Raw genomic sequence first — 209,716 nt, 5'->3', positions numbered from 1 at the left:
ATGTGCTACAAAATAAACTAGCAATGGAATGACACCACTAAAATTCTTTGTTTTGGTGCATTATATTTTGGGTATCGAACTCACTGTTCCTGCCAATAACTGGTAATAAAACAACACTAAAACTACGGCAAAGGCGGTCCCTCCCCACAGAACTGAAGTCGTTCCGCGCTGTTGCCCTTTAAGGGGAGAGCCGCCCTCTTTCAACGTCATTTCCGCTTCCGGCCGCGAGCGGCCATTTCCACTTCTTCCCTGCGACTTTTTTCGGCGGAAAGTTCTTTTCTAACGTCGCCTGTGCTTCTTGAGGAGGGACGGTATCACTGAACCGCAGCTATGGTGAGTGCGTGCGCCTGGTTGAAGAGCCAGGAAGTGGGAGACTCGGGGTTCTGTTCTCTAACTAGCTTGTCGGCTTAGAACATGCGCGGTGTCGCCGTCTCGGCGAGGGGTTCGAGCTCGGACGGCCGAGTAGCCCCAAGCACTGTCTTTTCTCCCGGTCCGAGGTTAGAACGCTAGAGATGGGTCCCGGATTCTGTGATGGAGCGTCTGTCAGCAGTTAGTGCTCCTGGCCGAATGCCTCCGGTGAGCGGAGAGGGCCTGAGAGAAAGGGACCGACCCACGTGGGACAGAGTAGAAAGTCGGATGAGAAAATTTGATTTTATTGGTTTTATATTTCTTTTGGAGGGGTCGCTAGAGAATGATGTGGAACCCTGGGTTTGGATCATCCTCCCCAGCTCCACTTTCCCATTGCTGAGGTTCAGGAGAAGGATATCTCCATGGGTCTACGCCTAGTGCCTGTCGCAAGTTACGTGTGTCAGGGATTAAAGGGGCCTTTCGCGTTTGGGGGTTTCCCTGGTGGCTCAGAGGTTAAAGCGTCTGCCTGCAATGCGGGAGACCCCGGTTCGATCCCTGGGTCGGGAAGATCCCCTGGAGAAGGAAATGGCAACCCACTCCAGTATTCTTGCCTGGAGAATCCCATGGAGGAAGGAGCCTGGTAGGCTACAGTCCACGGGGTCGCAAAGAGTCGGACACGACTGAGCTACTTCACTTTCACTTGGCGTTTGGAGCCTGCGTTTGGAAGGAACCCCAGCCTGGAATGCAGGAAAGATTCCTCCTGCGAGGCGGTAACCTCGGAAATCAAAAGTCCTGGTAGCACCACGTGCGGGGCTCATCTAAAACTCTTGATGGTCTCTAACTTTTTAATCAGATCGTGTGCCTTGGTACCTAGTTTTGGTCGGCACTTAGTGAGGAGGGAAGAGTTTGCAAAAACATTTCGACTTTGATAATGAGGTTTAATCCTTTTAACGGTTCTTGGATCCCAAAGCATATCTTCCCTGCTGCCCCACCCCCATTTTGAGGTTGGTATGTTGCTGAGTCTAGAACTTGAACCTTCTAAACTGGTGTTCATTTTTCGGAGTTCCTTGAGAAGTTTTGGAATCAGGTGGTCTCAGTTTAATAATGCATTTAATTGCCTTTGCGCCTGGTATGGAGAGAGTGAGCATGCACTATTTGTTGTCAAATCAAAACTTGCAGGTTTTTGCTGTCTGGTGTATGAGGAGAACAAAGACATCAAGCTACGGGTTAAAGTTGTCTAGCAGTAAGATTTCATTCATTCACTCATTTAATTAACCCTTGGAAAAATTAAAAGGTGGATAAATACACCCTAAGCAACTTTCAGTTGCTACTTATAAGGTCGGTGGTTTGGCTTTAAAATTGAGTGGAACTTTTGTTGTCGTTTTGACTTTTATTAAACCACTAAAGTGACTCCTCTTTCAGTTCAGTTCAGTCGCTTAGTCGTATCCAGCTCTTTGCTACCCCATGGACTTGCAACAGGCCAGGCTTTCCTGTCCATCACCAACTTCCAGAGCTTGCTCAAACTCTTATCCATCCAGTTGGTGATGCCATCCAACCATCTCATCCTCTGTCATCCTCTTCTCCTCCTGCCTTCAATCTTTCCCAGCACAGAGTCTTTTCCAATGAGTCAGTTCTTCTCATCAGGTGGCCAAGGTGTTGGAGCTTCAGCATCGGTCCTTCCAATGAATATTCAGGACTGATTTCCTTTAGGATTGACTGGTTGGATCTCCTTGCAGTCCAAGGGACTCTCAAGAGCCTTCTCCAACACCACAGTTCAAAAGCATTGATTCCTTGGGGCTCAGCTTTCTTTATGGTCCAACTCTCACACATGACTACTGGAGAAACCATAGCTTTGACTAGACAGACCTTTGTTGGCAAAGTAATGTCTCTGCTTTTTAATATGCTGTCTAGGTTGGTCATAGCTTTTCAGAATCTGCCTGCAATGCGGGAGACCTGGGTTGGGAAGATTCCCTGGAGAGGGAAAAGACTACCCACTCAAGTATTCTGGCCTAGAGAATTCCATGGACTGTACGGGATCACATAGAGTTGAACACAGCTGAGTGACTTGCACTTCACTTTCTTCCAAGGAGCAAGCGTCTTTTAATTTGATGGCTGCAGTCACCATCTGCAGTGATTTTGGAGCATAAGAAAATAAATTCTGTCACTGTTTCCATTGTTTCCCCATTTGTTTGCCATGAAGTGTTGGGACTGGATGATCATAGTGGATCTCCTGAAGTCTCCCCCTTTTATGCCTTTGATGTTTATTAAGAGATGAGAATCCTAGTTCCCAGAGATGGGTGATTGGAAGCTACAGTAAAAATATCTGGCATTTTAAAAAGTATATTTATGAGGAGTGATAGGAATTAAAGTGTTCCTGGGAACTTAACTGTTTAAGAGGAGGTTCTTAATTGTGACATTATTGGTGAGCATTAGATTTTGATGAGTTAAAAACATAAGTTGTGATTTCTTAGTAGCCATCAAAAAAATAAAAATAACTCCAAACCACTAGAGTAGAAAATGGTGGCGGGTGGGGGCGGGAGACACTTGAAGGAAAGAAAGTACAAGTAAAATGAGGATGACATAATTACAAGAAGAAATAGATGTGCAGTTATGTAGCATTTAATTGATTGTGAAGCCAAAACATCAGTGTGAATAACACTATGAATAAACTTGATCTAGTGGTGGTAGTGAAACCAGTGAATACTGCACCCATCAATTATAGAAGATAAAGATTGATAATAATACAGACCATATTCTCTCAACTAAAATGCAAATGACTTAGAAACAAAGTGTAAAGAAAATATAAAGAACTCATGGGTCAAATTGAAAATAACAAGGGAAATTTGAAAACAGAACTGAACAATAATGGAAATACCAAATATCAGAATATGTAGGGTACAACTAAAGTATTGGAACCTAAGATGGGGGGGCACTAAAAAGCTAGGAAAAGATCAAAAGGACAAAATAATGTGAAAGAAAAGCAGAAATTACTGAAATAGAAAATATATCTCGTTGTAAGGTGGACAGAATCAGAAGAATATTTGAAAAGTCCCCTCTGATGAGATTAATCTAGAAAATATGAGCAATGTGATATTTATAAATATAGGAACTTAGAGGAACAAATACCTGAAAACAATAGAATCAAAATGAATTAAAGTAGAAGTAGGAGGGCTGAATAATAGTAAAGAAACAAAGTTAATATTGTATGTTAATTATAATTCAGTAAGAAAAACTAAAGTTTTGTTTTTCTTTTTTTAACTAAAGTTTTTTAACATGGAAAAACTTTAAGTGTTAGTTGCTGAGTCCTGTCTGACTCTTTGAACTCCATGGACTGTGGTCCACCAGCCTCCTCTGTCCATGGAATTCTCCAGGCAAGAAAACTAGAAAACCATCCCATTCTCCACGCAATCTTGCTGACCCAGGGATTGAACCCTGGCCTCCTGCATTGTGGCATCTGAGCCACTACACCTACTTTAAACAATAGCTTTATTGAGATAATTTCATACCATAAAGTTCTTCTCTTTAAAGTGTGTAAGTCAGTGGTGATCATTTTGTATAGAAATATCAAATAATGGTGTTGTGCACCTGGAACTAACATAATATCATAGGTCAGTTATGCATCAATTTTAAAAACAAGTGTGTAGTAGAAAAAAAATAAGTGTATAATTCAGTGGGTGTTCTATTTACAACCTTGTGCAACCAACACTAGAAAAACTTATAAAGGAGAAAAGTCTTGACTCATCCATCTCGTACAAAAAATATGATGGAATTCAGTGCCAATTCATTTATAAAAGAAGTTCTTAAAATATTAAGGAATAGTGTGAATTTTCTTAAGCTGAAATATCTGAGTAAATCTAAAAGATACTAAGGCTTTTGGAGAAATTATAAAGCTTTATTTAAAAGCACTAAAAAGTTAAGTAAATATGTATGCTTAACTGATTTGACAGATTCTGTATCTTAAAGGTGTTTTATCCTAATTGGGATTACTTTAAATCTACAAATCAATGCTGTCCCAGCAGGCTTTTTCTTTTTCTTTTCTATTTTTCTTGGTAGAATTTGAAAAAGCTGATTCTAGAATATATGTGCTTGCTCAGTCGCTGTTAGTTGCTTGGCCATGTCGGACTCTTTGTTACCCCATGAAGTATATAGCCCACCAGGCTCCTCTGTCCATGGGATTTTCCAGGCAAGAATACTAGAGTGGCTTGCCATTTCCTCCTCCAGGGGATCTTCCTGACCCAGGGATTGAACCCACATCTCTTGAGTCTCCTGCATTGCAGGCAGATTCTTCACCACTGAGCCACCTGGCTGTATGAAGAAGAGCAAATAATTAGAGATCTTTCCCACTTCGTGAAACATCTTGAACTTCCCCTAATTTCTCATCAACCTGGGACCATGACAGACTGACCCAGTGCGTTGTGTTGGTGTGTGGGACCAGGCTTCCGGGTACGAGCTGGTTCTCGAAGTCACTTCCAGTTCCTCTGCAGTGGGGGCGGGAGGGGGGGGGTGCTTCTAAGCTCTTGGGGGATCAGGCAGGAGACGATCAAGGTGGACTCAATATGGTGAGTATATCCACTGGGCCATTGCCCATGGGTCACCACCTGGAACCGCGGTGCCACCTGCCGCAAGCTGCGTGCCACGGTCCAGCTTCCAAACCCAGGGTTAGACCGCATCACTGCGGGCAAACTGCTTGGTGCTCAGGAATGGTAATGTGGGCTGCACCCAGGTTATGTATATAATAAAATACATATTTGTAAAAAGAATCACAGGGAAAGCAAGTGAGAAATTTATAAAAAAAGTTAAAGTCAAGAGGTGAAAATAGGGTAGGAGAAATGGAATAGGCAAGGCAGCACCGAATTTGTTTTCTGTGTATTGTTTTGCAGTGGATCCAATGGGGTTGCATTTTATCTATAGGTATTACAGCATGCATCTGTAAAATGAGAAATTTCAACAACTTCAATGCCACTACAATACCCCCAAATTTAATAATTCGTTAATATCAAATATATAGTATTGTTCTCCCCTGGTTGCCGCTGCTGCTAAGTCGCTTCAGTCGTGTCCGACTCTGAGCGACCCCATGGACTGCAGCCTACAAGGCTCCTCGGTCCATGGGATTTTCCAGGCAAGAGTACTGGAGTGGGTTGCCATTGCCTTTTCTGCCTAGTTGCCGCAGGCCTCCAAAATAAAGCAACCTTTCCTTTCCTCCCAGCACTTGTCTCTGGAGAATTGGCTTTCGAGCAGCCAGACCTGGGTTCCGGACCTGGATTTGGTAGCAGTATTAGAATCAAAGGCTGGGACTTCCCCAGTGGTCCGGGCTAAGACTCTGCGCTTCTACTGCAGGGGGCGCAGGTTCCGTCCCTGGTCGGGAAACTAGGATCTCCGCAAGCACTATGGGCAAAAAAAGTGGGATGGAAGGCTTGATCAGCTTTTCTCCTAGCTTTCCTCTTTTCCCCCCAAGACTGCTTGATCATTGATGGTTTGTTCTTTAAGAGAGGCAGTGTGCCTACTCGTTCAGTCGTGTCCGACTCTTTGCGACCCGATGAACTGTAGCCTGCCAGGCTCCCTAGTCTAGGGATTCTCCAGGCAAGAATACTGGAGTGGGTTGCCATGCCCTCCTTGAGGGGATCTTCCCAGCCCAGGGATCGAACCCAGGTCTCCAGCATTGCAGGTGGATTCTTTACCTTTGAGCCACTAGGGAAGCCCAGAGAGGCAGTGGTCACATGGTATTTTTTGTGTGTGATGTTGGTAGCTATTAAAATCAATACCTGGATCCATTAATTTGTTTGGATTAATTAACTAATTAGTATGGCTTGCAGGATGGTGCTGTTTAATTGTATCATTCTTTAGGTGGAATACAGAAGATGTTTACCTGCTGCTTGCTTACCTATCAGTCTACATAGGAAAGGCTCTACAGTTTACTAGTTTTCAAAACAATGACTTTGGAACCACATAAATGTTTTATATATTTTTAAGAATTTTTAAGCAAACTAAATACAAAGGAACCTTAATTGTATATCAGATTGATAGCCACAAGGTAACATATAGTTTGAATAACTTTTGAATATAGTACTCTGACTGGATGGTTTTAGTTGGATGTATTGTAAGATTAAAAGGAAATTTTGACCTTGGTGGGTTTATAGTTGATGGAGGTAGTATTGGTATAGCAACTCTGAAACCATTTTATGTGAATTGCAGGGTAGAATAAATGAGAAAATACTTGGATGTTTTGGAAACCAGGATTCTTACTGAAAACTGAAGATTAAAATATAAAGGAAATAGAACTTTGTGCTGGGTTTCTATAAATTATACTTGTTTAGATTTAGTAAATTAAATGTGTATGTTTGGGGGAGGGAAGTAGGGAAGCTCCCTATTGTCCCTCTCAGTTTTTGGTTGGAGTACTTTGTGACTCGTCTGGAACAACTTCCGGTTCAGTTTGACTCATGCTTTGATATACCCCCAACAGACTGAGGCTGACGTCAATCCGAAGGCCTACCCTCTTGCAGATGCTCACCTCACCAAGAAACTATTGGATCTCGTTCAGCAGTCATGTAACTACAAGCAGCTTCGAAAAGGAGCCAATGAGGGTAAGGCAACCAGAGGATGGTCCAAGAAGAGTGTTACCAGCACGGTCCCCGTCTGGGGTCTGGACTAGATTTCCAAGGTGGAAAGAGGGCTGGATGCTTTTGACTAGGCCCACCATGGAGACTTCAGAGCAGCAGCGTGTGTGGCCTGTGGGCTAGCACTGGGTCACAGAGATAAGCAGTCAGGAATAAGCATTTGAGGGGGTTTCACTGGTAGCTCAGTGGTAAAGAACCCACTCACCAATGCAGGAGATACAATTAGAACCCAGATCTGGGAAGATCCCACACGCAGCTGAGCATCTAAGCCTGTGTGCCACGACTACTGAGGCTGTGCTGCACAAGAGAAGGCACTGCAGTGAGAAGCCCGCACACCGCCACTGAGAGAGTAGCCCTGCTCACAACACCTAGAGAAAAGCCCAAGCAGCAGGGAAGACCCGGAACAGCCAGAAACAAAAATATAAACTAAATAAAATGATAAGATTTGAACAATGCTGTGGGATGTTGAACTTGCTTGGTGAGTTAACGTGTAGTGTGAACTTTCCAAAGTATTGATGATGGCAGATTGGGATGGAAACTCCTGATCCTTGGTCACAGGGCTGGAGAAGTGCTACATTGCACTGCTTCCTGCTGGTGAAGCTTGGGGAGTGTGGTAGCAGAGGACAGGAAAAGAAGGGCTCTTTTTAGGATTTAGAGTGCGTTTTGACAGAACTGATGGGTTTGATGTAGAGTTTGAGGAAGGCATTGGGGATTTGATGCTTGGCTCCCTATCTCTTCCAGGAATATCCTAGTCCTGGACATTTTTGCCCATTTTTCTTGCACCTGTTTCTTTTCCTTGGAAATTGCTTTGTTGTGGCTTCCCTGCCCCAGCCCCCATCACCTGTTGACTTCATGTCCTTCTCTCCACAGCCACCAAAACCCTCAACAGAGGCATCTCTGAGTTCATTGTGATGGCCGCAGATGCGGAGCCCTTGGAGATCATCCTGCACCTCCCGCTGCTGTGTGAGGACAAGAACGTGCCCTATGTGTTCGTGCGCTCCAAGCAGGCTCTGGGGCGAGCCTGCGGGGTCTCCAGGCCTGTCATCGCCTGCTCCGTCACCATCAAAGAGGGCTCACAACTGAAGCAGCAGATCCAGTCCATCCAGCAGTCCATTGAAAGGCTCTTAGTCTAAACTGGTGGCCTCAGCCACACTCCCAGCTGACTCCTCTCCACCCCCCCGCCCCCGCAGAGTTATGTATCATATTGTCTGTTAGCATGTAGTGTTTCCAGCTACCTTCTATTGTTATAAAATATTTTAATGCTCAATCTGATTTTTGCATTTTTGTACTGTTGTCTTGTTTTATAGGTTGTCAGCCCCTCCCCTAATCTCCCCTTCCTCTCTGCCATCTTATCCTCCCTTTTAGAAAAATGAACTAACGCCAAGAACAGGTGGAACAGGCTGGATGACACCACTTAAAGGCAGGGAAGAGCCGAGAGAGTAGAGAATTGGTTCCAGCTTTCAGGGGCCTGCTTCCTACTGTGCAGGGCATGATGGCATAACTGTCTGCTTGTACCCCTCATTCCCATGTACAGGATCGTTGCACGTGTGTCTGAATCATCGAGGGGTTTCCTTTGCTCTGCAGGGCATAATGTATCATTTGGGGAGGAAGCATGTGTTCTGTGAGGTTGTTGGGTGTATGCCCGAAGTGTCGGTTGCTGATGTACCCCTGCTATTTGCTTTTGGTAATGTTGTATTCCCCCCCAACTCCCACCTTTGCCCCCTGAGGGTGGCGGGGCAGCAGCATACCAAAGAGACGTGCTGCCAAATTCCAGAGGCGCCTGGGTGAATGAGACATGGGCCAGTTGACCTAGGTCTTGAAGGCATGGTAGGAGGTTCTGGAATGGAGGATTCTGGGGCCATCACGGAGGACTGACTGGAAGCTGCAGCAGAGATGATGGAATCCAAGGAAGCATCCTCGCTTTGCTGAATGGCAATTTCTTCAGTGGACCCTTGTACCAGCTCTGAGAGCCGTTACCCGGGCCTGTCTCCTGCTATGATGTGGGTCAGATGTGTATTCTCTGTCCCACCAGAAGGACAGTGCTAATGTGTCATTCTTGTGAGCATCCTAATAAAGCATACATACATTCATATCCCAGTTTAAAGAAAGTGTGATTCTTGGTAGGTGTCCAGCTGATACTTGATTGAAGCATTAGAGTGGTTAATAGTTTCTTGTAGTTTCTCCGTTTTCACCAGGAAGCTGTGCAAAAGCCGTCACTTCCAAATGATTTCTGGTGGTTCAGAATATTCAGACTTAATCATTGAGGTGTTGCTGCCACTCTGGAAGAGGATTTCTCAACTTCAGCACTGTTGATATCTTTGCTTGGATAATCTTTTCCTATAGGAGCCTGCCCTGTATGCTGTAGAAAGTTTAGCAGCAAACCTGGCCTTTACCCACTAGAATGTAACCACTCCAGCAGTGGGTTCCTAGGGAGGCTAAAGCTACCCTGTCCTGCTAAAGCCTGTTCTGTTCCTACTGGGCTAGTAATCTCCTTTGGCTCACTCCAGCATATGTATCTTCATGTATCATACTGTAAAAGACTGAAATTGGGGGTGAAGGGAGATCAAGTAATCCAACCTCTGGAATTTCCTGGCGATCCAGTGGTTAAGACTCTACCTGCCAATGCAGGGGATGCAAGTTCGATCTCTGATCCACTAGGGGTCCCACATTCCACGAGGCAGGTGGCGGTGGTGGTGGTTTAGTCACTGTCATGTCCGACTCTGCAACCCTGTGGACTGTAGCCTGCCAGGCTCCTCTTGTCCATGGGATTCTCCAGGCAAGAGTACTGGAGTGGGTTGCCATTTCCTTCACCATGAGGCAAGGGGGAGGACTAAACCCTTGCACAACTACTGAGCCTGTGTGTTCTAAAGCCTGTGCCGGGCAACAAGAGAAGCCAGCACAATGAGAAGCCTGTGCACCATAATTAGAGAGTAGGCCCCCAGCGTGGCCACTAGAGAAAGCCCTTAGGCAGCAACAAAGACCCAGCGCAGCCAAAAAATAAAAAATAGCAATATGACCATGTCAGAATTGCTCTAGTGATGAAGAATGCTGAAGTGCTGGCAGGGCCTACAGATGATAAGGTCCCAGCTGCATGAGTGTCCAGAGTAAACCTCAGGCAGGACTGGCTTTTATGTGTGATACAGTTACAATGAAGATTACACATTCAGGGATAGTTTGGGGTCAAACTGGAAAGGCTGGATAGTTGTCATAGCTCCCGGTCCATTATAATAGGTGTGTTTCCCTCTTAAATGGACTTGAGGCTGGAATTTGTTTGAAGGCAACGGAGAGGAAGTGGATGACTAGGCTCTCCCAGATTTCATGGTCCTGCTTTACCCTTTTAATAAGACGTTAAAAGAGACGTCCCCTCTGCATTCGGCCTGGAGGCATATACACATGTGCACAGACGCGTGCAATTCTCTCCAGCAGCCCCGCCCCCACCTGCCTCTGACTGCCACTCGGGCAGAGGCACCTCCCTGTTCCTCCCATCCCGCACGCTCTCGGCGCCAGGTTTGCGGTGTGCACGCACAGGCCATTTCTGCTCAGTGGCTGTGTGCGTGCCATCACCGCCTGCTGGACTGAAGCGTGTTTGCAGTCTAAGAAATTGGGTAAGTTAGTGCTTTTTGAGCACTTTCTGTATTCACATGTTTTCTTATTTTCATTATTCCATGTTATTCTTCTTCTTAGTATGCAGGTCAGGAAGCAACAGTTAGAACTGGACATGGAACAACAGACTGGTTCCAAATAGGAAAAGGAGGACGTCAAGGCTGTATATTGTCACCCTGCTTATTTAACTTCTATGCAGACTATATCATGAGAAGCGCTGGGCTGGAAGACACACAAGCTGGAATCAAGATTGCCGGGAGAAACATCAATAACCTCAGATATGCAGATGACACCACCCTTATGGCAGAAAGTGAAGAGGAACTAAAAAGCCTCTTGATGAAAGTGAAAGAGGAGAGTGAAAAAGTTGGCTTAAAGGTCAACATTCAGAAAATTAAGATCATGGCATCTGGTCCCATCACTTCATGGGAAATAGATGGGGAAACAGTGGAAACAGTGTCAGTCTTTTATTTTGGGGGGCTCCAAAATCACTGCAGATGGTGACTGCAGCCATGAAATTAAAAGACGCTTACTCCTTGGAAGGAAAGTTATGACCAACCTAGATAGCATATTCAAAAGCAGAGACATTACTTTGCCAACAAAGGTCCATCTAGTCAAGGCTATGGTTTTTCCTGTGGTCATGTATGGATGTGAGAGTTGGACTGTGAAGAAGGCTGAGCGCCGAAGAATTGATGCTTTTGAACTGTGGTGTTGGAGAAGACTCTTGAGAGTCCCTTGGACTGCAAGGAGATCCATGCAGTCCATTCTGAAGATCAGCCCTGGGATTTCTTTGGAAGGAATGATGCTAAAGCTCAAACTCTGGTACTTTGGCCATCTTATGCGAAGAGTTGACTCATTGGAAAAGACTCTGATGCTGGGAGGGATTGGGGGCAGGAGGAGAAGGGGACGACAGAGGATGAGATGGCTGGATGGCATCACTGACTCAATGGACGTGAGTCTGAGTGAACTCCAGGAGTTGGTGATGGACAGGGAGGCCTGGCGTGCTGTGATTCATGGGGTCGCAAAGAGTCGGACACGACCGAGCGACTGAACTGAACTGAGGCTTGAAAATGCCAAGTAAATTGCCTACAGTCATTTGTATGTGTGTGATGGAGCCAAGATGTAAATCTACTAAATCTGACTTGTGAGCTTACAAGAGCCCAACCAAATTATGTTTGGACATAACGGTTTTTCTCCCAGGAGCTCCACAGCAGAGAAGGCAAGCATCATTAATCTACAGAGAAACAGAGATCACACAATTGCTCTTTATCACAGACCTCAGTGGTTATTTTTCTAACATCATTCACATTACCCATGTTTTGTTTGACCCTTGAACCCTTCTCTCCATTTTGTAAACCAAACGGAGGAAAAGGACCCTACGGGCCTGCAGGTGTGCATAGAAAAGCCTAGGACTCATTAAATTTCCTTCTCACCAGCTTGAAAGCAAAGGCCCAGCAAGCGGTGGCACTCATTCTTACCCTCCTACTTGAGATGACCAGCCTGATTTTGATCTACCTCTGTGGTATTAGTAACCTTCTCTAGAACCCAGAGTTTTCCAAGAATGTGTCATTTAACAGGGGTGGTCTTATTTCCCAGCAACAAGAATGAACACTTATGTTAAATGATTTCACATTATCTTGCTGTATCCTCAAAGGAATCTAATTGGGTAATTATTTTCCCTCTCCCCGAGATAAGGAAAGAAATCCAAACAAGAATATAACATCTCCTTTCCAAACAAACACAAGCAAAAAAAAGTTGAGAAAATCCATAAAACTTAGAGCAAAGAATCCAAAACTGAAAACGTCTTCCAAGAGTAACCTGACCCTTCCTACACTCACCTCATGAGATGCTCATTCTAGTCTCAAAGACACAGGACCTACAAGCCATCCTCAGAGGATAAAAACCCTTTCAGGTGCTTTCCTTCCTTCTCTCAGGCTAATTGTTCAAAAGCAGTAACTGCACAGAGAACAAGGAAAGGGGCAGGGAGGATAAAGGTGGGAAGGTACGAGGGACACGGAGAGATCCCTCCCCTCCTTTTCCCCTTTTCCTGATCCAAGGACCCCTGCTTTTTCCATTCTTCCATCAAACCTCTCCTTATCTTCTTGAACTTCCTACAGCTCCCCTGAAAAATTACAGGAATAACTCATTTCACTTACACTGCAACCCAAATTCTCAGGGCAACAGAAAATGCGTATCTCTCCTTCACATACTTGAATGTCATCTTAAGAAAATACAACAAGAGTAGGGGAGTTGGTATGTACTCGTGAAGCAAGTGGTACAAGAATTAGACAAGTTACCTTGTTATTACTCCTGAAATCTGATCTTTAGATCTTAATATGACACATGTAAAGGAAAACAAGTGGGAAAACAGAGGATCAAAATATAACCAACGATGACTAGGATCACCATTGGAGAAGGCAATGGCACCCCACTCCAGTACTCTTGCCTGGAAAATCCCATGGGCGGAGGAGCCTGGTGGGCTGCAGTCCATGGGGTCGCTAAGGGTCAGACACGACTGAGCGATGTCACTTTCACTTTCATGCATTGGAGAAGGAAATGGCAACCCACCCCAGTGTTCTTGCCTGGAGAATCCCAGGGACGGGGGAGCCTGGTGGGCTGCCGTCTGTGGGGTCGCACAGAGTCGGACACGACTAAAGTGACTTAGCAGCAGCAGCAGGATCATCATCCCTAAAGCATGTTCATGTGTCCATAACTGTCACACTCTTCCCTACCCTCACTGATATTTCTTGTTTCCGTTGTGAGGAAACGCATTCCCAATGGGAGAGAAAGTAAAGCTCACAGCCAATGGCATCTTTGGATGCAAAGGAGACATCTTTTTTCTTTTATTCTATAGAACAATATATAGTACAAAGATAGGCTCTTTATTCAGACAGTAGAGTAAGACACAGCAAAGTGAGAAGGCGGGCTGTCTCCATGGCAACAGAAAGTCTCATAAACAAAGTCCTTGACTTCTGTCACACGGACTCGTCCTGGATCAGGAGACAAAAGGTTTTGACTTGACAAAAACAAAACTGGGCAGCCTGGCTGCACTGTGGAAGGCTGGCTGGCTGTGTGCTCTCCGGTCAGGCCTTCTGGAAGTGCTCGGTGAGGACATCGAGCAGCTCCTGCTTCTTCAGCCCGCCCTTCAGCCCGTACATCCTGCAGGCTTCCTTCAGGGCAGGCACGGTGAGTTTGCCCAGTGTGCCCTTGCTGACGTGGGCCTTCAGCTCCTCTTCGGACAACTCCACCTTGGGCCTTTTGCTTCCAGAACTTTCATCATCTGAGGACAGAGGTCAGGTGGGAGTGACTGGAAAGGCTACCAGTGGGATCCCAGCTATACGGCACAGGGGCCCTCACGTCATCAGGGCAGCAGTTAACCATCTTCCATAGAGCTGTGATGCCCACCTAGCACACGTTGGGGAAGACGGGTGTCTTGATAAGGCAGCTTCAGTTATACACAAAATTTAGAAAGTATCACATCTAGGAGGGAGTTAAAGGTCATGAGTCTTACCAGTTCACTCCAAACTCCTGATCATTCTGGGTGAGCAAGTCATTCCTTCCTTCCTTTCTTTATTCAAAAAGCAATTATACTTTCAAACTATACTACAAAGCTACAGTAATCAAATATAGTACTGGCCCTGAAACAGACACATAAATCAGTGAAGCAGATAGAGTCCAGAAATGAACCTGCATTACACGGGCAATAAATATGACAAAGGAAGCAAGAATAGGGGGAAAAGACAGCCTCTTCAATACGTGGTGCTGGGGAAACTGGTCAACTATGCACAAAAGAATCAATTATTTTCTTACACCATACTTTAAAAAAAACTCAAAATGGATTAAAGGCTTAAATGTAAGACCTGAAACCACAAAACTTCTAGGTGAAAACACAGGCAGTCTGCTCTGTAAGCTGTGCAGTGCGGCCAAAAAAAAAAAAAAGAAACCTACTGAACATCCATGCCCAGCTCCTTACCTTTTTTTCGCTTGGTTACTTTTCCCTCAGGATTATAATCTGGTGGGTAGACAAGTTCCTTAAACTCATCCACGAGGGAGCCCAGTCTTTTATCCATTACTTCAGTCTTGGGCACTAGAAAATAAAAACACAAGAAGGGTGGCCTGGTGAGTCACAAGCCCAGCCTCTGCCCAGTCAAAATCTACAGGGACCAGAGAAGAAAATACGGCATTGCTGAGACGGGGAGGTGTATGAAGGCTCCAGGAGGCAGCTCACCTGGCCACGAAAATGTTCACTGAAAGTCTAACATTTACCAAGTAGCTTCTAACAATTGCACTTAATGAGCACAACAGCCAGGCACTCTCTTAAATGCTTTAAACTTACTATTATTTTTATTTACTCCTCCTAACAATCTCTCCTCATTTTACAGAGGTGGAAATTCGAGAGGTTAAATTACTTTGCTGAGGTCAAACAGCAGAGAAGGGGCAGACTTGAGAACAGGGCTAGAGCCAAGGGATTCAACAAGAGTCCCTGCCTTCGGGGCTTACAGGCCAGGCGGGAGGAGGAGGAGGTGAAGACACAAATGCAGCAGAGTCCGGCAGTGCCGTGAAGGAAGAGGCCATACAGGCATGCGGGAACACGGCGGGGCAGTGGTCAGAAGGACTCTGTGCGGACAGTCTGGCAAGCTGAGTCCAGTCTCAGCAGAAGGCACGGGAATGAGAGACAGCAGGTGACACAGCTTGCAGGTGGAGTATGAGGAGGGCAGGACCAGTCTGAGCGACATGTTCAGACTGACATTTTGGATCTCCCTGCAGGCCAGCTGTGCAGAGTATGAACTGAAGGAGGGTGAGAGAGAAGCCTGAAGCGGTGGGGGTTCAGGGGCATGCCAGGCCCAGCTGATAGTCACCACCATGACCCAGGTCCAATAACGCTTATGCTTGTAAGGCTGGCTCCTATTGTCTAATATGAAAGAGAACATTAATAACTGGGAAGCCAAGAAGACCAAACTAATGGTTCTGATCTTTTCAACCGCTATCTAGAGTCTTTATTAAATCCAACCTGTTTTCCACTGGGGATTTACTGACATCGCTAAATGTCATGCATCCTCCTATGAAATACATCAGAGAGTCACAATCCAGACAGGGGCCAGCAGGGAGCTCAGAGGCCAGGCAGATCTCCATGCTGGGTAACGAGGTACATTTTCCGAAGGCAGAGCATGCCATCTGATGCAGCAGCAGTGGGCACAGCGGTTCAGAGCAAGGGCTCTGGGCCAGCTCACAGGATTCCGAACCTAGACCCACCCACCACTACTACTTGGTGCCTGGGGCAAGTCACTCCCTTCTCTGCAAACCAAGGATAGTAACAGCACCCACCTCACTGTCATCAGGAATAAACGAGTCAACACACTGGACAACAGTGCCCGGCACACGGCAAGCACTCAGTAAATGGTACAGACTGTTGTTTTTAACTTTTACCAACACGGAGTCATGGGTGGCCTACTTCACAGATGGGTCTCAGAAGCCTGGCACTTTCTCCACCTTTTACTGCGGAACTGGCCAGATCTGTTCCCAGGCAATCTAAGCTGGTCTAGAAAATCTCTCAAGCAGAGATGCCCTAAACAACAAGGTCAAGTACTCACAGGCTGCCAGGAAATGCATGCATAGCACTGGAGCAGGAAGAATTAACATGAAAGCCTCCCATGAAAAGAACTTCTCAGCTCGGTTATGGCCTCCTTACATGTCAGGTCCACTGCTTGCTCAGGCTCCATCAAATCCAGCGCCAAGGCTTCCATGTTCCTGAAGTGCTGCTGCAAGACTGGGTTCTCAAAGCTGTCACTTCTGTTAAAACAGTACCATGAATAAATTTTTAAAGTTAAGATGTAAATATTTAAAAAACAAAAATAAAAACTCAGCTGAGACAGTGCAGGCCCAAGGTCAGCTGAGAAATACACCCAGGGTAAAACAGCTGGGAGTTTTCTCTCTTGAATCAACCTCTTTCTTCCCAATTTTCAATTTATTGTCTGATGCTAAAGATCCAAAAGTGAACTTAAAAGCAAAACAATACCCACCTATCTGTCTGACAATGGCAGCTGTGGGCAGAGACAGAAATAGAGGAGGCAGGGCCAGGGGAGGCAGGTACAGAGAAAAGATGAAGGACGGATGATAGGCGCTGAGGAGATAATGAACTTGACAGTTTCTTTTACCACATTCAAAAGCAACATGAGAGTAAAAAGAGAAAGAACCTAGAGGCATACAGTCCTAGACTTGAACCCTGGCTCCCGTTCCTTTTAGCTGGGTGAATCTGGACAAGTTGCCTCACTCCTCTAAGCCTCAGTTTCATCTGTAAAATGAGCAGGTTCTTATGAAAATGCCATTGAATTATATAAATGAGACACTGTAGGAACTGTATCTAGAACAGTGCCTGGCACGTGGTAGAATCTTAACACTGCTTCCATTTGCCCAATAAAGGACTATACCAGGTTTCCTTTGAAGGAGGAAGGTCAGTTTGCCCAGAAGTAGCCCAGAGACAAAAGATGGAATGGAGGGTTCTGCGAGATGGTCTACGTGCGTGTGACGGGGAGTAACTTGAATGATATAATCATCCTTTTAACCTTGCAACAGTTGACACTGGGTTTACTTACTTTTACTCGTTGTGTGACAACAATCAAGAAGAAGGCCATCCAAGAACCTTCTTACTGCTGCTTTGTTGAGCAAACTCAACTAACTAACCTGGCTTTCTCAGCACAACAGGTCATAAACACTCACAAGGTCACAAAAGCTATAAACACTTCGCACAATTCCGGAGTTTCAATATAAGACCTTTCACTCTCTGCATAGCTTCTAAAGAGTTATAAACCATCAGTTAATGGAAAATTAGAAAATCATATTCTCTTGGTCTGTGTTTAAGTTGAAACTCCAGTTAGACCTTCAACTCAAGAGGCAGTTCCAGAAGAAAGCCTGTGAATAATGCATCACTCGCCTGTACTTGAAGCGGAGCTTCTGAACAATAGCCTTCATCTTGTCTACCTGCTCTGGGTTGGCCATGACTTTTTCAGTGAAGGGCACCTTCCGTTTGTCATCAGCATAGGGCAAGAAGACGAGCTGGAAGCCTGAGGAAGAAAGGTACGTCTTCGGAGACTTGATCTAATAAAAGGCTTCAGTCACCGAGTCGTCGTTTTTCTCTCAGCCCTGATTCACCCTTTTGTGTCCTGTGCTGCTGGGGCTGACTTCCCTGGTGGCTCAGACAGTAAAGCATCTGCCTACAATGCGGGAGACCTGGGTTCAATCCCTGGGTCAGGAAGATCTCCTGGAGAAGGAAATGGCAACCCACTCAGTCCTCTTGCCTGGAAAATCCCATGGACGGAGGAGCCTGGTGGGCTACAGCCTACGGGGACGCAGAGTCGGACATGACTGAGCGACTTCACTTTCTTTTTTTCCTGCTGGGGCTGACACCCTGCAAACCCCATTTCTTCTTTATCAGCTGATTCCTGTGAGCATCTACCTAGCAGACTCCCTTCAGCGTCTTCAAAAGGGAGGCCTGAAAGCAGGAGAGTTCCTTCTCAGGTACTTCCTGTTCTGGCCAGTGTCACCTGAGCCACCATCCTTCTCAGGTACTTCCTGTTCCGGTCCATGTCCCCTCCAAGCTAGCTTCCAGCCTCCAGCTTTTTCCCTACACCCAGAGCCAGGTGGAAAGTGCCCCTCCCTGGAGGGCTACACCCCACCATCAGCCTCTCCTCTGAGCTTCAACCTCTCCCCTTTGTTCCCCCGCCTTCAACACATACTAAACGGGAAGAGGTAAGGGTTATCAGGCTGATCCCTCTCCTATTACTGATGGGTTTCAAAAAGACTGAAAAATCCAGAGACTGAAACCCAGGTGAAGAGCCCTTGCTGGCAATGCCAAGAGGTCCAAGCAAAAGGAAGGAGCAAGCCTCTTAGCTCTCCCCAGCACTAATGTCTCCCTCTAGCGCCCACTATTGACAGTCTCCCTGACAGCCTGCTGGCAATGGAGAAATGGGGCTTGAAGAGCCTCACCCCCTCAGGAGCACAGAGCTGAGACTACAGCTTAAGAACTGACATAAAAGCTGTTCCTGAGCATTCTGATGACCAGGGTTAGAAATATTAACACGTTCAAAGACTTCCTTTATCATTTTTATTAGCATAGCTAATGAAGAACAATGACTACCATCGACAGTAGTAGGCTGCCTTGGGCTAGGCACTTATATGTTTATTAACTTATTTCAAATGTGAAGCAACCTTGAGAGAAAAGTATTCCAGAATTCTCATCTTTGCAGAGAAGGAACATAAACAGGAAGGTTCAATTATTTGCCCAAGTTGGCAAGCTAACAGGTGGCAGAGAAGGACCTCAAAAAGACACTTATGTGTCTTACTTCAGACACTTAAGTATAAGATAAAATCTGACTTCAAAACCCAATCTTTCCTCTATACCTCACTGCCTTGTTCGCAGGAGATAAATCGACTATTAAACATTACCAGGGTATCAAACAATGGTTTTTAGTAAAGAATGTGATATCTGTGAGACCCCATGAACTTATGACAATAACCCATGAATAGTCCCTATGTAGTTAATTCTCAACCCTGGCCGCAGAGCTGCCTTGTACAGTTGTACATGCTGTGTACTGCACAACCACATATGATAGCCTTCTCCAGCTGCTCTTCAAATTCACCTATGCAACCTTATAAAAGGGCTTCCCAGTTGGCTCACTGGGTAAAGAACCCACCTGAAATGCAGGAGATATGGGTTAGATCCCCGGGGTCAGGAAGATCCCCTGGAGGAGGGCATGGCAACCCACTCCAGTGTTCTTGCCTGGAGAGTCCCACGGACAGGGGACCCTGTCGGGCTACGGTCCATAGGGTTGAAAAAGAATCAGACATTACTTCATGACTAACAACAACAGCAACCTTTATAAATACAAAATTTCCAGGCTCCGTTCCTAGAGACTCTGCTTTGGCCAGTCTGAGTTGGTATCCCATGAGTGATTCCAAAGCCTAAGCCGAGTTCAAAAGCCCTGAAATCACCTCTTCCACCTACCTGGGGGAGCCACCTGAATTTTCTGGTCATCCAGCTCCTCTTCCTGTGGCACCAAGGCCACAAAACAAGGCGGGCTGTTTCGGCGCGGTGTGTATCTGCACACTGCCATAACCTCCTTCTCCAGGCACTTGGTGAGCAGAGCACTGAACAGGGTTGAGCTCCCTGGAAAACAAACATCCCAGGGTTCTACATCCTAAAGGTGTCTCCTCCTTTCTTCCCTCTTAGCCCAAGTTATAAGCCTACAGTTTCTCTTCCATTTTCTTAAAAGGACTTTTGACACTTAAATAGGTCAGGGGTGATGGACCCAGAGCAGAGAGAAAAGTTGGGGGAGCAGAGGCACAAAAAGGAAAGGAGTAAGAGATTGGGAGCATCAAATATTCCACTTAGGAATGTGAATTACTGATGTCAGTTCACTTTCACTGTCATTAGGCTAATGATCGGAGAAGCCAATGGCACCCCACTCCAGGACTCTTGCCTGCCAAGTCCCATGGACGGAGGAGCCTGTAAGGCTGCAGTCCATGGCGTCGATGAGGGTCGGACACGACTGAGCGACTTCACTTTCACTTTTCACTTTCATGCATTGGAGAAGGAAATGGAAACCCACTCCAGTGTTCTTGCCTGGAGAATCCCAGGGACGGGGGACCCTGGGGGGCTGCTGTCTATGGGATCGCACAGAGTTGGACACGACTGAAGTGACTTATCAGCAGCAGCAGGCTAATGATATAAGCCTGAGTTGCTAATGAATACCAGTCAGGTCCAGATCCAGGGGGTTCATTAGTTATAGCACAGAGGAATATAGGTCTGGACAGATAAACCCAGTGGCCAAGTTCAGTTCAGTTCAATTCAGTTGCTCAGTCATGTCCGACTCTGCAACCCTATGGACTGCAGCATGCCAGGCCTCCCTGTCCATCACCAACTCCCGGAGCCTACTCAAACTCATGCCCATTGTATCGGTGATGCCATCCAACCATCTCATCCTCTGTCGTCCCCTTCTCCTCCCACCTTCAATCTTTCCCAGCATCAGGGTCTTTTCCAATGAGTCCACTCTTCGCGTCAGGTGGTCAAAGTATTGGAGTTTCAGCTTCAGCATCAGTCCAGTGGTCAAGTTCATGCATTTCTAATTGCAACACTAAAGAAGATGCCAGGTTTGTGTTTTGTTTTTCCCAAACTCCCTATCCAATGCCTCCAAGAAAGAATTTCAAAGCAAGTAAGTTTTAAATATGCTAATTTCATATCCCCTCCTGGATATTCACAATATGTGTCAGTGTACTGTAGGTCCTAAAGAAATCTTTCTTTAGTCCCATGTTTCTAAAATTTATTTGAGCATGAAACACTTTCAAAACACCCAGTAACGCCTCCTATACAGTTTCCAGCGGCAGCCATTTGGGAAATGCTGCTCGGTAAACTGCCTTCTACGTCACTTCTTCGTTTACCCGTGGCCCGTGCCCCTTACCATTTATCAGGGACTCCTCAGGGTACACAAACAGGGAGTGCCTCAGGTAATGGTGCTTCTTCAGCATCATCAAGGGCTTGAAACCGATGAGAATGAAACCTGGTTCATCAAACCGCTTAAGCTCTTCCGTTTCCTCTTTCTCTAATACAATCTGGCGATGACTATAGGTCTATAGAAAGGGAACGACGAGAGCCATGTAAAGAGGCTATGCAGAGACGCAAATGGTCGCTACGTGACACTAGCAAGTGAAAACCGGCGTTCTTCTAAGGGGCAGGAAGCACCTTCCTCCTGCCAATAGGAACGGACACTTATTGAGGGCTGACCAGGCTGCACTTTTACCACCCAGTTTATCATCTATAACAACTTCCTCGGCGGCAAATGTTTGTTTTTGTTTTTTTTTTAAATTTTATTTTATTTTTAAACTTTACAATATTGTATTAGTTTTGCCAAATATCAAAATGAATCCGCCACAGGTATACCCGCATTCCCCATCCTGAACCCTCCTCCCTCCTCCCACCCCAACCCTCCCTCTGGGTCGTCCCAGTGCACCAGCCCCAAGCATCCAGTACCGTGCATCGAACCTGGACTGGCGACTCGTTTCATACATGATATTATACATGTTTCAATGCTATTCTCCCAAATCTCCCCACCCTCTCCCTCTCCCACAGAGTCCATAAGACTGATCTATACATCGGTATCTCTTTTGCAGTCTCGTACACAGGGTTATTGTTACCATCTTTCTAAATTCCATATATATGCGTTAGTATACTGTATTGGTGTTTTTCTTTCTGGCTTACTTCACTCTGTATAATAGGTTCCAGTTTCATCCATCTCATTAGAACTGATTCAAATGTATTCTGTTTAATGGCTGAGTAACACTCCATTGTGTATATGTACCATAGCTTTCTTAACCATTCATCTGCTGATGGGCATCTAGGTTGCTTCCATGTCCTGGCTATTATAAACAGTGCTGCGATGAACATTGGGGTACACGTGTCTCTTTCCCTTCTGGTTTCCTCAGTGTGTATGCCCAGCAGTGGGATTGCTGGATCATAAGGCAGTTCTATTTCCAGTTTTTTAAGGAATCTCCACACTGTTCTCCATAGTGGCTGTACTAGTTTGCATTCCCACCAACAGTGTAAGAGAGTTCCCTTTTCTCCACACCCTCTCCAGCATTTATTGCTTGTAGACTTTTGGATCGCAGCCATTCTGACTGGCGTGAAATGGTACTTCAGGCGGTAAATGTTAAAAACTCTGCTTTACAGATGAGTGTACTGACGCTCAATAGTTACTAACTTGCTCCAGGTTATACAAGTGAACTGGGCCTCAAACCAAACCACATCTGGCGCTAAAGGCCTGGCTCTTTAAGCATTTATGCTTTCCCTCATGTCATAACGTGTACTGAACTCTCAGTCCACGGGGTCGCAAAGAGTTGGACACGACTTAGTGAACAACAACAAACTCTCAGCACCACCCGCTGACGCAAAAAGGATGCTCAAACCTTACCTATTCATTGAGAGGATCTATGTCAGGTACTGTGAGAGGTCTCAGTTAATATGGGAGGCAGACACACACACAGACAGACACACACACATCTCTTTCAAACATCTGTTACTACCTGTTACACTTTCAAATGTCAACATTTGCATTTGGATCCTAAATATGTGATTTGTAACAGAAATTAGTAACAATCAAATTTGAGTTTTATTTAAAAAAAAAACAAAACAAAACAGAGCTCTTAAAAGATTTTTCTTGTAGGCACAATGAATCAAGAAAGAAACTCAGAAACCAGAAGAGGTACTGCCTATCAATAAACCAATATGGAAAGCTAAGCTACCTGCAAAATAGAAGGGGAAATTTGTCATTTTCTCCTTCTGGAAAGTAGGGCAAGACACTTTGGCCTGAAATTTGTGCTCTAAAAAACATCTCAAGGGTTGAATCAAAATAATATCTAATTTTAGTCACTTAGTTGATCCTCCTATGTCTTGAACTTATGCAAAAGTGCTCTCCCACATTTTGCATAATTAAAAAGAAAGGATGACTCATTCAACTTTAATTTTAGATATTAAACCTTTCTACAGGGAAGTATTATATTCAACATGCTGAGATAAACCATAATGGAAAAGAATATATATATATTAAAAAAAAATATATATATATATATGAAAGTGAGAGTTGCTCAGTTGTGTCTGACTCTTTGGAACCCCATAGACTGTAGCCTGCCAGGCTCCTCTGTCCATGAAATTCTCCAGGCCAGAATACTGACGTGGGTAGCCTTTCCCTTCTCCAGGGGATCTTCCCAAGCCAGGGACTGAACCCAGGTCTCCCACATTGCAGGCGAATTCTCTACCGACTAAGCCACCAGGGAATCCCAAGAATACTGGAATGGGAATTTCCTGACCCAGGAATCAAACCCGGGTCTCCTGCATTACCAGTGGATTCTTTACCACCTGAGCTACCAGGGAAGCCCTTTATATAACTGAATCACTTTGCCACATAGCAGAAATTAACAGAATATTAGGACTTTCCTGGTGGTCCAGTGGCTAGGACTCTACAGTCCCAATGCAGGGGGCCTGGGTTCCATCCCTGGTCAGCAAACTAGATCCCACGTGCCACAACTAATAATAGTTTGAATGCTGCAACTAAATAATAAAGATCCTCCGTGCCACAACCAGAAGATCCTTCATGCCACAAGGAAGATCAAAGATCTGCAACTAAGACCCAGCATAGCCGAATAAATTAAAATCCTTCTCCAGATTAAACAAAGGTGAGAGGATGAGACATAATGTTCTACATTCTTAGTCTGTCTTTCAGATTAAGAAAGGCATGCACGTATCATTTCAAAGCACAGAAGAAACTGTGGTTAGTTTGGCAAAAAAAACAACAACCCTCTCCCTAAAAAAATAGTACGCTTCACATCTAACACACTTCACACTTTCCCTAACTCATCTCCTTTGTTGCTGCTTAGTCACTAAGTTGTGTTCAATTCTTGTGATCCCATGAACAACAGCCACCCGGCTCCTCTATTCATGGGATTTCCCAGGCAAGAATACTGGAATGGGTTGCCATTTCCTTCTCCAGGGGATCTTCCCAACCCAGGAATCAAACCTGGTCTTCTGCATTGGCGGGCGGGTTCTTTACCACTTGAGCCACTAGGGAAGCCCTATAGCACAGTGCTAAAGAGTCTGCCTGCCAATGCAAGAGATGCAAGAGACTTGGGTTTGATCCCTGGGTCGGGACGATTCCCTGGAGTAGGAAATGGCAACCCACTCCAGTAATCCTGCCTGGGAAATCCCATAGGCAGAGGAGCCATGGTGGGCTACAGTTTATGGGTTGCAAAGAGTTGGACATGACTGAGTACACACAACGCGCCTACCTAGTCAACTATAAAACCCTTTCTGCCATGGTACTGAGCAAGGAATTAGACTGTTAAGACTCAGAGCAGCACGTGCTGAGTGATAGAGGGCTGAAGTTTTCACTGACCTCTCTTTCAAATAACTGGTTCTAACTTTCTAGCCCCTAAGGTATTACTGATCCAGATGCCATATTCCAAAGGGTAATGACAACAACTTGGCTGGAAAGATGCACACGTGAAAGTTATTTAACTGGTTAGACTGATCCTGTCTCCCTCCTCAACAGTTCAACAGGACAAAATTCAGTTAAGAAGGAAGACCTACCTGGGACCTCTTGGTGTCACTAGGCAAAAGCAAACTGCCTGTATTTACATTAAATGTCCGGGTCTTAGTTTTCACTGGTTCATTGGTTTCACGATAAAGCCTCACTGGGGGAGGTCTGTAAGCCTTCTGGACCATATTATAAATGCCAACAGTGAGCACGACATCTTTGTTGAGTTTAAGCTTCAACCTGAAGGAGAGAAAAATTTTTTAATTTGGACTTAAAGATTATACTTTCCTATCTAAAATACCTTCATGGCTCCCAAGCCCTGATTTGTTTCATCCCGTCCAACAATTCAAGCTCTTTGAATACAAACATAAAGCATTTTAATAATACAATGGAGTTTGCTGTAATACTTCTCAGGGTCTGTATCACAAAAAATTAGTTTCAGAACATATTATTAACTCCTTAAAATAATGAGAAGAATGTATTGTAATGATTTTTTAAATTGAGTCTAGCCATTTACTAAATCAATTTACAGCTATTCTCTCATTTAATCATCATCATAACCCTGTAAGTACTATGTTATCTGTGCTTTCTGCTTGTCTGGTATATCTTCCCTCTTCTTTTAACCATGAAACCCCAATTTTTCTTTGAGAAATCTCCCTTTCCCTATTGCTCTGGGAAAATGTCCAGCAAAGTACCGTGCCCTACCCTGACCAAAGGATGGGCACATCTGGTCCAGGCTCAAGCCATCAGACTTGTTCCTGAGAGTCTGGAGACAAAGAGCTCAGGACGGTGCCTGGCACATAATAATCATGCAGTAAAATAATTACGTTATTTTATTATAGCAAGGGTAAGTGTAATAATTTTCTAAGCCTTAGGCAATTAGTTCTCAAATAGCTCCAATTTATTATTATTCATATCAGTATCCTATAATGACTCTTTCACAAAATAGTAAGACTAGCTATCGTTTATAATTACGTTATTCCTTTTCATCATCACAGCAGTCCTTTAAGGAGGAACCGTTTTTGCTCCCATTTTACTGAGGCTCAGAGAAGCTACATGATTTACCCCAGGCCACACAGCAAAGGGGCCAGGACTAGAATTCAAGTCAATCTGACTCCATAACCTACCTTCAACCACTGTTTCATCCTCCCTGCCACTTCCACCAATATGTTAGATTTCCAAACTGTAGTAGTAACAATATTCCACTGTTTCAGGAAGAGGGGGAGGTGACAGGGTGCTTATTTGAGGAAAAAGAGAAACTTCCCCCCTCTTTTCTTGGAGGAAAAGAGAGACCAACGACAAAACTATAACTATAGCAAAGAGCTGCATCTTGGTTTCCTTAAAAAACTTCATGGGTTTTCTAGTAGAATTGTAATTTTTTGAAAACAGCTCCAAATCTACCAATGGTCTCATTCTTCTCTACTGAGGAAAACATGTGAAGAAGTCTGATGCTCTTCAGTAAGAAACACTGAAGAGGCTTTAGGATTCTAATCCTAACTTCTCTAAAAGAAGATAATCCAACGCTCTGGTTCCCATGGCTCAGATGGTAAAGAATACGCCTGCAGTGCAGGAGACCGAGGTTCAATCCCTGGGTCTGGAAGATCCCCTGAAGAAAGGAATGGCAACCCACTCCAGTATTCTTGCCTGGAGAGTTCCATGGACAGAGGAACCTGGTGGGCTCCAGTCCAGGGGATCCCAGAGAGTCAGACATGAGGGAGCAAATAACACTTTCCCTTTTTCATTTTTAATAAGAAACTAGAATACCACAACAACAATGATAATAATTAACATGCATTGGGTTTTTGTTCTATACGAGGTACGATTGTTATCCCCAATCTACAGAGGAGAAGAAACTGACAATGTTCTACAGAGTGCACCCAGGGACATCGTTAGGCCACAGTTGTTTACCCCAAAGGAGAGGTGTGTTACTTCGGACAAACAGCATACCTGCTCTGTCTAGAGAAAGAAAAGCAAATAGCTTGTGTCATCCTGAAATAAAGCACATTTCTCTAAGAGGAACACAGTGAGGCAGTGGTATAACCCAGAGCTGGTACAACCCAAAGCTAAGTTGCCAAGAAGGTCAAAGCCATGCATGGGCTTATGATTAGTTAGGGGCCTTGAAGGTGCTGACCCAGGCTTAATACCCACCTGGAGAGCACACGCTTCCTGGTCTCCTTGGCGCGAACCTTCCTCAACAGGTCTTCGAGCTTGCTAGACTCCTCAAAGTGAATCCCTACGTCCTCATTCTCTGCTATGATAACATCTCTGTAGAACAAGGATATGTCGAAGCCTCCACGTTTCTTTAGGTGCATCAAGTCAAGGAAGATACCTGGGGCGAGGACAGACAAAAATGAGGGGAAATAATTTCCAACAAGGGAGAATTTTTTTCAGTTAAGTTCAAATATGCTAAACAAATGCTTCCAAAGACTAGATTAAGAATAAACACTTTCAGGACTGAGAGAAAGTAGTTAAGGGGATCAGCTGCTCTAACGACTTCAGAAAAGTTATTCAAAGAACCAGCATTTGTGGTGGCACTGCAGTCAAGAAAAGCTCGCTCTGGTAGAGTCCTTCAGACAGCTAATGGCCTGGCCATTTTTACTGGGAATGTTACATAATGGTCTCCCCTAGCTTCATTTTATCTTTTCATTTTCCTCTGAAGGGTGAAAAGCAAATATTTGACATCAGCTATAAAGAAGCAATAAAACATGACTTGGCAATTAAACAATGACCAAAAAAAAAAAAAACAATGGAAGGGACTTCCCCGGTGGTCCAATGGTTAAGACTTCACGCTTCCATCGCAGGGGGCATGAGTTCAATCTCTGGTTGGGAAACTAAGATTCCCACAAGCCACACGGTGTGATCAAATAAATTAATTAAAGACTGGGGGCCTCTCCTTTGGGGAAAGGGTGTACTATCCTTTGTTTGCTGAATAAAACTGAGCTGTAATGGAGCTGTTAAAAAAAAACAAAAACAGAATGAGAATACCAACCTGTGTCCCGGAGATCCCCAGCTTTGGTCCTGGCCCGGCTGGCTTTGGCACTGTCATCGCCGTGGGGGTCATCTTCATTGGTGAAAAGCATGATCCTCTTATGGCTCATCTTGAACTGGACGTCGCTGAAGAGGTTGGCACAGACCCACAGCACTTCACTTAAGGAGTAATCAGATCCATGGCCAATTTGGTCTTGGAAATATTTCTTCCCCTCCTGCCCCTTAAACTTGTCAAGCTCCTGCACTCGTTTAACACCTGATCAGAGACAGGGAGTTAAATGGGCAGAAAAGTCAGAACGGTGTCAGTGGCCACACTTACAAAACTAACAGAAGGGCCTACGGTCTCTTTCTCACCCAGAGCTGATTAACCCATGCAACAAAGGTCCACATCCCAGGAAGAACCCCCTTGTGCAGGAAAGCGTACTCCCAGTCAAGATGTCATTGCTTCCTCCTCCACAGCCCTTCTTGTGCATGGCATGTCCCTTGTCCCTTCTCATGTAAAAGGGAAAAGTTGATCACAGAATACTATTGACCTGGATTATCCAATTCCTGTAAGACGTAAATATTTTTGAAATTCACTGAATTTTTGTCCTTCTTGGTACCATAGAACACCACTGCCAAGAGATCTCGATTACTGCTTATGATCTTATTGGTGTATACGCTCCGGATACACTGAAAAAAAAAAAAAAAGCAAAATTTCAATTAATATTATTTACCACTAAACTTAAGCTCCACAAGCGCCTGACACATAGTAGAGCACTCAATATGTGTTTGCTGAGTTTGTACATGGCCTTAGAGCAAGGCGTGACTCCTATCTTCAGGCAACTCACAAACCAGTGAGGATGCTGGCCATTGACATTATAATAACAAAAGCAGATTGCGATAAACACAGAAGTATAAGCAGTTCCTACCATAATCAATCAGAGAATTGAAACCAGGTATATACCCAGGAAGGAAACTCTAGGGAAATAGAAATAAATAAATAAAAGCCCAGCACTAGAATTAGAAACAGAGAAGGCGATGGCATCCTACTCCAGGACTCTTGCCTGGAAAATCCCATGGATGGAGGAGCCTGGTGGGCTGCGAAGAGTCGGGCACGACTGAGCGACTTCACTTTCACTTTTCACTTTCATGCATTGGAGAAGGAAATGGCAACCCACTCCAGTGTTCTTGCCTGGAGAATCCCAAGGACAGGGGAGCCTGGTGGGCTGCCGTCTCTGCGGTCGCACAGAGTCGGACACGACTAAAGTGACTTAGCAGCAGCAGCAGCAGCAGAATCAGAAAACCAGAATTTGAGTCCCAATGATGTCATTTACTTAATTGGCTGAGTCTAGACAGGCCATTTTATCATTTCTCTAGTAGCCTGATACCAAGAAACAAAATATACATGTATAAAATTTAAGCAAATGTTAAGTATATGTGAACTGGGGGCTTCCCTGGTGATCCAGCGGTTAATGACTTAGCGATTAAACCACCACCAGCACCAGTGGTTAAGAACCACCTACCAATGCACAGGACCCAGGTACCACCCCTGGTCCAAGAAGATCCCACATGCTGTGGGCAAGTAGGCCTGTGCCCCACAACTACTGAAGCCCACGCACCTAGACCCCACGCTCTGTAACAGAAGAATGAGAAGCCCAAGAACCCCAACTAGAGAGTAGCCCCCAATCTCTGCAACTAGAGAAAAGCCTGCAGGCAATGAAGACACAGAGAGCCAAAAATAAATAAATTTTAAAAATGTTAAAAAAAAAAAGTATATGTGACCTAAAATAAATCTGTAACTACCAACAGCATTTTTTGAAATAAAATTTGCTTAATTATACATTTAAAGACATCAGTATTCCAGGAAAGTTCTAGCCATCCATTTAAACTAAAGCCAGCATCTGATAAATCAGTGTCTTATAAGTGCGTTAGTCCTTGTGGCCTATAATTCTAGGGACGCTGACAAAATTAAGTTTCTGATTCTGCAAAGGTGAGGAATAAACCAACCCTGGGAACCCCCCTCCATATCCTGCTTGAGACTCTACCTGGTCTTCCTCCTTAGTAACTCTCTCCTGGAATGCAGAACTTATATATGGCATATCTAGTCATTGACAGTAATCTTCATGGCAAGTAGTCATTTTTTAAATTTAAATTTTTTATTTATTAAGTCTAAAGACAATTAAAATCTTTAAGGTAATCATTTCTATAAATATTTTAATCTATTCTTTGCGCACTCTACAAACATCTACAAAAATCTGGTGAGGGTTTCTTCATGTTCTAAAATAAACCACATACACAGCACATACAAACTAAAATAGAATGTAAGTAAATGTTTTTTCATTGCTCCTTATCAAATACATTATGTTCATCTGTGAATGTTTCACTTATTCACTGCATAATATAGCAGTTCTTTCTGGGTTCTCTAGGTATTCCCGTTTCACTGAGCCCTGTGAAATTACACATAGCAATCTTTTTACATACACTGTAAGTGTATCATTTTGGGGCAGAGGGTATATAGCCTTCATCACATCTCCAAAGAGGCCCGTGATCCAAAAAATGTTAAAGCAGTGTTCCTCAAGGAGTGATCTCCAAACACTGGCATCACCTTGGAACTTCGATGGACAAGCATTTTCTTTTCTTTTTGGTCTCTGTATGTGGGATCTAGTTCCCCAACCAGGGATCAAACATGAGCCCCCTGCAGTGGAACCATGACCACTGCCCCACCAGGGAAGGCCCTGGAAATGCAAATTCTTGGGCTCTGCTCTAGACCCACAGAAGCAGAAATTCTGACTGCAGGGTGAGGTCCTATAATCTGTGTCAACAAGCCCTGCATGATGTAGGTTAAAGACTGAAAACCACTGCTTTAAAGTTCAAAATTGTTTTTATTCTTTTTTTTTAGATGCAAGATATTCTGACTTGTCAACTGAAAGAACTATTTGTATAGAAATTAGAACATGAGAAACCTCTCTTTGATTCCCAACTGCAAAAATATGAGAAACAAGATATATAATAAATCCTTAGAAATTCCTCTCTGTGAAGGGATAGTAACATGTTTAATTGAGGTGAAATTCACATAACAAAACTAACTATTTTAAAGTGAACAATTCAGTGTTCAATTAATACTCACAATGTTGTACAGCCACCACCTCTATCTGTAACAGTTACCAAAAATTTTCATCATCCCAAAAGCAAACCCCATACCCATTAAGAAGTTGCTCCCCATTCTTCCCTCCCCCTCCAGCCTGGGGTAACTAGCCACCTGCATTCTCTGCGCATTATCTATTCTGTATTTCATATAAATGCAAACATACAGTATGTGACATTTTGCCTGGCTTCTTTCACTTAATGTTTTCAAGGCTCAATCACCTTGTAGCTTGTATCAGTACGTCATTCTTTTTTATGGCTTCAGTCCATTTGGCTTCCCCAGTGGCTCAGTGGTAAAGAATCTGATTGCCAATGAAAGAGACTCAGATTTTATCCTTGGGTCAGGAAGATTCCCCGGAGAAGGAAATGGCAACCCACTCCAGTATTCTTGCCTACAAAATTCCATGGACAGAGGAGCCTGATGGGCTGCAATCCATGGGGTCACAAAAGAGCCAGAACGACTTAGTGACTAAATAACAACAATCATATTCCACCTATATATAAACTCCAATACTTTAGCCATCTGATGTGAAGAACTGACTCACTGGAAAAGACCCTGATGCTGGGAAAGATTGAGGTGGGAGGAGAAGGGGATGACAGAGGATGAGATGGCTGGATGGCATCACTGACTCGATGGACATGAGTTTGAGTAAGCTCTGGGAGTTGGTGATAGACAGGGAAGCCTGGCGTGCTGCAGTCCATGGGGTTGCAAAGAGTACGACACAACTGAGCAACTGAACTGCCTATATATAAACATTTTGTTTATCCATTCAAAAAGTTTTAGAATGAGATAGGGAGTGGTGACATGAATGACTAAATACCTTAAAATTGTATACTTCAAAATGGTTATGAAATTACTTCCTAATTTTGTTATGTAAATTACATCTCAATCTAAAAAATGAAAATATTTAATTCTGATAATTTGACACAGCAGGTACTATTATTATTTCCATTTTACAGATGAGAAAATATATAAGAGCTTTAGCAACTCTCTTAATATCATACAGTTGGTAAGTGGCAGAATCAGGATTTGAGAAGCTGTTTTTTATTTAATTGGGTAAATACTCAGGAGGGGAACTCCTAGGTCAAATAATAAGTCTATGTTTAAGCTTCTGAGGAGCTGCCAAACTGTTTTCCACAGCAGCTGATCCATTTCCTATTCCTACCTGCAACGTATGAGGGTTCCAATTTCTCCACATCCTCGCCAACACTTCCTATTGTTCTTTTTTTTTTTCAATTATACCAGTTCTAGTGGGTATGATACCTCATTTTGGTTTTGGTTTGCACTTCTCTAATGCCTAAAGATGTCGAGCATCTTTTCATGTGCTTTTGGACATTTGAACATCTTTAAAGAAATGTATATTCAAGTCTTGTGCTCATTTCTAAATTAGGTTGTCCGGGGCTTCCCTGGTGGTACAGTGGATAAGAATCCTCCTGCCAGGGACTTCCCTGGTGGTCCAGTAGTTAAGAATTTGCCTTGCAATACAAATACAAATATGCTATATGCATATTTTGTTTTGCATCTAATAAAGTTAGGGACAGCAAGCAGTTGGCTGGGGTTCTTGGGTTGCTCCTTGAGAGTTAATATTATTAGTACTCCCACGAAGCAAGGGATTTCAGTCATGAGCAAAGATTTCATTTTTGCCACCTAAAAAGTGTACACAAGTATTTATTGTATATTTGGTATGTTGCTTAAAGGTGAAATCTGTAAAAGGTCCTTTTTGATACCCACATCAAGGAAGAAACTTCCTAGAAACCATATTTAATACTACAGAGTGAAATTATATGTTAAATGTATTAGAGAATATAGCTGCTACAGAAATGCATTTTTTCTTGGTGTGGAACAACTCAGTTTGGCAAAGTTTAAAATTTACCTAAAGAAGAGACCTAATTCAGGATAAATATTGAACTAATTAGAAAACTAGATTGGGATATGATCAATTCCAAGAGCTTTTGCTCAGAGCTTTTTTTATATCTTACGTTTTGTCTTATTAGTGAACATTCATTTGTAACAAAGTTTTGAAGGTGCTGAGTGAAAAACAGAAACACATGGTTATTGCATATTGAACCTAGAATCAAATAATTGCCTAAATATTTAACAAAAAGCCATTCTTCTCTCAGAGATTTAAATTCTTTAATATCTGATTTGCAAATTTTATAAAATGGAGGTTCTTATTTAGCATGAGCGTCAGGGGAGTAAGGAGCTTTCCTTTATATCCGGGTAAATTGTTACTGGATACCAAGAGTAGTTGTACAGAATACTAAGACAAACTGTTACAGTGTTTGAGGAAATGGAGTCTCTTTTTCACTGCTACTGAGAGAGCACTTAAGTAGAAGACAGTTATGTCTGAATATTAAATATAAATAATCTAAACCAGTGGTTCTCAACCTTAGCTATACTTTGGAGTCATATGCATTTTGGAAAATATTGATATTTGGGTGCCATACCCTAAGATTCTCTTGTTGGTCTGGGGTATGACATGACCATAAGGATTTTAAAAAACTTCCTAGATGATTTCAGTATGTTGTCAAGGCTGAGAACCACTGATCAAAATACAACTTAAGTTTTCTCATCTGCAAAAAAAATCCTTGCTCCCTCCCTTCACTACCTCACAAGGATATTGAGGGTAAAGAAGAAAATAATGGGAAAGTGCTTGTGCTGTGGATAAAAAGTGCTATTGAAAGGCAAAGTTGTATTTGTTGTATTTCAACTGAAACTGTGATCAGGAAGAAATGTGTAATTGGATCTGCTCTGTTGACTTGGGAAACTAGGAGCACTCTCTTTGGTTCTTAACTTTAGTGAAGCATGCGATGGGTAAGAAAACATTACTCTTATTCATACTATGGTCTTCTGTCATACTTGAGATAGACTGGTTTAATTATCTGGTTTCACACAGGAAAGAAGAAATATTAAGGTTTAAAGTCTGTAATGGTCAATGGTTCACAATTCATTAAAACTTTTCATACAAAGAGTTCTGTGGTTAATATATATCATTTCTTAGTTGCCATTATTTTTTCATTATCTGACTTTTGAATGTTAAACCACTGATTTCATCTCCTTCATTCTTATTCCTGTAATTTTGGATATACATTTGACAAGGCATGTAAAGCAAGTAGGTATTGCTCAGTTGAATACTTAAAAATCGTGGTTCTATGATTAGGCATCTTCTGCCTTTTAGATATGATTTGATCAGAGAGAGTTTTGAAAATAATAGGGCCCTAACCCACATAGTAGGTATTATAATTAACTTTTTATTTATGTCCTCAAACTGCTGTTTATATAGACTGTAATATTTATATTTTTGATCGCTTTAAAAAATGAACAGTTTGATAGAAACTTGAGTTTTAAAGATCAGTATTGAGATTACTTTCTAGAAATCAAGATCACCACAGTCAGAACCACTATAAAGCCTTCTGAGAAGGAACAGCCCATACCCAACCCAAATGTTATTCTAATAAAGCATTCCTCAGTTTCTCTAGCTGAATGTAATCTCTTCTTCCTTAAAGTTTCCTAGTCTTTGTATTTATCTATACTTAACTCATGCTGTATTACTTTATAACTTGTATAAATGTATTCATATTTATTATTTGTTCATGTCTTATCTTCCTTAAACACATTAAGAAGGAATCTCTGATGTATTCATCTGTATACCCATGTCATCAAACCCAGTAGGCAGGGAATTGCATATTGCATATATGCTACAGGACGAAAACACCTTCTCTGAATTTATAGGCTATAATAACAAAAGATAGATGAGAAAAATTTTTGTATCCTGTCCAAATTTTTGTATCCTGTCCAAATCTGAGGCTTGTAAGGAAAAAATAGTGACTGTGAATGCATTGTAGCCATTCCCCTTTATTCTTGAATATCGCTAAACTCTGCTATTTAGTTCTTGGTGTAGATTTCTTATTTGTTAAAATTAGAATTCTGTATATTAATTTTTTGAAATTCTTTTTTGCTTTAGTTTCTTAATAAAAGTTTAAACAAACATTAAAAAAAAAGAAAAAAAAAAAAGAATTTGCCTTGCAATACAAAGGACATGGGTTCCATCCCTGGTAGGGGAACTAAGACCCCACATGCCATGGAGCAACTAAGTTCATGTGCACAACTAGAGAGCTTGAGTGCCACAACTAAGACCAACGCAGCCTAATAAATAAATAAATATTAAACAAACAAACAAAAGAATCCTCCTACCAATGCAGGTAACATGAGTCCAGCTCCTGGTGGAGGAAGATCCCACATCCCGAGGATCGCCTAAGCCAGTGTACCATAACTACTGAGCCTGCATGACCTAGAGCCCGTGTGCTGCAACGAGAAGCCACCGCAGTGAGAAGCCCTCGCAACATAAATAGAGAGGAGCCCCGCCTCGCTGCAACTACAGAAAGCCCGCGTGCAGCAATGAAGATCCAGCACGACCAAAATAAAATGAATAAATAAAAATTAGGCTGTTTGTCCTCTTGTTGTCATAATCTTCCACAATCACAAGTAATACTCAGATTTCACATAATTACTTACAAAAGGGCTTATCTCACAGCATAACTGTTGGAAGTTGTTTCCTTCCTTTACACAAACATCTCTAGAGAAAAAGGAGCCCACTTCTACTACCAGAGCTAACACAGAAGGTGGGAGCAATGTATTCCCAGGGTCAGAAGTTCAAACCCAAAATAAAATGGGCCTGCTCTCCAACTCTTGGTACTCTTTTTCAGCTGCAAGTGTAGGTAGCCATCCTAGGAGGCTAACCACCATTTATCAATCCAAACAAACTTTTCTAAGAGTGCACATTTTTTAAAGGGGTGTTAATACTTTTTTGTTTGTTTAATTTAATGAAAAGGTAGTCTCACCTGGATGCTCATGTCAAAAGGAGTCAATTCATCTTCATCCTGAGATTCAAACATGGCCCTGGAAGCATCAACCAAGAAAATCAAACTATCTCTTCCTGAATATGAATAATCTCCTGTGGGGGGAAAAATTTTGAAGGAAATATTTGCGGTTGTTTCACATTTATCATGTTTATTATTCATACTAAAACAAATAGAAAAAAGCCCATTAAGCAAAACTATAACCTGATGAATTATTATAAGATGAACATCCCTAGGGAATTCCTTTGTGGTCCAGTGGTTAGGACTCCATGCTTTCACTGCTGAAGACACGGGTTCAATCCCTGGCCAGAGAACTAAGATTTGGCAAGCCATGCTCACGCAATGCAACCAAAAAAAAAAAAGGCAAACATTCTTAAAATCAACACCACATCAGGAAATTGAATCTTGCCAGTCACCCCTGAAGCCCTCTCCAGGTCCCCTTCCAATTTTAACACCCATCTTCCTCCCAAGAGTAACCACCATCCTGACTTTGGTTGTCATTTTTCATTATTTTTCTTTATAGTTTAATCATCCAAGCCAACATTCCTACACACTGGTTTTGACTTAAAAGCAAAAAACAAAAAAAACACCAGTTTTTAAAGCCTCTTAATCCATGGACAGCCCCTCTGTCTTTTGTCTCTTATAATTTATTTGCCAAAGAACCTAGATATTATGTCATATAGTTTTCCACCTTCTGGATTTTGCTTGACTACATTCTTTTGATGTAGATTAACATAGTTCTGTCTTTTCCACAAAGGACCTATAGAGACTTCATCGGATTTGGGTTTATTTCTTTCTTTTTTTCTGGCATAATTACATTATAGGTGATGTTGAGTTTTTCATAAAAAGACATATATCTGGTTGTCTCCCTTTTGACTATGCTGTTTCCTAATGCAATAAATTCATTTTCCCATCTTTGCTAAAGCAATATAGCAATATGTGTCAAGAACCTTAAAGAAAAATTCTACCTTGAGCCAATGAATTTTACTTCTCAGGAATCTATATTAAAAAATAAGATACGGAAAAACCCTATGCAAAAATTTCCACAATGTTGTTTATTAAAGTAAGAAACTGAAAACTAAAATGTCCAAAGGAAGGTAAACTGAAAAAAATCACAACACATTTAAAATGAGTCATAGAGGGTATATTTGCAGTTACATGGAAAGATATATCTATAGTACAGTAAAGAAAAAAGGCACACAGTTATGTTTAAAATTCTTTTTGAAAAACATAAATTTTGAAAGTATAAATTAAAGGGAAAAAATATAAGCACTATAATTACAATTATACAAAAATCAGATACAAACAAAAACAGACTATATATACTTAGGAAATATATAGTCTGAAAGATAAAGGAAGTAAATATGCTAACTGCCAAAATGCTAGTAATGGCTGTGTAAGGGTGATAGATTATGTAGATTACAGATCTTTCATTTTTATATTTCTTTTATTTCTCACTTTTAATAAAAATACTTTACCATTTTCTACCCAGGACTTAAATTAACCAGTATGTAGAGTACATGATTTCCTAAAAGAAATCAACCCTGAATATTCATTGGAAAAACTGATGCTGAAGCTCCAATACTTTGGCCACCTGATGCAAAAAGCCAACTCACTGGAAAAGATCCTGACACTGGGAAAGACTGAAGGCAAAAGGAGAAGCGGGCAGCAGAGGATGAGATGGTTAGATAGCATACTGCCGCAGTGGACATGAATCTGAGCGAACTCTGAGAGGCAATGAAGACCAGGGGAGCCTGGCATACTGTAGTCCACGGGGTGGCAAAGAGTTGGATGCAACTTATTAACTGAACAACAGACATGCAACCCTTGTTTCTTTTCCTTTGGCCTATGTGTTACTGTGTTGCCTGAACATATTCCCAAAACACCAGGCTAAGGTGTTCTTGCCTGGAGAATCCCAGGGACGGGGGAGCCTGGCGAGCTGCCATCTATGGGGTCGCATAGAGTCGGACACGACTGAAGCGACTTAGCAGCAGCAAGGTGAGGGAATGACTCTTGTATCTGTGTTGCTAACATTTACTCTTTGGTTGCTGCAGTTATTGTAGGGTGAAAACATTTTTGCACTGAGGTCCAAGAATGAGAAAAACTTCTTTCCTGGGTGAGGAAATGTCTTACCTGAGCCACCTAAGGTGACCCTTAATACCAATGTTTCAGTGTAATTTATTGGAGCTCAATCTATCAGTGCCCAGCAAAAGTTTAAGACAAGGAATGTACCATCGACTAGAGCAGGACCCGAATAAAAGTGCCTAGGGCTTCCCTGGTGGCTCAGCTGGTAAAGAATCGGCCTGCAATCTGGGAGACCTGGGTTCGATCCCTGGGTTGGGAAGATCCCCTGAAGAAGGGAACGGCTGCTTGCTCCAGTATTCTGGCCTGGAGAATTCCATGGGCTGTATAGTCCATGGGGGTCGCAAAGAGTCAGACATGACTGAGCAACTTTCATTTTCACTTTCAGAGCAGCTCTGCAAAGTTCAAAGGGAGGAAAGTACTGGAGATTCTCTGGGGAAAGAAGGGTGGGCCAGGAGGCAACAAGGGTCATCCAGCAGAGATAGGCAGGCAAAGTCTTTCACACACACACAATGGTACGTGTTAATGAAAGTCACTTACCACCTGCTTCAAGGCCCTCTTCTTGTTCTTCTTCCTCATCACCCTCATTTTTGTAGTAAGACTCCCACCCTGACATGTTGTTACTGCTCACTAGGTGAAAGAAAGCGAAGATCAGTAACAAAGTAAATTTAAACCTAAAAGTTATCCACTCCTAGGCTCCTTTGAGATCTGTCCTAAAGGCTACAGGTTACTTGTTAGAAATGGGGATGCTGGATCCTGCTGCCTGGAGTGCTTGGCAATTGAGATGCAAAGGTAAACGGGCATGGGGACCATTCCTGAAGCAGCCTCTCCTGAGCTATATCCCTTAAGGACGATTCAGGGGGGGTGGCCCGGGATAACGCCTCTAATGGGTGTGCTTGGGTAGCCTGACGCAGTGGTCCAGTCCCGCCTCCGGCATCATCCGGACTGGAGATTCCCAGTCCAGGGTACTCCGTCTTTTAGCAGACCCACTTATCCTCATCCCGCCCCCAACTCCTCAGCCAGGTATGCCCACTGAGGTCTCAAACGAAGCTGCCCTCCAAGGCCAGGTGCCGCCTTCTCTCCGGAGGAAGAAACGAAGATCAGAGGCTGTCTCCTCCACTCCCTCGGGTCTGCACACTTCTGGCTGACACCGCCCCACGGCGAGGCTACGGGGGACTCGCAAGACTGAATAGGCAAAGTAGAATGAAATCAGCCCTGACCAGAAAGCAACAAACGAGAAGAGCCACTTCCCGCCTACCTTGACCTCGAGGAAGATATTATTTTGGGCGGAAGGCGGGGCGCCGAGCACGCGCAAGCTCCTGTTCTTGCACCCAATCAACGCCGCTTACGTCATCACGCACAGCGCGCCCCGTTCCTGTCTAGCAAACACGCGCACTCCCATAAGGCGCTATCCACACCCGACGCGAACTACCACCACGCCGTCTGCGAAGCCCCGCCCCCGCCCGCCAAACCCCGCCCCTCGTCATCCGTAAGGACACTATGCACATGCGCGAAAGTGCGTCCCCGCCCCCGCGCTGTCTTTCGCACTGACCGTGCCGTCCCCGCTCTGTCACCTCACAGTTGCCGGTGGCGGGTGCTGGGGCGCGAGCAGCCCAGGGCGGCCTCTCCCCGCCCCTCAGGCCGGGCCGGGGCTCGGTCTCCTGTTCCGTCCACTCCCCTCCCCCGTCGGGTACGGGAAGGTCCAAGCTGCTGCCGGGTGCCTGAGGGACTTCGTGGCCGCCGCCGCCACGGGTCCCGATGGAGCCGCCGAATCTCTATCCGGTGAAGCTCTACGTGTACGACCTGTCCAAGGGCCTGGCCCGGCGGCTCAGCCCCATCATGTTGGGTGAGGGGGGCTGTGGGGAGCGGGCGGGAACCGGGCAAGAGGGCTCCGGGACGGCCGGCCGAGGGGGGCAGGCCTGGGTCACGACTCAAGGGAAGGCCCAGAGGATGGAGAAACGCCCGAGGAGAGAAGGTGTGCGTCTGAGGTGGGGGCCCCCTAAGCCCCCCTTTGCAGTCATCACGTTTGAATCCCGGGAGAGGGCGGGGAGGAGTCACGCCCTCCCCAAGCCCTTCAGAGCCCCTCCAGCTCGGAGGAGGGATAAGCCGGCGCTGAGTCCCGGTGGGTGTGCTGACTCGCTCGTGGAGCCCCCTTACACTCCTCCTTCCTCGGAGGGGAGACGAGGTTCCTTTCCGCGCAGTGCCCCGCGTGGTGAAAGGGACACTGCGGAGGACAGCCTTCGCTCCGCGCCAAAGGGAAACTTCCTGCAGTCTCTGGGATAGGTGGGGAGAGAAGGCTAGAGCGTGTTGCACAGGTGCCCCGCCAGTCGCCCCCAGAGAGAATAAAGTCGGGGTCTCCCGGCTTCCGAACTCGAGAATTCACCGAGTTCGGCCTGACTTCGTCTCGACAGTTCCTAAGTTAATTGCTTTTACCCACATGGTGAGAAAGCAATTGGAGGATTGGGTGCTGTTGGGTCAGTAATGATTAGTGAAGGAAGTATTTTCGGTTGTGCTCCATTAAACTACTTAACTACCAGGAGAGAAAACCAGTCCCAGTTTAACGGAGACCAATCCTCTTTTATAACCCAAATACCAAAATGTCTTGTGTAACCTAGGAATAGTCCGGTTTGTGGTTTCAGGTGCTGTTGGGCAGGAAAGGATTATGGGAATAGAAAACTGAACAGTTTGGGAGCATCCATGTGAATGGCTAGTTTTTCTTGACTTCTGTGGAGATGTTAGAGAATGTTTTAATTCGTGTCCATGAGACAAGAGGGGAGAGGTCAAGTAAGAAAGGCTACCTTTGAGTTTGTGTGTCCTTGAGTTTCTAACATGTTTTAGTAGAGTGAACTTAAATCACTTAACTCTGGGCCAATGAGTGATTCCTGTTTGGCTTTCCATCAGAAATCACCTAGGATCCTTGTTAAAAATACAGATACCTTCCTTTCCAGCATATATTGTTAAATGGGAATATAAAAAGTGAAACTGAAATAGTTCTTTCTATATGCAGTTGGGTGTTTGAAGCAAAGGATACTTGTTGTTTAGGCAAATAGTTATCTGGAGAAATACATAAGAAAATTGCTAACAGTGTTAGCTTATGAAAAGGGCAACCTGAGGCTGGGAGACAGGAATTAAAGGGAGATTTTGCTGTAAACTTTTTTGTATCTTTTGAATTGTGCACTATACATATATTGCAAAATAAGTATTGTTTTTGGCCATGCTGATTTGCGGGATCTTAGTTCGGCAACTAGGGATTGAACCCCTCTTCCTTCGCAGTTCTAGCACAGAGCCCTAACCACTGGACTGCCAGGGAATTCCCACAAAGTTTTAAATATATGGATTCTAGAGCCTTATTACACAAGTACTAAATAAGAATCTTTTGGAGTTTTGGTCCAGAAACCTGTCTTTTTAATAAGGTCCTCAGATAATTCTTACATAGCCAATCCATGTTTAGAAGTTTGGGCCTAGTTCTCCAGTTGTTAAAATGAGTAAGGCAAATCTGAAAGCAAAACTTAGAGAGTCACTGTTTGAGGAAGGTGACAGTCACTAGTATATTACATCAGTCAAGTTCTGACTAAACCTCTTGGAATGGAGCCATTTAGTTAGCTTGATCATAGTGAGGTGTCACTTTGATACTTCCTAGGCCCATCCATAAAAGCCTCCACCTTTACACTGGATATTTTTCTATTATCTAATAGTTACTGATTTTAGCTGAAAGGGGCCTTACGGCCATTGATTGATAATTCATTCAACATATTGAGTGCCTACTATATGCTAGTCAATGTCAAGGTTAAGTGAAGATGATGTGATGAATAAAGATGTTCTCTGCCATCATGGAGCTATTTAGTGGGGAAGACAGTAAAAAATAAATAAGCATATGAAATAATTACAAATTGTGAAAAGTATTAGGCTGTGCAGGAAGCCAACTAGGTGCTGAGACGAAAAATATGAAGAGAGACCAATTTTAAATAAGAGAATCAGGAGTAGTGGCTTTTAAGTTGGAAATTTAAGGATGAGGAAGAAGTAGTCATAAGGTGGGTGGTGAGGTAGTTACAGGGTTCCAGGCAGAAGGGGAATTAGCCTGCCAAGGCCCTTACGCAAAAAGAGCCTGACCTGGCACTGGAAGAAGACCTTTGTGGAGTTCAGTGGGTGAAGAACAAAGTGCCTTAACTGAAGGTGGAATACTGGGACTCCTTCCCATCCCATCTGAAAGCTTTTTTAATAGATGTGAAATCCTAGAAGACCTCAGCCAAATTGGAACTTCATCAGTTGGGCACCTTTGATTGCAGTGGTATTTCTGAGAACACTACCTTGCCTGCAAATTTAATTCTCTGTTCTCTATCTGCTTTTCTCATATTGCTTCTCTACCTTTTGTAAAAGTAATGAAAAAAGGGTTATCAGAGCTGATAATTGTTACTTTCTAGAGTTAAAAACATGGAAAATGGGCATTGCTTTACTGGTTCATCCCATCCAAACATCACTAACCTTAAAGTTGAGTGTGTCCCAATTCTGTGAGTAGCCATCCATTGATTTCCCATTCCTAAATATTAATGTATTTGAATGTTTAAAAAATCAGTTTTTTCCTGTTTTTTTTTTTATGAATTCTAGAAGCATATTAATAGCTAGAACTTACTGACTGCTTGCCATGTGCCAGACCCTTCTGTTTCCTGAGTATTTTCATGTGTTACATTCTTCACCACAATTTTGTGAGAAACGTCCTGTTATTACCTCCATTTTTTAGTTGAGATTCCTGAGATAAAGGGCATTAAGAAATTTGTCCCCAGGTCACATCTGGTAAGTAGCAGAGCTGGGCTGTGAACACAGGCAGCCTTGACTTCCAGAGCTCATGTTCTCAGTTATTTTGCTGTACCGCCTTTCCTGTGTAATCTGTTCCTTTATAACTGATGTAAAGTAGGTACCTCATTCAAGTTTATAAAGGCATTTTTTGGCCAGATGTTTCAAATCTGGATGAGGAAAATAGCTGAGTTCAATGTGTGTGCCAATCATAATCACAGATTTATGACCATCCCTCCTGGCCTTCATTGTCCCGAACTAGTATGACCTCATCAGCAGTGCCCTCTCAGTCTTTTTTTTTAAGGTGGGGTGGCCTGGCTCTTTAATTTAGTTGTTGTACTCTTGTGACAGTTCCTCATTATGAGACCCCATCTAGTCTATTACATTCATAACTAGACCAGATAAAGCCCAGTGTAATTCCGTTGTCCCCTGAAACAGTGTGGACTCCACAGTTTTACCCTGTCCCCTTTTCAGTCTTCTAGAATTGCTTCTCATGAAACTGTTCCTGTTCCACTCAACATGAACATGATCCCAGAAATATCCTTAGCTTTCTAATCGAGCAGATGGCCTGATTGTACTTTTTTTTCACGGTCACTATTTGCCTAAGATAATTAGCTATTATGATTGTCCTTCAGTTTGTCCTTTTAATAATTTTGGCTGCTCTTTAAATTCCTTGACCTCTTTTTGTGCGAAAGTATGTAAAAATAAATGTGGAGGTTTATGTATTTATTTAATTGTGCTAAGGGATTCTTGTATTTGTTGATTGTTTTCTGATCTGAAGTTTTGTGTGCATATACATGTTCCAAGATCACATTTATTTCCTCTTTACAAGCCTGTCTCAAAGTTGTTCTCAGATTTAAAGACTTAGGCATATACAATATATATAAATATATATTCCCGGCAGAATGCAATCTAATGAATATTTGAGATTTTACACTGCTCAGTTTCTTGCTTAATTCTATAGTACAAATATTAAGAAAATAAAACACTGTCCTTGAGTGTCCAAGACTCTGTCCTTGAGGAGTTTATTTAGTTAAAAATAATGTTGTACATATACCACATTAGATAACAGCCCAAAAGAGATTAGGATTAGATGCCAAAAAGAAGTGAATGGTGAAACAATTATTTTAGGCCTTGAAAGACGGGACAGGCCATTGTGGGCTGGATGTGTCAGAAAGACTTCAGCAAGAACCCTGAGCTCCTGAAAGGCAGGGACGCTGTCTCCCCTGCGTGTTCCCTAGCGGCCATTCAGAGCTGGTGGTCAGTAAATATTGACTATATTTACTCAGAGACAAGCTCAGGCTTAAAGATTAGACAGAATGTATTTAAATCTGAGGGGATTTATTTAATGTTTTAATGCCATCTATTGTGCTTTGTTTTAGATATTTATTCTTCATTGTGTGTGTTGTTTTATATCCATCCAATGAGTTAATTTAGTAATAACTGCCGTTTCTTAATGGCAAAATGAAAAAATGAATGTGACTTACTAGGCCTTTCATGATCCTTCTGCTTTTCTCTCCACCTTCACCTGTCCCCACATCCTGAACAGTCTCTACTTAAGACTTTCTCAACTGGGTTCTACTGGAGAACTAAGCCCTGGGGAAAATGATCTGAGTAACTGTTTCTCCCAGTAGATCCTCAAGGCATCATGGCTTAATTGTCTTAACAGAACCCCAGGGTCTGAGAAGATGGTTGTGCATCTTAACAGGACTGAACTGTTCATTTCTTTTTCACCTCCAGGCTTTTCAAAGGCTGTGCCCTCTGCTAGGGATAGTTTCTCTCCCCATCTCTTAGCCTGGATACCTTCTGCTTATCTTTGAGGTCTCAACTGAAGTGTTACTTCCTCCAGGAAGCCTTCCCTATCCCCCTGCCTCTCAAATCTTGGTCATGTGTCTCTATAAAGTAGGGATAACATCCTGTGATCTCCTCTAATAGTATTTATTCTCTTATAATTGCATGTTTTCTCATCTATGTCCACTCCCCCAGCCCCACCTGGACTAGAAGCTCCACTGGGGACAAGAATCCCTGATTGTGCATGAGTGCTAAGTCACTTTAGTTGTGTCCAACTCTTTGTGACCCTATGGACTGTAGCCCGCCAGGCTCTTCTGTCCATGGGATTTCCCAGGCAAGAATACTGGAGTGGGTTGCCATTTCCTTCTCCAGGGGATCTTCCCCACTTAGGGATCGAACCCTCTTGTCTCCTGCACTGGCAGGCAGATTCTTTATCACTAGCACCACCTGGGAAGCCCTGGAATTCAGTAAATATCATACAAACTGAGTAAGTGAAGCAGGTTGCAGATCTACCTCAAAGCATTGCTACAAGGCCTGACTCATAACACCAAGCAGTGATTAAGAGGGAACCCACTCAGTACTGAAAGAAAAGAACTCACAAATTAGTTATTTTTATCCTGAGAAAGAATCCTGTACTAGCTCCTAGAGCTAAAGTATTAAGTAGTTTTAAATCTATCCTTTTTTGAGGATTAAAATACCTCTCAGTTTTTAACAGTGTTTTGCATTTTGATTTTGTGATGACCTTTCCCTGCCTTAAGGAGGGGTAAGCCCCCTGCTAATAAGCTTTTTTTTTTTTTTTTTTTTTACAAAATAGGTCCAGAGGTCCACTTATGATACACAAATGTTTCTTTTTACCTTTTCCCACATAGATTCAACATTTACCTAGTGGTTCTAGAGAATAGTGAAACTCGCTCAATCATGTCCGGCTCTTTGCAACCCCATGGACTATACAGTCCATGGAATTCTCCTGGCCAGAATACTGGAGTAGGTTGCCATTTCCTTTTTCAGGGGAATCTTCCCAACCCAGGAATCGAACCCAGGTCTCCCGCATTGTAGGCACTTCATTCTTTACCAGCTGAGGCACCAGGGAAGCCCTCATAGCTCAGTCAGTAAAGAATGTACCTGCAATGCAGGAGATCAGGGTTCAATCCCTGGGTCGGGAAGATCCCCTGGAGAAGGAAATGGCAACCCACTCCAGTACTCTTGCCTGGAGAATCCTATGAACAGAGATGCCTGGCAGGCTACAGTCCACAGGGTCACAAGAGTCAGACACAACTTAGTGACTAAACCACCATCTAGAGAATAAGCTGATTTTTTTTTTTTTTTAAGTTAACCCCTTCACATTGCTGGTAATCTGGAAAATCAGATTAAAACATTTCCAGTTAAGAGCTCTTTGTCCTTGTGGAGAGACACCTAGGAGGTGAGCTAGTGTGCTCAATTGCTCAGTCATGTCCAACTCTTGCATGGACTGTAGCCTGCCAGGCTCCTCTGTCCTGGGGATTCTCCAGGCAAGAGTACTGGAGTGGGTTGCCATTTCCTTCTCCAGGGGATCTTCCTGACCCAGGGGTTGAACCCAGGTCTCCTGCATTGCAGTCAGACTCTTTACCGACTGAGCTACTAGAGAAGCCCAAGGTGAGCCTGGGCTACTTTCAGTTTACACCCACGAGCTAATGCCGCCTGCCCCTGGAGTCCCATCCCTGCCACCCACTTTTTGTTTATTAGTAGACATTTATTTAGCACCAGTAGTATACAAGGTGAGCATGTCCCATTGCCAACTTGTGTGTCTATACACACAATCTCCACTACCTTAATTGGCGAGGGAGGTAGATGGAGTATTTTCTCCTTGGCTTTTATATACTGACTTTACTCTTATAATCAGGACCTCAGTCTACATTCTTTGTTGTTAATGATGAAAAACAGGGCTAATATCCACAGCTTCTATTTGTTTTCATGTGCATACCTCACAGGCTTCCAAATCAATGCAGTGGGTGTGCCAGCAAGCTTAGAGACATGCTGCCATCTGACCCAGGCACTCTGCAGCTTGCTGAGGAAGTCCTAGTGGGAAAACAGTCTGCTTTTCTGTAATGTGCTTATAGCCACTGAGCCTAATTCACATCCCCCAATGGCCTTGTGCCCTGATTCAGTCTCAAACCCTCACCACCTACTCACCTACTGTGTCTCAGTCTGAACAAAAAAATTTAAAAATCACTCCAGTCCCACTTTACAATGCTGGTCACCCCCAGAGGAGGCCATGACCCTGGTTCTTGTCCTCATGAGAGCGCCATGAGGACAAGCTAATGTTACATTTACAGGACAGCTAACGTTACATTTCTACCTGAGCTGCTCTAACAAGTACATGGTCATACCCCCCCTTTTTTTTTCTCTTTACACTGGACAAATCATGAGTTTTATTTACCGGTTTGAATGATGTTAATAAATATTTGTCCCACTCTACTATGTAAAGATGTGAAAATAAGGATAACTATGAAGCCCTTTAAGAAAGGATGTGAATCCACTCAATCCATTTCAAGTTGTTTCTAGGTGTTTGGTAGATGGATTGATAAATGACAGAAGGATAAATAAGAGGACCTTTTTTTCTGTAGTTTCTATCACCATTCTATGGGTGGATGGGATCTTAAGCATACCTTGATGTGGTTGAATAAAGAGGAAGTATAATGTCCAGGTTGGGGCTTCTCCGATGCCTCAGTGCACAGAATCTGCCTACCCTGCAGGAGCCGCAGGAGATGTGAGTTCGATCCTTGGGTTGGAAAGATCCCCTGGAAGAGGGCATGGCTGTCGCACCCCAGTATTCTAGCCTGGAGAAGCCCATGGACAGAGGAGCCTGGCACGCTATAGTCCACAGGATTGGCACTCACGCATGCATAATGTCCAGCTTACAGATAAGTTCAATGATCAGTACAGAGAATATCAAGGAGAATGAAGTAGGACTTGTTTCCCACAACTTTGCATTGTTTTTCAGGTGTAAAAATAAGCGGCAGGAAGGTCTCTGAGGCCTCACTCCAAAAACCCATTATTTTAGTAGGACTGGGTTTGAACCAGTGCATCTGGACCTGCCACCTGTCTTCCTGGGTCATTGAGCGTGGGCATCTGAGAAGGCAGAAGCAGGGTGCAATATGCCAGGGTTGCAAAGTCATTTGAATAACAAGCCAGGGCAGCCAAGATTGAGGCTCATTAGCCTCATTAGCACCGTATGTCAGCCACCACCGCTGTGCATGTAATATCTCTGATCCAGGTTCTTTGCTCAGCCCTAGAATCACAAAGATGCATAAGCAACGGCCCTTGTCCTTGAGACCATTATAGTCTAACGAGGGGAAAAGACCTATAAGTAGGTAGTTTTTATACCAAGATGCTGTGAGCAGCCATAAAACTTTCAAATGGTAAAGCCTAAAAGAAAAAAGAGGTATTCTTTTTATGGGGCACATATTATGTGCCAGGCACTGTGCTGGGCCTCTTTCATGTGTCATCTCTTAATCTTGGAAATGTTATGAGTTGGACACTATTACTATGCCTTTCGTTCCCTAATAGAATCGAAAACCAAGGTTCCCGCAGTACCAACCAATAGAACTTCCTGCAGTGATGGAAACAATCTAGATCTGCACTGTCCCATGGCTAACTGCTAGCCACACGTGGCTGTTGAGAGTGCTTGAAATGCGGTACTGAATTTGTTCCTTTGATTTTAAAAGCCACTTGTGGTCAGTGACTACCATGCTGAACAGCTCAGGCTTAGAAAAGTTCTCAACTTCTCCAAGTTGATCTACATGACCTGCTTCTCCATTACTTCTGCTCACCTCCTGCTTTTCTCCTCACTCACCCGCTCTAGCCACAGTGGCCTCCTGAAGGTCCCTCGGATACACGTAGCATGTCCTGCCTCTGCACGGCTCCCTCCCTTGCCTCCTTCAGGCCTTTGCTCAAATGCCACCTTCTCAAATAGGCCCACCCTGGCCGTCGCTGAAATGTCCAGTCTCCCTTATCTGCTCTTATTTTTATCACTCATTGTTGTTAACCTACTGTGGTTTATTATGCTTATTAGTATTATTTATTGACTGTCCTATCTCCACACCCTGTGAATGCATTGAAGGAGTTTTTTTTTTTTTTTGTCTCCTTTGCATTCTGACGTATCCTTAATGCCAAGTACATCACCTGAAGTTTAATAGTCACTTAATAAACATTGATTCACTGACTTTTAAAAGTTAGTGAATTTTAAAAATGTTAGCCATACCATTCAGCTTGCAGGATCCTAGTTCCCCAACGAGGGACCAAACCCAGGCCCTGGGCAGTGAAAGCGCAGAGTCCTAACCATCAGACCACCAGGGAATTCTCAGAACCTGTGTTCTTCTTTACTACACTGTACTTCCTGTCTTATAAGTATAGTGTTCTTCCCAAAGTAGATGAGAGCAGGATCACCCAGGAGAAAGCAGGATTCCTTATCTGTCCAGTTTCGTGCATCATTGCATGTCTCCAAGGAAATAAACATCAGATTGCTGCCATTTAGACAATAAGCTGCTTTTTATGTGTCCGTCCAGAAGAGCACACCAGCTCGATTTAAAAGGCAATGTTAGTCTCTCCACTTTACCATTATGAAAGGAAGAGTGTGGTCTTTTAGAGTCGGCTGGAAGAGATGAAGAGTCCAACTCAGTGCCTGTCCTAAATGGGTTATCACTTCCTTTTGGCATCCGTTTCTGTTTCTGATCCATCTCTGTAGAATTTCAGCTCGGTTTGGATCAAGGCAGAGCCTGCCCCACAGTCCCCAAAACCCCGGGCCAGAATCCCTCTGTCCCATTTGTGACTTTGTGGTCAAAGCAGCCGGTCTCCTAGTGAAAAGCAGACTGGTCTCTAGAGGCAGAAGAACTCTGCTACATTTTATTTTCCTTTGTTATTTCATTTAGCCTCGCAGCACTAACAGCAAAGTGTAAAATGATTACATGTAATTCAGGATTTCAGACTAATCTGATGGATACTGAAATCTGTTCTTAGATCTTACCTATCAACCCTGAAGTGGAATTTCTTTGATCTTTTTAAAAAATTATATCCAGTATCTCCATTTATCAGAATTCTGTGTCCCACACACTGTGCTGCTTTACACCAATAATCATTACTGATTATAACAACTTTGTATTGATGAAACTGAAGCTCATGTTGAATAAACTTGCCCAAGATCCACCTCTAGCAAAGGGAAAAGCCCAGATCTGAACTTATGCCATATTCCTTTTTTTTTTTTTTAATATGGACTATTTTTAAAGTCTTTAATTTGTTCCAATATTATTTGCATTTTTAATGTTTTTTTTTTTTTTGGCCATGAAGTATGTGGGATTTTAGCTCCCTGACCAGGGATTGAACCTGTACCTCCTGCATTGGAAGGCAGAGTCTTAACCACTGGACTGCAGGGAAGTCCTATGCCATATTCTTAACTGCTTTTAATGACACTGTGCTGCATCATCAATAGATTGTCATGGAGGAGCCATGGTTTCTTTTGTCTCTTCCAAAAAAAGAAAATTAAGCCAAGGTTATCTGTTTTAAGTTTGCTTGAAAGGGCAAGATAGTGCAGGTTAGGCAGAGGGAAAAGTGTAATCATATCAGCTCCCCTTCTGTACAGGGCCTAGTTTCATCCTTTAGAAAGTCACAGGGCAAACACCGAAGCATTGAAGGCAAAAGTAAGCACTCTTTGCTTCAGATCAGATCAGTCACTTTGTCGTGTCCGAGTCTTTGCGACCCCATGAATCGCAGCACGCCAGGCCTTCCTGTCCATCACCAACTCCCAGAGTTCCCTGAGACTCACGTCCATTGAGTCAGTGATGCCATCCAGCCATCTCATCCTCTGTCGTCCCCTTCTCCTCTTTGCTTAGCACTCAGTAAACAGTTACCCTGAAGTGATAACCAGAGGTGGGTGAGTGATGTTCAATCACGCTCTCGTGTCCTTCACTGTGCTTCCTCTTTATCCTCCTGCACTCCTGCATCTCCCATGGCTGACTGCGCAGACCTCCTCACTCTATTCTCAGCTCTCTTCCCTCCAGTACATCTTCTGTTCCTACAGTTCTCTCTTGGAAGACACAGTTATCATTTGAAAACCTGGGTCTGGTCGCGGCCCTGTGCTGCCTCGCACCCCCACGGCCTGCAGTGTGGGGCGGCCTTCTGCGCAGGTTTGCTCTCTCCTCGCACCCTGGCCTGCCACTTGTCCTCTTCCCGCCATCACTGCACCCTTTGCTGTACCCTGCCTTAGTCTTTTTCATAGCTCTGTGTCTGCATATGCTGTTCCCTCTGGCAGAAATGTCCACTCCTCTCCCTGTTTGTTCACTGGTTACATTGCAGCTTTGAAGTAGTTCAGAGCTTTACCTTTATTACGTTTATTTCTATTATGGAGCCTATCAGCATTCACAATAAACTGTGGAAAATTTTGAAAGAGATGGGAATACCAGACCACCTGATCTGCCTCTTGAGAAATTTGTATGCACGTCAGGAAGCAACAGTTAGAACTGGACATGGAACAACAGACTGGTTCCAAATAGGAAAAGGAGTTCGTCAAGGCTGTATATTGTCACCCTGCTTATTTAACTTCTATGCAGAGTACATCATGAGAAACGCTGGACTGGAAGAAACACAAGCTGGAATCAAGATTGCCGGGAGAAATATCAATAACCTCAGATATGCAGATGACACCACCCTTATGGCAGAAAGTGAAGAGGAACTAAAAAGCCTCTTGATGAAAGTGAGGGTGGAGAGTGAAAAAGTTGGCTTAAAGCTCAACATTCAGAAAACGAAGATCATGGCATCCGGTCCCACCACTTCATGGGAAATAGATGGGGAAACAGTGGAAACAGTATCAGACTTTATTTTTCTGGGCTCCAAAATCACTGCAGATGGTGACTGCAGCCATGAAATTAAAAGACCCTTACTCCTTGGAAGGAAAGTTATGACCAACCTAGATAGCATATTCAAAAGCAGAGACATTACTTTGCCGACAAAGGTCCATCTAGTCAAGGCTATGGTTTTTCCTGTGGTCATGTATGGATGTGAGAGTTGGACTGTGAAGAAAGCTGAGCGCTGAAGAATTGATGCTTTTGAACTGTGGTGTTGGAGAAGACTCTTGAGAGTCCCTTGGACTGCAAGGAGATCCAACCAGTCCATTCTGAAGGAGATGAGCCCTGGGATTTCTTTGGAAGGAATGATGCTAAAGCTGAAACTCCAGTATTTTGGCCACCTCATGCGAAGAGTTGACTCATTGGAAAAGACTCTGATGCTGGGAGGGATTGGGGGCAAGAGGAGAAGGGGACAACAGAGGATGAGATGGCTGGATGGCATCACTGACTCAATGGACGTGAATCTCAGTGAACTCCGGGTGTTGCTGATGGACAGGGAGGCCTGGCGTGCTGCGATTCATGGGGTCGCAAAGAGTCGGACACGACTGAGCGACTGATCTGATCTGATCAGCATTCTGTGTTAGTTGTGTATGGCTCTTTTTCCATTTGACTTTGGACTCCTTAAAGGCAGGACTTGGATTTCGTACTTGCATTTCCGTATCTCTCATCACTTCTGGCATATAGAGGTATAGAGGTACAGAATACACGTGCATTGGCTGGTCAAATGGATGGCATCTTCAGAGTTCATTCTTGTTTTCTAGAGGATTTCACCTCACACATGCTCAATGAAGAAGTGGATAATAGCTTTTCTATACTCTTGTTTTACTTTGTCTCTGTAGATGAGACAGAAATTAAAAAGATAGAGTTGAATTGACCCTAAAGGAGAAAGAAAAGCAGACATAAAATTGGGTACATCAGGACTTCCCTGGGGTCCAGTGGCTAAGACTCCACACTCCCAATGCAGTGGCTCTGAGTTCTGTTCTTGGTCAGGGCACTAGATCCCACATGCTGCAACTAAGACTTGGCACACACACACACCAGTGTTTCTGCTTGAATTCTGCTTAAGGATTCTGATTATTTTTCAACTTATTTAACACGACATATCATGTCACAACCTAAGGACCTTATCAGAGGTCCCCCAAGAGGTTTATAAGGGGTTCCTCTGATCTGAATTTCCTCTGGCTGGGAGGCAAAAGTCCCAAGTTAGTCTAGTCCCAAGTGACTAAATCTCTTTTTTTTTTTTTTCCTCTCCACAGGGAAACAACTGGAAGGCATCTGGTAAGTTGGGTGGGGCTCATTACATTGGCTGGTTTATGAAACCAAACAGCATCATGCGTTTCAGGTTCCAGTCTGTGGCTTCCAGTTTGAAACTTAGCCCTCTAAGCCACAAACCTTCACATTCTAATGCAGTGGTTCCCAGCCAGAAGTTACCAGCGTGTTGAGACGTTTAGGGTGGATGGGTGGAGGCCAGGGTTGCTGCTGTAAACATCCTGCAGTGCACAGGACGCCCTCCACAATGAAGACTCATCCAGCTGAAGATATCGGTGGCGCAGATACTTCACCTGTCCTAAGGAAAGGCGGAATGATGTATGCCCACCCCGACCAAGGTTTCTAACTACAGAAGTCATGAGGACCCCACGTGGTCTTAAAACACAACTTCATTGGGCTCTCAGACTCATCCCTGTCAGACACAGGATGATGGCTGGGCTCTGTTCCATTTCTGAGGAAACCATAGGTCAGGCTTCTGACTGGATCCTAGAGCCTACTGACATTTTGGTTGACCAGATGACCATTGCTTTGTTCGACCGGAACCAAGAAGTAATATGAGCACCTTTACTTGAAGTAGGTCCACACTGAATACCATCTGGTCTTTCCGTCAACGTGGTCCAGGTTAACTACTCCTGTTAGTTTGAAAAGTCTGGGAACAATCTATGGCCATACCACCCTGAACACACCTGATCTCATATGAAAGGTCTGAAAACACATCTTGGTCTGCAGAGCTTTATTTCAGTATTGTTTAGTTAATGTTGGGGTGACTCTCAGGACTCCCCTTCGCTCACGTGATCCACAACAATGGTTCTCAACAAGGGACATTTCTGCCACCAGGAGAACGTTGGCGGTGTCTGCAGACATGTTTAGTTATCACCACAGAGGGCATGAGGGATGCTAGTGCCATCTAGTGGGAACAGACCAGGATCTGCTAAACCTAGAATGCGCAGGCCAGCCCCCACAGCAAAGGATTAGCCAGCCCCAAATGTCACTAGTGCCAGTGCCGAGAAACTCTGATCTATGATGTTTATCTTACCTTTGTTTGGTTAGGATTATAAAGCTGTTGACCTTTAAGTCATGTCCTGAGGCAGAAATTACTCTTACAGCAGGGTGGTGGTTGCTTTTCCTCAGACCACAAGCCATCTGGCTCATTCTCCCTCTTCTCTGCGTTGCAGGCACACCTCCATAGTCGTGCACAAGGATGAGTTCTTCTTCGGCAGTGGCGGTATCTCCAGCTGTCCGCCAGTGAGTGTCCGCCCCCACCCCGTCCACTGTCCCAGGTTCCCGGGAGTTCTCATAGTCCAGGAACCTTGCTGTCCTCCGTAGTTCTGGCATCCAGCCAGTGTAGGTAGCCCTGTGGCCTAGTTCTTCATGATGACCTCAAGACTCAGTTCAAGAATACCCTTCACAGGTCCGCCAGGCAGCTGCCCCCTGTCTGTTCCCATGGCATTCGTGGTTCTTCTGTCACATTGGGCATGTGATGGTGAAACGGGCTGTTGCTGAGTCTCCACAGGGAGCCCGGTGTGTGCTCCTTATAAGCTGAGACTGTCTCGCTCTTCTGTCACCATCACCAGCTCAGGGCCTCTTTCCTGGTGTGAACTCAGTCAATGTGAAGCTGATGAGGGCTCTGACAGAGAAAGTGAGGTGCCCAAAGTTACGTAGCCAGTTGCAGCACTAGTACTAAAACTCAGGTTTCTCTGACTCCAAATCCTATGTCCTTTCCCAGAAAATGTCTGTCTGAGCTATCTAAGTGTTGTCCCAGGAGGTACTCAAGCAAAGACCCAAAAAACATTCATTTTGATACTCATAAATGGGATGTCATGTTTTATTTCTCCCTTCTACTGGTCCCCCACCTCCTATAACCAAGTCCTTCACTAAGCCCAATTCACTTCCACCTTGTAAGTGTGTCTCAAAGCAGTCTGTCCCTCTTCATCTCTTCTCATTTCTCCGGAGTTTTCACCTTAATCCAGTCACCCTCATTTCTAGCCTGGACCATAGCAGTGCATCTGCTCTTCCTTCTCAGTCGGTTCTCTGTACAGATGGCAAAGCAATCTTTTCAAAATCCAACTCTGATCATAGCATTCCCCTGCTTAAATCAGAACTCTCCCCACTGCTCTCAGAATAAAAACCAGAAAGCTCAGCATAGCCTCCAAGGCCCCATCCGATCTGGGCTTGCTCCCTCTCTCTAGATAGCCCCTTTGCCCGTTGTGCCCTTCCCCACCCTTACCCCCCCTTCTCATTCCTTGAACATCTTGGACATTTAAACCTGTCCTCTGACATCAGTCCCTGATCCTTCACTGGGTTAATTCTCTCCATCCTTAAGGTGAGCTCACTGTCACTTTCTTAGACAAGTCTTCTCTGACCTTTTGGACTGGGAAGGTCCCCTGTTTTATGTACTAATGGCATTCTGTACTTTTTCCAACAAGACCCTTATCACAGCTCATAATTATACATTGGTTTGCCTTTATTGCTAGACTTTAAGCTCCACATGGACAAGAATCTCATCTGTTTTGTCCACATACCTCCAGTGCCTTGCATGAGGCCTGGCGTGTAGTAGGTTCTCAATAACATATTTGTTATACGAGTGAAGAGTAGTGGGTCAAACAGTGACCTTTTGGTCTCTTGCATCTCTGACTACAGTAATCTGCTCAGCACACTTCCCCCTCGAATCTCGTCAGGCACACAGTGGGTGCACAAGAGCTGTCGCATGGATTTGCGATCTCTTCAAGGAGCGCTGCTCTGAAGCGCGCTCCCTCACCCCCCAGTCTATTCCCAGCCCTCTCCCCCCCACTGATCCTGTTGCTTTCCCCTCGGCTGGTTCCCCCAGGGCCTCAGTCTCTCCTTGCATCTGCTACGCCAGTCTGTTACCCCGTGGCTGAGGGGTTTTGGTAGGCCTTTCAGGGGCCAGTAACTCCCTTGCCAGGGGAACCCTATCACCTTGTTAAATTAGCCTCACAGATCAAAAAGGAACTGAATCGTGGAAATATCTGCCAGCTTTTTCACGGTTCTTCACGTTTTCCCAGTGTCACAGGGGGCTCAACTGTGTCATATGAAAAGCTGGCTGCATCCATGGTGAATACGGGCATGGAACGATGGCCGCCAGGTGTGAGCCGTTTCTGGCCGTCCTGCTCGGCCCTCGTGACTAGGCCTGCTGGGAACAAAGAGAGACTGCAGTGCAGGTTCTGGGTTTCTGTGTCTGTCCACTGAAGGAGTGGACAGTATCAGGAGGCCCACCTGCAGAAGACTGAGCTTCCCAGGGCCTCACCAGAAACTGGACACCCAACTTCTCAGCCATGTTGTCAGCCCACGGCCACGGACAGTCTCCAGGAGCCTCTAAACTGTTGTAGCCTTGACACAAAGAGGAAATAAGTCTTCCTCTGCCCCAGGTGTTCTGAAAGTTAGAAGTTGTTGGAGCAGAGCATTTGTGGTCTTCCGTAGCAGGGGAAAAAATTCAGCAGAGGGAGTGACTTACTGGCTTTCTTTGGATTGGCTCTTGTAGGGAAGGACTTTGCTTGGGCCCCCAGATTCTGTGGTTGATGTTGGGAGCACAGAAGTCACAGAAGAAATCTTTCTGGAGTACCTGTCCTCCCTGGGGGAGTCTCTGTTCCGGTGAGTGGAGAACAGGGGAGACGGTAGTCATGTCTGTCTCCCCAACTAGATAATTGGCCCCCAGATGGCAGCCACCAGGTCATTTCCCCCAGAGCACTCAGCCCAAGGTCTGGCCCAGTATTTGCTGAACTACTTAGGATGGGAAAGGAGCTACCGTACCACAAAAAGAGCTCAGCACTGCCTCCAAGGCCGCTGTTCCATCCAGCACACCTACTGCTGAAACTTTGAGGGAAGGAAGAGCTATTTATTCCTTCTGATTAAAAGCAGCTGCTGCTATTTCAGCACATGCTGCTCTCAACCAAGTATTTTGTCCTGAAAATCAGAATCAGGGTTTGTAGAGAGGTTGGGATGAAATACACTGGAGCAGGTTTTCTCTTACTGAAGCTTGAGTCAATTTCAACCGTTAAAGTTCTAACCCCGGAGCTCGGCTTTTGTGAATGCAAAGATTCTCCTGAAATGGAGGAGCCATATGTTTTTATTTCACTCTTCCCTTTAAATACCCAGAGTGGCAAACCAAGCTCTGCTTGGGAGTGTAGGAAAGGAATTCCCTGTCCTCAGATTCAGCTGTGGTCACCCTCCCATTGCCTGACCTCAGTTTCATGTACACGCTTACTGACTCATATCTGTGTCCCAAACCTCATAATGTACAGAAGTGAAGCCTACAACATCTTTGAGAACAACTGTAACACCTTCAGCAACGAAGTGGCACAATTCCTAACTGGGCGGAAGATCCCTTCTTACATCACTGACCTTCCCTCTGAAATTCTTTCCACGTAAGTGGCCTCCGTCTCTGCCTCTGCCTTTGAAATCCCCACTCACAGACAAGGTCTCTCCTTTGGCCCACATCCGCCTCCTTCCCCATCACTGCCCCCCCGCCCAATCCTGCCAGGCTCGGTAGGGTGTCATGATGGCAGCTTCTACCTTGGAAGGCCACCAATTCTTTCCGCCCTCGGAGGCTCACCTGTGTTACCTTCACCCTCCTACTCTACCCTGTACCAACTCTACCCTGGCCTGAGGGCAACTGCAGAACTTAGAAACCCACTTGATGCCGGCCCCAGTGTTTGTACAGAATCCTGGCATCTGTCTTTCCCATTGCACATGAAGCTTGCCACTCCCCAGAAGTGCCCGGTTAAAAGGCAGTTTAGATGGACAAGCAGAGTAAGTCGGAGAATTAGTCAGGGGACTTGTTTTGAAACTGTCAGTCTTTCTTCCCTTGGACCTTGAGCTCTTTGACATCCCCAAAGACAACCTCCCAGTCAACCTCGTACCTCGTAGCACACAGACAGCCCTCAGTAGATGTTTTCTTCAAAAACACCCTGTAGCCCCCCAACCCTGATGTGGTCCAAGCTTTGTGGGCCACCATCCAGGCAGTGTCCTTTCCGGGGACACGCACACTCAGTGCCCTCGTACCCCTTCCTCCCCTTGCGTTCAGGCAGCCTCTGCCCGCTGCAGGACCAGGCCCATTTCCTGACTCTGACTCGGTTACTCTAAACTGAGGACCTGTCCAGCAGAGACCCTGACAGGTTTAGCAGGCTCAGCAAGGTGAGCTATCCTTCACACCTGGGTCAGAACCCCTCAGGAAACAAGGCTGATGTCAGTGTCCAGCCGGCGAGGAGAGCCCCATGTCCCTGGCCCTGCCTTCCTACTCCTTAGTGGGCGTGTTAAACCCCACGGCAGGATCTAGATTATGGGCCCTGAGTAGCTGGAGTGTTCTCGCTGTTATTATTTGGTGCATGGAGTTCCTGAACTTGTCTGAATTAGGCTTACTATTTCTTGGTTTCCTCTGTTTATGCTTTAGAATTTTTCACTTCCTTTGAATTCAGGGACGGTTTTCAAAAATGGCAGCAGCCACTGAAGAAAAAGAAAGCCAATAACTGAGATATTTTGCGGGCAACCCAATTTAATGTTGTAGTAATCTTGGAAAGTCTCTCTTTTTTTTTTATTTTTGGCTGTGCCACACAGCATGTGGGATCTTAGTTCCCCAACCAGGGATCAAACCCACATCTCCTGCATTGGAAACAGGGGGTCTTAACCACTGGACCACCTGGGAAGTCCTGGAAAGTGTCTTAAGATTACAGTATCTGCAGTCTTTTTTCCAGCTAAGCTACTCTGAGAGCACACTGGGCAGTGGCATCAACGCCTTCTGGCAGCCTGCACCTGTCACTTTTCCTGAGTACTGCCAATACCCCCAGAAGACCCCAGTCCCCCCAAAGTCCAACTGTGTGCCATCCTCATTTCTGACTTTCTCATTTCACGAGCCCACCCGAGCACCCGTGTCTCTTCTCTCCGCAGGCCCTTCGGACAGGCCCTGAGGCCCTTCCTGGACTCCATTGCAATCCAGCCTCCTGGAGGGAGCCCGGTGGGCCGACCCAACGGCCAGAGCTAACCGGACTGCATGGGACCGCCCTGCCTCACCAGGGCTTTTCCTTTTTAAACAAAACAAACCCTACCAGATTTCTATTTTATAATTTTACATCAGAGCTAACAACCAGGGGACGGCTTTTTAAATTTCCCAGGGAAGGAAATCATCAGGCTGCATGTAGGACACAGCTGCTAAGACACAGAACAAAATGCCATCCCTTCTAATAGTATTACACTAATTTATTAAGGCTCTCTTGTCTGTGAGTTCACTTTTGACGCTGCTTCCTAAGCGTCCTCCCCACTGGAGAAAGGGAGGGGCTTTGTTTAAGCAAGAGGCACTGTTTGGGGGAGCCCCAGCCCAGAACCTCTTTCTAGAGAATGCCCATACTCCACCCAGGTTGCCACCTGCTGTGGGACCCAGGTGAGTTTCACATTATCCGTGACCTGGAAGTGGTTACTCGCCACCATGAAATGAACCAAAGGATTGGTGCACATGGGGCCAGTTTCAGGGACATTCACCCAGCCTGAGTGAACTCTTTAGCCACAATCTCTCTCACCTTCCCTCCCCTCCCCCAGCAAGGCCAGGGGGCCCGGACTGGAGCAACCAAAAGCCTCAGGATGCGGGGAGAGTAACAGCAAGTGCCAGTCCAGAGGAAACAGGATAAAGCCATGCCTCCTTCCACCTAGACTGATGGCCCGTCCTCTGACATCGCTCTAGGAGAGCCTGCCTTGCTGTCTGCAGTCTGCTCTCCCTCCGTGTAGCTGACCTGTCACAGTTAATGAAGGTCTGGAGCGGCAGAGACCCAGGCCTTTTGTCTGCAAGTAATAATGTAGGTTATTGACAGTCATTGTACCCACCCCACCCAGACCAATGTGCAGTATTCAGCTGGGGACCAAGAGGAAATGATTCCCTGCTCTTGGAAGATGTCCCTGATGTAGAAAGCATAATAATGCAGAATCAAGGTGGCAAGAAAATGTAGTTATTTCTGATAGGGATTTTTATAGTATCCTAAATGTGTTTTGAAGGCACATGTTATTTCTGGTGTCCTTCTGACTTGAAGGAAGCAAGATGGAGGACATGAGTGGGCATTTTCATAAAGGGCTGTTGGCCAGGAGCTTCTAGGCAGGGAACAATCTGGAAGTTTCTAACCTGGAGAGGCTTTCAGATTCTTTTGCTTCCTGTGAGCCCGCCCTTAAGTTGGGAGAGTGGATGTGGAGAACTCAGAGCTCCCTGGTGCCTGAGCCCCAGCCCTGACCTCCATGGGCCCCTCCTGCCGCGGCTCTTGCCAGTTCTCAGACTTGAATTACCTTCTCTCTCCTGGGGTCTGGCCCGCAGCAGCTGCCTTTCCTCTCCAAAGAGCTGCTGCTCACCTCTGGCCTCATCTCCCATCTCTGCCGTTGTCATGGCAGCGGGCATCGTCGGGTCTCAGCTGGAGGAAAGGTGCTCCTCTGCCTTAGTGTTTGCCTGTGACCTGAGCAGGGCACGTCCCGGATGATGAGCTGTGCTATCAAGTGACTTTTAAGATTGGGAGCTAAACCAGTGAGCACTTGAATCCTTCTCAAGACCCACTGATTGGCCAGTGTACATGGTAATCATCTGTCAGAGCAGAAACCAGCAGGGCTGCTATTCAGTGTGGACCGACTGGCAGAACTGGGCTGTGGAGAGCGCATTTCAGGCTGGGCTCCTCCTGGGAGGGCAGCTTGCTGGTGGAGGCCACGGCTCTGCTGCATAGCCAGGTGCTCTCCTTGTTTAGCTCGCCTTGCCCAGCCCTCTCTCTCCCCCAGGCGCCTGCTCCAGACCCCTCTGCCCAGGGCGCTGTGCTCTGGCCAGAGCGTGGTGGGCCTCACAAGCTCCTCCTCTTCTCTGTCCTCCCCCACACCTGGGCTCAGTTGATTTTTGTCCTCCTAGTAGTCACCTCCAGACCCAGGGCTGTACCACGAGGTCAGCCTGAGCTGCTCCCCTGAGAGACTTTGAGTCCCTTGGTTCACAGAAAGTCGCCCTTCATGTGTAACAGCCATTTGTGCCAAAGCCCGTGCCTTAGGGCTTGTCGGGGACAAGGAGGGAGCGATAAGCCTTCCCCTCAGCTCTGCAGGAAGGCAAACCTTCCCTCCCCCACCCCAGTCCCACCGTCACTCACTGGAAGCTCAGGCTAGGACCCCCAACCCCATCTTCACATTTCCCTGTATCCTAGGACCTCAGGAGCCTGCTCATTGTGACCAGCTAGCTCCCCCGGGGCACGCACAGGCAAGTGGAATGAGAGAGGAGGCGTGTGTGATTGTCTCACAGTGGGACGCCCCCATCAAGGTCCACGGGTCTAAAGGGGCAAGGGAGGAGGAGAGGGCATGAACTGTCACCCCCCTCCCAGAAATAAAGTTTGTAACTTGGAAATTCCTTTCCGCCCTTGAAGTCAAGTTAATAATTGTGTCTAGTATGGAGGTGTTTGCTGGTTTTCTTTGGTATTTTTTCTAATGCAATAAACTCACTTCTGCCTGCTGCATTTGTGTGCTGCTTGAGGATCTGAGTCTGAAGCCAATGTGAAGCAACTCCAGGCTGCTGCTGCTTCTGTCTCCCTCTGAGCTTAGCTTTGCTGAGTCTGGACATGCTGCCCGCGCTTGGCTGTACACCTCGTGGATAAAAAGTGATAAGAGCAGGGAAGAATGTATGACTTTCACTACCGGACTATAAAGGTGGAGAAGGCCCATAGAGAATTCGACTAGCCTAAGGTCACCTCATGGTTGAGGGTGGAGAAAGACTCAGAAGCCTGGTTTGCTGGGCCCAGTTTCTGAGACCTCAGAGGACATTCACCTCACAAGAAGTGTCTACTTCTGGTTTCAGTTTGGCTGTAGGCTGGGTTTGTGGCCCCGGGGATCTCCCAACCTTGTTACCATCACCTTACTGAACAAGTGTTGGGTTGGATGGACAGCTCTCTGAATGACCCCTGATATGACCAGACACATCAGCTTGGTGGTGGGTGTTTGCGGGTTCAGTCAGGTCACTTGGAGTGAGCACCTTCCCCTCACGATGGATGTGAGGTGAGCACTGGTCCCGTTTTACAGATGGGCGAGTGGGTGCAGAGGTGGCAAGTGGCTGAGCTCTTGAGTCCAGCCCATGTTCTCACCACCACCCAGCTGAGACATCATCACTGAGGCACTGCCTCTTTCCAATGTGCTGGCTTAAAAATTAAGCAAGAAGGGATAGGAGGCGAGAGGGAGGGGACATATGTATACCTATGGCTGATTGATGTTGATGTATGGCAGAGGCCAACACAATATTGTAAAGCAATTATCCTTCAATTAAAAACATTAAAGAGTTTCTGTCTTTCTAGAAGACACAGAGGGCAGGGGGCTTTAGCTGACATATTTGCTTCCCAAGAGCTGGCATTTTTAGGGTCAGAAGTCCTTAAGGGGAGCCTAGCAAGGGAGTTACCTGATTGGTCTAGTTCTCAGGATTTGGCGCGTTCACTGCCCTGGGCCGGGTTCTATCCCTGGTCAGGGAACTAGATCCTACGCACCACAAAGAAGGTCCTATGTGTGGCAACTAAGACGCTTAATTAACTCAAAATACAAACAGTAAACAAGTCTGAGAACTAAATGACAAAACGCAGATCTGAGAGAAGAGCATTTCAGGCAGAGAGAGCAGTAGCAAGTGAGAAAATGTCAGAGGGACTGAATGGGACTAGAGCAGTTGGAACTTGAGCAGAGGGGGTGGTGGGAGATGTTGAAGCTGGAGAGTGGGTTGGCCCAGTAGGTCAAAGAATGATGTGACTGGTTTGCACTGTTGAGAACAGACTGGGGGCAGGGGAGCTGGGGTGGACAGATGGCAAGAGGAGCAGCAGAAAATCAGGGAGGAGGATAGTATAGCTGTCAGGCAAGAGGTGAGGGGAACTGTACCTCTCCCGTGTCCGGAGCTGTGAAGAAGTCCTGGAGATTGGTTTGGTCCCTGTCCCCCCGGGCGCTTAGAATGTCAAGAAAAATGGAACAGCCCCTGTGAAACACGCAAAGGCAAGAGCTACCAGGACTGAGGGCTGCTGTCAGCTACATGGCCCGCTTCTGTAAGCTTTTAATGTACTATTCCAGCTTCATTTGGATGTGCTTAGATTTCTTTGTTTTTTCCAAAAGGAAAAAAGTTGGGGTTATGTGAGCTTCCCTGGTGGCTGAGACGGTAAAGAATCTGCCTGCAATGCAGGAGTTGCAGGAGACACAGTTTCAATCCCTGGGTCAGGAAGATCCCCTGGAGAAGAGAATGGCAGCCCACTCCAGTATTCTTGCCTGGGAAATCCCATGGACAGAGGAACCTGGCGGGCTCCAGTCCATGGGGTCTCAAAGAGTCGGACACGACTGAGCGACTAAGCACTTTCATATGAGTATAAAGATAATGTATATTTAGAAGATGTAAGCAACCCATGAAAGTATGAAGATGAAAAAAAAGTCATCTAAAATTCCATCATCCTAAGATACATTAACGTTTTGTGAACATCCTTGCAAGATGTTTCTGTTGATTCAAAGGTACACGTTAGACATGCTGTGTCATCCCTGGCTTTGTTCTCTACCCAACATGTAGCAAAGATCTGAAGCCCCTAGCAAAGTGGAAGGAGAATCATGGAGGAGGGGGGTGGGGGTGCTGGACTGAGGAAATTCCAAGGAGAAGTCATTCCAGCAATTTTCCCCAAAGCCTGAGGGAGCTAGTAGGAAAGAGTAAGATGCTCAGGACTTTCCTGGTGGTCCAGTGGCTAAGAAGCCTGCTCCCAATGCAGGGGGCCCAGGTTCCATCACTGGTCAGAGAACTAAATCCCACATGCCACAGCTAAAGATCCTGGGTGCCTCAACTAAGACCCAGAACAGCCAAATAAATAAATTAAAAAAAAAAAAAGAATAAGATGCTCATCACAGATGTGTGCCAGGAGGTGGGGAGGGGCATGATGGTGCAGGAGGATTCCTGCAGGCATGTTGAACCATGAGACCCATGTCTCCTTATGCACACATGGGGACCCTGGCCTGAAAGGACACATCACTGAATGTGAGCTCTTGCCCATGAAGACTGGCTGTTTTGGTAAGGGGCAGGGTTTCCCAGACCGGTCCTGCTCTACAAGCTTGCCTGGGAGCCGAGTCCTCTGCCTTTTCCCTGGTTAGATAAAACCCAGTAAGGTCAAGTTGCAGTGAGGGAGATGAACACCAGGTGGCGCTGTGGACTCACGCGGCCCAGTTCACCCTGGAATGTCTTGGGTACCACACTGGTGAAGTGAAGTGAAATGAAAGTCTCAGTAGCGTCCGACTCTTTGCGACCTCATGGACTGTCCACGGAATTCTCCAGGCCATAATACTGGAGTGGGTAGCCTTTCCCTTCTCCAGGGGATCTTCCCCAGCCCAGGAATCGAACTAGGGTCTCCCGCATTGTGGGCAGATTCTTTATCAACTGAGCTACCGCTGGTCCAGGAGATCAAACCAGTCAATCCTAAAGGAAATCAGTCCTGAATACTTATAGGAAGGATTGATGCTGAAGCTGAAGCTCAAATACTTTGGCCACCTGATGCGAAGAACTGACTCACTGGAAAAGACCCTGATGCTAGAAAAGATTGAAGGTAGGAGGAGAAGGGGATGATAGAGGATGAGATGGTTGGATGGCATCACTGACTCAATGGACATGAGTTTGAGCAAGCTCCAGGAGTTGGTGAAGGACAGGGAAGCCTGGTGTGGTTCAGTTCATGGGGTCAAAAAGAGTTGGACACGACTGAGAGACAACTGAACTGAACTGACCACTGGTCACCTGAGCTTACCCTGCTCCCCACACATCTCAACTTCTCCATGACTCCCGTAGAGTCCAAGCAGCAACAGCCAAGCTTTGTTCTCATGGATCAAGGTTCTTCCCAGATTTGTCCCCAGACCTACATCCCACTCCCTCCCACCACCCCCACTGGCATGTGCAGGTCCCTACCACTGCAGATCCCCTGGAGGAGGGCATGGCAGTTCACTCCAGTACTCTCGCTTGGAGAATCCCATGGACAGATGAGCGTGGTGGGCTACAGTCCTTGGGGTCACAAAGAGTCAGACATGACTGAAGTGTTAGCATGCACATCACTGCAGAGGGTTTCCAGCCTCCACCTCCAGCCTTGATTTACCACCTGTCCTCAGAGCAACCCTTGCTGCTGCTGCTGCTACTGCTGCTAAGTCGCTTCAGTCGTGTCCGACTCTGTGCAACCCCATAGACGGCAGCCCACCAGGCTCCCCCGTCCCTGGGATTCTCCAGGCAAGAACACTGGAGTGGGTTGCCATTTCCTTCTTAGTGCTAAAGGCCCAACTCCCGAATTTCCTCTGCAGACCCTTCCTACATGCATGCTAAGTCGCTTCAGTCTGTGTCCGACTCTTTGCAACCCTAAGGACTGTAGCCCACCAGGCTCCTGTGTTTATGAGATTCTCCAGGCAAGAATACAGGAGTGGGTTGCCATGCCCGCCTCCAGGGTATCTTCCCAACCCAGGGATTGAACCTGCGTCTCCCGCAACTCCTGCATTGCAAGCTGATTCTTTACTGCTGAGTCTCTGGGAAGCCCAGAGCCTTCCTGAGCCCTTCCTAATTTGGGGCAGACCTCTTCCTCCCGAGCCTCCCCGCACACTCCCACCAGCTGGGACTCTCAAAGGGCAAGGTCTGGCTCTGATTACCTGATGCCCAGCACAGGGCCTGGCACAAAGCCAGCTCTGAATGAATCTGTTAGGTAGTTAGAATAGGAAAAAGGAGTCCAGAACAGCAGTGGATAAAAGACAAGGGAAAAGCCCGCAAAAACAAAACAAAGGAAGGTCCGAGGATGCTGGTGAGGACCTCAGGTGGAACAAACAGCACTCCTGGCTGGCCCAGTTTACATAGGGCAGGTCCAGGGGGAGGAGAAAAAACGTATAAAAAGAGGAGCCGAAGGCCCAGGGGTCTTTCTCTCCTGTGCGTGTGCTTTCTCGCTCTTTCTCTTTCTCTATCTCTCTCTCTCTATCTCTCTCTCTCTTCTCTTCACGTCTTTGTGTCGGCATGCCCTCAAGCCTCGAGGATGTATTTTCCTTTATTTTCTAGATAAAACTGATCCGCCCAAGAACTGTAACACAGACTGTCTGAGACCTGTGAGGCGCCGAGGGCTTTTATGTCCGTCGCTTCAAATCTTTGTTGTGACAAAACAGAACCGAGGAGATTAGACTCCCCTAACAAATCAACCCACCAGTTCAGTCTTGGTAGGGCTGACATTTCAGGGGAGGGCAGGTCATAAAAACCTGAATTTGGATGTAGACCAACCTGGATTAAACCTCAGAGACCTACCTCAGAGGCCTTGATCAAGGCCTTCCCTTCTCTGGGGCTTTCTGCATCTGATACTTCTGGATCAGATAACCTCTAACGCCCCTCTCAGGGGGACTCCTCACCACCACCGATTCCCCGCCACAACCCCCAGCTTCATCCCACAAGTGAAGTTTGAAAGTTGAGGAGTGACTTGCCCAGGATCTCCCAGTTCTAGAGCTGCATTCTGATCTGCAAAGACCACTAACTCCACATTAGGGGGACTGCTGCCCCATCCCCCAGCCCCAGGTAGGGCAGAGTCATCCCTGTCCCCACTGGCTTTGGCTAAGGGAGCCCCAAAGGGGCCTCTGACAACCTAGCAACAGCCTCCACCCCCTCCATAAACACCACCTTTGAGCATGTGCTGTTCAGCTTAAGCTCAAGGGACTTATTTACTGTGAAAACAATGTAAGCGCTGCTGGCATTTTGAAAAACGGAGAAGAGCAGTCAACTTCCCACTGGCCCTAAACTGAGATGGAATTAAAAACAGCAACCAGCCCTGACCTCTTCTGACCTGAGCCTCTTTAAGCCCTTCTCCTTCCCTGCAACCCTCATCTTCCTAACAGCCCAGGGGGGCTGGCAGCGGCAGCCTCATTAATAAACGTGGACCAGGCTTGGAGTGGGAGGGGGCTGTCCAAGGTCACCTGGCTGAGGCGGGGCAGCCCTGTGAACTCTCAATCTGACTGTACACCTACTACACCCAGGTTGCCTGTCTACGGGGCCGGGACTGCCTACCTTCGGAAAGCCACATTCCAGGGAGGGAAAAAGAGGGTCAACACCTCCTATATTCATTAACTCAGCGGCTAGTGACCTTCTACCAACAGTCAGGGTCAGGGGAAAATGTGAGATTTTAGGGGAACAGAACTGGATGAGAATCCTGCTCTGCTGTGATGCTGGGAGATCCTCTTCTCTGGTGTCAGCACCCACCTCTGGAGATTGAGTATAATAAGGGTACTGACCTCAGAGGGTTCTTACAAAAGTAACTGAAACACACAAGGTAGGAGCTACACCGCCCGGAGCAAACACAGAAGTCACTGACCTCCAAACCTCAGCCACTGTCTGGCCCTGAGGAGCCAAGAGCCTTCCTTCTGAGCAGGATCCAGCCAGGCCGGGGTCTCAGGCCCCCACTTTCAGGCACCTGCTTTCAGGCCTGGCTTCCTCTGTTGCTCTGAAAACATCCTTCTGGCCAGACCTCTCGGTCCCAGTTGCCCAACCCTGCTCCTGGCTCTCTCTGGGGCCTCCCCTGGGCCCCCGCTTGAGCACCAGTTGCCAGCGATGAGCCTCCCTCTTAAAGGAACACAATGATGGCCATAAGGCTTACCCCACCTGCTATTCCTGCATTTGTGCCTCAGGACAATTCACTAGCCCCTTCTTGAGTCTCAAATCCTGAAAGATGATGCACTGAAAGTGCTGCACTCAATATGCCAGCAAATTTGGAAAACACACCAGTGGCCACAGGACTGGAAAAGGTCAGTTTTCATTCCAATCCCAAAGAAGGGCAATGCCAAAGAATGCTCAAACTACCGCACAATTGCACTCATCTCACACGCTAATAAAGTCATGCTCAAAATTCTCCAAGCCAGGCTTCAGCAATACATCTGATGTTCAAGATGTTCAACATCTGATACTTCCAGATGTTCAAGCTGGTTTTAGAAAAGGCAGAGGAACCAGAGATCAAATTGCCAACATCCACTGGATCATCAAAAAAGCAAGAGAGTTCCAGAAAACCATCTATTTCTGCTTTATTGACTATGCCAAAGCCTTTGACTGTGTGGATCACAATAAACTGTGCAAAATTCTTCAAGAGATGAGAATACCAGACCACCTGACCTGCCTCTTGAGAAACCTGTATGCAGGTCAGGAAGCAACAGTTAGAACTGGACATGGAACAACAGACTGGTTCCAAATAGGAAAAGGAGTACGTCAAGGCTGTATATTGTCACCCTGCTTATTTAACTTCTATGCAGAGTACATCATGAGAAACGCTGGGCTGGAAGAAACACAAGCTGGAATCAAGATTGCCGGGAGAAATATCAATAACCTCAGATATGCAGATGACACCACCCTTATGTCGACAGTGAAGAGGGAACTAAACAGCCTCTTGATGACAGTGAAAGAGGAGAGTGAAAAAGTTGGCTTAAAGCTCAACATTCAGAAAACGAAGATCACGGCATCCAGTCCCATCACGTCATGGCAAATAGTTGGGGAAACAGTGGAAATAATGGCTGACTTTATTTGTTTTGGCTCCAAAATCACTGTAGATGGTGATTGTAGCCATGAAATAAAAAGACGCTTACTCCTTGGGAGGAAAGTTATGACCAACCTCGTTCAGTTCAATTCAGTCGCTCAGTAGTGTCCGACTCTTTCCAACCCCATGAATTGCAGCACGCCAGGCCTCCCTGTCCATCACCAACTCCTGGAGTTCACTCAAACTCACATCCATTGAGTCAGTGATGCCATCCAGCCATCTCATCCTCTGTCGTCCCCTTTTCCTCCTGCCCCCAATCCCCCCCAGCATCAGAGTCTTTTCCAATGAGTCAACTCTTCGCATGAGGTGGCCAAAGTATTGGAGTTTCAGCTTTAGCATCATTTCTCCCAAAGAACACCCAGGACTGATCTCCTTTAGGATGGACTTGTTGGATCTCCTTGCAGTCCAAGGGACTCTCAAGAGTCTGCTCCAACATCACAGTTCAAAAGGATCAATTCTTTGGCGCTCAGCTTTCTTCACAGTCCAACTCTCACATCCATACATGACTACTGGAAAAGCCATAGCCTTGACTAGATGGACCTTTGTTGGCAAAGTAATGTCTCTGCTTTTGAATATGCTATCTAGGTTGGTCATAACTTTCCTTCCAAGGAGTAAGAGTCTTTTAATTTCATGGATTCAATCACCATCTACAGTGATTTTGGAGCCCAGAAAAATAAAGTCTGACACTGTTTCCACTGTTTCCCCATCTATTTCCCATGAAGTGATGGGACCAGATGCCATGATCTTCGTTTTCTGAATGTTGAGCTTTAAGCCAACTTTTTCACTCTCCTCTTTCACTGTCATCAAGAGGCTCTTTAGTTCCTCTTCACTGTCGACATAAGGGTGGTGTCATCTGCATATCTGAGGTTATTGATATTTCTCCCGGCAATCTTGATTCCAGCTTGTGTTTCTTCCAGTCCAGCGTTTCTCATGATGTACTCTGCATAGAAGTTAAATAAGCAGGGTGACAATATACAGCCTTGACGTACTCCTTTTCCTATTTGGAACCAGTCTGTTGTTCCATGTCCAGTTCTAACTGTTGCTTCCTGACCTGCATACAGGTTTCTCAAGAGGCAGGTCAGGTGGTCTGGTATTCCCATCTTTTGAAGAATTTTGCACAGTTTATTGTGATCCACACAGTCAAAGGCTTTGGCATAGTCAATAAAGCAGAAATAGATGGTTTTCTGGAACTCTCTTGCTTTTTTGATGATCCAGCGGATGTTGGCAATTTGATCTCTGGTTTCTCTGCCTTTTCTAAAACCAGCTTGAACATCTGGAAGTTCATGTATTGCTGAAGCCTGGCTTGGAGAATTTTGAGCATGACTTTAATAGTGTGTGACATGAGTGCAATTGTGCCGTAGTTTGAGCATTCTTTGGCATGGCCTTTCTTTGGGATTGGAATGAAAACTGACTTTTTCCAGTCCTGTGGCCACTGCTGAGTTTTCCAAATTTGCTGGCATATTGAATGCAGCACTTTCACAGCATCATCTTCCAGGATTTGAAATAGCTCAACTGGAAACCCATCCCCTCCACTAGCTTTTTTCATAGTGATGCTTTCTAAGGCCCACTTGACTTCACATTCCAGGATGTCTGGCTCTAGGTCAGTGATCACACCATCGTGATTATCTGGATCGTGAAGATCTTTTTGTACAGTTCTTCTGTGTATTCTTGCCATCTCTTCTTAATATCTTCTGCTTGTTAGGTCCATACCATTTCTGTCCTTTATCAAGGCCATCTTTGCATGAAATGTTCCCTTAGTATCTCTGATTTTCTTGAAGAGATCTTTAGTCTTTCCCATTCTGTTGTTTTCCTCTATTTGTTTGCATTAATCGCTGAAGAAGGCTTTCTTATCTCTTCTTGCTATTCTTTGGAACTCTGCATTTAAATGGGTATATCTTTTCTTTTCTTTTCTCCTGTGCTTTTCACTTCTTTTCTTTTCAGAACTATTTGCAAGGCCTCCCCAGACAGCCATTTGCTTTTTTGCATCTCTTTTCCATGGGGATGGTCTTGATCTCTGTCTCCTGTACAATGTCACGAACCTCCGTCCATAGTTCATCAGGCACTCTATCTATCAGATCTAGTTCCTTAAATCTATTTCTCACTTCCACTGTATAATCATAAGGGACTTGATTTAGGTCATACCTGAATGGTCTAGTGGTTTCCCCTACTTTCTTCAATTTAAGTCTGAATTTGGCAATAAGGAGTTCATGATCTGAGCCACAGTCAGCTCCTGGTCTTGCTTTTGCTGACTGTATAGAGCTTCTCCATCTTTGGCTGCAAAGAATATAATCAATCTGATTTCGGTGTTGACCATCTGCTGATGTCCATGTGTAGAGTCTTCTCTTGTATTGTTGGAAGAGGGTGTTTGTTATGACCAGTGCATTTTCTTGGCAAAACTCTATTAGCCTTTGCCCTGCTTCATTCCCTATTCCAAGGCCAAATTTGCCTGTTACTCCAGGTGTTTCTTGACTTCCTACTTTTGCATTCCAGTCCCCTATAATGAAAAGGACATCTTTTGGGGGTGTTAGTTCTAAAAGGTCTTGTAGGTCTTCATAGAACCGTTCAACTTCAGCTTCTTCAGCGTTACTGGTTGGGGCATAGACTTGGATTACTGTGATATTGAATGGTTTGCCTTGGAAATGAACAGAGATCATTCTGTCATTTTTGAGATTGCATCCAAGTACTGCATTTCGGACTCTTTTGTTGACCATGATGGCTATTCCATTTCTTCTGAGGGATTCCTGCCCACAGTAGTAGATATAATGGTCATCTGAGTTAAATTCACCCATTCCAGTCCATTTCAGTTCGCTGATTCCTAGAATGTCGACATTCACTCTTGCCATCTCTTGTTTGACCACTTCCAATTTGCCTTGATTCATGGACCTGACATTCCAGGTTCCTATGCAATATTGCTCTTTACAGCATCGGACCTTGCTTCTATCACCAGTCCCATCCACAACTGGGTATTGTTTTTGCTTTGGCTCCATCCCTTCATTTTTTCTGGAGTTCTTTCTCCACTGATCTCCAGTAGCATATGGGCACCTACCGACCTGGTGAGTTCCTCTTTCAGTATCCTATCATTTTGCTTTTTCATACTGTTCATGGGGTTCTCAAGGCAAGAATACTGAAGTGGTTTGCCATTCCCTTCTCCAGTGGACCACATTCTGTCAGACGTCTCCACCATGACCCGCCCGTCTTGGGTGGCCCCACACTGCATAGTTTAGTTTCATTGAGTTAGACAAGGCTGTGGTCCGTGGGATTAGTATGACTAGTTTTCTGTATTTCTGTATTTCTGTTTCAGGGTGTCTGCCCTCTGATGCCCTTTCGCAACACCTTCTGTCTTACTTGGGTTTCTCTTACCTTGGACGTGGGGTATCTATTCATGGCTGCTCCAGCAAAGCGCAGCCACTGCTCCTTACCTTGGATGAGGGGTATCTCCTCACAGCCGCCCCTCCTGACCGTGAACGTGGAGTAGCTGCTCTTGGCCCTCCTGCACCCGACCTAGACAGCATATTAAAAAGCAGAAACATTACTTTGCCAACAAAGGTCCATCTAGTCAAGGCTATGGTTTTTCCAGTAGTCATGTATGGATGTGAGAGTTGGACTGTGAAGAAAGCTGAACGCCGAAGAATTGATCCTTTTAAACTGTGATGTTGGAGAAGACTCTTGAGAGTCCCTTGCACTGCAAGGAGATCCAACAAGTCCATCCTAAAGGAGATCAGTCCTGGGTGTTCATTGGAAGGACTGATGCTGAAGCTGAAACTCCAATACTTTGGCCACCTCATGCGAAGAGTTGACTTATTGGAAAAGACCCTGATGCTGGGAGGGATTGGGGGCAGGAGGAAAAGGGGATGACAGAGGATGAGATGGCTGGATGGCATCACTGACTCGATGCACATGAGTTTGGGTAAACTCTGGGAGTTGGTGATGGACAGGGAGGCCTGGCGTGCTGCAATTCATGGGGTCGCAAAGAGTTGGACATGACTGAGCGAGTGAACTGAACTGAACTGAACTGAATCTGTGAAAAGGATTGCGGTGAGACTGTGAAAGGTACTTGTAAGGAAACTCGGGTTCACTACAGATCTAAAGTACTGGTAGATTTTTGTTTGTCTTTGGAAAGGTGTATCCAACCCCTGAAGGGAAAAACCTGGGCCTCACCCTACATCTTCCAGATCCCAGAGCTGGGGGGGGTGGCAGGGGTGGAGGTATCTGTATTTCACCAGCTCCCTGGGGCTTCCCTGAGGGCTCAAACAATAAAGTATCTGCTTGCAATGCAGGCAGGCAGCAAAAACAAGACTGGGAGCTGACTGTGGCTCAGATCATGAACTCCTTATTGCCAAATTCAGACTTAAATTGAAGAAAGTAGGGAAAACCACTAGACCACTCAGGTATGACCTAAATCAAGTCCCTTATGATTATACAGTGGAAGTGAGAAATAGACTTAAGGGACTAGATCTGATAGACAGAATGCCTGATGAACTACGGACAGAAGTTCATGATATTGTACAGGAGACAAGGATCAAAACCATCCCCAAGAAAAAGAAATGCAAAAAAGCAAAATGGCTGTCTGGGGAGGCCTTACAAATAGTTGTGAAAAGAAGAGAAGCAAAAAGCAAAGGAGAAAAGGAAAGATATACCCATTTGAATGCAGAGTTCCAAAGAATAGCAAGGAGAGATAGGAAAGCCTTCCTCAGTGATCAATGCAAATAAATAGAGGAAAACAATAGAATGGGAAAGACAAGAGATCTCTTCAAGAAAATCAGAGATACCAAGGGAACATTTCATGCAAAGATGGGCTTAATAAAGGACAGAAATGGTATGGACCTAACAGAAGCAGAAGATATTAAGAAGAGGTGGCAAGAATACACAGAAGAACTGTACAAAAAAGATCTTCACGACCCAGATAACCACGATGGCGTGATCACTCACCGAGAGCCAGACATCCTGGAATGTGAAGTCAAGTGGGCCTTAGAAAGCATCACTACAAACAAAGCTAGTGGAGGTGATGGGATTCCAGTTGAGCTATTTCAAATCCTGGAAGATGATGCTGTGAAAGTGCTGCATTCAATATGCCAGCAAATTTGGAAAACTCAGCAGTGGCCACAGGACTGGAAAAAGTCAGTTTTCATTCCAATCCCAAAGAAAGGCAATGCCAAAGAATACTCAAACTACGGCACAATTGCACTCATGTCACACACTATTAAAGTCATGCTCAAAATTCTCCAAGCCAGGCTTCAGCAATACATGAACTTCCAGATGTTCAAGCTGGTTTTAGAAAAGGCAGAGAAACCAGAGATCAAATTGCCAACATCCGCTGGATCATCAAAAAAGCAAGAGAGTTCCAGAAAACCATCTATTTCTGCTTTATTGACTATGCCAAAGCCTTTGACTGTGTGGATCACAATAAACTGTGCAAAATTCTTCAAAAGATGGGAATACCAGACCACCTGACCTGCCTCTTGAGAAACCTGTATGCAGGTCAGGAAGCAACAGTTAGAACTGGACATGGAACAACAGACTGGTTCCAAATAGGAAAAGGAGTACGTCAAGGCTGTATATTGTCACCCTGCTTATTTAACTTCTATGCAGAGTACATCATGAGAAACGCTGGACTGGAAGAAACACAAGCTGGAATCAAGATTGCCGGGAGAAATATCAATAACCTCAGATATGCAGATGACACCACCCTTATGTCGACAGTGAAGAGGAACTAAAGAGCCTCTTGATGACAGTGAAAGAGGAGAGTGAAAAAGTTGGCTTAAAGCTCAACATTCAGAAAATGAAGATCATGGCGTCCAGTCCCGTCACTTCATGGCAAATAGTTGGGGAAACAGTGGAAATAATGGCTGACTTTATTTGTTTTGGCTCCAAAATCACTGTAGATGGTGATTGAATCCATGAAATTAAAAGACGCTTACTCCTTGGGAAGAAAGTTATGACCAACCTAGACAACATATTAAAAAGTAGAGATATTACTTTGTCAACAAAGGTCCATCTAGTCAAGGCTATGGTTTTTCCAGTAGTCATGTATGGATGTGAGAGTTGGACTATAAAGAAAGCTGAGTGCTGAAGAATTGATGCTTTTGAACTGTAGCATTGGAGAAGACTCTTGAGAGTCCCTTGGACTGCAAGGAGATCCAACAAGTCCATCCTAAAGGAGATCAGTCCTGGGTGTTCATTGGAAGGACTGATGCTGAAGCTGAAATTCCAATACTTTGGCCACATGATGTGAAGAGCTGACTCATTGGAAAAGACCGTGATGCTGGGAAAGATTGAGGGCAGGAGGAGAAGGGGACGACAGAGGATGAGATGGTTGGATTGCATCACCGACTCGATGTACATGAGTTTGGGTAAACTCTGGGAATTGGTGATGGACAGGGAGGCCTGGCATGCTGCGGTTCATGTGGTCACAAAGAGTCGGACTTAATTGTCCGACTCTTAATTGAACTTAATTGGACTGAACTGAACTGAACTAAAGTGAGGGACTTAATTGAACTGAACTGCCATGCAGGAGACTAGGCTTCAATCTCTGGGTGAGTGATATCCCCTGGAGAAGGAAATGGCAATGCACTTCAGTTTTCTTGCCTGGAAAATCCCATGGACAGAGGAGCCTGGCCATGAGGGTCATAAAGAGTCAGACATGACTGAGCATGTGATGGATATTATAGGAATTCTTTTTTTTTTTTTTGCTCAACTTTATAGTTTTGAATTCTACGTAGTTGATACATGAGGGCTAATTCATTTCTTTTAATTGTTATTTTGTATAGCATTGTAGGAATATATCACAATTTATGCATTTCTCACGCCCATATGTCTTCATTTTTTTAACTGAAATCATATAGTACGTTTTACTTTATAACATGTTTTTAATTTATTTTATTTGGCTGCACTGGGTCTTAGTTGCAACATGTGGGATCTAGTCCCTGACCAGGAATCGAACCCAGTCCCCCTCCATGGGAGCATAGAGTCTTAGCCACTGGATCACCGGGGAAGTCCCTATAGGAATTCTTAAGCAAAGGAACAGGTATTGACTGTGAGATATTAGAGATAGATCTAGGTAGTTCCAGCCCCACCAACTGCCTGTAAACTAGGTAGATCCTGGGAGGGGTCTTGGGCCCTGAGAACACCCAGAGTCCCAGAGGCCAGATCTAGAAGGAACAGGAAGTGCAGAAAAAAAGAGTTCAGTCTTCACTTCCTCCGAGAGGGTTCCATTTGCTATCTGCATCCAACAGAAAACAAAAGCTTCCTGGGACTTCCCCAGTGGTGCCGCCGAGGGTAAGCATCCTTGCTTCCAGGGGTCTCTGGTCAGGGAACTAAGATCCCACATGTTCCGTGCATGCTTAGTCACCTCAGTCAGAGTTCTGGTTTTGTTCCCTGCAGTGTGGCTGGGACCCATAATGGTGTCTGGCCCAACGTGTTGTTTAATGACTAAAACAAACTCTGCTGCAGGGCCTGGGAAGAAAGATTTTTCCTTTTGCCTCTCTAGTTATGGCCCCTTTGTTGTAGTTGATTAGTCCCTAAGTCATGTCTGGCTCTTGAGAGACCCCCATGGACTGGGCCCGCCAGGCTCCTCTGTCCATAGGATTTCCCAGGCAAGAATACTGGACTAGGTAGCCATTTCCTTCTCCAGGGGATCTTCCCAACCCAGGGATCGAACCTGCATCTCCTGCATTGGCAGCCAGGTTCTTGACCACTGAGCCAGCTGGGAAGCCTTTGGAAGGGATATGTTAATCTCTTCTTTTCACAGGTGAGCAGGGTCAGATAATCTCCCTGTGAGCTAAACAAAGGCACTTTAGTGTAACAGGACTTCCCTTGTGGCTCAGCTGGTAAAGAATCTGCCTGCAATGAGGGAGACCTGGGTTCCATCCCTGGGTTGGGAAGATCCCCTGGAGAAGGGAAAGGCTACCCACTCCAGTATTCTTTTTTTTTTTTTCCACTCCAGTATTCTTGACTGGAAAATCCCATGGATGGAGGAGCCTGGCAGACTGAGTCACTTCACTTTGCTTTACTTTAGTTTAACAGTCAGGTAGAGGGGCAGGGTCCTCTGCGATGGGCCATTATGTATGATTATAGTAACAGCGGTGAAAAGCAAGTCAAAAGAAACAGTTCCAACACAGAGTCAGATATGGTATTCTCTGCAACAGGATGGCAGGCAACACTCCCTGGCCACCATGGTCTCACAGTCCTAACAGGCCAGGATTACATCCTCATTTATGTAGATGAAGAAATGGAGGCCCAGCAAAGGAAGGTGACCTGTCCAAGACCCTAAATTATCAGACACCTCACTGCAGTTCTCCGGACTCCGCCTCCAGGGATCTGCCCAGGGTACCACAGCTACCAAGACAGGAAAACAAACAGGCCTATCAAAAGCATTTACTCATAGGTATGTGGATGTGTTTCAGTAAGAAAGAAAAAAGAATGAGTTTTTCTCTTTCCCTTTCCTGAGAACGAAGAAGATAAAGAGAACAGTGAGCAGGCCCGAGCATTCCTAGTGTTTTTTTTCACTTTGTGTGCTCAGTCACTTCAGTCATGTCCCACTCTTTGCAACCCCATGGACTATAGCCATGGACTCTATCCATGGGATTCTCCAGGCAAGAATACTGGAGTGGATTGCCATTTCTCCCTCCAGGGGAGTCTTCCCCACCCAGGGATCGGACCCAAGTCTCCAGCGTCTCCTGCATTGCAAGCAGATTCTTTACTGTTTGAGCCATCAGGGAAGTCCTTTTTTTTTTTTTCAGTCAGTTCAGTCACTCAGTAGTGTCCTACTCTTTTTTTTTTAACTGCTCCTAACTCTGCATGTCTATAACTAAGCTTGCTTTTCTGCTTCCTAACTCGTCCAAGGTAAGGAGCATTGGCTGCGCTTTGCTGGAGCAGCCGTGAAGAGATACCCCACGCCCAAGGTAAGAGAAACCCAAGTAAGACGGTAGGTGTTGCAAGAGGGCATCAGAGGGCAGACACATTGAAACCATACTCACAGAAAACTAGTCAATCCAATCACACTACGACCACAGCCTTGTCTAACTCAATGAAACTAAGCCATGCCTGTGGGGCAACCCAAGATGGGCGGGTCATGGTGGAGAGATCTGACAGAATGTGGTCCACTGGAGAAGGGAATGGCAAACCACTTCAGTATTCTTGCCTTGAGAACCCCATGAACAGTATGAAAAGGCAAAATGATTGGATACTGAAAGAGAAACTCCCCCGGTCAGTAGGTGCCCAATATGGTACTGGAGATCAGTGGAGAAATAATTCCAGAAAGAATGAACGGATGGAGCCAAAGCAAAAACAATACCCAGATGTGGATGCGACTGGTGATAGAAGCAAGGTCCAATGCTGTAAAGAGCAATATTGCATAGGAACCTGGAATGTCAGGTCCATGAATCAAGGCAAACTGGAAGTGGTCAAACAAGAGAGGGCAAGAGTGAATGTCGACATTCTAGGAATCAGCGAACTGAAATGGACTGGAATGGGTGAATTTAACTCAGATGACCATTATATCTACTACTGTGGGCAGGAATCCCTCAGAAGAAATGGAGTGGCCATCATGGTCAACAAAAGAATCCGAAATGCAGTACTTGGATGCAATCTCAAAAACGACAGAATGATCTCTGTTCGTTTCCAAGGCAAACCATTCAATATCACAGTAATCCAAATCTATGCCCCAACCAGTAATGCTGAAGAAGCTGAAGTTGAACGGTTCTATGAAGACCTACAAGACCTTTTAGAACTAACACCCCAAAAAGATGTCCTTTTCATTATAGGGGACTGGAATGCAAAAGTAGGAAGTCAAGAAACACCTGGAGTAACAGGCAAATTTGGCCTTGGAATACGGAATGAAGCAGGGCAAAAGCTAATAGAGTTTTGCCAAGAAAATGCACTGGTCATAACAAACACCCTCTTCCAACAACACAAGAGAAGACTCAATACATGGACATGACCAGATGGTCAACACCAAAATCAGATTGATGATGTTCTTTGCAGCCAAAGATGGAGAAGCTCTATACAGTCAGCAAAAACAAGACCAGGAGCTGACTGTGGCTCAGACCATGAACTCCTTATTGCCAAATTCAGACTTAAATTGAAGAAAGTAGGGAAAACCACTAGACCACTCAGGTATGACCTAAATCAAATCCCTTATGATTATACAGTGGAAGTGAGAAATAGATTTAAGGGACTAGATCTGATAGAGTGCCTGATGAATTATGGAATGAGGTTCGTGACATTGTACCGGAGACAGGGATCAAGACCATTCCCATGGAAAAGAAATGCAAAAAAGCAAAATGGCTGTCTGGGGAGGTCTTACAAATAGCTGTGAAAAGAAAAGAAGTGAAAAGCAAAGGAGAAAAGGAAAGATATAAACATTTGAATGCAGAGTTCCAAAGAATAGCAAGAAGAGATAAGAAAGCCTTCTTCAGCGATTAATGCAAAGAAATAGAGGAAAACAACAGAATGGGAAAGACTAGGGATTTCTTCAAGAAAATCAGAGATACCAAGGGAACATTTCATGCAAAGATGGGCTCGATAAAGGACAGAAATGGTATGGACCTAACAGAAGCAGAAGATATTAAGAAGAGGTGGCAAGAATACACAGAAGAACTGTACAAAAAGATCTTCACGACCCAGATAACCACGATGGTGTGATCACTCACCGAGAGCCAGACATCCTGGAATGTGAAGTCAAGTGGGCCTTAGAAAGCATCACTACAAAGCTAGTGGAGGTGATGGAATTCCAGTTGAGCCATTCCAAATCTTGAAAGACGATGCTGTGAAAGTGCTGCATTCAATATGCCAGCAAATTTGGAAAACTCAGCAGTGGCCACAGGACTGGAAAAAGTCAGTTTTCATTCCAGTCCCAAAGAAAGGCAATGCCAAAGAATGCTCAAATTACCGCACAATTGCACTCATCTCACACACTAGTAAAGTCATGCTCAAAATTCTCCAAGCCAGGCTTCAGCAATATGTGAACCGTGAACTTCCTGATGTTCAAGCTGGTTTTAGAAAAGGCAGAGGAACCAGAGATCAAATTGCCAACATCCGCTGGATCATGGAAAAAGCAAGAGAGTTCCAGAAAAACATCTATTTCTGCTTTATTGACTATGCCAAAGCCTTTGACTGTGTGCATCACAATAAACTGTGCAAAATTCTTCAAGAGATGGGAATACCAAACCACCTGTTCTGCCTCTTGAGAAATTTGTATGCAGGTCAGGAAGCAACAGTTAGAACTGGACATGGAACAACAGACTGGTTCCAAATAGGAAAAGGAGTTCGTCAAGGCTGTATATTGTCACCCTGTTTATTTAACTTCTATGCAGAGTACATCATGAGAAACGCTGGACTGGAAGAAACACAAGCTGGAATCAAGATTGCCGGGAGAAATATCAATAACCTCAGATATGCAGATGACACCACCCTTATGGCAGAAAGTGAAGAGGAACTAAAAAGCCTCTTGATGAAAGTGAAAGAGGAGAGTGAAAAAGTTGGCTTAAAGCTCAACATTCAGAAAACGATCATGGCATCCGGTCCCATCACTTCATGGGAAATAGATGGGGAAACAGTGGAAACAGTGTCAGACTTTCTTTTTCTGGGCTCCAAAATCACTGCAGATGGTGACTGCAGCCATGAAATTAAAAGACCCTTACTCCTTGGAAGGAAAGTTATGACCAAACTAGATAGCATATTCAAAAGCAGAGACATTACTTTGCCAACAAAGGTCCGTCTAGTCAAGGCTATGGTTTTTCCTGTGGTCATGTATGGATGTGAGAGTTGGACTGTGAAGAAGGCTGAGCGCCGAAGAATTGATGCTTTTGAACTGTGGTGTTGGAGAAGACTCTTGAGAGTCCCTTGGACTGCAAGGAGATCCAACCAGTCCATTCTGAAGGAGATGAGCCCTGGGATTTCTTTGGAAGGAATGATGCTAAAGCTGAAACTCCAGTACTTTGGCACCTTGTGCGAAGAGTTGACTCATTGGAAAAGACTCTGATGCTGGGAGGGATTGGGGGCAAGAGGAGAAGGGGACGGCAGAGGATGAGATGGCTGGATGGCATCACTGACTCGATGGACGTGAATCTCAGTGAACTCCAGGAGTTGGTGATGGACAGGGAGGCCTGGCGTGCTGTGATTCATGGGGTCGCAAAGAGTCGGACACGACTGAGCGACTGATCTAATCTGATCTAATGGGGGGTGGACGGGATTCCCTAGTGGCTTCGACGGTAAAAGCATCTGTTTGCAATGCAGAAGACCCAGGTTCGATCCCTGGGTCGGGAAGATCCCCTGGAGAAGGAAATGGCAACCCACTCCAGTATTCTTGCCTAGAAAATTCCATGGTTGGAGGAACCTCGTAGGCCACAGTCCATCGGGTAGCAAAGAGTCGGACACAACTGAGCGATTTCATTTCAGTTCACTTCATGGGGTGGGCAGAATGACAGCTAGAGAAGTAAGGGTCAGGGAAGGCCATTCAGCAAAGTACAGAACCTTGAGCAAAGGCCATCAGATTTCTTAAAGGTGGAGATCTGTAGGTCAAAGGCTTTAGGAGGGAGCGGGTGAGCCCTAGAGGTACTGATCGCCCGGGGGTGAGTGGCGGACTGGGCGGAGCGGGGCAGGACAGGGGTAGTGCTAGAGGGAGGGAGCGGGTCGCTGAACCCCGCCTCGCCCGCGGACTCTGCACTGCGGGCTAGAGGCCCCGCCCCCGTCCCGCCCCTACTTGCCACCGGAACCATCCCGCCAAGGGCCAACGCTGGCCCCGCCCCTTCCTTCCGGGTTCCATCCCTTACTTCCGGGCCGAGCCCAGGCCCGCCTCCGGTTTGGCTTGGTAAAATCCGAGGAAGCCTGCCGTGTTGCATTTCTTGGGGTCCGCAAAGAGTCGGACACGACAGAGCGACTGAACTAACTGAACTGACGGAACCTGCGAGCCTTTGCCCCTCCCGATGCCAGGGCCCTTCTCCGCCTGGTGCCATCAGAATCCTCGTCCCACGTCAGCGCAGGCCCGGTGTCGGCCGCATCCGGGCCACGCCCCTTCACCGAGGCCACGCTCCGCCACGCCCCTTCCCAGTTTGGCGCTCTGCGACCTGCCTGCCGGCCCCGCCCCTTAGGCCCCGCCCCGTCCGTCCTCTATCCCAAGCGGCTCCGGCGGCCCTAGCCATCGTCTCAGCTGGGCGCCGGGAGCTGCAACCATGGCCGTCACCGCTGAGGGCGCCCGCAGGAAGGAGCGCGTCCTCTGCCTGTTTGACGTGGACGGGACCCTCACGCCGGCTCGCCAGGTAGGACCCCGCTCGTTCAGAAGCTCCCGTTGGGGGTGTCACGCGAACACCCAGAAGCCTAATGAGTGACTTGCAGCTGCGTGATCCCAGATCCCCCGGGACCGTGCGTGGGCTGCCGCAATACCTGGCCCCTGACACCCCGGGGCCGCACGCTGGGAATCATACGTCCCGATTCCCCACGTCACAGCCCCCCCGAGCATCGGCGCCCACTTTCTGTGCCTGGGTGCGAGGGGAATGGGTCGGATTCTGGAGGGAAGAAGCTGCGAGCAGGGACCTAATTCCCTCCCCCGCCAGGCCTGCCTCGGGTCGCCACCCACCCCACCCCCGCCCCCGTCTCCCCAGCCTTGGTTCCCACCCCCAGTTCAGCCCTAGGTGACACCAGTAGCCCGGAGCTGTCGTCTGAACCTTGCGTTTCCATACAGGGCAGCACACCCAGGCGTTAAGAGTCCCTATCGGTGGGGCGCGAGGGCCATCGGTGGGGGTCTCGGAGCCATCCCTTTGCAAAATCGGGCTGGCCTGCATTTAGTTTCTCAAGCCCCTTCCCTACTTCCTCTCCCACCTCCATTCTCTTCCAGGGAGGGAGGGCTTCTGTACCATTCAGGCTGAGTTTGGGGGCTTCTTCCTCCTGGAGGTGAGGGGTGGGAGGCTGGTCTGGTCTCCGTGGGGATGTTGTGGTACAGGGTGGGTGGGAGTGCGGTTTTCTTTCTAAAAGCATCTCAATGGGTTGATGCTCCAACCTCTGCTCCACACCTAGTTTTTCTCCCATTCGATCTAACTCAGGATGAACCCCCCCACCACCACCACTGCTCCCCGCAGCTGGGTGCGTGGATAAGCAGGCCTCTTTCTTGCCCTCTGGTCTGGGTCCCCCAGGACCTACTGAGGAATCTCCTAGAGCAGGAGCCACTAGGTCTGGGTGGCAAGGCAGGGATAGGAACCCTGGTCTTAGCATCCCATCCCCTGAATGAATGAGGGCCCTGGGGGCACAGGAAGCAATCTGGCCACCTTGCCTTCCCACTGCTCCCAGGGCCTAAACAAGACTAGAGTGTCAGTGCTGTCTGTCCATCCACCTAAGATCTGTGCATAGTACATTTTAAGTTAATTTTCAATTGTACGCATATTCACAAACACATTCTCTTGTAAAGAATGAAAGCGTAACAGAGAAGGGTAAAAGTCCCTTTTGACTAGTCAGGATTGCGGCCCAGCCCCATCCCAAAGTTGTGAGTTTGTGTGTGTGTGTGTGTGTTTTTAGCAACTGGTATCATACTGTGTGTGCCCTTCTGCAACTTGCTTTTAAAAAAAATAGTCGATATCATAATTTTTTGTTAATAATTAATTTGGCTGCACCGGGTCTTAGTTGCAGCACATGGAATCTTCGATCTTCACTGCAGCATACGGAATCTGGTTCCCTGAACCCAGGATCAAACCCGGGCCCCCTGTACTGGGAGCTCGGTGTCTAACCCCTGGACCACCAGGGAAGTTCCTGCAACTTGCTTTTAACCATTCACGGCGTGTTTTGGTGCTCTCTCATATTGGAAACACAGTCCTGCCTTACTCTGTGCAAGCACAGTATAGAATTTCAGAGCAGCTGTGTGCCATTCTCCAACGGATTAGCTTATTTGCAGTTTTTCACTGTTATAAACCATCCCAGTGAACATATACACCTGGGCGATTCTGGGTGACAAGTCCTGGCGTGTAAAGTTTTGCTAGATCTTGCCAGATTGCCCTCCAAGTGGCTATACCAATTTACGCTCTGACCAGCAACATCTGAGTGCGTTTCTCCTCTGTCCACCCTAGATGGTGTCAGCTTGGAGTAACAAGGACTGAAACTCATTAGTTTACGTTTCCTTGGGGGGACGTCTTTTCAAGTGATTAGTTACTAGTTGTTTTTGTTTTGTTTTTCTTGTTTATTTAGTTTCACTGTGCTGGGTCTTCGTTGCTGTGAGTGAGGGCTTTCTCTAGTTGCAGAGAGCAGGGGCCACTCTTCTTGCAGGTGCTTGGGCTTCTCATCGCGGGGCCTTCTCTTGCTGTGGAGCACAGGCTCCTGGGCTTCAGTAGTTGCACTGGCCCTAGAGCACAGGCTCAGTAGTTGAGGCTCACGGGCTTAGTTGCTCCATGGCATGTAGGATATTCCTGGATCAGGGGATGAACCTGTCTCCTGAATCGGCAGGCAGATCCTCTGGCACTGAGCCACCAGGGAAGCCAGTTGCTAGTTGTTTTTCCAAGCACTGTCTCATTTAATCCTTAACAGTGACCCTCTCCAGGTTCTACTGTGATCCCCATTTTATAGATGGGACAACTGAGGCAAAGGCAAAGCCATTTGCTCAGGTCATCCTGCTGTTGAGGAATTTGAGCCAGAGTTTGAACCCAAGCACTTCTAATTTGGAGATCTGGGTTCTGAACCCTGACTGGCCCCAGATCTGGGTGGAACATGGGCTCCCAGGACTCTGAGCCCTGAGTGAGGGCTGGGTGGAGGGCCCAGACATGCCAACGGAGCCTGTGCTTCCCTGCCCCCTGCAGAAAATCGACCCAGAGGTGGCTGCCTTCCTGCAGAAGTTGCGAAGTAGGGTGCAGATTGGTGTGGTGGGCGGCTCTGACTACTCGAAAATTGCCGAGCAGCTGGGAGAGGGGGATGAAGGTAAGAAGAGAGGCCAGAACCAATTCCACAGTTGGGTGGTGGGAGTGGAGGGTGTGGGGAGTTTGGGAGACACCTAGAGCGATGTGCCTTCAAAGACCCAGTCCTCTTTCTGTGGGGCAGAGCAAGCAGAGTGAATAGGCGGGTGTTTGCTCCGGGGTTTAACAAACATTTGGTCAACACCTACCATGTGCCAGGCCTCCCTGGTGGCTCAGACGATAAAGAATGTGCCCGCAATGTGAGAGACCTGGGTTCAATCCCTGGGTCAGGAAGATTCCCTGGGGAAGGGAATGGTATTCTTGCGTGGAGAATTCCATGGACAGAGGAACCTGGCAGGCTACAGTCCATGGGGGTCACAAAAAGTCAGACACAACTGAGTGACTAACACCTCAACCCTTAGTATACGCCAGGCACCGTGCTGACTTTGGAGAAACAGCAGGGAACCAAGCAGACAGAATCCAGCCCTTACACAGTCTCCTTTCTCAGTTCTCCCTGCTGAGTCTTGATTTCCTCATCTTTAAAATGGACCTAATCAATAACAGCTACCACAGGTTGAAAATGACCTTGTATTAACTTCCTTTCATTTAATCCTCACAACTGTCATGCTTTAGGTTGTGAATGATTATCTCATTTAACAGAGGAGGATTCTAAAGTCATCCTGGCAGTTCTGTGGATCTAGAGGCTTCCTTGACTTTTCCCCAAGGGTGAAAGTGTTAGTTGTTCAGTCGTGTCCGACTCTTTATGACCCCATGGATTGTAGCCCGCCTGGCTCCTCTGTCCATGGAGTTCTTTAGGCGAACATACTGGAGTAGGTTGCCATTTCCTTCTTCAGGTCGTCTTCCTGACCCAGGCATCGAACCTGGGTCTGCTGCATTACAGGTGAATTCTTTACCATCTGAGCCATCAGGAAAGCCCCCTTTCCCAACCCCTTGTCTATTTTATCTGCAAGTCCAAAAATGTCTCCGCGCGTCCAGGTCTCCTGTATCCATGTCTCTATCACCCCACCATCGTCCGGGTGCTCTCCCCCTACCTGACCCCGCAGCAGCCTCCTGGCTGTGCTCCAGCCGCTTCTTGGTGGCAGTGAGAGTCAAAAACTGTCCCTGTGCGGCCAGCCTCGGTGGCACAGTGATGGAAGTTGTAAAACAGAAAAGAAGTTCCTGTGCCGAGGGCCTGTGGGAGTGCAGGGCAGAAATGATGCCCTCTGCTGGGAAGCCCTGGGGGACTTCCAGAGGAGGGAACTGGAGCTTGGAGGAGAACCGAAGGGGGAGGGCATCCCAGGCAGAAGGAGCTGCAGGAGGGAAGGCCTAAGGCTGTGACGGGCTTGTGTGCATGTTTGGAAGAAAACCAAGTTGCGAAGGCGAGGAGGCTGGAAAAGCAGGTTGGGGATGGAACAAGGGTGCTTTGAATGCCAGACCAAGGAGTGTGGGTTTCACTTCTCTCCTTGGCTCTGGGTATCTCGTCTCACACTCTGTCTTTCCCTCTGGCCTCTCCGTGGACCTGAAGTTATCGAGAAGTTTGATTATGTGTTTGCTGAGAACGGGACGGTGCAGTATAAGCATGGACGGCTGCTCTCCAAGCAGGTCAGTGCCCTGCCTCTCCCCCAGGTCTTGGGACACTTTTCCACAGTGGAACAGTCTCTGGGTGCCTTCTGTCCTGGGCGGGAGGGACGCTGTGCCCACCAGCCTCAGAGCCCTGTGTCCCTTGCCCAGACCATCCAGAACCACCTGGGGGAAGAGCTCCTGCAGGACTTGATCAACTTCTGCCTCCGCTACATGGCCCTGCTCAGGCTGCCCAAGAAGCGGTGAGATCCCGCCCCTCCTGGGCACCCTCCCCGGCGTGGGGGTGGTGGGCATGGAGTCTCACAGATGGGTTCTGACTTGTCCAGGGGTGGATGCGTGTCCCCCGTGAAGTCCCGGTAGGACTGGATTTGAATTCAGGGTCCCTCTTCTCTCTGGCCCCGCCTCCCTGCCCCTCCGCCCGTCCCCTCGCCCCCAGTGGGACCTTCATCGAGTTCCGGAACGGCATGCTGAACATCTCGCCCATCGGCCGGAGCTGCACCCTCGAGGAGCGAATCGAGTTCTCCGAGCTGGACAAGGTGCCGCCCACTGTCAGCCTTAGTCTCAGGGACCTCGGTCACTCGACCTCTCTGAGCCTTTATTTTCTCATCCGTGAAAGGGATCCGTGGTGGCAGGCTGTTCTGATTCAACCAGTACCCTTTCGGACACCTGCTCTGTGCCACGGTTGTCGGCACTTCTGTGTCTTCCCAGCACTGCTGGCTCGGTGACTGCCCTTGACGACCAGGACCACCAGCCGCCTGCTCACCTGAGCCAACACCTGGGGCATCTCTTCTACCTTCCCACCCCTATAGAGTCCAGCAGTAATTCCTGGGGTTTCAGCCCCCCGAGTTGGTCTCAAAAAAAATCCCTTCACCCCTGTGTGTGCCTCTGCCCCCTGCCCACCTGTTCTCCAGCAGTGCCACTGAGAACCTTCTGAAGCACATCTGGCTGCCCTGCCTAACAGTCCTTCCATGGGCCCCCTGGCCAACCTCCCGTGGTCTCTGGGGGTCTGCCTGGCTCAGACACCTTCTCCCTGTGCGTCTGTCTTTGGAACACACCAAGATCCCTGTCACCTTTGGGTGTGCTGCCCCCGCTGACCTTGACTTGGATTTTGCTCATCACTCCCTGCCCTCAGCGCTCAGGGATGGAGGCCTTCCCCCAGGCCTTTTCATATCAGCCCATCTCTGACCTTCCCACTGGCTGCCCTTTTTAAACTCTATTTATTGGCTGCCTCGGGTCTTCCTTGCAACATGTGGGATCTAGTGCCCTGACCAGGGTGGCGCCCTCGTCCCCTGCGTTGCAAGGTGCATTCTCAGCCACTGGCCTGCCTGGGAGGTGCCCTGGCCTGCCCTTCTGCTCTCCCCTTTGCTGTTTCTGCCGCAGCCATGCCCTCCCTGCCAATTCTAGAGACAGCAGACTATCTCCTGCTTCAGGGCTGTGTCTTCTCACTTCCATCACATCTGCTCAAGTGTCGCCTCTGTGTCACCTTCCAGTGTCACCTTCCCTAAGCATGACACTTAACCCAGCACCCTCTTGTACTTCCTCATCTTCAAAGTTTTCTTTCTTCCCAAGCAGCCTTCACCACCCACTAATCCAGTGCATCACCTATTTTTAAGTCTTGATTATCTGTCTCATTCACTAAAGCTGTAAGCTCCTTAAGGGCTGGGATTTCTGTGGCTCTTGGCTGCTAGATCCATGGGCCCAGCATATGCCTGACAAAAGTGCTCGAGACATACTTTCTGAATGAAATAGATGATGTTATCCCCATTTTATGAATGAGAAAATTGAGGCTCAGAGAAAAGTGACTTGCCCAAGGTTATGTAGGGAATGAGTTGCAGCCCAAAGATTTGAACTTGGGCTTCTGCTTGCTTCCTTCTGATGTTTCCCAGAGGCTGTGTGGGACTTGGTGACAACTCCCAGCTTATCCAGCTCATCCCCATTCCCGCCCTGGGCCCTAAGGCCCACAGGCAATGCCTGCGAGCATGGAGACTTCCTTGTTGGAGTGGGTTATTGACCACTGGCCAAGAACCTCCTCCCACACACATATGGAGAGGTGGGCCTTTCTCAGGCCACCCAGGTTTCCCATCCCAGCTCCACCTCCCACTTGTCCAGCAACCTGGAAAAGGGGCTTCTCTGCTGTGTGCCTCGTTTTCTCACCTGTAAAGTGGTAATGATCACAGTTCCCATCTCATGAGGTGGAACACGCTGACTCTTCCCACAGCCCTCAGGGTCTTCTCTTATGTTTTGGGTCTAGTTCTGCCCTCTTCTGATACTGGAGAGGGACATGAACCTTCTGATCTGTGTGCACTTCACCAGCACAGATCTAATACTAATGTTTTACCTTCCTTCAGCCCCCTCAGACCCTGAGGACAGGGTCTAAGGACATTGAGGCCAGAAAGCATGTGAACCAGCCTGAGGACACCGTGCTGGTCTCTGCTAAGGCTGGACTTGGCATGTGGGGCTGTCTGGTGACCAGCCTGGTTCCCTGGAGACAGTGCAGCTGCCCTGGACCGTTTATTCTGAGCCTGGGGCACCCTTGGCTCTAACACTGGACCCACAGAGTGGCCTCTGATAGAGGCTGGCCTCCCTGGGAAGCCAGGGTTTTCTGGGAAGGTTATATGCCTCATCTCTGTTCCCATGAGAGTATGTCAATGTTCATTCAATACACCTCTTATCTTTAAGCCCAGGAAATCGACTCAGAGTCATAGCCAGGAGGCACAGCGGCTGGGTCTGGGACCTAGGCAGCCTGCCTTTATCTCTCATGTGCTCCCTGGACCACATTTCCAGGCTCCAGACTGCTGGCCGCCACCTGCCTCTCTTCCGTTTCTAGTCCTACCCATCACTGACTACAGTGGAGAACTGGGCGCCTTAACCCCCATGCTCTGAAATCCTCAGCGGCTCTTGGTCCCCTGGGATGTGTCCAAGCTCCCCAGCCTGGCTTCCAGGCCCTCTGTGTGCTGATCATCCTGCTGGTCTTTCAAGGTGGCCAGATGGGGGCTGCCACCTTGGTGCCTCGGCCACAGCGAGCCTGCCGTCCGCTCCCACAGCCGTGGCCCCCATCAGCTCAGCAGCTAAGATGCTCCCCTCCAGGCCCAGCATGGCTGTTCCCCTCTGTGGCTCCAGCAAGGCCAGGCTGGGGAATCCCTGGGCTGGTGAGTGAGTGTCCCCTTCTTGGTGTCTGTAGATACGCTGAGACTTCCAAGGTCCCGCCCAGAGGGGTAGGAGCCGGGAACATGTGGGAGGTGCTCAGTGAAGGCACGTTGCTGCATGGTGGGTGCTGTGATTGTCCCCGCCTCCTGCTGACTTCTTTGCCTGCTGCCACTTCCCACATAGCCAAGTTGGTAGATTCTGCCTGCAGTGCGGGAGACCTAGGTTCGATTCATGGGTCAGGAAGATCCCCTGGAGAAGGGAATGGCAACCCACTCCAGTATTCTTGCCTGGAGGATCCCATGGACAGAGGAGCCTGGCAGGCTACAGCCCATGGGGTCGCAAAGAGTCGGACACGACTCAGCATCTAGACCACCAGTGCCACTTACTCACAGGTCTCTGCGTGCTCTTGGCTCTTCACACTCTGAGCCGTGGCTGGGCTGGGCAGAGCTGACAGGGCTGAGCCCCGCCCTGAGGTGGACACTGTGACTCAGGACTCAGACCGTCCCATCCCTTCAGCCTTCCTCCTCGAGTCTCTGCTCCAAGGCCTCCTTCAGGATACCTTGCCTGAATTCCGCTAGCACAGCTGGCACTGAATTTACTTTCAGGACTTCTGGCCCTGCCTCTGAGGCTGGGTGACCCTGAACAAGGCATCGGCCCTTTCTGAGCCTCAGCTTCCACATCTGTAAAGGGGGGGTCATGACCTCCACCTGGCAGGCTCAGTGAGCTCACAAGCACTGTCTGCCCAGCCCAGGGCCCGGCACACATGGCCCCCTAAACCTCAGTCTGCTCCCTCCCCTTCTGCAGAAGGAGAAGATCCGGGAGAAGTTCGTGGAAGCCCTGAAAACCGAGTTTGCCGGCAAAGGACTGCGATTCTCCCGTGGTACGTGCATCCTACGGAGGGCCTCACTGCCAAGGCCAGGCTGCACCCGAGCATCTTCAGAAACCCTTCCCAGTCCCCCAGGTGCATCAAGGGCAGGCTGAGCCAACACAGGCAGGGACCCCAGCCCCCAAAGCTTCCCCTAAACCCAGGCAACCCTCACCGCCACTTCCCCCTACAGTGGCCAGAGGGAGCCTTGTGGACAAACAGCCCCTGTCACATCCCTGCTTAGAGCCCTTCCGAGGCTCCCTCTGACTTTAATGAAACCCAGGCCCTGCACTCCCCTTCTCTGCCCTGAGGATCTTATGGCTCCCGGGCAGCTGCCACTCTGGCTGAGGTCTCAGCTCAGTGTCACCTTCTTGGAGAGCTGTCCCCAGACCACACCAGCTGGGGAGCTTCCCTACCCTTCCACCCCTGACCCCTGCCATTGACTTACATGAGCTGAGAGGTGGTCTGGTCGCTTCCCGGCCCTCCTCCCACCTGGATCGTAACCCCGTGAGGATCCTGAGCCTGTCGGTGCCCTGCGCCTGGTGTTCGGTAGGCACTTAGGCGTTGTTGAAATGAATGAACAAATGAAGGGCCTTGCCCAAGGCCCTGTGAGCCGCCCCTCTGCTCACCTCATCTGCCCGCCCCCCCAACACCCTGCAGGAGGCATGATCAGCTTTGACGTCTTCCCTGAGGGCTGGGACAAGCGCTACTGCCTGGACAGCCTGGACCAGGACTGCTTCGACACCATCCATTTCTTTGGGAATGAGACCAGCCCTGTAAGTGTGCCTCAGGCTCAGCCCAGGTCCCCCTAGCCCCCCAGATTAGGGCCAGGACACGGGATGATGGGACACACCTCCTGGGAAACTCCCAGAAAGCAGTCAGTGTTCAACAGCCCCATTATACAAATTGGAAGGCTGGGACCCAGAGCTGGGTGGATACTTGGCCCGTGTCACAGAGCAAGTCAGGGCCGATGTGGTGAAGGTGGGCCTCCTGGCGGTTCTGAGGGGGGCCAGAGGAGCAGCTGTATAGGATCCAGTGTGGGGAGGGGACCCCCAGGCCAGGGTGGGTTTTGGGCCCCAAACCTGGGAGCCTCCTCGAGGCACCACACGTGTACACATGCCTTCACTGCCCTTCCTCCATGTGTAGGGTGGGAACGACTTTGAGATCTACACCGACCCACGGACGGTCGGCCACAGCGTGATGTCGCCGCAGGACACGGTGCAGCGATGCCGAGAGCTCTTCTTCCCAGAGACAGCCCACAAGGCGTGACCAGGGCCCACACCTGCCCCTCAGGACTTCCAGGGAGCTCTGCCCACGCCTGAGAGAGCCCCTGGCCCTGGCGCTGGGGGGTGCTGAGGCCCCTCCTCTGGCCCAGGACCCCTGCCTCATGTTACCTACTGAAGGCCCAGCTCTACGGGCCCAGGATCTGTGTGGACGGCCACCCACAGCCGGTCAGCTCCTGGTGGGCCTCGCGTCCGTCCTCCAGCCCAATCCGATGGCCCTGGCTGCAGCTGCTGCCCAGACTCTTGGCAGAACAGGTTTCTGTCTACTCGGGAAGCTTGTACGAATGTTGGTACGAGATAGAGCCCGCCCTGCCTGCCTGCCTGCCCTCCATGGGGTGCAGAGCAGTGGGGACCATGCACTTTCGTGAGAACTTTATCTCATGGATATTAAACCCTGTGGAGCGTGATATGGAGCCCGAGTGGCTGATTGGCCCCCGTCATAGACACTGTTCCGGCCCCCACTTTGTAGATGAGACTGACGCATGTGGCAGGGACTTGGCCCAGGTCACATAGCAGATGTGATACAGTCCAGGAGGGTGGGCCACTGAACCCCAAATGAGCTGTTTGGGGTGTCGTCCCCCAGCCCCCTCCCCCAGGACCCAGATAGACAGGCAGCTCTGGGCCAGGCTGAGTCACAGTTGAGGGTTTATTGCCAGTGTCAGGAAGGATGGGGGATCCAGGAGTCTGGTGGGGGTCTCAGGAGGTCTGACTGGATACTGTGGGGCCATGAGTGGGGCGGCCCAGGGTTGCTGTTAACACAGTCTGCCTCCTGGTTGGTGCCTAAAAGGGGGGAGCCTACTCCTGGTGGGGGTGCGGGTGTCTTGGGGGTTCCCAGGAGTTAACCTGCACCAGTAAACCTTCCTCCGAGGAAGCCAGGGAGCCTGTTCCTCAGGTGAAAGGCTTCAGGCCTTGCTTGAGTAGGCCCAGCTCAAACTGGGGCCATTCTGAGTTTTAGGGGGCTGGCCAGTGCATCCTAACAGCTCTGGTCTTCCAGCCTCCGGACAGGGGTGGGGTACACATAGCTACAGGGCCGGGATCCTCCTAGACAGTCACTGACCCCATATCGTGGGCATTTGGGCCCCTCTTTTACTCAGACTGGGTCTCCTGAGGGTGACCCCCTGGCAAGACCTCCTTTGAACCCCGTTTTTTCCCCCACCAGGTGATGTGTTCTCTGGAAGGGAGTGTCGGGGGTGGGGGCCACTACCCAAGAGTGCACACAAACCCGTCCTGGTCAAAGGGGAGAGGGCTGCCACGCATTTAAGGGATGGACAAGATGGGGACCACACCTCGGCCACTGGCCTGTGGGGGGCCAGCGGGAGCCTCTACCGCATGGCTTTGGGAACAGGGTCCAGCAAGGGGCCTGCAGGGCTGGTGGTCTCCCAGGCTAAGGGCTTATTCTGGTGGGTGCCCCTGCCCGGCCCTGCCTGAGGGGTGTGTGTGTGTCCACTGCTGGGTCCTCGCAGCTGTGATGGGTGGGCACGGGCTGAGCATCAGTGGGGTTTGTGAGTCAGGGCAAAGGGGGTGGCTCCGTCCAGGCTTGGGGAGCTATGCCCCCACCCCACTGAAGACCCTTAGCTCCAAGGAGGGCGGAGGCGGAGAGGCTCAGCGCGGCCCAGGGTGGTGGACGTGGCCTCAGTTTGGGGTTCACAGCCATTGCCAGGCTGCGGAGGAAGGGCTGGCCTTGAGCTCCCCAAACTGCCTCCTGCCTCTCCAGTGTGCTGGGGGGAAAGGAGGAAGGAGCCGGGGCTGGGCCTTGGCAGTGGGGAAGAGGGGCTGTCTGCCTCCTGGTTTCACCCTCTTCCCCTGCAAGAGGCCAGGGGGTTCTCCCAAAGCACTCACTGGCCTGGCTTCTGGGGGAGAGAGATCCAGGTCCCAGGGGAGACCCCAGCCCAGAGGGGAAGATGTGAGTGGCACAGGTAGAGTCGCCCCCAACAACCCCGCCGGCCAGGCCTGAGGCAGAGGCGAGGGGAGCAAGCTGGTAGGGCAGGGCCCACCAATGCCCTGACTCCCAGCCCCAGGCCTGACACGGGCCCTGAGGCTCAGTGGATCCTGGGACGGGTATTAGGAGGGCAAGGGGGTCCTGTGCATATGTGGCGGGGAGGGGCAGGAGGAGAACGCAGATAAGCAGAGAAGGCAGGTCTGGTGGCTTCCGCCTCGGTCCAGCTCACACGAGGGTCACGGGGTGGATGGAGGCCCACACTCATGTCCACAAGCACAGACACACGTGTTCACACCGAGGCCACCCGGGGGACTGGCGCAGCCGGCACGGTGGGGCGCAGGGCTGGCTGCGGCCCGTCTACCCTGTGTGGCTCCCTCCCTCCCTCGGCGGCTGGCACGGGGGCCCCCAGCCTAGGAGCCCACAACCTGGCCGGACCACGTCTCGTGGGGAGTGTGTGGGGCCAGCTGGGTGAGCACCACCTCCACGGCTTGGAACTTCTGGTTCTTGGGCGGGATCGGGCACACCTTGTAGGTCACCTCGTCGCCTTCCACGGGCACGTACTCCCCCTCGATGCTGGTGCGGGGAGAGGGGTGTCAGCCCGGGAGAGGCCTCGTCCCTGGACAGCCCCTGTGGTCTGGCCTGAGGGCAGCCTCACCCTGGGCCTCCCGAGGCTGCGGAGCCAGAGCCAGACTCGTAAAAGAGAAATCAAAACCTCCCCTCGCGATGCTATAAAGCAGGGGTCCCCAACCTCCGGGATCTGATGCCGGATGATCTGAGGCGAAGCTGATAATAGAAGCAAAGCCCACAGTAAACACAGTGTGCTGGAATCATCCTGACATCATCCCTGTCCGGTCCATGGAAAAATTGTCTTCCACGAAACCGGTCCCTGGTGCCAGAAAGGTTGGGGACCACTGCTATAATGTTCAGAGTGTGAGAGGACTCGGGGAGGTCCCCAAGGCTCAGGGCTCAGGGACTCCACAGGCCACACCTGGCATGAGGGCTGGGGTCCAGACCAAGACCACCCCGCCTCTCCTAGTCCCCCTCTGGGCTGAAAGGCCCAGAGGCTGGCCCAGCCCTCTAAACCCCCATGGTGTGGGAACAGGATCCAGGACTCAGGTGGTGGCTCCCAGGGCTTCTGGGGTTCCCCCTTCTCCACCTGGCCCCAGCCCTCCTCCACCCCTGCCCCTGAAGGCCCTAGGAGCAAAAAAAGCTGCCAGGACCACAGACTTCAGCCAGTGAGGGCAGAGGCCTAGGGAGGTATTTTGGAGGCACTGCTGGGACCCTGTAGCAGGGCCCAGCCGAGAATGGGGAGCTGGGAGGGACTCACTCAGACACGTGCACGAAGATGTCTTCCGACCCGTTCTCGGGGGTGATGAAGCCGTGGCCCTGTGAGCGTGAGAACTGCTTACAGATGCCCTTGAACACCGGGCCAGCCGAGGCACGGGCTGTCCTAAAGATAGGGTAGGAGGCTTGGACATGTGGCCTGAGCACGCCACCCCCTGCTTCCCTGGACCACCCCCCACCCCAGCCCTCCTGCGCCCTGCCTGCAGAGCCTGCCTAGAAAACCCTCCCCGGAGCAGAAACCACCTATCATGCGACTAGTTCAGTCCTCTCATCACCCCACTGGACAATAAGGAGACAGGCCCAGAGAGGGAAAACTGACCCCTAGACTGTAGCCCACCAAGCTCCTCTATCCCTGGAATTCTCCAGGCAAGAATACTGGAGTGGGTAGCCATTCCATTCTCCAGGGATCTTCCCGACCCAGGGATCTAATCCAGGTCTCCCACACTGCAGGCAGATTCTTTACTGTTCAAGTCGCCAGGGAAGCCCAGGTGGCTGGCACAAATCTCCTCTTCAATTTGACTCCCCCCAGTGACCTAATTCTGAAGGCCCAGGGCTGGTCTCTATCCAGCCTGTCCACCTCTCTCCAGAGGTCAGCCACGTGCCACGGCTCTTGGCCAGGCAGTTTCATCCAGCAGGAGTACCCAGCTTCCCTCCTCTCCTGATACATCTTCCAAGGCCAGCTAGGACATCTTCCCTGAAGCCCGATGCTGGGTCCTCACCCCCAACCCTGCCAACTGTCGTGAACTGTGGACAAACTCCCCCTGAATTATAAGCAGTTTGTGGACTGAGGTGTTGCCTTTTTTATCACTGGATCCCTTGGGGAAGGAGCTCCATACAGCTTGGTAGACTGAATGAATGAATGCTTGTGGTTACTAGAAGGTCCTTACACAGCTCCCCTGCCCTCGGGTGAGGACAAAAGGGGATGGTGGAGGAAGAGGCCGGACAGCCCCACCTGGAGCCCTGTCTTGGGAAAGATCAGCGGAGCCTGGGCGAGGGGCAGGTACTCACGCTGAATACGTCCTGGTCCGTTTGGTGGGCAGGGGACTGGGCAGGTCCCGAGATGAGACACTGCCTCGCTCCCAGACCCTGCTGCCCTCCCGGTGGAAGGGGAATGTGGGCCAGACAGGGGACTTGGGGGAGTGCAGCGGGGGCACGACCGCGGGCGGCGTAGGCTCCGAAGTCATGGCGGGGCCAGCGGGAGAGCCGGGCGGGCTCCCAGGCGCAGGGGCCGGAGAAGGGCTTGGGCGTCCTGACGGGCAGGGCCCGGCCTGGCCCTGCTCGGCGGCCTCACCAGCCACAGGCTCCGTCTGGAAGGGGGGAGAGAGAGGTACAGGTGAGTGTGGTCCAGGGTGGGCAGCTTCCGGACACCCGTCTGGAGGGCTGGGCCTGCCTGCTGCTCCCAACCGTGAGTTCAGGCCACTCACAGCCCCTCCCTGACACAGGGTCCTCACCAGAAAGACAAAAGGGTCTTAGAACCTTGCTGCAGCCTGAACTGTGTTCTCCTAAAATTCACCTATTGAAATCTGAAGCCCTCAATGTGATGGTATTTGGAGATGGGGGCGTTTGGGAGGTAACTGGGTTTAGATGAGGTAAGGAAAGGGACTTTCCTGGTGGTCTACTGGCTAAGACTCTTCGCTCCCAATGCAGGGGGCCCAAGTTTGATCCTCGGTCAGGGAAGTAGATCCCACGTGCAGCAATTAAGAGTTCGCATGCCACAACTAAAGATTCCCAAGTGCTGCAACTAAGACCCGGAGCAGCCAAATAAATAAAAAAGTATTTACATGAGGTCAGGAGGGTGGGGCCCTCATTATGGGATTGGTGTCCTTAGAAGGAGATATCCTTCCCTCCTCATGCCTGCCCAAGAGCTTGCCTCCTCTCCTCTTGCCTTGTGAGGACACAGCCAGCAGGGGGCGTGCGTGCGTGCTAAGTCGCTTCATTACTTTTCCACTCTTGCGACCCCCCTGGACTGTAGCCCGCCAGGCTCCTCTGTCCATGGGATTCTCCAAGCAAGAATACTGAAGTGGGTTGTCAGTCATTTCCTTCTCCAGGGGATCTTCCTGACCCAGGGATCGAACCTGCATCTCTTGCATCTCCCGTGTTGGCAGGTGGGTTCTTTACTGCTGAGCCACCTGGGAAGTCCTAGCACAGGGTGGTCTACAAGTTAGGAAGAGAACATTCCCCGGAACCAGACCATGCTGCCACACGGAACTTGGACCGCTAGTCTCTAGAACCGGAATATCTCCATAGAGATATTCACTAAATATCTCCGTGGAGCCCCCCGTCTGTGGTGTTTTGTTAATGGTGGACCGAGCTGACTGAGACTAACCACAAAGTCCTTCTAGCCTGTAGTTCAGTTCTTCAACTTGGAGGCCTAGGAGGCGGGATGCACAAAGTGGCCGATGACCTGGAACACAGTTTGGCACAATTACCAGCAGTTTCCAATCTATAGACCTGGGTCTGAATCTCAGCTTTGTCACCTGTAACCTGGTGACCTCAAGCAAGCTACTCAACAGTTTCAACATAGTGGGTGGGAGTGTGGGCTCCAGACACCAATGACCTGGGTTTGAATCCTTCTCTAACTATTGGCTGTGCAGCCTTGGTCAATACTCATAGCCTTTGACTTGGTTTCCTGTTCTGTAAAATGGGAAAAGCATTGGTTCTTATTTCATAGAGAGATCACTGAGAGGATTAGATGACATTCTACATACTTAGAAGTAGGACTGGGGTATGGTGAGCTCTTTGTAATGTTGGAGATTTTACCTTAGCCCCAGTTTCTTCCTCTCTAAAAGGAAGTTGAGAATGCTTACCGTGCAAAGGGACTATGGCTTCAATGATTTAGTGTGTGTGTGATAGCATCTGACATCTTGTAGATACCCGATAAATTGCTATTATCAATGCTAATCCATAGAAGTTCCCCTGACAGCAGCTCAGTGCCTGGATAAACTTAAAAAAAAAATCATTCTTTTTATTTTGGGGGGGCTGCATCGGGTCTTAGTTGGGCATGCAGGATCTTTCGTTGAGCGGTCAGGGTTAGTTGCCCTGAGTGTGTGGGATTTTAGTTGCCAAATCAGGAATCAAACCTGCATCTCTTGCATTGGAAGGCTGATTCTTAACCACTCTACCACCAGGGAAGTCCTTTGTCCTGTATTTTTCTCTGCGAAGGAAGAGAATGTAGTTACCCCATCCATGTACCCATTCACCCTCTGGGTCCCCTGGGATGGAAAACTCTTGGCTCCAAGAGACGCTAGACTATTTGTTGAACCTGGAGTGGGTGGCCTGCCACAGCGGGGCCAGCAGGACGCCTGGACCAGGAGAGCTCCAGTTTCGCTGCATGTTAGCTGTTGGCTTGGGTAGCACTTCTACCAGCCTCAGCTTCCTCTTGAGAGTCCCCTGGACTGCAAGATCAAACCAGCTAATCCTAAAGGAAATCAACCCTGAGTACTCTTGGGTAGGACTGATGCTGAAGCTGAAGCTCCAATACTTTGGCCACGTGATGCAAAGAGCCAACTCATTGGAAAAGATCCTGATGCTGGGAAAGATTGAGAGCAGGAGAAGGGGGCAGCAGAGGATGAGATGGTTGGATGGCATCACCAACTCAATGGACATGAGTTTGAGCAAACTCTGGGAGATGGTGAAGGACTGGGAAGTCTGGTGTGCTGCAGTCCATGGGGTCGCAAAGAGCAGGACACGACTGAGTGACTGAACAACAGCTTCCTCACCTGTACAACGGAGCTGAGAAACCCTGCCTCACTCCCTCATGGGCTATGGTGAGGCTTGACTAAGCAGGGATATAAAGACTTGCCCACGGCCCATGACATACAGGAGTGAGGGTGACAGGCTCTCCACCTCCTCGCCCCCATTCCTTCACTCCCCCCACCACCCTGGGGCCAGAGGTGAATCTCTGAGCTAAGTCTATTTCTGACCTCCATCTCTTCTCTGCCCCCTGCAAACCCATAGTTTCCAGGGAAGAGTTTAAGATGCCTTCGGACTCTAGAGCCCTGCATGGACTGGAATAGCTGAGGAGTCACCCCCACTCAACTCCCTGGCAGGTCTCCTGGCCACTGTTCAATGTCCTACAACAGGTGGGACTTTTCTGGGTCAAGGTGATGAGCTGGCTCTGCCGTCCCTGGGGGTGGAGATTCAGTGTCCTTCCCCCTCAGCAGGCCCCCAACACATCCCATCCAGCCCGCAGAGATGCTGTGGGGGCGTGGGGAGGCAGACAGAGGGTCAGAATTGCCCCTCAGGGTCCTTCATGCTGAGGTGCGGTTTTTCTCTCTGAGCCCACCTGAGGAGGCAGGCAGGGGCCAGGTTTAGCATTTTTATCCCCATTTAGTTAACTAATTGAATTAATTAAATCAACCCTGAATATTCATTGAAAGGACTGATGCTGAAGCGAAAGCTCCAATACTTTGGCCACCTGATGCAAAGAGCCATCTCATTGGAAAAGACCCTGATGCTGGAAAAGATTGAAGGCAGGAGAAGTAGGGGACGACAGAGGATGAGATGGTTGGATGGCATCACCAACTCGATGGACATGAGTTTGAGCAAGCTCCGGGAGAGGGTGACAGACAGGGGAGCCTGGCATCCTGTAGTCCGTGGGGTCGCAAAGAGTCTGACACGATTGAGCGACTGAACAACAACAAGCTAATCAATTAACTTTTAAAAGCCATGTATTGAACCTGCCCCCTTGGCAGTGAAAGAGCAGAGTCCTAACCACTGGACCTCCAGGGAATTCCCTTGTCCCCATTTTAGAGTGAAGAAAACGGAAGCTTCAAGAAGAAAAGCGATCACACAAAACTTGCACATGAATGTCCACAGCAGCACTATTCATAAAAGCCCCAAAGTGGAAAGAACCCAAAGGCCCATCCCCAGATAAAGAGATGAACATATGGTTTATGTCTTTATGTGGTTCACCACGAAACAGAACATGATTCAGCCATAAAAAGAAATGAAGTTTTGATAGAGCTATACGACAGCTAGACTTGAAACCTTGAACCTTGAAGTCATGCTGCTAGGTGGAAGAAGCCAGTCATAAAAGATGACATATTACCTGATTCCACGTATGTGAAATGTTCAGAAGTGGCAAACCCATGGAGATGGGAAGATTAGTGGTTCTAGGGGTTGGGAAGGGCGAAGGAAAATGAGGAATGACATCTAATGGGTACAGAGTTTCTTTTTGGGGGTGATGGAAATGTCCTCAAGTTGACTATCATGATGTTGCATAGCTCTGTAAATACACTAAAAGCCACTGACTTGTCCATCATAAACAGATAAATTATATACTGTGGGAACGATACCTCAATAACACCGTTAGGGAAAAGGAAGACAGGCAGCAAAGCTACCCAGGATGACAGCAGAAAAGCAGGAGATGCCCTGGGGTGCACTCCTGGGTGCCCCCTACCCTACCTGGGTGAGGGTGGCAGGTGGCAGGGAGAGAAACTCGGCCTCCCTTTCTCCAGGAAGCAAGGCGGTCCTGGGCGGCCCACTGCACAGTTTTCCCAGGCCTGGTACTGTGCTTGGCAGTGACAGCCTGTGCTGGGAGGTCGCCGGGGGTGGAGGGGAGGGAAGGAGGTAGGGGAGGGGCTGAGGCGGTCCACAGCTGTTGCCAGGGAGATGCAGCTGAGCTGGGCCCTGCTCCGGCCAGCCAGGCCTCCGGACCCAAGACTGAATGAGCCTGGCTCTCAGGCTCCATGCGACGTGGGCAGTGGGGAGGGGTAAGGGGCACTATCCAAGGTAGGGGTGGAGGGCAGCCTCCTCCTTCCCCTCCCGCAGTGGGCCAGGCAGCAGAGGGGAAGGGGAAGGAGATGGAATAACAGCAGCGATAGAACATGTATGCCTTCCCACTCCCCATCCATCACCCCACCCACCCTGGGAGAAGGTGGGGAGTTGGCCTTCGGGAAGGATTTGGGGCTGGGATCTCCCCTCTCTCCTTCCTCTGCTAGAAAATGAGGATTACGAGAGCACCTCCTCCAAGGGCATCAGTGAGGATGACACGGGATGGAGTGTGGGAAGCACTCAGTAGGTGCTAGATGAGAGGGTGCTCCTCCCAGGCAGGGTGGCTAAGGTGGGCACGGGCTGCAGGGGGAGAGGGAGTGGGTGAAAGGAGAGACCCTGGAGCCAAACCCACTCTTTATTCTCACCTCTCCTGTTTCCCCAAGGACTCGCCCACCCACTAGGTCCCTGCCCTGCCCCTCATAGTTTCTCCTTTCATTTAGTCCCTGTGTCAGTACTGTAAGGCTCTTGCTATTATGACCCCATTTTGTAGACGAGAAAACTGAGGCTCAGGGAGGCTGTCACTCACTCGGGGCCACACAGCAATTAATGTCTGAACCAGAGCTTGAACCAGGGCAGTCTGACTCAAGCCCTGGAGTGGGGAGTCAGGAGTCCTGGGTTCAGTCCTTGTATTGCTACTGACTTGCTGTGTGACCTTGGACAGAGTCTTTGCCTCTCTGATCCATGCCAGAGCCCTGGACTTGAAGAAGCTGCACAGTGCAGGGTAGCCTGGGAAACTAGAGAGAGCCAAACAAGGGGATGCAGAGCAAGCCTCCAGCTCAGATTCTTTCTCCAGAATGTTGCTGCAGAAGGGGCGAGGGAAGACAGGGCTTTGATCGTCTGAATGCTATATACAGTCTTTACAAAAAAGTCCTTTTTAAGTCTTTACTGAACTTGTTACAATACTGCTTCTGTTTTATGTTTTGATTTTGTGGCCACCATTCATATGGGATTTTAGCTCACTGACCAGGAATAGAGCAGCACTCCCTGCAGTGAAAGGTGAAGTCGTAACCACTGGACTGCCAAGGAGTCTACAGAAATTATTTTCCATTTTTAAATCTCCCAGTTGCCGCAAAATGTTGAAATTACAATTGTGTCCATTTTACAAATGAGGAAGCTGAAGCTCAGAGAAGTGAAGTGACTTGCCCAAGGTCACACAGCAGGTAAGCAACAGAGGCCAGATTTGTCTGAAAGCAAATGGTGTCTTCCTCTGAGGATAAGTTCCCAGAAGAATTTTCCCTGAGAAAGCAAAGGGGAAATAACCGAGAGCAGAGAACTAGATGTGTTTGTAGAACATTTGGTTCAACTCAAACAGAGCTAGAGCCTGACCCCCAAGGGATTTGGTGTGCCTGCCTGGGGCCATCTCTGGCCTGGAATGATGCCCTTCAGAACTAGCAGCTGGAGGGCAAGAGGACAGCCTGAGTCCCAGATGACCCAGGATTGACTCCTGGCTCTAGAGTGTCCTAGCGGGGTGACCCTCCCTCAAAACAATATATTTATTTATTTAGATATTTGGCTGTACCAGATCTTAGTTGTGGTCTGTGGGATCTTTAATTGCAAAATGTGGGATCCAGTTCCCTGATCAGGGGTCGAAGCCTTAGCACCCTGCATTGGGAGCTTGGTGTTTTAGCCACTGGACTATCAGGGAAGTCTCAACACTTCCTCTTTGAGACTCATTCTGGTGGTGGTTTATTAAGTCGTGTCCAATAGTCCATGGACTCTTGTGACTCCGTGGACTGTAACTTGCCAAGCTCCTCTGTCCATGGAATTCTCCAGGCAAGAATACTGGAGTGGGTTGCCATTTCCTTCTCCAGAGACTCAGTCTACCCATCTGTCAAATAGCGTGAATCATAGTCCCTGTCCAGGTTCCAAGAGGAGCCAAGGAGCTGTGTCAGTGGTGCCCCTGAGAGTATTTTGGTTCTGACCCTGCCAGCCAAGCTCCTCTTCATTTCCCTGCATGAAGATCAAGCCCCAGAAGTTCCGCAGACAAAAGGCCAGGGGAGGTAAAAATAAAACATCAGAGCTGTTCAGAGATAACCCTAGGCAAGGTCCTGATATAGCCTCATGGTGCTGTGAATGGTGATTCAGCCACATCAGCAGGTGACCATCAGCCTGGTGCTGGGGCTCCTCCAATTATCCACTCCCCCAAAAGAACTGGGCAGGAGATGGCTGTCAGAGTCTTCTGCTGACCCTGTGAATCCCTTTCCTTTTGGGCAGGTCAGGGAAATGAAGCTGGCTCAACCACCCGGTGCTGTGTGACCTAGGGCAAGCACCTGCCCTTCTCTGGGCCTCAATTTTCTCCTCGGCTACATGAATCATCATTGATCCAGATGACGCATGAGGGTCACTCCACCTCTCCTCTGAGGTTGTCAAAAACACATGCTTAACTGAGTGTGATTGCCAGGCACTGGGACAACAAACAGGAGAAGAGACAACCCTGCCTTGAGAGAGCCTGGGTCCGGTGGGGAACAGACAGACAAGCAGAACACAGGGTGGTTGGTCACGGCAAGATCATGGCCACCATCGATGGATTAGTAACCACGTGCCAAGAGGCATGCAAGCACTTTGCCCCCTTTCCTCATTTATTCCTCACAACAGCCCTACAAGGTAATTATCATTATAACCCCATTCTTCAGAGGAGTAAACTGAGGCCCAGAGAGGTGAAGAGTCTTGCTGGGGTCACACAGCCGGTTGGGGCACGCACTTTAGCACCCTAGGTGGGGGCAGGACAGAGGCCTCAGGCAGGAGGGAGGGAGGGAGGACCTGCCGGTCCCTGCAAACTCCCGCCGCCCCTGCAGAAGGAAGAATGGGGCTTGGGGTTCTATTCCTGGCTTTGTGCTGACTCAGACCGTGACCTTGGGTGAGTCACTTGCCAACTACGGCAAGCTTAAAAACAACTCCCTCCATAAAACATCCCAGCCCAAGCCCCCACTGAAAAGGAGCAGACAGTGGGAGGCGTGGGTCCGATGACTTAGGGGGAAGGACAGGGAACACAGGGTGATGGGGGAAGGGCTTTCCGGACTTTGAAGTCTTACCCAGGATGGGCCTGAGGAGGGCGAGGAGACAGCCTCAGGACCACCAGGCAGACGCCAACTCTTCCCCAGTGCCCCTGCCCTCTCCCAGCCTCTCAGACACTCCTTAAAATACATCAGTGCCAAAGCTGCTGGAGCAGCTGGAGGTGACCTAATTAAACCTGGTTCTTTCCCTCTCCCACAGCGTGTGTGTGTGTGTGCGCGTGTGCATATGTGTGTGTGCGTGTGTGTATGGGGTGGGGGGGCACTGCCCCAGCCAATACTCGAGCTTAATTGAGACCCTTTAACTCTCCTCCTTGTCATGTCCCCAGGTTGCCCTGGAGGGCTCCTATGATTAAGGCCTTTGGGCTTCGTGGGCATTAGTGAGGGTATGGATGCCAGGATGGGCACCACGAGAGAGCCCTGCTCACATCCCAGCCCCGCCGGGCTGTATGACCCTGGGCAAGTTGCTTTCCCACTCTGAGCCCTCCTTGGAAAGAGGAATGGACTGGTCAAAGTCATACTTAAGAGTGGCTGAGCTTGAACTCAAATCAACGGGACCCATGGGATTTCCAGCATGCCAGGCCACTTATCCTGGTGCCCATCATTTCGCTGGCTTGGGGCAGGGGGAAGAGCCGCCCCATTGCTTCTTGCCTCCCATCGTAATGGTCTGCGTGGACAAAGGTCCGAATTGCCCCGAGCCCTCCTCTTCCCCCGAGTCTTCGGGTCCTGGCCATGTTAGTTGTGACCAGTGTGATGAGCTCAGCCAGGCCCTGAGCGCCCTCTGCTGGTGCCACTCCGGGGGACTTGCCTCCAGACCAGCCTGCGGGTTTCCCTCCCTCAACAGCCAGCAAAGTGGGACCCCCAAGTTCCTCCTAGGGAGGCTCCCTTCACGGTCAGCGGACTTCCGTGACCACTGCCCATCCCCTCTCGCCAGGCCTGGGAGAAAGCTCTGTGGCTAAGATTGTCCTCTGGCCTCTCCCAGGCCCTTGTGAGCTGGTTCCTACTTACACCTGTCTTTTCTTTTTGTTTTTTTTTTTGGAGGAGGGTCAGACAGACCCAGAGGGGCGGGGCAAATATGGGAAATAGATGTTTTTTGAAAAGACTTCAAGGAAATGCTGGGGGGAGGAGAGATCCAGAATTTGGAGGACTCAGAGGCTTCTGAGATAGAGTCATGTTTGCAGGACAGGCTCCCCATCCCCCAGGGGGCTGCAGACAGCCCCCTTCCCAGGGAGAGGCCTCCCCTGGAGCCCATCCAGGCAGGCATGCTGCCAGGCTCTCAGAAAGGTGGCCCACCCTCCACCCGGGTGCACTTCCTCCTCCCCTCCCCCAGCCCCAGCGGATGCAGCAGTTCACAGTCTGTATTTATTATTGTTCTCGCTCCCCGCGGCCCCCTCCCCTCTCCCTGAGAAGAGTCTGCAGGCTGGCAGATTGGCAGGAACCTGCTGTCTCCCTTGTGGGTGCCAGCATCACCCCTTATCTCCGCCTGGACTCCTTGTGCCAGGGTCAGGCCACTTGGGGACTTGGCACTACTACCCAAGGCTGCCTGAGTCCCTGAATGCCATGGCAGGGGACCCAGCGGACCCTGGCTGATCACCCCTGCCCTCCAGGGGCTGCGCCTGGCAAGGGTGGAGGTCAGCGCGAGACCAGCCTGCCTGGGAGAGGAGTGGCCTTGGGAGAAGCGAAAGCTCCTGGTGGGGATGGCTCCCAGGCCACGGGGAAATAATAGCGTGGAGCCGCCTCTCCAAGCCAATTAGCCCAATTATCCCCAACACCTCACGGAAGAAACAGAGTCAGGATGAGACAGCTGCTCCAGGTCCAGCTGTCTGCCTGCCACCCCGCCCCCGCCCCCGACGGTCCCTCCCTGGCCCCAGCCCCAAATTCCAGGGGGAACGATCCATGTCGCTCCCTGCTGCACTCCGCTTTCAGCGTCTGGTAGGAACCCAATTATTTTCCAGTCATTCTCTCCCCCCTGGTTCCCAGACAGGAGGCTGCGGCTTGGCAGGTGTCTGCTGTTCTCTGCCTCTTGAGCCAGACACAAGTCCCAGACACACACACACACTGACGCCCTTTCACAGGGAACCACGCAGCCTCAGCTTCCCTTGGGGGCCAGGCAGAGCGAGGGAGGGGGGCGGGATGGCCGGGTGGGCTCTTCCACACTCACACATGCCTGCCTCTCCTCTGTAAACTGGACTGGGCTGGGCCAGCCCAAGGGGAGGGGGCCCACCTTCCCAGAGCCTCCCCCTCTCACCATTGCACCTCCCTCTGCCCCCCATCGTTAAAGCCAGTTTCCAGGGCTGGAGCGCCCGACATCCCAGGGTCCTAGCCCCTTACCTCTCCCTGGCGGCCGAGGTCCCACACAGCCTCCTGCAGCCGTTCAGACTCCGTCTCTCTCTGGCGTGCTTGGAGCTGATGAGCAGGGATGGGTCTGAGAGATGTGCTGTGTGTCTGACTCTGTGTGTGTGTGTGTGTGTGTGTGTGTGTGTGAGCATGCGGCACCTCAGGCCCCTCACTCACTCACACACGCCTTCCTCCTGACGTCAGGAAGAGCAGGAGGGAGGGACCGGGGTGGGAATTTGTACTCCCTGCTTAAAGGGACACCGGACCCCTGAGTCAGACACGGGCAGTGTGAGAGAGTGAGCTGCGTCTCTCGGGGCTTCTTTTTCTGGAAAGTGGCTTTTATTGCCAGGCCAGGGTATAATTTGCCCTGCCAGGTGGGAGTAGCTGCTGAGGAATGCAAGGGGGAAGAGCTTGGGGACAGCCTGCATTCCTGGCAGTTAGAGAGCAAGGAGGGTGGTGAGTGTGTGTGTGTGTGTGTGTGTTTGTGTGTGTGTGTGTGTGTGTGTGTCTGCCAGGAGGCCATGGGGTGGAGGGTGAGTCTGGAAGAGTGGAGGCCGCATCAGGGCCCCAGGGACTTGCCATCCGCCCTCTCCCTTCTGTCCCCTCAGCAGAGTGGCCCCTGCCCTCCACTGCTGTCTCCCTCCCTTGGCTCTGGGCTCCTCCTCAGTGAACCCATGTGGGCAAGTCTAGTCGCAAGAACTCATGTCTTCCTCTGTCTAGCCCGTGGCAGACCCTGAGCTGTTTCTGCTGGGTTGAACTGAATTGAAGAGGCCCCTAAGGGAGTGAAAGGTGGCTACACACACAGACTCCACAGCCTGGGAAGCCCTGGGTGTGTCTCAGCCCTGGCGCTTCCAAGCTGGGTGACCTGGGCAAGCCTCTCACGACTCTGGAAAGCAGAGAAGGAGGCCCTTGCTGAGGGGGCTGTCGGAGGCTCCAGGGCAGCCAGTGTACAAGCCTGGCTGGAGACCCCCCCCAAAGACTGGCTCCTCGTCCCCCTACCCATCCCTTCTTCTCAGGAAAGAAGAAAGTCTGTCCTTCGTATATCTTTAGTATAGCTGACGCAGCCTGGCATTTTCAGAAGAAGTCTTATTAAAATAAAAAGGAGCAGAGAGTTTTAAGGGAGGCCAGAAAGATACAAATACCTAATAAAAATGGCTAGTAAGAGGCACTGAGGGCAACCCAATGAGTTGGGTGAGTGCACGAGTCAATGAACAAATGATGTGGTCAGAACTGCAGGAAGAGATCTTCTCTGGCACAAGGGCAGTGACTTTTTAAAAAATATTTTTAAAATATCTATTTATTTATTTAGTCATGCTGGGTCTTAGTTTTGGCATGTGGGCTCTAGTTCCCTGACCAGGATTGATCCCCGGCCCCCCGCATGGGGAGCACAGAGTCCCAGCTACAGGACCACCGGGGAAGTCCCAAAGGTAGTACTTGAAGTAGAAAAGTCCGGAGTTGGTTCAGCCTTGAGTCTTGATGGCTGCACGGTGGATTATGGGCCAGCAGAGGGAAGTAGTCAGGGAGGACCTCTCTGGAGTGATGATGTTTAAGCTGAGCCCCTGGTGACAAGAAGCAGCCAGTCTTGCCAGGGTCTAGAGAGAACCGTGGGAAGAGGGGGTGGTTTTTCCGAAGGCCCTCAGGTGGGTGTGAGTGCTGGCGTGCCAGAGCTCTGGGAAGAAGGCTGGTGTGGCTGGAGGGGGCGTGGGAGGGGAGAGGTAGGCTATGAGTCTGGAGGCCAAGAAGCAGGGCCTCAAAGGCCAGCTCTGAGGAGGCTGTGGTTTGGTCTGCTGTAGACCAGGGCCAAGGGCCTTACCCCTCCCTGCACATCCAGCCTCCCCTTCTCTGAGGCCCTCCCTGCCCCGCAGGCAGGCCGGCGAGCAAGTGCTGCGGCTGCCAGGCAGCCGGGAGCCGTGAATGAAGGAGGCTGGGCTGAGGTTTGAAGTAGTATTATGATTATTCTCCACGAAGACGGGAGGGCACAGCTGTTCATTCAGGAAATGAGCAGCCCAAGGCACCGCCCACCCACCCACCAGCAGCTGAGTAACAAAGAAATCAGCTGCTTAAAACCAGGGGCTCCGCCATGCAGGCTATTTCTGTGAAAACCCAAGAATTCAAAAGCTCACCCCCTAGAAATCCTTCCTCACTTTGGTGAGGCTGTAGAGGTGGGTCAGGAGAGAGAAGCCCCTTAGTCCTGTTGGTTCCAACTGAACTTTAAAATCCCCATTTCGTTACTGACCATCAGCCCACCCGTGGGGCCCCGTCCTGGCCTTCCAAGGCCTTGAATCCACAAAACCCTTTAAGGTACAGGCACTCCTCCTAAGTGTTGGTGCCACTTGACAGGTGCCGAAACTTTGGCACAGAGAGTTTAAGAAACTTACCCAGCACCACACGGCTGGTAACGGAGCTGGAATTAAAGCACGAGAATTCTGGCTTCGTTATTCTTGTTCTTTCTGCTGTATCACACTGCTCTGAAGTGTCTTCAGTTCCCTGGACACCCGTATCCTCTGCTGTGGGACTCATCTGCTGCCTGTACTAGCAATTTTATTTTTATTTATTTATTCATTTTAAATGTCACTGGTTTGTGCAGCCCTCCATAAGCATCCTATTTATTTATTTACTTTTCAGTTAATTCATTAACTCGGCCACACTGGATCTTTGTTGCAGCTCATGGGCTCAGTAGTTGCCTTGTGTGAACTTAGTTGCCCTGAAGCACAGGGGATCTTGGTTCCCCCATCCGGGATTGAACCCTCATCTCCTGCATTGGAAAGTGGATTCTTTTTTTTTTTTTTTTAATTTTTGGCCTGAGTCTTTGTTGCTGCATGAGGAAGTTCTGCATGTCATGCCCTGCCACCAAAAAACAAAAAAAAACAAACACTGCATATTCAAGGAACTTAGTGTTTCTGATGTGGCTGGTGCAGAGAATAGCAGGGCAGAGGCCATGCTGTGTGGGGTCTGGGGGGGGTGCCTGACAAGAGGTCTGCTCCTCATCTGAAATGAGATGGTGTTGCTGGCAGCCTCACGGCTTGTCCAGGATAACGGTCAGGGCAGGCAAGATGTTGGGGGTGTGGGATACTCTCCTGGCCTTGCCTGGGGCTGGAGCCTGCCCTAAGGTGCATGGGTGAGCATCTCCTTGTGCTGTAGCTGCCTGGATCTCCTCAAGTCATTAGGAGGAGCTCTTTGTGATGAGAAGAGGGGGGTCCCTGACCCTCGGCCAGCCTCCCCTGCACCCTTCCCAGAGGACTGGGGTCAGCCAGGCTGACCCCCAGCTGACCTGGCCCTGGGATGGCTGTGAGGTGGGCCTCGATCAGCCATCTGCCCTCAGGTCCTGAACACCTCCAGCCTTCCCAAACTGAGTGCTCCCTCCACGCTCACCATCCGAGCAAGGCCGTCCCTAACCGCCTTGGCCACAGGGGCAGTCGCCCCACCCTCACCATCAGATTTGCCTGTGAGCTTTCTCAGCAGCAGGGCCTGAGAGAGGACCTGCCTCTGTTTGTTTTCCTGTTTCCTGCAAGTCCTCCTTGCCGGAGCACAAGCCCCCCAGAGCAGGGCCTCCTGCACAGCAACCCTAACAAACATCTATTGACTTTTTCTACTTTGCTTTCTGGCTCAAACCAGGACAGAGAGTAACGTCCTGGGATGCTCTGTTTAGGTTCCTTCTAGGATCACCGTTCCGAGTGCTCCCCAGCTGTCCACGGCGGGGTCTGTGTCATTCTGGGCCTTTCCAGACAAAGTCAAGGGCATCATCCTGCTCCTCAGAGCCTCCATGCCTTGAGAACCTGGAGAAGGCCCTCCGAGAGCTCAGAATCAGGAAAATCCAGAAAATACCTGGTTAGTTTATATTTTATAATTGAAACGTTCCTAACCAATTAAAATTGGTTAGTTTCTATTTTGGGCTTCTCTTGTAGCTCGGAGAAGGCAATGGCAACCCACTCCAGTACTCTTGCCTGGAAAATCCCATGGACGGAGGAGCCTGGTAGGCTGCAGTCCATGGGGTTGCACAGAGTCAGACACGACTGAGGCGACTTAGCAGCAGCAGCAGCAGCAGCTTGTAGCTCAGTTGGTAAAGAATCTGCCTGCAATACAGGAGACCCGTGTTCGATCCTTGGGTCAGGAAGATCCCCTGGAGAAGGGAATGGCTACCCACTCTAGTATTCTTCCCTGGAGAATCCCATAGACAGAGGAGCCTGGCAGGAGGTCCCAAGAGTTGGACACGACTTAGTGACTAAACCACCCACAGTTTCCACTTTATAATTGAGATGTTTTTCTCTTTGTTTTGACTGCTAGAAATCTTGGAGCCAAATTCTTCCTTTGTCAATAGCAAGTTCATTTACAGGGCCATGCGTAGCTCAGGGTTAATGCTTTCTTTTCCTGCTCTGATTTAATCATCCAATAAATATTTGTCCTGGGCTTATCGTGCACTTGACACTTTTCTAAGTGCTGTAGTGGGAAATCAACAGTGAACAAAACAGACACAAACCCCTGTCTTCGTGGCACTTACAGTCAGGAAGAAGGAGAGAGGCAGTAAAACAACCTAATAAATAACTATGTCACATGTCGGGAGACAGTAAATGCTTATAGAAAGCTATTACGCAAGGAGGTGAGGGAGGGAGTGGGGGTGGTGCTGGGTGCTTTGCAATTTAAAATGGGAGGGGTGGTGCCAGAGAAAGCATCATTGAGGTGACATTAAAGCGAGGACCTAGAGGAGGTGAGGAAGGAAGACATGAGGGTGCTGAGAGGGAGAATGTCCTAGGGAGAGGAGACAGCGTCAGGCAGAGGCCATGAGTGGGGAGGATGCCCAGGGTTTGAGAAACAGCCCCTAGGCAGAGGCATGGGTGCACGCGGTCATCGGGATCACCGGTGCACCCTTCAGGGCTAAGAAGGCCATCCCAAGAACTGGCTCTTCCTCCAGTGAGATGGAGCATTGCCAGGTCGGGAAAGGAGGACTGAGAATTTCTGAGTGACATTTAATTTATTTTTTAAAATTAGTTGACTTATTTGGCTGTGCCGGATCTTAGTTGCGACATGTGTGACCTTTAGTTGCAGCCTGCAAACTTAGGTGAAGCACGAGGGAATCTAATTCCCCAACCAGGGACTGAACCCCGGGCACCCTGTGTTGGAAGCATGGAATCTTCGCCACTGGACCACCAGGGAAGTCCCTGATGAAGTCCTTTTTGAAGATGGAAAGTCTAACAGGAGCAGGTTTGTGGGGGAAGAGATGACCATTTTGGCCCAGGTGAAATTTGAGTCTCCAAATGGGGATGTGAGCAGACAGGTGTATAGACTACTCAGCGGAGTCCTGAGGCTGCCTGCGTCTAGAGGTGGGGAGAGGAGGTGGGAGGAGGACCCGGGTGTCGGGGAGGAGGGAGTGATAAATGCTGTCCTTGAGGACTGAGAATTGCCACGGGATTTGCCAGTGTGGATGCCATTGTTGACCTTGAGAAAGCAGTGTGGGTTGAGAGGTAGGGCCAAAACCCTGACCAGAGCAGGTTGAAGACAGACAAAAAGAGAGGATTTGGAAACAGAAAATGCAGACGACTTGGACACAATTGAGAAACTCAGGACACGCCTAGTGATGGGAATTCCCCAGCAGTGAGGACTCCGGCTTTCCCATCTCCCAGCCAGAGATTTCAACAGGCTGCTCCTGAGATTCTGATTGGTGACCCTAAGGGGTCAAAGCCTGTGGACACTGTGCCCCATGATCCCACACATCACAGATTCTGAAGGGCATTTAAAACATTCTCCCTCCTACCCAGGCCCTCCCCCACATCCCTCAGGCATTCAGTTCCTTGCCCTGGAGACAGCCAGTGTGATCAGTGCACACATACCTGCATGAACACACAGACACACACACACAAACACACAGACACACACATACAAACACACAGAGACACACACACAGACAGACACAGACACACACAAACACACAGAGACACAAACACACACACAAACACACACATGGACACACACACGGAGATACACACACAGTCATAGAGACACACACAGAAACAGACCCCCCCACACACAAACACATAGATACACAAACACAGATACACAGACACACACAAACACACAGAGATACACACACACACAGACACACACATAGACACACAAACACAGATACACAGACACACACAAAGATACACACACAGACACACAGAGACACACACACACAGACTCAGACACACACACACAAACACACAGACACACATGCACAAACACAAACACACACACATACACAGACATACACAGAGACACACACTAACACACACAGAGATACACACAGAGACACACAAACACACACAGACACACACACAGTATTATTTTTCTCCTTTTGACATGAATAGTAACATCCCATATAGACTGCTCTGTGCCTTGCATTTTTATATTAATAATATATTCTCAATATCATTCTCCATCCATACACAGAATACATTCTACCCTTTCATATGGCTTTGTATTATTTTCTCAGTGGTACACCATGTATCTTTTTTCATCCAGCCCTCCACTGATGGACAGTCATCTGAGATGGATTCTATTATTATCTCCACTTTACAGGGAGGCCATGAGCTGCGAGAGGTTCACCGGCCGCCGCTGCTCAGCTAGTGCGCTGCGGCGTGGGAACTCCATGCCCTTAACCACCCACCGGACTCTACTCCTGGATTAGTTTCCAACTCGATTTCTCCCTCAGTCCTCTGTTCTTAGCAATTATTTTGGTATCCTTTTGTTCCTTCAAATAGCACGTATTTATAAACCCTGCCCTTGTGCCAGGCACAGGGCTAGGCCGGGAGGATGGGGAGGGACACGACAGAAGAGTCCTGGGCCAGCAAGGAGCTGGCGGACCAAGTCTTTGTGCGTTTTTGTCAGCCACCTCAAAGCATCCATGGAACGATGCAGAGAATTAATAAGGAGGCCTGGTCCCTGTTTTCACTAATGAGGAAACCAATCGTGCCAACAAATCACTGTTACAACCCCGTAAGCTGAACACCAAAAAAGAAGCCTGGGAACCCAAAACAGCAAACTCCGTAGCCCTGGCCTCTTCGCCCCAACCTGGCTCTCCTCCAGTTTCCCATCTCAGTGAAAGGCCTCAGGCCTGGACTCCTCCCACTTCCATCCCCAGGTCCTGCACCCTATCTGAGACCACCCCCTAAAGACCTCTGGACTCGGCCCAACTTCGCTCTCCATGGCTACCGACTTGCTCAGGCCTCCTCTTATAGGGGCCACCCAGTAATTTCCTCTCTGGTGTTCTTTTCTCCACCAGCCTCCTCCCACCCACTATTCCTCCAGCTCACATGTCCCAGTGTCATTTCCTGGTTCTAACCTTCCAAGGCTTCCCTCTGCTGCCCTTGGGCTAATGAGGTGGTGGCATAAGCCCAGTGGTTAGGAGGGCTCTGGAGTCTGAATTCCAGCTATGCCTCTTCTTAGCTGTGTGACCTTGAATGACCTACTTAACTTCTCTTTGCCTTGTGCGCGAGTGCGTGCTAAGTTGCTTCAGTCATGTCCGACTCTTTGTGACCCTACGGACTGTAGCCTGCCAGGCTCCTCTGTCCATGGGATTATCCAGGCAAGAATTCTGGAGTGGGTTGCCATGCCCTCCTCCAAGGGATCTTCCGGACTCAGGAATCAAACCCAGTGTCTCTTCCATCTCCTGCATTGGCGGGTGGGTTCTTTACCACTAGCGCCACATGAGAAGCCCTTTGCCTTAGATGAGGCAAACTGAGATGAGATAAATGATAGTGAGATAAATTAGATAATGATGATGATGATAACCCCTACCTTATACAGCTGGCGTAAGAATTAAAAGTTAATGAACCTGGTGGTCCAGTGGTTAAGAAATCTCCTTGCAGTGCAGGGGATCTAGGTTCCATCCCTGGTCTGGGAACTGAGATTCCCACATGCAGTGGGGTCTGGCCAAAAAGTTAATGAATATAATAATAAGGACTTTGTGATCTGGACCCTACCTAGGGGTCTTCAGTCTTACCAGTTTTCATCTCCTCTATAAACCCACTGAAACACTTTTTGTTTTTCTCAAAGCCTCTGGCCCTGCCCTCCCTCTCCTTCTCCCAACCCCTCTGAGCTTAATCTGGGCCTAGAAACCAGTTCTTCTTCCCCACTGGATCTCTAACAGCTGTCACATAGTGTGTTGAATAAATGAATGAGAAAGTTATTACATTTGGGTTCTGATGGATGAGTAGGAGTTTTCAGGTAAAGAAGTGTTCAAGACTGGGCTATAAAAGGACTATCTCCATCCTTGGAGCTGGAAGCTCCCAGTGACTAGAGGACAGAAGGGAGGTTAGGCTGGAGAGGAAGGTTGGGCTTAGTCCAGAACTTTCTGTGTAGACAAAAGAAATCCATGAAGGGAAGGCTTTTGTGACAGTGGGTGGGTCACTTGCAAGAAAGACTGAGGCCAGGAGCTTGGATGTGTGGTGGCTAAGCTCTGGGGCAGCAATGAAAAGCCCTTCAGGGCAGCAAGTTGTGGGAATGAAATGAAGAAGGAAAACTTCGAGAGATTTGAGAGAAAGAATTAATATGATTTCCTAAACACTTTTACTGAAGACATCTTAGAAATGATGTTGGGCAATTGTGGGAATAAAGAGCTAAAGTCACATTTCCTCCCAACTTCAAGAAGCTCAAATCCTAGGAAAAGCAGACAGACCTATAAATAATATAGATGCAGAGAAGGCCAAATTTGGTCACTGCAGCCGGACTTACAGAGATATCCCTATATGTGTAAAATCAGCAAATCGAAGGACCACGCATTTCTGAGTGCCTCTGTCATGTACTCCAAGTCTCTTTTTGTTTGTTTAAAACATACTGCAGGGACTTCCTTGGTGGTCCAAGGGTGAAGAATTTGCCTTCCAGTGCAGGGGATGCAGGTTCAATCCCTGGTTGGAGAACTAAGATCCCAGAGACCTCAGAGCAGCTAAGCCTGCAGGTAGCAACTACTGACCCTTAGTGTTCCAGAGCCCACAGGCTACAACTGGAGAGTCTGTGCACCACAGTGAAAGATTCCCCATGACCCAACAGAGATCCTGAGTGCTAAAACTAAGACCCAATGTAGCCAAATTAATAAATATTAAAAAAACCCCACAAACAACACCCTGTAGTGTATTTCCATGACCCACCAACTTTTAGAGACTGTATAGTGTAGAGATTCCAGTGGGGCCCACTTCTGCCATTTAGCAACCCATGATCTTAAGTTACTAACTTCTCTTAGCCCAAGCCCACGTTAGCTACCATAGGAAGATGAATGAGATTGGAATGCCAGGAGAGAATAAAATGGGGCTGGAGGCCTGTGGGTAGTGTCAAGATCCTGCAAAGCCTTGTGAGCTACCAGAAAGGTTTTGGATTTTATTACTAGTTCAATGGGAAGCCATGATCTTCATCATTCAGAAAACTAAGATCATGGCATCCAGTCCCATCACTTCATGGCAAATAGATGGGGAAACAATGGAAACAGTGACAGAGTTTATTTTGGGGGGACTCCAAAATCACTGCAGATGGTGACTGCAGCCTTGAAATTAAAAGACGGTTCCTCCTTGAAAGAAAAGCTCTGGTAAACCTAGTCAGCATATTAAAGAGCAGAGACATTACTTTGCCAACCTAGGTCCATCTAGTCAAAGCTATGGTTTTTCCAGTAGTCATGTATGGATGTGAGAGTTGGACTATGAAGAAAGCTGAGAGCAGAAGAATTGATGCTTTTGCACTGTGGTGTTGGAGAAAACTCTTTTTTAAATTTATTTTTTAATTGATTTGGCTGCACTTTGTCTTAGTTGCTGCATGTGGGATCTAGTTCCCTGACCAGGGATCGAACCTGGGCCCCCTGCATTATGAGTTCGGAGTCTTAACCACTGAACCACCAAGGAAATCCCATGGAGAAGACTCTTGAGAGTCCCTTGGACTGCAAGGAGATCCAAACAGTCATCTTGAAGGAAATCGGTCCTGAATAGCCATTGGAAGGACTGATGCTGAAGCTGAAACTCTAATACTTTGGCCACCTGATGCAAAGAACTGACTCATTGGAAAAGATCCTGATGCTGGGAAAGACTGAAGGCAGGAGGAAAAGGGGATGACAGAGGATGGGATGGTTGGATGGCATCACCGACTCAATGGACATGAGTTTGAGTAAGCTCCGGAAGTTGGTGATGGACAGGGAATCCTGGCATGCTGCAGTCCCTGGGGTCGCAAAGAGTCGGACACGACTGAGTGACTGAACTGAACTGAACTGAACTGAACTGAATGGGAAGCCTCTGGGCCTTCCCAGGTGGCGCTAGTGGTAAGTAAACCGCCTGCGGATGCAGGAAACATAAAAGATAGGGGTTCGATCTCTGGGTCAAGAAGATCCCCTGGAGGAGGACACAGCAACCCACTCCAGTATTCTTGCCTAGAGAATCCCATGGACAGAGGACCCTGGCGGGCTACAGTCTATAGGGTCGCAAAGAGTCGGACACGATTGAAATGACTTAGCACGCACGAGAAGCCACTGAGGGGTTGTTTTCTTTCTCTTTTTTTGGTCCCAATATATTATTGCTTCTCAATTGAGATTTAATCTGCTTACAGTTAAATGCAAAGATCTTAAATGTTGAATTGGATGAGTTTTTACAATTACATACATCCGCGTAACCACCTGCTAAAAGGAGACACAGAACATTTCTATTGTCCGAAAAAGGTCCCGCTGCTCGGTTCCGGTTAATTCTCCCCGTTTCCAGAATCCGGTAGGGTCTAATTGTGTTTGCATTTGGAAAGGATCACTCGGGCAGTAGTGCTGAGGACTGTCTGAGACCAGCAAGGAGAGGACGTACAGGCTAGGCGAGAGCTGACTGGGTGGCACCGAGGTCGCCTAGCAACCTGAAAGCGTTGTCTGAGGGTTTTGACAGCTCCGCGCACTCCGAAGGGGAGGCTCCGCCCCCGCCTCGCCCCGCCCCTCGCACGGCCGGTAGGCAGCCCCGCCCCACGCCGGGGGCGGGCCGAAGCTTCTTATTGGTCAGCCCTCCGGAAGCCACTGGATTCGGAATCTCGCCCCAGGTCTCGCTGAAGCGGGCTGCGTCTGGGTGCGCGGTGTGTGGTGGTGGCGCGTGGTGAGGGGCTGCATGTGGCGGGCCGCACGCCGCTCCGGCTCAGCCAGGAGACCTCCCCGCCGCCGCTGAGCCTGTTTTCTTTCTCTGTCGGAGCGCGCCCCGCACGGGACACCCCAGGCCCTACGGCGCAGCCCGCCTTACCGGCCTGGGGACGGTTATCGCCTATTGGGACGCCACAGAGCCGGCTCGGGGATCCCCACCGCCGCAGGCCCCGGTGCGTGACTGATCCTCCGGCTCCCAGAGCCCCCTGCCCAGGCTGGGATGTTTGTCCTCGTGGAGATGGTGGACACCGTGCGGATCCCCCCGTGGCAGTTTGAGAGGAAGCTCAACGATTCCATCGCCGAAGAGTTGAACAAAAAGTTGGCCAACAAGGTACTGGGCCCCGCGGGGTGGCAGGCAGGCCTTGAGCACGGGAAGGGCCAGCACTGCGTACCCGCCCGCCGCCGGCCTGGCCGTGCCAAGTCTTGGCGTTTGGGCAAGGAGCTTAACGTCTCAGACTCGGTTTCTTCACCTGTGCGTGGGATGAACTCATCCTTTACCCCACCAGGATGTTGGAGAGAATCAAAAATTGGGTTTGAAAAAGGCTCTTGTAATTGGGGAATATTTCCAGGGACGGCGGAGCCTGGTGGGCTGCCGTCTCTGGGGTCGCACAGAGTCGGACACGACTGAAGCGACTTAGCAGCAGCAGCGTCCCCACTTCCAAATTATTGATAATTTGCAATCTAAATCAAGTCATTTACCCTCTCTGGGCCTCGGTTTCCATTTGCAAAATGGAAATAATCATTGTTGTCCAACCATGCATTGTTGCTGTGAAGATGGGTGGTAGTTCAGCTGTCAGGAGGTTTAGCCATTCATTCCTTCAAAAGAAATGTTTGTGCACCGTTTACTTGCCAGGCCAGCACGCCTTAGTGCCAGTCAGAGGCCGTCCCTCTGTCTTTTCTGAAGCAGTTATTCTGTGCCACACCACTCCTTCCGTTTTAGCAGTCGCCACACTCTTTTCTTGCTTGTTTACTCGGTTACTGTTTTTCTCTTTTCCTCTACATGAGGGCAGTGACCTTTTTCTTCTCTGCAGGTAACCCCCATAGAGTCTGGGCACAGAGCAGATGTTCCATAATTGTTTGTTGAATGAATAAAACAGACACGCTTCTACTCTGTAGTGTGGTGGGGACAGCAGATATGAATAAGAGACTCTCACAGTTGAGTGTGTGTTGACCAACTGAGATAACTATTATGGGCTTCCCTGGTGGCTCAGAGGTTAAAGCGTCTGCCCGCAATGCGGGAGACCCGGGTTGGATCCATGGGTCGGGAAGATCCCCTGGAGAAGGAAATGGTAACTCACTCCAGTATTCTTGCCTGGAGAATCCCATGGAGGGAGGAGCCTGGTAGGCTACAGTCCGTGGAGTTGCAAAGAGTCTGACACGACTGAGCTACTTCACCTACTTACATTATGACAACAGGTGTTCTCACAAGCCTGTGGAATGAGGGAACTTTGCCTACAATGAGGGAGACAAGAGGCTTTGCTAGGAGGTGATACTTGAGCTGAGATCTGGTGATGAGGAAGAACTAATGTAGGGGATTCCGGGCAGAGTAGAGCTATGCAGGAAGCAGAAAGAGCATGTGCAAAGGCCCTGTGGCAGGAAGGAATATCAAACCTGTCATAGCTTGGAGGAGGTTGGTGTGGCCAGGGCAGAGGGAGAAAGGGGAGGGCAGGCTGGAGAGTGGTGGGAGCCAGCCCATACAGGGCCCGCAGGACCTCGCTGGAGTGATGGCCTTCATCTGTAGTAGGCTGAGAAAGAGCCAGCAGGAAGAAGACCGGCTGGCTAGAGACTGGAGGCAGGTCCCTGCCACAGAGGCTGAAGTCACAGAAGGTGGGGTGTACAGACCTGGGGCGTTGCTGGCGAGAACTCACAGAGTCCTTAGTGGATGGTGTCTGGTTACTTTGTAAGGTCCAAGGAGAGGGGGCCTCTGAGGGGACAAAGAGAGAAGATATGAGAAGTCCAAGAAGGGAATGTAGTCCTTTTGTGGCCCAGGGCCTTCTCTGACATGTTCAGACAAGTATTTCCTTTTTTTTTTGGTTGCTCCTTGAGTCTTGTGGGATCTTAGTCCCCCAACTAGGGGTTGAACCCAGGCCCTCAGCAGTGAAAGTGCAGCGTCCTCACCACTGGACTGCCAGGGAATTCCCAGACGAGTATTTCTGCATTTGAATTACTGAGTCATTTGAGAGGAGGCCTCGCGAAAGAGGTCCAAGCTGCAGTCAAGGGCGCCTGTCTCTTTGTGCTTCCCAAACCATCCAGACTCTGAGCCTCACTGCGTTGAGGTCTGGCCAGGACTCACTTCTCTGAGCTCCTTGCTAATCCGTAAACAGTCCTGCAAGGTCTCTGTTTGGGATGTGATGATGCTGGTGTCAGATAAGCAGACACCGAGCGGCTAGTCCTTTGGAGCATCGTGAGGTGGAAATGGGGTGTGGACGTCCTTGGCCTGTCTTGCCCAGTCTCAGGGCCTCCTGCGTGTCACTCTGCCAGCCTCAGTCCCTGTGGCCACGTCTGTGTGTCTGAGACTTTGTGAGCAGAACAGCGACTAGCTGTGGTTCTGACACTCTGAACTGTGAGCTCCAGGATAGACTTGGGACCTTGGAAAAGTGTAGTTTTAACTTGTGTTCCCCACCCCAGTCCTTGCTACTAATAGTAATGATCCTTTATTGGAGAGGGTTCCTTCTAGCAGGTGAGCTGGCTACTGAGCTAGGCGCTTCACATCTATTCTCTTTGGATTTAACAGCCCCACAGCCTGGTATGTCCATTTTTGCAGATGGGGAAACCGAGGCTCAGAGAAGTGACCTTGCAGGCCACACAGGGAGTGGTGGAGCTGCTGTTGTGACTTGAATCTGTCTTGTCACCAAAGGCTTTGTTCTTTTTAGAGCTCATCTCCTACTGGAGTTCCTTACCTCAGGCGTTGCCTCAGTGCATTTAAAATGGGGATACCTGCCCCGTGGAGGGGGGAGGTGCGGATCTCGGGAGAGACTGCCCGGGCAGCTGGGCCTCGGAGTCACTGGGCGTGTACATGGACGCACACAGGTCGTGTACAACGTGGGACTCTGCATCTGTCTGTTTGACATCACCAAGCTGGAGGACGCGTACGTGTTCCCAGGGGATGGTGCGTCACACACGAAAGGTGGGTGCCCTCTCCTCCTGGGCTTTTCGGGTTTCTTGGAGCTCAGTTTTCGGTGGGGGATCCTGGTCTGGGGTTGGGAGATCTGGGATCTAGTTCTGACCACTCTGCCAGAAATTTTCTGGGTGGTATGGGCAGAATCTTCCCATTTCTGGGCCTCGGTTTCCCGTCTATAAAAAAAGAGGCGGGGACTTCCCTGGTGGTCCAGGGGTTGAGACTTGGTGCTTCCGCTGCAGAGGGCACAGGTTCAGTCCCTGGTCGGGAACTGAGATCCCACGTGCAGTGCAACATGACCAATAAAAGGGGAGGTGGATGAGGTGATTCTCGAGGCCTGTCCAGCTCTGAGGCTGTGGCTCTGTCTGTGACGTGTCCCCTGTGGTCCTGTGTGTTGCTTGAGCCCGCTCTGCCTGGCTGTCGGTGCGCTCAGGTAGGGGGAGTGGACAGTTAGTGGAGTCGGCATTGCTGAATCAAAGTGGGGAGAGTGAGGAAGGGCACAGGAGGCTGCTTGCGGGTGGGAGACCTCGAGGGACACCAGGGTATGATGGTTAAACTCGTGGCCTCTGAGTTCAAATACCAGCTCTGCTGCTTGTTTGCTCTATGTCGTAAGTGGAATATGCAGCCTCTGTTTCCTCTTCAGTAAAAGGCAGTTAACAGTAGACTAAGTTACAGGACTGTCGAGGGTTACTGAGTTAATACACGCAAAGCTCTCAGGACAGGACCTTGGCTTATAGCGAGTCCTGATAGCTCATTGATTTGAATTGTTCCTCTGATTCTGTCGGTCAGCTTGGTGGTGGTCTTCTGGGCTGACTTGACCAGGGCTGGATGGTGTAGGGTGGTCTCATGTGTCTGGTGGTTAGCACACTGGTTGGGTGGGGGGGCCTCGGCTGGGCTGCTCATCTCTGCTCCACGTGGTCTCTTCTTTCAGGAGGCAGACAGACTGGGTACCAAAGCACCTCCGGGCTGAGCCTCTGCTCGGATCCCATTGGCCAGAGCAGGTCACATGGCCAAGGCCAGAGTCGAGGGCTGGAGAAGGACTCCCCCGATGGGAAGAGCTGCAGTCACTTCGCAAAGGGATGTGCAGCCCATGGGAGGAGGGCTCGGGGAGGAAGTGGGGCGTTGGTCCCTCTCCTGCCGGGACAAACCAAGTCAGGAGCAGAGGGCCAGGAGGCCATTGAGATGGTTTAGGGCCAGTCAGGGTGTAGACGTGCCACTCGCCATCAGCTGGGCGCTCGCCCGTCTGCCCCAGACCCTCTGAGTCAGAATCTCTGGGGAGGGCCCCGCAGTGATTCCCACTCAGCCCTGACCCCCACTGGGGGCGTCAGCTTCGGCACAGGGATGTCCAAGCATTCCGGAACGTGCTGCGAGGCTGCCTGGTATGTGTGTCCAGGAATCCGGAGACAATTCATTCACGAGGATGCCGTGAAGCTCTGAGTTGTGTGTGGACTGGGACGGTCTCATGAGCAGAAAGGTCAGATGGTGATGTGGAGACGAGGACGCGCGGGCCCTGTTTACAGAGAAGGATGCCGTCTAGCTGAGCCAGTCTGCTGGGGAACAGGGGCCTTGCTGTCCAGAAGACAAGTGGTATGGGGGCCAGAACTTCAAGAGAGACTGGAGAGAAAAGCTAATATGCAGAGATTCTGCCCGTTTGTTGGGTTGTTTCTGCTGTGGGGCGTCATTGCTGGTTTTCTGACTGACCCCCTGTGCCTGGGTCCCTGGTGTGCCCGGGAACAAGGTGCAGGGGTAGAGTCCACGTGGACCCGGGGTTGAATTCTGGCTCTGATCCCCCTGCAGGGGGACCCCGGGCAGGTGACTACCTGGCTCAGCCTCACTTTGCTCATCTGTAAACTGGGGTAACACTTGTGGCAGTCAAGCTCCTCGGGGCCCATGGAGCATCGTGCAGGGCGAGTTGTTGATCTGTGGTGGGGTAGTGGCCAGGCTTCGGGGCTGACCCTGGGCCCAGGCCCTCTTCCCCCACTGCCTCCCCAGGGCTGTGGCCGAGGGTGTGTTGAGGGGTGCTCAGCACTGGGCCTCCACCTTTACTTAGAGGGTTATTCATTCGCCAGTTGCCTTCTACTTCTTCTAGTTTTACTTCTACCTCGGCCAGGTTACTTTACCTATCTCTCTGAGACTCAGTTCTGGGAAAACAGTATGATACTCATAGTACCTGCCTCACATAATTACAAGGAGTCAAGGAGAAAAACCACAGGAAGCCTTTGGCCTGGCACCCGGCACATAGTAAGTGCTCGCGAGATGTCAGCCTTTTGATTTGTGACACTGGCCCCGCCCGACTGGCCAGCCTCATCCCGTGTCACCTAGGGTACTTTTACCTGGCACCAGCCCTGTGTGCCCCATGCCCTCCAAGCTGGGTAGACCCGCCCCCCAGGAAGTCCCTCCTGACCTGCCCACTGCCCCCGCCTCTGGCTGAGCTGGGGCCCCACTCATGGCCCCGGAGCAGCCTGTCTTGTGCCTACCATTTGCTTTGTTCTTTTCCCTTTTACTTTTTCTTTAAGCTGTGATAGAACGTAACATTTTCCATGTTCAGCGTATAGTTCTGTGACAGTCGGTATGTGTACATTGTTGTTTGACTGTCACCACCATCCATCTCTAGCACTTTATTGTCTTCCAACACTGGATCTCTGTCTGCACTAAACACCAATTCCCCGCTCCCCTCTCCCTACCCACCCCCTATCCCTACCCCCCAACCACCGCTCTACTTTCTGTCTCTGTGAATTTGGCTCCTCCAGGCACCTTGAGTGCAGTCAAGGTATTTGTCCTTTGTAGACACTCACTGCGTCCTAAGGCAGCCCTGCTTATCCTCGGCCTACAGCTAAGAACAGGTCTTCCTCTTCTTACTGGCTCTTCAGACCCATCCTTTTTGACTTTTTGGGTTTCCTACCTCAGGCTGAACATCCCTAGAACTTCAGGGGGGGCTCTTGGGAGGTGGCCCCCAACACAGCACTACCCACCTGGCCCTCCACCTGGGCTGTGGCCTCCTTTTGGTTTTTAAGTGAGGTATAATTCACATACCGTGAAATTCACCCTTTTAAGGCATACAATTCAGGGGCTTTCAGCATTGTATATTCACGGAGCTGTGTGACTGTCACCATTGTCTTAATTCTAGAATATTTTCGTCACCCACAAAAGAAATACCACGCCCATTAGCCAGCACTCCCTGCCCTCCACCAGCCCCTGACAACCATGCATCAACTTTCTCTCTCTGAATTTGCCTCTTCTGGACATTTCCTGTGAATAAGATCCTACAGTGCTGGCCTTTGTGGTTGGCTTATTTCCTGCAGCATGATATCCTCAAAGTTCATCCGTGTGGCTCCCTGTGTTAGCCCTTTATTCCTTCCTGAGACTGAACAGTCTTCCATTGCATGGCTGTATCACAGTGTGTTTATCCATCCATCTGTCCACGGACACCTGGGTTGCTCACCATGTGCTTTCGTTGTGGTCGTTCCAGACTTGAGCTCCCTGGGCGCAGGATCACGTGTTGTCCTGCCCCAGCGAGCCCTGTGCCCAAGCCCGGCCTGGCACAGCCCTGGCAGAGGCTCCGTGGGGACTTATTAAACTGAGCTGATGGAACTGGGTCACACGGGCAGAGGGATTTTTCCATTCTGTGCATTAGGGACATTGGCCCTCAGCTGCTCTCTCCGAGGTCAGCGTGCGGCTCTCCCGTCTCGACAAAGGCTCGGACAGCTGTGCCTGTCCCCTCACCGGGAGGGAGCCACACCAGCTGCCCCCTGTCCTCCCCCCACGCTTTCCTGCATGGTGGAGTCATGGGGAAGCAGCCTGCAGGGAGCTGCGGTGGGGAGCAGGTGGATCCCACTGTCCTCGGGGTGAGCCAGCAGACCAGGCAGCTGAGGGCGCCGAAAGCAGAAGCCTGTGTTTGGGGTTTGAACGGGGGAGGCAGATTCAACTCCATGGATCTGGGTGGTGGTTCAGAAAGGCTTGGAGTCTCCCGCTGGCAGAACAGCTATGTGGCTGTGGGCAGGTTACTTGACCTCCCGGAGCCGCTTGCTTCCAGTGGGGAACCATGACACTGACACGGGCGGATTCAGATGGGCCCTGGGCGGCTAGGCAGGGGCAGCCTCATGGTTATTATCTGGCCCTGGCGGAGTCAGGCCTTAGACACCATATGCCTTTAGGGCTCAGTGGGCACCCGCTTTGAGGCACTCTGCAAGGGGCAGCAGTGATCAAGGGATGGCTTCTGCCAGGCCGTGGAGTCAGCGTCTGTGATGTGGGCACAGACCCTACCTGATACTTTGCTTGGGCTCACGTGAATAGGGACCACCTAGGGCAGAACCGGAGAACCCACAGAGACATTGTTGCTGGTTTATTGGCTCCCCCCAACCTCCCCGCCCCCCCAAAATTTCAGGGCATTTTTAGCATCCTGTTCCAGGTCAGAGCTGCGCCTGGGGCAAACTTTGCCGGTCAGTGGGAGATGGGGAACTTGTTTCCAAACCTGGTTCTCTCTGCCAGTTGCTTCTGCCCTCGTTAGAGTTTCAAGGAGAGAGCCCGGAGGAAGGCTGAGATTGATTTTGGCGTCACTGATGGCCAGGATGTGGGCTCAGGTGTGACTGACGGATTGGGAGCGGGCCTGTGTTTCAGGGCCAGTACTGCTGGCTTCTCGTGGGGGCCAAGCAGAGGCCTTGCAGGAGGTGGGGTTAGGGTCCCTCCGGCTCAGCTGACGGGTCTAGGCCCACGGGGAGGCCTGGCATGGACTGCTGGGTGGGCTCTTGGTGTCACCATGGGGGTCAGCGTGCCAGTGAATGAGGGTGGACACTGGCAAGCACAGGCCACCCCCAGCCGGAGTGGCCCTTGCTCACGGCCTGCTCATCACCGCCGCGCCATCTCTGTTTCCAGTTCACTTTCGCTATGTGGTGTTCCATCCGTTCCTGGACGAGATTCTGATCGGAAAGATCAAAGGCTGCAGCCCGGAGGGAGTGCATGGTAACGTTGGCCCTGTGTCCTCACGTGAGACCTGGGAGCATGCCAGGGGCAGGCGCCGAGCCAGTGGCCTCTCCAGGTGGTCAGGGGAGCCGCCACCTAGATGAGCAGAACCTTCCTGAGGGGGTGCTCGGCCGTCCGTCCTGTAACATGGAGGACCCTGGCCAGCTCGGGGCCTTGGCCAGGAGGCTGAGACACCCTGAGGGAGGCACCGGAGCTGGCGGAGGTGACCCAGGCCGCTGGCCCTGGTAGTGCGGGGTCCACCTTGGGTTTGGGTGGCTGCTCAGGCCGGGCAGAGGTGTGGGGCTCCGAGGTGGAGGAGGGGCCCTGGGCAGCACAGACTCAGGGCTGGCCTGTCTACTCACGTTGTCACCTGCCTGTCTTCCAGTCTCCCTAGGGTTCTTCGACGACATTCTCATCCCTCCGGAGTCGCTGCAGCAGCCGGCCAAGTTGTATCCTCCCAGGGTGAGAGCTCGCGCCCCTCCACAGGAGGGTCCCCACTCCTCGGGGTGGCCCTGGGGCCTGTAACCTGATGCCAGCCTCTGTCCACCCCTTCTCTGGTTTGCTCCCAAAGCACGGACCTGCCAGTGCGTCCCACACAGGCCGCGGGGCCTGCGCCTGCGTCGGGGCTGCCAGGCCTGGTTCCAGCTCGCCTCGCTCAGGTTGTCCCCTCAGGAAGCATCTCAGGCGCCTCCCTCTGAGGCCCCTGGCCGGCCCGCCGCCCCTCCTCAGTGTGCATCTGAGGGCCTGGCGCTGCAGGTCCTGGGCTGGTTGAGGAGTCTCTGCTGGCTGCCCCATTGTCCCCGTCCCGGCCCTCGCCTTGCTGCACTGGGGTGGCTGTTTCTGTGGATGCTCCCCTAGACTGCTCACCTGGAGAGACCCCATCTTGTCCTAGCTGTACCCAGAGTGCCCAGCAGGGGACCTGGCAGTGAGGAGAGGCAGGACCCATCTACGGGGCTGCCACTGGAGGGCAGTATGTCCCTTCAGTGTGGGATCTGCTGAGGGAGGGGCCCCGGTTTTGTGTGTGCACGTGTGTGTGCATGCATGGTGTGTGTGTGTTTACATGTGTGTGCGTGTACACATGCACAGGGCCTGGGGCAGGGTCTGTGTGTGACTCTGGAACTTGTCAGAAAACCTGCCACGTCCTGTTGGAAACCGGGAAGGTTCCTGGGCTGCCTGCCAGCAGAGAGCACTGTGAGACGTGCAGAGGCGTGCGGGATCGCACTGTGTGGCCGGCGCTTGGGCCGACCGTGGGGCCTGTGGAGGGCGCCCTCCACACGTGCTGTTTCATTACCTCCCCACCGCAGCCCTGGAGGGCAGGCCTCCCTAGCGCCCCTGGTATACCGACGGGGGCCCTGAAGCACAGAGGTTGGGCCTGGCCCCCAGCGGGCGGTGAGCTGAGGTTTGAACTTGGCAGCCAGCCTCTGAGAGGGCACACAGGTGGAATCCAACCCTGGGCACTGAGGGGCCGTGATCATTCCTGGGTGGAGGTGCAGCTTGCGCTCTGCTCCAGACTCCTTCTGCTCTGATGTCCGTGTTCCCAGCCTGGGTCCTGGCACTCTGGTCACTCCATGGGCTCCAGGCCGGCCTGACCTCGCCTCTTGTATGTGGGGCTGAGCCCTCTCTTCCTGGGACTTCCCAGGTAAAACATGTCAGCCTGCAGTTGGCTCTTCCTGGGGGTGTGGGCACTATGGGAGGGACCCCCCCACCCCCAAACCCAGGGCTTCCCCGCTGGCCTGGTTGTTGCCTTGACCGTGTGCTCCGCCCAGCGACGAGGCAGAGCAGGTGTGGGTGTGGGAGTACGAGACGGAGGAGGGCGCCCACGACCTGTACATGGACATCGGTGAGGAGGTCCGCTTCCGGGTGGTGGACGAGAGCTTCGTGGACACATCCCCCACGGGACCCAGCTCGGCCGAGGCCGCCTCTTCCAGTGAGGAGCTGCCCAAGAAGGAGGCTCCGTACACGCTCATGGTGAGCTGTCCTGATGGGACCCGGGGGCGGGAGGACCCAGCAGGTGGGGGTGCGGTCCCTGCCGTGGCGTCTTGGGTGGACCCTTCTTGGGGAGCCATTGCTGCGTGCCAGGGCAGCAGTGGTCCTTGCGGGGGTGTCATAAAGCTGCCATGCTGTTGGGGAGGGCGGGCGAGTCAGGCCCCTGCCCATGAGAGGACAGCACCAGCTGGACAAGGCTGCTGATGAGCTGGCTGTATGAGGAAGAAACCGGGGGTTGGGGAGGTGGGGGGAGGGACAGGACCCTCAAGGCTGCTCCCACTGCAGACCCGAGTGGCCTGAGGGCCTGGGGAAGCTGAAACCCACCCGATCCGCCTTGGGTCCCTTGTCTTTTGCCCTCACGAAGTCTGACACATGACCCAAGCGGGGTTTCAGGGCCTGCGGGTAGGGTTTTTTAGTGTAACGTGGGGCCCAGGTTGTTCACTTTCAGGGCAGCTGTCTTTGTCAGGAAGAGGGGTGGTGGTCCCCTCTGTGTGATTCGGAGGCTGGGGCTCAAGGTCACTAGGCTTTTCTGGCAGGACTAGACCACCAGCGGCTCAGGAGGGCAGGCCTAGGACTGGCACACTGGTGCCCTTGTGGGCAGGCATACAGGTGAGGGGCTGGGGGCCGTGTCCTTGGTAAACCAGCACTTTCCTTACAGGCCTCAAAAAGGCTGGAGCAAGAGGGGAGTCCACCTCCCCTCTGGGGTGCTGGTGTGGCTCCCGGGTGTTCCCAGAGCCTCCTGGCTGGCTGTGCCCTACCCTCCCTGGAGCCTCACCTAGAAGAGAGGGCCCCCTTTGCTTCCTGTCTGAGTTGGCTCCAGGCTGAATGGTAGATGAAGCACGCCGGTTCCCTCTCCCCACCCTGGCAGGGATCCATCAGCGAGCCGGGCCTGGGCCTCCTCTCCTGGTGGACGAGCAGCTAGCCCTGCGCTGTGACCACGGACCCTGCCCGGCCCTCAGGAAGGAGGCGCAGCTGGCCCTGAAGACCCCCACCGCTTGTGCAGACAGGGAGCGGCCTGCGCCCTGCCAGGTTGTCCCCTCCCCTGCCCCTCCCAGAGCTACGTGAGTGCCACGGTCCCCACGAACTTCTGCCCGTTGGTGACAGCAAAGACATTTAATAAATGAAGACAGCGTCACCCGGGAGCGCCGCCCTTGTCTCAGTGATCTACAGTCACCAAGTTGCCACGGCTGGGACAGCACACCCTTCCTGACCCCAGATCACGTCTAGAGATGACCCAGAGGTGGACTTGGGGGTGAGAGGTCCTGGCCGCCTCAGGCCAAGCTCTGGGCCAGCTGAGCCTGGCGACCCCACAAGCAACCCAGAGAGCAAGAGGCTGGCCCGGGGCAGCTGCCAGGCGCTCATCAGCCTGACCTTCAAGGGAAACGACCTTCCTTCCCACCGGCGTGTGGGGGGTGGGGGCCTGGTCTCAGCCAGGCGGCTCCTCGGCAAGTGGCGGCGGTGGGCTTCCCTGAGCCCGGGGGGAGGGCTGGCCGCCTGCTGTCGCCGTGTTCCCACCAGCAGTGCAGCAGGGAGCCTCGGGCTGGCTGTCGCTTCGCGACCTCGGCCGCACTGTGAGCATGCTGTGGGTCTGTCTGCTTATGATTTGAGATCCTGGAGGTGGGCCTCATCGTTTACTCAACAGAACAGCTTTGCCAGATTCCTCCTGCCCCTCCATTCATTTCTGCCAGAAACCTCTCTTGGGACCAGGACATGGTTTTATAGCCCCCACCGGACACCATGTTTCCGTCAGGCAAGTCTTGTCCTGATGAAGGGGTCGCCGTGGAGCCTGCCTCCCACCCTGGCCTTTCGGCTCACGTGGACACAGGGGTCTGGAGCTGTGGGTGGTGCCAGTGGATGGCGCTCCAGGGAGAGGAGCCGTGCCTGCTGCCACCCTGTGCCAGGGGGCTGGGGCAGGGCACACGGGGACTAGCTGTGACCTTGGATGTGGTGGCCAGTCTGTACGACAGACAGACACACATTGCGTGTCTGAAGGGCAACTCAAAGCCCAGGGGAAAGCAGAGGCTCCATATCAGGCCCAACCCCCCAGGCCCATCGGGGAAGCAACTGGAATGTGGGGATGGGGAGGGGAGGCTGCCCCGCAGGCAGTGGGGCTGAAAAACAAACGCAGTGGCGTGGCTCTCCGGGGTGTCCACTGAGCCTGGCTGTGAAGGACCCCCCTGCCCCTTGCTGGAGCTGATAGCAGCAGACACCACCACTCACACAGCAACAGTCACTGAACCTGAATTCTTATTTTCCTTGTAAGAGCAGAAGGATTTTTTTCAAATCCTTCAGCCACCAGTGAAATGAACAGGCAAGAGAGAAACTTTAGACGGGCGTCTATCATCAAAAATAAATAGTTGCATGAAGCTGCTCAAGATCTGAATCGGACTAAAAACAGGAAGGCGGGGGGTTGACACGCTGATAAGAGCCTCCCCACCTCCGGCTCTGGGGCACTCCCTGGGCTGAGGGGAGGAGGGCAGGAGGCCCAGCCACCACATCTCCGAGTGGAGCCACGGCTGGATCAGATCGGGTCCGGTTCTGGTGACACGGAACTGCCCTTGTGACGCCGGAGCCGGGTCCGAGGAGCAGGCCGGCAGGCGGTGGCGGCTGAGCGGGCCCTCACTTCTGCAGCTCCTTCATCCTGTTGAGCGCGCTGCCAGCGCGGAACCACTCGATCTGGGTCTCGTTGAAGGTGTGGTTCAGGAGGATGGTCTCCTGGGTCCCGTTGGGGTGCTTGATGATGCATGTCAGCGGCTGTGAGGAAGGATGCGTGTGGGCAGGCGGGCCCTTGGGAACACGGCCCTCGGTTCCGCTAGAGGCTCAGGAGGGTGGGCCACCGCTCCGGGGCCTGGGGCCAGCAAGGTGAACCAGGTCCTAGGCCCAGTCTGGGCCTCGGCGGCTGGCCACGGGAAGACCCGGAGGCCCTGACTCCTGGGACCACAGGGCCCTGCAGGGTGTGGGCTGTGGCTGTGGAGTGCCAGGCCTGGGCCACTGACTGGATGGAATGGGGGCCTGAGCTGGCTTTATCTTCATCTCTGGGAAGGCATTTCCTTCCCTCTCAGGGGTTACCTGGAGAATTCAGGGGCCCTTCTAGCTAGAACAAAGGCTCACGGAAGGAGGTACAGGTGGGGCCAGGTGTAGGAGGGCAACCCTCCCCTCCCCTCCCCTCTCAGGACGGCTCTGGGAGAAACGCATGTGCTTGGCTGGCCCACCCTCCTTCCCTGCCCCCTGACCTTGCCGGGGGCAAAGTCCTTCAGGCCCTTGATGGTCAGCTTGTCCACAGGGTGAATCTTGTTGTAGTCAGCTGGGTCAGCGAAGGTGAGGGGCAGCAGGCCCTGCTTCTTCAGGTTGGTTTCTAGAAGGCAGAGGGCAGTAGTCCATAGTGGGCAGGTCCCGTCCCTCCCTTCTCTGTGAGGAACCTCACCAACCAAGCCCAGTTAGGGCTCTGGGAGGGTCACCCCAGGTCCTGCCACGTGGGGACAAACCTGGGTCCCTGACCGCGAGGGCCAGCTTGGTCGCTCTCCCAGTGACGTGGGACCCTAGGCTAGTGTGCTTGAGTGCCTGTGTTTCCCTGAGGCCTCTGACAATCAGAGACGGTCCTCTGACCACGTGGCCTGGATCTCAACTGCTCCAAGTGTGGAAGCGAGACCAGTATATGCCGGGGATGGGGAGCTGCGGTGTCAGAACCGACAAACCAGAAGGGGCAGAGGCTGGAGGCCGGGGAGCTGTGGGGTCTCTGTGGACACACCCTGGAGACCGGCCACGTGGCTCCAGCCCCGCCAGGCTCTGCGGGCCGGGTGACCCTGGGCTGCCAGTGAGGGGAGGCGGGCGGGGCTGGGACCGGGCTCCTGCTCACCATGGATCCTGGCAAAGCTCTTGGTGATGATGGCCCGGCCCCCAAGGTGGCGAGGCTCCAGGGCTGCGTGCTCCCGGCTCGAGCCCTCACCATAGTTTTCATCTCCAATCACCACCCACCGGATGCCGTGTTTCTGTCAGGGGTGAGTAAGGAGTGAATTTATGAGGGAGAGGGTGGCACTGGCCCACCTCCTGCTCAGCCCTCAGGCCTCCTACGGCTCACAGGTCAAGAGGCCAGAGCCCCCCGCCTCACCTGCACCCCAAGGACAAGGGAAGTTAGAGCTGAACCCAGCCCCAGCCAGACCCTCAGAAGACAGGACGAGACAGGGCCTGGGAAGGTGTGACCCACCCCTGTGTGACCCAGAGCTCAGGGCACATGGGGCCGCCTCGACACTGGGACCCCATTCCACTGCACAGCTGCAAGTGTGGACGCCCCGTTCCCCGAGCGGGAGTGCCGACCTGGCCACCAGCAAGCGCCAGCTCTGCCCCACCTTGTAGTAGCGGGCGGTGTCAGGGACAGGACCGAACTCCTGGGTGACGGCATTGCGCACGGAGTTGGCCTTGCCGTTTTCCACGTTGATGGCGCCAATGAGCAGGTTGTTGGAGATGTTGTCCAGGTGCCCACGGAACTTGAGCCAGGGACCAGCAGCCGAGATGTGGTCGGTGGTACACTTCCCTTTGACCTTGGGTGGGTGAGCAGAGAGAACAGAGGTCGGGGTGTGGGCTCTGAGTGGTGGACCGACAGGCCCTCTGGAGGTAGGCGGTGGGGACAGAAGAAGCAGGTGAGGCTCTGACACGGGTTGCAGTCTTGGCGTCACCACGCTCTGGCCAAGAGGGTTCAGGCAAGGCTGTCCCCCGCCCCTCAAGGGGCAGAGCCACGCACGGAGGACCCGTGTGATTGCTCACTCGCCCTTCAGCCCGAGGCCCCTAGGTAGGAGATGCCCAGGTTGGGAAACCACCTGCAGATTCATGCCAGGGACAGACAAGCCCGAGGATGTGTCTGGGTTCTGCCTGGTGACTGATCAGTTTTGTCTACCATGTGGGCTTAACGGTGGCTATGTCACTGCCTGCAGACCCCGCAGTAAACAGTACAGTGCCTGTGTGGCATGGCTCCAAGGCCTCTGGCCGGTCAGCTCAGCTCCCAGGCACAGGCCCTACCCGATGCTCAACCACGGGACTAGGAATCGACGGGGCCAGAGCCTGTCCAGTCAAGCCCAGTGCACAGAGGCTTGCTGTGAGGGTCACGGTGCCCACCCTGCCCTCCTAATGCTGCATTCACTGCCTACACCCGGAGGCCCGTGAGCAGCTGGCCTGGCACAGGGCAGCAGAATGGGGGACACAGATCCCCTCACTCCCCCACAGCCAAACCTCCCTTCCTGCCCCCGCCTGACTCCTGACCATGTCCTCCCCAGGGTCCGTGGGGGCTTGTGTGGTTTCCTGGGCCCTCCTGCCCATCAGGGGAGGGTGCCCTGGCAGCAGGGCTGTTCGTGCGTCCCCGAGCCGCTGACCTTGATGAGGATCTGCAGGTCCTCCAGGTCTCGGCCGTCCCACTTGTCGAAAGGCTCCAGGAGCTGCAGGCGCTGGCTGGTGGGACTCACGTCCACCTGCTGCCCACTGCTGTCCTTGGGGGGGTGCTGGTAGGTGTCCTGTCCGGGGTCGAACTCCTGTAGCAGGCGACAGGGCAGGTTGGGTGTCAAGCCCTCAGTCCCACGTGGACATGCTCCCGTGGCAGGCAAGCTCCCCGTGCGCCAAGCTCCCCGTCCCGGCGAGTGCTCCTCCTGGGCCGGAAGCATCTCAGCGGCCCTGAGCCCCAAGCCGAGGTGGGCCCGCAGGACGGGAGGCAGAGGCCGTGCCTGCTCACCGCTCGAGGAAGCTCATCTGCGTCTGGAGCCTCCAGCTTGAACTTCTTGCCGTCCTTGCCCGTCAGGAAGTCAGTCTCTGGGTTGAACTTGAGGGTGCCAGCAATGGCCAGGGCTGTGACAATCTGGAATGGAGGTGGCCAGTTTGTCATTCGCACCAAACTCCCCGCCCATCCCTTTACTTCAGCAGAAGTCTAAGGTGGAACTGAGGTGGAACCGGGAAATTCCAGATTCTCCCCTGGCAGGCAGGAGCTGCGGCAATGTCTCTGGGACCAGGGCCTGCAGAGGACTCACGCACCCACCTCTACTGCCCCCCGGGGCCTGGACCTCAGCGCCTCCTTGGGCAGGGCCAGTGCTGGACCCCGAGAGGCCCTGGCACAGAAACGCTCCCATGATGACGACATTCCTTCATGAGCATTGAAAACATGGAGGGGGCCATTTCTTCACTGAAGTATTTCTGGAATGCTCACTTAAAAAACCAAGTCATGGATTTCCCTAGTGGCTCACTAGTTAAGAATCCCCCTGCCAAAGGAGGTGACATGGGTTTGATCCCTGGTCCAAGAAGATTCCATGTGCCGTGGGGCAGCTAAGTCCGTGTACCACAGTTACTGAGCCCTTGCACCCTGGAGCCCATGCTCTGCAGAAAAAGTCGCTGCGGTGAGAAACCCAACAAGCAACAAGAGTGACCCATTTGCTGCAACTAGAGCAAAGCCTGCGTACCGCAACAAAGACCCAGCGCAGGAAAAACAAGTCACAGAAGACTGGCTGTGTGTGGACAAGCACTGAGTGCCCAGAGCATGCAGCTCACTGACTGTTCCTCGTGACAGCACGGCCTCCCTCCTGGCTTGGGCAGTGCAGGTGCCTCCTGTGTTGTTCACGGGTCACCAACTGGACCCCAGGGCACTGAGGATCTGGCCCATGTGGCCGGGTGGAGGCAGGACTGCCTTCTGTCTCCGGTGGTGACTCTAACAAAACCTCACACTCCTGGGGCTGAGGGGAGCCAGGCAGGGCACACCCAGGGAGCTCGATGCCTGGGGTTGGCAAGGCCTGTGGCTCTTGGTTTCTGCTCTAACAACTCCTGGCCCTGTGATGCCAACCTTCCTTCAGCAGCCCTGCGGGGCCCCCACCCCCCTGACTGGCCAGGGCAGGGCCCCCAGAGGCCATCCTGGGTTAGGGCGGAGCCTCACCTCTGGGGACGTGACGAAGGCGTGGGTCTCAGGATTTGCGTCGTTGCGGCCTGTGAAGTTCCTGTTGTAGGAGGTGACGATGGTGTTCTTCTCCCCCTTCTTGATGTCCTTCCTGCCAGGTCAAAGGGGACACAGTTAGGGACATCTGGCCTTATCAGCTGGCCTGACCTGCCGAGCTCATGGCAGAGGAGGGGGAAATGGAAAGACCTGGAAATGGTCACCTCCTCCTGGGACTCGACTCACACCCATGGAGCAGGAGGGAACCGCAGGCATCACTGAGGTTTGTTAGAAGCCACACGTTAAGACAAGAGGCCAGACCAAGGCCAGGGATCCCTGACCGGGGCTATGGCGTCCTTTCAGGAGGGTCCATCTAAGCCCCCCACCATGTGCGTTAGGATGAGGCCTCCCTGGCTTCTTCCCACTCCCCAGGCTTTGGGCAGGCAGCCACTCAGCACTGCGGGGGACTCTTCCTCTTTACCTCCAGCCCAACTTTCTAGTCCTGCCTGGAAAAGTCTTCTAATATCCTACAGCCCTGGAAGCTCCACCCCAAGGGCATCTCCCCTCAACATCTGGGGCTCTGTACCCCAGAACACAAGGGGCCATCCTACAAAACTGTGCTTCTTTGGCAGAAAACAACAAAATTCTGTAAAGCAATTATCCTTTGATTAAAAAAAAATTAATTTTAAAAAATACATTAAAAAAAACCCCTGTGCTTCTCACCTGTCCCATTGGCCAATGCAAGGCCCGCAGGCATTGGCCAGGACGATGCCACCCACATCCCTCAGGATCTGTGCCTGCAGTGGGGAGAGAGGACGGGGAGTGGTCAGAGGCAGGCTGGCGGGAACCCCAGGGCACCAGATCTGCCCTGCAGCCATGTTCCTCAGCAGAGGGGTGGGGGAGCTGGGGCGCGGCGCACGGGCACTCACATAGCCATCCCGCTCGATGGTGGCGCGGATCTGCTCCGAGCCTGGGGTGATGGTGAACTGGGATTTGCACTGGAGTCCGTGGGCCAGCGCCTGCTTGGCCACGGCTGCGGAGCGGCCCATGTCTTCATAGCTGGAGTTGGTACAGCTGCCAATCAGACCTGGTGCATCGTGGGTGGGGGGATGGACCGTCAGGAGGAGAGTGACCAGAGCTCCGCCCGACTGCAAACGATCCACATCCAGTCAAGGGTTCCCCGACCCTGCTCCCAACAGACAGAAGTTGGAAGCAACCTATCTCGCTGTCTATCCTCTCAACCCAGACACTTAAGAGAAACTGTGGCGACTGAGCACGACGCTGAACACCCTTGGCAGCGTATAACCCACTGTCTCAGAGTGAACAGAGTCTGTGTGTGGACACACACTGGAGGGCCCCCACTACACTAAGGACAGGGACCACTGCTGGGCAAGGACCTAGAGGCCCATTTTCTTTTATACTTTGTAGTGTTCTCTGGCTTTCTGCTTGGTTTTATAATCAGGAAGAAAAGAATTCTTTTAAAGAAGTCTATCATAGTTATTCAAAAAGCCAATAAAGACTGGATGACATCACACTGTCTATAGAGAGAGACAGTCTGTCTTACCAGTTCAGTGATTTATTTTCTAATTATTAAGTTACCAAAAGACTTCTTTTTATTTACGTCAACTAGTAAGGCTGCACACACTGGGCAGCGCCTCATGCTAGGCGCTGTTGGAAGCTCTTGCCAGCCCTCAACACGTCCCCCCTCCCAGCAAGTTTAACCGTATCACCCCCATTTCACAGCTGGGGAACCGAGGTACAGGGGGCAAAGCAGCGAGCCCACGGTCACCCAGCTATGAAGGGGCAGGGTCAGATTCACTCTCAGGCCACCGGGGTTCACGTGCTTCACGAAAAGATGACACCAGTGATACTGACATGCCAGTGTGTGTGTGTAAAGCACGTAAAGTCAAGTTAGGCATGGTGGTTCAAAGAGGAAATGTTCGTAAAACAAAATTTACACACATCAGTATGGGCATGTACAAAGAGCTGGTTCTGGCTGAGGGTGGAGATTGAGGGTGTTTTAAAATTCTTGTCAATAGTCTCTACACCGATACATATTTCTTTTATACCAAGAAAAAGTAATTTCTTTAAGAAGCTGTGGAGGGAAAAAAAACTATTTCAGAAAGTGCCTGAACCATTCAGGAGGGCCCCACGGTAAGCACGGGCGATGGTCCACAGCCCTGGGCGGACCTGCTGGCTCTGGGATTGGGGGTGGGGGTACTCACCAACTCGGATGTCCAAGGGCCACCCCTCCTTCTCTGCCACACTGCCCACTTCTGCCACAGGGTGAGCCAGGTCAGGGGTAAAGGGCCCATTGATATGCGGCTTCAGCTGAAGCAAAAGAGGTGGGGGCGGGAGTGGGGAGGAACTCAGCTTGGTGTGTGACACCTCTTTCCTTCGAGGTGGCCTGGCTTCTGCTCGCCCAATCATGGTGGGCCTGGGAGGCCAGCTCTCGTTCTACAGCTCACACCTCATCCCAGGAAGGGCCCGAACAGCGGGCACTGTCCATGCACCCGCTCCTGGAGCCCTCCAACCCCCAAGGTCATTATCTCCCGCCTGCAGATGGCAGAGCTGCCTGCCTTGCCCAAGGTCACGAGCTTGGAGACAGCAGAGGCATGGGATGAATCAAGGCTGCCGGCTCCCTCAGCCCGTTATCTCCAGTGAGGTGGTGCTTCTGGAATCTGGAGGCCAGACATTTTATACGTGATGCTACTTATCACCAACGTGAAGCACTGACTGAAGTGCCTGGCACCCAATTAGCCCTCAATAAATATCAGCAACAGTTGTTACATGAATTAGCTCATTCAGTTCCCATGACTGCCTCGGGTTTTATACATGATGAAGTGAGGCCCATAGTGACCTTAAGTAAGGTCACAAGCTTAAGTGGCAGAGTCAGAATTTGAACTTGTGCAGGTTGGCTTCAGGGCCCAAACCCTCGGCTGCTCTGTTCTGCTACTTTGGTTCCTCCAGCCCATCCTTCCTCTGGCCTTCCAAATGCTACCCTGATCTACAGGTCTCAGGGCACCAGGGTCGGGCTTGGAATCTTTGGCCCTGCCCTCTGAATTCTCACAACAAAGCAAGCTCAAGGGTAAAATCTTGGCTTCTCCGAGAGCTGAGGCAGGGGCAAACTGAATGTTTCTGAATGACCAGCTGGGGAACCAAAACTCAAGAGCCTTGCTGGGTGTGCAGCCAGGGACCTGCCCAAGCTCTCCCTGAGGCCCACCAGAAGTCTCCAGATGGCGCCTGAACAACCCCCACCCTCAGAAACTCCCTAGAACCAATGCCCTGCCTCACCTCACTGAGGTTAATTTCAATCAGTTGGTCATAATGGCAGCCAGAGTCAGGTACCAAGTGATCCTTGAATTCATCAGCAAGGTTGGCAATATCTGAAATCAACAAGGGAGGGAGACTGAAGCATGTAAGACAGAAATTGGTCACAAGACTCCATCCATCCATCCATCCATCCATCCCTCAGAACCAGTTACCCAGCATCTGCCGCACACACCGGGCCCTGGGCACTGACTGGGCAAACAAAGGAACAAAACAACAGCAGAGGACACAGTCCCTGCCCTCGAGGAATTCACAGTCTAGTGAAGGCGCTCTCAGTGAGCCAGAAGTTACAACATAACACGAGAGAGGCACAGGAACGTGGGGACACTGAGGACGGGCACTGACTTGGGGTTCAGAGTCAGGGAGAGGAGAAGCACTGAATTTTAGAGGAGAAGTTACTTGATAACTAAAGGAAGAGTCTTCCAGGTAGGATTCTGTGTACAGAGAGCTTGGAAACAAAGTGACAAGCTCTCCCCAGGTCCCCCAGCCTCTGGCTCCACCAGTCGCCTCCCTTCAGAAGACCCAACAAGCTCTCCCCAGGCCCCATTTCCAACTCTGGGTTTCAAAGAAGCTAAGCTCAGGGAAGTTGTTGGGGGAGGCTGAGAAAGTGGTTCTTGCACCAAATGATTTTCCTCCTTCCCTGCTAGAGTAGGAATTACAAACAGAAGCAAATACATGTCATTTACAGAGCTTCCCATAGAGGGCGCCAGGGACCAGACCAAGAAGAACCGAATTCAGACGCCGTTTGCGGGGGAAACTAAATCCCAAGGATGCTTGTTCAGGGGAACTAAATCCCTGAGCCATGATGTTTCACGCTGAGAGGCCAGAGCCTCTGAGAAGCTGATGAGAGCTACAAAAGCCCACTCAGGAGCAGTCACACACATAAGCTCTCACAGACTTCCAGGGGCTTCTCAGAGCCCTGAAGTCAGTTCAGAGACGCGGGCATTAGAACCCCCACCGGCTCACCTGCCCGGCCTGTCTTGCTCAGGTATTTCTTCATCCTGTGGTTGTAAGGGAACACCGAAGTGGTGGCCCCGATTTCTGCACCCATGTTGCAGATGGTCGCCATGCCTGTAGAGAGAGAACCCACAGGGCCGGCTGAGCAGCTGGGCAAGGCCCCCACACCTGCTAGAGGTGCACACATATCTTTGCACCAGGGAGCTGGCATCACTTCTTCCCTCGCTCTCACTGCCCTTGTGGTTCAGGATTAAAAGGAGGGCCAGGAAAGAGAGGCCATGGGGCTGGAGCCCAGTGTCCCGGCTGTCAGGGTGGCTGCTGGATACGGGGAGAAGAACACAAGATTCTAGCCCTACGAGCAGAGCTCCAATTCCGGGCCTGGCTGCCTGCTCAGCAGACTAGATGGCCACCATGTGATGAGAGCTGACCTGGCCAGACCGCCCAGCTGTTGCTGTGTCCATTTGCAGGTGAGGGAACCGACTCAGAGAGGTCCACGGTCATGCCATAAAGCAAATGCCAGCAAAGGCCTTCGGGACTGGGTCTGCCTGCCTGCTTGACGGGCAGGCCCACGTGCTTTCAGCCACACCACGGTGGAAATGTTTCTGGGCCTGGGGTTTTCCAGCTATAATACTGGAATGACGTCTACGGCCTGGACCACAGAGACGCCCACGGAACTGGGGAGGTTACAGACGTCTTGACTGCAACCAGCACTCCAGCCCCATGGTGTTGCTGGGACATGGGTCTGTGCTTGTTGCCAACTTCCTAACAGAACGTCCATCAGCAGCAAGGGCTACTTACAGGAGTGAGCCCTGCAGCACTGGAGGGATACAAGCACCGGCTGAACTCCAGTTCTGTGGGGGTGCTGTGGAACTGAGGCAGGCAGGGAAGTCTGAACTGAACCATCTCTAAGGCTCATTCCAACTCTACTTGGATTTCTGAGGGCCCAGGCATTGAGGCCAGATCACCAGGAGTGATGAGTAGGGAGGGGGCTGGCTCCCACCTGGTCTTAGAGACTAACAGGTGATGGGCTCTAACCCAAAAGAAGAGAGTGAGGCTCTGACTCCAGGCAAGGGAGAGTGTGAGAATGGGGCTGCTCTGTGTCCCCGCCCACCACCTCCACCTTCTGTGGCTTCTTCTGGATCAGTCAAGGCAGTCCATGGCCATGGCCACACTGGCTCAGCCCCTAACTCTGTGTGGCCACAGGGAAGTGACCCGCCATCCTCGAAGGGCCCCAGCGTCCCATTAAATGAAGGGCCTGGACTAGACAACCTCCCCTCTACCTCTAAGAGCCCATTGCAAGTTCCCAAACTGACTGGCCAGAGCCTCATGGGCAGGCCAGCCACTGCGTCTACAGCTCAGCCACAGGCCCATGGGCCCGCAAAGGCTGGGAGCACGCCCGCGGCCGCCGTCCTCACCGGTGCAGGAGATGGAGTCTACTCCAGGCCCGTGGTACTCCACGATGGCGCCCGTGCCACCTTTCACTGTGAGGATACCCGCCACCTTCAGGATCACATCTTTAGGTGAGGTCCAGCCAGAAAGGGAGCCTGTCAGCTTCACGCCGATCACCTGAGTAGGTGGGGCAAGAAAGCAGGCACAGGCCCTTGTGTCACACGCCACGTTCGAACCAGGAATCCACCTGCTGGAATTCTCACTCGGGCTTATTTCTCCCTGCCTCCTTCCCAGAGAGAGCTGAGCCTGACCTATGCTCTCAGCTCTTGTGGGTCCCACATCTCCTACTCGCCCCACCAACCACCCCTCTGCTGCCACCCCAACACAAGCCCCTCCCCACTTCTCACCTTGGGGCACTTCAACTCCCAGGGGATCCCAGCCATGACGTCCACGGCATCAGCACCCCCGACTCCAATGCAGATGCCTCCCAGGCCACCGCCATTAGGGGTGTGGGAATCAGTGCCAATCAGAAGAACCCCAGGGTATGCATAGTTTTCCAGAATGATCTGAAAAAGAATCCAAGGTCTTCTGTTTAAAAGCCCTTAGCAGAGAAAGGAGCTTAGCGCTCCAGTGGGGTCTGCAAGACTGCCCCCTGCCAACACTGGGCCACTGAGTTAGTCCTAGGCACGCCTCCTGCATGGGGCCTCTCCAGTGTAGCCTAGATGAGCCAGCAACCTGGGAGACTGGTAGCTTGGGCTCAGGAACAGCTCTGGAAGTTCCTGATTGTATGACTTGGACTAGTAACGGCCTCCCTGGACCTCAGTTTCCTCATCTGTTAGCACAGTATTAAGAATGGCTGCACCATCCCGACCCCAGGATGGTGGTGAGAACCAGATGACCTGGGATACAAGAGTGTGTCCTGAGCCAAGCCCGGGAACAATGCTGACTGATCAAAAGTGCTTCCGATAACACTCTCTGCCTCACGTGGTGGATGTGTCGAGTGTGCTTATCTGGCTTCTCCAGAGAGCGGACAATCTTCCATGGCCTGGCTCCAGCACAGGGGAGGGAGGAGGTGGCAGTGAGCATTTCCCCCCAAGATACCTGATGCAGCCACAGGGGCAGCAATCCCAGAGCAGCCCCGCCCACCACCTGAGGTGCTGGACACACTGAGGCTGCGGGGTTGCCCAAGGAGAGCTGCGGCCAAAGGGAACCATGTTTGGGCCTCAGTTCTGGCCCCACCACCCTGCTGTGGGCCCCAGGCAATGCACTTCTCTCCAAGCCTCTGCTTCCCATCTGTAGAGCAGCTGACAGTAGTGCAGTCCTCACTGGGTCACCGTGAGGATGTGATGGGAGCATGTCCCTCAAGCTGTAATCGGAGAAGGCGATGGCACCCCACTCCAGTACTCTTGCCTGGAAAATCCCATGGACAGAGGAGCCTGGTGGGCTGCAGTCCATGGGGTCGCAAAGAGTCGGAGATGACTCAGCGACTTCACTTTCACTTTTATGCATTGGAGAAGGAAATGGCAACCCACTCCAGTGTTCTTGCCTGGAGAATCCTAGGGATGGCGGAGCCTGGTGGGCTGCTGTCTATGGGGTCACACTGAGTTGGACACAGCTGAAGCGACTTAGCAGCAGCAGCAGCAAGCTGCAATAATGCCTGGGAGAGGCAGTCTTATTTTGCAGCCAAAAGCCTTCACCTGAGGTCCTGTGGCTCACCGTCATATGGACTTGTGTCTCAAAACACACATATTATGGATGTCGGGGACGCTAAGTGAGATCAGAGCGGTGAAAGGCTCTTATGAATTGTCAAGACCAACTGAAAGGTGGGCAGGTTCCCTGGAATATTACAGAAATCCCAGGGCCTCTGCCTCGGGCGAGGCATTTGCTCAGCAGACTGAGCAAGGTTTGAGGGGTCTCGCCTCTTGGGAATGCGGGAAGTTAGAAGACCTGGTTCCTTCCCCAGAAATGAGCCAGCTGGCTGGGAGAAGAGGCCAACAAGGAGGGAATCCCTAACAAAATCAACTGTTGCAAAGAACACTGTTTACCTGTTTCACTTCTCCAGTCCTCCTATCCTCAGCCAATACAAAGATTTAAAACTAGTTAGTTAATTTCCAAAACTCAAGGTTGTAAAAGCCTGCTCCATGAAGACCAGACACACAGAATTCATTATGACCACACAGTGTAGACTGTGAACATGGTCCACATCCAGAAAGGAGTGGTCGGCGCAGACTGGAGGACTGCAGAAAGCATCACAAAGAAGCTGGTTGTGACAGCGACCTCAGCGGTCAGCTGCATTCGGTTAGGCAGGTGGGGGTGTGGTGGGCAAGAAGTGTATTTTTAGGCTGGACTAACACTGAGAACATAAAACTGGAAATGCAGCATCTATCTGCAGGAGCCACACGCACTGAGGACCTATTCTGCACTGACCTGGCCGCAGGCCCAGAGCTGAGTGGAGTAAACAAGCCACAGGCCCGGTCCCCACAGGGCACGCGGCACACTCTGTGGTCGTAAAGCGAAGGGTCCCACAGGGTCACAGAGACCCCCAGTGCTGGGCACCGGAGGGCCAGGGCTGCACAGGGGGAACCAGGAAGCAGCATGGTGGAGGAGGGATCAGCCAGGGCATTCGAGGCAGAGGGAAAGGACTAAGGTTTGTTGTGGACATGGCGGATTGAAGCTGCCTAACATGGGGGAGAGGGGGGAAGAAGAGGAAAGCTGTACAGAGATCACACAGTCCCTAGGAACTTTCTTTTTAAAAACCTAGGCCCAAAAGCTCCCAAAAAGGCCTGGGCATCTGCACTCGGGGAATGCGGGACGCTTGGATTGGGGTCCCCTTGACAAAAAGCCAAGTTTGGATCCACCAGACTCCCTTACCCTGCCGCTGAGAGAGGCCTTCTGGCCCCTGCAGACCAATGTGACCTGCCATTCGCGGGGAGCCCCTTCCTGGCAAGGGAGAGGGTTTGAAAGGGCAGAGCGGTGATCTGTGGGCTCTAGTTTCTGAGTGGGGCGGTGTGGGAGCCCAGGCAGGGTTGGGTTACAGCCTGACTCAGCGCATCTGGAAGTGAGGCCTAGGCTGGAGGTGGGGAGAAGGGTCACCTTGGGAAGGTACGAAGAGGCAGGTTTCACACACAGGATGGAGGGCAGATGAACACACACCAGCACACACCCCGCACGCCATTCAGCAGTCCTGAACAGACACCTCTGATGAAAGCTAATCAACTATCTCTCCAGAAACACACACTCACACTCACACACACACACACACACACACACACACACGATATTCTCCTATCAAGAGAATATTCACTCCTGGGGAGACCCAGAAGAGCTCCTGGCTGATGTGGCCACATGACCTGTGGTACCTCCCCCTCCAGAACTCCAGCAAGCGGCCACGGACTCTGAGGGGCACCCCCTGCACTGAGAGGGGATGAGCCCCTGGTGTGATAGGAGACCACAGAGCGGGCAGAGCACGGGCCCCAGGGCCAGGCTGCCCGGATGTTCGCAGGAGCCTGACTCCACAATCGGTGAGCCGGATGTCCCTGGGCAAGGAGATTAAATCTCCATTCCTCAGCTTCCTCATCTGTAAGGTGCGGACAATACAACCACCAGACTCACCGGGTCACGGCGAGCACTGCGTAAGTTACTATCTGCAGAGTGCCTTTCTCATCAAGTATTAGCAATCCACCCAAGGTACGACGCTTGTGGAGAAAAGCAAAACAAAAAACACTGCGATACGTACGAACGTTCAGAAGACGGTACAACACAAAACACGCCAACGTGAAAATGCTGGTCAGAAGGGACGGCTTTAAATTCCCACGTGGACGGTGAGAATGTGTAACTTGACCCCGAGAAAATTAATTTTAAAATGAAAGTGGAGTCTAAGGGTTGATGAAAACATCATCCAATTGCCCACTGAGGCCCCTACTCGTACAGACCCGGAGGTGCTGCCCAGGTCCAAAGGGCAGCGTGCTCCTCTGCCCACCCCCAAAGGCTGGCCAGGCCCTGCTTTACCTGGTGAATGATTCCAGAGCCAGGCCTCCAGAAGCCTACGCCGTACTTGGCACCTGCAGTGGCCAGGAAATTATACACTTCCTGGTTTATGTCCTATTGAGAGAAATCAATAACCAGGGCATTAGAAACAGTTTGCTCATGCCTCCCTCCCTCCACCTCCTCTCCCCTGTGACTGAAATGCTGGCACTGGAAAGGCAGGCCCTCTCCTGGAGGCCTTCTACAAATAATTCCCAAAGGGTTTGGATGCCGGCCCGCAAGTCTCGGCCGGCAGGCCCAGGAGAAAGACCAGGAAACAGAGACGGAGCCCAGTTCTGTGACACATGGCCAGGGAGTAGGTCCAGAACAAATCCCTTCCCCGCCCTGGGTCTCCGCTTCCTTATTTGCAGAAGGGTCCTTCCGGCACTCAGGTCCCTGGTCAAGGCCAGCAGTGAGGGGGCAGCAAGACACCACAGGACTAAGTGGGACACAGTGGGGGGAGGGGAACTGCCAGAGGGAAGCAGTGGGACGGAGTGGACCACTCGGTCCCACCACGCCTCATGTTGGGTGTTGTTTCTCCTTTGGAGCCTCGGATGCCTTGTCTGTAATCCTGGCTAATGTCTACTGAATGCCCACTATGGAAATGGTACCACACCAAAACAAACCCCATTTTACAGACGCAAAAACAGAAACTCAGAGGTCTTGCTCAAGACCCTACTTAAACAGACAAGTCAGAGTTTGAAACCAGGCCTGTCCAGCCAGAGCCCGTCACTACATTGTAATAGGAACAAAGCTACTGCCCTCACAGAGGCTACATCTCAGAACACCTAGACCACTGTCTACCGTGTGGTAGGTGCTCAACACTTGGTAATATGTTTCATGGGCCCCAAATGAAAGACTGTCAGATGGACCATGTTCTCAACTGTAGGTTTCAGCCAAACAGACAGCAGGACGGTAACCAGTACGCCTGTAATTCAAAGGCAACTTCCTCAGGGGGAAGGGAAGGCTACCCCAGCCGAAGGATATGAGGCCAACGTTTAACTGGACAACCAAGCATGTCCCTGGACAGGTGAGACCTCAGGGACAAAAGGGATGGGACCACAGGCAGAGGAGGGACTCACTGTGGGCTCCACTAGGCCCTCCAAGAAACACCCTCAAAGCACGCAGTCCCCTTCATTTAAACTCCAGACCAACTGGACTTTCCCAGTGGTGCAGTGTGGCTAGCACTCCACACTCCCGATGCGGGGGGCCTGGGTTCGACCCCTGGTCAGGGAATTAGATCCCACATACTGCATGTAAGATCTGGTGCAGCCAAATAAATAAAGATTAGAAGTAATAACAATAAAAATAAACTGCAGACCAACCACACATCCTTCTGAGGGCACGTGTGGCTCCCCTAAGTGAAAGAGTGGCAGACAAAGAGCTTGGGTCCCCACAGCAGTCTCTTTCTGATTAATAATTAATCCGTTGGTCTCCTCATTTACAAATCAGTCACTGATATAACTGGTACCGAGGGCAGGAGCGGGTGGCTGTGGCTGCAGCCGCTCCTGTGTCCATGCGGATGGCGGGGTGGGGGGCGGGGGAGACAGCCAGGTGGGCATGGAGCGCTCTGCTGTCTGCACCTGACTCAGCCTAGATGCCTCTCTGCTGGTCTCTGTGACCCTGGACACAGAGACCTGCCTCTCTGAGCTCCAACCAGAGGGGGCCTTTACAAACACATGGAAATCCGACCACTCTCCTGCCCGGAGGCCTCAAGGCCCTCCTACTCCTGCCCGGCCCACCTCAGAGCCCCAGGCCCACAGGCCCCCTTCCAGCTCCATAAAGGCATCAGGTTTCTTCCAGCCTCAAGGCCTTGAGGAACCCTGCTCTGTCTAGAATGTGCTTCCTCATCTGTTCTGGTCTCAGCTTACATGTTACATCGTCCCCGACTCCACACACACTTTCCAGAGTCCCACACGCTTCCTTCAGAATACACGTACAGACTAGTAGTTACCAGTCTGCGTAACTGCTTAGCTGCTGTCTCTCTACTGGACTCTAAGATCCACGTTCATACTGAATCCCAGCACAGTGTCTGGCATAAAATTAACGTTCAATAAACATGGGTGAAGTAAAGCAGGAATTGGGTTCTGAGACCCCATGACTCTGTGAATCTCATCTCCAGAAGGTAGATTTTAATCCATAAAGTCAGGGGAGGGCCGACTTCCGAGAGGGATGGCCCTGCTGTGGGCAGTCATGCATCTCTCAGGCTGAAGAGGACCCAGTCCCCAGCACCGCAGGACCCCGTCATGTTACCAGGTGCCAAGACTGCTGCTAACATGGGAACCACGGGCCAGCCGGCTGGACTCTGCCAGCTGAGGGCAGTCGCTGTGAGCAGGTAGGCGGGGGGGCCTGAGGGGAAAGCCGCCCTGAGCCTCTCCCAAGGGCCTGAGAGGCTGGCTGAGCTGCCAACCCTGGGAGCCGAAGCACTTTCAACTGCGCGCCATGCTCTGCGCCCGTCGGGCGGCAGCCCTGCCAGCACTCAGCTCCTGTCGACGGCCCCCAAGAGCGGGGCCCACGTCCATGACTGGGTGGAGAGGGTGGAGGCCCAGAGCTGCGAGAGACCGCATGTTGCCAAGAGCGGGCACACACAAGGGTACCACAGCAGAGCCTGGAGGAAGGCGCGTGAATTAGGCTTCCTAAGGAAGAGAGGGTAATCCAAGGTGTTCAGTGTGGCAGCCAGCCCCTTCCACCTCATTAAGCAAAACTCACAGAGGAAGAAAGACCACAGCGGTTATCAGTCAGTGGGAGCTGGGAGAAGGGTCTGGCCCTAGCCTCACCCCCATGCAGTTGTGGGACTGCACACAACTTGGACGCCTCAAGTTTACCAACAGTGACACTGTTCACCCACCTCCCTGCCAAGGTCCCCAGGGGCCTGGCAAGGACACGAGTGACGACTCTCCAGAGCAACTGGAGACAAGGATCAGAACCTGCTACCTGCACCATTCACCTCATACTCTGTTTTATTATAGAAAAAGGACCCGAAAAGAGTACCTTTAGTATGGTTAAGACTGGGGATGATTTTTGCTTTCTCTAGGTCTTCTCAGTATTTTCTAACATCTTCACAAAGAGCAAGTGGTGTTCTTAGAGGCAGAAGAGAAAAAGACTAAACCACAGTCCCTTAGAACTAGGGGGCGATGCCCTCGTTCAAGGGCGTTGCCTCTCGTCCCGCGTCACACCCACTGCCCACCTCCCCACCACCTCCAGCTCACCTTGGCCCGACGCAGGTCCTTCTCCCCACCGAGCTGGGCCTCGATCAGATGGTCACAGTGGATGGTGGACGGCACGGCCACCTTGGGCAGGCCGCTGCTGATGAACTGCAGCATGGCCATCTGGGCCGTGGCATCCTGCATGGCCACGCGGTCAGGCCGCAGCCGCAGGTATGTCTTGCCCCGCTCGATCTCCTGGTTGGCCGGGTCATCCAGGTGTCCATACACGATCTTCTCTGAGAGGGTCAGAGGCCGGTTCAGCCTGGCGGGAGAAGGGGAGGCTTGCCTGGTTCCCGCTGCACGATCCTGTCTGCCCACAGCCAGGCCCTCTCAAGTACAAGGCAACCTCGACGGCAGCCAGGGAGGGCACACTGCGTCCAAGGTGGAGACGAACCGGTACCCCCAGCACACAGCACAGCGCCTGGCACTCACCGGGTCCAAAATCACTTGAGGAATGACACCACCACAAGAGGGGGAGGGTTTTCTGTTTCTCCCTAAAGGATATTTACTTTCCCACGCGTATTAAAGTTCTATTATCTGATGAGCCCTTTTTTTCATCTATGTCTCATCGTTTAATCCTTACTGTAGCCTCGTCATTTAGTAAAATGACCTAGAATTAACGGAGACTCAGAGGAGTGATGTTCAAAGCTCAGGTTCGCAGGAGTCTCACCCTGGATCCTCTACATCTCTTGGGCCACGGCCACCTCCCCCGTGCAGTCGGCCCACCGGGACAGAGAATCTGCCTGGCGACGCCCTCACCCCATCTCCCCGCCCTGCACCCACAACCCTCTACCTTAGGTGCTGGAGGCCTCATCACCCTATTATGCAAAAGCCTTCCCCATCAGCCTTGCTTGCTCTCACCCCACTAAGACGGGTGAGGCTGCCAGCTCTCAGAACGGAAACTGACGCCAGCCTCACGAGACCCTGTTCCTAGACCCTGTTTCCCTGTGGGGCCCACCCCTCCCTTCCCGTCAGGGCCCCTGGGGAGGTGCAGCTGCCTTCTCGTTACAGCCTCCATGCCACACACTGAGCTCCCTCTGTGGGGGCCACCTCTCACCACCCCTACCCCCTCTCAGCATAGTCCGTCTATGCCTCACACCCTGCCTTCCGCCACTCGCAAAGCTTAAGCCAAACCTGGTTCAGTTCAGTCGCTCAGTCGTGTCCGACTCTTTGTGACCCCATGAATCACAGCACGCCAGGCCTCCCTGTCCATCACCAACTACCGGAGTTCACTCAGACTCCTGTCCATCGAGTCAGTGATGCCATCCAGCCATCTCATCCTCTGTCGTCCCCTTCCCCTCCTGCCCCCAATCCCTCCCAGCATCAGAGTCTTTTCCAATGAGTCAACTCTTCGCATGAGGTGGCCAAGGTACTGGAGTTTCAGCCCCCGCATCGTTCCTTCCAAAGAAATCCCAGGGCTGATCTCCTTTAGAATGGACTGGTTGGATCTCCTTGCAGTCCACGGGACTCTCAAGAGCCTTCTCCAACACCACAGTTCAAAAGCATCAATTCTTCGGCGCTCAGCCTTCTTCACAGTCCAACTCTCACATCCATACATGACCACTGGAAAGCCAAACCCAAGGCCTCCTCAAAAGGGCAGAGTTCCACTCATACCCAACAAACCACACACACACACACACACACAATTGGACTCAGAGTCAGAGGCTCTGGGTTTAGACCTGACCCTATTACTAAACCCAATGTGTAACCAGATAAGCCAGGGAGCTCACCAGTCCATCTCTAAAGTCCAGGGCTGGTACTGGAAACAGATAACAGTGTTTATACAGCACACGTTTTTTAAACAGCCTCACTGACGTATAACTGGTGTGGAACAGACTGCACATATTTAAAGCACACAACTGATCAATTCTGACATATGAATATACCCATGAGATCGTCACCATGTCGAGACAACGCACACACCCGCCACCCAAAAGTCTCCTCTTTTCCCTTTATAATCCCTCCCTCCTGCCCCCATCCCTCGGTAGCCACTCATCTGCTTTCTGTCATAGTTTTGTCCTGGCGCTTTTAGTGCTCAGGGCAGTGCTGGTCTATATACGTCTATACTTGGATGTACAGAAGTCACTTTATTCTCACCACACAGAGGAGCAAGCTGAGGCCCAGTGAGGTAAAGAACCTTGACCCTGGTCATGAGGTAGCGAGTGGACGAGCTGGAAGGCAAGGAGCCACTGTGGCCGTTCACTGTCTTCTCAATAACACCTGGAAACTCAGGGTCCAGCCCGGCCTGTAGCCAGTGCTCCATTCCTATCATCACTGCTACTGCTGTTACCAATTACGACTCTGCGGGGAAGCAAAGACAGGCCCTTCTGCTGGCCTGGGTTCCAACCCTTCACCCCCAAGTTGACTTCACGCCTTGAGAGCAAGAGCTCCCTAGGCTGCTGGTTTTGTGGGCAACAGCAGAGCAACTGGCAATTCTGAAAGCCTCTCAGCTCTGCTGTCATGAGAACTTGAATAAAAATAGGCCTGGCCTGGAGTACAGCCTGCCCCCTTTAGTGGAGCGTCTCCCTGGCTGGTGAGCAGGCAGTGACTCACCGCGCGGAGCAGAGCCCCTCTTCCTGGGTCCCAGGGGCGATGAAAAATAGCACATGGGCTTTCAAACCAAAGACCTTGACAGCAAATGCCTGAAGCTGTATAAAAAAGCTAAGGACGAGTTCATCATCACATTTCTGTGGGGATTAAGTGAGGGCGGCAAAATGGATCCTCAATGCCCATCTGTCACCCCGCTTCACTGAGGGACGGAGACTCGGTTCCCAGGAACAGAATCAGGCTCCTCTGTCACAGGGTGGAGGAGTTGCCCCCATGCAGGCCCCCTGGCCCTCCAAAACACCCTCACATCTATCCTAATCCTTCAGCATCTTCCTAGAATGGCTCCACTTCTGCCTTCTTTTTTCCATGGAAGGGTCTCTCAACTGTGCCACCACTGACAGTTTGGGCCAGATGATTCTTTATTGCGGGGGCTGTCTTCCATACTGCAGGGTATCTGACCATATTCTTGGCCTCTACCCACTAGGTAACAGTCAACCACCACCCCACCCTGTGCCGGGGTCCAGCCCCGGCTGATCCAGGGTATTCGAAGGGGAGACGGCTTTGGCGGCTATTTAAATATTCATCAAAGATATAAAGAATAATAGAATGAGGATAGCTCAGCAGGAAAATTCAGTGGAGAAAAGAGGCTGAGTAGCTTGGTTTACGCGGGAGACCAATAAAACTTCAACACAAGAAGCTTGCACCACTTACGTAGGCCGCAGGCGTCCTTCCGTTCTCCCGAAGGAGAGGAGACACTGAGGCCTCCCCAATTGGATCTTAGAAGCCCAGGCAAAATCAGTAAGCTTGGTGGGTTCCGCGCTCCAGATTGAGACTCAGCCAGAGTGAGAGAGAGTGACATGGGGAGACCAGTATTTCAAGGAACTGATCCCAATTCTTTATTTTCCAGAGTCTGTTTTTATACACTGAGATGTTATACAAAAGTCACACAGGGTCAGCAGTCCTGACTTTTATTAAAGTCAGGTGCTTCATACAAATGTATACAGAGGTCTTAGGGGTGTTACATCATCTTCTGGCCAGGGGGGCCTGCTGACAATTTATGACCCTCTCCTTGTGACAGTGGGCAGTCAACCAGAACACTTTTTTCTCCAAGGGTGATTATTCTTAAAACAGACGTCACTCAAATAAAGTTACATTCCTATAGGGTGAGGGTGTAGTGGGTTTTAGTTAAGGAAAGAATTTACTTGGCCTAAGGTCTAAAGTGATTTATATCAAAGGTTAATACTTATTTCTTCTATATATTCATTAATGTGTGTAAGGGCAGGGGATATGAAGACTTAGCAGTAAACATTGGCTCAACAAATGAAAAACCCTTCACCAATACAATTTCTAATCAGCCCATTATACTTATACTAATAGTTTTCTAACTTCTCTAAAGAACCTGTTTTTAGAAGGTTTAAAGTGTCTCGTGCCTCTCAGGGTTGGGAGGCTGTGAGCAATCACATGTGGCCGGACAAGCCTGTCAGGGAGGCTAGAGAACCTTCAGAGGAGTTTGTAAGTTGAAACACTCCTGTCACGCCCAGGAATTATTATTAACTGGAGCTCTAAGTTAACTCCTTCTCCGAAAGAGGTGGTGGGGGACAGCCCCCCGTAAAGTCAGAGGTGTAGGTGAGAGCACAAAGTAGTAAAGTAGGCAGGCTCTGGTTATGGGGGTAGATGCTCGAGAATTTCCAGGGGGACTCCTGAGGCTCGATCCTGCCTTTGCGTATGTCGAGCCTCCTTCCTCATGACCTTTGCCACAGGCGGAGTACCTCACGCTGGCCCCCAACAACCCTGGATTAAGACAACCTACAATGTCTCCAGACATTGCTAAATTTCCCTGGGGGACAAAAATCAACCCCTCACCCCCACCCTCAGTGAGAACCACTTCTCTATAACAACAATGAAAATGGAACATCCCTAGTCTGTACTAATCTGGAAAATGCCCAAAGTTATTGATTGGACTTTTCTGGTTGGTGCAGGGCTGGAATAAAAAGGCAGAGGAAAAATTTTAAGGGGAGAGTTAATTTTGCTGATAAAAATTAAAACCAAAAAAATTTAAACCAAAACCAAAAAAATTTTAAACCAAAATTTAAATCAAAGTTTTTTGATTAATTTTTTGAAGCAAAGACAAAATGGTAAAGACTCTTTTGTCAAGTTATGTGAAAGCAAGCTTCTGTGTTACTTCTCCCAAGCAGGGGGAGGTGTTTTTGCAGACTAAAGGAAAATCCATTCTTTTCCCACTGAGCTGTGATCTGAGAGCTCTAAGAATAAATAAAATAGTGTTTTCTGGGGAAAAAGTATTTGTACAAGGTCGCAGAGTGATGAGGACAGTGGTTTTAACCCTGGCTGCAACCAGGAAAGTGGCCAGCACTCCTCACAGTCTGGTGTCCACTCAGTCACCTGGGGCACCTGTGAAAACTGCAGATTTTGATTCAGTCGGTCTGGGGCGGGGCCTGAGGTTCTCTGTGTCTAACAAGCCCCCAGGGCTGCTTGCTGATACCGACGCTGCTGATCCACGAGCCACATTTTGAGTAGTAAAGTTCATACCACCTGAATCAGATGAACACCCTTGATGGACAATAAGAGGTCCTTATTGTACTTAGGTGATGCTATGCTGGAGGCTGTTGGAGATAAAGACTAAGATAGTCCCTGACCCTTAAAACTGAGGTGAGGATACCAGTAAGGCAGAAGCAAAGTGGCAACGGGGAGCACATGTGGCGCAGTGGCCAGAGCACTGGGTGAGGTCCAGTCACCCCCTCACTGTGTGGCCCTGTCCACCTAAGCCCGCTTGTCAGCTCTAAGCGGGGCTTCTGCGTGTGCTCATATTGGTTCTCTCGCACTGCCAGGGCCATGTCACCCGACAGACGTGCAGCTCTGTCTGCAGTGGCTCAAGCTCCAGGAGCAGTGCTGCTTGATATGCAGGGCCAGCCTCCATCCCTCCTCTTGTGGGATCTCATCCACCCCTCTCCTGAGCCAGCATCCAGCCCAGAACCTGGCACTCGGAACAGCAGAGCAAGATGGCTGCCACTTCACCACATGGGCAAAGAGCGGTCCAGAAAAGAGGGATGCTCTAGTGCCCATCTGAGCTTCCTTCTGAGTCTCAAGGTTGAGCTCTCTCCCGGGCTGATGGACCAAAGAGGAAATATAGTAATTCTGAAGTTCCTGGACCTGGCAGATCCCAGAGGAATGGCCCATGGCCAGTTGTCTGTTCTGGAAAGAGTAGCTGGGACGTTCAAGCCACAGCACCAAAGAAGGCCTGAGATCTCTAGGGCCCACATCTCCAGGCTTCTCCTTGGCAGAGAGGGCAGAAGGCCCACCAGTGATCTGAAACACCCTTCCGCAGCAGGGACCATTATGCCTTCAACGCCTAGATCCTGCCACCATCTTCCTCTGCCAAGCACCTCCTACACTGTCTGAGGGGCAGGAAACACCAGAAACACCAACCCCTCTAACGGTCTCCACAGCTCACCCTGCAGCCTTACCGTTTGCGGGCAATGTTAATGTTCTTCTCGAGCAGGTCATAGCGGATGTACTCGTTGGGTTCAAAGTGGCTCATGGCCACCTTGGCCCGTTGGCACAGGACTGAGGCCACATGGTACTGCCGTGCACCCAGGGCTTTCTGCAAGAAAGACAACAGCGACTGTCAGCAGAGTATTTAGGGCGCTGCACCCCAAGGGACGGCGCAGAATGGTGAAAAAAAGCATGGAATTATAGTGTCAAGAGCTGTTCGGTGACTGCAGCCTCAGTTTCCTCACGTGAGCACAGGAATGATATAGCAGCCACCAGGAACACAGCCTGTGGTAGGAGAAAGTGCAAGGGATTTACAGTCACAGTGGCTATTTATAGTCACAAAGTCGAGTTCTAGCCACCTGAGAAAACCCTCCATCATCTGAGGGCCAGAAGAGATGGGCCATGAGGGCACAAGCAGCTGTAGTGATCACACAGCTTCCACTGGGAAGGCAGACGAGAACGTGTGTGGAGGCTCTCATTGAGCTCTAAAGCACCACCCAAATTGTACCTGCTGTCCTACCTGCTCTGTAGGTCCCTTGAGGGACTTTATTTGTCTTATTTATCTCTATCTGGACTACCTGGCACATTAGAGATTGAAAAACAGCTGAAGTGATGGAAAAATTAGTGAGGAAAACCTGCACATGAGCTTCGGATGTCTCCTCCTCCCTTGAAAGGGTGGTGGCTAACCCTGGGACGCGCAGACTTACAGCTGGCCAGAATGTGGCACAATGATGCTACGGGGCCTCTGAGACCTGGCCATAAAAAGGATAACTTCCACCTGGCTCTCTTTGATTGCTCTAGGGCAAGACACCACTGCAATGAAAACATTTAGGCAGTCCTGAGAGAGGCCCACCTAGAGAGGAACTAGACCACCTGCCAAAACCCAGCATGACCTTGCTAGGCAGGTAAGCACACCATATGTAAGCAGGTGAAGCGCTGCAGCCAAAGCACAAGCAGCAGATAACCAGGGGCTTGGCCAGCAATCCGGACTGCAATTTATTGAGTGAGTCAGAGCCAGAATAACCCGGCCAAGACGCTCCCAAATTCCCGGCCCACAGGAACTAGGAGTGAGAAATGTTTACTGTTGTTTTAATCCTCCAAATTTGGGAGAAACAACTTACTAATGCAGCAGCAGATGAATGACTGTTGAGTTCTCAGGTCTGTTAGTTCATTTTAAACCGGATGACACACTTCACAGGGTGCACTGTGACCAAGGGAATAAATGAACCCAATGAAGTGACGGAGGGAAGGAAGAGCAGGGCTCCGGGTCTAGCAGCTCACACCTTGGGCAAGGAAAAGGCAAGGCTCAGGCCACCGCCCCGGGTGCCCTTCTGTAAGGCACCCTCTGTAAGAAACCCTGCTGACCTCAGCATCTGAACCACTACGCCTGCGTAGCGGCCACTCCCTGTTCAGGTCACCCAGTGAGGAGAGCAGACCCCATTAGGAAACAGCACCTCCCACCCAGCACAGCAGGAGGGACCTCCCAATGCAGACTTCAGGTCCACTTGCCCTCCAGCTCAAAATCCACCAGGGACTCTACTCCCTGCCCTTCTTCTATTGGGTGAAGAACCCGCCAATCAAAGGGCTTTTTTTGGGCAGCGGGGAGGGGGTGGTGGTGGTGTGGGCAGTACATCATGTGGGATCTTGGTCCCCTGACCATGGAGCAAACCATGTCCCCTGCAGGGGAAGCATGGAGTCCTGACCACTGGACAGCCAGAGAAGTCCCAAAGGACTTTCAGCAGTCTGTGCCAAGGAGGAATGTGGGACCCCACAGGGGCAGGTAATAATGCCAATTGGAAAAAAAGGACAAAACAGTATGTTCATGTAGAATATAACTTTGGGATTAAAAAAAAGGAGTATTAGTGAGATGAGCCCCGTGCTAAGCACTCCACGCACATCATGTCCGTTGAGTCCTCACGGCCACCCGGTGAAGTGGCGCCGATAACGAGCCTGTTTCCAGTGAGGCGACTGAGGCCCTTGGGGAGTGACCGAGGCCACAGAGCAGCCACGAGGACCCAATCCAGCCTGTCTGACCCACTTTTCGCTAATGCCCCAGGCCCTCCCCCGAAGATCTGCCCCTAAAATGGGGATCAACTCTACACTGTTAATAACAACTGAATCACCTACATGCTCCGTCCTTAATCATGATATGCTCTGCTTACCAACCACGTGCAAACGTCTGCTCCCAACTGCCAGCTGCCCAAGAGGACCTTCTGCTCTGAGGGACACGTCCTAGATCCTCACGGTCAAACATGGTAGCCGCCAACCACACGTGACTGAGGTGCGCCCAGTGTGGCTGGGGAGCGGAATTTTTTCAGGTTTATATATTAATAAGGATGGAAAAAGTTTTTAGGAAGCCTGTTTATTAAGTCATTTCTTCTAAAAAGATATCTGCTGCTAAGTCGCTTCAGTCGTGTCTGACTCTGTGTGACACCATAGATGGCAGCCCACCAGGCTCCCCCGTCCCTGGGATTCTCCAGGCAAGAACACTGGAGCGGGTTGCCATTTCCTTCTCCAATGCATGAAAGTGAAAAGTGAAAGTGAAGTCGCTCAGTTGTGTCCGACCCTCAGTGACCCCATGCACTGCAGCCGACCAGGCTCCTCCGTCCATGGGATTTTCCAGACAAGAGTACTGGAGTGGGGTGCCACTGCCTTCTCCGAAAAAGATATCTATACATTTTAAAATCTGGACCCTTTCCAACACCAGGAATTCATCATCCCACACAACCACCAATCCATTGTTGAAAATTTTCAAAATATTCTCCCAAAATATTCAGCCAAACTCGTTTCCTTGCACAATCTACTTTTTCAGTTGGGGGTCTGCCCTCTCAGACCATATGAAATAAACCCAACCTCTCTTCCTCAGGACATTGCTTCCCAGGCCTCAGATCCAAGAGAATCTCCTGAGATTGTTAAAAATATGTAATCCTGGGAATATCTTAGCAGTTAGGACTTTGGGGTTTTCACTGTGTGGGCCCCAGTTCAATTCCTAGTTGGGGGACTGAGATCCCCCAAGCCGTACGACATGGCCAACGACAACATAAACCCAAAGCTCAACCCAGATCAGCAACTCAGCTGAGGGTGGGGTCCTCCTCAGCTATGTAAAGACGGGATCTATCATATTGTCTGAATCTCCTCCTTGCTAGGCCAAAGGTAGCCCTGAGTGCTTCAACTCTTCCTTTACATGGTTCTGCAACAGCCCGACCATGCCCTGTGCTGAGGGCAAATGGACAGTCACCTCCTTTGTTACGATGGTGACAGCCAACCTCACTGCTGACACACACGTCACTTCCTACCTCCTAACACCTCAGTGGACATCCTCCTAACTGACCACTCAAGCCACACTGTACTACTGACTTCGTTTTCTGTGCAGAGCTCTACCTTGATCTTTTTTTTTTTCCCCTTGAGGTTAATCTGTGCCCTTATTTGGCCGTACAATTTAACTACAGTAGCCTGCAAACTTTTTTGATCTAAAAGTACATTTTATATCACTGTCCAACAAATACACAAACATATATAATACATATATGTATATAACAGTGAAACAAAAGTTTTGACAAAACGTCTATCCTAAGTCATTTTAAGGTTTTTCCTTTTTAACCAAGGATGAACCGTATAACACATCAAGGCCCCAGTTCATCTGAGGGTCCACTTTAATGAAGTGAACAGTGTTGTACATTCTGTGCATCTGGACAAAAATACGAGACGTCCATCCGCCATTACACTGTCACACTAAGTACTTATATCCACCACTATGTTGTCATACCAAGTATTTTCACTGCTCATAAAATCTTTGTACTGTGCATTCATCTCCCTTCTGCCCCCAAATTCCTAGCAACCACTGACCTTTTAATTGCCTCCACAGTTTTGCCTTTTGCAGAATACCATACAGTTGGAATCTATTTTTCTTCTTTTCCTTGAAAAGGGAGGTTCAAAGTCTTTAACCTCTCAGGGCCCACCCATGCATGGACCGGACAGGCTCTAGGTGGCAACCAATCACTGGAGCTTTCTAAGCGATACTGAGCCTTGTCCCACAGGTCCTGTCAGCAGCCACATGGAGGTACAGGGGGACACGTGTTGGGTGTTTGTTTACAGGGAGGTCACAAGCTTTGTGCCCCTTGTCACAATAACCCAGATTCCTGTTTGGTGTGTTATAAATATATCTTAACCTTGACTTAATTTCAGCACCGGTTTCTGTCCACCTCCAGCACCTTGTGGTCTACAGGAGTTCGGGTCAGTCACCCCAGGTCTGATAGGCAGGCCTTCCCAGTGGACGTCAGCCACACCCAGTAGGCACAACTCTCAGGCTGTTCATTCAATCTCAGTGCAGTTGTGACCCATTCCAGGTCAGGCTCCCCAGGGTGGATGTTTGGTCAGGCCAACCTATTTAGTGACACTCCCCAGGTCTTCAACCCACAATAATAACCACCACCTGACTGAAATGTCACTAAGCCATCACTTATGTTTCGTGGTTAGGGACAGCCTGACTGACCTGTCAATTGTCCTACCGAAATCAACACTTACACTCACTGTTTTACTAATCTACTGACTGCAACAAAAAAGTAAAAGGATGTTATTAGCTTGGCTGTAAGATTGTAAGCAATTCACTCTGTTCCTCCAGGCCTTAGCTTTTCAAAGGGTGAAACCTCAGCCGTGCTCCCTGCTTCAGAGCTGAGCTGAGAGGTTTGAAGTGTATGAAGTGTCACGTGTAACTCTGAAGAGGCTGACCTCAAGGGCAAAGACACCATGTATCATTCATTCACAGACCACGTATCTCTCACATGTAAAATGAACACCAGGCTATGGGTGATCTTGGAATAAAAATAAGAACAGGGACATTCCTGGCAGTCCAGTGGCTAAGACTCCTAGCTCCCAATGAAGGAGACCTGGGTTTGATCCCTGGTCAGGGAACAAGATCTCCCTTGCAAGGATGATCAAAGATCCCATGTGCAGCAGCAAAGACTCAACACAGCCAAGTAAATAAAAAAATAAATATCAAAATAAATGAAAAAAAAAAAAAAACAGTCATTACTTATTTGGTACCTGCTCTATGCCACGAGGCATTTTCTGTCTCTGATTTTGTGCAAGATGATTGTTATTCCTGTCTTACAGATGTGGAAACTGAAGGTCAAAGAGGTTAAGTCACAAGTCCGACACGTGATAAGCACTGAATCCAGGAGGCAAGCACCGGCCTGTTTAAGATGAGCCAATTCCCCTGGATTCTGCTGCCCTCTTGCCCCACAGAACCTATCCTTTCCCATTTGAAGGCAGCCTGGTGTGATGGTTCAGATAGAAGACCTATAGTCAGACCGCCCAATCCAGCAGCACCAACCTGCTGTGACTCTGGATAAGTTACTCAGCCTCACCAAGCTTTAGCTTCCCCGTAAAGAAAATGGGAGATAAATGTTGGCATTAACATTAAATGAAACAATCTAAGTGCTTGGCACAGAGTGTGTTCATAGAATATGTGCTCATTATATTCTTTTCCTTCATGGAGGAGACAGACACAAAATTAGATAAGGTTGTGCTCCTTTTCTGGATTCTGGTGGAAGAGGCATGCCTCTTATTTTGCTTACTGCAAACAGCTTTTGGTTGATCAGCATTTTTCAGAAGCCTTAGCTCATGTGGACCTTTGACATTCCTGACCCTCTTCTGTCTGTCTCAGTACTCCAGCTGTCTTAGTATTTCTCCTTAGTTATTTGCCCTCCTTCCAACTCTGGCCAAGACATTCTGAAAATCTAAGCTGAGGTCTATAGGTACATGTCTCTCCTTCAGACAACTTGCAATTTGTTAGAATTTGCCTTGGAAAGTCTCCCATCCTTCTGAAATCCCTTCTACTTATGGGGTCCTGGCAGTGAGACCTCATCGATTTGGTCTCTGAGAACTCAGAATTTGCTCTCCTCCAGGGCACTAAACACACTGAACCTCCTTACCGAGTACAAAGCCTAAAGGGCTCTGCCACTGGGCCTTTGCACATGTTGTTTCTTCTGCTTAGAAAGCTCTGTCCATCCCTTCCCAATCTGCCCTTCATGTAGGTAATTCCCATTCATCCTTCAAGTTCCAAACTAACTTCACTTTCTTAGGGAAACTTCTTGAATGCTCAGTTCAAGCAGAGCCTCCTCTCATACATGCCCATTTACTACTTTCTAACATTCATTTGTGAGACGCTATCTGTCTCCACTACTCTGTAAGATCCACTAAGGGACAGACTGTCTCTGTGTCTTCATAATAAAATTCCCCATATGACTGAACACCAGGTCTGAAACACAGGAGGTGTTACATAAACATTGGTTAATTAAACCAAAGGACTTCTTTTTTTTTTTTTTTTTAAACTTTACCAACCAGTTCTTCCTTATTGAACAAGGTTGAATACAGAGCAAGTTTGGTTACCTTGTAACAGCAAACAGTTAAGACAAATTAATAATTTACCAGTCTCAGATGCTTTTGGTTAGATTGTAAACAGGCTGAACATTTGTGAAAGACAATTAGGCACTACCTATTAAAATGTGAAATGTTTCTATCTTATGACTAACTTTTCTTCTTCTTCCAGGAAGCTATCTCATAAAAATACTCATTTAAAAGAGCACAGAGACTGGCAGGAACATTCTCTACATCACTGTTTCTAAAAGAACAACCTAATTGTACAAAAATAGGGCACTGACTGAATAAATTTTGTCTACCCATGAAGGAGAGCCATTCTACAGCTGTTTAAAAAGAACAAGGTGATGGTGGTGGTCTTACAACATTGTGGATGTAGTTAATGCCACTGGACACTTGAAAATGTCAAATTTTATATGTATTTTACCATAATTTTAAAAAGGAAGGAAGTAGATCTACCTTTATTTGCAGAAAAAAAAATTCCATGACATGAGATGAAAATAACTGGCAAAATAGTACTATGGTATGGGCCCATTTCTGTATAATAATAGTAATTAACAAATGTAAATATGCTCAGAAAAAAAAAAAAAACTGGTAAGATCTGCTTAGACTGTTCACAGCAATTATCTGTAGAGATTAGAATTATGGGCACTTTTATGTTCTAGGCTAAGTATTTCCAAATGCTACACATGTGAGCTCCTTTTGTAATCAGGGGGAAAAATGGACAAGACAAATCAATGCAGAAAAAGCATGTTTACTGTAGTAGAGCATACACAGCAAGATCAGTGAGGTGCATCTGGACAACAATCAAAAGCATGCTAGTTTTTTAAAATGTGCAAACCCTTTGTTTCAGCAAGTTAACTTACAGGAATTTATCATTACTAAGGAAAAGGGGGGAAAAAACGTACCTTCACGCTACAGGGACCTGGTCACCACCACCTTAACCAGAGGCCAAAGAGCGTCAGCAACAGCAAGACCGCCTCACGCATGTGCCTTCCGCTCAGACGGCACCACCTGGGAAGAGCCCCTGCCAACAAATATTCAACTGAACCGAAGACTACACCCAGAGTGTGGACAGTCTACAAGAAACTGGCCTGGTCTCCTCCCGAAGTCAATGTCATAGAGGAAAGCGGGGTGCGTGTGTGGGGGTGGGCAGGAGTTGGGAGGGACTGTTCTAGGTTAAGAGAGACTACAAAAGCCACGTCAATACAGTGCAATTTTTTTTTTTTTTTTTAGATTTTGATGTGGAAAGAGAAAGAAACCAAAGACACTTTTGGGAGAAGTAAAGAAAGCAAATAAGGCAAAATGTTGGTAACTTTTGACTCTGGACGGTAGGTATATGGGTATTCTTTGTACTATTTTCTATATTTCCTTATGTGTAAAAAGTCATGACAAAAAAAAATCTTTTAAATAAGGCATCAAGAACAGTTAAATCCATGTGCTAGATATAACGGCCTAAATTTCCTTCTTGGTTTTTCTGTATTTTCCAAGTTTTCCACAAAAGACTCATTTTATAATACTTCTTATAATTAGAAAGAATGTAGCCAGCATTAGTTTTTAATTAAATCAGAACCAAAGAAATACTCTTATAGACTGCTTGCAAGCAAACTATTGATAATTCAATCTTCTCATAAAGTAGTTTGTCAATAAGATGCCCATGGGCTCATCTATACGTTTGACCCAATAATTCTGTACCTGAGACTCTATCCTCAAGAAATAATTCTAAATATATAAAGGCAATGAACATTATAAAAAACTGTTTGGGTTAAGATGGAAAATTATTTTCTCCTATAATTCCCCAAATTTGTATCAAGGTGATACTGTTTTCAGACGGTGTAGAAAAAAACCAAAGTTCCCTAGTACCATTATACTTCTGTCCCTGAACCTCAATTCTGAAACCCAACATTTGGGGAAGGTACCAAGCTCAGAGTGCCCACCCCGTGGGTCACTTCCCTGTGTGTGGTCTGGTGGACAGTGCGATCCCCCAGGTGACAGGAGGCGGTGGGGACCAAGAAGGAACACTCGAGGGGTGGGAATCCAGAGATCTGGCCTCAGAGTGGGGTCACAATGTCCCCTTGGATAAAAAGCCCAGACTTTCTGTGCCTTCTTTTTTCCATTTCTATAAAATGGGAGAAGCAGATTATTCTGGATGCCTCAAAATCACCTGGGAGATTTCACAGACATGGTGCCGAGACCCTACGGGCTCCCAGACCGCTCAATCAGAGTCATCGGAGGCGGAACCTAAGCACCAGTAAGAGTGAAGGTTACTCTGACACAGCTGGGTCTTGGAACCACTGGACTAGATGCTCTCTAGAGTGCGTTCTCTATAGCTCAGAGAGTCTATAAATACTCTTCCCCAGCAAGCGGGCTCTCAGCTAAACCCAGTAATTCCCCAAAGGCCTAGGGGAAAGCATAGCAACGTCACAACAGATTTATCTGCATCAAGGAAGAAGACCCCCAGGGTTCAGGTCTTTCTGGAGCAGCCACAGCCTTCGCCCTTCGTTCACAGACATGCCATTGTGCACACATCAAATGCAACCCAGTATAGTGTCACAGAAAGCAAGCCAGATTCAGAACACGTCATTGATGACTAGCTCCCTGCCTGGTCAAACTATTTTAAAATAATTATTAAATAGGGAGAATAATCCTGTCATTTAACAATGAACATGTTCCTAGATGCCAAAAACTGTCTCTGAGTGGTTTCCAAACTTCAAGGCCCGCGAACAAAATTCTTTGTGGTAAACACACCAGGCTGTTGCTAGGAGGCAACTGGCAGCCTGTCGATTGGGGTGGGGTGGGGTAGGGTCATTATCTCTGCACACCTGTACGCTGTTTGCTACAAACTCCTGAAGAGAGCTTAGTTGTACCACACTGGACTCTAGAACACCACAATGCTCTCCCTCCAGACCAGAGGTTGGTGGGATACGACAGACATGGAAACAGCGTGGTGGTGTCAGAGTAGCTGTTGTACGCGTGAGGTACATGGGTCAGTGAAGTTAGGAAAATATGGATGGTGAAGTGAAAAGGATGCTGAGCCCTCCTCGGGGTCAAACAAGATCATGTTCGGTTTTAAATAAAAAACACTGGCTACAGATGCAAAAGCCAAACAGAGAGAATGAATGATTTGCTCCACATCAAATGCCATTCGTGGAGAGTCATCAGGGAAGGAAGAAGTCCTTCAAAGTCCGCTGTAGTATCCTAGCAACATCCAAATACTGGCCACAAGATGTTCTGGGCTAAAAGGACCCTTGCAGAGAGGACTTTCCAGTTTTGACTAAAAACACGCAGGCACACACAAAATACACTTTATGGTGTGATCCAGCAGCAGGTACTTGACAGCGTGTGTAACTCAAAAGTTTCACACCTGCCATGTGCAATGTATACTGATAATTTTTATTCTCTAATTATCTTCAACGTGGTAAAGTACACATGCACACGTAAGATTTACCACTGTAACTGTTAAATGTGCAACTCAGTGTGCAACCATCACCACGGTCTCGTTCCAGAACTTCTCCACCACCCAAAGCGAGCGGCTGCTCCTCTTTCCACCCTCCCTGTCCCAGCAGCTGGCAGTTACTGATCTGCTGTTTCTACGGATTTGTCTATTGCACATATTTCATACAAACAAAATCATACAATAGGTGGCCTTCTGGGTCAGGCTTTTTCCATTTAGCTTTCTGTATTATTTTTTTGAAAGTAACTTGCACCCCATTAATTTCATGATCCAGTAACAGGTCAATATAGGCAGTTTGAAAACACTTCCTTAATGCAGCCTTTTTGGCACCAGAGACAGGGTCGTGGAAGACAATTTTTCCACAGGATAGTTTAGGGATGACTCAAATGCATTACATTTATTGTGAACTTTATTTCTATTATTATTACATCAGTTCCACCTCAGATCATTAGGCATTAGATCTCTGAGGCTGGGGACCCCTTTCAATTAAAAATATCAAGTTATGCCGATGGATGTCAACGAGACTTACTACGGTCATCATTTTGCAATACACACATACCTATAATCATGTTGTATACATGAAACTATCAGAAACTATTAGAAAGTTGTATGCAAATGGTAACTCAAATTTTTAAAACGTTACTTACAAACATCAAAGCCAAACAACGAGGAGCTGCCACCACAGGCGTTTGCATCCCCAGGCTCTCTGCAGCATTCTACCTCCTGCACCAGTGGCCCCCACCTCAACCCACCCACTTGGTGCCTGTCCACACACAAACATCCACCAGGAAAATGGGATAAATGAAGACGACGGAGCAAGTTATTTTTTCAGTCAAATTTATTACACTTAAACATGTCCCTTGTTGACCCCTCCCGTATCTTTGATGTTAAAAAGGTCCTTTAAAGAAATAATGGCGACAGCAGAGGGTGATTTGATGGGCTTTTTGGTTTGGTTTGCTGTTGTTTTGGTGTCCTTACTTTAAAAAATTTAAAACCTGTAACCTTAGGTTGATCCCTTCAATTCCATGTATACACTTTGGTGCCCCCTATCATGCAACTTTCCCAGAACAAAACTGTCTTTGGGGGACACTGAAGAAGTAAGATACAAGGAGGAGGAAAAAGCTAGGTTTTAATATTACCCCTATTATCTCAGCAGCAGCCAGAAATTTGAGAAATGATAAGCAGGGTTGACGCTGGTGAAAAACATCTATCTTCACTGTCATTCTCCCTGTCTCCCCTCCCTCCTACCACCAAAGCTTACCATCTGTTTACCCATTCTGCCCATCTGTCAACCAGTTAGAGTGATTATGGGTGCCAGGCACTGTTCCAGGCACTGAGGATACAACAATGAATAAAATGTTTCAGTACTCCCTGCCCTCTTGGGACTGACATTCCGGGAGGTTAAGGGAGGAGGGGAGACAGTCAAGTAGAGACAGAGACACAAGTAAAATCTCAGTCATATATTAATAAGTATCATAAGAGAGAAGGAAGCAGAAGCAATGGGAGAGTGAACCAGCGAAGTGGGGAGAGGTGCAATTCAAAGGAGGATAGTTAGGAAGGGCTTCAGTGAGAAGGTGACATTCCAACGATAGGATCTGCTCACAAACTGGCCAAGAAAGCATGAGAGCAAAGTCAATAATACCACTGAGGTTTTGGGCCTGAATAACTGGAAAAATTGAGCTGTTATACACTGAAATCGGGAAGGTAACAGGAAGAGCTGGCTTGGGGTGAGCCTGGGAGTCTGCCTGTCTGACCCCCAAGTGGAGAGGTCAAGTAGGCAGCTGGATTCTCATTTTGGGTCCCTTCCCTCTAGAACTAGGCCAATAAATGGTCCATGTGGAAGCAGATTATCAGAACCCAAGGTGACCCCAGATCACCAAGTATCTTTTATTCACTTGATAGATGAAGAGTGTCCCAGGTGACACATACCTAGTTTATAGCAGTTTGGGGATTTCCTGGCAGTCCAGTAGTTAAGACTTCAACTTCTAATGTAGGAGGTGCAAGTTTGATCCCTGATTGGGGAATTAAGATCCTACGTACTGCATGGCACAGCAAAACAAACAAAAACATCCAGCAGTTTGGAGCAGAACTCAAGTCACTTAATTCACAAGTTATTACTTTTTCTACCATACTACCTCCCTAATTAAAACTGAAGTAGTACTAATTCATTAAACACGTATTTATCCAGCCTCAGACTTTGGGCTGGGCTTCCCTGGTGGCTCAAACAGTAAAGATGACGCCTGCAATGCAGGAGACCTGGGTTTGATCCCTGGGTTGGGAAGATTCCCTGAAGAAGGGCATGGCAACCCACTCCAATATTCTTGCCTGGAGAATCCCTATGGACAGAGGAGCCCGGTGGGCTACAGTCCATGGCGTTGCAAAGAGTCAGACACGACTGAAGCGACTAAGCACAAGCACAAGACTTTGTGCTATGGTGCTTGGATTAATAAGATAAACAAGATAAGACATAGTCCCTCCCACTGGCGAGCTTACAGTTTGGTGGAGAAGACAGATATCAAGTCAGATACCACTCATGAGACCATGGAAGCAATGATCCAAGCGCTGTGAAAGAAAGGTGATGCAGCTACAACACTCTAACAGCATAAAGCTGGAGAACCCAATCTAGGTGGGGGAAAGGCTTTTTCCAAGACAGTGATCTTTCATCTGAGAACTGAAACATGACTAGGAGCTAGTCAAGCAAACAAAGTGTGGTTTAGGAGAAGGAATTCGGGGAACCTGGCAGGCAGAGAGAACAGCAGGTGCAAATTCCCCTTGGCAGGGAAGCACTTGGTGGTTGAAAAAAGAGAAAGCCAGCTTGGCTGGAGCAAAGTGAGCAAAGGGCAGTGGAAATGGCAGAAAATAGAGCTGAGGTAAAGTGGAGCCAGGTACTGTAAAGGACCTTGGAGATCTATGAGTAAAGCCCCCAGCAACCCTGAACTAAAGCTTGTCTGCGTCTTGGTGGGATACCTGGTGAAACATCTCGGAACACCAGAGGACAGAAGGCTTCTAAAGGAGCTGTGAAGTCTTCTCCCACCTGACTCCTTACCTCCCTGGGAGGCAGTCATGAGACAGTTTCTCCTCGCCTCCCAGATTCTGATGAGGTATAGAGCTTTCTGCCCTGGACTCTTTGGACTAGAACTGCAGGATACAGAGCCGTTCAGTGGTGCCAGGGCCGCCACGACCGTCGGTTCAGTGCTCAGTTCCTTGCGTTCCGGTGCGGCCCTTTTCAGTGTATGCGACTAGAACCCAGGGAGCTGGCACCTTCAGCTTGTTCTTCTCCTCATTCTGTATCTAAGTAATGAACTGTCTGAATATGAAAGGGGTTCACTGCACCTTTACTGATCAAGCAGCCAGGCCTTGATCTCTTCTTATAAGTATGTGTGGACTTTACAGTACAACATGTTAAACGTTTAACTTGATCCTAAAAGTAACGGGAAGCCACTGAAGCAGGATTATATCTGCCTTAAAAAAATAAAAAGTCATTGTGGCTGCCATGTAGATAATGCACTCAAGGGGGGCCAAAGCAGAACAGGTTGACAGTGGCTTATCATGTAACCTACCTACCTCCCATGAGCACATTTGTATTTTCACACTTGAGCATCTATCCTGTGCCAGTCAGTAGGACACAGATACCAAGAAGAGTAAGACAGTCCCTACACTTAATGTAGCCTGGCCACAATCAGCATGTCAGTGCACCCACTGTGACCTGCAGGAAGGAGGAAACACACATAGGGGCAGGAGTACAGCAGAGGGAACAGTGAACTCTCCCCGGGCAAGCCTGCACTGAGCAGGGCCGTGGAGGATAAACAAGGGTTTGCAAGGCACTCGGAGGACAGTCAGTATGTACGATGATACAGAATTGTCAAGCGAAGCAAGGAGGAGCTAGAAACCACTCAGAATGGTGAGAGGCAAAAGACAAGCAGGAGGTGGCAGAAGGTCAGGCCAGACACCCAGCAGGGCCGAGGAGGCTCAATTAAGACCTGCGGCTTACTTACCCCGTGAAAAGAACTTAGATACAGCTCAAAGGCCCAGCTCCTCCATTTACTAGCTGTGCACTGTCAAGCCAAGGGTTCACCTTCGAACCCAGTTTTCTTTTTTGAAGTTTTTATCGGGGTAGCAGTCACGTACAGATGTGAGAGTTAGACCATGAAGAACTGATGCTTTCGAATTGTGGTGCTGGATAAGACTCTTAGGAGAGTCCCTTGGACAAGAGATCAAGCTAGTCAATCCTAAAGGAAATCAACCTTGAATATTCATTGGAAAGTCGACTGCAGAAGCTGAAGCTCCAATACTTGGCCACCTGATGTGATGAGCTGACTCACTGGAAAAGACCCTGACGCTGGGAGAGACGGAAGGCTATTTATTAAATAGCTTTTACTAGAGTTTTTCCTCCCATTTAAAAAAGTAGGACATGTTTCTTGGAAAAAATTTAGAAAATTTAGAAAATCTTATAACTCCTTGAAGATCATCCAGAAATACCTACCACCACCACCCCTCGACCAGACTCCCTGGCCTGATGCCAGGTACCCTGTGGAATTCAATACTCGGTGATTCCCAGAAGGGCATTAAACACCAGTCCACGCTGAATCCACATCTCCTCACAGCCCCTAGCACCAGGGTACCCACTGAACCCAAACTGAACAGGTGTCAGAGCTGAAATGTCTAAGCAGACAATGGCAACAATACTAATTACTAGTAGCAGCAGTAAGGGTTATGTGCATGAACAGCCCTAATGTATATGGGCCCCACTTAACACACGAGGAACTTGAGGGCTGGAGGAGGACAGTAACTCACCCAAGGTCTTGCAGATACGCCAGCATTCAAAGGCAGCCTGGCTCTAAGCCTAAACACTGAAACCTCCAAGTGCCAAGTGAACCCTGGCAACTTTAAGTACTGAGTTGGACACAAATGAATTAAAGAAATCAAATAACATCAAAATCCCTGGAGGGTGAAATTATGGACAGTTTTTTGTATTTAGGTAATCTGAACCTTTAACACCGTACATAAATTTTAGAATCAGAAGAAAATCTAAAGAAATATAAATTATAAATACATTACTATTAAACATTTTTAATTTTGATTACAAAACTTTAGAAACTTTACAAGGAAATCTATCAAAACATTAACAGTAGTTATCTCTGGGTGGGGTGGGTTATCTCTGGGTATTATGAATAATTATAAGTAGTTTTTACGGTATTCTTTATACTTCTGTATTTTCCAAGCTTCCTAAATAGGTATCTTTATAAATAAGGGGGAAAAAAGGTAAGAAATTAATTCTACCTTAAAAATAGCTATTACTGAGTCTTACAACATTTGATCACTGTGCCTGGAGGATAAGTAGTCTAGATCAGTAGTATCATTTAAAGAAGGAAGATGACTTGGGCATATTAAAAACTTATTGGGGTTTTGTCTTTGTTTTCTCAATCCAAAAGTAAAACATAATGCTTGGTTCAACCTGGCCCCATGGTCATTCCAGCGATCATCCACTGGCCATCCACTCAGATGTCACAACAATTAGGAAATGGGAAAATTTTTTCCCCATACTTGGAGTCCAAGTCCCAGGCCATGTGAAATTCTCATGAGTAAGTACCAGGCCCTTATCTAGAACAGATACTTCTACTAAGCCCTCAGCCTCCATTTTCTCAGGAACTAGGAAGTCGAGGGCAGCCTCAAGGCAGAAAACCTCTTCAGCAACCTCTACAGAGCCTGGATTCAACATGATTATTCTAGGGAGCTCATATGCTTACAGAAAGCCTATTCCACTACTAGACAGCTGTTACCAACCAATGCTTCCCACGCTGAACTGAAACCCACCTCCTTCCTATCAGGCAACGGAAACCGGGGCTCAAATCCCAGCTCTGTCCCCGACAAGTGGCGTAAGGCTGCGTGGTTTTGTTGAACCCCTCTAACGCTGCAGGGGTTATTGAAGGAGAGCACCCATGTGAAAGCAGCCAGCCCAGTCACCGACACACTTCCTAGCCCTGTCCTTTGGAACCAGATCAAATGAGCTTAGTCACTCCTCCACGCTTCAGCCCTTCAAATCACTGAAAACCATGACTGTGTCTTCTCCATTCTAAGCACTCTAGTGTTTCCTTGCTACAAAACTCCATCCACTTGGGTGGGAGTCTCCCCTCAGGGTGACCATAAAGCCCTCAGATCTGTTTTGGAGTAAACAGCAACAGCTGACCCACTGCTCCAGGGCAGTGTCTCTTCTAACCCTTGCTGGACAGAGCTCAGCCTCCCTAAATACCCTGAAGATGCAGAGGTTCAGTGACAGCAAGTGGCCTGCCCAAGGTCACATGGCTGGGAACCTGCTGAGCCGTGCCCTTCTCACCATGCTTACAGAGTGTCTCCCAACCTCTGCTCAGGCCCGGCAGCCAGGTGGGCTCAGTCCTCCACGGGGGCTCAGTGTCTCTGGTGGAATCTGGCTTCTTGGTCTGACCGTGCCCTCTCCTCTGCTGGCTGGGATATGAATCTCCAGGGCTCCCAGGGGCGAGGGAGGCTCTCCTGATCTTGTGCTTAACTGACACAGAACAAACTCTGAAGGAAGGACTATAACCAAAGTGGACCCGCCAGGGAATCAGGTAAGAAATAAAATGAAACAAAACCAACAGAACTGTGAGGCAGGACCACAAAGGTTATCTTAGGTCACCTTCCCAACAACTGGGCCAAGTGGGAGTGTCACAGGTCATTGTGTCTTCTGTTTTAAAGAGAAAACAGACTCCGACAGGTGAGAAGGTAAACTGCACTAAAATGTAAGCTCTACAAGGGCAGAAGACTTGTCTCATTTGGTCACCACGACAGACTCAGAGTTTAGGACACAGAGTCCAGGACACCAGTGCTGGATGATGAGATGGATGAAGGCAGAACCATGATTTGAACACAGGCTCCTCATCTTGCTTTCCAATTCAAGTTGTGAGTGTCTCTGGCAGAGGCTGTGTTGAGCCTCCGTGCCTGTTCACAGAGCCAAAGCATGGGGCAGGCTGGCTGGGCCAGTCTGACCTCCGTCCACACTCTGAAGCACGCCACACACCAGCGCTGCCTCAGAGAACCATGTGTCAGAGGGCGCTACAGCTCAGAGCAAGCGGAGGAGAAGGTGGCTGAGCTGTCCAAACTGGCCGGGATCCTGGAGCAGCCTGGTCTCTGAAGGCAGCTGCTTCACCAAGAGACAGGGAAGTCGCCGGCCCCATTCTGGCCTGTCAAGTCTCACTGCAGCAACACTGCAGCCCGTGTCTAGCCACAGGGAAGGCATCCGCTCTAGAGCTGGAGGGGCCTGGCCCAGAACCTCAGCTCCCCCAGCTCTGGGACCTCAGACCAGAGTCTTCACTTCTCTGAGCCTCTGTTTCCTTTTCTGTAGAACTGGTGTAAAACAGTAGAGATTTTGTGAGGATTAGAAACAATGTGTGTGCTAAGTCGCTTCCCTCGCGTCTGTCTCTTTGCAACCCTACGGACTGTAGCCCACCAGGCTCCGCTGTCCATGGGATTCTCCAGTAAAGAATACTGGAGTGGGTTGCCGTGCCCTCCTCCAGGGGATCTTCCTGACCCAGGAATTGAACCCACGTCTCTCATATCTCCTGCACTGACAGGCGGAGGCTTTACCACTAGCACCACCTGGTAAGCCCAGAAACAATGTATTGTTTGTAAACATAGAGGGGAAAAAAAAAGTGTGGAATGAAAATACAAAATTACTATCAGTGGTTGCCTCTGTGAACAGGAACTGGGAGAAGGAAAGAGAGTTTTAAACGTAGTCTTCTTTAAGGAAAAAATATATGGAAAACACAGAGCTCGGCAGCTGGGTTCCTGGCAGGCATTCAATAAATGTAAGCTGCTGTTCATCATTTCTCCTGGGAGGAGATGCTGCCTCTCACATACCTCCTACCTACATGTTGAGAAAGAACCATGAGCTGCTGTTTCCGACCATGCCCTCTGCCCCCTCCCAGCTGTCAAAGCTGGTCCCTCCCAGCCCCAGAGCAGGTCCCAAGCACCAGGACAGCACATCTCAGAATTGAAAAGGTCTCATCTATCCACTCATTCTGCCCCTGAATGCCTGAGAGACCCTTTCTGGCAGTGGGGAACACACCACCACGTGAGGCCACCCATTTCACCAGCAAGATGACCTCAAGGTCTCAGGAAGGGAAAGACTCCTGGTTCCTCTGACCATAACCCTCAATGGCTTTTAGCCTCACAGCTCTTAGCAACCAGCTCTTCCTGGCAGGGAAGCCTCAGGTGAGGCTCTGTCTAGGTGAGCAATGCAGGAATGCACGTCAGTCAGCACCTTCCTTAAGAAGCGTGATCTCTCCACATCTCTGCTTCCTCAAGAAGGGTGATCTCTCCACATCTCTCCTGCTTCTAAAAACTGTCTCCCACTCCTGGCAGAAGAATGTCTGGCAACCCTCCTAAGACTCCCAAGCTATAACAACTCCCTCCTGTCCCTAGGCAATCAGTGAGCTTGGTTGCTATGCAACAGGCAGGCACAAAAGTGATGCAGTCCTTTTCAGAGGCTTGGGAAGGGGGCAGGGAGCCATTCTATCCAAGACACAGCCTCTAAATGGGGTCCAAGGCAGTAGGGGTTCCTTTAAGAAGTCAGTTGATAGACTCATTCATCTGCCTAATTCTCCTTTGCTGGTGTCTGAAGCAGACTCCAGGCACACCATGAACTGCATATAAATTCTGAGCCCTGGTCTGGCCCCCACCGCCCATCCTGAGGCAATAGCTTCCTCCGAAAGCTCGACAGGCAGCCTGTGAGGCTGACCCACAGCTCTGGGCCCTCCCTCTCAAGCTCTGCTGGTATTTGGGGCAGAAGGCAACCATGGCCTCAAACATCTCCACATCCCAACAGGACATGGAGCCAACCGAACTGTGTCCCCTCCATCTAGCCTACTCTCCAGAGATCCAGTTTCTACTTGCTATACTCAGGGGAGTCCTCTAGGAAAACAGTTTGACCAAAGGGTAAAAACCCTGAGTTCTGCAGTCAAATAAGCCTGCAGTCAAAATCTGAGGCAGCCGCATACTAGTCGTGACCTTGGGCAGGCCATTTAACCAACTGGGGTCTGTTTAACTGTTTCACTTCTCCAGCCCTCCTTTCCTTGGCCACATACAAAGATTTAAAACTAGTTAATTTCTGAAACTCTGCAAGGCTAACGACACCTACATCTTAGGTTGTTGTGAAGGTCAAGTGAGGCAGCGCTTGTCCAACAAGACCTAGTTCAGTGACGAGTACAGCAGGGCTGACAGCTCAGTATGGGTATCTTCTGAACGCCAAGGGTGCGGTGGGGCAGACCGAGCATGCCATCACTCATGCAAGTAGGGCCGGCGGCCTGGACTTAGCTCCACCCAGCACACTCCCTCCCCTCCTCGCTTCAGCGCAATGTATTACAGTTACCAAGATGTGGTTTCTTCCTCACCAGCACAGAAGCTCTTTCACAGGCCGGGCCTTTTAAATAAGTTCTGTAGTTCTCTCAGTGAGCAGTGACAACAGTAACAGCAATGTCTAGCTGAAGGTGAAGTGCCCAGCAACAGAGCACTGAAGTGTAGGCTGAAGGAGCTCCTGAGGCCTCTCTGGTCCCCCCACAACCGGCCACAGAATTAAAGCTCCCACTGAGAAACTGTCTCAAGTACTGCAGGGTGAAAGCAGAAATGCTCCTAACTGGGCCTAAATTCCCCAAGGAACCTCGTATTTATTGATGGAAATACTGCAAATGTTATTCTAGAGCTCGCCTTCTCAATGCTGGCCTTCAACTTAGAAAATTAGAAAACAGGAAGCCATGGGTTCATTTGCTCCTCTTCTCCCAACTCTCTTAGAGCCGTACCCAAAAGGTATTCCTGCACTAGCACTACACACCCAGTATCCACGGCCATTACAGAAGGAACAAGCAGCTTCACTAGAGCCACTCTTTTTTATTTTTCAGGCGGTACCACACAGCGTGCAGGATCTTAGTTCCCGGACCAGGGATGGAACACAGGCCCAGAGCTGTGAAAGCACAGAGTCTTGACCACTGGACCGCCAAGGAAGTCCCAAGACTCTTTTTAAACATATGAGTTGAAGATAAACGCTGGGCAATGGAGACTGTAGACCATCTGGAGGGGTGGAGACACAGACTAACTCTCACCAAGTGCCCGTATATCCTGTGTCAGATTTCCCCCACTTTATACACACAGTCCCACCTAATACTCACAATCGCCCAGAGACAGAAGGTACAGTGTCCATTTTATAGACGAAGAAACTGAGGCTCCAGAACTTAGCTGTTTTTCCCAGGGCCACACAGCAACGTTGCTGCCTTTTCCTTTGACCCAAGCTTTGCACAATGAATCCAAGAAAAAATCATTCTCCCTGCCTTTTCGGATCCACTAAATAAAGAAGAGCTTCCACAGGTTCATTCTAGAATAGTTTAAGAAAAAAAAAAAAATCTGTCCTTTGTCTCAATATTAGAAAAGGTCTATTTTTAAAATAACATTAGAAACTATTCACACATTTTTATAGTCCATAGAGTTTAAAGAACCTTCCAAATATTACCAGGTCTTCAGCACCATTCTAAAAATGGACTGTAGTCTACCTGGCTCCTCTGTCCATAGAATTCTCCAGGCAGGAATACAGGAGTGGGTTGCCATTTCCTTCTCCCGGGGATCATCCTGACCCAAGGATCGAACCTGGGTCTCTTGCATTGCAGGTGGATTCTTTACCATCTGAACCACCAGGGAAGACCATGTGTTTAAAGAGCTTTCCAAACATTACTAGGTCTTCAGGAGCCTTCTCAACTGGAAGGTAGCTATGAATTGTCCCATTCTGCAGATGTGTAACCAGAGCGCTAGAGGGCTGAGGCCTCGCTTGAAGCCACATGGTGAGAAGGGCTTAGAGGAGCCTCCTGAGATTCCTGGTATCCCATGTGCTGCCTTTTCTCGTTTTATTTTTGTTAAAAAAATTGTTTTCTCTTGGTTTTATTGATATAATTGACATAGCTGTGTAGGTTTTAAGGTGTACAGCATAATGATTTTACTTACACCATGAAATAATTACCACATTAAGTTTAGTGAACATCCATCAACCTCATTTAGACACAAAATCAAATAAATGGAAAAATATCTTTTTTCTTTGTGATGAGAACTCTTAGAATTTACTCTCTTGGCAACTTTCATATGTAACATACAGTAGTATTAATTATATTTACCAGGTACATTACATCCCTAGTACTTAGTCATAACTATAAAACTTTGCACCTTTTGACAAATTTCATCCAATTCCCCCCGCCCCCCTCACCCAATGCAGCTGCCCTGCAGTCCCTCCCCTTCTACATGCTGAGGGGCGCAGAGCCCACCACTGCCTTCCAAACTACATGCTGGGAAAACAAGGGGTGACAAAGAACACCAGGGCTGATGAAGACACATACAGCCTGAATGATCCCTCTCAATTACAAATCAAATCCTGTCACTTCACCATTTAAAATCTTCCCGTGGATTTTCATTACACTTGGAGTAAAACCCAATTTCCTTACCAGATCCAACAGGACCCTGGCTCCTGCCACTTGCTCAGACCTCCCTGGCATCACCTCAGCCACACTGGCCTTATTCCTTATCCTCAGACCCATCTCAGGTGCTTTGCACATACTGCTCCTTCCCCTCCTACTTTGGGCCGTTCCCCAAATCCTGAAGGGTTGTCTTATCATTTAAGTACCAGTTCAAATGCTACCTCTTCTGAGAAGCCTTCCCCAACCACTCCAGTCAAAAGCTATGCCACATCCTCACCTCTACTCTCTCGACCACACTATCCTTATCTTTGTTGTCTTACTTCACAGCTAAATTTTCTTGTCCACTTGTTTGTCTCCCCAGAACTACAATACAAGCTCCACTATTCCTGTTGATTATTACTCTCTCAGTGTCTAGAAGAGAGATAGGGACATAGTTAAGCGTTCAATAAATGTTTTAGGAACAGGCTGTTCAAAAGGCAATGGTGTGCTCCCCTCATCCTCATACTCACTCTGCCCAAATTTCAGATTGGAAGTTTACTCATCTGTTCATTCATTCACTTAATTCAAACCAACAACTAACTACTGGTCACCTGAGAAGGTACCACAGTGAATAGGGAACCAGAATGATCTATTTCCCAATTCAAAGCAAGATTTTTTTTTTAATGTGGCACTTTACAGAGGCACTTTTAACATTTGCAAATGTGTCTGATTTCTTTGTAGTTAACAGACTGTTCAGATTTATATGCAAGAAGTTACATAACTTCCGCAAGGTCACATGGTAAGAACTCAGCATCCCGGTATCTCAAGGCAAAACCAAAGACCTAAAATGTATCTGGAAGTGTCCAACCCCTTTTATTTTCTATCCATGGTCATTTACATGAAAGTTAATTTTATTTTATTTTTTAATATTTATTTATTTGGGTGTGCCGAATCTTAGTTGCAGTGTGGGATCTAGTTCCCAGACCAGGTATTGAACTCAGGGTCCCTGCATTGGGAGCATGGAGTCCCAGCCATTGGACCACCAAGGAAGTCCCTGAAAGTTCATTTTAAAAACTGGAGAGTAGATAGGTTTTTCAAAAACTTCACCTCCATTTTCTTCACTTTATTTCTATCTTCCTACCTGGTAGCAGGTATCAAATGACACAACACTTTGTGGAGCACTGTTCTCTGGTTATGGACCATTAATGGTGCCCTGGGTGACAGGCTGAGTGTTGATGGCAAAGGGAAGCAGTGGTATGGTGCAGGTGCTGGGACCTCAGGCTTGTGAGTCAGAAAGTACCAGATTCAAACCACATCCACTAACAACTAGTGATAAGGCCCTAGACAAGTTTATTTTAATTTAATGAACAAACACTTATATAGCTCTTTTAGATGGAAGCAGGGTTCTAAGTGGGCTTCCCTGGTGGCTCAGAGGTTAAAGTGTCCGCCTGGAATGCAGGAGACCTGGGTTTGATCCCTGGGTTGGGAAGATCCCCTGGAGAAGTAAATGACAACCCACTCCAGTACTATTGCCTGGAGAATCCCATGGAGGGAGGAGCCTGGTGGGCTACAGTCCATGGGGTCGCAAAGAGTCGGACACGACTGAGCGACTTCAGGACACGACGACAAGGGTTCTAAGTACTTTGCAACTATGATTACTAGATAAGTCAGATATACTATTATCCTTATCTTACAAGTGAGGAAACAGGCACAGAGAGGTGAAGTAACTTGCCCAAAGCCACAGCTAGTGCATATCAGAGTCAGCATTAAAGTAAGACATTGGATGCCAGAATCTATGCTCTCAGCCATTACACTGTGTTTCTGCTCTACTCCTATTTCTTCATCTATAAGACAGGGCTAATAAATCTGCAATATCTCACAGGGTCATGCGAGGCTACTGGCACACAGTTAAGTTACATGTTAGCTGCTCTTAGTGGTAGTAGTAATTGCCATCACCTTTGGTCCAGTCAAGGTTCAATCAAGGTCTGCCCAAAATACTTCAGCTGAGAAAGATCTCCAAGATCCTCTGCAGCAGAATACGTTAGAATAAGTGGAAGTTCCATGAGAACAGAATTATCTGCTCTTTCTGCTTCTCGTTGTATCCAGAGGAAGCAGAGGGTACTCAGTTAATATGTGGTAAATAAACTGAGTGCATGGACAGGGTTCTGTCACACAACAACTAAGGTAGTACCATCACTTCTCAAATGTAGCTGAACATAAAAGAGGTAAATTTAGAAAGTTTTTAGACAACAGTGGAAGCTGGCCATTACTTAAGACAGCCTGGCTATTAGCAGACAGTGTGGTATAATGCTGCTCATTCATCTTAGCTAAATGCAGTCTCAAGGTCTTGGAGTGTCTGTCTATAAAAGAGGAAGCTGGACGACATGATGATCATAAACAAATACATTCTTGCTCATTGCTTTGTAACAATTATTATAACAATATGAATGGAAGCTGATCACCAAGTACTCGATAAATGTTTTTCAATGAACACAATTTCCAAATGACAGATGAAGAAATTGGGATTCCGTTTCCAAGTTCAAGGTCACTTGGATGGGTTAGCATATGGGTTAACTTGGAAGAGTCCAGCTCTCTTCCTATGCATGTCTAATGCTCATGCTTTCCAAGATTCTTTTTCGGTTAAAAAATACTGTGATATCAGTTGTCTCTTCCAAGCTCAATAAATCTAATAATTTACCTTATCAAATAACCTTGTATAACTTCACTAGATCATGTGACAGTAGGATCAAGAAGAAACAACTATTCCACATTGCTAACCTGGAGAATCAAAGCATCTAAAGAGAGAATTAATTAGGCCAAATCCCCTGTTTCTGCCAGAACTGAGACCCCATAAGTATAAATAAGATAAATGATGACTTCACTTTAAATGGTTTAAATTTAAGCAATATGACTTAATAAATAACTTCTGGTAACACAAAACTTTTTGAGGGTACAGTACCTTACCTTGTTCAAACCTGTAAGTATAGTTGGCTACTTGATCCAAAGTAGATGCACAGGTTAAATGTAAAAAGTTGCATAAATGTCCACAAATGCTTGCTTCCTTTATTTTTATTAAAATACACGCTTGACATTGAACCTTTGTGTGTAACACCACCTTCCTAGGATTGTCAAGTTAAGACTGAAAAAGCCATCTGGCAGTCACAGTCAATTTTCTAGATGGTTCATAACAGGATTGTCAAGGTCAAACTGTTGATTCTTTTACCTTCCCATCTAGTAATTGAAAAGCAACGAAAGTGGGCTCAATATACTTCGTTCTGGTACTCTCACAAATACAAACATCAGCTCCAGGATCACACTCTGGTTCAAAAAGTTCTGAGGGCAGGGTGACACGAACAGCGGGGTAGTAGGGCAGATGCTGAGGCCACAGCACTTGGTTAACACTCAAGAGAGAGCAGGAACTTTTACCTAGCAGTTGCATCACCTATCAAATGAGAATAATCATCCTACCAAATGATCATATAAATTAAGTGATATGACGAGGAATGGTCTTGCAATCTGTGCAAAGGTGAGAGACTACTGTTATCATTATTAATTACTACAGCTGGGGACGGAAGGTCCCCTAGAACTCTTGGCTGTTATGTTCTGCAGGATTCCCTCAAGATCGAATATAGTTTTTTTCCTCCAGACTTCGGGTTTGACAACGACTGATGCACTTGGCTAGCGAGTCTCCGCCGCTGAGAGATGAGAAGTGAGGCCTTCGGGTTCTGGGCCTAGCGAGCTCAACAACCACCGCGCCCCCCCAGTCACCTTGTCCTCACCTTGAGGAACAGAAAACGAAACTCTATGGGGTAGAAAGTGAGGTCCACGAAAACGAGAAAGAGGTGACTCCACTCTTCACCTAGATGCTGCTTCTAAGACCCAAGCTTCCAGCTGGGCGGGGACAGAGCAGAGAGAGCTGACAGAGCCAGGGACGCCTTGACCTCGGGCGCCGGAGGAGCGAGCGTGGGTGCTGGGCCCGCGACAGGGACAGGTACACGAAAAGCCGGCCGGAGGTCGGGCCTGCCTCGTCTTGCCTCGCCCACAGCCGCAAGCACAGGAGGAGGCACCCCGCCCCCGCGAACCCAGGGGGCCCTCAGTTCGCTCACCTGCAGCCGGGACACCAGTAGGCTGTAAGGCGCCATTTTGTGCACTGACAAAGATGAGGTCGCTTGAAAGTGACGTACCACTCAGAGTATTTAAAGCCTTCGGGATGTGGGCGTGGCCTGAAGAGAAACGCGACCTCGTGAAGGCTGGGCCTCCGTCGAGGCGCCTACTCCTGCGAGCGCCTTGGGCGGAGTTCCCGTGTGAGGACTCGAAAGGGGAGAGGAAAAAACTATATAAAAACACTTAAGGAAGTAAATACGGGGCACAGAGATGTCTTATCGAAGTGCACACTTCAACTTTGCACTTTGAAATTTGCTTCTTCCATTCAAGTCCTGGAAAGGTTGTGATTTTTTTTTTTTTAATAACTTTTATGCACCTGCCAGGACCCGGCCCCCCGTTAGGACGGAAACTTGGCTTTGGAATTTGATCTCGCGAGAACCAGCGGGTTTTGGTGCAAAGAGTATAAATACTGATGGATGTCTAGAGAACCAATCACGGCGACCAAGAGGCGGGAGCAACGGAGGTTAAAGGTCGGACGGAAGTTCTGTAAGCTTCCGGTGGCTTGAGAGGGCGCTATGGCTAAACATCACCCGGACTTGATCTTTTGCCGCAAGCAGGCTGGTGTTGGTGAGGCAGCCTTCTGCACCCGGCTCTCTGGGTGGGAATGGTATTAGGACCTGAGAGGCCCGGGGTTCCCGTCACTTGCTTAGGGTCTTGCCCGGGAGGCGCCACGTTCCCCGCCTCTAGGTTGAAAGTGTAGGAGCGCGCGGGTTTGCGGTCTCTTGATGAAAGGAGGGCGGGGGCTCGCGTGCTGGGAGCTGGAGGCAGGCTGCCGGAATGGGGTTGGGAGAAATTCTCAGTTTGCGCAGGACCTGTGAGGGGCTTCAGGAGGCTGTGGATTTGGTTCGGATTGAAGTTTAAGGGGATAAGATGGATAGATCCCCTCAGGGCTCACTGCAGTCCCTGCTCCTGTCCCCACCGCAAGCTCGAGGATGTTTGTCCCCTCTTCATCAAAACTTTAATCCTAATTGTGCTCTTTACCATCTTTTATTTTCCAGCCATTGGAAGACTGTGTGAAAAGTGTAAGTGGAACACGCCTCCCCAAATAGCCCACCTGGCCCACTCAGTTTCTGTAGAACAAGCAAACGGGCATTTTCAGCGGTGGCACTAAGAGGACTTTGAGTAGACGTGACCCAAAGAATGTCAACACAATGCCAGGCTGCAACTAAAGGCCACCACCCTCACTCCAGCTTGCACGTTTTAGACACTAGGTTTTGAGAGAATCTTTAGCTTTGGACCGGAAGTAGCATGACCACATCCCACATGGTCTGCCAATTAATTTATATAGACGTGTCTACCAGGTGCTTCTCTAAGCTCTTTACCTAGTAGTTGATTAACTTTTCCTATGTGTTGTAGAGATTGAGATGGACACGAGGTAAGTCGGTTTTGTGATGCCAAAGTAGAGGGTCCTCAAGTCACTGTTAGGAGACTGGTGTAGTCCCCATAGCAGGAGGAGGGCAAAGGCCTCGAGGTACTTGCACGTGGTGTAACTCCATCCTCTTCTCCTCATAGGTGATGGCAAGTGTGTGATCTGTGACTCCTATGTGCGTCCTTGCACCCTGGTGCGCATATGCGACGAGTGTAACTATGGCTCTTACCAGGGCCGCTGTGTGATCTGTGGAGGCCCTGGAGTTTCAGATGCCTATTATTGTAAGGAATGCACCATCCAGGAGAAAGATGTGAGTACATATAGGAAGCTTTTCATCTGATTTTTCCTTGTGTTTAGTAACACTTTGCCATCCACAGCAAACTGTATGGTCCATAGATGAGTATGTTCATTTAGTCATCTAGGTTATAATTTCTTCAACCTCTGTGAGCCAAACTGGGTGTATCCCAACAAAAGGCAGTTATTTTGCATCAAGGAAAAAAGTGCAAGAGAAGCAAATTTTGGTCAACACTGGCAATTTGGAAAGCCCTCTATTCCTTTGATGTCTCTCTCATTTTTATTCATAAACAATATCCTTTTTTTTTTTTTTTTAACTGTGCCACATAGCTTACAGGATCTTGAACCCTGGCCACGGCAGTGAAAACCCAGAATCCTAACCATTAGGCCATCAGGAAACTCCCAATAGTCTGCATTTTTAAGTCCTAGCACAGTGCATGGTATACAATAGTCATTCAGTAATTCTCTTTATTATTATTAAGGACTGTTCAGGTGGATGTGTTGACTTCTGAATTTGGGACTATTCAAGTTGATTTCAGCTCTGAGTAGCTAGAGAATACTTTTGCTTTGATTTTTCAGAATTGCTTGGGATTCTGCTTGTGACATTTTTGCCCCTTAACATTGTATGCTGGCAATGGCAGTTATTCAACTCCTTAAGCCAGTTGCCAGGATACAATAGAGAACTATAGATCTGTACCAAAAACAGGTTTCTTGGAGGAGAGGAGGACAACCCATGAATCACCTTTTATTCTTTTTATGACAATAAAACAAAGTGTGATACAGTAACAATAGGCTAATATGAGGTATCTGATTACCTAATCTAGGATGAGACATAAGGCAAAAAAGAAATAAAAAATTCTCTGGCCATGCTGGGCAGCTTTGGGGATCTTAGTTCCCCAACCAGGGGTGGAACCCAGGCCCCCTGCAGTGGAAATCCAGAATCCTAACCACTGAACTGCCAGTGAATTCCCAAAAGATAAATAATTCCTTATATTTCCTTTTACAAATAGTAGATAATTAAATATATATATAGGGCTTCCCAGTTTGCTCAGATGGTAAAGAATCTGCCTGCAATGTGAGAGACTCAAGTTCATCACAGGTTCAATCCCTGGGTCAGGAAGATCCCCCTTCTATATAGATCCTATCTCCCTTATTTTTCAATAGCTTTGTTAATTAGGGGTTATTATTATCCCCATTTTACAGCCCCTCTCCCAGCTAATAAGTGTCAAGTCCAAGCTTTCTGACTAAACCTCGTGGTGTCCTTTGATAAATCTGTGATGTGCCTGTGTTGAAGAGAGATGATTCAGCTACCTCAGAATCGTTGCAGTTAGATTTTGTCTACCTCTAATAAGTGGGACATATTAGAGCAGATAAACCTATTTCTTACACCAGGAAAGTCTTCTGTTATTTAGGGAAATGAGAACAGTCATAGATAAAGTACCAGAAACAATTTCAGTTGGTGATTTGAACATTCTCTCTCTTTTGGGGGGCTGCTCTAGGTCTTGTGGTGTGCAGGGTTAGTTGCTCCAAGGTATGTGGGATCTTGGTTCCCTGACCAAGGATCAAACCCATGTCCCCTGCATTGCAAGGTAGATTTTTAAACACTGGGCTACCAGGGATGTCCCCGATTTGAACATTGTCTTACCCTAAACTCTGATTTGCATTTATCTTTGACTGTCGAATCATGCCCTGCTCATGTCCCCCTTTTTCTCTAGCTCTTGTATGCTGCTGCTGTTTAGTTCACTAAGTTGTGTCTAACTCTTCTGCAACCCTGTAGACTGTAGCCCCGCCACCAGGCTCCTCTGCCCATAGGATTTCCCAGGCAAGAATACTGGGGTGGTTGCCATTTCCTCCTCCAGAGGATCTCCCTGAGCCACCTGGGAAGCCCCGGCTCTTGGTGTCGTCCCGGCATATATTGTAAGTCTGGTGCACGTTTCTGTGCTACTCCTGTGAATCACCTGTAGGAGCTCCCGCTAGAGAGTGTCTGGTACACAGTAGGTGTCGGATGATTACAGTCTACACCATGGTGAGGCAATATCAGTGAACAAAAGTACAAGCAAGTCTTAAACTAGCTAAAACGAGCCAAAGATCTATTAAGGACAACATTTTCTTGAATTTTCCATGACTGTAGCTAGAGTTCTTATCTGATACGCTTACAACCAGAGTACTTAATAAAGGTTAATGACTGTCTGATTCGTCTGCATGTGGCGGGTGACCTGATCTCTCCGGATCCTTGTGCCTCATTCTAGATGTCACCACTTCCCTTACTTCACATTATACAGGAATGTTCTGAGGATATTTGAGATGGCATCTAGCTCGCATTAACTCAGCAATAGTTTCCAAGGAACACAAAACAGTCCAGTGACATGATCCAGCCTCTCAGCCTTACAGATCATGATGTAGATTAAGTGCCCAAGACTTTCCTACACACAAATCTTCCTACAGCCAAAGCAACCCCTCTTATTGTTCTCTTCCAGCAACTTCCATAATTTATGAGGGAATTAGCCCAGTAAGCTAGGTTAGGTGTTCTCCATAGTTTTTTCAAAGCCTTGAGAATACTCAGGGGTCAGGGACAATATCTGTGGGCACTTCTGCCAAAGTACCAGTTTGTAGTTTCTTATAATGTGGCATCTTATTGATCTCCCTTCACCCTTGACTCCTTTTACTTAACCATTTTCCTCAACTCTCCCAACCAGATAACAAGAAAAATAGCAACTAGTATTTTTGGAGCTCTTGCTGCATGCCAGGTACTGTGCTGGTCTTTCTTGTCTAAAAGTTGTGTATGATACAGATGAGGAAATGAATGGCTTAAAGGTAGGTTTGGCCCAAGGTCACATGATGAATAAATGGCAGATACGGGATTAGAACCCAGGTCTCTGTAATTCTTTCTCAGCCTTTTTTTTTGGTGGTGGTTTTTCATTATCGCCCCTCCACTAAAGGAGAAAGGTTAAAATCCAAATTAAATTTTCTTGGGAAGTCTTGGCGGTCCAGTGGTTAAGACTTACGCTTCCACTGTAGGGGACACAGATTTGATCCCTGGTTGAGGAACTAAGATCTCGAATGCCGAAAAACTATTTACATTTTCTCCACAACAAGAGGAATGAAAGTTGGATAAGATTTTGTTGGGTAAGGGTGAGCTTCAGATCACAAACCACTGTAATGTCAAAGGTGTTTTCACCCTTATTGAAGATGCATCAACTAACTCAAAGCACTTACCCTAAACACTCATCGTATTTCTCTTCTCAAGGTGGTTAAGGATGCACCTCTCTGTCTCATGCTACGTCTACCATTCTCTTCCTGTTTAAATAGCAGAGCAGTTAGATATATAGGAAAGATACTTGATAATTTTCAAAGGTAATTCACAAGTTTACCCTTCTCTGCAGCTTCCTAAACCTTGTGAAAGTTTTGAGGTTTGCCTCCAGGAACCTCTGTTACAAAAAACACCAGAGTAGGAGTTAGAAAGCCCAAGTTCAGGTCTTGGCTTTGCTAAGATACTGTGTGTGGCTTTGAGGAAGTCTCACCCTGACCCCCAGCCCCTGACCCCCAGCCCACAAAGGGTAGTAGCAGTCCCTTCTACCTCCTGGATACATTTACTGAGAGCTTAAAGTTTCAAATAGAAAATGTGATGCCCTTGTTAAGGTCTCAAACCAGTGTACAGTCTGGTTTTTACCTTGTAGGTATTCATTAAATAGTTGCTGGAAGAATCAGTGTTTTGTCTACTAGTTTCTGTTAATCAAGCAGGTCTTGCCTGCTGTTGGTAATTCTTTGCTACCGAATATAAGAAATGGACATGTGGACCCATTTTCTGTAATTCTGTTTTTCTGATCTCAAAATTTGTAAATTGCCTTTTCCTGCATTTTGGTTCTGTACACATTTCCCCATGGTATGTTATATTTTGGTATATGATCAGTGTTGGTTTTTTAAGTATTACTTTATAAAGTCCTGGATTCTCACCAGGTCCAGGGTAATTTTTGTAGCTTGCTTTTGCACCATAGAAATGGACTTGACGTTCAGCCCTCCTCAGGGAGGAAATCCATAGGCATTGACTTCTCTTTGGTGGTTGGTAATGGAGCCCACCTTAGGCTTCTCCTGGGGATGTTTTAGGGGCTTCCCTAAAGTGGTAAAGAACCTGCCTGCCTATGCAGGAGACATAAGAGACTCAGTTCAATCCATGGGTCAGAAAGATCCCCTGGAGGAGGGCCCAGCAACCCACTCCAGTATTCTTGCCTGGAGAATCCCATGGAGAGAGGAGCCTGGCAGGTTACAGTCCATGGGGTCACATAGAGTTGGACACAACTGAACTGACTTAGCATGCACACACGGGGATGTTTTAACAGACATACTTAGTATAATGGAAAGAAGCACTTGGCAGTCTAGTGTCTACTTTTTTGGGTGTGAAATTATAGAAGTTAAGTGGCCATGCAACATGTACATTCAACTCAAAAGCTGTAGCTGCCTAAAATAAAAGCTCCCTATGCTCAGAATGGGGAAATCTGTTACCCTCCGGGAGGACTGAAAAAGGCTGAAATTTGTCTTTAATACACTCCCTAGCGCAGCTCACAGATACTCTCTGTACCATCCTTGAGGTTTTCTTAAACATCTCCGTTTTCATGGTCTCCATTCACAGGCACGTTCACAAAAGCCAGCCAGTGCACACATCCTCACCTCTTCAGTACTGTTAGAATTTGGGAACAGCCACTAGACCCACAGGATATGTAGAAAATAAAAACAGGAGTTTAGGCAAGAAAATAGGAAATTTATAAATGCCATAAAAACCAAAGAGCTAATAATCTAAAACATTAGTTTTCCGGTGGTTTTTTCAACTTTTTAACCCATGGAGTCCTATCTTCAAAAAGTGTCTTATACAAAAGCCATGGGTGTGTTAGGTTGGACCATTATGAAATTGCTGCTATTTGTTTTTGGCAATTTCTTACAATTTATTAAAGGCTGGCTATATGCCAGGTGTTGTTCTAGGTACATTTATTGATTCTTAACTCTGTAAGGTAGGTTCTACCATTGTAGTAATTTAATAATATGACTAAAAAGAGATATAAAGAGGGTAATAACTTCTCAGAATTCAGGTGGCCCGTCTCCAGAGCCTACAGTCTTAATATGGGTGAGAACAGAGCTGCACAGAGCAGGGATGAGTCCTACAGTCACCTGGTACCTCTCAGAACTCTCGAGGGCTCTACAAACACAGTTTGTAAACATTGACCTGATCCAGTCATCTTATTTTATAGTTGGGTATGAATCCAGACAGAAGTGGCTTGCCCAGTCATGCAAGTCAGTGAGGCGTAGTAAAGCTGAACAGGCTGTCATCATACCACAAAATTTCACAGCATCCCTAAAGGGCTTCGAGCACTGTCGTGTCTAGTAGCAGGCTATCTTGGGTCAGGAGAGGCAGTTCTTCTGACGTGTGTACCAAGATTCCCAGTACAGATTACGTGGCTTACTTGAGTTCACCTAGCACCTAGCATTGGTGGGGCTGTGGTGCCACAGCCTGGCTCCCTCAGCACACTGAGCTTCACAGACGGTAGTTCTCAATATAATACGTTGTACTGGATTGATCAAAAAGTCCCTTCAGGTTTTTCCATTACTTTTTTGTGTTTTTTTTTTTAGTTTATTTTTGGCTGCTCTGGGTCTTCACTGCTGTGCACAGGCTTTCTCTCGTTGCAGCAAGTGGGGCCTACTTTTTGTTGTGGTGCATGGGCTTTTCATTGCAGTGGCTTCTCTCGTTGTAGAGCACAGGCTCTAGGTGCATGGGATCAGTAGTTGTGATACAGGGGCTTAGTTCCCACCCAGCATGTGGGTTCTTCCCGGATCAGGGATCAAACCAGTGTCCACTGCATTGCAAGGCGGGCTCTTAACCACTGGAAGAGCCACATAACCATGTGGCTTTTAACTACAAGGTGGGCATTTCCCTACCAGGGAAGCCCTTCAGTAACATCTTTCAGAAAAACCTGAAGGAACTTTTTGGCCAACCTATACATGTTTTCTAGAAAATAATGAAATGTTAGTGTTGGCTTTGTGTCTTTTCAGAGATTTTTTTAGTGTTGGTATCAGTCCCCCAAAAAAGAAAACAGCTGAATTAGAAATAAGTTGTCTGAGGACTGGACTCATTCATTCATTCATTCCATAGCCCAGCATCAAGCAACTACCTTTGACATGAACGTTTAATAAAATCATCAGATCTAGGAAGGCTTCTTCCAGTAGTAATTCCCCCAGTTTTCTTCTCATCATCCCAAATCAACTGATGGAACCATCATCCCTGCAAAACATAGTTTCCCAGGGGCTTCACTGAAACCACTCAAGCTCACAGAATGGCCAGGGGAGCCTGACATTACAAATCAGAGTATGGACTGTCAACAGCGATCTCTAGCACAGGAGCACTCTTCTCCCAAGACCATGTGTCAAATTAAGTGAATTAATAAGGACACATCAAACTCAGTATTCTCTTATGATACTTAAAATATAAGGTACTGTTTCCTAAAGTCTTCAGTGTTTTTCTCTTGGTATTATCTCCTTTCTTGGGATAGTGAAAGAAAGCTAAAGAGCTTGATCTGTAGATGATTATTACCATTTCCTACCTCTCACTTGGAGAAAATCCTTTGAACACCTTAAAGAGTTTTGTTTATTTTTTGGGGCCACACATCATGTGGGATCTTAATTCCCCAACCAGGGATCAAACCCATGCTCGATTCATTGGAAGCACAGTCTTAACCATTGGACTATCAGGGAAGTTCACCTTAAAGAGTTTCCGATTTTGCCTCCACTATATCATATTAGCAACAGAAGTGGGCTAAGAATCCAGCATTCTAAGTGCAGGCTACTGGATAGATGGCAAATTCTAAGTGCTTAGTAAATACCTGATTGATCAAATAGGATAACTGAACTGGTAAGATGAATGGCTAAACCATTAATCCAAAAGTTATTTTTTCTTAGTGTGAAAGTCACTCAGTCACATCTGACTCTTTGTGGCCCCATGGACTATACAGTCTGTGGAATTCTCCAGGCCAGAATATTGGAGTTGGAGCCTTGCCCTTCTCCAGAGGATCTTCCCAACCCAGGGATCAAACCCAGGCCTCCCGCATTGCAGGCAGATTCTTTACCAGCTGAGCCACAAGGGAAGCCCAAATTTTTATCTTAGATTCCTTTCAATTAAAGCTCAGAGACTTTTAACAACTTTTCTGTTTTCCAGAGAGATGGTTGCCCAAAGATTGTCAATTTGGGAAGCTCTAAGACAGATCTCTTCTATGAACGTAAAAAATATGGCTTCAAGAAGAGGTGATTGGTGGGCTGCCTCTTCCTCCCCCCATCAGACTGCTGCAGCTGCCAAAAGAAATGCCTACTACTGCCAGCAGAAAGGAGGCGGAGCACAGAGCATCACCTGAATTTGCCTGTTAGTACAGGCACCTTACCGGTTTCCTCTCACCTGGACCTGGTAGGAATGGAAGAAAGATTCTTCGCAGAGCACTCTGGCAGACTATATCAGAAAAATTGATAGATTAGTTCATGGTATTCCTTAAATTCTAGAAGCAAGGATGTGTTATCCACATCAAGAATTTCTTCATACCAAAACTTTCTAAAGCAGAAATAATATGTCATTTCCGTCTTCTATTTGAAGACCCGACTGTGAAGCTACCTGCAGTGAAAAGCGTGTTCTTAGGGAATCTCTGATGGCAGTTGTCCTTGATGAAGTATCTGCGGTGGGGGGGGGGCCAGCAGAGCAATAAATGTGGGCGTTTCATCCTGTAACCTTTACCAGGTGGTGCTGGTTCATGTTATTTTTCTTCTAAAAAATTGTAAACCCTTTCTCTTGTGTTATATTAATAAAGTAGGTGTTTATTTTCTGGTCATCAGCCCCTTCCCAATTTAATTTTAACTCTAGGACTTTTAGTCACCTAGAAATTTGTGATTCAAAATAGAGGTATTGGGATTAACTTAAGCACCTTGTTCTCTTATTACTATTGTAATTCAAAACCAGTCGTGCCTTTTATGATAAGTAAACCAAAGTTATTTTTAGAAACATTGCTTTTTCCTTCCTGCCCAACTTGAGTTTTGAACTGAAGAGGTGGCTTCCAATAACGGAGAAGGGAGTGAGACAAAATGTATTCAAATCAATGAGTTAGGAAAACTGAACTTGGTTGACTTTTTTTCATAAAGTACATATATATATTCACATTAAAGATACAAGGGAGGGACCACCCTGGTGGTCCAGTGTTTAAGCCTCTGCACTTCCAGTGCACGGGGTGTGGGTTCAATTCCTAGTCAGGGAAATAAGATTCCACATGCCATGAGGTGCGGCCAAAAAAAATAATAGGATGTGAAGGGATGTATGATTTAAGTAAAATCAACTTTAGATGTATCCTACCCTAACTTAACCATCTGTACTTTTTGTCTGCTAGAGGCAATAAGCAAGTTATCCAGAAGAGACATATTCATAACTGGAGACTTCCAGTCAAGTAAGCCTTTAAGACCATGAATTTGAAAGAGCTTCTGAGTCTTGCAGGATCCAGGGATCTGGCCCAAGGTCACATTGCAACTTAGTGGCAGAGCTAAAGGAAGAGATGGGTCTTCTGACCTCTTGTCGGAGTTTTGTCTTGTTGAATGTATACTTGCTTATTTGTGATGTATTGAATGTCCAAAACAGAATTCAGATAATCTCTGCCTTCAAGGAATTTAGTGATTGAGCTTAACAGAAACAGCTCAGTGCAACTCAGAGGCTGCACAAAGCAAGGGCCTAGCGAGAGGCACCTCAGGAAGGCTAGAGGAAGATCATAGCCATAGGACTGCCATGAGGGCTCCTTTCAGTTCCTCAAACTGCTGCTTTCCCTCCTGCCTCTGTGCTTTTTACCTGTAAAGCTCTGTTCTGCTTCTGCTCAACTAACTCCTACTCATCCTTCAGACCTTAGCTAAGTATTTCCTTAAAGATGCCTCATTCAACCCCCAAAGTCCCTCTTGTCATACTCCCACATAGCACCATGAGCATTTTGTTTTTAGCATTTGGTGATATTGACTATCATCTATAAGGCTGTGTTCCATGATGGCAGGAAATAAGTCTGTTGTGCCCAGCGTGTAGCAGGTACTCAGTGTTGAATGAATAACTAAAGTAATAGAAACCAGGTAATAAACTGGGCTTTGAAGGCCACATTGCAACCTCCCAGCAGAGGGGATGGGGTCTGCTGATAACGGACATTTTTGTGGGGGAAACAATTTGGACAGGGTGATGTGTTTGGGGAGCTCTGAGCAGTTTTAAAGCATCAGGTAAGGGTTATGGTACATCAGAAGTTGTTCAGTCGCTCAGTCGTGTCCGACTGCAACCCCATGAATTGCAGCACGCCAGACCTCCCTGTCCATCACCAACTCCCGGAGTTCACTCAAACTCATGTCCATTGAGTCAGTGATGCCATCCAGCCATCTCATCCTCTGTCGTCCCCATCTCCTCCTGCCCCCAATCCCTCCCAGCATCAGAGTCTTCCAATGAGTCAACTCTTCGCATGAGGTGGCCAGAGTACTGGAGTTTCAGCTTTAGCATCATTCCTTCCAAAGAACACCCAGGGCTGATCTCCTTCAGAATGGACTGGTTGGATCTCCTTGCAGTTCAAGGGACTCTCAAGAGTCCTCCAACACCACAGTTCAAAAGCATCAATTCGGTGCTCAGCTTTCTTCACAGTCCAATCTCACATCCATACATGACCACTGGAAAAACCATAGCCTTGACTTAGATGGACCTTTGTTGGCAAAATAATCAAAAGTTGTAGAGACCAGATAATCCATGTTATAACTAGAATCTGTCACTGATTCTAAGTAAGTTTAGTTAGTAACTAACTTTAGTTTTAATGTGTAATACTAAGTCATAATGTTTTGTTTTACTAAACAATTTCTGAAATTTGTTCATTGGGACTTCACTGGCAATCCAGCAGTTAAAACTCCAATGCAGGGGACTCTGGTTTGATCCCTGGTCAGAGAAAAAGATCTCACTTGCCTTGAGGTATGTCCCCCCTCCCCACAAAAATTTATTAACCACCTTGGTCCATGTAACATCTTGGATCTACAAGTGTTTGAAAAGCTATTGCTTAGTTTTAGCAAAACAACACCTTACTGTGTTCTATGAGCTTCAGTGTGTATGTGTCTAAAAGGTCTTGCAAGGGAGCTTAAAACTTAATGCCCGGTGAGATTTCCATACTGATCAGTGACAGGCAAGTTCAATCTCAGCCCAGTGAATTCTGCTGAACGCTGTTCCTCTGTCACCTAATTTCACAATCCCATTCTCCATTTGTTTGCTGTCTGAGGCCAAGAGTAAGTTAAGAACTCTGGTGGCTTAAGACACTGTGTTTCCAATGCAAAGGGCCTGGGTTTGATCCCTGGTCAGAAAACTAGGGCCCAAATGCCCATGAAAATTGAAAAGTCCTTCCTACTGCAACTAAGCGCTGGAGCAGCCAAAAAAAAAAATTTTTTTTTTTTTTAAAGACCATATTAGATAAACGATGTTCAAATTCAAGTCCTTAATTATTGTCTACCTTGGACCTTAGGATAAGTCTTTTTCAGTTTTAAAAATTGGAATAATGACAGTATTCTCTGTTGAGAAAATATTGCTTACAAACTGAATTTTAACCTCTAACTGTATACAGTTCTTTGGAAAGTGAATAATAATCTCAGCCAACTGTGTGGCCACAAAAAAACAGAATGGTCTTAAAAATTACTGTTTTTCTTATTTGTTGAAGTAACCACTACTTACACAAGTCTAGTTAAAATAACTAAATTTATTATAGTTCAATCTAAGAAAGCCATTTCATTTCCCAGGTTTATGATTACTGTTAAGTATTCAGTGTTTTGATACATTCATTTCTAGGATCTAAAAAGGATGAGTGTCTTGCTTCTAGCTTCTCAAATATGCTCTGTACACATATGGTAATTTAATCTCCTTTAAACATCACACTTATTACATTGCTCTTGCTCAAAAAAAAAAAAAAAGTGTAATGAGAAATGCGTTGGCTTTATTATCCGTCCTGTATTTGAATTCTGATCTGCTACTGATCTTTAGTACTGGGAACATTTTTTTCTTATCTATTACATAAGGACATTAATGCCTCCCACTTTGGTTTGTAAGGATTAAATCTGACCTGGTAAATGCCTGACCCTTACTGGGAAGGCTTTACTTTTTTCAATGGTAGTTCTTGCAAAGGGCCTCTGCTGCTAAGTCACTTCAGTTGTGTCCAACTCTGTGCGACCCCATAGACGGCAGCCCACAAGGCTCCCCCGTCCCTGGGATTCTCCAGGCAAGAACACTGGAGTGGGTTGCCATTTCCTTCTCCAATGCATGAAAGTGAAAAGTGAAAGTGAAGTCACTCAGTCGTGTCTGACTCTTAGCGACCCCATGGACTGCAGCCTACCAGGCTCCTCCGTCCATGGGATTTTCCACAAGAGTACTGGAGTGGGGTGCCATTGCCTCTACTTCACAGATAAACATTTAAGTCCTAGCACTGAAGGTCTTCCATATGGTTCCCTTTCTTCCCTACCCCTCAGGTTTTCCTCTATTCATGAAGGGAATTCCTCACACATACCCCATCTTTTTGGCTATTTCCTTTGTTTGAAATACCATTGTCACATTATCCAGCCAACTCTGTACCTTTTCTTTCTAAGCTCCCAACATGAATGCTGCCAGATGCACCATACCCTACAACAATCTCTCACTTGGACTGTTTTCACGCCTCATACATATGTATAAGAGAAACCAAAATTTCATGAAATATTTACTGTGTGTACAATATTTTCCAGTTTATTCTGTTCTAAAAAAAAAAAAAAAAAACACCTAGAAAAAGTACTCACAAATACAGGAGTCTGGGTGAGTAACATAAGTGATTAAAAGGGAGGGATGAGAGACTTTCTTTGTGGTCCAGTGGTTAATCAGCCTTCCAGTTCAGGGGACACAGGTTTGATCCCTGGTCAGAGAACTAAGAGCCCACATGCCTCGCGCCACAAGTACTGAGCCCTCACTTAGCCTGTGTGCCGCAACGAAAGATCCTGTGTGCTCCAACTAAGAACCAACACAGCCAAATTTTTTTTTTTTTTAAAGGAGAGAGATGAGACTTCCCTGGTGGTCCAATGGTTAAGACTCCACCCTTCCATTGCTGGGGGCACAGTTCAATCCCCGCTTGGGGATCATCCTGCATGCCTCATAGTGCAGGAAAAAAAAAACAAAAACGGGAGGGATGTAAGAAGAGCAGCCCAAACTTGATGGTTACTGGTGTGTGGCACTGGGCCTCAGTGTCTGGGGGACAATAGGGAGTCTAGGAAACTTGGAACCAGAGAGCACAGGCCCTGTCTACAGGGAACAGTTGCTATTCAACTGAAACAATTGCCAGTTTGAATGCCCAGTGTTACCATATCTTTTGAATTTAGAACAAGTGACAAGACATTTTTGTACAACCTCTCAACTTTTAAGTGTTGTCTGTTAACTCATTTTAAAAATTGTAGGGGCTTCCCTGGTGGTCCAGTGGTTAAGAATCCACTTTGCAATGCATGGGAAACTGGTTCGATCCCTGGTCTGGGAAGACCCCACATGCCATGGAACAGCTAAGCCCATGTGTCACAACCACTAAGCCTGGGCTCTAGAGCAGGGGAGCCACAACTACTGAAGCCTAAGCACCTTGGAGCCCATGTCCTGCAACGTGAGAAGCCGCTGCAATGAGGAGTCGGAGTGCCCCCACTCAGCACAAATTGAGAAAGCCAGAGCACAGCCGGAGCACAGCCACGAAGACCCAGCGCAGCCAACAACAAAAATTTTTTTTAATGTGTCAGTATATGCCAAGGCAATAGAGCCACCAGATGTGGACCTTGGCCTGCAATTAGCAGCTTCTAAATGAAGAAAACTAACTTCCCAGGGAATCAAACTCAACTAAATCTCAAAGAGATTGTATGTCACTACATTTTGACCTGTAGTTCTTTAGAGTTTGAACCAAGGACATAAATGCGAAAGATTCTTTGCCTTGGAATTTTCCTGCCTTAAAAAAAAAAAAAAGATTCCAGTTTCCATCTTTTGCCAGTTATTTAGTTCCTTATCAACTATATCCCCAAATGGCCTGCCTGCCATCACCAAGGCTAAAGTGATACTTCCTTTGGACACTCTAGTTTTAGTGTCTTAGCCAAAAACAGGTTTGTTCACTTACCTCCTTTACTAGAGGTAAATGAGGTCAATAAACAGCATATCATTTGCCCTCAGCATCCATCCAATCACTCTTCTCCAAAGTTAATTTCTGTGTGGCTGTCTTTGTTCCTGCGCAGTTGGAGCAGTGGGTCTGAAGAATCAAATTTTCTATTTTCTTGGATAACTTAAAAGAAACTACAAAATTTCTCACCCGGACATGTGTGTGTGAGAATGACTCACCCCAGAGAGTTAATTGGGGCTAATTATGACCAGCCTGACTTGTCACAACAAAACATCTGGCGTAACTTGCTTACTCTCAGACAGAGGAGCTGCCTCCACCCTCTGAGCACATGCTTACTACTGAAGCTCACCATCTTGAAAACAAAGTGTTTGTCTCAACCTGTGATTATTCAAAATAGGAGGGGACTCTGGAATGCTTGAGTAGGAACTCAGCACACAATTAAGCCCTGACAAGAGGAAATCACACGTTGAGGAGAGCAAAAAACATCCACCTTACCACATGATAAATGGAGACTTCAGCAGTTAAGAATGATGATTACCTTTTTTCCTTTTTTTTCCTATTTATATGCTAACCCTTTACCCAGTGCTCCCACTTGCCAGGGAGGCTGAGTTTCTCAGTTTTGTTTCAGTGATATTGGTCCAGGCTGGTGTGTTTTCAGCATTCAGGAGAGATTGGAATAAATGCTGGAACGCGCAGAAATTCAACACCTCCCTTCCAGGGATTCACTCCTCCTTCAACCTGCTTCACATTTCCTGAATGGTAAGAAATGTGTACCCTTTATCTGCTTACATGGACTCCATCCCTCCTTCTTGTGATACCCTAGAAGAATTCGTTTCAGCTCACTCCCCCCTTTCTCTTTCTGTCTTGTATGGTTTCCTATTGCAGAATACACACCGAACTGAGCACAGCACATACACAATGCAATTTGGCCAGGACTGTGACCTTTAAGAACAACTACTTGAGACAGGCTTTACATACAGTATAAGATTTAATCCCTACACGATCTCCGTTTTAAGGACGAGAAAACGTTTTGATAATGTAAAGAGATTTACTGCCATTAAATCAAGATAAAACGGCTGGTGGCAGAACTGGGATTCAAACCCACTTATTTTCACAGCGGCCTCCAATAAATGACTACAAATACCAGCATCCCTTGCAATGCCCCAATACGCAACCGCACTCCCCGCCACCGCCCCCCCACCCCACCCCCTCCGCAAAGGGCTGGGCTCCTAGGCTTTTCGCCCCCACTTCCCCGTCCTAGAGGTTGGATCGAATACCCAATCAGGGGCTGCCGCTCCCTGTTCCCCACCAATGGAAAGGCTGTTGCTAACGTACCGGGTATATTTTTAGCTCTCCAGGGCTCCGGAACCCTGAGTCGGCCAAGTCTGGCTGCCCGGTTGGAACTCGCGAGGGGAGGGGAGAAGAGAGGGAGGCGGGGCGGAACGGGGGCGGGGGTGTAGGGGAGAGGAAGGGAGGGGAAGGAGGTGGAGGAATAAGAAGGGGAGGGGTGGAGTAGGCTAGGCGGAGGGGGTGTGTATGTGACGCTCTGGCACTGGCTGACGCACAAGCAAGTAGTCCCTGGAGGAGCCCCAGAGGCTGAGGTGCTCTGAGTGTGGGGGATGGGGGGTTCTACGGCTCAGGCTCTCTCCCGCTTTCGGTCCCCTTGGAGTTTGCCCTCCAGTCCAGCGTTTCTCTACAGCGAAGAGCATTTAAAGCCGCTCCTTACCGTTGCTCTCTGCCCTTGCCAAAAATAGTGATCAAGGAAAAACTGCAAACCATTCGTAGCTGGAAACTTTCGGATCTCGCCACCCCACGTGGGTTTGGCGGCTGCCGTTGGGCTGGAACCGTCTGGAATGAGAATTAAGGTCGGGGGTAGGGAGGGAATTGGGGAATGGGCGATTAAAGAAGGGATAGGAAGACAAGGTACAAGCTCCCAGCGGCCCCGGGCTTCACCAAGGGCAGTCCCGTCCGCCTGTGACCTCCCTGGAGACTCAGGCCTCCCTACACACACAATGCCTAACACAGTCACAAAGTAGCCGAGTGGCCAGTAGCCCGGTCAGGGGAGCCGAGCGCGCAGGTCTGGCGTGTGCGGGTCCCCGGGTTTGGCGAACCTGGGTCCGCCGCCCTAGGTCCGCACGCCGACTGACTGTCGGGTGCGCGAGCCCGGTGCCTCTGGCCCTAGCAGGCGCCACCCCCGCCGGCGGGGTCTGTTACTAGAAGAAATGTGGCTCGGGGTGCGGGGTGGGGGGTCGCCGAATGGGGAGAACCTTACGGGGGCGTCCGCAAAGGGGCCGAGCCCTGCCCCGAGCGGGCGGGGGACACGCTCGCGCGCCTGCGCGGGGCTGGGGCTGGCGCTGCCCCAGACGCGAGGTTAACGGGCGCCAGAGGCGGCAAGGGGGCAGGTTCATGCGTCGCTCGGTTCCTTTTCCTGGCCGGCCGGCCGGCCTCTGGTCATCCCTTTCTTACACCCGCGCTGCCTGAGCCCGGGTTTTCCCCTCGACGTTACGGGTCCCCCTGACGAGGCACGAGGGGCTCGGAAGACTTGGGCCAAGAGCCGAATTTGATAAAAAGGTCTGAAACCTTTCCAGAGCTCGAGTCGTCCCCTCAGCTCCCCTACCCGAGAAGAGACCCGTAACTGGGGCGGTGCGAGCGCCACGGGGAAGGTCAGTCAAAGAGGCCCAGAGCCGAAAGGACTCGCTGAGGTGGCCGCGGGGACGGTTCGGCCGAGCAAAACCGAACCGTGCAGGTGCAGGGCCGAAAAAAAACAGCGGGGAAAAGTCTCCCTTTTCTCGCGACACACCCATTCAGCCAACACACCAAGTGAGCACACGCGCAGTCCCAGGCCAGACTCCCCTGCCCTCCCGAACTTGCTGTCTAACCTAGGGAAACATCTTTACACAATAAGCACGATTTGAGTGGTTTTGCGGGGGGCGGGGGGTGGGGGTTGCACGAAGAAAAAAAATAAACTACGATGCGGAGTCGTGATGGGGAGGGGAGACAGCCCACGTGACACAGGCCGACCAGAGGCAGCCTCGCTGACATCTGAGAGAGGAGGGGGCTGAGTGATGAGGCGGGCCGGCCGACCACCAAGAGGGTAGGACAAGGGCGAGGGCCCGGCCGCCGCCGGGTTCCACGCCGAGTGCCTGGCCGCGAGCCCGGAGGGGTTAAAGCCGCCAGCCGGCCGGGAAGTAGTCCCGGCCCGGCGCCGGGCCCCGCCCCTGCAGGGCGGAGGGACGCATCACGCAGGGGTGGGGAAGCCGGATCCGTGCGCAGGGTTGCTAAGGGTGAAACTTTTCATTGACTTTGCTCACTTCGGGCCGGGGCGCGGGAAGGTGCGAGTCGTCGTCCTGCGGCGAGAAGCGAGCGGCTCGGGCGACGCGCGGCCAGAAGGGCAAGACCGTCCTCCGGCCACAGCCCGGACCGTCCTCCGCTCCGCGACGCGAGCCACCCTCCTGGTCCTCCCATCCCCGCGCCGTCACCGCCGCCGGCTGGCCCGCCAGCCCTGCGTCCACCACCACCACCCGCCCCCCCGCGCGCCGCCCTGCTGCTGAGCCCGACCTCCAAAAAAGCGGAAAGAATTACTGAGAGTCATAGCCCATAAGCCCCTCTCACTCGTTTCCCCCAACCCTCCACGAAGCAAAGGACACATCGGCCCAGGGCCCGGCGGTGCCCAGGAAAAGGAGAACGACCTCCGCTCGGCTCGCAGGAGACACCGTGAAGGAAGAAGCCGCCCCGCGGCCGGCACGCAGCCCCGCCGCGGCGGAGACCCGAGTGAGTGAGTGGGGCCGTGCGGGCTGAGGGGGGTGGGGTGGCCCCCCCAAGGACCCAAACAGGCAGGAGACGCTTTCCCCCACCCCCGCTCCACTCCGGCTCTTCGGTCTGTTGGACGCTCCACGTTGCTGTCGCACCCCCTTACACCTGGCCAGCATTTCCCCCCCCCTTTCCACCTCCCCACTGGAGCCCACGTTTTGCCCGTGCTCCTCTTTCCCTCGCGTTCGCTCTGATCCTGGGGTATCCCACAGTCTCTCTCTCCCAGTTTCAAGTGTGACCACCTCCTGGGTGGGGTGCGTTTCCTCCCTCCGTTCTTAATATCCTAGAGAGTCGCTAGATTTTCCTTGTTTCCGCCCCCCCCCCCAAAACATAACTCTCAACACCATTAAATAAATCAAGAGGAAGGAAGAGGATCCAGGCCTTCTTGCTTTGCACCTCCTTTGCCCGTGTCCGGGAAAGAGGGGGGTGGTGGTAATAATTAATAGGGTTTATTTTGAGCCCTGTGGAGCCTGAGGGATGGAGAATGGACACCCCCACACACACCCCCTTTTGGACCCGTCAGTGATGACGGTCCTCTGGTCTCCAAGCCAGAATTCACCATTTTGGCTTGAGCTCTTCATCCTCGTCAGTGTTTGAAGGGAAAACTAGGTGGAAAAAAAGTACCCTTCCAGCTGTATCAGTGGATACTGGTTGACCCTGGTGAGGTGCCTCAGAGGAAGAGCCCTACTCCTAAGCTCCTTCCTGTCCAGAGGATGGACTGTGCCCTTGACCAGAAACGGAGGGGGAGGAGGGAGCAGAGAGACGAGCGACAGCTGGCAGCCCTTTCTCACCCCCTAGAAGAGCCAGAACGCCACACATCAGGCGACAACTTAGCGGCTAGCCGAGGGGGTTCCCGGATGTCTGCTCAGTATCTTAACCTTTTTTCCCCCTCCTTCCTACCCACCCTACCCTGGGGAAGGGTCCCTCATCTTTGATTTAACAGCAGAAAAACACCCCTGTTGCTTTCTTGGGTGCCTGCCCCCATCCCCCTCTTAAGCGGAGGGGGGAAAGAAGCTTGTGTGGGAGGAAGGATTAGGGAGCTTTGCCTAGGATCTGGTAAGTCTGGTCCAGAGTGCAGGTCTTTCAATGGGAGGAGACTCACCAACAATTTTAAGTATTAAAAGATGTTGTTCAGGTGTCAGATGTACCGTTTTTCCTTCCCTGCCCGGGAACTCTTTTCCCATTACCTAGCCGGCTCCGGTTACTCGGACTTGGATTAGTAGAGGAGTGAGGCTTGGGCCCTGCTGGCGTCGGGCCTTTTGATTGTCGGCCCAGCGCCTCCCCGCAGCTCAAAACTGGGAATTTCTTTGGCCGAGAGGACGGGAGAACTGGTTGAATTCCTGCCTGTCCGTTCCTGGCTGTGAGGGTGTTGCAGTGGAGCCCGCTGAGCTTTAAGGGAAAAAGGCTCTTTTCTCTTCGAACCCACCGGCCCTGTAGCAACTCCAAAAGGAAACCACCCAGCCCAAAGAATACAGATTAAAGTGGCAGGGGTTTGAGGCGGGGTAGGAATGTGACCCTATCTATTCCAGCCTACCACCTTCACCCAGAAAAAAAAAAAAAAACAAGAAAAACTCATTAGAAGCTGATCCTTAATTCAGCAGTCATGCGAGGCAGTGAAGAGACAGAAGGAGGAAAAGTTTAGTTTCTTGAGAAGTCGAGACTTGGATATGGTGGGGTGATACAATACGAAGAGTAGGCTTTAAGATAGAATTTATATAAAATGTATTAGGCCGTGGGCGGGGAAGGAGGGGGTGGGCGCCAGCCCGCCACAGCGCGCATGTGCAGCGGAAACTTTTCCTGGATTCTCTCACCCTCCGTCGGGCATGCGTAGTTCCCTGGCTGAGTCTTCGCAAAGTACGCAGGGAAATGTAGTGTGCAGAGAAAGTAGGTCATTTGCTCCAACCTGAGCATGAGGTTTCTGAAGACTACAATTCCCAGAGTGAAGAGCCTGCCCTTCTTACGTTGGGGCGCAGTCAGGTCTTCCTGGATTCAGAGAAACCTGGACTGCATAGGACGAGCCCTCTTAGTTGGAAGGAGCCTTGCAAGCCGGCTTGGGCTTGCACGGTCCATGTTTGAGGGACATGGTGTGAGACACTGGGCGGGGTATTGCGGTCGGTCGCCGCAAGTCCTGGAAGCCTTTCAACCACACCCGCCCATCTGGGCCACCGCCTTCCGGACCAGTGGGGTGGGGCCACCCCCTGTCCCGCGAGAGCCAGGCCCCCACTGCCCAGCACCCGGTTAATGACATCGACTGGTCTTGTCAAAAGTGTGATCGCCGAGTCCTCCTTCCACACTCACTTGAATCCAGTAGGACGATTTGGATGTTAAGGCTTGTGGTGTCTGAATTTACACGTACTCAGAGTTTAGGGGCCCAGTGGGTTCCCTCCACCATACCTCTTTTTCACCTTTAAAACATATAACTTTTTCTTCTGAAAACTGTCCACGTTTTTGTCACTTCTCTGGCGTCTCCATTATCATATTGTTGACTTGGCAGCCACCTTTCAGCTTCGTTCTTCGCCCGCTTTTTGACATTCTCTTGAGCACTTACTCTTAAAACATAAATCCAGGATTAAGTTTATTGCTGGAAGTCAAGCAAGTGAAAGAGGATAAAATTCTAAATAAAATCTGACAGGGAATTCCCTGGTGGTCTGGTGGCTAGGACTCTGCACTCCCAATACAGGAAGCATGGGTTCGATCCCTGGCCAGGGAACTAAATCCCACATGACAGGACTAAGACCTGATGCTGCCAAATAAATAAAAATAAATATTAAAAAAATAAAAGCAAACAATTTTAATCTCATATTTCAACTTTTTTTTAATGACAAAAGGTCAGTTTTGCTATTGTTAAGCACTTAGTTTTTTTTTCTTTTTGTGACTTTTCTGGCCTTTTGCACCTGAGTCAGAGTTGTAGAAAGTCTTTGAGTCCTCTCCTGTGGTTTAACTTAAATCTATTTGTTCCTTTTATTGAAAGGTCCTTATTTTTAAGCTTTCTAATTTTACCACATTGTATGAATGTATGAATATTTAGTATGTAATTGTTAGAATTTGTACAATAGCCTTAAAAAAATGAACAAACTGATCTGAGCGGTCACTCCTATCTTTAGTTAAAGAGAGCAGTAGTGCTTTAATCCTCTGTTCCATAAGCTTCTTGAAGTCAAAATTAGAGCCTGAGCTGATAAAGCAGAAAAGCTCATTCTGGTTGTCCGGCATTTTTCTAAGGTTCCACCCCACAGCCATCTGGCCTGGCCTGTTCTCCAATTAAAGAAGTGAAGGTGGCATTACATACTTCCTTATTTGTGCAGCAGCATCACAGAGGTATAAATTGGTGTGCAGCGTTAGTTGCTTATGCTGCAGAAAATGGCTAGCTAGGCAGGGCTGATGACAGTGATTCTATTGTATTTTGAGGTGGGAGGCTTATTTCCCAATGACTTTGGCCTGCATTTAAAACACTCCCATTCTGAGGCTGAACTGTTCAGAGGAGGTGACTTGGAAGGCAGTTGGGCAGCAGAGTTGGAGAAGGCATAGATGGGTGTAGGGGCCCTTTTGGACCGTGTGGCATACCAAGAGGCCATATGGTGCCTTGGGAGGAGTGTCATATGTCATGTTCAAGGTCTCCTTTTCAAAAATACTTTGAAGACACTGTCTTTAAATCCAGGCCTGTTCTTGGGAATCAGTGCCAACTTTCTTCACAACTCTAGTTTCCTATGTGTTGGACACTCCCAGTGGGCCACTGTGGCCCTTACAGACCTCCATTCTTGGGGGAGTGGGGGGCATAGTCCTGGTGGCTAGCTTGCATCTGGTGGTGAAATCAGTCCTCATAAACAGAAGGCTGCTTATCTTTACCATTCTTTTCTTTAAACCTAGAAGGACCCTGGAACTAATCTTTGGTGACTATGAATAGGCACTGAAGACATATGGAGATTAAGTCTATATTAGAGGCCAGAAGAGGGGAAGACAAGGGTCTCCTAAGTCCTGAGCCTCCCTGTGGAGGGCTCTGGAGAGGCCGCGCTCGTAGCATTGGTTTTACTGCTGCCCGTGGCCTCTCAGACCTGAGATGAGGGTAGCACTGGACTTGGCCAGCGTCATCAGACCTCCATAGCGACCCAGTGCGTTTCCCTGATACTCACCTCGGAGAGCTTTGCCTGAGAGTTCATTCCTGAGAGTGCCCCCAGGGAACCATAGGCCCAGACCCTACAATTGCAGTGTAGTGAGCTGGGGCAAGTGTTCAGAAAGTTTGAGATCCTCAAGCCTAGAGTGAGCACCTGGATACTCTGTGCTGGACCCCAAAGGGATTTTAGTCAAAAATCCAGCTCCAGGGACAGAAGATGCCTGTCCTGGGTCATGAATGAGTCTTGTTTCTGGGCTGAGCTCAGCAGCACAGTTGCACCCAGGGGTCTGGCGGGGGACATGTTCTGACTCTGTCGGCCTCAAAGATGTCCCTTTTCAGTTCAGGTCTCCCATGGTAGGAGCCTGGATCTGCCCTTGTGGAGAAAGCGAGCCGATTAGGATCACTGCTCTTAGGACCTCACAGATCGTCTTCCTGAGAAATGAGGCTGGCCCAGACCTCGGGAATAAACCTTTCTGACCTCTGTGGATCTGGCTGTGAGAGAATCCCAAAATAACAAGCTGAGTGTTTATGTTGGGCTGCCTCCTCTCCAGGGATCTCCAAACACTTGATAAATCTGGTCCAGTGCCAAGGACAGGTGGTCAGACAGTCCCTGGGAGGCTGAGTGATGATGGGTCCCCAGCTGGAGGCTGGAGGGTGATGGAAAATTTCTTCTCTCTGCCCCCCCATCACAGCCAGAAACTGCAGAGATTTCCCTGAGGCCACACCAGTACTGCTCCTGAGGCTCTGTTCGCCTAAAAGGCTCACTCTCCTCTCCTTTCCTCTGCTTCTCTGCGGCAGCCCCTAGTCAGCAATTCCCTTGTTGGTCTGTGTGTCTGACTGTGATAGGTCTTGGCTTTTTTGGGGGGAATTGTGCTCCAGTCTCTGTTCTTGGAGGTTTATCTGGATGGAAATGCACACCTTGGTTACATGTTCTGCAAAAAAAAAAAAAAAAAACAGTTCTGCAAACGCTAAGTGAACTAGAGCACATACACACCCAGGGAGCCCAGGATAGCAAATGGGATGTGACTGGATATCAGCCTCCCATGAAATGCTGGTGGTGCTACTTCCTGTTCAGGGGCCCGTATCACTTTTCATTTAAGGGGGAGAAACGAAGAGTCTAAACTCCTGTCGTGACCTGTGACAGTTTGGGAGTATGATTTCCTTGAGACATCGCAGGAACCAGTTAGTAAGAACCATCCCCTCTCCTTCTGATTTAGGAGCGCAGTTTTTTGTTTTTTTTATTTCACTCACAATGACCTGAATTCTCAAAATAGTGGAAACCACAGCACCCCTGTTTCTTTAGAATTGCTTAAAATATTTATCAAGTGCCTCCTGAAATATCGTGTCACTGATAAAAGGAAGGCTGAGAAGAAAGTGGCCTACCCACAGCCTCACGTGCGAGCCTACCACTAGTGGGGCAGAAAGGGGACCCTGGGCCTCCGTGTTCCAGAGCTGGTGCTTCTCTGTCTTTTCGGTGTCATCCGCCCCCCACCCCCACCCCCCGGCTTTCTGCGTGTCTACTTACGAAGCCTTTCTTTTTCATTTCTCAGAGTTGTCTGGAGCCCAGGGCTGCCCGCCGTACATTTCCTACCTCTCCCCTCGACTTGTGCACGCACCTGCGCTGATTCTCTGCCTAGGAGACGACCATGCAGCTGGAGATCAAAGTAGCCCTGAACTTCATCATCTCCTACCTGTACAACAAGCTGCCCCGGCGCCGGGCAGACCTGTTTGGCGAGGAGCTCGAGCGACTCTTGAAAAAGAAATATGAAGGCCACTGGTACCCCGACAAGCCGCTGAAGGGCTCTGGCTTCCGCTGTGTCCACATTGGGGAGATAGTGGACCCCGTGGTGGAGCTGGCCGCCAAGCGGAGTGGCCTGGCGGTGGAGGACGTGCGGGCCAATGTGCCCGAGGAGCTGAGCGTCTGGATCGACCCTTTCGAGGTGTCCTACCAGATTGGTGAGAAGGGGGCTGTGAAAGTGCTGTACGTGGATGACAGCGAGGGCTGTGTTGCCCCTGAGCTGGACAAGGAGATCAAGAGCAGCTTCAACCCCGACGCCCAGGTCTTCGTGCCCATCGGCAGCCAGGACAGCTCCCTGTCCAACTCCCCGTCCCCGTCCTTTGGCCAGTCACCCAGCCCCACCTTCATCCCCCGCTCGGCCCAGCCCATCACTTTTACCACCGCCTCCTTTGCGGCCACCAAGTTTGGCTCCACCAAGATGAAGAAGGGGGGTGGGGCCGCAGGTGGGGGTGGGGTGGCCAGCGGGGGTGCAGGCGGCCCGCAGCCCCCACAGCAGCAGCCTCGCCTGGCCCGCTCTCCCACCAACAACCTGCTGAAGCAGAAGAGCCTCTCTCTGTCCCTGCATTCACTGAACTTCATCACCGCCAACCCAGCCCCTCAGTCCCAGCTCTCACCCAACGCCAAGGAGTTCGTGTACAATGGCGGTGGCTCACCCAGCCTCTTCTTTGACGGGGCCGATGGCCCGGGCAGTGGCTCCCCGGCCTCCTTTGGGGGCAGCGGTGCTGGCACCTGCAACAGCAGCAGCTTCGACGTGGCCCAGGTGTTTGGTGGTGGTGCCAACAGCCTCTTTCTGGAGAAGACACCCTTCGTGGAAGGCCTCAGCTACAACCTGAACACCATGCAGTATCCCAGCCAGCCGTTCCAGCCCGTCGTGCTGGCCAACTGACCGCCTACCTGCCCGCGGGGCCAGGAGCACCCAAGACCACAGGAAAGAGAAAGGAAAGGAAAGGCCAAAAAAAGAGAGGAAAAGCAAGATAACACAACAAGATTTCCAGTCTTCTCACTCTAACTTCTAGAAACAAGATCCAGCCCAGGCATGGAGTAGGAGGGGGCTTCCGAAGCAGCGAATCGGGTTTAACTCGGCCCCCCCTGCTGTTTTCCTGCCTGCCTCTAGATTTATTTGGTTGGTTTGGGTTTTATATTTCTTTTTTTTTTCTTTTTTACATGTAGTTTTCTATATAACATCTTTAATTAGTGGCTTCCTGTGCTAAGAATGGTCCAGATGTGAATTGCTGCTCCCTGCTCCCTCCCTCCCTCCCTCCCTCCTTCACACGCCTGGTTTAAAGCTGGTGTGTCCAAGCTCACAGGGAAGGAAGAACTACAGCTGGGGCCCGGCCCTCCTCAGAACAGAGAGAGACTGCCCCATGTCACTGCCTCCATCACTCAGCTATCCTCTGACTCAAAGCCATCCAACCTCAGCAGGCCTTCTCGGGCCCTGCCACCCAAATAGGTCTGACTCCAGCCCCCGCCCCCGCCCCCTCTCCGGCCTGGGCCTTAGGGAGCTGCCAGCTGGCCGCCTGACACCCTCCCCGCTTGAGCTGATGTCTGACTCCAGGGAGGTTAGCAGTCTGTCTGGTGTCCCTTTCATGTCTGCCCTGTGGCCCCACGCCACCATTCCCACCTGGCCCAGACAGTCACTGAGGCCCTGGAACCCCAGCCATTGGCACAGGTGGCCTCTCCTATAGCCCCCTCTTTCCTGGGCCTGCGCTGGTGGGCAGGGAGGTGGGGTGAGTGTCAGTGGGCTGCGTGCGTGGTTTGCTGTCCTATTGTGTGGGATTCCAAGCCATGTGAAACTTGGTCTCTAGATGTGACTCTGGGTTGCAGCAAGTGCTTATTTATGTGTGAGGTTGGGGAAAGGGCTGAGGGGGGGCTGTCGGTCCTTCTGTGGTTCGCATGGAGGGTGAGTCTGGCTGAGCCTGACACCCCCAGGGGAAAGCAGTGCAGAAACCACTGGTTTCCCAGCCGCGGAGGGATCTGCACTTTTGTTTGTTTTTGACCAAAAAAAAAAGGTTAGCAGTGAGGGGCTAAGGAGACATCCAGCCTCTGATACCTAAGAGGAGAAGTCCCTGGACTTGGACCCTCCTATTGTGTGACCTCAGCCCAGGGTGGGAACTGCTACCGTGAGTACCTGGGGAGGAGGGGATGGGAGTTTGGGGTCAGCACCTGAGGTGGGCAGTCCTAAGCCTTGAATTGAGACTTTGATCTTTGGGCTGTCATTGTTTTAGTACATTTCTTCCTCTGCCTGCTGGGGAACCTCTTGGTACCTCCTGCCCTCCCCTCACTGCCCGACCCAGTCCCCCTGGGCCCTGATGCTCTGCGGACGTGATGGGCTGGACAGGCGCGTAGCCCCGACCCCACTCCAACCTCTGCTGGAGAGAAGTTGTTTTTTTCGACCCTACCCCAACGGGCTAGCTTTCCACACCATGACGCTTTGGCGAGTGGGTATGGGCACCAGGGGCCCCATCCCCAGAAAGTCCCAAAGCCCTTGGCACGCCCCAGTGACCCCAAGTGGGCAACTGCTGCGGCAGTGGGTCCCGCCCAGACAGACACTGCCAGCCTCCTCTCCCTGCAGTGGGCACCAGCTCTACCTCCCTGAGCAGGGCAACGCCCTGGCTCCTCAGCCCAGCACCATCTGTCCCCCCTAGCCTTCTCAGGGGCCAGCCCGATCTGGGCCACCCTCTCCCTAGCCCTCAGCTCCTGCACAGGTGACAGGCCCAGGCTGTTCTCTGGGAAAGGTTGGACGCTGCCTTACGCCCCCTCCGAGCCCTTCCCCCACGCCCACGCACACAGGCACCCGCCACACCGGGTCGGCTCATTCTCACCAAGTACAGGGAGGGGGAGACCAACCCCTTAGTGTCTTTTGAAATAAGAAGAAAAAAATGTGCGTTCAGGAGCATGACTCCTGGGCTGGGCTCTTGGGCCCACTTCAGTGTGTCTGTCTCAAATCTAGGCATTTTTGCTTCAATTTTATTTTTTTTAAGAAAAACCGAAATCTGCACTAATTTACCTGGTTTCGTAGGAAGACTTTTTTTTTTTTTTTTTTACATTTTTTGGTGTCCGTTTGTATTGAATAATTTGCTACATTTGTAAAATGTAAGAGGTATATATAATATATGTATATTTCTAACGTAAAAAAACGTAATTTTTTTCTTTTCAAGATTTTTTCTTAAAAAGAGGAGAGAAAGATATTTTTTCAGGAAAAACAAACTTTAAAATAAAAAAAGAGGAGAATAAAATCTATTTCTCCCCTTTCCCCATCCTCTCTCTGTCTACCCCTCTTTCCCAGGAACAAATCAAAAGGTGGATTGTCTTGTAAAGAATGTAAACTTTTTAGTCCAGAATGATGTCTTTTTCTCAATGCAGTGAGCTGTAGATTCTCTAGTGTGACCCCTAGGGATGGGAAGGGGGGCATTGAGGCAACACGCAGAGGAGCTTGGGGGAGCAGGGTAATGAACTTGTTTTCTTTAGTGAAGGAGGAATACAATCAAGCATTTTGTATTCAGAATGTTGTGCAATATTTTGGAATGGAACATTGGTGTGTTTAGAGATTTAGTTTAAAAACAAAAAAGATTGATCAAATCTGTACAGTTTATATTGTTCCAGATTTTTTTAAGTTTGTATTAAAAGCATGATATATAATAACCTGCTGGCTCCCTGCTTGTTTTGTTTCCGGGGCCCCTTTTGGAAGAGGGAGAGTTGGGAGTGAACGCCTGTCAACTTCGAGAAATGATTGGCCATCCTCTCCTGAGCCCTGGAGGGTCACAGTGTTGCGGGCCCCTTTTTATCACCTAGCCCATCAGCACAGGACACTTTGGGGTGCCCATGCCCATGGGGCCTTTTCCACGTTGGAAACCGGTTCCATGAGGTAGGGAACTGCCCCGCTTCCTCTGCTGATAGTGGTGAGAACAGGACACACCTGTTTGGGGAGCAGCAACCCAGGGAGGGCTCAGCCTCCAGCCTGCTCTCCACCTCAGGCTGCTAGACCTCAGGAGTGGGCAAGGATGAGAAGAACCTGCCTAGGTCAGGTTCCATCCCGGAAACCTGGTGCTTCCCGAGGTGCTTCAGGGGTGAAACGGCCTACCTGAGCTTGGGCCTGGGAGCAGCCGGCCCCCTGCCTTGCCATCTGCTGATTTTCTTAGGAACTCAGCCATCTCCTCTACCCTCCGCCATCTCCTCTACCTTGGGACCTGGCACCTTCTCCCCAGCGGAGCTGCACACCAGCCCCGCAAGGCCCACGGGATGAAGAGGGTGGCTGTGTTTGTTGAATCTTGTTTTACCCTCACAACAACCTGATGATAACAGGTATGATCTCCACGGTACAACTGAGAAATGGCCTCCGTGTTAGACTACCTGCTAAAATAAAACTGATAAATGGGGAAGTCGGTTTTTTGACCCCTGTGTGGCTTTTTTATAAAACTATAGTAACTGTCACGGAAGAGTGACACGGGGTGGGCACGGGAGGTCTGATCTTGCCCCCTCCATCCAGGCTGGGGCAGGGGACAAGCGGCTCTTCTGGGGCATCAGCAGGATGGGGGTTTCCTCAGGCCCCTAACTGCCCGCCCCTCCCCAAACGACACCAGCAATCCCTGCCCACCCAAGTGTGTGAACTGGACCTAGAAGCTCTCAAGCCAAGCACCCCACATCTGCACGAGGTCCCAGGAGCCCTTGATGTCCAGCCCCTCCATAGGCCGCTTCCCCCAACAGAGCCTGTTGAGGAGCGAGGCCCCAGTCCAGGGTGCCAGGCCTGGCAGAGGTCTCCCTTTCCCCGGCCTGGCAGGGAGAAGCCCAGCCTGTCTCTGTGTCTCTGGGCTCAGGCAGCCCACTGCCTGTGGGCCCCAGGGCCCCTCACATGTTCACCCCTATTTATGTTAATATAAATAAAACACCTAGCACAGACCCTGCTGGAGCTGGGCCCCAGCTACTCAGTCCCACTTCCTGTGCACGTGCCAGGGAGATGACAGGCCTGGGGGAGGCACCTGGAGGCCCAGTTCAGGTGCCAAGATCGCCTCCCCAGCCAGCCCCTCCAGCTGAAAGAACAAACGCCAGGGCTCCTGGTGGCTCAGTGGTAAAGAATCCACTTGCCAGTTCAGGAGACACCAGTTTGATCCCTGATCTGGGAATATCCCACGTGCCACGGAGCAACTAAGCCCATGTGCCACAACTACCGAGCCTGTGCTTCAGAGCCTGGGAGCTGCAACTACCGAGCCCATGGGCTGCAACTGCTGAAGCTCAGGAGCCTAGAACGCGTGCTCCACACGAGAAGCCACTGCAAGGAGAAGCCCACGTGCTGCAGCTAGAGAGTAGACCAAAGACTCCAGATGTGAACACACCTCCAAATTCTCCACAGCTCAGGCACGACATGATTGGTTCATATGTCCATGTGTCCATTTAATCATCAACGGCTAGCTCTGAAGTGGGGCAGTGGGAGACCTGGGGATCAGGGGAGAAAGAACGTTCGGGTAGACCCAGAATTCCTTGGGGAAAGGGCTCATTTATTCACAAACGCTCAGTGAGCACCCACTGCCCCGGGCGCAGGGGGACAGCAGTGACAGGATAGGTATGCACAGGGGGCCTGGGAGCCCAGGGATCGGGAGGTGAAGAAGAGCCAGGAAGGGGCAGGGCAAGGCCATGGCCCCTCCCCAGGGAATGTGTCAAGAGGGCACTCAGCAGGGAGGCGTCTGGACTCTGCTCCAGTCCCAACCCTGCCACTCCCGAGCTGGGTGACCTCAAGTAACCACTCCACCTACTCCGGTGCCTCAGTTCCCTCACCTCTAAAATGGGGATAATAATTACACCTACTTGTGAAAATTAACTACAATAGTGAGTGGGAAATGCTGAGCATGGTGGCTGGCCCAGAGTAAATGACAAGTATCATTTCATCATCAAGGCGATAATCATCCATCCTCAAACACCACCAGCCAACGAGTCCAGGAGGCTTCCTTGATTCAGCACACAGGCAGAAACCCAACTGTGCTGACAGCAAGACCAGGCTGGGGCGGAAAAAAGAGACTCCATTCTCAGGGCAGATGCTAGGCTGGCCCCCTGCCTGCCCTCCGCAGGGGTGGGAAGCTGCTGTCGCCCAGCAAGGCAGTGTCCTGGGAAGGATGCCGGTCACTCCCGATGTGAGCCCCGAAACCGCCTGGGAGTTTCTCCCTGGAGAGCAGGTGGGCGGGCAGGGGTGAGTCATGGCGGCGGGAGAACCCGGCTCCATTCGCCACCGCCTGCCTGAATCAGTGCCAGTCCCGAGGCCAAGGGAATGCCGCTGTCTGGGCCCCTCACTGCCACCGCCCCCCAGTGAGTCACGGGGTGGAGGGCCACACGCCTGTCCTCTGCCCTCCCTTCCCTGGATCTGGCCACTCTGGCCAAGTTCTGAGTGGGCAGGGCCTAAGGGCAGGCTGGGACCCGCCCGGGCGACAGGAACCTGCTGATTTGCTGGGTTTTAATTTGGGGAATTTCAACTGCCAGCAAAAGAAATGGCTCCTCTTAGCTGCCGACTCTGTGTAACCTCAGATATCTGTCTCTCCCCTTGACTTCTGTCCCATTTGTACAAGAGGCAGTGAGTCTCGGCCCCTGTCCAGCTAGGCCACTGGGGCTGGACCCTGGGCCAGCACCCCTTCCTGCCCCACTGGGTCCCGAGCCCTGGTGAGGGCCCTGGACCATGGGCTGTGGCACCTTCCCCAGAGAGGGGAGCAAAGAGCGATGGGCTGAGAGCCCCACAGGCATGAGGACTCGCTCAGAATCCTACTGGGCTGTGGCAGGGCTGGGTGAGTCCAGGGAGGAGAAGACGCCTGGCCCAGCCACCTGGACTTCTGGCTTCTGAGGCTGGCTCTGCCCTCACCTGCAGTAGGAAATCACCCAACATCCAAGCATTAACATTCTATGCTATACGGAGCCTCCATTAGTGCTGGACACGGTTCCAGGCATGCAGCATGCAGGTAGTTCCCCAACCAGGGATGGGACTCATACTTTCTGCATTGGGAACGTGGAGTTGTAACCACTGGACCACTGGGGAAGTCCCCCAGGTGTCTTCATGAAGCTATTTTCTATGAACCACAAAAAAACAAGTGATGGATATATCAGATGGTGAGGATGCTCCACTAAGACAATCAAAACTGGGGATGGCAGCCAGTGACCAAGTAACCCCTTGAGATTGGGTGGTCGGGGGAAGGCAAACCATCCCAAGGAGGGAGCTTTCAACCTGCGACCTGAATTACAAGAGTGTTAGCAGAGAGAACAGCACACATCCACGGGTGAGGCAGGAACAAGCATGGTGTGCCCAGGGAATGAAAAGACCAGCCATAAACAAGGGACTGGAGAAGGAAATGGCAACCCACTCTGGTATTCTTGCCTGGAAAATCCCATGGACAGAGTCCATGGGGTCGCAAAAGAGTCAGACACAACTTAGTGACTAAACAACAAGAGACGGGCAAGCAGCACAAGATGAGGCTGAAGAGGTTCTCAGGGCAACATCACGGGGCCCCCAGCCCGGATGGCGAGCTGGGATCTAATCTCCAATGAGAGTGCTGTCACTCACCCCCGGGTTGCCCCAGCTGCTCAAGCTGGGAGCAGAGAGAAAGAGTTCTCCCACAGCTTCAATC

At 49.4% G+C, this 209,716-nt stretch overlaps 9 protein-coding genes, 1 long non-coding RNA gene, 1 other non-coding gene and 1 pseudogene across 18 annotated transcripts; 6 read left to right on the top strand and 6 right to left on the bottom strand.

The window, feature by feature from the left end:
• Window positions 1-201: 201 nt before the first annotated feature.
• Window positions 202-9,054, top strand: SNU13 (small nuclear ribonucleoprotein 13). The gene is made up of 3 exons (XM_061418671.1): window positions 202-333; window positions 6,809-6,929; window positions 7,833-9,054. The coding sequence occupies exons 1-3, from the start codon at window positions 331-333 to the stop codon at window positions 8,093-8,095; spliced, it is 387 nt and encodes a 128-aa protein (XP_061274655.1). The 5' UTR covers window positions 202-330; the 3' UTR covers window positions 8,096-9,054.
• A 4,321-nt stretch (window positions 9,055-13,375) lies between these two features.
• XRCC6 (X-ray repair cross complementing 6) lies at window positions 13,376-39,060 on the bottom strand. 5 transcript variants are annotated; one of them, XM_061418665.1, is made up of 13 exons: window positions 38,955-39,060; window positions 38,237-38,326; window positions 35,597-35,709; window positions 28,162-28,300; window positions 27,630-27,884; window positions 26,789-26,969; window positions 24,694-24,880; window positions 21,017-21,185; window positions 19,564-19,725; window positions 17,494-17,623; window positions 16,252-16,352; window positions 14,536-14,649; window positions 13,376-13,842 (listed from the first exon to the last, which is right to left on the bottom strand). In XM_061418665.1, exons 2-13 carry the CDS (start codon window positions 38,310-38,312, stop codon window positions 13,646-13,648), a joined length of 1,824 nt encoding a protein of 607 aa, XP_061274649.1. In that variant the 5' UTR covers window positions 38,313-38,326; window positions 38,955-39,060; the 3' UTR covers window positions 13,376-13,645. The 5 variants fall into 5 exon arrangements, with proteins under 5 accessions (XP_061274649.1, XP_061274650.1, XP_061274648.1 ...); XM_061418666.1 differs by having other exon boundaries at window positions 38,917-38,969; XM_061418664.1 differs by lacking the exon at window positions 38,955-39,060 and adding an exon at window positions 38,730-38,910.
• A 138-nt stretch (window positions 39,061-39,198) lies between these two features.
• On the top strand, window positions 39,199-60,890 carry DESI1 (desumoylating isopeptidase 1). Its single transcript, XM_061418670.1, has 6 exons — window positions 39,199-39,542; window positions 52,410-52,431; window positions 53,598-53,667; window positions 55,922-56,031; window positions 56,682-56,804; window positions 58,324-60,890. Exons 1-6 carry the CDS (start codon window positions 39,455-39,457, stop codon window positions 58,415-58,417), a joined length of 507 nt encoding a protein of 168 aa, XP_061274654.1. The 5' UTR covers window positions 39,199-39,454; the 3' UTR covers window positions 58,418-60,890.
• Window positions 60,891-80,695: 19,805 nt separating this feature from the next.
• On the top strand, window positions 80,696-91,095 carry PMM1 (phosphomannomutase 1). The gene is made up of 8 exons (XM_061418661.1): window positions 80,696-81,202; window positions 83,720-83,837; window positions 85,338-85,414; window positions 85,544-85,635; window positions 85,830-85,929; window positions 89,345-89,420; window positions 90,066-90,181; window positions 90,552-91,095. The coding sequence occupies exons 1-8, from the start codon at window positions 81,116-81,118 to the stop codon at window positions 90,672-90,674; spliced, it is 789 nt and encodes a 262-aa protein (XP_061274645.1). The 5' UTR covers window positions 80,696-81,115; the 3' UTR covers window positions 90,675-91,095.
• A 221-nt stretch (window positions 91,096-91,316) lies between these two features.
• On the bottom strand, window positions 91,317-105,271 carry CSDC2 (cold shock domain containing C2). 2 transcript variants are annotated; one of them, XM_061418663.1, is made up of 4 exons: window positions 105,089-105,271; window positions 94,980-95,278; window positions 93,955-94,077; window positions 91,317-93,200 (listed from the first exon to the last, which is right to left on the bottom strand). In XM_061418663.1, the coding sequence occupies exons 2-4, from the start codon at window positions 95,153-95,155 to the stop codon at window positions 93,038-93,040; spliced, it is 462 nt and encodes a 153-aa protein (XP_061274647.1). In that variant the 5' UTR covers window positions 95,156-95,278; window positions 105,089-105,271; the 3' UTR covers window positions 91,317-93,037. The 2 variants fall into 2 exon arrangements, with proteins under 2 accessions (XP_061274647.1, XP_061274646.1); XM_061418662.1 differs by lacking the exon at window positions 105,089-105,271 and adding an exon at window positions 99,378-99,486.
• A 9,613-nt stretch (window positions 105,272-114,884) lies between these two features.
• Window positions 114,885-114,957, bottom strand: TRNAM-CAU (transfer RNA methionine (anticodon CAU)). The gene has a single exon. It is a non-coding gene; the product is annotated as a tRNA-Met (tRNA).
• A 1,106-nt stretch (window positions 114,958-116,063) lies between these two features.
• On the top strand, window positions 116,064-128,648 carry POLR3H (RNA polymerase III subunit H). Of its 3 annotated transcripts, none has more exons than XM_061418656.1 (6): window positions 116,083-116,541; window positions 119,241-119,337; window positions 124,201-124,287; window positions 124,673-124,736; window positions 126,054-126,255; window positions 126,932-127,135. In XM_061418656.1, the coding sequence occupies exons 1-6, from the start codon at window positions 116,431-116,433 to the stop codon at window positions 127,103-127,105; spliced, it is 735 nt and encodes a 244-aa protein (XP_061274640.1). In that variant the 5' UTR covers window positions 116,083-116,430; the 3' UTR covers window positions 127,106-127,135. The 3 variants fall into 3 exon arrangements, with proteins under 3 accessions (XP_061274642.1, XP_061274640.1, XP_061274641.1); XM_061418657.1 differs by lacking the exon at window positions 126,932-127,135 and adding an exon at window positions 127,142-128,648 and having other exon boundaries at window positions 116,098-116,541; XM_061418658.1 differs by lacking the exons at window positions 126,054-126,255; window positions 126,932-127,135 and adding an exon at window positions 124,859-125,483 and having other exon boundaries at window positions 116,064-116,541; window positions 124,673-124,749.
• Window positions 128,503-177,673, bottom strand: ACO2 (aconitase 2). Its single transcript, XM_061418654.1, has 18 exons — window positions 177,513-177,673; window positions 152,106-152,242; window positions 146,080-146,338; window positions 142,856-142,948; window positions 139,255-139,413; window positions 138,874-139,024; window positions 137,468-137,572; window positions 136,466-136,557; window positions 135,397-135,502; window positions 134,101-134,258; window positions 133,895-133,968; window positions 133,175-133,286; window positions 131,990-132,112; window positions 131,637-131,792; window positions 130,620-130,811; window positions 130,130-130,262; window positions 129,507-129,628; window positions 128,503-129,027 (listed from the first exon to the last, which is right to left on the bottom strand). Exons 1-18 carry the CDS (start codon window positions 177,546-177,548, stop codon window positions 128,893-128,895), a joined length of 2,343 nt encoding a protein of 780 aa, XP_061274638.1. The 5' UTR covers window positions 177,549-177,673; the 3' UTR covers window positions 128,503-128,892.
• On the bottom strand, window positions 156,206-156,322 carry LOC133249011 (small nucleolar RNA SNORA11; annotated as a pseudogene).
• Window positions 177,674-178,032: 359 nt separating the features above from the next.
• Window positions 178,033-187,089, top strand: PHF5A (PHD finger protein 5A). Its single transcript, XM_061418659.1, has 4 exons — window positions 178,033-178,137; window positions 178,569-178,592; window positions 179,083-179,249; window positions 186,432-187,089. Exons 1-4 carry the CDS (start codon window positions 178,086-178,088, stop codon window positions 186,519-186,521), a joined length of 333 nt encoding a protein of 110 aa, XP_061274643.1. The 5' UTR covers window positions 178,033-178,085; the 3' UTR covers window positions 186,522-187,089.
• LOC133248449 (uncharacterized) lies at window positions 186,784-195,509 on the bottom strand. The gene is made up of 2 exons (XR_009736724.1): window positions 195,424-195,509; window positions 186,784-194,250 (listed from the first exon to the last, which is right to left on the bottom strand). It is a non-coding gene; the product is annotated as an uncharacterized LOC133248449 (long non-coding RNA).
• A 206-nt stretch (window positions 195,510-195,715) lies between these two features.
• TOB2 (transducer of ERBB2, 2) lies at window positions 195,716-205,760 on the top strand. Its single transcript, XM_061418655.1, has 2 exons — window positions 195,716-196,173; window positions 201,871-205,760. Exon 2 carries the CDS (start codon window positions 201,967-201,969, stop codon window positions 203,002-203,004), a length of 1,038 nt encoding a protein of 345 aa, XP_061274639.1. The 5' UTR covers window positions 195,716-196,173; window positions 201,871-201,966; the 3' UTR covers window positions 203,005-205,760.
• Window positions 205,761-209,716: the final 3,956 nt, after the last annotated feature.

Source organism: Bos javanicus, chromosome 5 (genome assembly GCF_032452875.1).
Source record: "Bos javanicus breed banteng chromosome 5, ARS-OSU_banteng_1.0, whole genome shotgun sequence".
Classification (NCBI taxonomy): domain Eukaryota; kingdom Metazoa; phylum Chordata; class Mammalia; order Artiodactyla; family Bovidae; genus Bos; species Bos javanicus.
Note: the sequence above shows the minus strand (reverse complement) of the source record. Positions and strands in the feature narration are given on the sequence as shown.

What these genes read in the sequence shown, in the direction of transcription:
- PHF5A (XM_061418659.1), top strand. Translation starts at nt 178,086, where the DNA reads ATGGCTAAACATCACCCGGACTTGATCTTTTGCCGCAAGCAGGCTGGT. An exon ending in CCGCAAGCAGGCTGGTGTTG is followed by an intron (nt 178,138 to 178,568) that starts GTGAGGCAGCCT and finishes TTTATTTTCCAG; the next exon opens with CCATTGGAAGACTGTGTGAA. An exon ending in GCACCATCCAGGAGAAAGAT is followed by an intron (nt 179,250 to 186,431) that starts GTGAGTACATAT and finishes TCTGTTTTCCAG; the next exon opens with AGAGATGGTTGCCCAAAGAT.
- PMM1 (XM_061418661.1), top strand. Translation starts at nt 81,116, where the DNA reads ATGGCCGTCACCGCTGAGGGCGCCCGCAGGAAGGAGCGCGTCCTCTGC. An exon ending in GCTGGGAGAGGGGGATGAAG is followed by an intron (nt 83,838 to 85,337) that starts GTAAGAAGAGAG and finishes GTGGACCTGAAG; the next exon opens with TTATCGAGAAGTTTGATTAT. An exon ending in GACGGCTGCTCTCCAAGCAG is followed by an intron (nt 85,415 to 85,543) that starts GTCAGTGCCCTG and finishes TCCCTTGCCCAG; the next exon opens with ACCATCCAGAACCACCTGGG.
- DESI1 (XM_061418670.1), top strand. Translation starts at nt 39,455, where the DNA reads ATGGAGCCGCCGAATCTCTATCCGGTGAAGCTCTACGTGTACGACCTG. An exon ending in GCTCAGCCCCATCATGTTGG is followed by an intron (nt 39,543 to 52,409) that starts GTGAGGGGGGCT and finishes TCCTCTCCACAG; the next exon opens with GGAAACAACTGGAAGGCATC. An exon ending in CCCTCTGAAATTCTTTCCAC is followed by an intron (nt 56,805 to 58,323) that starts GTAAGTGGCCTC and finishes TTCTCTCCGCAG; the next exon opens with GCCCTTCGGACAGGCCCTGA.
- POLR3H (XM_061418656.1), top strand. Translation starts at nt 116,431, where the DNA reads ATGTTTGTCCTCGTGGAGATGGTGGACACCGTGCGGATCCCCCCGTGG. An exon ending in CTGCAGCAGCCGGCCAAGTT is followed by an intron (nt 124,737 to 126,053) that starts GTATCCTCCCAG and finishes TGCTCCGCCCAG; the next exon opens with CGACGAGGCAGAGCAGGTGT. An exon ending in AGGCTCCGTACACGCTCATG is followed by an intron (nt 126,256 to 126,931) that starts GTGAGCTGTCCT and finishes CTTTCCTTACAG; the next exon opens with GCCTCAAAAAGGCTGGAGCA.
- ACO2 (XM_061418654.1), bottom strand. Translation starts at nt 177,548, where the DNA reads ATGGCGCCTTACAGCCTACTGGTGTCCCGGCTGCAG. An exon ending in TACTGGTGTCCCGGCTGCAG is followed by an intron (nt 152,243 to 177,512) that starts GTGAGCGAACTG and finishes TCTTTCTTGCAG; the next exon opens with AAAGCCCTGGGTGCACGGCA. An exon ending in TGCATTGGCCAATGGGACAG is followed by an intron (nt 133,287 to 133,894) that starts GTGAGAAGCACA and finishes TTGACCTGGCAG; the next exon opens with GAAGGACATCAAGAAGGGGG.
- TOB2 (XM_061418655.1), top strand. Translation starts at nt 201,967, where the DNA reads ATGCAGCTGGAGATCAAAGTAGCCCTGAACTTCATCATCTCCTACCTG.
- CSDC2 (XM_061418663.1), bottom strand. Translation starts at nt 95,155, where the DNA reads ATGACTTCGGAGCCTACGCCGCCCGCGGTCGTGCCCCCGCTGCACTCC. An exon ending in CGGACCAGGACGTATTCAGC is followed by an intron (nt 94,078 to 94,979) that starts GTGAGTACCTGC and finishes CCCTATCTTTAG; the next exon opens with GACAGCCCGTGCCTCGGCTG. An exon ending in ATCTTCGTGCACGTGTCTGA is followed by an intron (nt 93,201 to 93,954) that starts GTGAGTCCCTCC and finishes TCCCCGCACCAG; the next exon opens with CATCGAGGGGGAGTACGTGC.
- XRCC6 (XM_061418664.1), bottom strand. An exon ending in AGGAAGCGTGTGCTCTCCAG is followed by an intron (nt 24,881 to 26,788) that starts GTGGGTATTAAG and finishes TCTCTCCTTCAG; the next exon opens with GTTGAAGCTTAAACTCAACA. An exon ending in AAGCTCCGCTTCAAGTACAG is followed by an intron (nt 16,353 to 17,493) that starts GCGAGTGATGCA and finishes CTGTTTTAACAG; the next exon opens with AAGTGACAGCTTTGAGAACC.
- SNU13 (XM_061418671.1), top strand. An exon ending in TCGAAAAGGAGCCAATGAGG is followed by an intron (nt 6,930 to 7,832) that starts GTAAGGCAACCA and finishes TTCTCTCCACAG; the next exon opens with CCACCAAAACCCTCAACAGA.